At 36.4% G+C, this 288,358-nt stretch overlaps 10 protein-coding genes across 12 annotated transcripts; 4 read left to right on the top strand and 6 right to left on the bottom strand.

Moving 5' to 3' along the window:
- The first annotated feature begins 2,488 nt into the window (after positions 1-2,488).
- LOC132558809 (uncharacterized) lies at positions 2,489-41,548 on the top strand. Its single transcript, XM_060223418.1, has 16 exons — positions 2,489-2,555; positions 15,788-16,429; positions 20,957-21,238; positions 24,220-25,659; positions 32,535-32,582; positions 33,848-34,053; positions 34,283-34,423; positions 34,963-35,057; positions 37,094-37,274; positions 37,696-37,917; positions 38,168-38,207; positions 38,563-38,660; positions 39,417-39,541; positions 39,767-40,035; positions 40,348-40,420; positions 40,654-41,548. Exons 1-16 carry the CDS (start codon positions 2,489-2,491, stop codon positions 41,417-41,419), a joined length of 4,695 nt encoding a protein of 1,564 aa, XP_060079401.1. The 3' UTR covers positions 41,420-41,548.
- Positions 41,549-46,790: 5,242 nt separating this feature from the next.
- On the bottom strand, positions 46,791-62,791 carry LOC132558797 (UBX domain-containing protein 7-like). Its single transcript, XM_060223402.1, has 13 exons — positions 62,725-62,791; positions 61,457-61,640; positions 61,119-61,183; positions 59,458-59,499; positions 57,228-57,296; positions 56,764-56,879; positions 56,210-56,356; positions 55,217-55,307; positions 54,723-54,776; positions 54,391-54,467; positions 52,654-53,050; positions 50,918-50,997; positions 46,791-50,459 (listed from the first exon to the last, which is right to left on the bottom strand). The coding sequence occupies exons 1-13, from the start codon at positions 62,789-62,791 to the stop codon at positions 50,301-50,303; spliced, it is 1,548 nt and encodes a 515-aa protein (XP_060079385.1). The 3' UTR covers positions 46,791-50,300.
- A 3,984-nt stretch (positions 62,792-66,775) lies between these two features.
- LOC132558806 (uncharacterized) lies at positions 66,776-69,873 on the bottom strand. Its single transcript, XM_060223415.1, has 3 exons — positions 69,663-69,873; positions 68,520-68,699; positions 66,776-67,991 (listed from the first exon to the last, which is right to left on the bottom strand). The coding sequence occupies exons 1-3, from the start codon at positions 69,831-69,833 to the stop codon at positions 67,767-67,769; spliced, it is 576 nt and encodes a 191-aa protein (XP_060079398.1). The 5' UTR covers positions 69,834-69,873; the 3' UTR covers positions 66,776-67,766.
- Positions 69,874-76,323: 6,450 nt separating this feature from the next.
- Positions 76,324-84,906, bottom strand: LOC132558799 (uncharacterized). Its single transcript, XM_060223404.1, has 6 exons — positions 84,576-84,906; positions 80,667-80,796; positions 80,043-80,284; positions 79,673-79,817; positions 78,190-78,534; positions 76,324-77,543 (listed from the first exon to the last, which is right to left on the bottom strand). Exons 2-6 carry the CDS (start codon positions 80,758-80,760, stop codon positions 77,452-77,454), a joined length of 918 nt encoding a protein of 305 aa, XP_060079387.1. The 5' UTR covers positions 80,761-80,796; positions 84,576-84,906; the 3' UTR covers positions 76,324-77,451.
- A 24,503-nt stretch (positions 84,907-109,409) lies between these two features.
- LOC132558820 (uncharacterized) lies at positions 109,410-114,621 on the bottom strand. The gene is made up of 5 exons (XM_060223430.1): positions 114,576-114,621; positions 110,841-110,995; positions 110,373-110,544; positions 109,777-110,022; positions 109,410-109,525 (listed from the first exon to the last, which is right to left on the bottom strand). Exons 1-5 carry the CDS (start codon positions 114,619-114,621, stop codon positions 109,410-109,412), a joined length of 735 nt encoding a protein of 244 aa, XP_060079413.1.
- Positions 114,622-118,295: 3,674 nt separating this feature from the next.
- LOC132558807 (uncharacterized) lies at positions 118,296-124,749 on the bottom strand. Its single transcript, XM_060223416.1, has 4 exons — positions 124,668-124,749; positions 122,275-122,395; positions 119,707-119,864; positions 118,296-119,112 (listed from the first exon to the last, which is right to left on the bottom strand). The coding sequence occupies exons 1-4, from the start codon at positions 124,714-124,716 to the stop codon at positions 118,844-118,846; spliced, it is 597 nt and encodes a 198-aa protein (XP_060079399.1). The 5' UTR covers positions 124,717-124,749; the 3' UTR covers positions 118,296-118,843.
- A 5,874-nt stretch (positions 124,750-130,623) lies between these two features.
- On the top strand, positions 130,624-140,829 carry LOC132558802 (serine-rich adhesin for platelets-like). 3 transcript variants are annotated; one of them, XM_060223408.1, is made up of 7 exons: positions 130,624-130,778; positions 132,691-132,744; positions 133,966-134,019; positions 135,682-135,735; positions 137,506-137,772; positions 139,278-139,489; positions 139,766-140,829. In XM_060223408.1, exons 1-7 carry the CDS (start codon positions 130,751-130,753, stop codon positions 140,282-140,284), a joined length of 1,188 nt encoding a protein of 395 aa, XP_060079391.1. In that variant the 5' UTR covers positions 130,624-130,750; the 3' UTR covers positions 140,285-140,829. The 3 variants fall into 3 exon arrangements, with proteins under 3 accessions (XP_060079391.1, XP_060079392.1, XP_060079393.1); XM_060223409.1 differs by lacking the exon at positions 133,966-134,019; XM_060223410.1 differs by lacking the exon at positions 135,682-135,735.
- Positions 140,830-151,110: 10,281 nt separating this feature from the next.
- Positions 151,111-227,342, top strand: LOC132558810 (TBC1 domain family member 30-like). The gene is made up of 11 exons (XM_060223419.1): positions 151,111-151,414; positions 154,512-154,676; positions 193,925-194,052; positions 199,016-199,141; positions 209,317-209,502; positions 210,245-210,413; positions 213,217-213,388; positions 217,037-217,142; positions 220,750-220,978; positions 221,601-221,798; positions 225,799-227,342. The coding sequence occupies exons 1-11, from the start codon at positions 151,111-151,113 to the stop codon at positions 227,340-227,342; spliced, it is 3,327 nt and encodes a 1,108-aa protein (XP_060079402.1).
- Positions 227,343-244,385: 17,043 nt separating this feature from the next.
- Positions 244,386-245,846, top strand: LOC132558815 (uncharacterized). The gene has a single exon (XM_060223425.1). It carries the CDS (start codon positions 244,386-244,388, stop codon positions 245,844-245,846), a length of 1,461 nt encoding a protein of 486 aa, XP_060079408.1.
- A 1,972-nt stretch (positions 245,847-247,818) lies between these two features.
- On the bottom strand, positions 247,819-268,827 carry LOC132558804 (gelsolin-like protein 1). Its single transcript, XM_060223412.1, has 13 exons — positions 268,708-268,827; positions 266,485-266,565; positions 265,568-265,641; positions 265,310-265,384; positions 261,869-261,940; positions 259,075-259,202; positions 255,786-255,894; positions 255,189-255,299; positions 254,668-254,754; positions 253,437-253,531; positions 253,186-253,264; positions 252,861-252,956; positions 247,819-248,572 (listed from the first exon to the last, which is right to left on the bottom strand). Exons 1-13 carry the CDS (start codon positions 268,712-268,714, stop codon positions 248,477-248,479), a joined length of 1,110 nt encoding a protein of 369 aa, XP_060079395.1. The 5' UTR covers positions 268,715-268,827; the 3' UTR covers positions 247,819-248,476.
- Between the last annotated feature and the right edge of the window lie 19,531 nt (positions 268,828-288,358).

The following is a 288,358-nucleotide window of genomic DNA, read 5'->3' as shown; positions in this document are numbered from 1 at the left end:
ATGAATAAACCTTCTGTTTGACATGGGTAATTGTGTTGGGAAAGATATTTCAGTTAGGAAGAGGGATAATTAAGGTATCTTGGGGGTGTTTTGCTTTTCTGCAGTAGGAGTGCTTGAAGTACAGCCACTGTATGAAATCAATCATCACCTACAGACAGCGAATGTGACGAGTCATTTGCAGTAAATAACCAGATAAATTTCCCTCGCTGATCTTAACAGTTATGTAAAGCCCAATTTACTGCAGCAATTTAGAAATCTGTACACGAACTGTTATTTTATTTGCGTCTTCTTTTGAACTATAACAACAAACTACACACAATAGTATTATCAATAGATAAAACACTGCTAGAAAATACAAGAACGTATTTACTATACAAACATCTTACACCAAAATATTTATTCAAACACATATTCAATATACATATACAAAAATACTTATTTAAAAAAATATTTAATATACTAAAATCTTACACTAAAATACTTATTCAAAAACATATTCAACATACAAAAATTTTTATTCAAAAAAGTATTTAATATACCAAAATCTTACACCAAAATACTTATTAACAATATAATTCGGGAAGCAAACAAGTAAATTTAGCATCACGGACGTTTGGTGCAGTTTTTGGTTATACAAACATGTAACTAATTTAAAAGTATTTTGAGATGCTATTCATTTGTGTGTTATTTGTATACTATTACAAGGTGTAGGTGATGTAGACACATGTGGTTATTTTATCTTTACCAATATCCCCATTTAATCTTTCATTTACTCATGACGATATATTAATGACGACGCACCTAGATAAATCACTCGGCAGGTATTCAGTACCCTTTTGACTAATTTCCCATGTGTTCAGGTGTTCATTTATGTTAGAATATCGTTCATCGTGGTCCTGTTCGAATATAAAACTGAAATTCTGATAGCAAGTACGCATGTACTGTATACGTGATTGACATGCTGGTAACACGTGAGTTATTGTTTTTAAGCCTTTGTACACTCCCAGTCCAGCAGAAATGTTCGGGTTGTTTTGTAAGATACAACAACACTTGATATGTGTTGATATGCGCCATTAAATCAAGAAAGAAAATTCTTTTAATTTCATACAATTCAAATCTTTTCTAAGTTACCAATATGATATTGAGAAACTTTTAATTTTACATAACTTACATTTTCTTAATTTTACCATTATAATATTGAGTAATACCTGTAAGGTGTGTTATCATTTTGATTGTGACGTCACCAGACATATCTGGCAACCAATGAAAAATGACTATTTGTGACAAATATTTTACAAAGTTCAATATGTAGAATGCATAATTCCATGTTTAACTAATATAAAGCACGCACGTGGGTGGTCGTGAGACATTTCCGTTTCATACGACTATTTTCTTTGATAACTCTGTGATAAATTGTTTTCAAATAATGTCCTTCAATAGTGTTTATTACAGTACACCGTTCGTCATTTAATACTAAGACTTTCTGAACATAACTTTAATTGGGTGTTGTAAATATACTGATCTGTTGTGCGGGCGAACCCATTTTGTTATCTCTACAAAAGATATCTGCATTATGTTAACCAGCCGTGTAGACGTCCCCCAGGGGAACGTGCTGTTTACAACTTTAACAATAACTGAGCGAGTCTTTGTGAAATGTTATGTAACATCGAAATCAGAATAGTTTATCCAACAATCACTATATGCTTGCAACATACTTTCTAAATACAAAAACAGATTTCTTTGTGCAGTTTGGTACAAGACAGGACTTTATGCCAATGCACAACGTGATGAGACAATGAGGGTTTTATTCTATCACACACAGCTAAGATTATTTGCTCCTTTTTAATTGATACCTAACCTAGTCTACAATCCATTGCTATGTTGGATGGAGTTCAAGAATGTCCCGCTGATTATACTGAGGGTCGGTCGGAGTGCATCTTATGAATCTTTAAACGCACTAGTAAACAATGGCTTTTTCTTACATAATCTGAGTATATGTCACTAGAAATAATACAAAAAATATCAAAACATGATTATTGTAAAATTTTGTTTTTCAAATCTTACATCGATAAATAAATAATGTCTGGCCTTTTTGATAGAAAATGCCTGAATAAAGTACATACTTAGTATGTCTTCCGTAACAAGATTCAAGGAGGCTGACGTTCTGTTGGCCGTGATTATCGTTTCATACCAGTGAAGGGTGTGTGTGTTTCTTTTCCAATGATAATTACACACCGGCGATAGTGGAAAAGAAATATTTTGTATCTTTCGAAACATACCTGTGGTCGGGAAATATTTGTTTGTGTGTGTTTGTTTGTTTTTGTTTGTTTGTTCCGTTTTCTTTTCTTTCCGTTTCTTTTTCCCCTTTTAAATTCTTATATAACGCACTTGTGAAGTATGATTTTTTTGTATAACAGTAATATATACGTTTTGTTACTTTGTATAACATATACATACTTATGATGTTTTGTTCCATACAGGTAACGAAATGAAACGGTGGGTGTGGACAGGGACGATTTTTCTCTTCATCCTCAACACTGTATCATCACAGACAGGTAGGATATTCATGTACATTCCTTTCATATAAATCTTTAAATCACAATTTCACAAAACCTGTACGAGAATTCACGTGCTCTGTTAATTACCGAAACAGACTTATGAACAAACGAGAGTTCCTTCCCTTAGACCCGAAACTTTTTATAGTCAACGCCAAATACATGGTAAATAATGTTCCGAAGTGTCTTTATGACTTTGAAGGTAGTTATGTGATATATAACGTATATTTCTGGAGACTTTGATGATACCATGTTAAATACTAGTGACCTATCTTAACTGAAATGCGAATTCATTCCTATTTTCACTCTCAATATCTGGAAATGTGTTTGTGAACTATTTCCATTAACAAACCAGTCATGTAAACATCACACTACTGTATTTTGTGACTTATTTCAAACAAAGACAAATAATTCATTCTTTTATTAACTGAGTTAATGAAATTATATTTGTTCAGACTGTGGTAACTATGGTTCGTGTGGTTTGATATAGCACCGACTTTTATTTTCTCTCTTTGTACGACTGCTATTTATAAATGTCTATGAGAAATATAGCGCAGTGTTTGTGTCCTTACCACAGACACTATTCCTTATACTGAGTTCATTGTGTCTACGATGTCCGTCCAATCATGATTTCATATATAGCACTTGATGGTAAATTTGGCCTATGTTAGATATACGACATATGCATCTTTCTTGACGTTTCAGTCAGTTTATGATAATGCGCTTCTTATGAATTCAATCCAAACATTCGTCATTATTTAAACTATAGCCTGTAGTTAGTATGGTATGAATCATATGCGTCCGTCATTTTGTGACTTCAGACCTTATCGTTTACTGTTAATAATATATATATAATAGGTATACCTGTATCCTCACGTGATCCCCGACACTGCAGGCTAAGGGTAATTTTTTATGTACCTCACGTGACCCCGACACTGCAGGCTAAGGGTAATTTTGTATGTACCTAACGTGTCCCCGACACTGCAGGCTAAGGTTGATTCTGCATGTACCTCACGTGACCCCGACACTGCAGGCTAAGGTTGATTCTGCATGTACCTCACGTGACCCCGACACTGCAGGCTAAGGCTAAGGTTGATACTTTAACTCTGTATACCTCACGTGACAATGACACTGCAGACTAAGGTTAATTCTGTATGTACCTCATGTGACCCCGACACTGTAGGCTAAGGTTGATACTGTATGTACCTCACGTGACCCCGACACTGAAGGCTAATGTTGATACTGTATGTACCTCACGTGACCCCGACACTGAAGGCCAAGGTTAATACTGTATGTACTTCACGTGATCCCGACACTGAAGGCTAAGGTTGATACTGTATGTACTTCACGTGACCCCGACACTGTAGGCTAAGGTTGATACTGTATGTACCTCACGTGACCCCGACACTGAAGGCTAATGTTGATACTGTATGTACCTCACGTGACCCCGACACTGAAGGCCAAGGTTAATACTGTATGTACTTCACGTGATCCCGACACTGAAGGCTAAGGTTGATACTGTATGTACTTCACGTGACCCCGACACTGAAGGCTAAGGTTGATACTGTATGTACTTCACGTGACCCCGACACTGAAGGCTAATGTTGATACTGTATGTACTTCACGTGACCCCGACACTGCAGGCCAAGGTTGATACTGTATGTACTTCACGTGATCCCGACACTGAAGGCCAAGGTTGATACTATATGTACTTCACGTGACCCCGACACTGAAGGCTAAGGTTGATACGGTATGTATCTCACGTGATCCCGACACTGCAGGCCAAGGTTAATACTGTATGTACCTCACGTGATCCCGACACTGCAGGCCAAGGTTAATACTGTATGTACTTCACGTGATCCCGACACTGCAGGCCAAGGTTAATACTGTATGTACTTCACGTGATCCCGACACTGCAGGCCAAGGTTAATACTGTATGTACTTCACGTGATCCCGACACTGCAGGCCAAGGTTAATACTGTATGTACTTCACGTGATCCCGACACTGCAGGCCAAGGTTAATACTGTATGTACTTCACGTGATCCCGACACTGCAGGCCAAGGTTAATACTGTATGTACTTCACGTGATCCCGACACTGCAGGCCAAGGTTAATACTGTATGTACTTCACGTGATCCCGACACTGCAGGCTACGATTAGTATATAGTTTATGTAGTTCGCTCGTTAATTAGGCTGTAGGAGGAAAAAAACCGTGAGTAGATCTGTTTACTCTGTCATCATTCTACAATAAACACATCTACTCACAGGTTTTTTCCCCCTGCCTAATTAATGTCAGCTAAGATCAAAGTGAAGCGCCAGTCCCACAGGTGTGAATGTAGTCATAACAACAAACTGTACTAGGTGTCACATAGCACAACATGTATCACAACATGTATGTACTTTACAGGGTGACTTTGAAGCTTTTAAAATGAGATGCATAGACAGCTGCTAGTGTTTAAAATCCCAATTTACGTCAGTCTAGTCTCGCGCCTTTCCTAGAAATACTTAAACCGTTTTGTTCGAAGTCACAAGAAAAAGTCTTGCCTGAAAATTATTAGTAGACCGTTCCTTCTTGGAATATAACACCCAAACTTTTACAGGTGTGTTCATCGTTGTTCTTTATTGAGTAATTTATATTAGTCATTTTGATCGACCTTTTATTGATAGTTCAGTAACAATGCTGACCTCAGCTAATGAGGTCAATCCTAAGTGGTTTTAAGGAGATTTAAGGTACTATTTAGTTCACTCGCTGACAACATAATGAAGATTTCTTTCTTCGTTGAATGTTATACTGTATAATCATCGGGACATAAAGGCAGCGGAGAGAACATGAAACATTTACCTATCTTAAAGGCAAGTATATGTCAATAACATATACAACAGGATACATGAGTAACATTAAAAACCTTTACTGGATTCCTACCGTAAACTTGATTTAAACGTGATTGGCAGGAGTAGACCACTTTCTTGTGAACTGTAATTATTGCGTTTTTACCTATTTTGTGTTATGTACAGTTCTGATAAGAATGTATTTTTGTTATTGAAATTGTACGTATATAAAAATATGATTGAATATTTTTTTCTAAATTAGGTATGGGTGTTTTAAAGATTGACTTAACAGAAACTATCTGTATTACTTTGTAAAATTATGGTTATGAATTGATTAATTATAACACAGACAATATGCTCTGAGTATCTTCAGTTCCTTATTAGTAACCGGTAATGTACATCACAACGTTAAGCTAGATAGTATTGTCAGTATATACCATAAATCACTGAAATGTGTTTAAAACCATCATCGTAGTGATGTACCATAGTGCCGAGTTGGTAATCTCTAGATAGTAGTGTCAGTGTATATCACAAATCCGTAGTGATATGTTTAAAACCACCATCGTAGTGATGTACCATAGTGCCGAGTTGGTAATATCTAAGTTTGGTAGTACGGGTCAGTCAAACAAGTCATATAAAAACTCGTAAGAAATTGGCTAAAAAGATACGACACAAACGTGTGATCGTAGTTAAATTGCGAAGAAATCAAACAATATTTTTTTCATTATCGGCATCATTAAGCAGATAAAATTGATATCACTGTGTTAAAGTTAAATAGGATATTGTTAATACAGTTACCGTTATCTGTCAATATGGTATATACCGTATAGTTACAATAAGTCAGAAAAATCCGTCTTCTAGGTACTAACATATTGTATAGAGATCACAAATACTGAAATCTGAAAGGATATTTGGAACTTTTATCAATGTAAAACAATAGTGCATTCCAACTGCAGTCATATCAAACAATATCATCGAAAACAAGGATGGAGAAACTATTGAGAATGTTTTCTTTGCTTTGTCAGTGAGATGGAATGGAAATAATGGTGGAAACTGTCTAGGTGTCTATTCTAAACATGTAATACTGACTCTCTTAACAAACCATGCTCTTGTAAATACTCTGTTGTTCGGACGATGTTTACGTATCCTTCCGGTACTGGTCACGTGCAAATGGACATGACATCTTCGTTAGAGATCGTGGTTTATAGATAAAAGAATTAAATATCTCATGCATTTACCTATATATTTGTAAATACTGTAAAGTTGATCATTTTCGTGTGTGTTGTAATTTCGTTAAATTCTTCGTTACGCAAAATCTACAAATTAATCATCTTTTTCCACGAAATGACGAAAGATAAAAAGAAACATGAAAAACGGTACTAGTACCTTTCGTGCGTAAGATCTGTCCACGAGATAAATCGCCATCGAAAATGAATTATTTAAACCATGAAATTTTATCCCAACAAAGTATGCTTCTACAGTAAGTTATAGCCGATGCTGTAGAATAGTCTACATACAACCTTGTCCTACATCTGATGCTGTCCATTGTAGTTCCGCCATCTTGTTCCTTCTTATCACATTGAATTTGCATTACTTTTTAATGACATTACTAGGCTTGAGTCCTTCATTAACCGTGTTAAATTATCGCCGCTTATCAATAAACTACGGTCAGACTTCTGCTACTAATGAATGCATCATTTTATTAAGGGGTGTAGTGATTATTGTGATATTGTCAGATTACAAATTATTTATTTGTGCAGCTGAATGTTGTGGGCAATATACAGTGTATATCTGATATCAGGTATAAAGTTTCCCACATTTATTTATTATCATTTTCAGAACTTAAACTATTTAGCTTCATGAAAATTATGTATTGTCCTAGTAGTGGTTTTTTGATATAGTACATAAATAATGTGTGACGTTGAACTTTGTGATTTTTTTCTTTCTTTAATCCGTTATTGTTAAACTGGCCTGTACGAAAAATACGTAGATCATTTGACCATCGATATGCATGAAAATATTATTGTATTACAACTACAAATATATCGAGAAGTTTGTTAGAAACAGGAAATTTGGAAACAAATATACAACATTGTATGGCATTGGTACCATGTCGCCTTCCGGTGAGTATAAAGCATGGAGTGCAAGCTGAAAGTAGTTCAATACCTTTATACTATTTCTCACAGTCCGTACCCACAAATACATTAAGAAATACAAACATAGCGTATTAAATATGACCCATTGAGGACAGAATCTGTACCTCGAAAATAATTTTAAGGGATTAAAATTTTTCCTGGCAATGCATAAACCACGTGACATGCCTGGAAGTGTTCACACGTTCTGTGACCTGTGATGTATTTTTCGTGTTTATATCATGAAATATGATTTATTCAAACATCGTCATAAAATTAAAGATAAAAATGGTCGTTTGTCTTCTCTCTTGAAATGTCTCTCGGCAGATGCATAACGTTAAACTCCAACAAGTGTTTCAGTATGTGGGAACTTTTCATCATAACAGAAATTTCGAGACATCGATGACGCGTCATGTGGATTGTCAATCTCCTCCAAACCGCCAGGGTAAACGTCAATAAAACAGTCCTGCACATTGTAGGAATCCTTTTAAATCTTAACACGTGTAGGATTTGCTGCCTGATAGCACTTTTCATAGTAGCAAGAAGGTCACGGACACGTGGAATACTGGAAAACTTTAACTGACTTTTCGAATACGTTAGTCATGGGTTGGTGGTCGACGTCAATCTGACCATCTTTTAGTATTACGCGATCTGTATCATTTAGACGTTTGACTGATCACTAAATGCCAATCTGACGTCGTTCACATGACCCCGATACGCCAACGCAGACATCTGTAATATTATTATGATACACCAGAATAAATTGCCGCTAAAGATTATTTTATATGGAATGTGAAACCGGCGATTCACGTCATACGATTTCGCTCATAAAAATAATAATAAATCTCTGATTAAGGTTGAAACTATGCTATTGTCCAACAAGGACATTTAAGCTTGACATCTTTGCTGGAATGATTTGTTTAAGATAACAACCAGGATAAGTACATTTTTGAAATAAGTTATTCCCTTGAATAGGCAGGTGAGATATTGCCTCCATACGATTGCGGGTAAACGGAAGTCCAGTTTCATAAATTAACTTGTAGTAATATGCTATTCATTATTTTGCACCTAACTCTCCGGCTCACAGAAAGGAAAAAGAGTCGTGTGTAAATTCTATGGTGTGGTTTTCTATCACTTTTACTGTTATCTAGCTACTAAAACTCCCGTACTCGAAATAATTTAGCATAGAACCTTATATACAAAATGTAATTTATCAAGATGTGAATCGGGATATCGAATATTTGTCACATCTAATATCAGCTAACAAAAGACGCTATGATAACATAAATAGATATTTAGACAAATGAAAAATTGTTTGATAAATTACGTTGCATTGTTTATGGGAAACACGATGTTGTGCGAGGAGAGCATTGTTTAAATCTACGAGCGAGTATTCCCCGAACGCCAAGTAATCCGCTACTATCGTAACCACTACAGTGCAGTTACAGATGAGCGCTAGCAGTAGATAAAACAAATCCGTCATCGTGTTCAACATCTATCTACCTCCCGTCAGAATATTTCCAAAGACAAGTTAGCGAATAATGCCACAGTAGATACGTCTTCCTCAAACACAACTGACAGTGATAGAATTTTGTGTGTGATATTTTTTTTGCGTGCAAAAGTACAGCTAAGCGTCATAATTTAAATTAAGAGAGAAATAATGATATACGAAATATTATCGAGAGAAGGTTTTCTTACAAAAGGTATTATGTTTCTGTAGTAGTAATTACGTCAGGAAGTCGCGTCAGGTCAAAATGGTGTTTATTGTTAATGTTTTTCTGTGCTATTTGGCGGTCTGTCTATGACGCCCATGGCCTAAGATCCCCAACTTCATCCGTGAGCAATCAGTATATAGCAGGGTCGCTCCGTTCGCCGGTAATTATAACGTGCGTTACGAAGACATTGATGAAATGTTGGGGTACAAAGGTTCTGTAATCATAGAATATGTTGATGAGTATATTCTGTTACTAAGACGTTTTGATTAATAAACTCGTTCCTGTCTATCACTAGCCGTACACAGCACGCTCTCAACCAAACATTTCTCACAGGGGGGATTTCACATTGATAACAAAGCTACTCCTCCATGTCCATTCTAAGGTTCCATCACTCGCCCTTTACATTCCTCTACACGTGATGGTTTCCTTCGCATATGGTGTTTGTATATCCCCACACCAATCTACACTTATAAACTACTGTATATTGACTGAACTGTTATTGAACCCTCCTCTCTAGGCAGGTACGGGGATGGTATTGTTATAAATGGCTTGCCTTGTCTACCGCCATTCAAAGTGATTGACTATATATTGGATACATACTCTTCATCATATCTACAGCAATCCGTCGGCAGTTGCTCGGCTGTTTCTTGGGGATCAAACTTAAGTTGGCAATCTTCATCAAAGAGCTGCCGAGTATAGAATCACGTCACATGTTCCGATGTTATTACGTACAGAAGATAAATCAGATTTATTGCAATATCATAAGTTTGAAATATAGATTGAAGCGTACTGCACCGAGTCAATATCACATATTTACACACTGGAAATACTTCAGTGTTATTAACTAAATATACTCTAAAGTAAGACCTCATTGACTTGATGGCACGTAAGCTGGTGCAGGGAGGAGGATTGTTTATCTTCCTTAGTCTGTTGTAGACGTGGACGTTACTCAAAAAAGTAGCCATGAATCTTTCAAGGTAACATCACGTACATTTTATTTTCATTTGAAAGAATGTGAGCAATGCTACATATGGATCCATGTTTAGCGTTTCGGGGGTGATACCTGAGTTGGTGACCTAATAATGTCACAAATAGTTTTGGTATCTGCTCATCGGATGACCGCCATTGTACCAGACATAAGAGGGTGTGGCCATTTCACAGACACACGGACCAGTGAACAGAGACGCTAATCAGGTCCGCACGTGAACCGTGTGGTAGAGATAATTAATTGATGTAGTGTGTTATAATGGCGGGGTGACAATGAAAAAGCAGGTGCTTTCTCCTGTACTTATATTACCTCTCATTATAAATAGCATCCGGGATTGACAACAAGTGTAAGTATGTAGCAAGCGTCACGGAGTATAATTTCTCAAACCGTCTACCAGGATACTCCTCCATAAGCCTGGCTGTACTGTTTATGATAACTAAGGAAAGTTTGTTATATTATGGATACCTGTTACATTTACACAAATGGAGGTTCACCGCTCAAAACTCGTTGAAGACGTTGACTATAGAATGGGTATTCGCTACAAAGGGATTTTACGACAGTGCTTAAGGATGGTCACCGAATATGCAGATAAGAATCGGGGTTACGGAAGAAACAAAATGGAACCCATCTTACAAATACTTGGAAATAAATCAATGACGATGTGTGAAGAGATAAGTAACGATGAAAATAAGTGACAAAGACACACTATGCATGTTATATGTATTGGTGTGTTAAGCCTCACTATTTCGACATGGTTTTTGGTGAAGGTGGTTACCGGGGTAGAACCCAACAGGCGTTATAACCGGGAACGGGTACGGAGCTCCTTTCCTGACGGTACGCCATACGTCAGAAAAACCTTGTCCGTTGATTCAGAGTCCATTGTCCCTGTCTACAAAACACGGGACGTGGTCCCCAGAAATATTCCACAGTCACCGTCTAAACCTCGCCTTTTTGACATCATTGTTAAAGTATCGTTTGGTAAGTGGTTGCATGTGTCGTAATGTCAAATCATTTATGCGGTATAGTTTAAATATATATCGAGAGATAAATCCTTTTTGTGTCATAGGTTTATATAAATATGTTACAAAGAAAATTATCTTTTTTTATCTGCCGAACTTTTTCATAGTGTGAAAAGTGAACAATCTTATTTATGAGCAACTGGTTACAATACATGTGTTGTGAGAAAATATTTTATGCGACATGAACGAAATTAATGCGTCGTGAAGTGCTGTCGATGTCACTTCGTGCATTGATAGATGTGTAAATGATTTGACAGAGTTGTGTGAAGTACGGAGAGGAAAAGATGTGAATGTGTGGGAGTAAATTATATAAATCTATACGCACAAGCTGTATCGTGGACGACAATGGAGTTGTCGCCGGTTAAGTGACGTAAACGCTCCGTTTCGTTTCGTTTCATTTTTTTAACCTCTCTGATCCAGGCACTACCTATATAGCGCTCTATGCATAACGCATTAAAAAGGTACCAAATAAACACTATCAATTGACTTCTCCATTAAATCATTCTTCGGACTTTTCCAGACTTGTTCCATCATGATTCGTTTATCTAGACGGGCCTTTAATACGACTGAATGTTACTCGGACCTATAACAGGAACCCATTTACAACTGGACTTGTTTGATGTTGGGTTGTACGTTTTAATCCAGACTGCATCCCCCTGTGAATAAAACAGGAAATGTTTACATCTGATTTGTCTACTCGTCTAAATACAAAATATCTAACACAAACATAAGGTGTAGAGCTCATATTATTTATAACTACAATTACAAAAAGTTCTTGTACTGGTATCATTCGGTCCTGGTTTCATTATCTCGCCTTCAGCAGAAATCTCACAATATCACAGAATTTATATAGGAATCCAAACATATACAGCTTGTTGACAATTTACAGTCTTTAATTCTTATACAAACACTAATTTGAAAATAAGACACAATTTGTAACACATATATAAAATCTAGAAAGTCGAATCAGAAAGTCATACTAAGTCAATATTCATACTAAACCATATGGTCATCTGTGGTAGCTACGGTCAGAGGGATGAAAAGCCGTGTTTTCAATTTCCAACTTTTATAATGAAATGAAACGAATGATGGCGGCGCCTAGCTAACCTGTTTGCAGCGGGGTTTTCTCTTTTTTTGTTTTGTTTTGTAGGTTTACGATAAAAGGGGTAGTGTTAAACTACCAGTTCCTGATATATATGTACAAGGTGCAACCTCGGGCTCTGATTGTTCTTATGCTGATATAAACGCCCTTGTGACTTAAGACTTTTACTGGGGACAGGAATTGAAGACACTCCTTTTTAAAATCAGAAGTCATGTTATCAGGGAAAGGCACTTCTACAAAGGATCGGCAGAAAATCAAATGAAGTATTAATAGAAATGAGCATGAGCTCGTCCCATGTATCCTGTGGCATATTATCTCATTTTCCGTGTAACGTTCTGCATCACGCTATGCTGTAACTACACACTTAGAGCTATTTAAGCAGAGCTTCAATCCGCGGAATAATTTCATTAACTTGTTTGTTTCAAATAGCTACTGATTATTACTTCTTGTTTCTAATTATGTAATGAACTGGAATAAGTGTTTGACTTTCAGACAACAAGCACATGTTGTTCAGCAATATGTACATATCCTGTATTGCAATTGAGAAAATACTTGTAATATGTAATTAAACGGAAAGAGTTTTCTATAAATCTTTACATTGACGACGCCATGGGGCGGAAGTAAAATTAGCCAGCTACCTTACACCTACTGAGATAGTGGTGAAATGACCGTAACCTGCGCATACATAAGATAACGTGAGATCACACCAAAAACGGCCCGATACACTATACACGAATAACAACATAACTGATTAAGTACTCTCCACACAAATAGACATGATATCCTACAAACTGGGGACGGAATAAACAGGCAAAAGTGACCTGGTATCCTTTACACACTGACGACGCATTGAGACGACAGCTAAAGTGACCTGGTATCCTTTACACACTGACGACGCTGTGAGACGACAGCTAAATTGACCTGGTACACTTAACACACTGACGACGCATTGAGACGACAGCTAAAGTGACCTGGTATCCTTAACACACCGACGAAGCATTGAGACGACAGCTAAAGTGACCTGGTATCCTTTACACACTGACGACGCTGTGAGACGACAGCTTAAGTGACCTGGTACACTTCACACACTGACGACGCTGTGAGACGACAGCTCAAGTGACCTGGTACACTTCACACACTGACGACGCATTGAGACGACAGCTAAAGTGACCTGGTATCCTTTACACACTGACGACGCATTGAGACGACAGCTAAAGTGACCTGGTATCCTTTACACACTGACGACACATTGAGACGACAGCTAAAGTGACCTGGTACACATCACACACTGACGACGCTGTGAGACGACAGCTAAAGTGACCTGGTACACTTTACACACTGACGAAGCATTGAGACGACAGCTAAAGTGACCTGGTATCCTTTACACACTGACGACGCTGTGAGACGACAGCTAAAGTGACCTGGTATCCTTTACACACTGACGACGCATTGAGACGACAGCTAAAGTGACATGGTATCCTTTACACACTGACGACGCATTGAGACGACAGCTAAAGTGACCTGGTACACTTCACACACTGACGACGCATTGAGACGACAGTTAAAGTGACCTGGTACACTTAACACACTGACGGCGCTGTGAGACGACAGCTAAAGTGACCTGGTACACTTCACACACTGACGACGCATTGAGACGACAACTTAAGTGACCTGATACACTTCACACACTGACGACGTAGGGCAAAAGGCGCCTGAGTTACTGCATACTGTGATGAAACTTTGACAGTAAAATTGGTTTGATACCTCTGTGGTAATATTTACCCGTGTTTTAAGAAATACTCCTTATTATTCGGTAGAGTGTTAGATAACACACAGATTATTGTTTCATTGAAAATTGCAAAAATCAAGGAATATCGGCGAAGTAGAAGGAAAACTTGTTTCCATGAAAAAACACAAATACACATAGGGAATATTTAGCAATATTATCAGTGTCATCTGATAGAGTGAGAAAGCAGAGTTTGACACATAAAGATCTTCGGCTCTAATATACACAGTGTTTGCTTACAATAAAACAAGAGAAATGGTAAACATACCACAATCTTATTTTTGGCAATCCATCTTTATACCATTTTGAGCCAGTTAATGAGTTTGTGTTTACAAAATGTGGCAGGTGAAGAGAAATTGTATACTTGCTTGTAAAGCAGAAATTGGCGTCCTGCTGGGCAGTCGTTTCATTGAGACCTGAGAGATAACGATTATGGCGGTGTTAGCGTTAAGCTGGCATTTGTCTTCCTACAGTTAATATGAAATATACACTTCAAGTTAATGTCGGTAAAACTATTGAGTGCATAATAGATAGATCCGTCTTCGTAATTACATCGCCAAATACTTGGGAAAATAGACACAATTTATACACAACGTACTCCAGTGTACTACAGTTTTGTCTAATATGATCGTATAACATACTAATGACTTTACCGAATGCGTATAAAAAGTTCAAATAATTTGAAACTAAATGTATTCTGATGACACTGCAAACAAACGTATTTGTCGAATAGTTGTGTGTTCCGCCATCCACTCCCCCTCCTCTAAGGATGTATAAGGATACTAAATGTATTCTGATGACACTGCAGACAAACGTATTTGTCGAATAGTTGTGAGTTCCGCCATTTACTCCCCTCCTCTAAGGACACGAATGGAAACCGGTTACATAAAAAAGGTACTTGGATTATGTGTGACAGATTAAAATAATAAAATAATGATAGTTACATTTATTTAACATTTGCTGTAGTCTGTATGATTCATAACACGGGACGATCCTTAATACATATGTTATATAACACTTGAACAAGAAGTTACACAATTCCGGTATCGTGTTCAATAAGAAGGACTTTTGTTTGCTGGTTTTTTTGTTTGGTTTTTCAGAAGTGAAATACAAATACCTTTTTTCTCCGTTTTAAGAATATTTGAATGTTTGGAAAGATATTCATGCCTCTACGTTAAACCGTCAAATTAATGGTTATGTTTTTGCTGTGTATCAATGACTATTTCTGCAAAATGCATCTGTCCCTTTCAACATCTATCCTTACACTGTGTCATGTGTTATTCATTGGAATGTTGGCACGGTACAGGATATACACACTGTATTGAAAATTGTGAAAATCTATGTGAATTTGTAGGGTAATAGCACCTTGACCTATTTTAGTTTTCTTTAGTGGCCTCTAAGGTTTCAACAAGTTTGTCCTGTAGCTTCTTTGACGAGTTCTAGAAGCTTGGAAAGGTGAAGACTGACGTTCATTTCATTATTCACTTTCATTTTTCTCATTCAAATTGTGTTATAATGTGCTTGTAAACTTATAATCTTTTGTTCTTAATGAATACCGTAAACCCTAAACGTTTTCTATTTATCATCCAGAATATCAACCATTAATAAAGGACTCTCGAAGTTATTACTATGTTTCTAACTCCTTAACGTTGCTTTTGAAGGTGGCCCGACCCCCGTTCTTGTGTTAGATGTGATGCCATACCCGGCCCGGATCTATCAGAATGCGCCCCCAAACACACCGGTGCTGACAGTGACGGGCTATGACAATGGGACTGGGGGCCCCCTAGACGAGCTGAGACTAACTCAACCGGAAGAGTCGTCTTATTTCAAACTACACAGGTCGACGCATTTGAGTTGGATTTTAGTCACCCGTCATTATATAGACCAACCGTTGAACTACACATTCCATTTCCGGGTCTACGGTTCAGTCGAGGGTGTCATACGAGATAAGGACATCGTCATCGATGTCGTAGAAGAAAACTTGTTTGCGCCAACGTTCCAACATGCCCAATACGACTTCTTGGCTTACCGCAAATCGTTTGAGAAGGGGATAGAGCTCCTTGGGACAGTGCATGCTGTCGACAATGACACTCAGATCTATAATTCTTATTTCCAGTATCGTATTCTGGATAGAGATGTGCGTCCATATTTCAACATAACGCCAAACACAGGAAAAATCATGATTGTAGGATCATTTCCAGACAGCATTAGCCAATATACATTCACTGTGACGTCCATCGACTCCGGTTCGCCACAGAAGCAGAGTACGACTCGTGTTCGAGTCAACATGACCGACGTACCACGTAAGTAGTGCTCATTTACAGTTTGAAATCTTGTTATCACTCATTAGTATGAGGAAGTTTTACGATTGTTGTTGTAATCTCATAGAGACATCTGTTGATTCCGTTGCTGTATACCTTGTTCACACTGCTTACTTGGATTGACCAAGGTTTAGATCATGGGTGTCGTCGATGAAGTAGAAGTTGCTTACTCTTCCGGAACACGTGGCCTTATTAATCTTGTTCTTTTTCAGGAATTTCCGTGTAAATCTTTCTTTTGTCCATATTTTCCCTAGTGTTATTGAGTTTTAATTATAATTATGTTCACATGTTTCAAACCCATCCCAAGATAGGTTACTGAACATTTGTAAATACAATAAAAACTTAAAGAAATGAATCATCAATGTACATTATAGCTTCCAAGAAGACACATCATCTCTGGCATTCCCCTTTCAGGTTTCAAGGGTATAGTTTTTGCGATCAACAAAAACACGGAACAATGGCGCCCTTCATTGTATAAAACATGGACACTCTGCTTCACTCATGCAACTGTCATGCATGTAATACTTACAGTGTTCGAGATGTGGATTTCCAGATTTTTTAAAAACTCGATTTTGAACCAATTCACCCTACTTGCATCGTTCATTCTAGTATCACCCATGAAGGTCTTAGACTTTCCCAGACATGGATTGCTCTTTAACTGGATGGACGAACGGAGTCCGTTTCATTACTCTGATAAGCTTTATTAGGTGGGGTGTAATTAACATTTAAGAAATCGATGTTTTTGCTTTATTTAAAGAGTAAAATACGTGTGAAGTAATTTATTTCTTGTCGAATTGATTCACAGCTAGTGAAATCCAGTTACTGTGATCGAACTGATTCACAGCTAGTTAACTCCAGTTACTGTGATCGTACATGTTCACAGCTAGTTAACTCCAGTTACTGTGATCGTACTGATTTACAGCTAGTTAACTCCAGTTACTGTGATCGTACTGATTCACAGCTAGTTAACTCCAGTTACTGTGATCGTACTGATTCACAGCTAGTTAAATCCAGTTACTGTGATCGTACTGATTCACAGCTAGTTAACTCCAGTTACTGTGATCGTACTGATTCACAGCTAGTTAAATCCAGTTACTGTGATCGTACTGATTCACAGCTAGTTAACTCCAGTTACTGTGATCGTACTGGCTCACAGCTAGTTAACTCCAGTTATTGTGATCGTACTGATTCACAGCTAGTTAAATCTAGTTACTCTGATATTTAAGTTACTCTCATATTTAAGCGACAATCTTATCTGAGCGCTTTTCGCGATGAAAATATTTCGCTTTATATAAAACCTGGGTTCTCTTCCTATAGCAAATATTTGTCATTGCTGTGATTTGTCAAAAATTGATAAAAGACTTTCGGATAATTGACTTCACATGTAAGGATACGTATTTTCATATTTACTCATATATAAGCGTGAAACATGTGCTATATCAACATTAATGTAACCTTAGTTTTTTCGTTTTCTTTTGCCATGGAAATAAGCCCACATTTATCTACATTTATACGTTAATTCAAGAAATTAACCGAAAGTCTAATTCAATTTAAATGTTTTCGAATGCTTTTTCTTTGATGCTTCCAAAGATTACTTAATTTAAATCTATTGTATGTTTTCTATATGTTATTGATTATCTTGGTTTTGTACACTCATCTCTCTACACTCGAACAAGAAGTATGTCAGGTCAGTGATGTGTTAATCACCCTCGTAAGGTTCCTATGTCACTGTATCTGTTAACATGTGCTTATAGATAAGATGTGCTTAAGAAAAATAGCCCATGATTCATGTAAACTTCAGCATGTGCGTCTGAAAAATACGGACAGTAATCTAACATATCTCTCCGGGACCTTGTTGTCCGGTATACGGTTTTTAGTTACTTGTTAATCCAAAAGAAAAAAATAAGTGAAAAATTAAAAAAATAAAGAAAGAAAAGGAAAGAAAACAAAACGAAATACCACACCAAAAAAAAAAAGGGGGGGGGGTTTAAAACAGACAGCAGTCTAATTTTTCATACACTTAAGTTTAGTGTTACGTGTACATACCTACTTGAATAAGTAACTTCCTGTCATAAAGATCTGCCCCACACCTAACAATATTGATGCATTGTCGCACTTGAGTATAAAACAGTGACCACGTTCAGAGTAAATCGAAAGGACCATAAGTAGATAAGCTTCTTATAAGTTTTAAGAGTGAAGTTGTTACGTCCTACAATAAATAACTGGATTAAGGCGTCTGGGTACCTATCTTGCAAACTCCAAACACTTCTATCACACTGAAACACATGACCCAGGTGGAATTAACGAATTTGGGCATAAGACCAAAGCTGAATTATTGAGAAAAAAATCATCGTATCCAAAATTTTATTGCACATACAACACATATATTTACATATTATAAAATATATATGTGGCTAGATTCAATGGCCATTTAATCATTTTGTTTCAAATAAGTTTCCTTAAAGGTGACGTAATGTTTTGCCCAAGAATGGGAGTGTTAAGCAATTCATACATCAACAGTCTTTCACATTCCTGGTCCATAAAAATAAGCCGTTGGCCATATGATTTCAATTGATCGGCAATATCATGTCTATCACTGATTCTTGAACACCTCGTGGTGGCGATGAGTCCTGCTGTAGGTTACGACACTTGGAGACCTGTAGCGAACCTACTGACAATAAACACCTCGTGGTGGCGATGAGTCCTACTGTAGGTTACGACACTTGGAGACCTGTAGCGAGCCTACTGACAATAAACACCTCGTGGTGGCGATGAGTCCTGCTGTAGGTTACGACACTTGGAGACCTGTAGCGAGCCTACTGACAATAAACACCTCGTGGTGGCGATGAGTCCTATTGTAGGTTACGACACTTGGAGACCTGTAGCGAGCCTACTGACAATAAACACCTCGTGGTGGCGATGAGTCCTGCTGTAGGTTACGACACTTGGAGACCTGTAGCGAGCCTACTGACAATAAACACCTCGTGGTGGCGATGAGTCCTACTGTAGGTTACGACACTTGGAGACGTGTAGCGAGCCTACTGACAATAAACACCTCGTGGTGGCGATGAGTCCTACTGTAGGGTACGACACTTGGAGACCTGTAGCGAGCCTACTGACAATAAACACCTCGTGGTGGCGATGAGTCCTACTGTAGGTTACGACACTTGGAGACCTGTAGCGAGCCTACTGACAATAAACACCTCGTGGTGGCGATGAGTCCTGCTGTAGGTTACGACACTTGGAGACGTGTAGCGAGCCTACTGACAATAAACACCTCGTGGTGGCGATGAGTCCTGCTGTAGGTTACGACACTTGGAGACCTGTAGCGAGCCTACTGACAATAAACACCTCGTGGTGGCGATGAGTCCTGCTGTAGGTTACGACACTTGGAGACCTGTAGCGAGCCTACTGACAATAAACACCTCGTGGTGGCGATGAGTCCTGCTGTAGGTTACGACACTTGGAGACCTGTAGCGAGCCTACTGACAATACAGATAATCGTCTTGTCGGATTTTATGTCCCCATCTGTCGGTCTTTGTCACACGTACGAAGTGCATTGGTATACACACATTGACGACAGACTTATGACAAAACATATTTTATGGTCAAAGACTTTCAATATAATCGATGAATGTGAGAATCCCCACACCAATCAGGTCGGGCCTACCGACTTAAGTGTATTACAAATCTTGTTGACAAATCGTCTCTCGATACGAACGTTTACAGCGCATTCTAGTCCCACACTAGATAGCTGTAGCGACACAGAATGCTAGAGACCAAATGTACAGTTGACATATAAGTGTTCGGACAATGGCCGCTGGGCTTGTTACTGCTTCAGTTTGGCCAAGACAGGTCAATTCATCAGCCGAGAGGTCCAGCTTCAATCTCTGTGTGACTAACTTACCAGTGGTACAATGACGTGCTCCTCACTTTAATGTGCTGCCCCTCCGCTCAGGATACACATGTTGTGTTTTATTTGTATGACAAGCCTGTTAAACTCATTTTCGCACAAACCGACGGCACAGCGTTATTACATAAAAGATTTATGCAGTTTTCTCTTGTGCAGTGAAAAACATGTTTGGTAGTTAGGTTATTTTCTTTGTTTCGGATGATGTCATTTACAGGAAATGGAAGCGTTGGTACTTTTCTCCTCGAAACCAACATAACAGTGGCCTCTCATTTTACGCTATGCTAGTGATGGATGCGGCACTGAACAGTTTTGACATAATTCCTGGCAAAATGAAGTTACCTCGAATTACATAGCAAGTTCAAAAATTGTGTGTGCAATTATAAAATACTTGTAAATACGGCCAGAATATGAAGGACTTAGAAGTACCGGAAAATATAGCTTCAAGTTTAGTTGGTGCAATGTGATATCACTTAAGAGTATACGATGAACAACCGTTGCATAGCGTTAGCTGACAATTGATTCAGGGATATTTTGTCATTTCGACCTGTTAAAAATGGAAGTGATTTCTATAACATTAACATTTTATTTCACGATAGCCCCGGAACTGTTCTGTGTGTCTGTCGAGGGTCTACAAGCTCGGATTTGCTGGAAGGATCCAACTAATGGTGCCTATGTGGAGAGGTACCAGTTACAGATCGCCATGAACGACAAGAACGTAACAAGTCACCCAGTAGTAATACGGGGTAAGAAAAACGAGGTGTGTACTCAGGTGAGAGCTACCCGTCCTGATCGGTCGTATCGTTTCACGGTCAAGGTATATAACAACACCCACTGGAGTCCAGACAGTGTACAGAGACTTGTCAACATCACCCAGAACGGTAAGTCAGATTCATTTAATAAACTAAATTATTACGACTTTCATTTGAAACTGTCAGTGCCATTGCTAAATAGAATGCCGTATCCGTTCACTGAACAGAAACTGGCCTATATAAATGATGAACCCTTTTTTTATTTTCGAACATCGGGTTCTGACAGATCTTGCGATGAAAAACGATGAAAAACATATATGAAAATAGTTTTTTTTAGTCTGTAACTGAATCATCGAACATCGGATTTATCAATCTATCTCGGGGAGAGATGTTGGTTTTAAATGGAAAGGCAGCTTGAGCGTAAAATTGGCGTTGTGTATACAGCAATTTCCGTTGAATTTGTAAAACATGATTTTGTTAGTTTTAGAAAAAAAATAACTCTAACGACAGCCCTATCCGGACCTCAAAATCGCGATCTAAGGCACCAAATCACCTAGCCAAGAAATTCCAAGCTGCCTAAACATTACACCGCCACGTCATCCCCCAAAAAAGCATGTTTGGAAGTTGCACTTTTACTGTTTATCAATACAACTTTCAAATACTCAAAATATATCACAAAAAATATTACACCGGAATTTCTTAACTTTTATTTCCATTCAAAAATAAATAACGGTATTACGCCCTGAAATAACTAAAGAAATTATATCCCCGATGATCACCAAGCGAACTTGTCATTTTTTTTTTTTTTTTTTTTTAAAGTTAAGTGGTTTGTAAATTTTACTTAACAAAGGAAAAATATATCTCAATTTTGCATGATGACTTCTAGATACCGAATCACTATTTGGTGGCGTTGTAAAATCATAAGTGACCAATACCTAGATCACTGATACTCGTAGTAATTAAATTCTTGTATTTCACTTTCGTTTTCCGCGGCAGTCCGTATATCGCATACTCTTAGAATGGTGTATGAAAGTTAGGTAACCGTAACTAGATATATTGGCTGTTCCGTCATGTTCTAACCTAGTGATAAAACAATCGGGTATTGCAGTAGGTATGTACTTTAGTGAGACAGCACAGTGCGTCCAGACGGATGATAGATGTGTTCGTTAAGCTGATACCAATGTCAGCCATTGAACAGTACATGTTTATCACTAAGGCCACACATTCAGTACTATAACAAAGATGTAGGTCGATGTTTTATTAATGTATTTCCCTTTCCGTAGAGATAGTGTCATTTTAATCACCTGTCTTGGTGACTCACATGTCATCGTCAAGATGTCAGTTATTCTCTCAAAATCACAAACACACTTTCCTAATTACTATACCAAGTATTCGATAGAATTTGCAACAATATACAAAATTTCTTTTAAATAAGACATTCTGTCTCCTCGCTGATTAATTATTAGCTGTTTATTACCAACAAGGGAACCAATTCTATTTAGACTCTACGACACAGCGGTAATGTCGGAAACCACAAGTCGTTGGTTCGATACCCAGCGGAAGCATTGTAAGAGTAGTGATGTCTGTTGCATCACACAGAAATTAAATTTCTGAAAGTAGTTGGTCTGATAATCCCATGTATCCTGGTCTTTAGACAAGCAGTGATAATTTTACTGAGTGTAAATTGAAGTCAATGTACTTTATATATCATGTTTAGTAAAGATTTGCCGAGTATGATATGGATTAAGGCCTGATATGAGATAGTGTGCGGTCTTTTTATCTATCATGAGATAAAAGTGCAGAAAGCGAGCAATTTTGTTCGTCTAAAGGCATTTATTTGACCTGTCAGGACGTCCACGCAATATACTTATTTCAGTATTGTTGAAAAACGCTTTCCAGTATAAATTTATTTAGGTATAATATAGTCAATAAGGAATTAAATTGTATCATACAGCTGTTTCGTTCTTCTACACGTACGGCTTGCCGCTAAGGATAAAAGTTGTTGAAGCCTGAGAAGCAACTAAACAATGGGTCGGAATAAATATCAAATCTAGAACCTGTTTCCTTGGGATTCGGGTCGGAATCGATATCAAATCTAGAACCTGGTTCCTTGGGATTCGGGTCGGAATCGATATCAAACCTAGAACCTGGTTGCTCGGGATTCGGGTCGGAATAAATATTAAACCTAGAACCTGGTTCCTTGGGATTCGGGTCGGAATAAATATCAAATCTTGAACCTAGTTCTTTGGGATTCGTGTAGGAATAAATATCAAATCTAGAACCTGGTTGCTCGGGATTCGGGTCAGAATAAATACCAAACCTAGAACCTGGTTGCTCGGGATTCGGGTCGGAATCGATATCAAACTTAGAACCTGGTTGCTCGGGATTCGGGTGGGAATCGATATCAAACCTAGAACCTGGTTGCTCGGGATTCGGGTCGGAATCGATATCAAACCTAGAACCTGGTTGCTCGGGATTCGGGTCAGAATAAATACCAAACCTAGAACCTGGTTGCTCGGGATTCGGGTCGGAATCGATATCAAACTTAGAACCTGGTCGCTCGGGATTCGGGTGGGAATCGATATCAAACCTAGAACCTGGTTCCTCGGGATTCGGGTCGGAATCGATATCAAACCTAGAACCTGGTCCCTCGGGATTCGGGTCGGAATCGATATCAAACCTAGAACCTGGTCGCTCGGGATTCGGGTCGGAATCGATATCAAACCTAGAACCTGGTCCCTCGGGATTCGGGTCGGAATCGATATCAAACCTAGAACCTGGTTGCTCGGGATTCGGGTCGGAATCGATATCAAACCTAGAACCTGGTTCCTTGGGATTCGGGTCGGAATCGATATCAAACCTAGAACCTGGTCCCTCGGGATTCGGGTGGGAATCGATATCAAACCTAGAACCTGGTTGCTCGGGATTCGGGTCGGAATCGATATCAAACCTAGAACCTGGTTGCTCGGGATTCTTTGATCTGATTTCTGTATATCTGATTGTATCGTCTAAGGATTCCAAAAATAACGTAGAGTCAACCATTATGTAACTTTATGTTTCGTTTCAAAATAATGCCTATCATTCTTAAATGCACTTTGTGTGTGTTTTAGGTCTGTATGGAGATTGCCACCTCTTCAGTGACTGTAGTGTGTTACAGCCCTGCGCTAATGGGGGTACCTGTCGAACCCTCCCGGACAAGACCTACCAGTGTGACTGTAGAGACGGTTATAACGGTCGAAACTGCACCGACACGGATTTGTGTGCCCAGTCACCATGTCTGAATAACGGTTCATGCACATTTATCTCAAACGAGAGGTTTAATTGCACGTGCCAGGATCATTTTTACGGGAACACGTGTCAGTATGTTGATAAGTGCCTCTCAAATCCATGTCTCAATAGTGGAACATGTTATTCATATTCAAACGGAACATCTGAATGCGCATGCCCAAAAAGTTACTTTGGAACTCGATGTGAATATTTCAATTCTTGTCATTCTTCTCCGTGTCAAAACGGAGGTAGCTGTTCAAATTTTGCCAATGGTACACATGAATGTTCTTGTCTTGATGGTCACTACGGGTCATTGTGCGAGAAAACCAATGTCTGCATCAAAGCTAACCCATGTCAGCACGGAGGAATATGTAATTTAATGGATGACGACCAAAACTTTAATTGCACATGCGCTGGAGGGTTTATCGGCATAAAATGTGAGATTATGGACATGTGTCATAATATGCAATGTAAAAACAACGCTACCTGTCAGTCCTTCGATGGTACAGATGCGCACTGTATGTGTAACCCAGGTTATTGGGGACAGGAATGCCAGATGGTTGACGCTTGTTTTCAAGATCCCTGTCTCCACAATGGAATGTGTCACAATCAAACGGACGGTACATTTAAATGCACGTGTGTTGATGGTCATCATGGTGATCACTGTCAACGCAGTGATCCGTGCTATTCAAATCCCTGTAGCGTCGGTGGCACCTGCGCAAGCACGTCCGATACAGACTTTGTGTGCGAATGTACCCCTGAAAGGTACGGAAAAACATGTGAAAATATTGATGGGTGTAAAGCAAAATTGTGTGAACAAGATTCCATATGCGTTAATAAAAGCAGTGATGGTGAAGTTGAATGTGTATGTAATGTAGGGACGTATGGGCAGTACTGTGAGGAAGTTGATCCCTGTAGAAGCTCTCCCTGTCAACATGGAGGTCGATGTGTCAACCACACCACACAATATTATCACTGCACGTGTCCGCCAGGATGGATAGGTCAGGAATGTGAAGTAGAAGACAAATGCTCTACCCTCCACTGTCAGAACAAAGGTGTATGTCGATATAATACCAACGACGGGTCTTTTTTCTGCGACTGCGCTGAAAATTTCTCAGGCAAACTTTGTCAGAAGTACGATTTTTGCAATCCGAGTAGCAACATGTGTTTAAACAATGCTTCCTGTAAAACTGTGGATCACCAGTTACATCAAATAGTCATCAACAGAACTATCGCTAATGTCACAAACTGGTACAGCTGCTATTGTTCCAACGGTTACACAGGTAAAGTATTTAGTTCAGAGCAATTACAATTTCTTGGCCTAAATTACACAAGGACATACAAAATAATGCTCATTGTAATTTCATGAGGGATTTTGTATCCATTTAGGCAAAACATACCACGTTCTCATTCCCTGTAAATGAAACTATTATGAATTTTGAAAATAGTCGCAAAATATGATGATATTCGTGAAAACAAACGAATACTTAAAACTAGACCCTAGAATCTTTTGAGAGAACACAAACACAAGCGAACAACATATTAAAATTTTGGTTAAATTCAACCCATTTCACGTCTTCAAAGTGTGAACTGGGGAAATGACAATGAAACAGCATCGTCTACTAATGAGCAACATAGAGAAATCAGGGGTCAGATTGACACGGGAGGGAAAGGCTTCATCTTAATCTCAACCGTAAGATAATGAAAAAGTCTTCAAAAATGTCTTTAACATTAGCATTTTATGTAATTGTTCCAGTTACATTAAGTGAAATTCTATATTTTATGCGTTTTGCCTAGAAGTTTTAAACTAAATTCAGCATTATCGTTTCAATTTTCGTCGATTTTTTTAAGACAAGATTCTTTCGTGGAAGTTTTCGTGTATAAGTATTGCTCAATAAATCTACTTATTTTCTTGTACATATTTGTGAACTAAGAGTACCCACTAAATAAGTGAAAATAAATCCCTCACGAAAAGTAATGATATTACAGTATGTGTCACCAAACTTTGGAAGTGTATACATGAATAATCCTACGCAGCTGTATAAACGGGTTTTGATTGGTCTATTACCACGACAAAATTGATAAAATATCCAATATTTACCAAACGGTTACCTCTTATGCTTAAGTACCGCGTATACTTACAGCTACATGTATATAATTATGTCATTAATGATTATCAATATTAAGTCAAACAAATGTCACCGATCACACTAAACAGGATCAATCATTTGTTCGTGTGAAGAATCAGAAGTGCTTGGAACAATATTTGTTAATATCACAAAGTATGAACTCCCATACGTATTTATATCAGAGATAACAACCTCGATTAAGAACATTGTTGGTGCCAAACAGTCGCGGAATGTTTTGTTTTCCATTTTTCCCGTTAAAGAACACGTTAGAGATGTGACGCATTTAGACAAAAAAAAAACACCTCCACTCATATGTAACTTTACAAAGATTACAAAAAAATGAAAGCAACTTCTCACAAAAACGTTTTATCCGAAATTATCTATTTTTCTATTTTTTATTTTCTCTGCCGTATTTTAGCATATGACCTATGTATTACCTTACTTTGTATCACGAATCACATAACTTTATCGTAAAATATTTAACATGAAGCACATATTTCACATGCCCTATATTTCAGTGTGGTTCTACTTTTCGGTTTGGTTAAAATGTGTTACAAGATATAAATATATATCAAGATAATTAATATTTAAAAATAGTATTTTGAGAATTCATTTTTAAATTTTTTTAATAGGGAAATGTATTCAACTTCAGTTTTTTCCCTATTTGACTGAAGATATTCATTTATGTACACACATCTTACAGTGCTACTATGGTGTCAGACATATCATGATATATCTATCTTGTATATATAGCAATGGAATGTCTAAATAAGTAATTTAAGTATACTGTGATTAATCATACCTAAATAGGACTCCATAGTATATATAGTATACATGTACATATAAGTCCTCAGTCAAAAATCTGCCTTTGTTATTTACTCTAGCAAATGGTCCGGCTGCTATTTATATCAGCGTTTGTTTCGGTTTTTCCTGTGTTGAACATGGTGTTGAGGAATGTATATGACATTTGTACATGGAAACATTATAGAACATGCCAGTAAGATAGCATGTATGTCTGTGTATTGTTAACATGACACCGGACTGTACAGGATGCCTGACAGGCAGATTAGAGAATCGCGCAGTAATACACACATCAGTCGCATAACCGGAAGATCTTCCGTCACGAAAACAGAACCCCATAGGTCATGGACTGGTCAAACAGATGATTATTTCAACAGACGGACAGCCACTGCCAGTAATTCGGGTGTCAAAGATATGTCCAAATTTACCAGGATAATCATGTAATGACTTTTCTGAAATCGTAGTTAAAATTACATGTTCAAGCTAAGTTTGGAAATTTGAAGAGAGTTTCTTATCAGACATACCAACTGCGGTAGATATTTTATCAATAGGCAAAAGTTCAATCTATCAATTGAAGTGTTTTTATTTAGAAATACGTCAGAAGAATAACATCTTTATTTCGGTCAGTGTACTGGATTATCCTTTAAATAAATACAGATTGTTTTAATGAGATGGGAGAAAAGATATGTCTGTCTGGTTTAAAAGGGTTTCAGACGGACATGATTAACAATGTGAAAACCGAGACAGCAGTATAATGCATATACCGACAAAAGTTCAAGATAAGATTGATGTCGATAATGAAAAACACGCAGGGTGTAAGTCAGAGGAGAAGTAAAACGTTTCCGCGATAACAACACCCACCACATTATGGTGATACCGGAAACAGAATATGGGCAAATTATTCTTAGATAACAACTTTATTCTACGTATTGTAATGTATTACGAATGCAAAGCAGTATATCACCATAAAACACCTCGGCGATATGGTCAGAGGTTACTCGTCGCGTGAGTTATATTTAGAGGGTCGTTGGTGACTCGTCGCGTGAGTTATCAACACGGTTAGAAGACCAGTGGTGTCTTGTCACGCGAGTTATATATTGAGGTTCATTGGTGACTCGTCGCGTGACTTGTCCCTGGAATTATTTATAGAAAACATCAACACTGCTACTTTTCCCGTTGTTAGGAGGTTCAGTGGTAAAATGTGTTTTTGTCGGAGAGGTTCAGACTGATATCGGTGAAGTGGTGACTCCTCGTGTCAGATTCACAGGCAGGGATTTTAGATCATCGGAATGATTATAAAGCATGAAAACACAACATTTGAAAGAAAATACTTAAGAAATCTAAAATGTATTACATTGTTTGTCTGTAGTATATAAAGATAATGCTTGTAATTGTAAACATTATCCAGAACGCTGCTGTTAAATGCGGAGAGAGAACTAATAAATGCCACATATTTTCTGTAGGCAATAATCTCTCACCAACAGGGACAATATTTCTTAAAAGAAAAAAATCATCTTCCATTGTGTTGTGTGACGTGGTGTTAAGTATTTCTGTAAAAGCTCTAGTGTTTAATCATATATATTACACTGTAACTTTTTTTAACGGCATTATTTTTATGTATATATAAACAATGACGTCACCGTGTAACCGGAAATATAAACTCAACGTTAAGATTGAAGATGAGGCTGTTCACCCAGTTACTAATTCCAGTCGTCTCTCATTAGAAAACAAGTGACTGTACTTGATATGGGAACACGCCTTGCTATATATATAAAACCTACGCCCCCATCTCTATACGGCTGAAACGTACTCGGTGAAATATGCACTTGACGATATTTGAACATTTGCATGTATCAATGATAATCCAGCTTTCACTAACAACACAACGACTAGGAATTACGTTAATGGCATTTTAACCCCTTTAGTATAAAGACAAATATTATCATTGGGTTGATAACCATATTTGTAACTTGTAATCATAAGAATGAAATACATATAAAACAATTTTCAACAAATCCTGCACATCAAGCGCAAATTTATATATGATGGACGAAGTCTTTTATACGAACTCGTTTCATTAATTTGTCATACATACAACTCACATAGAATCATGCAATCAAGTAATGAACAAATCAACACAATACTGTAGAACCATTAATTTTCTGGGTGTACATCAGGACTGGTCACTTCAGTCTCCCCTAGAGACAGCGTATATATTAAAATCTGCAAATTCCATGAAATACCAATAAATGTCGCCTCTCACGACCACTTGGTGCGAAACAACAACCCAAAGCAACACTCTAATTTCAAAACCATGCTGTAATATTAGCTAATTAATTTTCGGAATTGTGAAAAACAAAACAAATTGCTACTCCCATTTACTGGGAGTCATTCCGTCAATCTTTCACATTTACATAATATATCGTGGTCGATTATAAAAAAAAAACCTGTTTGTCTAAATTTTATCACACGTCTAAGTGGTATTCGTATTAACAAGTTTAGAAAGCATTTCAAATTACTCAATGCTGTTAATGAATCTTTTAATAATATTTCCGTGTACATACGCTATCTAAATTGGATAAATAGATTACTTATAATGTTCTAATAACAATTTAGTTCCTGTTTATCATTATTTCCTGTAGAATAAAATACATTTCGGATAATTGACAGACGCAATATCGGCCAATGATTGATATTACCAATAAATATTCGGTCAATAACCACTTCACAGATACGGGGACATTCATGGCCATGTTATTGGTTTGGTCATGTGATTATCCACGACAATGGGACGTGACCATGGACGGCAACTAAAGGGCCCCCTACGGGGTACTACCATGCCACCCTACTCTCATTAGTTTTAGTAATACAATTTGATGGTGTCCCTATAACCCGGTGCTTTAAACAGTAAAATAACCTTTTTAGAACACGATTCTATTAGATAAACAATTTAGTCCCATGACAAATATAAAACACGGTATAACTTAGGAATTAACAGAAAGATACTTTATAGCCCAAAATAATGCACAGCATTGTAGTATTCGGAAGTTATCCATATGGGAAGCCCTCGTTAATCTTAGTGCGACGATAGGCCAGTATAGAGTTGAGTTAATCACATAGAGAGATGTCACTTGAGGACACACGAACCGACATGACACCAATATGACAGAGCATTTAATGGACGCATGTATTTCCGTATCTGCGTCTTCCCGTTTAATACGTCTTGTTTACCTGATGATCAATACAGTTGTTTGTCTGGCATGTTTATTCTCAAAGGCCGTACTTAAGTGATATGTTTACATGTGAAGTATAGTTTAAGGCTGTTCAACACTATTTGCAACAATATTTTACCTACATACACAGGGCGCGTATTTTGTGTTACTGATATGCATTGCATTTATTGACCAAAACGTGACAAGTGTCGTGGATGAAGAAGTCACACCAGTTCTACCTCGCATTTTTTAAGCATCTACATGTGATCTTCCTTTTCCCATATTTTGCTCAAGTTTTATCGAGTTTGAACTTGAATTAAGATCCTGTGGAGTATTTTCGTCACTATCTATATACATACTTAAAGAACATGGTACTACAGTGTAATATGTGATTTTTCTGAGATTTTGTTGATTGGTGTGCATGTTTAAAACGTTTTTTTTATTATTATAAAGAGTCTCTAATCAAAACCTTACATCCAGGAAACTTGTCTTCAAATATATTTAGGTTAGAGTAGTTTCCCATCTATTTTCAGGTAAAAATATATGATTTAAAGACGTATATATCCATGTGTGATAGGAAAACAATGGCAATGCCGTTCAATTAATGGTTTCCGAAAATCATTGATTAAATAATCTTGGAAATGCGATGTACCATTAGCTTTTTAAGGAAGTAAATAGTATCAAATTGTAAAGCTGGAATTTTTACAAGTTAAACAAAAATATTACAGCACGTGTTAAGGTACTTCACCCTTGGTTTTTATCATAAACAAGGAGGGTTCTGGGTTCGGTGAAGTTAAGATACTATACATACCTGACCTTTCGAGGTCTACTCCATCAGAAGATGCAGGCTGTCACATTACTTCGCCCTAAGCACAGTGGCAGCCATTTTTCTAGACATATCATTCTGTATACAGCACATTAATATATCCATTTAACTGACTGGACTGACCTCCCGTAAACCAGACAACATCTACATCTTACATACAGAGCTTTCCGGTTGTTTCAGGGATTCTACATCACGTACTTAACATGTTTGTTTCTGCAAATCTCTCACAAAACAATTCCATAGCTGTCACTTTAATTTTCTTTCGTGAAAAGTTTCACATTGTGACATTGTACATCTTTGTGTTATGTCATATTTTGTAATTGAAGTTAAAGTCAAATTGCACCTTAACTGTAGTCAATTAATAACTACTACTGATTTCTTCCTGAACGTCAAGGCAATGCCAAACCAATGAAATATCTGCCTTGTTAAAACCTTTTGAATAATCGGTCTTTTCTAAATATCAGGGTCAAGAACTGCGGTTATTTTAATATAAGCGTAATAATTTCTACAGAAACAAGATAAATTTGGGTATGATAATTGGACGCTGTGATATTGCAAGGTGGTAGACGTCAGACTATCCTTGTCTTACTCAGTTTCAGGTATTTCCGGAATGGAGTCGATATTCTATTACTTGTTTTCAACACCACACTTTCCTAATGAGTAATATTCACTGAAATACCCTAAACACAAGGTTTTCAGATACTTTTATGTCCATCAGCATAATATTGTTTGGAAAAGTTCCATTTCCGTGTCCCCTATAAGGTGCAATGTGATCAACGCTCATCAATATAGCTGGTGGTTGTAACTAGTGCAGATATCAAGGGATTATGTCATTACTTAGAGTTAGATCTACATAGCTGATTTTGTTAATGAAGTGGACTTCCCGATCCTTTCCGGATTCAATCATTTTCATTAGTAAATATTTTTTCGAAAGTCTCATTAACTCTTTATTTCTTCATTTATTATGACATTACTATATCTCGTTTCAACGAATTTCGATGTTTGTTATGAATGGAGGGTTATAAAGAACCTTTAGCGTGTAGATATCGGAGAGTTGAAAGGGAAGCTGAAAAAAACACAAAAGTACCTTCTAAATGACGCATTCGTGAATGTATGCACATTTAATATGTTTCTTTGTTAAATGTCGATTGTTAAGAGAGAGATTAGCCAAAATTTGCATATACTTTCAGGTCAAAAGTGTAACGTGGAGATCGACCCTTGCAGTTTTTCAAGATGTGGTACGTACGTGTAAATAAGATTATATACAGAAACATCACGTCCATACAGTCATACCATACATTTCAGAAACGTGAAATGGGTGCAAATAATAGTGATTTTCTTCCAACAATTTTCCCAAACCTGTATTTCTGCAGTGAATCTCTCATAATAAAATGAAATGCAGCTTAGATATACGTGATGTATCACGTGTACTGATGAGAAATTCTGTGCGATTAAATTTCATTAAAGCTCTTTAGATATTGTTTGAAATTAAGAAAGGAAGAAAAAGAAGAAAGAAAGCTACTAGCTTTTCTGTCCATTTTGACTGGTCACCGTTACACGTGATACATCATGTATATCTAAACTGCATTACGGTTGCGGTTATAAACAACATTGTTATAAATGGTCCTAAGTTATCGTCTTTCATTTTTCATTGATGTTTTGACATATAGCAAAATTATAATGCCTGTGTTAAGGAAGGATGTCTTTTGAAATATCAAATATGATATTAACATTTAAAAATTACCATATTGTTTAAAGTATACTTCATAAGAACCTATATTAATGGTTAATAACATGTGTTGGTCTACTTTAAAGAAAACAGGTATTGCAGAAGAAATTAAAAGGTGTATCATCAGAAATATTTAGATATAGTAATTAGTAGTAATTTATTTCCGAGATTATCAATGGTATAGAGATATCTCTACTGCAGAATTACGAGGTAAATTGTTTACGAGATAACTTTGATATAATAGGTGAATATGACTCAGTGGTAAAATAAAAGTAAATGTGCCGTCTACGTCCGATTGTGAACATATTTTCAGGTCAAGATAAATGATATGATATCTAATTATGTGTTGAAAAGCTTCTACACACAAATCTATATATATAGAGAGTATATTTTTCTTTGAAGGCAGCTTGCTTATACGCGGAGTTTCCCAAGGCCATGTTCCTAGTTCATACACAGTAACGCCAAAACCCGGCTGCATTGTTTTATACAAACTGATGATTTTTTCTGTCAATACATTTATATACTTCTTCTGAAACCATAACAGATATCATATTCCAGCTCATAATGTTAGAAGTTTTTCTTCTTAAAAACACAAGTAATTATTTGTGATATACTTTGTATACTACTAGAATTAATTACCATCCTGTACCTATCCTTTACTTATAAACAACGTCAGTTCTTGTCTGTTTTATTAGGCAAAATGGTATGTTAGGGCAACAGTCAAATGCCTGTTATACGGCATTTGTTCATTAAAGCTTTCATTTTTCCCTAAAGACAGTGTATGTAAGGGCAACAACATGTATCGAGACAAGACGGGACGATATATCTGGCCAGAGACTGACCATGGTCACAATGTCACCATGATGTGTCCGTACGGAGCCCATCCTCACCACGTGAAACCGGTCGCTTTCAGGTCGTGTAGAAGGGGTCCGTCTGGTCATGCGAGCTGGGGCAATCCGGATACGACAGCATGTTTGGAGGTGATATTTTCATTGCACTGAAATTGAAACAAGTGAATAATATAACATATGAACAATTTGTAATGAGTGAACTGTGTTGTAATAACACATACAATATTTGATTATATGATTATGTGATTTGGAAGGTTCTGAAACTGTTGACAAACACCATAGAAATCACATTATGATTAAATGCTTAACTAAAACCCAGGCATGACTCATCTTTAATGGTACTGTTCTCGTGTCTTAGCTAAGCCTAGACGAGGCGGAAAAGAGATTGTTGGATCTCATGGCCTTCACCCACGACCCCAGCCATCTCACCGCCGAAGTCGTAATCAACGCAACAGATATCCTTGAAAATCTGCTGGTATTCGCCTTTGATGATGACGAGGTAAGTATTTCCAGAGGATAATATGAATTCCTGAATAGAAACATCAGTACAACAGACTGATCGTATGACAACAATTAAATTGTTTCCGTCTGAGCAACATTTACATTCTTCAAACAACAAATCGCAATTGCGATTCAAAATGTTGCGTAATATAAACGCTGGTGAATTGGTTTCAATACTGAGGAGATTCTAGACTGTGTACTTACTTTCAGTGTTGTTGAGTGGTGAGAAGAATCTAGACTTTGTACTTTCAGTGTTGTTGAGTGGTGAGAAGAATCTAGACTTTGTACTTTCAGTGTTGTTGAGTGGTGAGAAGAATCTAGACTTTGTACTTTCAGTGTTGTTGAGTGATGAGTAGAATACAGACTTTGTACTTTCAGTGATTATCGAACAAAGCAAAATATTTTAAATTGTTTTATTTTTTTCAAAATTCTTACGATTATATAAAATTTAGCACTTTCTGTAACTTCTAAGAGGGTGGATTTTAGGCCATCAATACTCAATTATTCTGTTATAGAAGTATGTTTTTCTCATTTCAGATAGCAGAGGAGGTGACCAAAGTGGTCAGCAACCTTTTGACTGCCACAGAATCAGTGTTGATTGAAAGTAACCATAGAAACCATTCGAGTGAAAGGTACAGTTTAAATCTGTCACGAATCTCAATTAATAATTGTAGAAAACAACAGAGAAAGCTGCTCATTTTTGTACCAACAAACTTTTAAATCGGCTAATCAAAGACTACAATGACGAACCTTGCAAATATTGTAGTACTGTAACAAACATGCTGAAAATGTGAAAATTTGTTCAAGTATCTTTTGACTAAAAAACGCAACCAAATATCTCTTAAGTGTACCAAAAGCTCCGAAATACATCCTTTTTATATCGAATATTTACATGCAAATTATATATGGTATCTCTTTTTGGATTTTTTGTATTTTGTGTGTATACAAATAAAGAAATTGCTTTACAAATTATTCTCAGTCTCTTCGGTATAGTGTTTACGTTGTAGATATAATGCTCGTAAAAGTCAGGTATTTAACTCATTAGAAATCATAACATGCCATTATGATGAAACAGATAAACTCACCCAATATTTCAGTGTGCAAATAATATTGTTTAAGATAATCTAGTAATTATGTAATGATTAGATTTGTCAAAATTCCTATTTTTTTATGAAATTACCGACATCTCATTCATAGATAAAAACGAGCGTATGTATTTGGAGCATGTAGATATGTTAATACGTCCTAAATGTAGCTATATTCATTCTCAACGCATCTGGTTTTTAATCAAAATTGCATAGTAATGTCTTCGTTTTATTAACGAAAATAAAACATTCGTACTAACATATCAGAATGAAATATAAAAAGTAGGCATTCACAATACTTATTACACAAGCAATTTTATGGCAATGCCTAAACAAACATAATAAGAAGGGTATTAGATTTATTACTGGACGCAAGCCCAGTCTACTCAGTTCAGTCGACTGTTTTATGAATAAAACAGTTTCTTCGCTTAATCTCAGATTTATTACTTAAGAAAATGGTGATAAAATTTTTCATCTTCTGACACTTTTAGTTTCATTTTATCGAGACCCATTTCTCTAATATTATCCAATAAGGGACGTTTATGGGAAAAGTGCATTTCATGTTCAATAAAACAAGACAAAAATTCAAACTCTTAACTGTCTCGGTATGCTATTTATTCGACAACGGGCTCGTCCCAAGTCATGTGAACCGAGTCTAAAGTAATATCTATTAAGATATCAATGCAAAAACCACAAAATTAATTGATGTACAGCTAAACGCATTCTGGGTACAAGAATGTCCTTAACAGCCGCTAATTTGTAACAAACATTGATAAGAAAGCTTGTAAGCATCCAATTACCTAACCGTGTGTATAGCACATAAATGCTTATTGAATGGTGTAGCTTTCATCACAGCAGTGGTATTTCTTGTTTTGTCGGGCGTGCGTCCACGTTGTGATGCACTTCTGCACAACTTCACGTGGTATAGTTATCCAGTAACCCTGAGATATCGAGCTGTTTGGCATCTTGCATGTGTTTTACATACATCTTATCCCGTGTTTCATATCAGTCAGCATGATCTCGTACCAAGTGATTATTTTTACACTTTCAATTAAATAGGATATTAAGTTTATGAGCAGAGCATAGGAAGCTATTTCAGTGGTAATTCTAATAAAGTCGGCATACGTATGAATATAAAATGTGCCACACATTATACTGGAAATATTTTCAATACTGTAACTTTTTTTTTGTTTTAAGGAGTCTCACTATTTTAAAGGCCCAAATAATGTTCTAAACAGAAAGAAAAAAAAACTCGCGGAAATGAAGATGTAAATATGAAATCGTAGACGTTCCAAAATTTTAACAGTCTTTAAGTTGAAATGAAGGTAGCATAAGCGGGAAAATCACAATGAAAAAAGATATAGACGAATTCAGTTGTTATAAACACAATTGAAATAGAATTCAGGCAGGATGGTATGAAAGAGAAATAATTTCAAAATAACTGAATCAGTTTCGGGGGCTTTATCGTAGAATGAGTTCGTTTTCAATTAATGAATTATGTATATACATACACCAGGGAAGTGTCATCGATCATATATGTATGATAAACATTTGATTGATTTTGTATCGATTACTATTTAAAGATTGGTAAGACTTCTAGACGACTTTACAAAGGAGGTGAAGACCGAGAACAACGTATCCATAACGACCGAAAACATCAACGTCATGGTAGTGAATTTTTCCCTCCCTCACAATACTAGCAACAACACGGCAGCGTTCCAATACCAACCCGTCATGGGGAGTAGCCAGAATCAATCAGGATTGGTAAGTTAACCCACAAAGATCCAGTAAAATCCGGCAGAAAATTCCTTGCAGATATCGTTTTACATAATGCTATTTCAGACTTGTCACTAATTGTTAAAAAAAATCACATTTCGTTTCACCAATTGGTTACTTACTGTTATTAATACTGTTTGTGCCTGATTTCACGCAAAACTTTCATCCTTTTCATATACTGGGACAAAATAACGCCTACATATCTATATATTACCAAGCTTCATCCATGTTAATTAAAGATCACTTCTTTCCTATATATGTTTGTAAACAGCACTCACTTGATCTCGTCATTCACTTTAGAAGACTTCAGAAATAAGAACGTATACTATAATTTACTTTCCTGCGAATTTTCCCTGTCCTTTTTGTCTAGTTTTAAATGGCGTTAATATGTATGCTAATTACATTTCAGCACGGAGTCAAAATGGCTCTTCCGAAAGAAGTTTTTGATGTTGCTGGGAACAAAAATGTCAGGCTAGAGTTTGTATCCTACCGTACATCTGCTTTCTTCATCCCTGAAGATGCCCCGCCTGAACACATAGTTCTGAAACAAAGAGTCATATCAGCGACCGTCCATAAAACCGACATCCAAGACCTCAATATCCCCATTGAATACTCGGTTCCAAACATAGAAGTAAGACCACGATTTCGTTGAACATTTTGAAAATCTTAATATGTAATGGATTGCGTGTTTCTTTAAATTAAGATTACACTTTCTAACTTAAATTTAAGATGATCCTCTCAACAAGGCTAATCACATGCCATATGTGTGATAATGCTCTAAAGATCAGGAATTTACAGTCAGATAGCTGTTAACATTTATGAGCAATTTTCTTAAGATATCTTCTTAAAAGTAAGGCATAATTATTAACTGCTATTTTCAGATTGGAAGTAACCACACCTGTGTATACTGGAACACGGAGAGTAAGTTTCCTTTATTCATATATATTAGAACTTGAATATATATACTCAATCTGCATTCATTAACACATAAATACAAAGCAAAAAATATGGTAGAATACATATATCGTAACAATAATGTCCAAAAAGTAAAGAAGATATAATATCGGTTAAAACATGCATTATTTTCAATAAACCTACTTAAACAACTACACGATCTCATCTTGAAAATTGAAGTCATCACTTTGCTGTGAGTATATAGTATACTGTTGATGGTTTTATTGAAGTCTTGAAAATAATAGCCATTACTGTAAAATCGATCTTAAGCGGGTAATTTGAGGTTTATTGTTTCTCTTAAAATGAATCAAATGATTTTCAGATCGCACCTGGTCGATGGCCGGAATGGAGACTGTGTCGACAGGAGGTCATGTAACAGATTGTCGAGCTTACCATCTCACTAGCTTCGCTGTCTTACTAGTAAGTCGTCCGACTAAGCTTTCATTTCTATCATTTTGGCTCCTTTCTTCAATGTATGATCAACGGGGACTTGCTAAGGGGACATATGTCCTTTGTGACATTAAGGCACTCATTCATTTCTGTTATTACCCCTTCCGTTTCCATGGTATTCTCAATGGCATCTAAGGTCAGTCTTTTACCGAAATATAGTGACTGTCTGGAGCTTTGTACTTATTTCATATTGATACGCATTATGAGGTCGATTTGAAATTATATTCAAATGATTATGCATACTGTTGATGTTGACTTCATCCAACTGTAGCTACTGTGGAGCCTTTACCAAGCTTATAAATACAAATGATTATGCATTCTGTTGATGTTGACTTCATCCAACTGTAGCTACTGTGGAGCCTTTACCAAGCTTTTAAATACCAAACTTCACTGTGCACATCGATGTAGAAAGATTTATCTATAAAACAATGCAGATTCGGCAAAAAAACAACAACAACAACAACCAGACAAACATAAACCCTTTGTTATTGTAGGTGCGAAATAAAAGATGGTGTAACTCATGAACTTGGACGTCTCTATGTTTTGGAACATACGGTTAACTGCAATTGATGAGCCAACAAGTGACTTATAGAAAGATATAAATTTTATTTCTGTTTTTTATAAAGCATTTATAGATATTGTATACACATGATATACAGTTCGGTTATAATCAGGTAGAAGTGGGTGCAGTTTAGTTATAACACACATGTTTTATGTTTTATTCAGGACCCGACACCAAACATGGTTTTACCGGACGTTCATGACAAAGCTCTCACTTCTATATCCTACATTGGATGCGCGATCTCCATATTTGGTTTGACGTTTACCATCGTCACCTTCTCTATTTTCAGGTAATTAATGATGTCGTTTTTGATCTGTGTGTAATTGTTGTCATACTCAAAGATGAGGTTAGGTAGATTTCTACCGAAAATATAATTTAAAACGTGACAGAATGGCGGTTCGCCTTAAGTAATATTCATTATCTACAGGAAGACTATTCAGATATACCCTATCTTTATGTCAAAATGGAAGTTTTAAGAAGGTACAGATCTATAACCACCATGTTTATGTTTCAGATCATTGAATCGTGAGCGTTCCGGAAAGATTCTGTTGAACATGTGTGTATCCATGTTGTTGTTGAATGTGTCTTTCCTGTTGATGGCGGAGACGTCCCATTCAGACGGAGAGGGGCTTTGTATAGCCGTAGGAATCCTCCTCCATTATTTCTTGCTGACAACACTAACATGGATGTGTACAGAGGCCATCAATATGTATCAGGCACTCATCAAGGTTTTCACCAAATACTCGTCTTATTTCATCCTTAAACGCTGTATCGTGGCCTGGGGTAAGCCTGTGTTTGATGTCACCTTTCCTTTTTGATGCCTCCCCCTCACTTTCGTTTGATGTCAACATTGCTATCCGATTTGAATCTTTTCAAGCGTCGTATTGACGTTGTCATGAAATATTGTTGATCATAATCACTTTGCTGTTAGGCACACATTCAACTCCTAAACCATGACCAAATATAGATTCATGTCTTTACTTTCTTCATCAATTAGTCGCACATGTATCACAGCACAGATTGTGAGTGTATATTATGACTCTGACATGGTATGCACATATTTCTATTTATACGACGTACAACCTTCTTTTACAGGACTCCCAGCGGTAGTGGTAGCCGTCACCATGGGGGTCAACAACCTGGATAACTACAGATCAAAAGGACAATTGTAAGTCACTTTTCTGACATGGTAAACGACTGTTTTCAATTACACTTTTAATTTATTTCTAATATAGAGTAACAGCATCGAATTTATAAATGTATAAATATCGAAACCTCACGTTTATTTTTTCGACTTTATTTTAGTAATTCAGAACCAATTGACTTCCGGCTCAGTCTAAAACTAAGTTCGTATTTTATGAAATCTTTTTAAACATTATGTCATTTCTATATTTTTTCCAGTTGTTTCATATCTCAGTCCAATACATTGGCATTTTACATCGCTTTACTCGGTCCAGCCTGCTGTATTCTAGTCATCAACACCATAATATTCACGTTAGTCGCTCGTGTTATCATGAAGCCTAAATTTAAAGGCCATAGTCCTGCTGGAGAAAAGAACGAAAAGGTGACCCCAGCCCAGGTACGCGGTGCGTTCACCGTCATGGTATTACTTGGTATCACTTGGGTGTTCGGACCGGTCGCCATCAAGGAGTCCAAAATTGTGTTCTACTATCTGTTTACCATCCTCAACTCTTTGCAAGGATTCCTCATCTTTGTGTTCCGGTGTCTTTTCAACACTGAAGTAAGATCTGCTTGGGTTCTACTCATAAAAACTGGTAAATTCAAACGCAGAAGAGGTCCAATCAAGTCCATAGTCGAATCCAATACCTCGAAAGGTTACCATGACAACAGGATGAACGGAAGTTACGTGGAAAGTAACAACACAGATAAATCGAATATCACTAATAGTAATGCTATCAGCAAAAATAATTTAAAAAATGAACGATATAAAAATAACGGTAACGTTCAAAAGTACAAAAATGGAAATATGCCTAATGAAAACAGGCGACCGAGCAATGACAAAAGAGGAAGTCACGACCGTCGCCATAGTGACGAGAGACGGATCAGTAACGACCGTCGCCATAGTGACGACAGACGGATCAGTAACGACCGTCGCCATAGCGGTGACAGGAAAGCTTCGACCCCTTCAATATTTACACAATTCTAAACAAAACGTGGTCCCAAAACACCGTGGCAACTTCTCAACACACAACCAAAAATCCCTAACAGAGTGGATGGAGTGACCAGTGGTGTAAGCGGCTCGATAGGGATACGTAATGCGTTTGTTTTTTTGTTTTTTTCTGTGTTATTCAGAATTCATGTGTATAGGTTTGACATTTCCTGTTATCGAAGACTTGTTGTCGTTTTATCTTGAGGACGGGCTACATGCCCGTAAAGCGTTTTATAGATTTCCAATGGACTTTTTGTGCCAAAATGTGTTTCACCATTGTATCTAGATATTATTACCATTCGCATTTAAGTTATTTCCTGTTTCCTGCGTGTATATGATGTCGGGTTTTAGGAAGGTAAAAATTGCATTCCTTTCTAGGAAAAACAATTTCGTCTTTTTATAAATGGTAATTATTTAACTGGTCATTTTTGACAGGTTAGGCCACTCTGAAATAGCTTGGTTCATCATAATACATGCAATTATCTGTAGTAAACTCTTCCGAAAATATTTTATTGAAAACGCGAACTATAGTATTATGGTTTTAGTGTTTAACTTTTGTTTTTGGAAGGTTAACAATTGTTTCAAATCTTTACATGCTGATTAACTTAAAATCCAGATAAAAGGTGGCGTAGCTCATTGTGAACGATATCATTCTTGTTTAACTATTTACATGAATTAGGTTTCAACATATTCAGATATGCAGATATCCAAGAACAAAATGCCTCGCCCAACAATCAATCCGGTATACGGGTTTCTCATGATTCGAACGAACTTCCCCATTATTCTGTCATTATTGAGAAATAACTGCAGATTATGTTAAAACAGTGTACAACACGTCAAAACAAAATGTATAAAAAGTCCATTTCTACTCAAGTTCATTGTCTAAGTTGTCTGTAAATTGTTGAATACTTTGGAATGTGAATATCTTGTATCTTTTTATGTAAAATAAGCTTTCTCTTCTGTAAGGGCTGCTTCTCTAGGAACATATAAACCAAACATTGAATTACTTTATCTTATGACTGTTGCTTTCGAACGACCCCCAGCTTTTGCAGGAGATGGGCGTTTTTACTAAAAAGACAACTGAACGGAGGAGGACAGGCTAGTGGAAAACATGGGCTGTATATATTGACGTATGTTTGTAAAAATTGTACATGTTGGTATATGCTTTGTTTTATGAGTTTGCTATCGATCCTGTAACAATGCAAAAAAATTGATTGATTCCTTGATATAACGTGTGCTTCCTGTGACAGTAAGATATAATGCAGATATCTCCATAAGGGTATCAGTCTTACTTTACACGGTAAACTGTCTCAAAAACTCGGCTATTCTGTTTTACATCTGTGTGAACAGATATGCCTTCAGCGTTTTAATAACACCTGGTTATATCAGATATGATTCATATTTGTGTACAAACAGAATACAAATTGTTAAGGGTTGTATTTGACATAGGAAATACGTACATTAACAGTAGACAGTATGAAAGTATCTATTTACATATTTTTCAAATTAAATGAGTGCACATATTCACATCCTTAATATATCTTTTGTGGAAAAGAAGAAAAAATACATCTATCTCTAATGTATACAGTAATTCCACGTAACCGTAGTTTAAGGACGATTTCCGCCTTTATGTTAATAAGCAAAACTGCGTTAGGCAAATGAAATCCACAATTGATCGAGACCGGTGTTCACGTAGAAGGAAAAAGAAGAAAGTTTGCATTTTCTTAGTCAGAAACACATTATTCTAGTCACTTCAAATAATCGGTGGATTTTTTTTTATCGCTGTCGGATGATCTGAATGTTAATGCACAACCCGTGTCTAAAATGTTACTTTTAACAAGCAATGAGATAAATTTCAGTATTTGTTTAACATGTTTATTTCAATCAATTTCTGTTTACATTGTAAATATATATGTCTTTAACGATACAGCGACAGTTCTTGGCACGTCTGTTTAGCATACCAAGTATATTTCCTTTTTTATTCACGCGATTTATTTTGCATGCTATAATTTGCGAGTTAAAATATTTTTTACAAGAATGTATAGAGCTTCCACTGTCATGATGTAAAAATGTGTTTACATCTCTATTTGTTACGTAGCTGTATATAAGATAGAAGTCTACCTCGATGTATATAGAACCTTCGCGATGAACGGGTCACTGTTCTCAATACACAACTTCATTCTAATTAGCTTCATCGGGAAGGTATCGACCTAATTTTGATAGTGACGTTTTAAGTACAGCATTTCTTGCTATGATTTTGTCAGATCGGAGGATTGTGGGAAGGTTTCTAGCGAAATTCACACAAGATATAAGGTAGATATCAATATTGTTTTGTGCAATGTTCAAAAGCCATCAGACGATATTAGATTTCGTGTGTGCAGATAGCACACTGCTAACGACACGCAGGTAAAGACTCCTATGTTTTGTAGGAAACTATGAAGTATGCGGTTAATTGCAATAATCAATACTATTGACCCCTATGATCGTTGACTGCCTCTCAGTCCTGCATTTAGAATATTTGATGCAATTTGTGAATGTTACCATATATTGTTCATTATAACTACATCCTTTGTGTACATTGTGTATTTCACCTTGTTTGCTGTTCCGTGTCCTAAGTGATGTACGTTGTAGACGCTACCAAGCGTTGATGATACATATTAATGTTACCATATATATATGTATGTATCATGTCCTAACACTGGTGATGTTTTACTGTATATGTGAACAGTACCTTATATGGCGGTGTCTTATCAACATTTCATTTAATAAAATATTATTTGTGACTATAAGTATGTTGGTACTTGATTCTTTAATTGTCGCCGAGTTGTTCAAACTGTTATATACCCGGTTCATTAACACCACGTGTAGAACTCTATCTCTCGCTGGTTCATTAACACCACGTGTAGACCTCTATCTCTCGCTGGTTCATTAACACCACGTGTAGAACTCTATCTCTCGCTGGTTCATTAACACCACGTGTAGAACTCTATCTCTCGCTGGTTCATTAACACCACGTGTAGACCTCTACCTCTCGCTGGTTCATTAACACCACGTGTAGAACTCCATCTCTCGCTGGTTCATTAACACCACGTGTAGAACTCTATCTCTCGCTGGTTCATTAACACCACGTGTAGAACTCTATCTCTCGCTGGTTCATTAACACCACGTGTAGAACTCTGTCTCTCGCTGGTTCATTAACACCACGTGTAGAACTCTATCTCTCGCTGGTTCATTAACACCACGTGTAGACCTCTATCTCTCGCTGGTTCATTAACACCACGTGTAGACCTCTATCTCACGGTGACATATATATCAGATCTTAATTATGTTTATAAGAGATATGGGACTAGAAAAAAAATCTTTCACTCTTAAAAAAACACCTAGTATCTTAACACAACAAGTTGGTTACATATTAAATAGCCTTTCCTATAAAACCTTACACTCCTGTTGTTTTGGGTGATTGTCACCTTTCCTATAAAACTTTACATCCCTGTTGTTTTGGGTGATTGTCACCTTTCCTATAAAACTTTACATCCCTGTTGTTTTGGGTGACGTGTACCTTTCCTATAAAACACGTGTTTACATCTCACAGTGACATATATATCAGTTTAATTATGTTTTGGACATGGGACTAGAAAAAAAATCTTTCACTCTTAAAAAACACCTAGTATCTTAACAGAACAAGTTGGTTACATATTAAATAGCCTTTCCTATAAAACCTCACACTCCTGTTGTTTTGGGTGATTGTCACCTTTCCTATAAAACTTTACACCCCTGTTGTTTTGGGTGATTGTCACCTTTCCTATAAAACTTTACACCCTGTTGTTTTGGGTGATTGTCACCTTTCCTATAAAACTGTACACCCTGTTGTTTTGGGTGACTGTCACCTTTCCTATAAAACTGTACACCCTGTTGTTTTGGGTGACTGTCACCTTTCCTATAAAACTGTACACCCTGTTGTTTTGGGTGACTGTCACCTTTCCTATAAAACTGTACACCCTGTTGTTTTGGGTGACTGTCACCTTTCCTATAAAACTGTACACCCTGTTGTTTTGGGTGATTGTCACCTTTCCTATAAAACTGTACACCCTGTTGTTTTGGGTGACTGTCACCTTTCCTATAAAACTTTACACCCCTGTTGTTTTGGGTGACTGTTATGACCTTTCCTATAAAACTTTACACCCCTGTTGTTTTGGGTGATTGTCACCTTTCCTATAAAACTTATATATAAATAGTATATATTTATTTTTTCCATATTCAAGTGTGCAATCCATAATACCGAAATGGTATGACTAAAGTAGTGTACAAATACCTGACAGAAACTCTGACATCAACTGTTTATCTGTTACAGATAAAAATCAGAATATTAGAAAACGTTTGATAGCTATGAAGTGATCATTGAAATTGTTGTTTAACACAGAATTACTATTCAATGAATCTACTTTTAAGAGTTCGTGGGGTCATGAGATTATCAGACTTCAAATTAAAGCAGTAGACAGTCAATTAATTACTATGCTGTAATGCAGATGTCATCTACACGTGGTGTTAATGAACCAGCGAGAGATAGAGTTCTACACGTGGTGTTAATGAACCAGCGAGAGATAGACTTCTACACGTGGTGTTAATGAACCAGCGAGAGATAGAGTTCTACACGTGGTGTTAATGAACCAGCGAGAGATAGAGTTCTACACGTGGTGTTAATGAACCAGCGAGAGATAGAGGTCTACACGTGGTGTTAATGAACCAGCGAGAGATAGAGGTCTACACGTGGTGTTAATGAACCAGCGAGAGATAGAGTTCTACACGTGGTGTTAATGAACCAGCGAGAGATAGAGTTCTACACGTGGTGTTAATGAACCAGCGAGAGATAGAGTTCTACACGTGGTGTTAATGAACCAGCGAGAGATAGAGGTCTACACGTGGTGTTAATGAACCAGCGAGAGATAGAGGTCTACACGTGGTGTTAATGAACCAGCGAGAGATAGAGTTCTACACGTGGTGTTAATGAACCAGCGAGAGATAGAGTTCTACACGTGGTGTTAATGAACCAGCGAGAGATAGAGTTCTACACGTGGTGTTAATGAACCAGCGAGAGATAGAGTTCTACACGTGGTGTTAATGAACCAGCGAGAGATAGAGGTCTACACGTGGTGTTAATGAACCAGCGAGAGATAGAGTTCTACACGTGGTGTTAATGAACCAGCGAGAGATAGAGTTCTTCACGTGGTGTTAATGAACCAGCGAGAGATAGAGTTCTACACGTGGTGTTAATGAACCAGTATATTGAGTCTAAAAGATCAACTTTAACTGAATTGATTGGTCCTGGCTAGGACCATCAGGAAATGAAAAAACACAAGAAACACAAAAATAATAAAAATCTTGTTTGTATTCCAAAGTGGTAGCTTGTGAGCGAAAACCTGTTTTCAGAATAACAATACAAAATAAATATCCAAAGGGATATGTAGCACTTATCATTGATCATATAAACACATCTGTACATATATATATATATAGGAGCTTTGAACAGGATATTTACAAAAACCAGGAGAATGTTATGATAGCAATCCCTGTGGAAGTTAATACTGGATAAGTTTTGTCCTCCTCCAGGCAAATTGTATACATGTATAAGTCAGCAATATCTCTAGCGCCAACGACCACGAATCTTGTCTTCTGAAGCAGGAAGACCTTGTATTCTGTAGGACTTTTATCCACACAAACATTTACAAGGGGGTCTTTATTCAATTTAGCTCAATACTCCATACAACTGTGATTTTGTTGATGATATTTTAGTTCTTTTTTTTCTATTTTTTTCAGGTTTTAATTCATAACAACATATCTGTCATGTTGAATTCTGTAAATCAGCTTGTAATGTTAGGGGCCTTGTGTCCTGTCTATATACATATGCTTACATCATATTATGATAATTACAGACAGCTAATTACATAACATTAATCTGTCGTTAAAGGTGCCAGGAATACATCAAGTTAAAACCAAATGAAAGTAATGCACATTATACTCAACATATATCAAACTTATATATGTCAAAAAAATACATTTTATATCTTCACTAATGGCAGATCTGATAGCATGAAACATTTCAACACTACAAGTTCTAAACTAAAAGGCTAAAGCAATCAGAAAAACTCCAAAGGTGCCTATAGTTCTGATGTTGATATTCTTGTAAACATGGAGAACATTGATTTCTTAAATTTTGGTCTCAAAACAGCAACACAAGCATAGGCCTTATTGAAACCACCAAAACTGAGCAATATCTCATTGAATTGTACCTGGTGAAATTACCTGAAATGATCGCCTTTTGGCTCCATTCATCCATCACACATCTAAATCCTTATTGTCCCTGGTGAAATTACCTGAAATGATCGCCTTTTGGCTCCATTCATCCATCACACATCTAAATCCTTATTGTCCCTGGTGAAATTACTTGAAATGATCGCCTTTTGGCTCCATTCATCCATCACACATCCATATCCTTTCTCTCACAAATCATAAATTGGCAACCTATTTTAGATGGATTTTAGATGTTTCTTTACAAAAAACAAGATTATAATACACATGTATAGGTGTACAAAATAACATGATGCTCAAAACAGGCGGCATGGATACGATTGTCAAAAATGTTAGGAATGACAAAAGTTATGTCACTTTCAATCATATTGGCACATATAATATACAGACAGAAAACAATGGAGATTATACCACAGATTGAAGTGGTTGGAGAAAAAATGATAATTCCCTACCTTGTCAGTGTGGCACTACAATCTCAACCCTTGGGGAGAATTAGAAACAAGAGGACTCTGTGGTAGATTAGCCTTGGCTAAACAGTTTCTTAAATCCTCATTAAATTAAGTTTATTATTATCATAAATTCTTAAATGCCTATCCTTGTGCAAAACTTAATTCACAGTAACTGGAAATACCTGATTCCCGATTGCTTACACAAAGTATATTCCACGATTTCAATGATTGTTTCATAAACAAACTAGCTGTTACTAAGCAAGAGAGACAAGTACACTTGAAACCTACATAGTGATTATGTATTATTTGAAAATTAAATAGTCCAGGGAAACAAGTTTCTTCGGATTTAATATTTTAGTATTAAATATCAACAATTATCAGATTGTGATGTCATTCAAGCGAAAACTGTAAAGTAAAAAGCCATATCAAAATTTGATTTTTTTTCAAAAGACCACACTATATACCAAACCAATATCAATTTAAATGAACCATCTACCAACTCAGCAGTTTGTAAACAGAGGAACACTGACATCTCAATATCAAGAATCAGTGTGTTGTGTTTCTAAATCACTGTTTTATAAACACAACATGTTTTTGTTTGCACATTATATAACCAGTGTAGATGTTAAGGCACTGTTAAAGTTTCTGTGCTTGTCAATCTGCTTCATCCTCTATATATATATATATCTTCTACCATGTATAAATGGCAAGCTGGCCAGGTAAGGCACTTTTAGTATGAACCTGCCCGACCTTACACTAGATCTTCAATTCAGTGGTTTCAAATATATTCCCTTCACCACACTAGTCTAAATATGACTTATAAATAGAGGTATTGGTCAGTCGATGGAACGAAAACAGTTGGTTCTAACACAGGAATACACCTGAATTATTTGATCACTGTATATAAGTAACCTATTCATTACTGATGGTTTTTTTATGTGTTTATATATATATATTGTCACTGATGGTAAATATGGATAATAAAACGGTGTAACAGGCTGTAACAGGCCTACACACTATAGTGATAGTTTAGCACTTTTTTGTAATGATTAGGTAAAAACTCTATGTAATCAACCTTGTCTTAGATAACATCTGCCGAGAGTTAGTACCAGTTTACACTATACACTCTATCAATCAGAACTGATTTCATTGAGTGATGTGTTGAAAAAAGATTTTAGAAAATTTTGATAACGGGCCACAAACTATGTTGTTGAAAAAGGTGGAAAATCTACAAGGTGTATAAAACAGATGTTTTTCAAGTTTGGTGACCATTTTCCTTTTTTATTTCCCTAAAATATATTCTCTGACATCAAAACCTATGTTACAGTTTATCATGGGTCCTTTACTGAAGTGCAGTGAAGTACTTCAGTCTGCTACCGAGAATTTCTTTCTTTTAAAGTGTTGTTCCATTTCAAAGTTAACAACAGTAAACCTATACATCGTTTAATTGAATATGATGGGATGTTTCCCATTTGTCAATCATTTTTTCATATCCTACCTTCTATGTATGACATGTGTGAAACAACTGTCCACATAATTCATCATAAGCTTTGAACAAGAATGCTGTGTATAACATCTTATTTCACATATTTAGTACCGTCCAACACCATTTTCATTGTGATTCTTAAGAATTAAACTATTATGCAAACTTTACATTATGTCATTTGAAAGTCAAGAAATACCATATCTTTGTTCATGGCAAATACTTAATAGGATACCAGGTATGTGGGCTTCTCTCCAACATAATTTTGGTCCAACTATTTCCTGACATATAAGAATTCTCTCCTGCTTCTTGGTTCAGAAGTGTATTTTAATTATTCTGTCTTAGTCTGCCATACAGCATGCCACTGTCATATTTTCAGCAACAAACAAGCTGTGTATAAACGGTTATGTCAACCACATTTTCAGAAAATCGTCTGGTCTAAAATAGACCGCATGGCCTGACCTCTCACCAGTTTGTGTGAACAGATAACAGAACATTTTATCTGGCCTTGCGATCAAGTCTTGGAGAAGGCTGTACTGTAAGCCTTTGAAGAAGCTAGCCTGTATCTTTTAGCCTGTCACAAGGTTATGAAGTAGACTGTATGTTTTTGGCCTGATTACTTGAACGTCATCAAGCTCTATCATCTGGCCTGGACAAAAATTGATTCCTGAGGATGCAAACCAGCATCTTTCACTGTCATATCAAAATCCATGTAAGAGAGCTTCCTTTTAGGAAAGTTTGTAACAAGCTCAAATCGTTCATTAGGGTAACCTTGAGATCCAACATACAACACCAATGCCTGAAAAACACAACAAATACTTCAGTATACAACATTTGAAAGCATGATACACAAATTCTTATTTAAATGAAGGCTTATGGACCAAATTGTTTATTAGAATTTCCAAGAGGATTTGCCAACAGGTGCATGAGTCAGTTAATTCGGTCTAAAATTTCATTTAAAATTTATGATGCAATTTCATTTGGCAGAAATTACATACTGTGAAAATAAATATATCAACATATTAAATTCAATAACAGCTATTACATATTGGGTGTTGTTTCAAGTGCCACTGCAATATCTTTTTTCAACTTTAATTAATTGCTTACTAGATACAAAAGCCTTGCTGATGTACATGCAGCATGAGAAGAACAAAATTCACAGAGGAATACGTTTTAGCCTGAATGATGAACATTCTGCTGACAAAAAGAGGATCCTGACAAATTTTCATTTCTATCATCAGTGTCTAAGTAACATACCATCAGTTTAGAATTACAGGAAGTGAGCCATTGTTGTCGTTTTCCATCAGGATATCTGATCATCAGTGATGTCTGTGGATCTAAATAATGCAATAAAGTTGTTTTATACTTTCAAAGTCAGTTAAATATCTAATATCACATCTATACTATATACCATTTGATGTTTAATATCACATCTATACTATATACACTGTTATGTTTAATATCACATCTAAACTATATATCACGTGATGTTCAATGTAACATCTATACTATATACCTTGTGATGTTTAATATAACATCTGTACTATATACACTGTGATGTTTAATATCACATCTATACTATATATCACGTGATGTTTAATATCACATCTATACTATATACCCTGTGATGTTTAATATTACATCTAAACTATATATCACGTGATGTTTAATATTACATCTATACTATATACCCTGTGATGTTTAATATCACATCTATACTATATATCATGTGATGTTTAATATCACATCTGTACTATATACTCTGTGATGTTTAATATCACATCTTACTATATACACTGTGATGTTTTATATCACATCTATACTATATACCTTGTGATGTTTAATATCGCATCTGTACTGTATACACTGTGATGTTTAATATTACATCTGAACTATATACAATGTGATGTTTAATATCACATCTATACTATATACCCTGTGATGTTTAATATCACATCTATACTATATACCCTGTTTAATATCACATCTGTATTATATACACTGTGATGTTTAATATCACATCTATACTATATATCACATAATGTTTAATATCACATCTATACTATATATCACTGGATGTTTAATATAACATCTGTTCTATATACCCTGTGATGTTTAATATCACATCTATACTATATATCACTGGATGTTTAATATAACATCTGTTCTATATACCCTGTGATGTTTAATATCACATCTATACTATATATCACTGGATGTTTAATATAACATCTGTTCTATATACCCTGTGATGTTTAATATCACATCTATACTATATACACTGTGATGTTTAATATCACATCTATACTATATACACTGTGATGTTTAATATCACATCTATACTATATACACTGTGATGTTTAATATCACATCTATACTATATACACTGTGATGTTTAATATCACATCTGTATTATATACACTGAGATGTTTAATATCACATCTGTATTATATACACTGAGATGTTTAATATCACATCTATACTATATACCCTGTGATGAAAGGTGAAGTCAAACTTGTAGCAAATGGTGGCCCATAGATAACACACTAGGCTCTCACTTTGATGTCTGGGGTTTGATTCCCACATTTTCCCCTGTTACTCCTACTTCTTCCCACACTAAGACCTCTCACTTCTCCATTGGGCCAACAGAGGGATTGATGTAAGTAGGGATAACATGTATCAGTTGTCTTAATATTGATAAAACTTGATATCAATTTTAACCTTTAAAAGAATACCAGATAACAGAACTATGAGATTAATGGCATATTGTATGTGAGCAAGCAGAAATGATTTCTAATCCTTACTCAACATTTCTGTATCAAACAGGGAGCGTCCCTCACCTCGGAGTTGTCTCTATTATAATAATGTAATCAGTTTTGGATACCTAGGTATTAGTAGGCAATATCTCAATACTGTAATGTCATATTCAAATGTATGCATCATCAAACAGTAAAATGTACTGACTTCAGAAACCACAGAACAAGCTCTCTTACCGTCATCTTTTCCTAGGAAGGCCTTGTAACTGTCAGAGTTTATGTCTGTATCAGTACTTTGGGCTTTGTTGTTTACATTGTCACCTTCTGGAGAGACATCGTCTGACAGATCTATAGGCTGTTCCTCAGAAACATTTTTGACTTCCACGGAGGTATCCACACTGTTTGAGGAGTTGATAACATTGTCTGTTTTCTGTTTAGGTTCACATTTCATTGGCGAGTTTGTGGTTGAACTTTCCTCATCATCAGAATCTGTGAAAGTCTCGAGATCATTATCACTGTCAATGTCGGAGTCGGAGTCAATTATGACTGGGTTGGATGAGGTAGATTTGGTCAAGGATGCCTTGATAGCTGCTTGTAGTTGGGAGTCTTCACTGGCATCAACAATACTGGACACCTGTCAATCAAAGGAAATCAAAGTAAAATGTAAAGAATAATGCTGTACATAGTATTAATGAGTAACAATTCTAAATACAACAATGACTCAAACCACTGTGGGTAAGGATAGAGAGACCAGTGGATAAACACTGTGGTAAAGAATAGAGAGACCACTGGATAAACACTGGGTAAGGATAGAGAGACAACTGGATAAACACTGGGTAAGGATAGAGAGACAACTGGATAAACACTGGGTAAGGATAGAGAGACCAGTGGATAAACACTGTGGGTAAGGATAGAGAGACCACTGGATAAACACTGTGGGTAAGGATAGAGAGACCAGTGGATAAACACTGTGGGTAAGGATAGAGAGACCACTGGATAAACACTGTGGGTAAGGATAGAGAGACCACTGGATAAACACTGTGGGTAAGGATAGAGAGACCAGTGGATAAACACTGTGGGTAAGGATAGAGAGACCACTGAATAAACACTGTGGGTAAGGGTAGAGAGACCAGTGGTTAAACACTGTGGGTAAGGATAGAGAGACCACTGGATAAACACTGTGGGTAAGGATAGAGAGACCACTGGATAAACACTGTGGGTAAGGATAGAGAGACCAGTGGATAAACACTGTGGGTAAGGATAGAGAGACCACTGAATAAACACTGTGGGTAAGGATAGAGAGACCACTGGATAAACACTGTGGGTAAGGATAGAGAGACCACTGGATAAACACTGTGGGTAAGGATAGAGAGACCAGTGGATAAACACTGTGGGTAAGGATAGAGAGACCAGTGGATAAACACTGTGGGTAAGGATAGAGAGACCACTGGATAAACACTGTGGGTAAGGGTAGAGAGACTACTGGATAAACACTGTGGGTAAGGATAGAGAGACCAGTGGATAAACACTGTGGGTAAGGATAGAGAGACCAGTGGATAAACACTGTGGGTAAGGATAGAGAGACCACTGGATAAACACTGTGGGTAAGGATAGAGAGACCACTGGATAAACACTGTGGGTAAGGATAGAGAGACCACTGGATAAACACTGTGGGTAAGGATAGAGAGACCACTGGATAAACACTGTGGGTAAGGATAGAGAGACTACTAGATAAACACCGTGGGTAAGGATAGAGAGACCACTGGATAAACACTGTGGGTAAGGATAGAGAGACAAGAGGATAAACACTTGTTTTATAGCAGATGCTTGATTGTGCTATCACTTAAGAATATTTCCAATGAATTATCTTCTATGATATGAGAATCATACTTACCACAGACTATAAAACTATGATAACAGTTCTCTCTGAAAATGCTGATATATATCAATTAGCCGACCCATTTCTTTACTTACCCTGGGCCTTTTGGCAGGAGATGGGCTAGTTTCACTGTCACTACCACAGAAAGGGTTCTCTGCTAGAAATTCATTTGCTGTGAAGTGAAAATCCAGATGTTCTTTATTTTGTGAGAAATAGGCATTATGTAATAAAATTCAACAACATAACTGGTCTAACAACATTAATCTAACACTGTAAAGGACATTCATGGAATTTATCCTTGGTAATAATAATAGAATTTAACGGAGAGGGAGGTGGGGATATTGTATCAAAATGCTGCAGTACAATTATCTACAGTGTGTGCATGTCCCCAGAGAAACCATAAAAAGATCAAACTTTAAATACTTACCAAGCTCACAGAATATTATTGGGTCCAACTTATCCCAGGTAACCATATTTTCACCTTAAAAGGTAAACAATTAAATATTAAGAGGGACTCTCAAAAGCCAACAAATGACCATGTGATATACAAAAACACAGGACTTGGTACATCTCTAGAGATCTTACTGTGTAACTAGACCACAAAGTCATGGTTCTTATCAACAAAGACCTTGCTGAAATAAAATTTCTACTTAAAATATTTGCCAAACCACAACCGGTCTGGTAAGATTTACTGTTCATAAAGTTATAAGGGGTTATGGTATGTAAATTTTTTTTTAGGTTTCCCTGCCAATCCTTGTGTTCCAATCAGCGGCTACTTCCTGTCCTTAACAGTAAGATTCTACGTCAGGAGAAATGTTGTCTAATTATCTTCAAACATTTCAAGTATTCCCAATTATTAATATTATAATTATCAATTAGCAACCACTTAATTACAGGTATTTATTAAGGTGAGAACTTTACCTGTACGTGGGTCTATGATGGAGACATAGGGCCAGTTGTTCACCTTGTAGAACTGAGTATATTTACCACCTTCTTCACTGTCATGGTAGACCTGAGGGAGAAAGTACCACAGTTCTTACACAAACAGGTCTACAGTTTAATAATGTTGGTGGGAAAATCAAAAAATATATCATACTTTAGGAGGAAGATTTTATAGTATCTAATGAAAGATTTAACAAAAATGAAACACAATAAGAAATCAACTCCCACTAAATCACATATAACTAAAGTACATTGATACATAAGTAGATAAGGGGAGATGACTTTGACAAAACAAAACAAATGCAAAATTTTCATCAATTAAAATATATATATTCGTCATTTTTTTTTTTAAAATTGAAATTGAATTAACTATGCCTCTGTTCATGTCAATTAGTTGTTTTTACAATCAAACCTCATTATCTTGCACTCTGAAAGCTTGCAAACCCTGTTTAATATTGAGCTGTTTAGTCCCAGCAAAACCTATTCATTCTTTCTATGTCAATTAAGAATTTATAACTTGATAAATTGATTAACTTCAATGTTTTTCATAATGCATTGTGCCATGAGATAACAACAATTTACTTCAAACTGACAAATAGTACATGTATTGTCTACGTTTTTGTCTTCAAGAAGTCTGTTGATATTAAACACATAATTACAAAATGATGATAAATCTCTATTTTTCACACCGATATTCTTTCTAGTAAGAAAACCAGATATGATTTATCATAAATCAGTCTTCTGATACCAAGATGAAGCTGTCTAGTCCAACAATTATGTGAGTAAAAATGATAGAATAATATTGAGAGGAAGGGGCAATGTAAATCTAAAACTCTTTTAAAACAATAAATCTCAAATATTTGCAAAAGAAAAAGACTTTTCCTATTATGGTATTAGTCGTTTTATTAAGAGATCACTAGGATGACTGTGACAACCCAAGGCAACACTATTCATCAAGTAGTCTATTCTTACCTGCCAGAATATAAATTTTGATTTGATGATACTTTTCACACTGCTGTTGCTCCATACGTCACGGTTGAGAGCCTGACAGGCAAACTCCTGTACATTCTGTATGTTCACCATCAGCCATTTCTGGCAGGTCTTACCATGTTCTCGAGCCTTTAATAAACCAATATATTCTCTCAGTCAGGAAACAAATAAGGTTGTAAGATTGACACGGGATAAAACTGGATACAAGGACATATCTCCAGTAAACTGTATGTTCACTTGTCTTCACACAGTCTTAAATTATTTTTCATGTGACATGTACATATACAATTGGCCACTGACAGGTAAACACTTTTCAGGAGATTAGTAATATATTTTCCAAATGTGAGCATGAGAAATGTTTTCTTCTGTAAGTCTGTATAATCATTTAAACATATTTCAAAGATGCCCAGCTGTCCATTCTTATTTACATTCCTTGCATTTAAAATTTTTTCGACATGCTTAACATCTAACATGTAAACAGCCTAATAAAAATTTGACATCTATACTTCACAAAAATATTTCCTTTTGTGACTTACATTGGCAAAGCTGCCTTTGAACATGACATCAATAGGTGGACGAAATAAGTCCTCCAGGGTCTGTCTCTTTGAGTGGAAAGTGGATGCTCCAGCTGTCATCATTTCTTCCTGTTGTTCTGGACAAGGAAAAGAGAGTTTGTACACTAATCCAAGTAAGCTCTTATAAACAATGAAAAATTAATTAAATCAGAGAATGTATAATAATGTAAATGACCATTCCCACAGGCAGGACAGTGTTACTGTGTAACAAAGGTGAATACGACCTCAGAACACTGTAATACAAACTCTGAAAAGTTATTCATGACCTCAACAGAAGCAACATGACAAATGATATTGATTAAGAATGCATGGTGGTAAAGATCGAATGCAAAGGCACAGATATGGTAAACACACTAAATGCTGTTTATTATGTCCAGAACATACAGCTTATTAGTGATTACACTTATTCTGCTGTCATCACTTACTGGCTTCAGCTTGAAAGTCTCTAAATCCATCGAAAACAGATCGGGCTTTTCGTCTTCTTCCGTGAAATCCTAAAAATAATAGCAACGTATGTCTAATCATGTAGAACTATGTAGTTACATCAAACAACAATAAATCATAAAAATTTAGTAAAGATTTACTTTATTTGAACCACGACAACCTGATATTGTCACGCCAACCTGATATTGTCACGACAACCTGATATTGATCATATTGATTTGCTATTGATCATAATGTGACCTGCTCAAATTATTAATAAAACTAGTCACCTGATATTTTTTTTGTTTGAACAGTATTTCAAAATATCCAGATCAATTTCTGGATCTAATATAGTCTAAATCATCCTCAAACATAACCTAAAACATCATCTAAATTATTGATTACAAGGTCTTTCCTGTAGATGGCCCTTTCATGCACTCTGAGGTAATTCAGTGTTACAAGATTTTGATTTTGAATGGCTATGAACAGATACAACAAGATGACTAGAACTTGACAACAATGTCATGATACAATGAAGTATATTTTTACATTTTGCTTTTGTGATTTTGTTCTGAGAATGATTTTTAAAAAAAAAACTTCTAAAACCACACAAAATACGCCATCTAAATTACACAAAATTACACAAAGTAAGTGTTGTAATTCAGTAAATGATGAAGTATGTGACCGTGTTTCAGAACACAGCAATCTGCCGTTCAAAAAGTAAATGCACTTGCTTACAGAATTGTAGCAGTTGTCAGTAAAAAGCTACAACAGAATGACTTCTTGCTAGTAAGAAAGAACTAGGTAATTTCCCCTCAGCCTGCATCAGTGCTGGACAAATCCTGATGACTACTGTACATATCTATGGAAGGGATTGATCTACACCATACTCTGAGGTAATTCAGTGTTACAAGATCAAATAATTTATAAACTTACTTTAAAATTCATTATGTGTATATAAAATACTACTCTGTTTTTTACTTCTGAAATATTGATTGCTTGTAAGGATCTTTAGATCTATCAGCCCTGTGTGACATTGTTCATATCATTATTGAAAAGTTCATCACATGACAGGAAACAGCAATAACAAAGACTGCATGCAAGTAGTGAAACAGTGACTTAAAGGTGATACAGATGAATGGGTAGTCAGCTCATGCCACTGTAAACAAACAGATGGTAAGGTTCTGTATACAGTAAGCATACAAAGCTCCAAACTACAAAGATACCAGCTTTTCTAGAGCAGTGAAAGCATGTTTCCTACTGCTAAACTAGACAACGCGTGTGCAGAGAGATCTAACTCGTAGCCAAGAGCAACACTTTATATTTGTAAGACAGTCTATTTTCTATTGAATACAACAGAAACAACAATTCGAGAAATCAAAAAGTGTAATTCAGGATGGTTATAAAAAAAGTCAGTTTGTTACTTGCATCTATCAGTAATATCAAAACAAGGCAGGATATTGTTAGCTATCCACAGTTCCTATTTCTGACCACACAAATAAAGTCAGCAATGGGATAGTATTGTGTACACCACGGGACACAAGATATTTCAGTATGCGACACTGTCGTAGTAAAAAGTACATGATAATGTAAAAAAGTACCAATATGGAAAATGACCCTGACAAAGTAGCTTACATTAAAAAAAGGAAATAACTCTGATTTTTTTTCCTTTTTTTTTTAATTTTAAAAATCTGATGAGGCAATAAAAAGAAAATTAACTTGAGGCAAATCTTGGACCATCAAAAAGGTAAGTCCCACAGCATATCCAAATTCCACTTTTTGATAAAATACTTCCTAATTTCCCTGGGAAATGAATCACACATCCCAAATCTACCCTCAGACCAATTATCAATAACCTAGTACACATATTTCATTAATATACGAGAGCACTTCCTAACTTGCTGCAAAAGCTTAACCTATCGGGCAATGCCATCACTACATTGATGCCAGATTAATTCTATATGCCCCCTTTCCTTCGAACAGACATGTTAATAAGGTCCTTACATGCAAAATCTGTCATTGATGAAACATGATGAGAATTCACCTGAATATATTTATGCACAATTTTATGAGTACAATGTAACTGATGGCGCACACTGAAGCTGTGATGGTATATAAGGCAGTGTCTAAACGGAACATTTCGATATGGCATAGTCAGCTAAAGATAAATATAAATAAAAAACATATAAGGCCTAGCAGCACATAGAAGCAAACGATGAGGGACCAACCAACCTAGGTCATCATCCGACATCTGGCCACTGTAGTGAGCCAGTCCTGTAATGTAATATATATACATACACAAGTATACTGACAGTGATAGAAGAACACAGATATATCAGGATAGCAATACCACTGCACTGGTTCACATAATGAACATGTGTCTGAATTTAAACACTTTAATTCTTTCAACCATTAAGTTCAACATAAGTTTAAACATTCTGCATGTTCATAACTGTGATCTTCCAAGAATAACTAGAGAGATTTTTTATTGTTACAATTACAATGTCATATTATTGATTCAAGTTTTCAGTATAAAATTCAACACATAAAAACTCTACAATTATATATATTTTCATATATCATGTTCACATCAGATTACTATTCTATCATACCCGCCATTTGATGAAACAACTTCATTCGGATTATGTTTCTGTACATTATCAATAGTTATTGTCACTCAGAACCAGGAAGTGTTGGACACAGTGAAAATTAGGAGAACTCATTTAATGGTTTGTTTGTTGGGTGCATCACCCGTGAACAGCCAGGGTCATGAGACAGTGTATCCTTGTAGTAGCTGGTAGCTACCTCAATGACCAGTATACAAGAGGCCTGCCACAGCAATTAAAGTGTCTGGACCAAGGACACAACCACATCAGCAGAAACTGGTCCATTTCTCAGCCTCCTGAGAAACACAAATGGCCAAGAGTAGTGGAGCATTGAATTACTTAGCACCTCAGATCTCCAACCAAGTTACGTAGGCCAACGCTCTCACCAACTAACCTATCACAGCCTGACGGAGAACTCAATTTACCTGAGATACAGAGTTAAGTCTTTTATCTGCAGTATTAACAGCAAACAGAAGTTCTGTTGTTGCTGGTTTTAATTTACAAGTGTGCTACTCTGACTACAATACAATTAATCTATTATGTAAACTAGTGAAGCTTAAACACTGTGATGCAACTAAATGCTAATACTACCTAATGGTAATGTAGCATCAATAGGTATATGTAAATAACATGGCAAGCAAAAAACTTATCATGGTTTACGTTTTGAGTGCACATGTACCGATTGTATGGAAAGGGTGATAGATGTTACATCTTGGAAATGAAAACATTTTCATGATTATTTTTGTTTTAAATGTTATTCCTGTCACTGATCCTGGAGCAGCAAAATCAGTCTTTTTCCACAGATGATCTGATTCATATGGGTTTTTTTTAAATGACACCTTGATAACAAACTAAGTGGCACATTTTTACCTGGATCTACTATTTCATAAATCTCTCCTATTTCTGCCACATAAACATATGACACTACATAAATCTTGATGATATAACAGTGGAATGTTTTATCAACAGCCTCATGATCTGTACACAGCATCTTTTCTTAAAATATCTATGAACAGAACAAAGGAATGTTGTTCTGCTTCATGGATGTGTGTGACTTGGAAATCAGATGAGCATATCATAACAAGACATTATAGATTGTATGTAATTTTCTGCTTTCAATGAAATGTATGCAATTAATTTTTGGCTACATACTGGAGCATCGCCATCCTTCTGACTGGTGTTAGACTAACTATAAATAACAAGTAATTGTATGGTTCAACAGATCTTCTCAATTCCAGTAGCACTGTAACATGTAATCAATTATATGGATAAAAGTATAGAAGTTACCAAATCCAGCTGGTGTTTCCTCCACTAGTGTTTCATTCCTCTGTGGAATTGGAGCTCTCACATCTCTATTAATGAAAGAAACCATACAATAGAAAGATGTCATGAATTTAAATAAATGAAACATTTTATTTCATATATTGCACAGGATTTCAGTTCTCTTATATGAAGACGTTTTATACATTCTATGGCATTTTTAAGAGGTTTAAAGACAAAAGAATGCATTTCAAAGTGATACAATTATTAGAAAAATAACTGCTCAAAACATGAGATGACTTTGTAGTGTTATCAATGCTGACAAGATTCCTGCTGAACAGATGGTTCTTTTTAATGTAACTTACTCCTCCTCCTCGACCACCTGTTCTGTAGCTGCCTGTGATGAAGAACCTCTTGCTCCTGAAGAGGATGCAGATGGCTGTGGTCCACTGTGACACATCTCTCCACCATCCATGTGCATCTCAATGGCCAGCTGAATGTTTCCATTGCAGGCTTCCAACATTCGCTCTGCCACATTTTCTTCAGCACCTTCAACATAAAAGTAACAAATATTATGAAATAAGATTCAACTCATTTTCACCTGATGTGATCATTTTTGTCAAGTAATGATTAAAATACTGTTGCAAAATTTGTCTTGGTAATATCATACATAAAAATTTAAATTACCCTTTTACAAACAGGAAACGCTATCTGAACAAAATGAAGACTTCTGTTTTATTTCCCTAAAGTGATCATGAGTTGCAATAATAGAATGAATTATTTTAGCCTTTATTACATACACTTGTGAAACTGATTATGCATTATCAACTGTTAATAGTACACACATCACTTGTGTATATATAATGAATCATAATGGCTAACACTAAATCCCGTGTTACTATATTAAGAGAACTTTCATAGTGATATACTTTACTAAAACTGCTGATGTACATGAACTGGGGTTGGAGCTGAATACCAATTTTTTGGCAAAAGTCAGTCAAAAGAGTGTTTTATTCAGTACTGTAAAATCAACATTTAATTTAATGGTGTAACCAATTCTATTTTCTTTTAACAGACACATCATTTTGGTTGTGTAGATAGCATTTTTTTGTTTTTAACATTTAACCTTTTCAAATAAAAAACTGGAGTTCATGTTAACAGTTATGTCTATATTTCTTATAAAGTATGGTGAAGATATCTAAATACACATAATTGTATTTTTACCTACATTCTACAGCTCAATACCTAACACGACATGCCAATGTATACGTGAAAGATCCTGAAAAGTACTCAATTCTGCTTGAAAGGGGAAATATTTCTACTATTGCTGGTCCAAATCGATAATCAATCATACAGTACTAGTGTGGAATATGATGACTTGATAGATAGATCTAAATCAAATCATAATATTGAGTTGGTCATAAAGCAAAATGCACCAACGTCATGATTATTTCTGCATCCACATTTAGGTCAGATTTTGAAGATGCCATCACTTGGCCTAGTCTACTTTGAGCTTCCGTCATTTATTTTTGTTAATCTAAAGAGGAGGGTAAAAAGTGAACAATGCATGATTTTATATTCGTCGGGATTGAATAAGAGACATGTGATCGCATCTTTTGGTTTGATTAAAGACCTGTGATTGAGCAAAACTGCTCAACTTCTGCCGCTGTCCACTTCGACGCGGCTTTCTTGGAAGCCATTCTTCCTTCGCGCTGAATCCAAGTTTCTTACCTCCAATAACAAAGAGCTAAGATAACATAACATAGAAGATATACGATGCCAGGTACCATAACCGCAATGGACTTACGCCTCTTGATGTGCCAATAGTTTTACAGTATTTTGATAGGGTTCGACGCCCAGCTGGGACACTTCTCTTAAAACTTAAAATTTAGGCTTTTTTAATAATAGTATTAATATTAAACAGACAATGCCTGAACTGAACAGCAGTATTTGTATAGATCCTCGTCATTTATTGTCATCCACGTATACCTGTTATGTTATATTTCTGTTTTCCCATTGTACCCTTTTTTCAATACGTATATTAAATCGTCCTCTTAACTCATACTTTTTAAGGATACTTTCATTCCGATATTTTAGATAATAGATACTTGCTAACATAATGAAGTATATCAGCGTTTCCTGTCTGAAGAAAATAAGCTCGATAGGAAGTGATTTATTATGTTTATTTTTAATACATTATGTTTGCTTACATTTGAAAAAGATTTCTGCATCGCATGTCGATTAGGAAATGGTTTATACCCATCTATCAGGTATATGATGTTTCAGAATATATATGCTGTTAGATTTTTGGAAATGATAGTCTTTCCTGTTCTCTGTACGATCAAGTACCGAATTTCAAATACCATCAATCTGTGTATGAAGAAGAGTCGCATGTAACAAAGGTCCGGACAGATGAACAGACAGACACAGTGATTCCTACATGTTCATTACCCAACTCCGCGCACTTATTTGTTTTTTTTTTTTTTTTTTTGTAATAGAACACAAATAAAAGTTTGGTAATTTTCTGCCAAAGCAACGCAGAGTTATAACATTGGAAGAATCTTTGTCATGGCAGTATTTTCTATGACATGTGAACTAAGTTAATAAATTTCATCGCACCTGCCATCTTCCCAGGAGGCATCACAGGAAGTTATATATTGTCACGTGTCTTAGGCGAGGTAGCCTCAGTGCAGTAGTAGTGTTACGTTGGGGATCGCCAGCAACAAAACTTCTATTATTCGAGTTTGTTTACCCAAAATGTTAAAAGAAAGGACCGTGGTAATAAACAGGGACGGTCGGGAAACAAATGCATTGTCTTCCTTATGAGATTTTACGGTCGTCATAAATGCAAAGATCTCATCGAGAAATATTATATTTCTTTAAATGATATGATGTTTGACATGTTTGATAGCCGTTAGTGTGCCTAGTGGTTCCGTTGTTGTTCACCATGTTCTCGTTTTCGTTTGGATCGTGACATTTCTCACTTTGATTGACCAAGGTTTAAACGGCAGATGTCGAAGACGCTTACCATTCTGGACCACCTTGTCTTATTCTTGTATTCATTTTCGTATTTTTCATTCATTTTATCAAATTTGAGTTCTAAGATTCTGTTGACATGTCAGTATTTTTTTAATTATATGAACTATTGCTCTGCGTTCCATTATTATTATTTTTTCCGTAGGTTACATGTAATTTGGATTCGTATCATGAGAGAAAAAGCGCTGCTTTTGTGATGTACGTTTTCTTAAACGAATATTAAAACTAGGTCCTATTTGGATATAACAAGAAAATGATTACGAAATTTAGGTTTATTTTCTTTAATAGGAAGTTTAATACATACTCTTTTAGGTATACCAAGCAGGTTTGAACGTAGATATTAGTAAAGCCGCGATTTTAAATTAGACTGTCCACACGGAAACACCAACTTAAAGATTCTAACAGAAAATTATATATACACAACAAATACTGTCATTGGATTAATGAATACACGTATCTTTACAAAAAAAAATGAAAATTTACAGGTCGGTGAAATGGTCATATTCGGATGACGTTTTCCCGTTCCAAATATTGACCTACCGATTAATAATCGTTCCCTATAGTTTACACTTAATTTAGATGTAAACTTTATGTATGTTAAGTGACACAAATTTAACATTCCTTTAAATATATACTATTGAATAACTTAGGTATAATTCCAATCTGAAGTATCACAAGTTATGTCCCTATTTCATCATATATTTGTCTTGTTACTGTTACAATTTTTGTTCACGTGAGATAGAACTTTTTTTTGTATTACATATCTGTGATGTAACGTATTGGAACGTCAGGGTTAGACAATAAAATGAGGTCACATCCACATTGTAATGTGATGCAACAAGAAGCCAGATACATTTTTTACCATATTTACCTGAATTATCGATTGTCTGATAAAACTGATGATCTTAAACTCGTTTAAATTTGATAAGCATTCCCATTTCCGGTGTAGACAGTGTATTTGGAACCATGCCAGATATTTTTTGGCCTTGAGATAACGGATTAACAACAGAGATCATTATATGTTTATTATAGAACATGGAACAGTTGTTTAAGTTGTAAATAACACGACAGAAAACATTGATTTTTTAATTATCATTCAACAAGTCATAAAATATTGTTTTGTGATCAAAATATACAAAGGCAACAATGTACAATAAACCATATAGGTGTCACAAGGACAGATAAAAATATACAGAAAATTATCAAACATAGGAACATCGAGATTATCAAATAACCAGATATAATATGGTCAAGTTGATAGTACTGTCTGTAAAACATCATCACCATGACAGACATGTTGTACTGTCTGTAAAACATCATCACCATGACAGACATGTTGTACTGTCTGTAAAACATCATCACCATGACAGACATGTTGTACTGTCTGTAAAACATCATCACCATGACCGACATGTTGTACTGTCTGTAAAACATCATCACCATGAAAGACATGTTGTACTGCCTTGTAAAACATCATCACCATGACAGACATGTTGTACTGTCTGTAAAACATCATCACCATGACAGACATGTTGTACTGTCTGTAAAACATCATCACCATGACCGACATGTTGTACTGTCTGTAAAACATCATCACCATGAAAGACATGTTGTACTGTCTGTAAAACATCATCACCATGACTGACAGGTTGTACTGTCTGTAAAACATCATCACCATGACAGACATGTTGTACTGTCTGTAAAACATCATCACCATGACCGACATGTTGTACTGTCTGTAAAACATCATCACCATGACAGACATGTTGTACTGTCTGTAAAACATCATCACCATGACCGACATGTTGTACTGTCTGTAAAACATCATCACCATGAAAGACATGTTGTACTGTCTGTAAAACATCATCACCATGACAGACATGTTGTTCTGTCTGTAAAACATCATCACCATGACAGACATGTTGTACTGTCTGTAAAACATCATCACCATGACTGACATGTTGTACTGTCTGTAAAATATCATCACCATGACCGACATGTTGTACTCCACATGTTGTACTGTCTGTAAAATATCATCATGTTGTACTGTCTGTAAAATATCATCACCACGAAAGACATGTTGTACTGTCTGTAAAACATCATCACCATGACAGACATGTTGTACTGTCTGTAAAACATCATCACCATGACTGACATGTTGTACTGTCTGTAAAACATCATCACCATGAAAGACATGTTGTACTGTCTGTAAAACATCATCACCATGAAAGACATGTTGTACTGTCTGTAAAACATCATCACCATGACAGACATGTTGTACTGTCTGTAAAACATCATCACCATGACAGACATGTTGTACTGTCTGTAAAACATCATCACCATGAAAGACATGTTGTACTGTCTGTAAAACATCATCACCATGACAGACATGTTGTACTGTCTGTAAAACATCATCACCATGACAGACATGTTGTACTGTCTGTAAAACATCATCACCATGACTGACATGTTGTACTGTCTGTAAAACATCATCACCATGAAAGACATGTTGTACATCACACCATGTTGTACTGTCTGTAAAACATCATCACCATGACCATGTTGTATGTCTGTACATCATCACCATGACCACATGTTGTACTGTCTGTAAAACATCATCACCATGACAGACATGTTGTACTGACATGTTGTACTGTCTGTAAAACATCATCACCATGACCGACATGTTGTACTGTCTGTAAAACATCATCACCATGACCGACATGTTGTACTGTCTGTAAAACATCATCACCATGACCGACATGTTGTACTGTCTGTAAAACATCATCACCATGACAGACATGTTGTACTGTCTGTAAAACATCATCACCATGAAAGACATGTTGTACTGTCTGTAAAACATCATCACCATGACAGACATGTTGTACTGTCTGTAAAACATCATCACCATGACTGACATGTTGTACTGTCTGTAAAACATCATCACCATGACTGACATGTTGTACTGTCTGTAAAACATCATCACCATGAAAGACATGTTGTACTGTCTGTAAAACATCATCACCATGACTGACAGGTTGTACTGTCTGTAAAACATCATCACCATGAAAGACATGTAGAGTAGTTTCAATATCTAAAGATGAAATAAAATAAATATAAACTAGATGAAATAACTATAGGTCACTAATGTTGTTGGCCCTGAAACTGAAATTACAGCATTGATATTTTGGCAAGGTTAGAATCACTCAAATACTGGTCTGGTTAGGTTAAATAGTTATTGTAAAATAAAAAACAACAGCTTTGGGATGAACATTTCTTATATACGAATGGATAGATTCGGGTTGCAACTTATTTCAATTTTCAGATCCCACTAAACTATAATTTTTATACTGTGTGATTATGGTGTTAACTGTATCACAATGTCACATCTCAGGTACTGTGGCATATTACAACACAATGTCATACTGAAAGGAAACCTGTCTCTATAGCTCGCTATAGACCTAATAGTGTATAGGATGGACTTGGTTGTTTACCGGAAACTGTTTGAAATAATTTTTTTGATAATGTGTTGTTTTAATGAGGGAGTCACACGTAGTTGTTCTCGGATGAGATGAGTAAATCAACCAACGAAATTCAACCAAACATTTCAAAGTTAAAATAATATCCTGGTCCATGTCTTCATCGCTTTTGTTGGCTATCTTTGGTGATCTTACACCTGCCAGAATCACAGTCATCATCTTTGTTTTCCCCAAGTCTTCCAGTCAACCAAAACCTATTGAGAGCGAACCAACGGTATGCAGAGTCTGCAACCCACTTTATTCCTGGTAGCTCCGTCCAAGCTACCACCCAGCCAAAGCCCACAGCACGGTAAAGTTCACGAGTTCCATCCATCCCCACGTACAACTGCAAACAAAATATACACAAATGTTACTTTCTACCTCTTGTAACAGAAAGACAGGTTATGAAGCAATTTGTGACTTGGGTCTCTGTTTCACAAACATTCCTTGAGGACATCCCAAAATTTTGTTATTCACCCCTAAAACATTATTGAAAAATTTTACATTTCCATAACTCAGTCAAAACTTAATTATAAAGCTAAGAACAATAGTAATCTTATAAAGCATCATTACCTTTATACTAAATGTACCTGTTAATGTTTGAATTTCAGTAGATCCCAGTTTTATCAAACCCAGATCTCTCATTTCCCTTTGTACTACAGAGTACCTTGATACAAGAGGATCAGATGGTAAATCCTACTGTTCGTATGACCTAGGATTAATTAAACTTCAAGCAGTCAATCAAAAAACATGCTGCCTTGTAAAAGGAAGTAAGAGAAGAGAGAAATCTTACTTTAATTAGAGTACACCCAAAATATGTATCTTTTTAAAATTTTATGTGTAGAACGTGCAATGCTAGATGATATATTGATACCTTTTTGTCTGGTGATATGACGTGTAATGCTCCCATAGCATCCTCATATTGTATGCCCTGGTGGTCTGCTGGATTGTAATTTCCTTTCGTAATATCAAAAAAGTTCACGGAGCCACGATTAAACTTCCGTAAAAGGTCAACCTCTTTTACACAAAGTGGACACTTTCCATCATACAATACCTACAGGAATACAAGAAATCAAAAGTTAATATGAAAAAAAGACAATAACATATGTGTAACTGATGACCAGAATTCACAGTCACTTCTATCTGTTTATAATACCCGTACATTGCACATATCTTCTTTCCATTCTCTAAAGTGAAATATATAAAGGCCTATGTAGCATTAATAAAAGTTTTTTTTATTCTTATACAGACTAGGTAAAATGAAAAGTTCATAAGGTTCATTAATAAATCTCACGTGAAGTGATATATAGATATATTTATATCGTATTATTTGATTACTCACCCAACAGAAAAATGTTTGCAAACATTTATGAAAATAAATAAACTAAGCTTCATATATTTGGTGACATCGTAAGGAAAGTGATGTCATGAAGTTATGAATGTCACGGATGTGACACGTGTTACTTTGATAAGAGAGCAGTAATGTGCAAAACTGAGGGACTTACATGATCGATTCCATACATGGTTAATGGAAAAAGTCTGATTTTTGTGACGACTTTCATCAATCTCGTATGAAAAGATGAAATGTCAGATTCTTTACTACTCAGCATTTTACTCATGGGTTACGAAGACTAGTATTCATTTTACCAGATTTAAGTCATTAGATATTGCGTATATAAATCAAATCAGTGATATCAATATTCAAATTCACACATTCATTATTTGGTATAATCGACGATACGAATGAAAAAAACTTCGTTCTTGGTGAGCATTACCACATGTACTTATGGAGTCAATTTCAGCAGCACTTAAAAATAAATAACAAACCACACAATAACCTTAGTAGTTTCTATATATATAAGTGCTATTGAAATCGAGTCCACAAGTACTTGTGATTACTACTACACCAGGGGATCACAAGCCTCACAGAAGTCTGCTTTCATTTCCCCACACACCATACGGTTATACAATGACTCTGCAACCGCATACTGAACAGCTAAATGCCGTAGACCAATACCTTGTGAATGGGTTCAGCAGAATTTGATGACCGATGTCGTTGTTGTTTGTCATGCAGGCCTAACGACGTCAACGCCGGTAAACTTCGTGCCCTGAACAAACGTCCAGATGATGTAACCAATTTACTAAGTGAAGAATATCTAAACATACTTGGGAGGGTAACTGAGCCCATGTTCAATACTCGGCACAGCTTAAAAACGTTGTTAACTCGTTGCTTATGAAACAATATATATTTTCACGAAACATTTATGTTGGAAATGCCCGAGGAGTTCCGAATATAAAAATAGCCTGGTGAATAGGGACGTGTAATCAGTACTTAACCCAAAGAATGCAGCGTTATAATTACTCCGAATTACGACAACTCCAAAACGTATACTAGTTATATTAGTCTATGTTATTATTACTAGAATAATCTGACTTCATCGCTCGTCTTTGTTAGCAGCATCAGATTTCTTTACGTATTTGATCATCACATAACGACATACCACTAAACATTTCCGCATGCGCACTGCATGATCACATTTAGTAGCTTTCCTCACACGTGTGTAGCTGCAGTTTCCGCTGTAGAGGGGTTCAATCTTTTGGCATTTCAATGGGTCTAATTCAAAATTCAACACGTGTGTATTTCGATAAAACTCTGTTCTCGTAGTGAATCATCAAAATGACCTCCTCAGTTGAAGCTGTAATGAGGAAAAAACGGCGCGATTGAGTCTTGCTGTTTTGGTTCAAGTCTTGGAAACGTCCGAGATAAAACAGTAATCTTTGATGACATATAGTTTTCAATCCGAACGGTTTGGGGAGGTCATGGTGTGGCAACTGCGATGATGGGAGGGGGTGGGGACCACCTATGATGAGTTTAAGGCGAATGCGAAGGTTGGTGCTCGGATAGTCTTCTTTGACGGTCCTTGTAGCCCACCTAGGGAGCTGTATTTCTGTCTGAGGTGGTACCACAAGCTAGTGGGTTAGGAATTCGTTTATCTGCTGGAAGTATTCCTAAACGAGCCATTCAGGATAGCCTCTGCATACATATTATGAGTATATTAAAGGACAGACCAGTTTTCGTTTTCAGATTTGAACGAAATCGAGTCATTTCGGTAACCTGTCGTTTTGTCCCTGAACAGTTGAACACTGGTTCTAGCCCAGCCTCGTCTGTACCTCTGGTACACAAACTTGTTTTGTTGTACTATTAAATATGTAATGGGAAGGAGTAATGAATAGCACCCTGTCACCGCTGGGGTTCGAACTAGTGACCCTTCAGTCTCGAGCAGGACAATCTCCTGCTCGACTGCAAAGGTGACCTATACTCTCAACTTCAACAAATCGGAAGCATGGATGGTACCGACATTTTGATTTCTGTCTAGTTTAAACTAAGCCTGTGGAGACTTTTATTATTACTAGCAGCACACCTATAGTGTTACATTTTATAAAGTTAAAACTTCCTGCATTTGCCAAGGCCTCAAATTGATGTTTAGTCCAGAGGACTGGACACTTAAATGAAAATATATATGATGTGGCACCATCCATCAATACTATCCTAGTCTGGCTGAGGGATCGTCACATTAATGAAACCAGACAATAGCTTCATATTTTAGTCCCAGATGATTGAAAATTTCATTTACTGACCTGTATGATTGGAGGTCAATACTTACAAATAATGCTGGATTGTTGAAGATCTTCACAATTACAAAAAAACAGTTACAGATATGTTCATGTGTATGCAAACCATAATGGTGTGATGTTTGAAACTTTTCTATTTGAATGCAAGCAAGCGCTGAAATAAGTCCCTAGGGATAGTGACCTATACCCATACATTTACCTTGGGAATTGGAGAGCTGATCTTCTACATGGCCAATAGGAAATTGAGACCCGTTTCCATACATAGCCCAGAGGGATGGCAACTTTTCATACATGTTCCCCGAGGGGATGGAAGCCTGTTCTCGTACATTGGTCCCTGGAGATAGAGGTCTGCTCTAACACATCGCCACTGGGGGATGAAGGCCTGTGCTAACACATTGCCCCAAGGGGATAGAGGCCTGTTCTAACATTACCTGAGGGGGATGGAGGCCTGTTATTACACATCACCCCTGAGAGGTGGAGGTCTGTTCTCATACATGGCCCCTGAGAGGAGGAGACTGGTAATCTTGTACGAACCTTGGAGAGATTTAGACCTGTCCTTTTACATGGCCCCTGGGGATGGTGGCCTGAACCCTCACAAGGACCATTGGGATGGAGACCAGTACCTATACTATACTCCTGAAAATGGAGACTTGATTCCATACATGGAATCTGAGGATGAAGATCTGTCCTCATATATAGACCCTGGGGGATGGAAATGTGCCTGTACTGGGTCCTGGATAATGCAGCCCTGAACCCATAATTGGACCCTTGGGGATAGTGACCTGTCCTTATACATGACCCATGGGGATGGTGGCCTGAACCCATATATGGAACTTGGGGATGCAGACTTGTACCCAAAAATGGACCCTGGGGCTTTGAAACCTGTTCTCATACATGGAACCTGGGGGACAGAGTTCCTTATCCATACATAGATCCTAGGGATGGAGAATTTAATCTGTATTTGGTCCCTGGGGAGGGTGACTTCACTCCTACAAACATAGACCTTGGAGATGGAGATCTGTGTAATGTCACATTTCATTGATATTTTAAGTCTTCCTGCAACATACAGTTGGAGCACTAGTATTATGAAAACTCCTATTTTGTTTCAAGTAAATCAACATCCAGATGCATATTCAGTCATTTATTTCTCCTTCAACAATAGTCTACCTGTGGATTTATATTTGTATATTTCAACAATTAGATTGCATATCAATAAATTATTGTACAATAAAATTCGGTCACAGAAAGTTCACAAAGTATAGGCTATTTTCATTGATACATCTAGTTATTGTATGAAAGTGATTTTATCAACCTGAGACAAAAATATCAACCAAGTTAAAGTCCGAGGTCAATATTATTCCATGGTAGATAAAACCATTATTGAAATGAAAAGGTTATATTAATTTTTGCAACATAATTTAAGAAGAGGCATGTAGCCAACTCTGGTCCATCTTGAAAGGTGGATACAGATACTAGCTTCCTTGGATAACTATAGTGATCAATCACAACAGGCACAGAGGTTAGGATTCGTGGGAAAACTTGGATGTTTTGAAAAGGCCAAAGCAGGGCAAATCCTATTGACAAATCAATGAACCTAACCTCCCTGCTTGTGATTGTTCTTGACTTGCCAAACTGTAATACTGTAATAGATTGTGCCATAACGGTAGACATCTCTGAAATCAGTAATATTTCTTAATAATCCATTTGGAATAAAACACCAAAACCTTGCAAACTAATTTTGTAGTGAAATACATACAATTCATTGTAAAAGGTATCGTATTGCATGCAAAAAATTGTATAATGGCATAAATCAAAACAATATGGAAAAGGAAACATCAAAATTTCATTGAATTAAAACATGTATTTTATAGATTGGTATTTAGTAGCATAGGAAGACAATTAAATACTTCTTGTAAAATGAATAAAACTTCTTAAAAAAGGGGCAATAAGGTTTATATATCATCAGGGCAGCAGTCTTTACTGAAAGATTGTGTGCTGAAAAAAGTACCGCCTATGAATAAACCTGTATTACGCCCACAAGGGTAATATCTAAAGAGCCAAAAAAAAAATGAAAGTTTTAGGAGACATACAGGCTTTTGTTGAATTAAACACACCCCCCCCCCCCCCCCCCCCCCCTCTCTCTCCTTCCTGTAAGTGTAACATCTATCCATTTGCCATTATCAAGTATAATGGTTTTTCACCTTCAATATACATGGTAACTACCCTATATCTTCCCTCCTATTGACCAAACTATACACAAAGTGGGTGTAAATCATTTTTCATGGCATTCACACATATCACTAGATCTATTGCTTCCGTATGGAAAGGGACATAACCCCTAAATTCCCCAACTATTCGCAGATGTTGAAATCCTTTCAGATTGATACATTATGCACTGAAGGGGCATTTTCTGTATGAATCATTGCTTTGTTTTTATATTTGCCCACATTTCCACAAGTACCCCATCACTTTATCCTCAAAAGAAAATTTCAGCAGATGGTGTATGTATGTCTGCTTTATATGGCAGACTGTATGGCTTTCCAACAGACAAAATTTTAAAATTATTCAAACATGCTCATATTTCTACTTCATTCTACTGTACACTTGTATCACTCTTGAGGTCCTGGTCCTACCCTTTGATCTGCACCCTCAACCACTCAATCACTAAGTTCAAAAAGGCACAATACTTGGTTTTCAGTACATAAAATTGTACCAAGATTTCATCAAAAAAAGATAATTTCAGAATATTATCAAATTATGAAAGCACCCGTCCATAACCTGCACTATATATACATTGTTGATAAAATTTCACAACTTCCTATGTATGATTGTCCTTAATATGTCCCAATATTTAAACCAAAATCAACATGGAATTCCAGTACTGTAATATAAAAAACAAAAAAAAAAAAGCCACACAAAAGACTTTTTACAGCACAATATAAAGGCCACCAGTAAATGATTTAAATTATTATTATAATATCCATTCTTATTTTGAATAGACACATTTTCATGCTGGTATCAGGCTGATATGCAAAAATAAGTACAACACTCAAAAATTTAACTTGGGACTTTCTAATCATTTAAGTACATATGATATAACAGATCACATTCAAATACATGTACTGACTTTTGTTGAGAACTTAAAAAGGATGTCACAACCAGTGATCCAAAATCAACCATAAATATACAATAAGATTTTAAAATAAAGCAATATTTCAGAGAAGAATCAAGAATCAAGTTAGTAAAATGTATAAAATATTCAGCAAGGATTATCATTATGTTTGCTTTTTACATTGTAGTACATCACTGTAACTGGGATTTTTTTGAGACAATGAAATTTAAGCACATTTTTAAAAAGTGTGACAATGAATTTGTGCAGAAATTCACCATAATTCCATTCTTAACCACAAAAATAGACTGCAATCACCAAAATCATGTTTCGGTGCAATATCTTAAATTGATTGTGAAAATTGCTTAAATATTTATATTTGCAGTATAATTAACACAAACATTTGATTGATAAGGAAAAAAAGTTATAATTTAAAACTAGTTTTTCGAGAGATTTTATACAAGACAACAATAACATGCGGACAGATAAATATGCAATATATATTTAAACATAAACTTGTAAACATAAAATCTGTAATGTAAAACAAAATATTTCAATGATTTAACTTAATACTCCAAAAAACAAGGACTTGTCATAGAAAATCTAGTCTCTACTGTTAAAATCACAACATTGAATTAAAACCACAAAGTAGTGAAAAAATCATTTAAGTTCACAAACATATTAAAGCAAATCTTCATGACCTGCTTTACATATGAACTGGAGTTCAGAAAAAATAAAAAGTATGGGGATACACTGGTGAAAAATGACGAGACATTATTATATAGAGAGGATGAAGCTAACACATAAAAATCATTTATATACTAATCATTATTACCAACAAAACACATCAAATTTTCCTTATTTCAGTAGAAGTACTGGGAACATAATCAGGTTTTAGAAAAACTTTTGACACAAATTCAAAATCAGATGAAAGACTAAAACATACTTGACCTAAAAACAGCCACAGATTCTATGATAATGATTGATATGTAACAGACATTGAGGAATCGGGTCCAATATTGTAACCTTGACTTTTGACATCTGGCATTTGGAAGCCATATCTGTATTATTATCGACAATACCTTTCAAATGAAAACTTACATTCATAGATCTGTAAAGTTTAAAGTTCATCAGATTATAGAGATGACACTTAAGACAAAAATTTACAACAGCCAAAGGAGACCTTGATCTAAAAAAATCCCAGAAAAAGAAACATTGCTAATACAGAGTCTGAAGTAGATGGTATACAATTGTGAAATATTACATAAGGAAATAATTCCAAGGTGTTTTTTCCTTTAACCTCTCATTTTAAACATCACAAGGTCATCGATCACCTTTACTTAATTCCTGCGGCCAAAATGAATACATTTGTGAAGTTACAAGATGATGTTGTCTGAAGTAGTAATGTCACTTGTACTACTGTATTGTATATAGAAGTACAGAAGTAGTAATGTCACTTGTCCTACTGTATTGTATATAGAAGTACAGAAGTAGTAATGTCACTTGTCCTACTGTATTGTATATAGAAGTACAGAAGTAGTAATGTCACTTGTACTACTGTATTGTATATAGAAGTACAGAAGTAGTAATGTCACTTGTCCTACTGTATTGTATATAGAAGTACAGAAGTAGTAATGTCACTTGTCCTACTGTATTGTATATACATTGTATATAGAAGTACAGAAGTAGTAATGTCACTTGTCCTACTGTATTGTATATACATTGTATATAGAAGTACAGAAGTAGTAATGTCACTTGTCCTACTGTATTGTATATACATTGTATATAGAAGTACAGAAGTAGTAATGTCACTTGTACTACTGTATTGTATATAGAAGTACAGAAGTAGTAATGTCACTTGTCCTACTGTATTGTATATAGAAGTACAGAAGTAGTAATGTCACTTGTCCTACTGTATTGTATATTCATTGTATATAGAAGTACAGAAGTAGTAATGTCACTTGTCCTACTGTATTGTATATACATTGTATATAGAAGTACAGAAGTAGTAATGTCACTTGTCCTACTGTATTGTATATACATTGTATATAGAAGTACAGAAGTAGTAATGTCACTTGTACTACTGTATTGTATATAGAAGTACAGAAGTAGTAATGTCACTTGTCCTACTGTATTGTATATACATTGTATATAGAAGTACAGAAGTAGTAATGTCACTTGTCCTACTGTATTGTATATACATTGTATATAGAAGTACAGAAGTAGTAATGTCACTTGACCTACTGTATTGTATATAGAAGTACAGAAGTAGTATTGTCACTTGACCTACTGTATTGTATATACATTGTATATAGAAGTACAGAAGTAGTAATGTCACTTGTACTACTGTATTGTATATAGAAGTACAGAAGTAGTAATGTCACTTGACCTACTGTATTGTATATAGAAGTACAGAAGTAGTATTGTCACTTGTACTACTGTATTGTATATACATTGTTTATTGAAATACTTATATTGCAAACAATAATGTAATGCTTCGAAAAAGAAAAACATTGCTATAAACTTCAATATTTACAATTATTTCGTTAATTATTTTTTGTCGTCTTTTTAGAAATCTTGTACTACATCAATATTTTTTATGTAAATATATATCAGTTTAAACTGAAAATATCTTTTTAATCATCCATTTCTATTTCATCAAAATAAATCTACACTAAAGAAATTCATCACAACATCAACATGCTCCAAAAACACTACATATTTGATATTATAATTATCACAGTATGATCATATTGACAGCAGTTTGCATGTAAGACATTATGTTTCAAGCATAATTCATGAAGAATTTTTAAAGTTTTTACAATGAAAATATAGGTACAAATGTATATAAATTTTATTTTTCTATATACATTAACTGAGCATAAAGGCTATAGGGGAAGTTTTAATTCACAACATCATGATGCAAGGCAAGAGCTGATCTCGATATATTCTGTACATTATAAGGCAAGAAAAAAAAATTCAATATGTAATTCAATTTCCAGAACTGTAAAGTTGCATGCCCCAAACATACATCTGAAAATCTACAGCAGGATTTGAAGGCTTATTATACTTTGTTGCTTTCTGATCTTTCCTCTGCAACATCCTCGTATCTTGGTGGAGCTGAATCAGGGTATTGTGCAAAGCTATGTTGATTGTCTGTAAAATATAACAGTAATGATGATATACTTTTGTATGTGCAAAGTTTCAGAAATCAATAGGGAAAAGTAAGAAATAATCTCCACCTTCAGTCAAAATTTGGAATCAAAACACAAAGATCCATAATTCAGAACGTAGTGGGATACAAGACCTGAATGTATGTGATATTTTGCTGTGTCGATAGGTTCTCAAATGAGAACTCAGAGGCAAATTATAGAACACAAATGTTCAAAAGCAATAATATCTTAATTTCTCACAAAACTGTACATCAATATCTAACCTGGTTTTAATTGTGAGTATATTAGTTACATTGTTTTCACTAACGTTTGCAATATTGCTTACCAAGTATTTAGTATCAGGTATTCTAAACATTTTGAAATGTGCATTACATTGCAATTTACACATGTTGGGTCTTTGGTTAGGAAGAAAAAACTCACATGTGGGCTGTCTGCAAATTAACAGAAAATTCTGTGGGAGTAGTCATTTAAAGGAACTTCAGTTCTAGATATCAAAAACAAGAAACAAGTAACTTCGTCGACTTGACTCTGCCTAAAAATTCTTTGAGTTTCTGTTATCGTTCAGTTCTTCATCATCATTTAATTACAGTATAGGAGGTTCACATCCAAACCCAAATCCTATCACCTACCTGGATTTTCTGAATACTCTGGGGGCTTCATTGGTTGTGGGGATGTATACTCAGGGATGAACGGGCGGGAAGCTGGTCCACAGTATCCATTTGTGTTAGTGTTGTAACTACTTGTTGGCGTGACTGTACACGAATCATTCTGTGATGGTTGGTAAAGAGCCACCATAGTCTCATCACTGTGGTGTGGTTGACTGATGACTAAACCACCTCTGCTGAAGTGGCCTTGCCTGGCTCTACGTCTTCGTTTAAGTATCAATGAGGCTAGCAGTACGACCATGATGATCGCACCGATCCCTCCCAGAAGTCTATACACGGCTGTTGGTAGTGGTTCTCCTTGGCCGTCATCTAATTCAAACAAATAACACAAGATGTACATTAGTGTACACTAGTCCTAGTAATTAAGAGTAATTGTAAAAAAGGTAAGCAGCAGGAAATAAAATACTAATTGATAAAATCACTATGATGGCTACACTTCCCCATATTTATATTATTCCAGAAAGGCTTGTCGTGGGGGGAGTGTAAAACAGGCCTGACAGCAGTTGGGTGCTAGAAAGGAACAAGGGAACACAATCTACAGTAACAATACATGTACCTTATACAAATACTACCATATGTCATTGTTTTTTCCAACCTCGATATATAATATTCATTTCAGCAGCGATAGACATGCATTAATATCACTGTGCCATCCAACCATCCAATACATATGGTGTTCTTACCTGACACATCATTAAAGCTAAGATCCAGAGAAAAATATCTTTTCAGAAATCACATAATGTCAGAATTAAAGATGATTTTTTTTCCAGAGATAGATTATTGATGACTTTGAGTTTAGCAACGTGTAAAATAAACAAACTCAGGGTGTAGTCCTATATACAAATATCATAAGAATTTCACCGAATTTATTATGAAATAAAGTTTTATAAGAGTTCTGTAGACAAAATAAAAAAAAAAAAAGAAAAAAAATCTTATAACTTCTTTTAGGTATACTCATATTGTATATACTGTGATGTACAACATTTCTGTCTTTGTGAGAGGAAAATACCACAGCAAACCTTATATGGAACATTTTTTTCATTCTATAATAAACTTTTTAAAAAAAATCTCTAGTAAAAAATAGTATTAAGTTCATAGCTTAAATGCAGATTTTTATTTACATGTATAATAAACAGTTTGGTAAAAAAAAAAGAAAAAAGAAAAAAAAGAAAAAATAACAGTTTGGTGTTTATCACCAACACAGTTGTAAAGAATGGACATTTGGGCCATGTCCCTCCTGTATCACTTACTTATCACTAACAGTTCTATGGAAGACTATATGTAAAAATGACAAGTTTTCATCCTATAAGAATGTTTAACAAAATATTCCAAGAAACAAGTGCTGGATATACGTAAATAAATGTTTCTGAAAATATGGGAGTGTGATAGCATGCTTGGTTTGAGGTCACTTTTGCTATATATTCTGGATGGAACTGTGTATACTTACAGTTTCTTGTTGAGAAGGATGTCTGTGATATCTTTAGATACACATGTGATTTTGACTTTGTATATGTGAAAAACCGCAAGTTCAGAATGCCATGTTCATTAGCACAGTACGAGACATTTTCCTTTATTTCATTGGCTCTGAAGAGCTGCAATGAGAAAATATAGGAAGTCAGACATATAAAAATAGGAGATACTACAGAGGTATTATTGATATAAGCAATAAGTTAAAATATCTTCATGTTTTGAGACAGATGTTTGCACGGGGATCAAGAATTCACCCCCCCCCCCACCCCCCCAATGCCTTCTGTTTTTTAAACACACTGAAAATGTATATGATATAAACATAATGAATTAACAAGTCTTTCACATACCTTTCTATTGCTGTGGCCTACTCCGGATTCAATGGTGAGGATGAAGTGTTTGTCTGTTATGTCCCACACTTCTGCCCTGACACACAGACTGTTGTTATTGACGTTGCTGGAAGTGTCCGAGTATATAGCAACGTAGATGGTACAATCGTCTTCCAGAGCAGCTCCTCTCCAATGGATGTTCATAGTTCTAGTGTCAAGACTCAAGAAGGTGCCGCAGTTATCGCCAGTTATTGTGAAGGAATCTTTATTTCAAAGAAAAATATAATTACTTTATATTAAGGTGATGTTATTTGTAAACCTATGTAATATAATATCACTAGAAGTGATTTACTTACTTATTTATTTTTCATCCACAATTGTTAATTCCAAATTATAAAGTAGGAGATGCAATAAGACTTAAAGTTAAATAAAAGCCATAATATATATAACTAGTTTTCATTTCTTACATTCATCATAAAACGTTTGGGATAATAAATTTAATTACTTTTACTTTTAAAGGGCAACTGATTGGTCATAAAATCAACACAAGTGATAGCGGTGTATAAAATCAATCGACTTTTCTTTTTCCAATTCAAGTTTTTAATTCATCATGACCAGACTCAAAGGCATGTATCATACATGTACCATCACTTGTCCAGGCCAGAGGAATAAGAACCATAGAAACGATGGCCCAAAGGTTTCGTCCAATGGAAATCCAGTGTGTATAGTAGGTCTTCATGTTGATTGGTTAACTTATGTCTGGTACTGACTTCCTCTGAAAATTTATCAAAGCTTTCTGTAAACAAGATACAACAGTATTACAAAATACAAATGTGTTATTGTAAACATCCCCAATACCTGTATGTAGGACTGATTGTGACACTACTCAAACTAGACCTACCGGTATTCACTATAGGTAAGAGCCATAGACATCTATATCATTGTAAACATCCCCAATACCTGTGTTTAGGACTGATAGTGAAAATACTCAAACGAGACCTATTCACTATAGGTACAAGCCATAGACATCTATATCATTGTAAACATTCCCAAAACCTGTGTTTAGGACTGATTGTGTAACTACTCAAACGAGACCTATTCACTATTGGTATGAGTCATAGACATCTATATCATTGTAAACATCCCCAATACCTGTGTGTAGGACTGATTGTGAAACTACTCAAACGAGACCTATTCACTATAGGTATGAGTCATAGACATCTATATCATTGTAAACATCCCCAATACCTGTGTGTAGGACTGATTGTGTAACTACTCAAACGAGACCTATTCACTATAGGTACAAGCCATAGACATCTATATCATTGTAAACATTTTCAAAACCTGTGTGTAGGACTGATTGTGTAACTACTCAAACGAGACCTATTCACTATAGGTACAAGCCATAGACATCTATATCATTGTAAACATTTTCAAAACCTGTGTGTAGGACTGATTGTGTAACTACTCAAATGAGACCTATTCACTATAGGTACAAGCCATAGACATCTATATCATTGTAAACATTTTCAAAACCTGTGTGTAGGACTGATTGTGTAACTACTCAAACGAGACCTATTCACTATAGGTACAAGCCATAGACATCTATATCATTGTAAACATTCCCAAAACCTGTGTGTAGGACTGATTGTGTAACTACTCAAACGAGACCTATTCACTATAGGTTTGAGTCATAGACATCTATATCACTGTAAACATCCCCAAAACCTGTGTGTAGGACTGATTGTGTAACTACTCAAACGAGACCTATTCACTATAGGTACAAGCCATAGACATCTATATCATTGTAAACATTTTCAAAACCTGTGTGTAGGACTGATTGTGTAACTACTCAAACGAGACCTATTCACTATAGGTACAAGCCATAGACATCTATATCATTTAAACATTCCCAAAACCTGTGTGTAGGACTGATTGTGTAACTACTCAAACGAGACCTATTCACTATAGGTACGAGTCATAGACATCTATAATGATATTTCATAATGGACTGGATTTTTGCTTGAGTTGTTGTTTACATTCCAAATACAGGTGTCTGAGTATGACTTCACTAAGTCCTCATATATAAACAATTATTATCTGATCACCCCAGAAACGGAAAAGGTAGATGAGAGAATAACAATTACTGAAGCTCATTTTCCATTTCAATATTCTCTGGTAAATATATATGTTTCATAATGATCTCACTAAATGTAGGTTTTCATTAATCCGATAACATGACAAGTACGTCACATCAGACAAGAAAACCTTGAGTCCTCAAATTAATCTTAAGTTGAGGTAATGAATTCATAGTAATCCTGACCTCTCACCATTATCCCGGTAAAGCTACATGAATGATGCAGCAACAGCAATGTTAATAGCCCCAAAGACAGGTCATTGTTAGGTGCTATCTTCAGATATTTGCTTTCTGAACAATCTATAGTGTAATTATGAAAGGAATGCAATGCTTTCTTGTCAGACTGTGAATCGTAAAGCATTTATCTGCATTAAGCTTCCTAATCTCTTGTAACATGTTCAGGTCTTGCTCTAGTGCTAGACTCTCATCAATCAACTTACTTACACAGTAGCAAAAGTAAAGACTCAGTGAGATTGTTAGAATAACAGGCCGAGCATTGTGCCCGCATGAGAAACTCTGGAATTAGCTGATGAGGTTTTGATTTGCTTCCAAATTTTACTGGGGAAACTCATTCTAATGTGTTGCCTACCAGGTATTAGTATCATCCATGAAATACACATATCTCATGGTGCATTGTAAAAGAATAATAGTACATGTGGTTTCAAAGTTTTATAATAATATACTGAAAAAGGAATAATCAGCATGTCATGTGCAGATGTGGCACAAGAAAAGAAGAAAGGGCCAAAGTTGAGGTAATCATGTTTAATAAGCCTGTGATGTCTGAGTGGGGCTCATTAGGAATGGAGACATGCATAAAAGTGGAAAAAGAGTTGCCTTCCTTTCCGTTTTTATGTTTCCCAAGATAATTATGGACCTTAATCCCAAAACAGTAATTCTATGAAATTCTAAAATAAACCTTTAACCAGAAACAGAATTTCTATAGTCATTGATAGTATAAACCTGAACCATCCTTATTCAAGACACAGTATTAATATGAAACATTGTAAACCATTGAACCAATGTACTGAATGTCTAGAATATTCTAGTCTACACTAATTTTAAATTTATCTAATTGTAAATGGAGTTTTCATGCTGTTTTATTGAATAGATTTACTTAATCAACTTCATAACTTGATAACAACATACAACCAACATTAGAAATGTTTTGAATAAAAAAGATAAATTCACAAGCATATGAATGTTGAAACCACAAAAGAATATGATCATGCACTCACAGGAGAGCATGACTTGGTGTAATCTTTGCATCTTATATATAGTATACGAAAAGCTGACAATATGGAAAATAAAATGCAACATGACCGGTACTTGAGGGCAAGTCATACAAGAAGCACATAGGGCCAGTTTTATTTACCTGGCTTTAGCTGAAATTGCTTAATTCAAACTAAAGGAAACAGAATTCTTATGGTTTATTTTCCCACTTGTCCTAACCCCTCTGCCCCATGAGGGTCAGAATAACCCTTCATGCTCATGTCTCCTTTACCCATAAAACTTCAGGCCTAACTGGGTCTGACAGAACACAGGCATGTAAAAGAAGGATTTTAAAGAATTTGCTCTATTTCCCTTTTGGTCCCCACCAGTGATTTCACCTATTCCATGGACAAAGACAAACTGCTGCATCCTCTTCATCCAAGGGTGCTTCAAACCAAATGAGGACAGAATCCCCACATTCAAACAGAAAAGAAGTTGGATATTAAAGAATGAGCTCTATTTCCTTTCTCCATATCCCAGCAGACTGCAACTCACTGTATACTTGGTATACAAAATTGATTCCCTTCCACTCAGAGTAAACCAGGACAGAATCCAGGCATTCCTTCTGAAGAAGAAAGATTTTGCATGCCATTTCCCCTATTGGACCCCATCCCCTCTCGCCCATGTGAACTGAGGACCAACCATTTATACTAAATTCAATCCCCTTCACCGAAAGATGTTCCGGACCAAATTTGGACAAAATATATTATATCTTACAGAGGAAATGGATTTCAAAAATTGCACAGTTGGGCTTGAACCCTTTTGGCCCACAGGGGCCAAGACCCATCATTTATACAAAATTTGCTCCCCTTCTCCCCATTGTGAATTGTCGCAGTAGGAACATAAGCATCAGTTCATAAATTGGTCCGACCATGGCCATCGATCTTTATCGAACACGGTTCTTAAATAGGAACTAAAAAGTTAGTTGACTTCTGAAATATGCGCGCGCGCGCGCGCGCGCGCGCGCGCGCGCGCGCGCGCGCGCGCGCGCGCGCGCGCGCGCGCGCGCGCGCGCGCGCGCGCGCGCGCGCGCGCGCGCGCGCGCGCGCGCGCGCGCGCGCGCGCGCGCGCGCGCGCGCGCGCGCGCATTTCAATGTAAAGGATCAAGAGGACATGGAATCATTGACAAAATTGTTCAAAATACTTACACAATACATTCCGGTTGATTAGAAACTTGCCGACATGCACGAGGGCGTTTGCCCTTTATCTGATGATAATATGGTCACCGAGTTGGTAGTGAACAGCTTTAGGCTTCTTGATCTGTCAATGATAATAACTGGATGTTTTTAAACTATACTGTGTCGACTATATCAACTGGATTAAAGTAGCACAGTGCAATATTTCACCTCTAGCTGACTTTTAAGTATACTGCGTCGACAATATCAACCGGACTGGTGTAGTACAGTGCAATATTTCAAGTGAAATAATGGTCAACGTTTTCAATTTCTAATAATACAGTTTCCTTCCATAGTAACTTTGCTCCGTTTAAAATGTTACAAGTTTCAACCGGAAATGACATCATGCTAGTAATACCCGGTGTGGATTGAAGGGACTTCCAATATTCCGGAAATTAGTGTTTTGTTATAAGAAAAGGAAACTTTATTGGCAAATCGGACCGAAATGGATATAAATAATGCTAACAAATAACTTTTTTATCAAACCTGACAACAAAAGAAATACGTGCACCTAGTTCCCCAATATTTAGTTCCCGCTACTGTAAAGTGCGTCTTAATGTCAATATTCACATTTATTACGCTGTTATTGATATTTAAATTTTCATATGCATAATCAGTAAAGATGTAAACAACAATAACAGAATAATGAATATGAATAATATTTATGTTGTGATCTGTTTCCAAGGTTTAAAGTGCCATATTGTGCTGGAATCACGAGATAAAAATCTCATTTGTTTTGATCCAGCAGTTTCCTCATCATTTTTTCATTAGTGTATATAAATATCAACAAATCAATGCATGTAATTCCCCAGATGTATGGGTTTAACTCATATTAATAGATAATACACTTGTGCTATGTTAAGTCTTAACACACACATGACCCCTAGATAGGGTTTAATTGATTTGGTATAATCTACACACACAGCCGGGATATTTAGTTATTTTATACACTAGAACACACATGTACTACTCAAGTGTATAGCAAATGACAAGTAAGACTATGTTGTAATAGGGTTTAGTACAGGATCTCGTCAAGTATGGGTAGTTTAGAATTAAACGTTTCATACTCATACATGTATAACAATAACCTTTTGTGATATTGTTGAATACTGAAACCTCCTGCAATGGACCCGACCAAAGATCTAGACGGAAGTGTGGGACATTGTGTCGTTTAGTATCGAATAGTGGCGAGATCGAAGTGTGGGACATTGTGTCGTTTAGTATCGAATAGTGGCGAGATCGAAGTGCGGGACATTGTGTCGTTTAGTATCGAATAGTGACGAGGTCGAAGTGCGGGACATTGTGTCGTTTAGTATCGAATAGTGACGAGATTGTGTCGTTTAGTGTCGAATAGTGACGAGGTCGAAGTGCGGGACATTGTGTCGTTTAGTATCGAATAGTGGCGAGATCGAAGTGCGGGACATTGTGTCGTTTAGTGTCGAATAGTGGCGAGATCGAAGTGCGGGACATTGTGTCGTTTAGTATCGAATAGTGACGAGGTCGAAGTGCGGGACATTGTGTCGTTTAGTGTCGAATAGTGGCATGATAAACAACAAACACAAAATAAAGTTAGCATTTTTATTTTGAGTAGAGCATATACATGTGCTCCGTCACCAGACACAGTACTAGTTTGTTTGTTTAAAGGAGAAAAAGATTAGTTATTGTATTTGTATGAACTTATAGCAGGTTTAAAAGAGAAGAGCGTATTCATTCATTTATCTATATATCTATTTATTTAACAGGGTCACGTCTACTATCACGGCCTTTCAGCGAACGCGAAAATATAGGAAAATAAGCAGAGAGGAAAATGTATGAGATGAGGATGAGGTAGAGAAGGGCCGTCTATGCTACGAAATCTGTTTTTTTATTATAAGTTTGAAGACGACCTCCTTTGCCTGATCAGAGATGTATGTAACACAATTCTAACCTTACTCTAACTAAGCACGTCGAAGTGTCATGAGGGTCTGACATTCCCTCTTAGACTTGATGAAAGTGTCATTAGGGTCTGAAATTCCCGGTTAGACTTGATAAAAGTGTCATGAGGGTCTGACAGCCGGGATAAGACTTGATGAAAGTGTCGTGAGGGTCTGACATTCCCGGTTAGACTTGATGAAAGTGTCGTGAGGGTCTGACATTCCCGGTTAGACTTGATGAAAGTGTCGTGAGGGTCTGACATTCCCGGTTAGACTTGATGAAAGTGTCGCGAGGGTCTGACATTCCCGGTTAGACTTGATGACAGTGTCGTGAGGGTCTGACAGGCGGGATAAGACTTGATGACAGTGTGGTGAGGGTCTGACAGTCAGGGAAAAACTTGATGACAATGTCGTGAGGGTCTGACAGCCATGGAAAGACTTGATGACAGTGTGGTGAGGGTCTGACAGCCATGGAAAGACTTGATGACAGTATCATGAGGGTCTGACAGTCAGGGAAAGAATTGATGACAGTGTCGTGAGGGGCTGACAGCCGGGGAAAGACTTGATGACAATGTCGTGATGGACTGACAGCCAGGGAAAGACTTGATGAAGGTGTCGTGAGGGTCTGACAGCCAGGGAAAGACTTAATGAAGGTGTCGTGAGGGTCTGACAGTCAGGGAAAGACTTGATGAAGGTGTCGTGAGGGTCTGACATCCAAGGAAAGACTTGATGACAGTGTCGTGAGGGTCTGACAACCAGGGAAAGATTTGATGACAGTGTCGTGAGGGTCTGACAGCCAAGGAAAGACTTGATGACAGTGTCGTGAGGGTCTGACAGCCGGGAAAAGATTTGATGACGGTGTCGTTAAGGTCTGACAGTCAGGGAAAGACTTGATGACAGTGTCGTGGGGGTCTGACAGTCAGGGAAAGACTTGATGACAGTGTCGTGATGGTCTGACAGTCAGGGTAAGACTTCATGAAGATGTCGTGAGGGTTTGACAGCCAAGGAAAGACTTGATGACAGTGTCGTGAGGGTCTGACAGCCGGAGTAATACTTGATGACAGTGTCGTTAGGTTCTGATATTCAGGGAAATACTTAATGATAGTGTCATGAGGGTCTGACAGCCGGGAAAAGACTTGATGACGGTGTCGTGAATGTCTGACAGTCAGGGAAAGACTTGATGACAGTGTCGTGGGAGTCTGACAGTCAGGGAAAGACTTGATGACAGTGTCGTGATGGTCTTACAGTCAGGGTTAAGTTTGATGACAGTGTCGTGATGGTCTGACAGTCAGGGTTAGACTTGATGACAGTGTCGTGATGGTCTGACAGTCAGGGTTAGATTTGATGACAGTGTCGTGATGGTCTGACAGTCAGGGTTAGACTTGATGACAGTGTCGTGAGGGTCTGACAGCCTGGATAAGACTAGATGACAGTGTCGTGAGGGTCTGACAGCCGGGATAATACATGATGACAGTGACATGAGGGTCTGACAGCCGGGATAATACATGATGACAGTGTCATGAGGGTCTGACAGCCGGGATAATATTTGATGACAGTGTCGTAAGGATCTGACAGCCGGGATAAGACTTGATGACAGTGACATGGGGGTCTAACAATAAATTCCCGTTACATCATGGCAACACATACAAATAGTCGCCAGGTAATATACAGAAATTCAGATGAAACAATGCAACGATGGTTTAATTTATTTTATTTTTGTTTTACGTCTGATCAACAACCAGAGTGATTAAAGGACAGTCAAGGTTTGGATGGCGGAAGAAAGCCGAACTTCCCATAAAACACCCACCGGTCTGCGCCAGTGCCTGGCGACTACTCGACGTGAGCCTTGTTGATCAGTACAGGACACTTCTAGGACGAAATAGTTGTTTGTCATTGGGATCCATGGTGCAAATACTCATCGGGTTTGATTCCCCTAGCAGACGTGAAAATGTGTATGTGGTTACCAGCCCGACCCTGAGTACTCCCATTTCTATAAGCAGACCCTTTACGTGCCGACAATGGTGATTCATACAATTTGAAATATATATTTTCATAATTGTATAAAAATAGTTTAGTTCCCGCATGGTATGGTAGTTATGCTGAATCGTGTCAAACAACCAAGTATGTTCAACGGATACTCGGTTATCATTTAGCTTTAAAAATATTCCATAAAACAGCGCTTGCAATGTACTTTCACGAAAATCCTCAATGTTAGACTGACTACAAGACCTCAATGGACTCATTTGACAGGAAATACTAGACAAAGGATAAATATTGATTAAAAAGTTACCACGGTACCTATTGGGAATTTCAAACCTCTTGGTACTTGGTTCAATCCAGGTTCGGTATCAATATTAAAATTTCAAGACTTTGAACAAAACACGAGCGGAAGCCAGTTCTCTAGCTTCAGCAACTTCGACGATGATCGAACAAAAACAGAGCCCTGTATATACACAGGTATACAGGTTACAACAACGATACTATCGATCATAAACACATCGACGGTAACAGACTGTTCCCAAAGATCCTGTTGAAAATCAAAGACAAAATCTTAGATTTAAGAAATTGTACTTACATGAAAGATTGAAAGAGACAGGATATGCTAGTATTAGAATTATATACAAATATACGAAACTGTGGAAATAGAAAGTGAAAGTAGGAGAAACTGTTTCGGATTAATGTTATTCTTACCACTTGAAAATATCGACAAACTTGTGGTTTGTATGGAATGTTATCATTTTTTACTCTAAATAGTTACATATTTAGATTTTAGATACTTAAACAAAATACCAAACAAAATGAATCAATCATATACATGTAGAGTATATATAGCGACACTCGTATTTTTCCTTTTGAATATGTAACGTAGGAAATGTAGTCTACAGACCGGATAAAACATTGATGGGAAATGAGATCAATCAATCCATAATTTAGAAAGAACTTTTTTCGAGGATTTCAGATCAGAGACTAATGTAAATGTGGTTACAATGTACTCGCATGACCTTTTCAGGCCCTTAGCATCCCTGGCGAGTCATAGAAGGACGAAACAGCTGTATGATGTACCATCCCTGACGAGTCATAGAAGGACGAAACAACTGTATGATGTTTTTTAATTGGTTTTTAACTCTATTGTATCCCGTTATAGATTTGTTCAAACCTTTGTCAAAAAGACTATCACCCAATTTAAATTTCAAACAATTTTATTGAAATATAGATACAGATATGGCAAAGACAAGACAAGACAGAATGCATTACCGTACAACATAGTCTTAAGAGGATGATAATAATGATGCAATATAATACAAGGGAAGTAACTCCTATCTACCTGAATTTTTTTATTTTGTTTATTTGATAACATTTAGAAACAGAAAGTTATTGGGTTAAAATTTTGATTTCCACTCAAATACATGAAAAATTACATACATGTCTATTAGTAATCACCGGGCTATGTATTATTAATACTATAACTGTATTATTTGTTGAAATCAATTTTTTCACCTCATCAGATCCAAAGTCCATCCATTTTAGTATCGATAAGGCCATCAACTAATGAGGCTCAGAAATGTAATTTTAACAAAGAATTTACATTACAATTAATTTACAATTTATATATAAATTCATGTAAACACTTGTTTATAGTTCACACTAAATGAAGGTGTGGCTTCCATCCAAAATTTAATATTGAAACAAACAACTAATTTGATATTTTATCCTTATTCTCAAGTGAGAGTATTCGTGATAAATATCATCTAGTAAAACTTAATAAAATCGGTAAAATTGATTAAATTGACATGATTTATAATACAGCTTTAAACTTCATGTTGCACAAAATTTACACTTAATATTTTAAGATATTTACAATTTGAAAATCTGATTAAGTCCTAAATAGTGTACAGAAGCATATTATATATTTACATTTAATAATTTCTATACTGCCCGTAGAATATTCGAAACCTCTATTGACCACCATTCTTAGCACTATCAGTTACAGTCTTAACGTGACACTATTTACACAAGAAGTGGAATTGACAGCATGAGGATTTTTGAAGAACTCCAGAAAGCTTTTGATACAGCTTCAACACCATCTTTTACAAGTATTTCTCTATCAGAAATTTTGATTTTCCATGCTATACACCGCCATGTTCGCTTCTAAACTTTAAACTCTTGTTATGAGAGCTTTCTTTTCCCAAAAAGGTGAACGGCGGTACAAATATGTGTCCAAACCAAACGGAGGACGAAATCATAAATATGATCAAATTTCTGCTTGACAACATCTTCGTCGAGTTTGGTGGTAAGATCGTCCACCAGACTATTGACATACCTATGGGAACTAACTGCGTCCCTCTGTTGGCTGATTTTGTTTTCATACGAGGCTGATTTTACCTTGTAAAGTCGTTTAATTTCCCTTTTAGACATATCGATGACGTCTAATCTTTAAATGACAAGAAATTTACGTCCATCGTATATATCTACTAGAACTGGAGATCGAAGACAATACTAAATCAGACGTAACCTATCAGTCACATTTTAATTCATTTGAGCGGTATCACGGTCCAGAGCCTAAACATATCAACGTATACTTAACCAGTCCGATTTAAGTCAGAACTTCATTCACTACGACAATCTCCTTATTGGTCTGATCGGTACTTGACATCCAATAATCAGATTTATGAAAACGATGAAATGTGTTGTATAGGCTAGTGCCCCTCCACATCTATAATTTAACAATTCTTTCTATCCATCTTGATTTTCCTCAATCACCTCCTAGGTTTATAAAATTAAGTCTCTGAACATCATTGACGAGTCCAAGAAGTAGACTCATGAGAGAAAGGATAAGACCAACTGTTCCTGGAGCTTTTCCTACTTCATCATCTTACCTCACTGTATGCGGAAATCTACCGATGCATTCGCGTGTAAACTCGTGTAGGATATAAATCGCTACCTTATTTACCGTACAAGCTGAACCAATTACTTTAACATGCATCACCTTCTATATATTTGTCGTCTCCTTAATGCACAATGTGTTTTTTTTTATCGCTTTGTTTATTTGAACTTGGTGGGCTAAATTGTGTTGTAATTTTTCAACATTTTTTATTTATAAAAGCCTTTCAATTTTGTTCATAACATAAAAATATTTTAAATTAAAAACAAAAAATGTTGAATGATAATTTATATACTGTACCCTGTTAATGATATCACGTCCGAATCAATACTGTAGGTCTGCATCATTACAACCAGGAAAACACACGTTGTAAACGGGGAATCTCTCATGCGGTGTTCCATATTCTATATGATCGCATGCGCAGACTGGTTTGTTTTGAGTGGCAGACTGACCATTGAAGACACGGTTTGCGAAAACCGAAGTCAGACATGCGTTTCATAAAGTTGTGAACGGGTGCATAGTTTCATTAAAGCTAAGTGTTTAATACTTTGGAAAAACCTTTTTGCAACGTGCTTAAAACACTGTAAAATAACTAATTACTCACTGTTTTCCTATCTATCATCTGGAGATGCATTTTGAATAAATAAATTTAATCTCTATATGGGATGATGACATTAAATTTGGTGAAATTTTGTTGTATAAACAAAATTATAGAGATGGTTAAAGTCTACTTTGATAAATTCATTTTGAATACAAAAGGTTGATACAAATTATGGTAATTAAAACAACGTACATAAACCGTATTTATAAGAATACAATCTTATTATACTGTAAGACGTCTGTGGTATTCGACACTACAACTAAAATGTACAATTAATAAACAAATGAAATATAAACACTTAATCAATTATTATAACATTTATACGCTGCCATTAAAATTTAAATCAAAAGAGCTGCAATTTTGTTGAGAGCACAATAAAACAGGAACCCTATATGCGGAAAGCATTGATATACAAATTATAAATTCAGCCCATTATATGCAGCATTCGTCGTTTGATTGTTTAAAAAAATATGGGTAGTTTAAGACATTAAAACTGGACGACATATTGAGATATGTATAATTAATGAAACGCGAAATTTGTATAGTTTATTTACCTTGTGCCTCACAGCTTATTAGTATAACAGTTAAATAGAGGTTCTACAACGAGTGGCAGTTAATTATCATCGTTATCAAACTCTCGTTAGTTAATTTTCAAATTTAGAAAAGACAAGCGTCTTTGCCGAGTGTCTTTTCTAAATTTGAAAATTAACTAACGAGAGTTAGAAAACGATGATAATCGTGACAGATCATTGTTGGGTCAAATGTCAATGCCTTGTCCAATAGATTTGGCTGTCACCAATAATACACGTGTGTATTATGCGTATGAATATAGTCTGGGCGTGAGATAACAAACGCAGGTTATGGTAGAAATACCTATGAATACAATGCATATGTACAACATAAGGCTATCATAACACATACTAAATATTCACATATTATATGAAAGTATTATATAAGTTACATTGTACATGACGAGAAGAAAAACACGGACTAGCGGACAGTTGAGCACACAAAAGTATAGTAGATGGACAATTATCATTTGAATAAAGCCAGACAATATAATTTTACAAGAGGTAATGGCATAAGATGCGTAATTAAACAACACACATTACGCTTGAAATGTTGACTGTAATAATAAACCTGACTGTATATATTTGCCTAGAAAACTGAGTTCTTTTCTATTACGTGCTGTTAGTAATTGTACGAGTTTGTAACACAACGGACGGTTCCAATAATGCCTTTTAAGAATTTTTTTATGTAAATTTATATACAGGAGGTCAATTCAAATTAAAATGGAACTCGTCTTCTACTAAATTCTGAATATGATGAATGCAAACCCTACGTTCCCATGGAATATTTTGATATCTATCTTCTTCTACACGCAGCTGATGAGAAGATGATCGAGATTTAGATATAAGTCGAAGATAATTATCTGGAATAGATTTTGATAAATAGTGCTCTAAAGTACACGAGTCTAACACGAATTTACAACATACACATTCCGTAATTGAAACGCAGTTTGAAAAAAATGTAAAAATGCCTTTTCATTATCAGCTCAATGATTTAACGAAACGTAACGAAAACCAGTTGATAGCAATAAGTTTTTAACCTGGCACCGCCAGTTACAGTTTCTGTGATTACATTTAATAATATTATCATAAACTGACTTCAATATACATTTATTGTTTTTAATTATTTTCAACTAGTAATTAATTATCCGGCATTTCCGGGTAATATACAGAGGCATACGAGCTGGTTCCCAATATAACATAAAATAAGGTGTACTTTTTTAACATTCAAGACTTTTTTCAAGAAATCGGTTTTACTTTTTCTAATCAGCCAGGATAAAATTCCAGACTTCACAGCTAGAACAGATAAAACATAAACATCAAAAACATTCAACTTAGATTCAACATTCAAAGGAAGATTATTACAAATTTTCAGAATATTAAACAAACATTTACGTTCGTGGTCAGCAACAGTCAACTGAGTTTTAGTAAATCTACCGTTAAAGTTCAATGTAACACCTAGGTAATTAAAGTTATAAACAAGTTCTATTTCTATTTAAGCATGTCATATTAGGCTTTTTTTCTGAAATGACATCATCTAACAAAATCGTCCTGATCATGACGTCATACGTCGATTATTTCATAATCCCAAAGTCACATGTCTACTATTTCCTGGTAACGAAATCACGTGTCCAGTTTTTCGTGATTCCCAAAGTCACATGTCTACTATTTCCTGGTAACGAAATCACGTGTCCAGTTTTTCGTGATTCCCAAAGTCACATGTCTACTATTTCCTGGTAACGAAATCACGTGTCCAGTTTTTCGTGATTCCCAAAGTCATATGTCTACTATTTCCTGGTAACGAAATCACGTGTCCAGTTTTTCGTGATTCCCAAAGTCACATGTCTACTATTACCTGGTAACGAAATCACGTGTCCAGTTTTTCGTGATTGACAAAGTCACATGTCTACTATTTCCTGGTCACGAAGTCACATGGTTACTATTCCTGATCACTAAGTTACACGGCTAATTCATTCTGATCACATATTGTAATGGCTACAATTTCTCTGATCTCGAAATCACTAGAATAACATTGCGTATATATTAGGTCCCGAAATCACCTGGTGTCCCAGGAATGTTAACAAATGAATAATTTCAATACAAATAAGATGAAACTACGACACAATCTTTACAGAGACTCATGTACTGGGATAATAAGACAAGGTGTTGAAAGAGGAAGAGAGTCTTCCTCTTAATCGACCATATCTTTCATGTAGATCTTGGTCAATCCAAGTAAGTAAAGTCACGTTCTCAAATGAGAACAAAAACTAACCCATCGGACATACTAACGATTATCAAACACGTTCAGAATCAGATCATTCAAAGGAATAGATTGTTTCTTAATGATATCAGAATGGTGACCTTAAAACATCCCCACGTTCTTCATCATACCGCACGTCTTGAAACCCTGTGTTGTGAGTTCATCCGACAGTTGCCGCCATCTTGCTTGGAAATTGTGATATTGGGAATAAGCCCTTGTATATCAGAACAACGTGACATGAAAGCACTATAGGTTGGGGGTGCAGAGCTGTAGTTTCCAGAACGGGAAAATTTTACAACACGAAAATTGAAATAATCACGACTATCACAAATGATGTTAAAAAGCTGACCATATTGATTATGTATCATTTCCCAAATCATATCAGCATTTGTGCACAGTCCCGAAGTCACCCGATTACCAGTCCTGGAATAACATAAACACTATTTCCCGGTTCAGAGGTCACACTCGTGAACACTACATCCATATCCACTGGTCACACGAATACTATTTTCCAAGAATTCTGTCGGTCATACGGCGAGCACTCCCTTGGTATTAAAATAGAATCCTCTGACATGCTTACACATTTAGAAAATTTAGAGTTCTTGAGGGTTAAGGTTGCATCTAGATTCTCTGTTATCCGCCATTTCTGATCTGAATACAACGTAATTCCTCCATAGCACCCAAAATTATATTCACTGAAATGAGGCAATACCACATACAGTATAGTTAAAATATGACTAGAAGTGAACGGTTAAATGTAAATATTTTACCTGGCACATCTAAAAATGTTATTGAAGAATATTCATGTAATTTTATTCATACTTCCTAACTGTGGACAATGCTTGAACCATTCTAGTGTGAGATATATAGCAACATGAAAAGAACGATTATCGGTAGCCTGATATTTATCATTTCAATAAAAGGAAGTTAATATTTTTTTCTATTCATTTCAACGTCAGTATATTTGATTTGTAGTAACATTTAGATGGCAGAAGAGACATAAAATCGCGGGATCTAGATTATGAGGAATCGGTTCTGTTTCCACAATTGTAGAATCTACCATGAAAATCAAATTGTTTATTTGAAAAAAAGCAAGTGTTTGTAACAGTTTGGGTGGTTGGGTGGCTGAGTGGTAACGCACTCGCCTGTCACCTAGCCGTCTGGTGTTCGATCCCCGGAACGGACCAGAAAAGGTATGGGGTCACCTGTCCGACCACGTGGGTTTTCCCCGGGTACTCCGGTTTCCTCCCACAATCAGAGCCTTCGCGCGCTTACATCCAGGCCAGCAAGAGTGATTAGTATAAGTTGAAATAGCTCGTTTCGCAATTGTCGTAAATATTTCTTTTTATTTTGTTAACAGTTAGGCAATATTATAAAAAATATCGTTAGATTAAGATTAATTTGCTTCTTTTAGAATACTAATAGATCATGAAGAAAACATTAAAATAAGATATTCAATTGAAGAACGCAATATATTTCTATTCAGTATTTATCAAAAATGAATGAATGAATGAATGAATGAATGAATGATGACGACGACGACGACGACGACGACGACGACGACGATGATGATGATATATTAACATGAAAAAACAAAATGAAAAAACAACCTTAAAGCAGTATTTATAATCTACCTCGTAGACAGTCAAATATCCCTCGAAATATATGAAATTATTCCGAAGACCTTTAGACCAAAGCTAGATATTTAATTCATTCTTACAGTGCATCGGTGTGATCATTATATACAAAGTATATATATATATATTTTCATAAAAAATGAAACCTTTATATCATCGACGCTTCGGCCTGAATGAGTTTAAGAGAAGCCCAAAGATACGAGGAAAGATTTAATACTTCTTAATTAAAGCACATACTCGTAGAAGGCGTTGCCTACAGTAGAAGTTCCATCACATCTTATCACGAAAGTGTCTGGCTCGTCCAGTTTTAAAATGGTGAACCTTCTCACACCTCCAATGATTAAATTAGTCCTTGTAGCAAGGTTATGTAGTTCAATTTCTTTCTCAATGTAATCTGAAATTTAATAAAACATCTTATAACATATAGACATAACTGATATAATTGCACACGTTCGTACGCCACTCTTAAAGCATGTTTCAAATATTTATAATAGAAATCATAACTCATGGTTATATATATACATAAGTGAATTAACCATACCAACAGCAACAGTGATATAAAAGTTGTACAGAAGACATGTCCTTATTACCTACCAACCCAAACTAAATTTTTAAAAAAAGGAGAGGTGAATAATCAAAATAATCAAACTGGCGCCATGTGTTTTACAACAACTTGGTTACATAATCCAGTTGTTTTAAAACACATATGTTTAGAGTCATATCACATTCCCCCTCGTAACAACAATTTAGATTCTTATCGCATTCCCCATCATGACAACAATTTGATGCCATAACGCATTCCCCATCATGGCAACAATTTGGAAATAACTTTGTCAGCAAAATGACGTAAACGATAAGATGAATAAGAGAAAATTCAGAACACATCATTTTTAATCGAAGTTTCGTTTATGTTCAAAATCATCATTCTAGCATAGAAAATGGTTTGTTTCGTTTTTATCGTGGACAATACTGATGTTTTGCGACATAAGCCATCCTTTGACCCGCAATCAGCTGGTACATGTAATGCCTCCTCCCTTCAGTTTTGGATTCCCCCTAAGAATCCCCATTTTTATGCGTGTCCTCATTGACTTGTAGTTAAAATAATAAATGTACAAAAAAGTCGTTACGTTGTAAAAATAAAACTGGACCTGCCTTACAATGTTCACATGTGTCATTCTCGGTAAACACTGAAATATCCTTATTATTAGGTATAGTATAAAGACAAAGGATTCTTAAAAACAAATCCTTAAACACATATCATAAAGAACCATATACCTTTGTAGGAAGGGCATAATGTCTTTCCATTTGTTTGGCAGTTGTGTCATATGGTGTCATTGTGGGGAAAGAGGTTAAAGTATCCCATGGGCAAGATGCTAATATGAATGAATATACAAATGTATTATTAAATTTATCAAAGATTCATTCCATATGCCATATATATATTTAAAATTAATTGATTCAATCATGCAAAATGCTTTTGATCTGTTTGTAAAATGTTTCTATGTTTCCAGTACAGGAAAGGTGACTCAAGAATTGATTTGAGTTTTTACATGTATATTATATTACAAGCAGTATTTGTGGCAGTATTTTTTATTATTTCAAATGTTTCAGTTCTATAAAATATTTCAATGATTTAATTTATTGTCTAATTGAAGTGTATGATAATCTGTAAAAGAAACGATTTTATTAGGCCTTCTTGTGTGTAAGATCTTTTCGATAAAATAGTCTGAAATGATATGGATTGGGGAAACAGTATAACGGAACATTCAATAGAGAGACTGTACAAAAACCATACAACAAAATATCACGTATTAACACAAGAATGATTTAAAGTAGAGCTAAATGATGAATTCAACTACACCATACAGCTGTATCAAAACATGTGAATCTGTAGATGAGAAGGTGTACTAGCTTCCTACCTTGATAAATTAAGTAATTTTCATATCTGATAATGCATGTGTATATTCTGAACCGTGCCACTTAGAAAATCAAACGTGTCATATATTTTACTGCATATCTCAAAATTATCAAGTTTCAAATCTGGTCGATATATACTATGGACATGGTAGAAAATGATCATGTTATTTACGGACAAATGTCGATATACAGTCAAAAACGTGAAGTCGAAGGTTTTGGCGAGGTATTTGCGCCCAGTGTTGATGCTCTTCTATACATGCATCCTCATATGAAATGATAAGGAAGTCAGTTAGAATGAAAAGCATAATTTGATCCCATAGTTATACAAATTGTCTGTTCGAAGATTTTACCGCCAAACTCAAAAATGAAATATATATATTATTGAATAGAAATTCAAGTACGGCCCAAACAAAACGTTGTACACTTAGTTTTCTGTTATTAAATCATATGTCAATATTCCGTTTTCTGAGTGATTTTGGCGAAGACTTGTTATTCTACGAAAATGCTCCAGAGTTACATCGTTAAAATCGCCTAATTGTCCTTTGTCTGGTGTATTTTAGCTGCATAGATGGACGTATTAATCATTTGAAAGCCAAATTAAAAGGGTTGGTTAGAAAAGTGTCAGATCACGGACTCCATCCTCAAGATGCACCAGACTGAAATTGCACTATTGAAAGTTAATATGTAAGATTAAATTATTCAAAATTGCGCTAGACATAAGTCAGATGTTTCATCATAATGTATCTGCCTTTGTTAATTTATTACTGACATCTACTGTGAACAATAATGTATTTGACCAGTGGCCAGAGGTATTCTGTCGTTACTGATCTACTACACATATCCATGTATTATTTCGTTCCCTGGTTATATAAGTCATTACCTGAAGCCTATCTGAGCAGTTTGTATGATGGTCAGTGTAACCTTATTTTGTTGTAAACAGCCGAATCTATCGCCATTTATGTGTGCAAGACCACGTTAATAATTCGTGTATTATTCAATCCTTGTTTACCTGTTAGCTAATGTGTAATATCACTTTATCAGTTAATTAACATGGCTAGTATAAATACGACCACATTGCTAGCAGTATGTATCGGTTCCTGAAGGGAAGAGCGGAGGCCAAACAGGAGAGAGGCTAGTCTCCATTGGCAAGAACATCTCAGCTTCTGAAAGTTTCATTTTCAAATACATAATACATACCTCTTGTGAAGAAAATGATTTCACGTGAACTGCCCTCCAATGCCGATAGCTTAAGTAACCGTCCAGAGTATATCTGACATAACTTTTGTATCCGGTGGTATCCAAATGAGAAACATCGGTGACTCTTACACAGTTTTGCACAATACGGTAAGACTTCAGCATCACTGTCAGCCATTATCAGTGTTGATTCATTAGCTTTGGCATGGAGTTTAACATAGTAAGTTTGCTTTTGTTCACAGGTAATCGATGCTTGTATTGTATTACACAAGATTACAAAGTAAACATTTCCAAACCAAGTCGACACCATGTCTCTCAACATTCCAATATTACTGTTCAGACAGATTTCAATTTTCCAAAATAAAGTTATTTCTGCAAAGCAGGTCTCCTGTCTTCCTGAAATGCCAACGTGTCAGGTTTTTAAAAGCGTCACAAGACATTACAATTGGTCGAGCTATTTTTCTAGAATACACTAATAACGTTCGATTAGGCACGCTGCTAAACTGGGTCGATCATTAGCAATTTCAGTTAAAATGAATATTCAATATGTCTTGGGTTTAGAATGGATTACTATATACTGTATATTTATTTTTGGATGGTTTGGATTTCCAAGGGTTGACTAAAAGTGTGGAGTAAATTTGTAATTTTTCAAGGAAGCACTTCATTTCTTGAAAATCACCTTTACATTAATCGATAAGGAATTTATCTATTAGAGAACGAAGTAACAAGATACATGTAGATCTTTTAATCTAAAATTTCAATGTCATATGATATTATCCTCTAAGAATCTATGCATGGATCATCTTTCCCCTCTAAACTCAAAGCACTCGAATCTTCTAGAATAGTTCCACTATCAATTACTGAATTCTGGCGTAACAATCTAGGTGGTAATGTCACGTGCTGACTAGGAAAAAACATAAGACACATGGTTTCGAGATACGTTGGTTCTTGTAGAGTGTGATTAAGTTTGTCGATCGTTACAATGATTCAATACACCGATACCCGTAAGTATGTCCTAGGCTTTCGTCGTTATTTTGTTTTGAGAGCTTTACTTAAACCAAGGTTAACACGACTAATTCTGTACATAATGCTGACCCTACTCAGTTCCAGATCGTATTGTATTCTTAGGTCAGTTGACTGGGAGGGTCGAGGTGGCCTATAGCCATCTTGCTTCGTCCGTCGTCGTGGGTAAACGTTTTCTTTAAAACCCTAGTCCTCCTTCAGGGACCCGGCCCCATAGAGGGAGGTGCTGAAATTAGATTTAAAACGCTAATCCTTCTTCCTGCCTGGGTGAATTTCAACAAACTTTGGTCAGATTCATCAGTTAGGGTTGGTAATTATTTCAGAAATTCTATTTAACCCCTTGGGACTTGGGGCGGTACCCCAAAAGGGGAAGTTAGACAAGATTTTGCATCAGAATGCTACTTTTTCTTAACGCTCAAATGGATTTCATCCAAATTTAATCCTAAACATCATGGAGAGTGGGAAATCATTTCTTAAATTCAGTAAGGTGATTCGACCCCTAGTTAATAGGAATGACCTTGACCCGCTTGAAAGGTCATAGAGATCAATTATGTTTAAATCTTTAGAAGATTTCTCAATAACCAAAAAGCCAAGGATAATGATATTAGGCCTGTAGCATGATAGGATGTAGAGGATTGACCCTCTTTCAAGGTCATAGGTATCAATTGTGTTAAAATGTTTCAATAACCAAAAGGTCCAAGTTGCTGATATTGAACCAACTTTCAAGGTCACGTAGTCAAATGTGTTGAAATGCTTAAGCAACATCTTCTCAATAACCAAAGGTCCATGGTTCTTGATAATGTGCCTGTAGCTTGCTTTTTCAACAAAGTGATACGTCCGGAGTAATGACAGTTATGTAGTGCAGGTATAAAAAGAAATATGATTTCAGGTTTGGAGAAAATATCTTGATGAACCAACAATGTCTTCTATGTAAGCTGTAGAGTCGTTAAGCATTTTATTTTAGGCCTATTTTGTCTTTTTCATATGTAGGTATTTATAGTCAGATGACTGTTAAGGCCCATTGGTCTCTTGATTCATGGTCTATTTATTAATTTGATAAAGAGTATGATCCCAGTAACTTATAAATGTTTTACAACACCCCTTTCGGAAATTAAGTCTAGCGTATAATCGAAAGCCAGAAAAAACAATAAAAGGGGAAAATTGTTTTATTATTCATAAAAACAACCGAGTTTGTAACAAAACGTTGCATGGTGAATGGCGCCAGCTACCTATACCTGACCTCCCTTAGGTACGAGCGGATAAACCTGGGAGGCCGAGGTTAACTCGACATGCCAAGTAGAAGTAATAAGATATATGATTGGCTGTGTAGTCGATGAGCATGGTTACTTTGTATCCCGACGCACAGCAACCGAATGACGAATGAAATGGCTTCATTCTGTCTTGCATCCTTCTAAGTATCTTCATTGCTGTCGGCGACCATTCGTTTTGAAATCCAAGATGGCATTTGAGAAAAGATAACTATTTTACACAAGTATGAAACGTTCGTGTGGAGTTGCACTAAATCATACTTTATATCAAAAATGACAATTTTTAAAATATTTTATATTGTATTGGAAAGTCATTAGATCAAAGTAAAGTCAGACAAAAACAAGTCTAAAGACAATCCAATCTAAAGTAATACAGTTATATCTGTGAAATCATATATACCTATATGTATATATGTACGAAAGGTCACGTAGGTGAACTGCAGCATTCTTTCCTTTGGATATACAGGAAATGCCTATCATAATATTAAAATAATGAAAGTACACCTTCCAATTAAAATACGTGAAAAAAATGTAAACGAAATTAGTAAACTTTATATAAATATTTTACACATCCCTTAAAAGTACAACAAATTTGTTTCATAGGTCACGAAAGGCACTACTAATCCAAATAAACCAGGGATCTACTTGTAGAAGACGTTGTTGAGTATTGATATTACTGCAAGAATTTGGTCTTCAGCTGTCATTATTGTCACCAGAATAATATCATTATTTCATGTTCTCTGTACAATATAAAAGGAAAAACCTCTGAATCAGCTCCTGAAATAGGATTAGTTTAATTATTTCTGATAAGTTCTTGTTATATTCATAAATTCATTAAACTATACTGGACACGTAAATGGATTATAAATATATGTGATAGTTTCTATCATTAGATTAAATGAAGCTTGACACTCCTTGATCACTTGTTTTATCACATGTATATGTACAATAAATTACCGGTTATGGTTGCTCCTTCAACCTACAGTAAGCGTGCAGCACGACATCGTGTAACACCAGGTTAAAATCAAACTGTTAATAGTGGTTTTATTGAAAATCTGTGTGGACTTTACAAAACTTAAACACAACGACTTACTACACTTCCAAGCTGTACAGATACTGTCAAAATACAGTGATATTAACTAAGTGTCAAATAAGATACATTTCTACATCTACTCAAACACAACGACTAACTACACTTCCAAGATGTACAGATACTGTCAAAATACAGTGATATTAACTAAGTGTCAAATAAGATACATTTCTACATCTACTCAAACACTATGACTGACTGCATTTGAAGGCTGTACAGATACTGTCAAAATACAGTGATATTAACTAAGTATCAAATAAGATACATTTCTACATCTACTCAAACACTATGACTGACTACATTTGAAGGCTGTACAGATACTGTCAAAATACTACATATATACAAAATATTAACTAAGTGTCAAATAAGATACATTTCTACATCTACTCAAACACTATGATTGACTACATTTGAAGGCTGTACAGATACTGTCAAAATACAGTGATATTAACTAAGTGTCAAATAAGATACATTTCTACATCTACTCAAACACTATGACTGACTACATTTGAAGGCTGTACAGATACTGTCAAAATACAGTGATATTAACTAAATGTCAAATAAGATACATTTCTACATCTACTCAAACACTATGACTGACTGCATTTGAAGGCTGTACAGATACTGTCAAAATACAGTGATATTAACTAAGTGTCAAATAAGATACATTTCTACATCTACTCAAACACTATGACTGACTACATTTGAAGGCTGTACAGATACTGTCAAAATACTACATATATACAAAATATTAACTAAGTGTCAAATAAGATACATTTCTACATCTACTCAAACACTATGACTGACTGCATTTGAAGGCTGTACAGATACTGTCAAAATACAGTGATATTAAACAAGTGTCAAATAAGATACATTTCTACATCTACTCAAACACAACGACTAACTACACTTCCAAGCTGTACAGATACTGTCAAAATACAGTGATATTAAACAAGTGTCAAATAAGATACATTTCTACATCTACCCAAACACTATGACTGACTACACTATACAGAGGTCTTACACAAGTGTCACGTAAAATACGTTTCTACATCAATAATCTGTTTACAATTGAGATGACGGAGAGCAAGCTTTAGATTGTTTACGCCGTTAAATAATGACAATTCTCAAAGAAATGTTTGCAAAATTGACATATATTTCAACGAAAACAACAATACGACTTCAAACTGGACCCTCCAGTGTAAAACAAATCAACAGCCTGTTTGTATATACACGTGTTCCTTCTCCCTCAGTATTTTACGACATAGATAACAAAAGTATCATTTTTAGGCTATACATGACTCTGTTTTACACTTTCTCTAAAACAGCCATTACAATGCCTTCCAAATAAAGACTCGTACCGCTTCCCCTAAGCTATATAGCTTCTGACACTGTCACAGGAATTTTCAGACAAACATGTCTCTGAGCTATTATAGCTGTGATATGTAGAATGACATTCACACCCCTGACTCTCTTCACACACTTTGGAAATGTCTTTCTATAACCTGTAAATTTTCTCCAGTGTACAGTTAAAATCCTAGAATTGTTCTGAAAATTATATGACCACCGAGACCTTAACGGCGACTTCAGCATCATGCAACTGATAGTACCTAAACTTCCTTCCCAAGTGACATTGTCAAATACAAATCTACAAAACAACCATTCAAAGCACTGAGTTTACTAAAATATAAACAAATTATTAACATTCATCGAAATATATCATCAAATGACATTTAAGAGAGAAAAAAAACTGAAAAAAAAATTTTAGTTTGATACTTATTGTAATAATTATTAATTTGATCCCCCACTCGTCCCCCTATAACAACTAAACAGCCTTGAGCTGACCTTAGATTAATGTCATGTCATTACCGCCTGACCTCAAGTTTTTAATAGACAAAAAACAAAAAGTATTCGTCATGGCCACCAGAAAGCCCAAACTGGCACTCCTCCTTTGAAATCGTTTCGTGGTTCAATCCAGGTTCGGTAGGGTTTTTAAGCTTTCAAGACAAAATATGAAAGGACGCCATTTTTCTTTCTCTAACAACTTTGACAATTATCTTTGACATCCCAACAAAAATAGAACTCTGACGCAAGCTATACATACAACCATATAAGTACCAACAGCGATATAATTATATACACCGGTGCTATGAGGATAGTCTCTGGTTAAGGTGTTGCTGGAAATCTTAAGCAGGGTATCATGGAAAAAACGCGAAATGTTAAATCCATGAGGTAACTACTTTTTAACCAATACATGAACTGATATAGAGACGGTTACGAAAACTAAATTGAAGTTCGAATCTTCAATTTGAGAAATTGCATGTCTAAAACCGAAAGAATACCCTATTCTTAGATTTATCTACAAATATGCGTAAATGAGAAAAATAGAAAGTACGAGAAGCACTATTTGTTTCTGATTTGTTATTCTTACCACTTAAAAATATATAAACAAACTTATGTTTTGTATAAAAAACTATTGTTTTTAATCGAAAAAGTCACATGTATGATTTCAGACAAATTATCAAACAAAATAAATTAAAAAATACATGTACAGTATAAATAGCGACAATTGATGAATCAGTGAAATAAACATTTTAGGATTCAGGTATCAACTTCGTTATTTCTTCAAAAGTCTGGCATTATAATAAATCGCTGGCAAAATAGAACACCATAACCTACATGTTATATATTATACCATTTGAATAGCGGCATCATTCAGAATGTACACTTTATGTACTTAGCACTCTTCTAAATAATTAGATTTATAAAACTGATTACAAGGTTTTATGGAATCATAGGACTTGTACATCTCCTCATTTCAATTTTGACATTTCGTTCGATTTTTTTTTTTTTTTTTTTTGTTTTCTGTCGCCTCCAAAGTTTCAAAATTTCGGTCCAAAATACCACTGACTAGATTGGATGCATGGCGAAAATTGGATTCTTATTCAATTTTAAAGGTGTATGAAAACATGCTACAAATAATATCTAACAAAATATAAAAAAAAAGTTTTGCAATTTACAAATAAATCAACCATGCGAAGTTGGATTCAGAAATGAACATAGTCATGACATTAAAAGCGAAGATTCTGCTTTTTCAAAAACATTTTTTTTTATGAAAACGGTCTGGTTTTATGTAACACCAGACATTCATAGTTTTCGTTTTGAGTATATGACATACAGAAATGTACTGAACGGACCGAATCAAACATATCACGTGTGGGAAAGTAAATTAAACCAATCTATAATTAGAAAGAACTTTCCGAGGATTTCGAATCAGAAACTACTATAAACTGTAACTCTCGGGATAAGCTGTGATATTTGTCCATGTGGCAAGGTTACACAGGTCAATTTCCTTCTCAAAGTAATCTGAAATTTAATACAACATATTTAGAGATACTTAATATAATTGGACACATCTGCACGTAACTGTGTAATCTTGTTCAATAAATATGTAGTCTTCTAACACCTTGTCTTAATTTGTGGAAATACTATCATAACTGAATTAAACGCAGCCTGCAGATTTCTGCAAACCTCAAAATCAAGTTTCCTTTTATAAATCTGGTGGATGTATACTGAGGTCAAAAATGATCCTGTTATATAGGACAAGTTATCATCGATGTAGAACGAAATCAAACGACACGGCGAAGTATTTGCAGCCCGTGTTGATGCGCTCATATGAACAGAAAAGCAAGTCAGTTAAAAAGAGACGCATTTTCCGAAACAAAAGTTATTGCTGCAAAGCCGGTATTCTATCCTAACGAAATATGGATTCTAAAAGCGTCACAAGACATTAAAATTACAACGATATGCTAATTACGTTCGATTCTGCACTCCACTATTAATAACCTGGGTCGATCATTAGCATTTTTATTACATTTGAGTATTCAATAACTCTTGCGTTTAGAATGGATTGCTGTTTAATATATATTTCCAGTTTCCGACGGTTCAAATGTTCAAGTGTTTACTGAAGTGTGGAGTAAATTTGTATATTTTTCAAGGAAGTTGTGAAAGGCGTAATACTTTTCTTGAAAATCACATTTACATTAACCGATACTGAATTTATCTATTAGAGAACCAAGTAACAAGATACATGCAGATCTTTTATTCTTAAATTTCAGTGTCATATAATATTATCTTCTAGGACTAAATCCATGGAACATATTTTTACTCAAAGCTAAAAAAATTAGGTTTTTCTTAAATTTTGCAGTGTAACAAGCTTTGTGATAATGTCGCGTGCATACTCGGAAAAAAACCACATGGTTTCGAGATACATCAGTTCTTGATGACTGATAAAGTTTTTAAGTCATCACAATCTTATGAGATGGAAAAAGTCCTTTCTGGGCAGAATATGTCGTAGGATTTCGTCGATATTGTGGTTCGTATATTAGAGCTTTGTTTGACTGAGACCAAGGTTAGTACTTAATACTTAGTATTTGAGAACGTGACATTACTTACTAGGTCAGGTTTACATGGCGGTGTTTTCGATGAAGTAGAAGATGCTTACTCTTCTGAAACATCTGGTCTTATTCTCCTTGTCCTTTTTTTAAGGAGTCTCCATGTAAACCTTTCGTTTGTTCACATTTTGCCCCTGTTGTATGGAATTTTTGATTGAATCATGATATTGTTGCCATGTTGGTATTTTCTTGGTGTTCTGTTTAGTTTGCCTGTGTGCTTTACTGCTTCTTAGTGTGTATGGTGATTTCGCGACTATTGGTTGTTTTTTTGCCTTTTTTGTTTGAGTGCTTTTGGTATTCTGGGGGTGCCAGGTTTTGATACGCTATCTTGATTGTATCAAGGGTTGTCTCCCTTCTGTTGTGTGTCTGATATGATGTAGGTGTCTTCTGTGTTGTACAGGGAGCGGATGCTACCAGTTGGTATATAATGTTGGAGATGGTGGTATGCGGTAAGGTTCTGGAAAAAGTTGTTGTGTTTGTTTGGGTGGTCTCTATTTGTAAATCTTTGGCGTCTGATTCATGTGTTGTATTTTCTACCTCGATGTCTATCTAACCCTAAACGTAATTCTTGTTTTCGTGTTTATGAACGTTTCAAGTGATTGTACAGGATTTTCTTGTTAAATAGTGAGCCTAGTGTAATAATGTAGTGTTGTTTTGTCGATGAATACACGATAATTTCTCAGTATCACCTAACACCTGTTACATCCAATATATTACAAACTGTGTAAAAAGCTTATCTGAGCAGTTATTAAGGTCCGATAGCTGGTCTTCCTGGCGCCACTTTTATTTCCATTTTTTCAAAATATCAGAGAAATGGCAACGAAAAAACTATCTCCATTTAAGGTCATATTGGTCTGTTTAAATGATTTTACGAATGTTGACAATATTATTTAGGTGGATAAACAAAATAATAAATTCGTTTTTATTTCACAAACACAACGACTCGTAATGACATATAACAAATGAACTCTAACTGGCACTTGTCATAAACTGAAACACATGTAACATACCTTGTTATTGACGTGCATTTAAAACTCGAAGACTCGTAATGACACATGAAACATATAGTATTTCACACACTCAAGACTCGCAATGACACATATAACACATATAACCTTACTGGCACTTGTCATAAACTCAGACACATATAACACATATCACCTTACTGGCACTTGTCATAAACTCAGACACATGTAACACATATCACCTTACTGGCACTTGTCATAAACTCAGACACATGTAACACATATCACCTTACTGGCATTTGTCATAAACTCAGACACATGTAACACATATCACCTTACTGGCACTTGTCATAAACTCAGACACATGTAACACATATCACCTTACTGACATGCATTAAAAACTCAGACTCATGAAACACATATGCTCTTACACAAACTCAAAGGGTTGACATATACATGTAACACATATGATCACGCTGACACTGTCTCACACTGAAGACTTACAGTGACACATAAAATGCATTAATTGTACACTTACTGACACGTGTCGCAAACTCAAAGAATCGTCATGACAAATTTCAGATTCGTAATTGAAGACAATACAGCACCCTTGTTACGAACATTATTACAATGACTCGTTTTAGAAACATACTGACTCTCTATGACACAGTGACTAGTAATGACACCTGTGATAAGTATATGGATTCGTTGACAAGTGTTTTACAGATATGGTAATGCCATATATAACACGATGATGATCTTAATAAAAAATCACCAAAACACTTAGAAGCCCTAACTTTTACAACCTTGCCGATGCCCCCGAACCCCCAACCTCCCCTACCGCACCCCCACCTCTCTCTCCCCCACTCTCTCCCCCTTCTCCCTCCCTCTCCCCCTCCCGCACCCACACCCCCTCTCTCTCCCTCTCACTCTCCCGCTTTCTCCCTCCTCTCTCTCCCCCCTCTCTGTCCTCGCTGCGACCTTGTTCCTCCCACCTCCGTTGTCGTTCGCGTCTTCTTCTTTCTCTCCCATATTTAACTCGCTTGATCTCGTGACCGCTCTGTGTCCTCTTCCTGGTGCATATCTATAGACACGTGGTCCGAACACGTGGATGTACGTTCGTCTGTATATGCTGGTGGAGGATCAGTTTCTGAAATAATTTGTTAAGAAGGAAACAACAGTTCGCCATACCGTAAAGGTAAAATACAACACATTTCTTACCGTTACACAATAAACCTTTATAATACAATACTGGATAGTGATTTGGTCGTGTTTTGTCGGTAGGATGATTTCTCCATGCTGTCTTCATATCCTATAATCATACACATCAGGTATTTCCTACAAGTTGATTTAAAATGTGTTTAAATATTTCATAACAGAACGTAAGAACGTAATCTCTACCTCTAACAGCAACAGTGTCCTCGTATGACGGTGGGGCTAGGTACTTGAGCTCGGGGAACTTCTTTGTATATGCCGGTGGATGCGGACCAGCGAAGTGTTCATCTAGAAGAACCACTGGGGACGAGTAATGTGGACTTGGAAGAGCAACATGTACGCGATGATGGTGACCGTGTCCATGCATGCCATGGTGATGACCAAGACGAGTCACGTGGCGTCTGTCCTGACGAGAATTGGCCTCATTTCTATCTGTATTTAAGTAAACAAAATTAAATGAGACATTAGAAGGGTATCTTTCTAGGACCTGCCATCCAGAGTATCTGCGGTAAAGCGGCTTGCCCAAAGACACAGTATCGACAAGACAGAGCGTTAGTGATCTTAGCTTCTTACTAAACACAGACTGTCCCGAATAAAATTTATACGCCTTGGATCTTCACTTAAACTGGAATATTAAAGTGCCACCAACACAAAGTTTGTTTCAATTAATGACTTATTAAAAACTCCAGGACCACAGGCGTGAGGAATACGATGTCGGACGAAACGAAGAGATGCAACAAATATCGTGATTGCGAAGAAGCGATATATTTACGTTAACATACCTTGTGTTCCAGCAGGTTGTGACCGAACAGACAGACGAGATTCCTTATAGGCGGATAAACAGACCAGGCGCCAACAGAAGATGGCAATCACCCCAATAATCACCAGGGCTGACGTTATACCAATAAGTAACAGGGCAGGTGCGTGCTGGTTACTTTTGCCGTAAGACGACGTCTTCGTTCTGGAACAAATGTCGGATACGATATTAATGGACTTTTCCATCTCAACTGATGTTAAATGTTGATCAAACTATGGCATAACACCCTTCTGTATCATGAAGGGAATTGGTCCATTCGATACAAGGTCTCGCTATTTACGAGATCTTAAGAACACGTATGGCGACAACAGATTTCTAGGACCATTTTGATTCTCACGCTTGCTATTGACTTGAAGTTTTGTAATTTCTAAATAAGTTGACACACTGCCAAGTATCTTTGATGTATTTAGCCCCTTCACCACACACGGTTTACTTGCCGAGATGACAGGGGACAGCATCGCCTGTCTGTGTAGTTACCACAGCACTCCTGTGTGCGGCTACAGGTTTTTAGGCGAATGACTTCTCTGTAGGTATCCGTCTCATTAACGTAGTGTTTGTAGAGATAGGAACAGTCGGCAGCCATAGTTCCTGTGTTTGTAGAAATCAATGAAAAATTGATGATTGATATGTAATGGTATAGAGGTGAGTCGAATCAATGGTACTATGATGAGTCAAAAAACAATACAGTTATACGAGTAACTGTGAAGAGGCGAGTTACAGAAACGATACACTGATGAGTCAACATTTACTGCGACAAAGAGGTGAGTCAATGTTTGTAATATCAAAAATATTGTAATATTGTAATATAATACGATTTATACTTCTGTTGATACAGGTAAGGAAGCAGTAGCGAGTTAACGTAACGGTACGAGTGTTGGATCCAGGATTTGAAAAGGTGGATGGTAGCGGTATGATGGAGCACTGTCAATTTGATATTAAATCACAGAGATAATGTCAGCTTACAGATATGGAGCCGGGACAATATTTATAGGGGTCACATATCATCCCGTGAATTCTCCAATATGATATTTTTACATACATTTTGTATGTCGCCTGTATCTATAATCTGGAGTATTTTTCACTGACTGTGACACTCAAAACTTTATTGTTATGTTATACTACAGACAATAATGTTTCCTCATCAATTGAAAATGACACAACAAAATAGCTGAGTTTGATTTTGTCCCCCAGATCTTGACTTGCATACCGGTCAAAATAGAACTTTTCTAGAATCTTTTTAACTTCATATACAATTTTATTAAACATGTTTTTTTCATCAAATCATTTGAAATGAAAACTCCTTTATGAACCTTTGAATGGAAGTCTCATTATTAACGATCATGTATACAGTTGTGATTCAATACATGTAACGGTATAGAGAGGAGTCAATTAATATAACAGTGCGGTGGTGAGTCAATGATTTTAACTGTATAGAGAGGAGTCAATTATTATAGCAGTGCAGTGGTGAGTCAATGATTTTAACAGTAAAGAGGTGCGTCAATATTTGTGACGGTACAGTGGTGAGTCAATGATTTTAACTGTATAGGGGTGAGTCAATTATGATGGCAGTGCAGTGATGAGTCAATGATTTTAACTGTAAAGAGGTGAATAAATATTTGTGACGGTACAGAGGTGAGTCAATGATTTTAACTGTATAGGGATGAGTCAATATTTGTGACGGTACAGTGGTGAGTCAATGATTTTAACTGTATAGGGGTGAGTCAATATTTATGACGGTACAGTGGTGAGACGATTCAAACTGCTTCTAACTTTTTCAAGGGAGTCGGACAAGTGTTCTGATACAAATTAAGTATTGAGAGTAGACTTATGTACGTTATACTAAGTTTAGTCAGAGCATAGATTTGATCAAACTTGATTATATGGGCTCTCCATTTGCAATTACTACTAAGAGTTATTCCTAAATAACGATGTGAGTCGTTGAACTCAATCGGCTCACCGTGAACCTAAATAATTCTTACGTTCTACTGTTGGTCTGATAATTATTACAATAGTGGTAGCAACAACCCTCTAAGTCTGTGTGTGTGTCTGATGGGGGGTGTGTTATTTTAATGTCTCAATAGAAAGCAAGACTAGTGTTTTTGGATTGTTTTATCTACTGAGCGCAGCCCTATACCGGTAACATGGACGGAAGGAACTGTATTATATCATTGTTTATTGTGTTCCTGCTGATGGCGGAAGGACATATTGCATGCTTCAGTAATTCATTTAAAACAGTAAACATGCTGCTCTCGATAGAAACTGCAAGAGACATTCTTCTGAAAATATATAGCTGGAAAAGACCGGTTTTTGATCAAATAAAACATGTATAGGAAAGCTTGCGTCTATCCTTATTGTTTTCCATCCAAAATATGTATCATAAAGCGCAGTACCTAAATACAATGAACACAACGCTGAATTTGGAAAATTAATGTTTTAAGAACATAGTTCGGAAATTATAAAATATCCTAATGTACATGTGTGTATCACTGTGTCGCACGTAACACTATCATCCATAAGCTATACGCTTAAGTTATATCATTTGTACAGATGTAATGTTGCATTATTATATATTGTACGCTGGGCTATTTGAAGACATTTTTGATACTGAGACTTGTCCCTGAATTTGACCTGCTTCGTTTCATGTTTTAAAATTCAAACATCGTCGTCATGTACGATCATCTCTTAAATCGCAGTTCGTATACAAAACGTGGTTTTATTGCATTGGAAATATCGCTTTATTGCATTGTCGCAACAACCAGACAAGGCGATAGCACGACACTTTAAACTGCGAATTTGCGTGTACAGAAGGTGTTGTCGCGGTCTTGTTTTTTATTTGTCTTATCGCTTTGTTCTCACATGAACGTGTTGTTTTCGTATCTTGACGAGAACTTCAGTTATCGCCGTATAGTATTGTCATATTGACTGATAATCGTCACAATTTTATTTCTGTAGCAGTATAAAGAATTGTTACATTAACGGCAATATAAACACAACCACAACGCTTATTGTAATATTAATTATCATTATTACACTAAGTGTAAAACCTAAAACATTTTGATGTTGAGCCAATGTTTACAATAGTACATTGCCGAGTCAATATCATAATGATTCAGAGAGGAATCGATGATTAAAATGGCGTAAAAGTGAGTTAATGTCTCTGTCACACAGATTACTTTCATATTGACATTAGATATAATCCGACAATTCAATTGATATGTTTCATTTTCAGATATTATTTAAAAAGGATATTGTGTCCAATCAATCAAGTTATATGTTGTTGTTTGTTGTTGGTTTTTTTATTGTTTTAAAATTCTTCTTCTTTTTTTTTATTTTTTAGGGTGTGTTAATTTTAATCCTAATTATTATATTCTGTACCTGCGTCGAAGTGTATTTACTTTTCAGCAGCTAAAAATCGCTTGGCTACAAAGAGCAAATGATTAAAAAGAACAAAAGGTTTACATTTTACGAATACAAACACAACGTATCAAACATTACATCTAGATGTTATAAAGGTCTCTTCACATTTGAACCATATCTAAATAACATTTACGGATGTAGCCAACCACCGCACATCTACATAATTATATAGTTTATGTAATGACTTACAAAACGATAAACTCACGCATGCCTAATTATTATTCGTCTTTATCGAAAATACACACATTGTGCTGTTAAGTTTTATCTAGAGACTATACAACGCAAGTCTTACTATTATGACATCATTTTATAGCACTATTAGGACCTATCTTACGTCATTTCCTAACACGTCGCCTAAGATAGCCTTTGTGTGATGCAGAAAAAGGACCACAAGTCAGACTCCTTGACCGTCAAACTCTATCGCTGTGTGGGGCGCCTGAACTCTCCCTATGTATGGGCCGGTTGACTGACCTGAAGTCCTTAAGTAGATGTAAACATAGGTCGGCATCTTTGGTTTCGATAAGTCTGCCAATATGTAGGGCGGTAAACGGGACGATAGATGGGCCCCTACGGTAGACGCACACACGTCGGCCTCTTTAGTTCCACTATTGGAACAAAATAACTCCGTTAATGTCTGTTTAAATGGCCTGTTTGTGTCTAAGCCAGTGTGAATCGTTTGATATAGTGATTACACGAATACAAACACCTTAATACAAGTGTAAACTGTGTACAGAAAAGTCTTCGTACTTACCAATGCAGAATGACAGGAAAACGAATACTGCACCGCCGGGCGCCATGTTGAATATATGTTTATAATTATAATACTCCTCTCTTGAATAGTTGTACTTAAATAAAAGGAGTAACAGACAGGTTAATTAGTGGGACTTCATTGAGATAGTCAGCCGTGCGTACAATCCTCCACAATGATAGGACTCCACAGGATTGTATTGTCTTCGCGATGTAGGTACCCATTACCATACAATACACAAAACAATTGATTTTATTTAAGTGTCGCATATCGATGTTACAAGAAGTAAGAAAAATTATATGTAAAACGTCAGGTACAAAATCCTGCCAAACGTCAGGTACACAACACGGGGTACCGGAGGGGACAGTGTCGGTAACAAGTACATATATACATAACCTGTCAAACGTCAAATACAAACACGGGGTACCGGAGGGGACAGTGTCGGTACCAAGTACATATATACATAACCTGTCAAACGTCAAATACAAACACGGGGTACCGGAGGGGACAGTGTCGGTACCAAGTACATATATACATAACCTGTCAAACGTCAAATACCAACACGGGGTACCGGAGGGGACAGTGTCGGTACCAAGTACATATATACATAACCTGTCAAACGTCAAATACCAACACGGGGTACCGGAGGGGACAGTGTCGGTACCAAGTACATATATACATAACCTGTCAAACGTCAAATACCAACACGGGGTACCGGAGGGGACAGTGTCGGTACCAAGTACATATATACATAACCTGTCAAACGTCAAATACCAACACGGGGTACCGGAGGGGACAGTGTCGGTACCAAGTACATATATACATAACCTGTAAAACGTCAGGTACATAACACGGGATACCGGAGGGGACAGTGTCGGTACCAAGTAAATATATATACATAACCTGTCAAACGTCAGGTACACATCACGAGGTACCGGAGGGGACAGTGTCGGTACCAAGTACATATATACATAACCTGTCAAACGTCAAATACCAACACGGGGTACCGGAGGGGACAGTGTCGGTACCAAGTACATATATACATAACCTGTCAAACGTCAGGTACACAACACGGGGTACCGGAGGGGACAGTGTCGGTACCAAGGATATATATACATAACCTGTCAAACGTCAAATACCAACACGGGATACCGTAGGGGACAGTGTCGGTACCAAGTACATATATACATAACCTGTCAAACGTCAAATACCAACACGGGACAGTGTCGGTACCAAGTACATATATACATAACCTGTCAAACGTCAGGTACACAACACGGGGTACCGGAGGGGACAGTGTCGGTACCAAGTATATATATACATAACCTGTCAAACGTCAGGTACATAACACGGGGTACCGGAGGGGACAGTGTCGGTACCAAGTATATATATACATAACCTGTCAAACGTCAAATACCAACACGGGGTACCGGAGGGGACAGTGTCGGTACCAAGTACATATATACATAACCTGTCAAACGTCAAATACCAACACGGGGTACCGGAGGGGACAGTGTCGGTACCAAGTACATATATACATAACCTGTCAAACGTCAAATACCAACACGGGGTACCGGAGGGGACAGTGTCGGTACCAAGTACATATATACATAACCTGTCAAACGTCAGGTACATAACACGGGGTACCGGAGGGGACAGTGTCGGTACCAAGTAAATATATATACATAACCTGTCAAACGTCAGGTACACATCACGAGGTACCGGAGGGGACAGTGTCGGTACCAAGTACATATATACATAACCTGTCAAACGTCAAATACCAACACGGGGTACCGGAGGGGACAGTGTCGGTACCAAGTATATATATATACATAACCTGTCAAACGTCAGGTACACATCACGGGGTACCGGAGGGGACAGTGTCGGTACCAAGTACATATATACATAACCTGTCAAACGTCAAGTACACAACACGGGGTACCGGAGGGGACAGTGTCGGTACCAAGTTAAAGAGTATGCATGTACACAACATGTTAGTTACGATAACACCTGTCGACTTACAAAGCACTGTAAGTAAATGAACATTCATTATAAGCACTAGTCTTCGAATTTAAGGCCATAATTAAAACACCATTGTCATACATTATTTGCGAAAGCACACCAAGTTCCAGTTCGTAAAGTCTTAACACTATCGATCACTATCAATGTTCACTGTTTCGTTGACACGGAAATTACGCAATGTGAGTAGAACTTCACTTTTTATCGCCGATATCTATCAATTATAAGATCTAACGGTTACCTTTTATCATTCAATTAAATAACAATAAACACTTTTCTAAAACATGAATATTGTTAATTACAGTAGTACATATATACATAACCTGTCAAACGTCAAGTACACAACACGGGGTTGTTTGAATCGATCTTCGATGATTCGATATTCTCGCTGTGTCGATATATACATATATATTTCTACTTTCACTACTCATGAACATTAATATTCACTTGTAAAGCCTATTGTCGGTAAAATTGCAAAACGGCGTAGCGCATCAGCAATGTAATTGATCGGCACAAAATTTATACTTCGAGTTTTCCGATCATATTCAGTATATGTTTTGTTGTTGGGACCAAATTTTTACTTCGAATTAACAGAGTTTTTCGAGTTTTCCGAATTCGAGTTTTCCGAGTTTTGATTACTATGGGATTAAAGAGAAGATTTTGCCAACAAGGACCGACAAAACACACTTCGAGTTAAACGGGGTTCTTCCGATATCGGGTCATCTAGAAAAAGAGATATTTTGTCTAAAACATAATGAAAAAAACTTTTCCGAGTTTTGACTGAACTATTTTTGTATCGACCCGATGTATCGATATTTTTATGACGGTGTATATATATATACATAACCTGTCAATTGTCAGGTACATAACACGGGGTACCGGAGGGGGACAATGACAGGGAGTTATAGAGCGAACGATAGTACAGTAGAAATAGTTTTCTGGAAAATGATGATAGACTTGCCGGTTATATTTTTATTATATTAAGTTTGTACAGTGTATCTACTTGGATATTTTATTTCGATACTGAAAGTCACAAAAATGTAGCACAATGGTTCGAGACTAAAATTCAAATGAAAGTTCAGGGCTTTGTCGTGATATCGGGTACATTATGGAATGTTCTGTGTATTTATTATTGTAATGCGATATTTTCCTACGTTTTAGGCGATCAGTATTTTTTTGTTTTCTTGGAAGTTATTAATCAGATGGTGTTTTGGTTATTTTTTTTGTTCTGCGATTTCCGAAGACCCAGCCCGAATGCTTTTCTGAATAATCCACGATGTCATTTTTGTCTGTGTCGTATTCGGTATTAACACAAACAAGAATAAGATAGATTGTCAGAATCCTTGGAAATACACTAGAACACACATAGTAATGATAGTTGATTTGTACCAGACAAGAAAACCATAGCAATGATAGGCTGCTGTGAATCATTTGTCTCGACATTCATAAAAATGAAATCATTTCTGTATCTGTTTTAATGAGGATATTTAAACAAAATTAGATGACGGGCACACTAAAATATTCCACATAATGACAAAGCGACGTGCAGTGCCATAGACGATGCGCATCTTCTGTTTGATTGTGCATATCACTTGTTTGTATTTACTTTCTTACCTTTGTGTACCGACATATGGACAAAACGTGAAAAATAACTTACATCGACAATAATGTAATGTACAGTAAAAAAACGAAGGAAAGATGGCATTATTTACAGAAATAACTGTTACATGATTAGTAACAATTTTATTTACATGAGCTGGCGGGAAGTTAAATATCGAGAGGTTACCAGTTCGAGAGTCATACCCTCTTCCATTATAGATTCCGAGCCGTATAATACTCAACGTGTATTAGTATAGAAGAATGAGGTGCTTCCTTGGAGACAAAAAAACTTGGTCGTGGTCATTTTCGAGGACGAGAGTACTGGACTGCAAGTTCTCGACTCGTGAAACTTTCCATGTAGAAAAATGGCGGAGCAATCGTCACTAGGAGCTAAAAGCTGAGTCAACCCATTTGTCATTGTCCTTACTACTACAAGTGTGATGATAAAACGATTATACCCGGAAGAAATATTATGTTAGTCTATAACTGTATGATGGAAATTTATAGAGTGACGATATGAAATGTTATAAATAACAGTATTTCAAGGGTATTCGCGAAAATCATACTAAAATCAGGAAATATGGTGAAAATACAGTTATCCTTATAAATTTCAATAGAATAGAAACAAATGTGATCGCTGTGACTACATCCTGTTACAATCTGTCAGCGCTTGCAACATCCGTTTGGGAGGAGACGTATCCAGGAGGACCGGAATTGGGAGGTATGGTAGCAATGGGTGCCCCAACGACCGTGTCGTAAGATGGTGGTAACTGTCCACTCTTCTCTCCACTGTTTTCTGTTGAGGCGGTCACAGTGCCTTGTGAATTTGGAATTATGTCTGCCAGATTATTTGTGTAGGTAGTGAGAGGAGGTCCTGCCCCTAATGTGGACGCGTTGCCCTGTGGAATGGCTGTCATCGTCACTGAAAAAAATAAACGCGTCACATTTAAAATGCACGTCACAATACAGTGCAACAGGCGTCACAAAGGTCACACAATGATACCAAAAATGTGTCACATATACATATGTACGTCAAAATGCAAGAAAAAAAGGGCGTCATACACACGCCAAAAAGCAGTGAAACAGGAGTCACATTTGAATGTAGTAAAGGATGAATGAAACACCGTTGTATAAACGTCAATAAACACCCAATAATGTAGTTGTTACATACGTAATTACAAACTATGATTTTATGGGGTTTAACGAACTCGCCAACGAGTGGAAAATAAAACACGGGAACAGAGAGCGGACAGGGGTCAGAGAAAATAGGAGATATCTAGATCCTAAGTGTTGCAATGAGGACAGCAGATCTGTTTTAGTTTCTTCACCAATATTCCTTTAGTTGATGTCATGGATGAAATTCCCCGATCTACAGGGAGCCTAATTTTAGTCGCCTTTTACGAACAGGTGGTGAAATATGCTAAGAATCTATTCTTTGGCTCTATAATTGCCCTTGATGGATGGTATCGGACAGAATCCGACCCCGGTCCAGATACAGCGGGTAGCCATGTAATACCGGAAGTAGTATTTGGAGAGAAGACGGCCGGAGTGATGAGTCTGCCTCTTGTCCTTCTCCTCCTACACAACACACACGCAGTGACGATAACGGCGATGATAATGCCGGTGAAGATCAGACAACCGATGACAATTCCCGCAATTCTTCCTCCATATGTTCTACCAACACAGAATAATCACAACTATAGCTAAGTATATAAAAAATCTCTCAATTCATTACACTGCTTTCACTCTAATTTTTTTTTTTAAAAAGTTATAGAATTTGGTTGAACGAGAATAGATAACCATAGATCTTTTTCCGGTTTGATTATTTCGTTCAATCTGACTCTTGCTCTCTGCAAATGCTACGCCAACAGAGAGTCTATTCAAAGCCCGAATTGGTTTTGTGAAGTCGAAATAAGACATACCAGGAATGTGGTAAACAATTTTATTGGTCAGTATTATGATCAAGATGATTGCACCCTGTTATTACCACTTCTACGAAATCATATTATCTTTTCATTTCCCATTTCACGTGAAATTACTTAATATCATACTTCCCTAGCTGCTTTTAGTATCTAATATCGCTGCTTTCAAGCTTTTGAATAAAAACACACTCAAGTATTGTTTTTATGTTGCTGACTTAGTGACTGAAAACTGAAGATAAAATCTAAGCACCCTTGAAATATCACATTTAAAAAATATAATGCTGCGTTTGATCACATTGTGTGATCAAGCGACTAATCATGAATGAACGAGAGCACCGAATGGGTGAACCACAAGATTTTCAAAGGTTACATGTATAGAAAGGGAGGCATCTCTTTTGATATGTCCTTTCTCAGCTTTTAAAGTTATAAGTGTACGCGCCTAAAAACTGCTCTCCTAATAGTAACTATATCCACTGAAGTAAAACTCTGTAGTTTTAGCGGTATGGACTGAAATATCAGTACTTACGTCCCCGTGTAGTAGTAGCTATATCCGCTGTAGTACCAGTACTTACGTCCCCCTGTAGTAGTAGCTGTAGTATCAGTACTTACGTCCCCGTGTAGTATTCTCTATATCCGCTGTAGTACCAGTACTTACGTCCCCCTGTAGTAGTAGCTATATCCGCTGTAGTACCAGTACTTACGTCCCCCTGTAGTAGTAGCTATATCCGCTGTAGTATCAGCACTTACGTCCCCCCAGTAGTAGTAGCTGTAGTATCAGTACTTACGTCCCCCTGTAATAGTAGCTATATCCGCTGTAGTATCAGTACTTACGTCCCCCTGTAGTAGTAGCTGTAGTATCAGCACTTACGTCCCCCTGTAATAGTAGCTATATCCGCTGTAGTACCAGTACTTACGTCCCCCTGTAGTAGTAGCTATATCCGCTGTAGTATCAGTACTTACGTCCCCCTGTAGTAGTAGCTATATCCGCTGTAGTACCAGTACTTACGTCCCCCTGTAGTAGTAGCTATATCCGCTGTAGTATCAGTACTTACGTCCCCCTGTAGTAGTAGCTGTAGTATCAGCACTTACGTCCCCCTGTAGTAGTAGCTATATCCGCTGTAGTATCAGTACTTACGTCCCCCTGTAATAGTAGCTATATCCGCTGTAGTATCAGTACTTACGTCCCCCTGTAGTAGTAGCTGTAGTATCAGCACTTACGTCCCCCTGTAATAGTAGCTATATCCGCTGTAGTACCAGTACTTACGTCCCCCTGTAGTAGTAGCTATATCCGCTGTAGTATCAGTACTTACGTCCCCCTGTAGTAGTAGCTATATCCGCTGTAGTATCAGTACTTACGTCCCCCTGTAGTAGTAGCTATATCCGCTGTAGTATAAGTACTTACGTCCCCCTGTAATAGTAGCTATATCCGCTGTAGTATCAGTAATTACGTCCCCCTGTAGTAGTAGCTATATCCGCTGTAGTATAAGTACTTACGTCCCCCTGTAATAGTAGCTATATCCGCTGTAGTATAAGTACTTACGTCCCCCTGTAATAGTAGCTATATCCGCTGTAGTATCAGTACTTACGTCCCCCTGTAGTAGTAGCTATATCCGCTGTAGTATCAGTACTTACGTCCCCCTGTAATAGTAGCTATATCCGCTGTAGTATAAGTACTTACGTCCCCCTGTAATAGTAGCTATATCCGCTGTAGTATCAGTAATTACGTCCCCCTGTAGTAGTAGCTATATCCGCTGTAGTATAAGTACGTCCCCCTGTAATAGTAGCTATATCCGCTGTAGTATAAGTACTTACGTCCCCCAGTAGTAGTAGCTGTAGTATCAGTACTTACGTCCCCCTGTGGTAGTAGCTATATCCGCTGTAGTATCAGTAATTACGTCCCCCTGTAGTAGTAGCTATATCCGCTGTAGTATCAGTACTTACGTCCCCCTGTAATAGTAGCTATATCCGCTGTAGTATCAGTAATTACGTCCCCCTGTAATAATAGCTACATCCGCTATAGTATTAGTACTTACGACCCACTGTAATTGTCAATATATCCGCTGTAGTATCAGTACTTACGACCCCCTGTAATAGTAGCTGTAGTATCAGTACTTACGTCCCCCTGTAGTAGTAGCTATATCCGCTGTAGTATCAGTACTTACGACCCACTGTAGTAATATCTGTAGCCACTGTAATAATATCTGTAGCCACCATAGTAATATCGGGTACTGTAGTAGGAATATCGGTAACCGGTGTATCTGAACCGCACGGCAGAGATTTCACCTGAACTCAAAACATCAAGAATATGTGAATAGCGAGCATGTTATACATTTATTTGTATACTAATTGCTCAAAGCTTAGTTAGAGTTAACCAGAGGTTTGTGAAAAATTAAAATTGGTGCCACTGAACAAACAAGAAAGTTACCAGAGGTTTGTGAAAAATTACAATTGGTGCCACTGAACAAACAAGAAAGTTACCAGAGGTTTGTGAAAAATTACAATTGGTGCCACTGAACAAACAAGAAAGTTACCAGAGGTTTGTGAAAAATTAAAATTGGTGCCACTGAACAAACAAGAAAGTTACCAGAGGTTTGTGAAAAATTACAATTGGTGCCACTGAACAAACAAGAAAGTTACCAGAGGTTTGTGAAAAATTACAATTGGTGCCACTGAACAAACAAGAAAGTTACCAGAGGTTCATGAAAAATTACAATTGGTGCCACTGAACAAACAAGAAAGTTACCAGAGGTTCGTGAAAAATTACAATTGGTGCCACTGAACAAACAAGAAAGTTACCAGAGGTTCGTGAAAAATTACAATTGGTGCCACTGAACAAACAAGAAAGTTACCAGAGGTTCGTGAAAAATTACAATTGGTGCCACTGAACAAACAAGAAAGTTACCAGAGGTTTGTGAAAAATTAAAATTGGTGCCACTGAACAAACAAGAAAGTTACCAGAGGTTCGTGAAAAATTACAATTGGTGCCACTGAACAAACAAGAAAGTTACCAGAGGTTTGTGAAAAATTAAAATGGGTGCCACTGAACAAACAAGAAAGTTACCAGAGGTTCGTGAAAAATTACAATTGCTGCCACTGAACAAACAAGAAAGTTACCAGAGGTTCGTGAAAAATTACAATTGGTGCCACTGAACAAACAAGAAAGTTACCAGAGGTTCGTGAAAAATTACAATTGGTGCCACTGAACAAACAAGAAAGTTACCAGAGGTTCGTGAAAAATTACAATTGGTGCCACTGAACAAACAAGAAAGTTACCAGAGGTTTGTGAAAAATTACAATTGGTGCCACTGAACAAACAAGAAAGTTACCAGAGGTTTGTGAAAAATTAAAATGGGTGCCACTGAACAAACAAGAAAGTTACCAGAGGTTCGTGAAAAATTACAATTGGTGCCACTGAACAAACAAGAAAGTTACCAGAGGTTTGTGAAAAATTACAATTGGTGCCACTGAACAAACAAGAAAGTTACCAGAGGTTTGTGAAAAATTACAATTGGTGCCACTGAACAAACAAGAAAGTTACCAGAGGTTTGTGAAAAATTACAATTGGTGCCACTGAACAAACAAGAAAGTTACCAGAGGTTTGTGAAAAATTACAATTGGTGCCACTGAACAAACAAGAAAATTAAAGGCAAAATCAACACTCAAAATAAACCAGTCCGACATGTTTCATCAAACTATAACTGGTCAATGATACAGAATTTTCTCAATTTTGTTTAATTCATTGTTGAAAATTTTCACTTACCAATGGTTATCTCTAACCAGCCTTTGAACAACAGCGTCATAAAAAGCGGTAAAACCCAAGATCCTATGCTCAATGCTTTATGGTACAATAAACCAGCCTGATTTTACCTCCATGGAAGTAAAGAGGACGCCGTCTTCTCAAAGTTTTATATTTTTTTCGTGTTGAATAAACTATCAGCAAAATTTGATTCTTCACATCGGTATTTGACAAACTAAAGCATTGTTAACAACCCCCAATATTCTCAATCAATATTTGCATCATGTTGTGTTAGTGACATTGAACACACATAAGCTGCTGAATCTCTCAGCCAACTGTCAACTTTGTCGCAAATGACAACGAGGATAATTGAAGAAGGTGAGACTCCACTCTCGTTAAGGTTAATTTACAAATGATGGAGAAATCTTCTCACAAATAAATAATCAAAAGCCCCAAATCAAACTGATCACTGAAGATCTCGGTAACTCGTTCATTTTTCTACCGATCAGCTGGCGATAGACTTAACTCTAACCCCGTTAACAGATGTAACAAGTGCAGTGTATTAACTATATCTAGTGTAAGTCTTCTGTATTGTATGACTAAGACTTACAGTGTAATATATACATTGCCAAGTACAGAGTATTACATAATTTGTAAAATATAGGAAATTAATTCTGTAGAAAATATACATTGTACAATGTATATATTAATCTCTTATCGACAATTATAAGCCCACAGACAATGTAACATGTATATAGTAGCAATCCACCAAACAAAATAGTTTATCTCAGACGTAATAAAGAACGGTATATAACTTACCTAGTATAAGTGTAACCAGAAAGACAATGTAACACACAACAGAGGCCATGATGATTTTACATATACCCCACACTCAATTTTACGTGATAGGGTCATATTAGGATGACGTTCAGTATTACCGGTACAACTTCCGGTCAGGATGAGCGAGATAAGCCCAACCTGTGACAATATACCATCCCCACTAACAAATTTAACAGAAATCGCACATTATATATATATATTGTTAACAGAATGGGGTTTAGGATCAAACAAAACACAAATACAAGCTTGAGCTACATACAAAAATTTGGAATAAAATACAACACCCGGTCATATCAACTATGATATTTGTCCGACAATGATTACTGAATAAAAATATTTCTTATCAAATCTGCGGTATTTCTGTCTTTTGTGATTCATGATTTTTGTGAATTATGTCTTTAAACAGAAATCTGAAACAATCAGTCGTTTCGGTAGCTGTCAAACACACCTACCGGCCTGATGACATAGATATAACTACTTATTCGACAATGTAGGGCCTACCTGTTACAATCTAACACTCAGTAATATCATGTCAACCATTTCTCCTTGTTGACTTTTGAAATTTAAGCTTGAAAACCACAACTTCTTTATGTGTATTCCGATGACAACCAACCCACTGAACATGATTACAATACATTCAATATTAGAAATTTCAGTACGTTAAACGAAAAATTATTAAAACTCAACGAAATCGTAGTTTGACTCATGCATGAACGTTTCATATCAACATCATATGAGTTATCGAGAAGCGACATATATTTTAGCTTAGATATTCAATACATCAAAAGATTTAAACACAATTATCATAATCATCAATCAAGCAGTTCTTATGTTCCTCATAAGTGAGATTACAAAATGAAGAAATGTACATTATGTACAGAAGTGAGGTAATTTTGCAAGTTACGGATATATTACAGTATAACTGTGACGTTGTAGACTGTCTATCGCGGGGCTATTGTAGCATTTTTTTTCACTCTCTATAATACCAGGTAAAATGTCTTAAAAAAGGTATTTTTCGTCTGATTCAAAGAGAGCTTTCAACAGCAGAGAGTTAATTCCAAATAATGTTCTTAGGAAATGTTCGTGAGAGTCTTTATTGATGTTAGAGTACACCTCTGATCCATATCACATTATAACTTGTTCCATGGATTTATTTCTGACCCCTCTGATGACATCACAATTAGCTACAAATTGCATAATAGGGTAAATATATAGTTCTTTACATTTCTCGCAAACAGTTTCTCTTCATATTAACGCAGGTTCAGAAATGTTGATGTCACTCCTCCTTGCCTAATTCCGGATTGGACCGGAAACCACCGAGAGCGGATTTCGTGGGTCATGAAGGCACTTGATATATCGGTATACCAGTTAATTTCTAACGTGTGTCCTCTTCTGCCAAAGTCATATATTTTTCGAAGGAGTCCCGTATGGCAAACTATGTCGAACGCTTTGTGAGTATCAAAGACATTATCATGTTTTTCGATATTGGAATATATACATTCGCTGAGGTTAGATGCAACGGTTTCACACCTGAGGTTCTTTTGAAATCCTTGTTGTTGAATAGAAAGCTTGTTTTCTGAAAGTTTTAGCCAATCCCTGGGGAGATTGTGTGATCGGTCGAATGTAAACTTGACTTGAGACGGCGTTAGAAGCTGGGTTTGCTAAACCTCAGGCGACATTATCTTAGGGCACTTTCACTAACTTGGGATATTTGTGTCACCTGCATTGTTTTTATGTAAATAGGTGGTCCTAGAACGATTCCTTGTGGGACACCACTTGTTACAGAAGGTTGTGCCAACAATGTATGACCCTTGTTTGACCCTATGTTCTTTACCAGTTAGTCTTCCTTTGATTCCGTGGTGTTTAGTTTTTGTAGCAGAAGTCTGTTACTAACTTTTTCAAAGTCTTTAAATTTAGTCTCTGATTATTCATTGTAACATCTTGTTTGGTAGCGACATTAATTAAATCGGCCAATAGTTTCTCGGATCTTTCCTTGAGCAATCTTTAAAAATAGAGAAACGTCTTGCAATATCCCAAGAGTTAGGTAGTCTCCCTTCCTAACAAAGACATTAACAACATAGTCATTTACAGTGTTAGCTATATCCTCAGGTGTTGGTGCTAAATTATCAGAAGGGTTTTCTAATTGTGTTGATTGTCGATACTGTTTTAGATCGGATATATTTCCAGAAGTTTGGGTTTAATCTTGTTAGCAAAGTCCTTTTCCTTGTTTGAGTGTGTAATGTTACGAGTAGTCTAAATTCTGAAAATCTTGTATGTACATTTAACTCGTCGTAGTGGAGAATTAAATAGATAAAAACAACATTTTTGTTTTTTTTTTTTTTTTTGTTTTTTTTTGGGGGGAGTGGGGGGTGAGGGGAATTTTTCAAAGATTTTTCATTTGATATATACATGTACAAGACAGAAAGCAAAGCACTCCTAATCATCATCATCATCATCATCATCTTACATTAACCAAACAGAGAACAGAAGAAGATATTTTGTCCACATTTGTCTCATGCACCTTGCCTTCGACGTCCTGTTGATGCATAGTTTAAGGTAGTTTTCATGGCGGTTCCTGAAAGGCAGCATTAATTTCCTTGCATACGAGTTAATGGAGAACTTCCCCTGCTTCCAAGAAATTCCGAGAAATTGGATTTTTCAGTTTCCTCCGGGTCGTTTTTTTTACCAAGTCATTACAGATAGTTGTTCTATACATATATAATTGGGCATGGACACTTTTTCATTCCTTGAATAAGTTCTGTTTAAGCGATGGAATCAAATTACAAAGTCACCTAGACGCTAAGGCCTAAACCATTTCAAGATGGCAATAATTCCTTCTTCGTTTGTAACTATGAGGTCACGTATGTAACTTTGTTGTCGCCCTTCCCTGTCACGGGTTGGTTCAAGGACATGTTGAAAATAGTAACAGTCTCTGATCTTCGCCAAGAAATCTGGGTGATTATTCCTGACAAAAAATTACTTGTTCGCATGTTGAGTTGTTTGCAGTTCAAGTCCCAAAATATTAGGATATAAGTAGATTTGGTATGGTAAATCTCACGCTTTTTACCAGCGTGAGGTTTCCTTGTCTCATCCTAGGATTTAGACGGGGGATTCCCCTCTGTCAGGACAATGATATGACGTCACAATAAACAAATCACTGACTTTACGTCACAATTAAATCACATTAACGATTCGAAGCATTGGGACAACAAAAACATCTACGAATACATTATAAAGCCAACAGTATTAGAGATAAATAATCATTCAAACCTTGTTTTTGTGAGGTGATCTCAACCCTCGGTAAGCCTCGTGTTTGCTAACTTTATCATCTTTCCCTATGTGTTGTGATCCACCTATCTCACATCCAAGGCAGTTATTCTATCGATTCAGTATCTATAATATTCTTTTGTTATCTTGTTATGTGTTATCAGGACTCCTGTAGATATTAGGCTGCAAGAGTTGGTCACTATGTCTCAGGTTTAAAGGTCATCTAGTTCAAAGCAGTCCAAATTGATACCGTATTGATATTAGTATAATCATGGTTACTGTATGACTTGTGTAGTCATGGTGACTGTATGACTTGTGTAGTCATGGTTACTGTATGACTTGTATAGTCATGGATACTGTATGACTTGTGTAGTCATGGTTACTGTATGACTTGTGTAGTCATGGTTACTGTATGACTTGTGTAGTCATGGTTACTGTATGACTTGTGTAGTCATGGTGACTGTATGACTTGTGTAGTCATGGTTATTGTATGACTTGTGTAGTCATGGTGACTGTATGACTTGTGTAGTCATGGTGACTGTATGACTTGTGTAGTCAAGATTACTGTATGTATAATCATGGTTACTGTGTGACTTGTATAGTCATAGTTGCTGTATGACTTGTATAGTCATAGTTGCTGTATGACTTGTGTAGTCATGGTTACTGTATGACTTGTATAGTCATGGTTACGGTATGATATCTGTAGTCATTATTACTGTATTTATGTAGCCATTGTCGATGTATGATTTTTGTACTCGCGTGTTACTGTATCCAGCTTGTAGTCATATATCGGCTAATGTGTGTAGACTCTTAAAACTTGAGATCGGTAGATGTTTCATGCCTTATCGGAAATGGCTTTCCGGGTTTTACGAAATGACTCATCATAGCTGAAGGACTGAACGAGAGACGTACATGTCATAGAATATACATTACCATACATTTGTTGAAAAAAAATATACAATTGTTTTTTTCTTCTTACTCAGCATAACGTTTTCTATCGTTACATACGGCTCAATTACAGGTATTTATGTACAGGTTCCGACGATATTCGCTGCCACGCATCCGTTACATAATTACATTTCTTCGCGTGCGTTCAACAATGTGAGAAGGGCGTCCATTGTTAGTATGTATTGGTAATCTATTGTGTTGCTTATGAATATTATAACTAATTATTGACAGCTAATTATGGACAGGTGGTAGTTATAGACAGGAGGTAGATATAAACAGGTGATAGATATAGACAGGTGGTAGTTAAAGACAGGTGGTAGGTATAGACAGGTGGTAGTTATAAACAGATGGTAGTTATAGACAGGTGTGAGATATAGACAGGTTGTAGGTATAGAAAAGTGATAGATATAGACAGGTTGCAGTTATAGACAGATGGTAGTTTTAGACAAGTGTAGTTAAAGACAGGTGGAAGTTATAGACAGCTGGTAGTTATAGACAGGTTGTAGATATAGACAGGTGGTAGTTATAGACAGCTGGTAGTTATAGACAGGTGGTAGATATAGACAGGTGGTAGTTATAGACAGGTGGTAGTTATAGAGGGTGACAGTTATAGACAGGTAGTAGACATAGATAAGGCGGTATTTATAGATAGATGGTAGTTATAGACAGGTGGTTATTATAGACAGGTTGTAGTTATAGATAGAATTTAGGTACAGACAGGTAGTAGTTGGAGACAGGTGACAGTTATATACAGAAAGCAGATACATACAAGTGGTAGGCAGAGACAGGAAGCAGATACATACAAGTGGTAGGTAGAGACAGGTAGTAGATACATACAAGTAGTAGGCAGAGACAGGTAACATATACATACAAGTGGTAGGCATAGACAGGAAGCAGATACGTACAAGTGGTAGGCAGAGACAGGAAGCAAACACACACAAGTGGTAGGCAGAGACAGGAAGCAGACACACACAAGTGGTAGGCAGAGACATGTAACAGATACATACAAGTGGTAGGCAGAGACAGGAAGCAGACACACACAAGTGGTAGGCAGAGACATGTAACAGATACATACAAGTGGTAGGCAGAGACAGGAAGCAGACACACACAAGTGGTAGGCAGAGACATGTAACAGATACATACAAGTGGTAGGCATAGACAGAAAGTAGATACATACAAGTGGTAGGCATAGACAGAAAGTAGATACATACAAGTGGTAGGCATAGACAGAAAGTAGATACATACAAGTGGTAGGCAGAGACAGGAAGCAGACACATACAAGTGGTAGGCAGAGACAGGAAGCATATACACACAAGTGGTAGGCAGAGAAAGTTGGTAGAAATAGATCGATGATAGATATTGACAGGTTGAAGTAATAGTACGCTATAGTTGTAGAAAGGTATAAGTGTTATATAAGTGCATGGTGGGATGTTAGTTATAGACTACTGAAAGTTAAAAACGCTTTAAAAGCAACTTATTAATTTCTTTACCGAACTATATTGATTTTACAAGTCTTGACCAGTACTCGTTGCCAACAGTCTGTCGTGATTTTTATACACAATAGTGCGAGTGTATGGAGAGTTCTCCATACATACGAAATGACAATTTTCACTTTGATTATATATTCGACACAAATAAGCTGTATCTCTTGTCCTGTTCCTGTTGGTAGACACCTCTGTATCCCTTCCACTACACACGTATATATCAGCTAAGGAAGTAATAACACCCTGACGCGTCATTACATGGTCAAATGAATCACCGACTCACCACCACATGCGTCCGCGTTCAAGGGACAAATAATATCTACACTGGTCCAGATAGCGATGTAACGTGGTCAGCAGTCAGTGATGGAGATGAGAGGTTCCCAGGGCCAAGGTAGGTCTGAAATGGGAGGGATGGCAATGACAATATCAAACTGGCATTACAACCAACTTACTAAACTGTATCATTTGTTTCATGCTCTAATTCCACTCGAAAACCAAGACACTGACCATACATAACTTGATACTGACCACATATAACTTGATACTGACCATACATAACTTGATACTGACCATACATAACTTGATACTGACCACATATAACTTGATACTGACCATACATAACTTGATATTGACCATATATAACTTGATACTGACCATAAATAACTTGATACTGACCATACATAACTTGATATTGACCATACATAACCTGATACTGACCATTCATAACTTGATACTGACCATACATAACTTGATACTGACCACATATAACTTGATACTGACCATACATAACTTGATACTGACCATACATAACTTGATACTGACCACATATAACTTGATGCTGACCATACATAACTTGATACTGACCATAAATAACTTGATACTGACCATACATAACTTGATATTGACCATACATAACCTGATACTGACCATACATAACTTGATACTGACCATACATAACTTGATACTGACCATACATAACTTGATATTGACCATACATAACCTGATACTGACCATTCATAACTTGATACTGACCACATATAACTTGATGCTGACCATAAATAACTTGATACTGACCACATATAACTTGATACTGACCATACATAACATGATACTGACCATACATAACATGATACTGACCATACATAACTTGATACTGACCATACATAACTTGATACTGACCACATATAACTTGATGCTGACCATATATAACTTGATACTGACCATAAATAACTTGATACTGACCATACATAACTTGATATTGACCATACATAACCTGATACTGACCATACATAACTTGATACTGACCATACATAACTTGATACTGACCATACATAACTTGATATTGACCATACATAACCTGATACTGACCATTCATAACTTGATACTGACCACATATAACTTGATGCTGACCATAAATAACTTGATACTGACCACATATAACTTGATACTGACCATACATAACATGATACTGACCATACATAACATGATACTGACCATACATAACTTGATACTGACCATACATAACTTGATACTGACCATTCATAACTTGATACTGACCACATATAACTTGATACTGACCACATATAACTTGATGCTGACCATAAATAACTTGATGCTGACCATACATTACTTGATAATGACCATAAATAACTTGATACTGACCATACATAACTTGATATTGACCATACATAACCTGATACTGACCATTCATAACTTGAAACTGACCACATATAACTTGATGCTGACCATACATAACTTGATACTGACCATAAATAACTTGATACTGACCATACATAACATGATACTGACCATTCATAACTTGATACTGACCACATATAACTTGATGCTGACCATACATAACTTGATATTGACCACATATAACTTGATGCTGACCATACATTACTTGATACTGACCATACATAACGTGATACTGACCATACATATCATGATACTGATCATTCATAACTTGATACTGACCACATATAACTTGATGCTGACCATACATAACTTGATACTGACCATAAATGACTTGATGCTGACCATATATAACTTGATACTGACCATACACAACATGATACTGACCATACATAACTTGATACTGACCATACATAACATGATACTGACCATACATAATTGATACTGACCATACATAGCTTGATGCTGACCATACATAAATTGATACTGACAATACATAACATGATACTGACCATACATAAATTGATACTGACCATACATAACTTGACACTGATTACACACATTCCTCATTGTTTTACGATCAAATTACAAAATTGATTTCTTTTCAGGAACCGGTTCCACTAGCAAATCAAGAAGTCGAAATCGAAAAAGTTCAAACGAAGGTAAGTTAAATTCTCCATTAACTTGATACTGAGCATACATAACATGATACTGACCATACATAACTTGATACTGACCATCCATAACTTGATACTGACCATACATACCTTGATACTGACCATACATAACTTGATACTGACCATATATAACTTGATATTGACCATATAAAACTTGATACTGACCATACATAACTTGATACTGACCATACATAGCTTGATACTGACCATATATAACTTGATACTGACCATACATAACACGATACTGACCATACATAACGTGGTACTGACCATACATAACTTGATACTGACCATACATAACTTGATACTGATCATACATAACTTGATACTGACCATACATAACTTGATACTGACCATACATAAATTGAAACTGATCATACATAACTTGATACTGACCATAAATGACTTGATGCTGACCATATATAACTTGATACTGACCATACACAACATGATACTGACCATACATAACTTGATACTGACCATACATAACTTGATACTGACCATATATAACTTGATACTGACCATACATAACTTGATATTGACCATACATAACATAATACTGACCATACATAACTTGATACTGACCATACATAACATGATACTGACCATACATAACATGATACTGACCATACATAACTTGATATTGACCATACATAACTTGATACTGACCATATATAACTTGATACTGACCATACATAACTTGATATTGACCATACATAACATGATACTGACCATACATAACTTGATACTGACCATACATAACATGATACTGACCATACATAACTTGATACTGACCATACATAACTTGATACTGACCATACATAACGTGCTACTCACCATACATAACATGATACTAACCATACATAACTTGATACTGACCATACATAACTTGATAATGATCATACATAACATGATACTGACCATATATAATTTGATGCTGACCATACATAACTTGATGCTGACCATACGTAACATGGTACTGACCATACATAACTTGATACTGACCATACATAACTTGATACTGACCATACATAACATGATACTGACCATACATAGCTTGATGCTGACCATACATGAATTGATACTGACAATACATAACATGATACTGACCATACATAAATTGATACTGACCATACATAACTTGACACTGATTACACACATTCCTCATTGTTTTACGATCAAATTACAAAATTGATTTCTTTTCAGGAACCAGTTCCACTAGCATATCAAGAAGTCGAAATCGAAAAAGTTCAAACGAAGGTAAGTTAAATTCTGCATTAACTTGATACTGACCATACATAACTTGATACTGACCATACATAACTTGATACTGACCATAAATAACTTGATACTGACCATACATAACACGATACTGACCATACATAACGTGGTACTGACCATACATAACTTGATACTGACCATACATAACTTGATACTGACCATACATAACACGATACTGACCATACATAACACGATACTGACCATATATAACGTGGTACTGACCATACATAACTTGATACTGATCATACATAACTTGATACTGACCATACATAACTTGATACTGACCATACATAACTTGATACTGACCATACATAATTTGATAATGACCATACATAACTTGATACTGACCATACATAACTTGATACTGACCATACATAAATTGATAATGATCATACATAACATGATACTGACTAAACACAACATGATACTGACCATACATAACTTGATACTGACCATACATAACTTGATACTGACCATACATAACTTGATACTGACCATACATAAATTGATAATGATCATACATAACATGATACTGACTAAACACAACATGATACTGACCATACATAACTTGATACTGACTAAACATAACATGATGCTGACCATACATAAATTGATACTGACAATACATAACATGATACTGACCATACATAAATTGATACTGATCATACATAAATTGATACTGACCATACATAGCTTGATACTGATCATACATAACGTGCTACTGACCATACATAACTTGATACTGACCATACATAACGTGCTAATGACCATACATAACATGATACTGACCATACATAATTTGATGCTGACCATACATAACTTGATACTCACCATACATAACATGATACTAACCATATATAACTTGATACTGACCATATATAACTTGATATTGACCATACATAACTTGATACTGACCATACATAACTTGATACTGACCATACATAACTTGATACTGACCATACATAGCTTGATACTGATCATACATAATTTGATACTGACCATACATAACTTGATACTGACCATACATAGCTTGATACTGACCATACATAGCTTGATACTGATCATACATAACTTGATACTGACCATACATAGCTTGATACTGACCATACATAACGTGATACTGACCATACATAACTTGATACTGACCATACATAACTTGATACTGACCATATATAACTTGATATTGACCATACATAACTTGATACTGACCATACATAACTTGATACTGACCATACATAGCTTGATACTGACCATACATAGCTTGATACTGACCATACATAGCTTGATACTGATCATACATAGCTTGATACTGACCATACATAACGTGATACTGACCATACATAACGTGGTACTGACCATACATATCATGATACTGATCATTCATAACTTGATACTGACCACATATAACTTGATGCTGACCATACATAACTTGATACTGACCATACATAACTTGATACTGACCATACATAGCTTGATACTGACCATACATAACGTGATACTGATCATACATAACTTGATACTGACCATACATAACATGATACTGACCATACATAAATTGATACTGACCATACATAACTTGACACTGATTACACACATTCCTCATTGTTTTACGATCAAATTACAAAATTGATTTCTTTTCAGGAACCGGTTCCACTAGCAAATCAAGAAGTCGAAATCGAAAAAGTTCAAACGAAGGTAAGTTAAATTCTGCATTAACTTGATACTGACCATACATAACATGATACTGACCATACATAACTTGATACTGACCATACATAACTTGATATTGACCATACATAACATGATACTGACCATACATAACTTGATACTGACCATACATAACATGATACTGACCATACATAACACGATACTGACCATACATAACGTGGTACTGACCATACATAACTTGATACTGACCATACATAACTTGATACTGACCATACATAACACGATACTGACCATACATAACACGATACTGACCATACATAACGTGGTACTGTCCATACATAACTTGATACTGACCATACATAACTTGATACTGATCATACATAACTTGATACTGACCATACATAAATTGATACTGACCATACATAACTTGATACTGACCATATATAACTTGATACTGACCATACATAACTTGATATTGACCATACATAACTTGATACTGACCATACATAACTTGATACTGATCATACATAAATTGATACTGACCATACATAAATTGATACTGACCATACATAGCTTGATACTGACCATACATAACTTGATACTGATCATACATAAATTGATACTGACCATACATAAATTGATACTGACCATACATAGCTTGATACTGATCATACATAAATTGATACTGACCATACATAACTTGATATTGACCATACATAACTTGATACTGACCATACATAGCTTGATACTGACCATACATATCTTGATACTGACCATACATAACTTGATACTGACCATACATAGCTTGATACTGACCATACATAACTTGATACTGACCATATATAACTTGATATTGACCATACATAACTTGATACTGACCATACATAACTTGATACTGACCATACATAACTTGATACTGACCATACATAGCTTGATACTGATCATACATAACTTGATACTGACCATACATAACTTGATACTGACCATACATAGCTTGATACTGACCATACATAGCTTGATACTGATCATACATAACTTGATACTGACCATACATAGCTTGATACTGACCATACATAACGTGATACTGACCATACATAACTTGATACTGAAGGACTTGATACTGACCATATATAACTTGATATTGACCATACATAACTTGATACTGACCATACATAACTTGATACTGACCATACATAGCTTGATACTGACCATACATAGCTTGATACTGACCATACATAGCTTGATACTGATCATACATAGCTTGATACTGACCATACATAACGTGATACTGACCATACATAACGTGGTACTGACCATACATATCATGATACTGATCATTCATAACTTGATACTGACCACATATAACTTGATGCTGACCATACATAACTTGATACTGACCATACATAACTTGATACTGACCATACATAGCTTGATACTGACCATACATAACGTGATACTGACCATACATAACGTGATACTGACCATACATAACGTGATACTGACCATACATAACACGATACTGATCATACATAGCTTGATACTGACCATACATAACGTGATACACACTATAAAGAACTAAATACTGATTATATATAGCTTACACTAACGACACATTACGTGAAACCGACCGAACGTGGACGGAAATGGATCCGGATTACAAAATGGAAAATGAACCACTAAAAATAAATCCTTTTTATATTTGTGATATTTTTTGTTTACATTTCCTATTTACGAGTCCTTGCCAGTAAGTATGTTAGTCAGAGTCAGATGTCTGTCAATAACTCAATTGTTCTTCAGAATTTTCGGAAGGTTATGGAACCGGAGATGAAGAAAGCACAGAGATACCAACTACCTTGCCGTCATCCAGAACAACTTCTGTTGGCAAGTCCTCCACCACGCCTTCCTCTACCATTACCACCGTCAATCCCGCCACCTCCCCAACCACCATCACCACCAATACCGCCAGAAAACGGACAAACAATAGCAGATCTGGTAGAACTACTACACAAATGACCACAAGTGTAGCATTAACAAGTTCACCCATACAGCCAGTAGAGACATCAGGTAAGTCACCTGGTTAACGTTGTACAGACGTGAGATAAATCACGTAGTATACAGAGTGCCGATGTCAGGTAAGTCACGTGATATACAGAGTGCAGATGTCAGGTAATTCACGTGGTATACAGAGTGCAGATGTCAGGTAAGTCACGTGGTATACAGAGTGCAGATGTCAGGTAATTCACGCGGTATACAGAGTGCAGATGTCAGGTAAGTCACGCGGTATACAGAGTGCAGATGTCAGGTAATTCACGTGGTATACAGAGTGCAGATGTCAGGTAAGCCACGTGGTATACAGAGTGCAGATGTCAGGTAAGTCACGTGGTATACAGAGTGCAGATGTCAGGTAAGCCACGTGGTATACAGAGTGCAGATGTCAGGTAAGTCACGTGGTATACAGAGTGCAGATGTCAGGTAAATCACGTGGTATACAGAGTGCAGATGTCAGGTCATTCACGTGGTATACAGAGTGCAGATGTCAGGTAATTCACGTGGTATGTAGTGTACAGATGTCAGGTAAGTCACGTGGTATGTAGTGTACAGACGTCAGGTAATTCACGTGGTATATAATGTACAACTGTTAAGCTCCTGTGGTTGGTCACTAACCATCACTAACTTCGACGCTAGCCTTACAGCTCCCCGACAGACTGCTGATGGAAGGTGTTGTGCTGTCAATGTTCTCTTGTCCAGTGTCTATACTTAAAGCACAAATGATTGCCGATCGATTTTTGTAGGGAGACCTAAATCAGAAATTAACTGTATTGTACAGTCGAGATGACACTTTGGTAGGGATACAGATGCTGCAACCAGCATACCATTCATTAGCTGTCTTTGAATATATCACGTGACCATTATGGCGACATCGCAGTCTGCAGATAATGCAGGTAAGTCTAAAGTCGCCATTCTCAAGGAAAGAGTTACCATAGAGTTGAAGAATTATATAGCCAGTAGTAAAAGGATAAAACCCCAAGGTAAGTCTTATGATCACACATACCTTAGACTGACGATCACACACCTTCGGAAGTCCTTTTGCATTACAGTATCCACGTAAAAAGATTTATTTTGATACCTTTTTTTAACTATTCCTATCATTTGACGTGACCATTCCTTCTGTCTTAAGATCTGATAACAGTGTAAACGTGGACAGTTACCCCACTATCACATTGAGTCCTACACTTACATATCTCAGCCTCGGAAAATCATGCGCACTCAATACATATACTCACCTTGCATACACCGTGAAGTCATAGTTGTGTTAGTTAATAGGATATTTAAACCGTCCCAACGACAGTGTAACCGAAACAAATCTCATCATACCAGTACTTTTGACGTGGGTCTAATTACCGACAGATTTCAGTATTTCTAAAATTAATTCAAAACAAAAGGCTGCCAATATATTGGCAGTTTAAGGTATTCTGAGGTAAGGCTGCCAATATATTGGCAGTTAGGGTATTCTGAGGTAACTTTAAATCTGTTTTGTTTTTCCTGAATAAAGCTTCCTTATGTTACAGCACCGACGTTTGCACCAACCCCGGCTAATTCCGTCTCCAACAAAGTTACGATCACTGTCCTCGCAGCCGTGACGGGCATCGTGTTTCTCATTGTGATCATTTTAGCTCTTTGCCTGGCATGGCGCAAGTGGTGTCAAACCCGACCCGCCACTGATGTGACTAAACGGGATAAGTCGACCTACCATATGTACTCTGAGATAGACCACACCACGGTAATATCATAGCTAATTCTACGCATATAACGTCATCATTTTCTGTGTACTTTATAGGCTAATTATTTGTTTTATTTCGAATGATTGATTACATATGTACTAATTAGTGAAAATTGTTGGTAAATTTGTACTGAATTAGCAGTCGATTGGGTGTCTCAGATAAAAGACTAAATAATATGATAATTTTAAAAATGCATTTAACAGATTTTTCCACAACCAACATCATTTTTGCTTAAGAATGGTGTTTTCTTAATTAGTACGTCTTAACATTTCTAGATGATTTTGGATGAAGAACCCAGAGGTCCCTCCAATCAACGAGGTACAGGTGGTAACGGCAGAGCTCTCCCGAGCGCACCTGCTTATGACGATGTACCCGACACTCTAGTCAATGAAAATGCCTACAACATGCTTCACCAAAAAGAGTTTGTGGAATCCAAAAACACCTATTCTGTTTTAGATCGAAGATTTGTCGACCTGAACGATCCACAGTTAAATACATATGACGTAATGTCCAACATCAAAGAGAAGGCTGTTAATGTGGAAAACACTTCCGGGTCATTAGAACCAGGTCAGAAACAATCTACAGCAACACCTGGGAGTATTTTGGATAACGTTAATTGTAATCCGAACAGTTCTGTTCCCTCTGGAACACCTCATGATGGTCAATACTTTGTGCTGGAGAAACTTTCCAATCGTTCCGAGTCCGTCAATGATAAAGAAGACGAAATCGATCATACTGACGCCTCTGGGTCAGATAACTACTTCAAACTGGAACCCCATGGCATGACGTCATAAGTTACGGTCTGAGTCGAAAAATGGCGCTGTTTAAACGACAAATTCGATCCAAACTAAAAGAAAGAATATTCGTCACTTCGTTGGTATAATTAACATTTTGTTAACGAGGGAAAGATCGGCTTAATCCACGTTTATAAAATGTTTCCTGCTTAAATCGAGCACGTGTTAACAGTGTTGATATCGTTGAATAGCGCATCCATTTGTTGTCATGTCTGCTTGTTGACAAAGTTGACATGACTAAAATCACCTTCATTTGAAGAGTTTCAAATTGGAACAACTACTAACTGACTTTAATGTATATATATATATATATATTGATTTTATTTCATAGTTTGGCTTAAATTTCGTCATTTTCATCAAAGTTTTCCTGATTTGAATGATAGTAATCATCCGCTGCGTGTATTAGTTTGTAGATGTTGATATATATTGACTGTACGAGTTCGTCCCTATCATGATGAAAAACGATATAAGTTGAAGAATAAAGGATTAGGGTTCGATTTGATCTGTCATGATAAAGTACAGAGTTACTAAGTGGATATCCCCTGGTACCGTTATTGGGGGGGGGGGGGGGGGGGTTCGATTTAACTGTCATGATAAAGTACAGAGTTACTAAGTGGATATCCCCTGGTACCGTTATTGGTCGGGGGGTTCGATTTGATCTGGCATGATAAAGTACAGAGTTACTAAGTGGATATCCCCTGGTAATGTTAGTGGTCGGGGGGTTCGATTTGATCTGTCATGATAAAGTATAGGGTTACTAAGTGGATATCCCCGGTACCATTAGTGCCGTCTATAGCCTACTGTCCTGTTTCACATTGTTGTAAATATCACTAAGTTTATAGTTTAAAGTACTTTGAATTGATGTGTAAATATGCATCGTAGTTTCGCGTTTTTATTATTTTTTTTAATTTTCCATTGCAAGGTCTGATACTATCGACTAAGAATACACACATGTACTCCTGCTTTCATTTTATTTCAAGGCTAACGTTTGTGTAAACATAGATGTATATTGGTGTTTGTTTATAAATAAAACAAATTAATAAATACGAAGTTTTCTTATTTAATTAGCTGATCACTATTTCATTTCGATATGATGAAACCATATCTCGGTACAACAAGACCCAAGACGTGAAATTAAACCTGAATGAAAACTCAATCATAACATAAATTGGATAACCATTATGAAAAAGTCATGCCGTCTTGATTTTCTTGCTAATTCTCATAAGCTGGACTCGGTAGGGTAATCCCCGAGCAAGTTAAGAAACCGCGGTAAAATATTGTTTTGTTTTTATTTTTAGCAGAACGGGTAGGTTTTCTAATTTGTCAAAAGCAGATACAGATGCATCTGATCACACAAATTTCGCTTTAACAATTCTATCTACAAGTATCAAAAAACTCAACCAACAGAGCTCACTCTGTTAGAGGAAGGAGAAAAGGTAATTTATTTTTTCACCTTTGTTAACGATTTTGGTAAGTTTATTTTTTTAAATGTATGCTGATGATTTAGTAATGTTGTCCGAAGTTATTGAAGGTTTGCAGAACCTTGTAGATAGCCTTCATAATTAATCTAGAGCATGGAAAATGACAGATAATACAGAGAATACAAAAACTGTTTAGAAATGGAGGTCGTATACATGATAGAGAAACATGGACTGAAACTGGGAGTGAAACTTAAATACAATAATAAATTCCATCAGATACAAAAACAGTTATTTATCTTACTTTATGAAATTTATTTGATACATATGTGTGCAGTATGTTGCATTATACGAAGGGAGCTTGGCGTTCTTTAAAGGGTATTGATATACTGAAAAGGTTAGTTTATTGTTTTGTTAAAGTAAAGAGGTCGACCTGTAATGGTCAATTTTGAATTCGGTCGATACCCATTAGAATGCATGAGGAAGTATAGAATAATAAAATACTGGTTAAAACTAATGTATTCGAATAACTGTATTTTAAACACTGGGTTTTCCTTTTTAAGTAGTAGTAATAAAGGTAATTGTTTTAACTGGAAAAATCATGTTAAATATTATCTTTTTTCTCTCGGCTTCGGAGATCTATAGGCAAATCACTATGTTTATAATTATAAAATAATTATGTTAACATGAGGATGAGGGGTGGGGATGCTAAGGATTCCGCCATCTTTGAGTTCCTTAGCAACGGAAATCTAAGTTGGTGCGCTTAGTAACCCCATAAATTTACAGCATCTCATCCTCATGTAACCATCATGGCGGAGTGTTTGACGTCTTCACTTACGAGTTATCGCCCCTGTCACTTATTGTCGTCCATGCTCTGCTTGCACTGTTGCAGTTGTGTCCTATATAATTCAGTTTGGTTTTGACGACGTCATTGATGTTTTTAGCTATAGTTAAGTACGTAATTCGACTGTCGGGTTGGTTTTGACGACGTCATTGATGTTTTTAGCTATAGTTAAGTACGTAATTCGACTGACGGATTGGTTTTGACGATGTCATTGATGTTTTTTAGCTATAGTTAAGTACGTAATTCGACTGACGGATTGGTTTTGACGACGTCATTGATGTTTTTAGCTATAGTAAAGTACGTAATTCGACTGACGGATTGGTTTTGACGACGTCAGTGATGTTTTTAGCTATAGTAAAGTACGTAATTCGACTGTCGGGTTGGTTTTCACGACGTCATTAAGTTTTCGACTTACCGTAATGTGTATACATCCCTTTTTTACAAGGGAATATGACTTTAATGGCGTGTATTATTGGTATATTGCGTGCAAGAACTTAATTCTAACATGTTTTTTTCCATTTTGCAAAATCTATATTTTTCACATACATCTTTACATTTTTATTTATTAAAAAAAAAATGTAATGATAACAAAAAAAACTTTTGCTGTTGTTTTACTGTTGTTTACCTCTGTTTTGATGCTGTTTGCTGCTGTTTTGCTGCTGTTTGCTATTGTTTCCTGTTGTTTACTGCTGTTATTTGCATGAAAAACTGAATTTTTGCTGTTTTTATTGACAAAATCTTACCATTTGACAATCTCTACTTAGAAACATTACTGTTTTACACTTTACACTGCAAAAAACACTATTTTAAAAAATATGATTTGATATACAAAGATATTTTCATCTTACATTCTTTTTTACGCAAAGCTTTACTTTTGAATAAAACATTTTTGGCCTCAAAATGTGTACTTTGAACTTTTCCAGTATTCGGCGATATTCTACTGATGGCTACGGGTTCACAATTGTCGGGAAAATTAAGGCTTGATGCGAAGGAAAAAAAATTAATTTGACCCATTTAGAGGAAACGTGCGTCATTTCTACCATGCTGTGTAATTCTGTATCTACGATGCCTGCCGCCGTGCGTTCTCTTTACAAATTTTACTTAAGGTGGAAACTGAGAAAAAGAAAGGACTGGATATCTGCGATAATGAGTATTCAGACGAAAAATGATTATTGCAATGTGTTAACGATAGTGGATTATTGATTTTGGAAATATTTACCAAAGACCTTTGTGAAGTGAAAAAGGACAGATTCGTTTCTAAAACAATTCAAAATGTTAGCAGCACGGAAAAGTGCATAAAGAGAAGGTATTTGTCAGTCGTAAGGAAAAATGTCATCAAGAAAACGAAAAGATTATGTGAGGAAGATATGGCAAGATCCCAAGCATGTTTTAGGTTTTACAGGTCCCTCTAGGTTGTATGACGGCATAAAAAAAATTAAGGTAAATATAAGATTTTCCATCACAGATCGCCGATTGGCTACAAAACCAAGATCACTACGGCGTTCGAAGACAAGTTGGATGCAAATGGCCGTCGTGTCTACCATCAAGGAGGATAACGACGGTGTGTGCTTTTTACTCGTCGTCATCGATCATTATCCCAGAATGATTGGGTAAAGCCTCTGAAAGAGAAGAAAGACAACACCTTTTTGGAAACTATCAAAGAAATATTGCCGACTGAAAACAAGAACTAGTCAGATCGGAAGGGAATTTCGGAACGACTCTTAAACGCTACTGTAAATTCATAGGCGTCACACGCGTAGCGAGTCATAGTGTCTCATAGCTGCTTTTGCCGAATCATTCATAGGTAAATTGAAAAATATCATATATAGGTACTTCCTCTCGAATCAGACATACAGGTTCAGCGATGTGTTACCGAATCTCGAAGCTACAACAGTAGAAAACATTCGAGGCTGCACGGTTTCGCCCCCAAGGACGTAAACGAAGACACCCAACGCCTCATTTCTATCTGAAGAAAGGACTAGAAGCCTTTGAAGAGAAGTCCGTACAAATTTAAGAAATGAGATCAGGTGAGATTGAGTTATAAGAAATGTCAGTTTCGTCGCGGATGGCAACAGAAGTGGACCGAAGAAATATTCGTAGTTTCTCACCGAGGAAATATCCACGCGTGTAAAGTCAAAGGCTTCGACAACAAGCAAATACAGGGTTCTTTCTGCGGTCGAGAATTGCAGAGAGTAAACAATGATAAAGACACGGTCTGAAAGATAGAATAAGTTTTAAAAACGAAAAAAGTCAAAGGAAAGAAATTAGTTCGGTGGTTAGGCTGGCCAGAGAAATCCGATTCCTGGATCGACGCCGACGACGTATCCCCGAAAAAAGTATTAGTAAGGGCAATCGAAAATAAATTACACCGTATTTACATTATGCCTCACGATCATTTCTGTCCGATTTGTTTTCAATCTTTCACGAGGAAATATTCTGAGACGGTACATGCGAAAAGAAAGCATGCGTCGCGCGAAATGCTTCAAAGAAAACATCCGAACGACGATACGCACCTTCACAGTTCACTGCATAGTACTGTACCGATCGAAGAAAAACATTATCCTTTCAAAATCAACGACGTACCCGAACACATGTTGCCCGTCGGTCATTTCTTACCTTGGATACGTCCTTTTACGTGCCTGGTTACGGGTCCTACGGGAAGCGAAAAGACTATGATCGTAAATAAGTCCTAGAATATGTCGGTAAATGATGACTCCCGTATCGTGTGGTGTTACGGAGAATATCAGACTTTCTACGCGTCCTTCCACGAAGGTTTACCCAATCTAGATCGTTTGGACGCTTCACTCAAGCATTTGATTGTCATAGAAGAGCTGATGACGGAAGTGGGTGCAAGCATGACGTCGTTGTTTACGAAGAAGAGTCATCACGGAAACATCAGCGTGATATACATCCTATAAAATTTATTTTTCCAAAACAAAGAACACAGAAACATCAGTATTAATGCCCATTACATCGTGTTGATGAAAAATCCTAGAGACGCATAACAAATCAGACGTCTGTCTCAACAGAAGTTTCCGGGAGGAAGCGTTCTTCTGCGGGAAGCTTACGAACGACGACGCAATGTCTAAATCCTACGGCTATTTGCTGATACAGCTGAAACAAGACACACACCCCGACCACAGATTGTGTACCGATATATTCCCCGGACAATATCAATAGATTTACCTTCCTTAAAAAGTCTATATAAGGTAGGCGCCTATCGGAACAATTTAAAATAAGTTCGAAACATGACGTCGTTTCTCGAAAGCGGTCCTCGAAAAGGCTGATGAAGGTATTATTAAATTCATCTGTGAAAGCATTCAAAACGTATTACAAGGTCGCGTGCAGTTGGCAGAAGAAACGTGTGTCACTTCATAAGTCGGTCTTCGTAAATTAGTCAGGAGAATACAGGTAAAACAAAAGAAACGCATCGTCCAAAAGGAGGGTTTCATTCAGGCACTAGTACTCATAGTGTTACCGTTAGTGACCAAACACTTTGGCGGACTGTTCCAGGGAATATGAGAAAAAAAGCTTTGGTAATGCAGGGATACAGTGTACGAATGAGACCTAAACCCCCGGTGAACTCGATCGTGAAATCCATGCACGAAATAGACGGTTAATGTCCAACATCTTAAATCGAGACGAACTTCCGTTAGACGATAAAATGACGTTATACAATGAGACTTTACAGAAGTACAAGTCCAGATACCGGCAAAACAGACACGACAGTGATAAACCCATGGATGCCGTCCACTCGATGGGTGTATCAAAAGACAACCCGGAAATGACGGGAAAAACCAAAGGATTCCATTGGAGACATCATCTTACAGAGTGTACCGAAAACTTCGCTTGGAATTTTTTTTTGAGCTTCGGTTCAGTGGCCAAAGAATTTCAGTTGACGGGAAGTATGTGGTATTCAGACACGAATACGAAAATGGACACGACCGGAACCGAAAATCGTCAAAAGGAAATTACTGACAGCGACGAGTCAAACAGTCAAACTGATGTGCAGACTGCATTCGGATTTGTTCGATCAAGAGAGATACTTGATCACCAACGTAGACGTGAGAATAACGTTAACCAGAAGTGAGGATTCGTTTTTGTCTGATGGGGGAAAACGACGTGAAAAGTGAAAACGAGTTCGTCGATTAGATTGACACATACTTAAGCATTAGAATTGACACCCGTCAAACACCTCATAAGCAGAATCGAGATAAAAGCTACTTCCGTTCCAAGGAGGAACCTAGACTCCGTAAAAGACAACCTGTTCATAAAACAAATGCCTAAGAGATTTGTCGTGGGCTTCGAAGACAGCAATGCCGATAGCGACGTCGTTACCAAAAATCCATTCAGTTTCAAGCATTACAGAATCGATTACGTCGTCTTGAACGTGGATGGAAAGCAGATTCCTGCAAAACATTACAACCAAATTTTACTGCGAAAATTACATACGGAGCTACATGGGTTTATCCAATAGTATCGGCACAATTTGCCACGACGAGGGTAATAACATCTCGAGGGAAGAAAACGACAACTACTACACTTTGTTGGGATTCGACCTGACGCCCGATCTTTCCGAATGAGTCGCAATTCACCTCACAAATAGAGGAAATCTGTCTCTGGAAATTCATTTCGGTGAAGTCTTGACCCAAACCATTAACGTCATCGTGTATGTCGAATTCTACATTATCGTAGAAATCGACAGGAATTGACAGGTCTTATTTGATTTTTAATGCCTAAAATATTTGAATACTTTTGAGGAAGAAATCGTCTTAAAAAATTCACCTATTTTTAAAGGTGTGTATGCCAGGAACAGATTGTCTCGTGCATTAACGTCGCCATGTACGTTTGTCTGCAATACCGATCCGAATACGAAACAAGATCAACACTGAATTGCCGTATACACCGAAGAAAGAGGTGGAGAGTATTACGATTCGTTGGGATTACCTCCCTTACAAGATGGTTTCGTTCACTATTTAAAAAGACAGTGTATAGCGTGGACATATAACCCTACAGCAACTGAACAATCAGAAGCGTGTGGTCAGCACTGTAAATTTTATTTGGTACACAGAGAAAGAGGGATGTCGATGTCTGACTTAACGAATGATTTTGATGCTAACATTTGTCTTGTAGATAGTTTCCTTCAACATCTGATAAGTGGTAAACAAGTCAAAGGGGAATTCCTATGTAAAAACAACAACAACAAATAAATGAAAGTGTTCAATTAGACATAAAAAATGCAGACAAAAAAAAAGAATTTTTTTAAGGTAAACCTTTAAAAAAAATAACACCAAAATTGTAAATTGTAAATATTTTTATACGTCGTTTTTTTTTTTAAATAATATTTTTGGCAGTGTAAAAATGTCAATATTTTGTTAGTAAAAATTGTAAAATTTTGTGAATGAAAACAGCAAATACTCAGTTTTTGAATGCAAATAACAGCAAAACAGACGCCAACAGCAATAAACAATAGAAAACAACAGAAAACAGCAGCAAAAACAGCAACAAACAGCAGAAAAGAGCATTTTTTTTTACATCGTTAAGTATTTTGAAAACGAAATAAATAAAAGTGTTATTGTGTAAGTGAAGATATAAATTTTTCAAATAGAAAATATGGTAATTTAAAGAAATGTGATAATTCTAAGTTTTTTGTCAGTAAAATAGTAATATTTCGTAATAAAGAAAAACAGTTAAAATTATGTTCTTGCATGCAAAATACCAACAACACACGTCATACAAGTCATATTCCGTTGTAGCAAAAAGGATGTATACACTCTACGGTACAGTCGAAAGCATCAATGATATCATCATAACCAACCCGACAGTCGAATTACGTACTATCCTATAGCCAAATACATTAATGACGTCGTCAAAACCAACCCGTCAGTCGAATTATATAGGAGGACACACCTGAAACACTGCAAGCAGAACAAGGGAGCCAGTTAGTGACTGGGGCGATAACTCGGTGATTGATGACGTCACACACTCCATCATGATGATTACATGAGGATGAGGGGTCGTAGGTTTATGGGGTTGCTAAGCGCACCAACTTGGATTTCCGTTGCTACAGAAATCCATGATGGCGAACTCCTTAGCAACCTCATCCCTCATCTTCATATTATCACCAAAAGTATCTTGTATTTAATAAAGCGGGTTACGTAAACACCCGGAATGTATGTTATAATATATGTTATTTGTAAAAAAAATTATGTATCCAATAAGTTGTAAAAACTTCCGGAATAAAAAAAATGAATTGAATTGATATCTAAGAAAATGAGACATACCGTGATTCACACTTAGAAACAATGTAAGTGCGGAGTATACAGGTACGTTAGCTGTCCTGTGGTTCTAGACAAAAGACCTTTCATTACTGCTGCCACCTGGACCCGGGGGAACCTCCCCGGAGATGTCACCTCACCTTTACCAATAGATTTCAGATGTCTCTCAACATCTGGTCAGCTTCCCTCCTTCATTATGAGATTGTTTGCTAGTAACCACCTGTAGTAGTTTGTAGTTTTCCTGAACAGTACACCTTCTTTTATGCCACATTCTGAACTGGGTCCTTTGCCTCGTCATATCACCCGGAAGTGCCGAATAATCAAATACTGATTGAAATTAATTACATCTAATAATTGTATATTGAAGTCAGTTTATGAAGATATGATTGAATGTAATCACCGAAACTGTAACTGGCGGTGCCATATCAAAAGCTTATTAGTATCAACTGGTTTTGGGCACGTTTAGTTAAATCTTTAAAACTTTTTTTTTCAAACAGCGTCTAATTAGCAAATCTGCTATTTTTCTCAAGATAGTTTATGTGTGCAATAATTATCAGAATTTTTCATGGTCAACATTTATTTGTGTGTTAATATTTGCGTTTGTTAATTAAAAAAAATTGTTTACAATAAATAAAACAAATGTTAGTGATATAAGATACAGTGTAGCGACAGATACGTGTATTAGTGAACAGGTCTATTACAGAATTTGATTAATGATATGTTAGATTCATGGATTAGTTAAATGGAATATTTGTACAATGTTCAGTTCAATGTACAACATATCTGAGAAAAGATTTCGTCATATATACTTGTTTTATTACCAGTAGATATTTCGTTCAATCAATTTATTTCCTTAACAATATGAAAACGGTTAAAATTCCTTCCTAAAACAAGATGTCTCCCATCACATATCTCTTGTTCTTTTTTCCAAATATCAGGAAATAACTGCAAGTTTGAAGCTATTAATGTGATTTACAGAAAAATAAGAACGTCACTGATACAGATGTCTGATACTTATGGTTGGTTGTCGGGGCTGTCATTTATTTTATTTAACGGTTTTAACATCAACTATTACGGGTTTCAGCGGACGAGAAAAGATGGGAAGATGAGTAGGAGAGAAAAATAGGAAGCGATGGGAGGGAGTGGGATACAGAGATGAAGTAAAAAGGGACCGCTACTTTACGTCGGGGCTTTAACGATACCTCCGTCTTTTACGTCTCAGGTATACATCGTGTCGCACAAATATGACATCTATTTAACTAGTCTGACACAAAAAAGTCTCTGCGCAAGTACTTTTCTGTAAGATAATGCGCATAAATCGTTATTTCCTTGGCACCACGGATTGAAATGTAGACTATCCATATACATACAATAGTAAGTCAGTGCTGGCATAAGTCAATAAAAAAAACGCTTTAATAAAATTTACTTTTTATTTTAATACGTTTTCTGAAAGAGAATGTTTTATATTTCATTCTCTCTATATCATGAAACATATTCCCTGGTAAAACTAGATGCGAATTAACTTCCATGTTAATGTTCGCTTTTACATATCGACTGTCGTGTATCGCACATTTACTAGCCAAAGCGAAAGTTGGATTGCGTAATGACATGAGAACTCTTTAGTGTTGAAGGTACAAACTTCAATTCTGTTTTTATTGATATGCTTGGCCTGCACTTGTGATAGGAGAGGAATGACGAGTCGACAGAGCGAGCAACAGATGTTTTCATCCCACCATGATACGAAGACACGTCGACATATGAAGGGATTGTGATATCTAACCTACACTTTATTCTGACGTCTTATCGTATGGAATTTTACCGTTAAACTCAGGATACCTTTGCTAACTAACAGAAAAACGCACAGCTACTGAAACGGGTGACAGATTGATAACATCTTAATCGTACCATTTTAGTAATGGATGGATAGGCATGTTGTGCACAAGTCCTATACATTTAGCATATCTACTGCTAGGAATCGTTTTTAATTTTTGTATGTAGCTGTTTAAAATAATATATAGGCATGTGCTTTGAAAGATACACGGGATATAATTGAAACGCATGCCGATTTTTTACGTTGAGTAAAGAGGAGCGAGCAAATTTTGCAGAATGCATATAAATAGTATCTCTGAATCTTTAGTATGACCATTTGTGTCTGTCCAAGTTGTGTGTTTGTGTTGTTGTAACAAGTTGAATATCCGAATTACAGATGTGATTCAATATATACTGTGCACTACTGAGAGATGTCACCCCACTTAAGAGCTATCAATTTCTGCTGATGCAGTCACAATGGCAACACATTCTTCTGTGTTATCCCTCCCCTCCCCAGGTCCAAGGGGAGACCACTCAGGAGGGAAAGGAATTCTTAAATTCCAACACAGCACTTGGCGTCTGGAACATCAATCATCATTGGTTGATGATCTGCTTTTTGAGATTTATGACCGCTGGCACGATGGCAGACATGACAGCTTTGAGAGCGACACATTCACAGAATGCTCTAGTGCTTCAGATGTATTTCATTGGCGTCGTTCATCAATCCAGCTGGAAACTACGAATTCTGGACGAATTCATCAGGCGACCCTGGAAGCACAGAGTAGGCATCATTAGTTACTATGAACATTTAATTTAAATTTTTAAAGGGACTAAATGGTTAAGTTTTCTTATTTTTTCTCATGTGCTTGATTTCAGACAAGCATCAAAATACTTAAGATTAGACTCTTCACAAAATCATAACACTCTCTGAAAGCAATTGATAAAGATTATCAGCTTCAAACTAACGCTAGTCAACACTCACTATTGTGTCGACCACCCATCGCTGCTTTGATCATAGACAGCCAAGTTCATCACGTGACCTTTCAAAGCTTTGTTTTAACCAGCCATTTTGTTATGATTTTTTGCTATGTATAATTATGTAACTAGCTAAAACTTGCTTTGCCAGCAATGTTTCAATTTTGACTTCGTAAAGTGACCTTCTTTTTCATGCTATATGCATGCCAGAGCAAAATAAATGAATTTGAATTTATGTGAAATCTAAAACTGCATGTGCAAAGACATTATTTACACTCTCCAAACAACAATGATATGAATTAGTGTTGGGTCACTCCAATTTAATTTTTTAATTTTTTGATGTTGTTGATATAATGGTTATTCAAATTTTAAAATATCATAATTGCTGAAAGTACTTTTAACATATATTTTAATAATATAATGCTTTTCATCAGTTATGAAATGAATATTTAACCATTTATTACCTTAAATGAAGAAATAGATTCCTATAATTTTACTTTTTTGAAAATAAGACTGTATTTGTAAATAAGCACTTGCAAAACATGGTCTTATATCAAAGTTTTCATTTATATATCTTGAGAATGGTTACAAAAGGTTCATTGAAATATGCATGTAATTAATGTCAGACACTGTCAATGAAATCTAAATATACATGTATGTACAGTTTATACGATATGAACCTGGATAAATTTTGAGGTAAAAGAATCTTAATTTCATGATCATATTTGCCTACTTTGGAATGAGATTCCCACTTTTTACTCTTATGTTATCCTTTATTTATAATATTGAACAGCTTTAAACATGTTTTATGAAAGGAGGAACCAGTTATATAAATAGACTTTACAGCAGCAAGAAATTTTGAACACATTCAGTCTTCCCCAGGGAAATTTCAAAGGATAATTCAATAGACACACAATCAAGTAGCATAATGGTCATCCTTTTACAGGTGAATACATATATAACTATATGTAATTGCTACACAAAGTACCCACAAATGTTACAATAGATAATATATATACAATGTGGATATATCCTCATTTATCTACCAATGCCAAACTTTGATTGATAGACCTTATGAACAGTAGAATCATGTGGTAAGGTTAACCTTTTACAGAGTTGTAGCCCTTTGTTGACAATACATGATTTTTTTTTAAAAAGATATCTAAGTAGTATTTGATCACTAAGTATTTTATTGGCTATAGCTGAGGAGTTTCAAATTGCTTGTTGTTGACAGCTTAATAAATTGATACACTGTCTTACATTACATACAAAACAATATGCAGTGCAAGGATCTGATGACTTCTTAAGTTACTGGTTATGTTTTTCTTTCATGACAAATATTGAAGGGTTGAGGGGAAGCTGGAAAACAATTCCTCTGTGATAATATCTCAGTACACCATTAATGTAGGTATATTTACAGTGGTCTAGTGATTAAGGCTTCAGAAAATACACCAATTTCAAACTTATAGTAAGGAAAATGTATATTCAAATTTTGTCGTTTATGTTAAAAAGAAATTTGTGTATCATTTCAGCTGAGTTATAATACAGAAGGGTGGAGTGTAATAGGTAATTGTAAAGTATATGTAGATTTTAAAGTAATGAAACAAGTAGCAGGTGTCAGTAAAATTCACCATGTGTATATAGTGTTTAATGGCATATCCATAGAAAACCTTTCAAGTCATAGTGTGGCCTGCATCAACTCAAAGATCTACGATAACGGAACATGTCTACAATTTACAATTACTTTCTCATAGGGTTACTGTTCACTCTTCCTTAATGTACAAAACGTGATGAAGGAAATTTATTTTTATGGTGTGAATTTGAAGATTTAATATCTTCTACAAATGAACAATACTTAGGATGGATTATTTCAGATTTCTACTTTCTTTATGATCTTTTAATGTCTCAAGTAAATTAAGATGATTCAAGCACTTCACCTAATCCAAAGATTTGACACAGTAAAACTTTAATCTTCGTTATCAACAAAAATAAGGGGTCTGGAGTACTAGCAGAAAGTGATCAGACTGGTGATCCCATATCAATCCCTGAATTGAACAGTATATCTGGCCATCAGGTTCTCTAGAATCCTTATTCAGTTGAAGATCCCACCAACAGGACTGATTATTATAAATACATAACAATTTGATTTAACTTATTTCATATTTCTTGTTAAAATGAATAGTGTTAAGAATCCTGGAGTTCAGTCTTTATTTAATATAGAAGTAAATGGGTAATTGTGGAAGATTCCACATTAACAGCATGCCTTAACTAATTTCTTTTGCTAGAAGCTTATTATGTATATGCACATGCAATTTTATCATCCAAACATTTTGATTAACAGGTGAATACAATGATTGTAAAGCTTCAGTCAGTCTAGACCTATGTATACTTTCTCTAGAAGATTGTTACTTAAACCGGTTCCTGTATTTGTATGTAGTGGACCTGGGCTGGGTCAGTTGTCTGCCACCACTAGCTCTATTAGTGGTGTGTCACTCTAGTGTTCAGAGGGTCCCGCTTTTGAACCCCAGTCTAGCATTTTTTATACGCCGCTGGAGGCAGTCATTTATTGGCGTCATCTTCTCCGTCCGTCCTTCTGTACGTACATTTCTTGTGAACGCAACTCCTCCTAAACTAATCATCAGATTTTCATGAAACTTGATCAATGTCACTAATACAATGGTTCGATGTGCATGAAGGGGCAATTTTACGGTTCATTGAATTTTGTAAGCTTTATATATTTTGTGGCAGCATATGTTGTGTCCACGGCACTCTTGTTCACTCCATCAGAAGTTTTGGTTACTTAGGATCTCATTCCTCCTCACATTTTTTGAGCGTTTTAAGTAATTTCTAAATCTACAACAATTAAAAATTCAATGTACTTATATATATATATATAATTTCAGGTGTGCCACAACTTCGACAATTAGTACAGGAATTGCAGCACCGTGTCAGTGTAATTAATTCACAACTTGTTCGTCAGCTTAAACGCCGGGAAAGAAGACAAGCCAAAGTGCAACATAATGCAGATATTGTCACAGCTATTCTGCAGGCAGCTTCTCAAAAGAGACGTATGTATATCTGTATTGGTTATGGAATTGAGATAGGGATCAATTGCAAGGAGTCTTTGTGATGCTTATGTGTGAGAAAAGGAGGTTAGGGAAGGAGCAGAGGGCATGCAGTTAATTGGGAAGATGCATGGAATAAGTAATGTAGACAAGGAGGGCATGCAGTTTATGGGGAAGATGCATGGAATAAGTAATGTAGACAAGGAGGGCATGCAGTTTATGGGGAAGATGCATGGAATAAGTAATGTACGGAAAAGGCAATAAGGGTTTGAAGTCTCTACTAGGGTAGGGGGCATAAGGTTGAGATTGAAAGCAATGTTATGGAAAATTTTTAAACAGTGTTCCTGGAGATTTGTGTTACTGCATCATGTTTAACTGATAACACTAATGTTTATTTTAAATACTTACCCTTTTCTGAGTAGAACCCAGGTGATGATAAGATTCAAACATTGATAGAAGATCAGAGAATCGAACATTTGAATTAAATATTATCATTTAAAATAGGGGAACCGCAGCCCTGGGTCAAATATGAATGTTGTATAAATATAGAGAAACCAAACATCTGGGTCAAATGTTATATAAAGTGAGGAACCAGACAACTGGGTCAAATAATATATGATATAGGGAATCAGATGTCTTGGTCAAATGTTACATAAGATAAAGGTACCAGACATTTGGGTCAAACATTATATAAGATTGGGGAACCAGACTTCTGGGTCAAATATTAATGTTTTATTAGAAAATAGAGGAACCACAGGTCTGGGTCATATGTTATATAAGACAGGGGAACCAGTGGTCTGGGTCAAATGTTTTATAAGATATGAGACCTAGACATCTGGGTCAAATGTTATATAAGATATGAGATCTAGACATCTTGGTCAAATGTTATATAAGATGTGAGACCTAGACATCTGGGTCAAATGTTATCTAAGATATGAGATCTTGACATCTGGGTCAAATGTTATCTAAGATGTGAGACCTAGACATCTGGGTCAAATGTTATATAAGATATGAGATCTAGACATCTGGGTCAAATGTTATATAAGATATGTGATCTAGACATCTGGGTCAAATGCTATATAAGGTATGAGATCTAGACATGTGGGTCAAATGTTTTATAAGAGGGAAACCGGATCTCTGGGTCAAATGTTATATATAAGATATGAGATCTAGACATCTGGGTCAAATGTTATATAAGATATGTAATCTAGATATCTGGGTCAAATGCTATATAAGGTATGAGATCTAGACATCTGGGTCAAATGTTTTATAAGAGGGAAACCAGATCTCTGGGTCAAATGCTATATAAGATATGATATCTAGACATCTGGGTCAAATGTTATCTAAGATATGAGACATAGATATCTGGGTCAAATGTTATCTAAGATATGAGATCTAGACATCTGGGTCAAATGTTATATAAGATATGAGATCTAGATATCTGGGTCAGATTTTATATAAGATATGAGATCTAGACATCTGGGTCAGATGTTATATAAGATATGAGATCTAGACATCTGGGTCAGATGTTATATAAGATATGAGATCTTGACATCTGGGTCAAATGTTTTATAAGAGGGAAACCAGATCTCTGGGTCAAATGTTATATAAGATATGAGATCTAGACATGTGGGTCAAATGTTTTATAAGAGGGAAACCAGATCTCTGGGTCAAATGCTATATAAGATATGATATCTAGACATCTGGGTCAAATGTTATCTAAGATATGAGACATAGATATTTGGGTCAAATGTTATCTAAGATTTGAGATCTAGACATCTGGGTCAAATGTTATATAAGGTATGTGATCTAGACATCTGGGTCAAATGTTTTATAAGATATGAGACCTAGACATTTGGGTCAAATGTTATATAAGATATGAGATCTTGACATCTGGGTCAAATGTTATATAAGACAGGGGAACCAGACTGGGTAAAAGTCTTTAATTGTGTAAGGTGTACGAACCAGATGTCAAGGTTAAACATGAAATAAGATGGGGATCCAGGTATCTGGGTCAAATGCAATATAAGATGAGGAAACCAGATGATCAGATCTAAAGGTATGTAAGATAAAGGACTAGATGTCTTGATCAAATGCTAGAGAAGATAGGGGAACCAGACATCTGGGACAAATATTTGAGATTGAGAACTGCATGTCTTGGTCAAATGATACACAAAATAAGGGACCGGACACCTGGGTCAAATGTGATATATGGTGAGGGAACCAGAGGGCAAGGGCAAATATTGAATATGATGAAACCAGATGTCTGGGTAAATTATTGAAGATTAGGGAACCAGCCATCTGGTTGAAATATTACATAAGAAAAGGGAGTTAGATATCTGGGTCAAATTCACGTGTCCTATATATGTAATCGTAATCTAGGTGGACCAGACGTTGGGATCATGATATGCTCTATAAGGTTTTGAATCAAACATCCAGGTCATAGACAAGACAAGCTACCACCTGATGTCGAGGTGAAATGAATGATTTATGAAATAGGGGGACTACATGTCTGGAATTAATACTATATAGATAAAAGGACTTTTAGGACAGGTATATAATCAATCAAGTATTTAATATTTGAGATTTGGAAGATTACACGGATGGTAGAAAAAAGATCAACAGCAATATACATGTTTACTGCTGTGTAGAGGAAGACCTGTACTGGTTGATTGATTTATGATATTATTGAAATGATATAATGTATAAACATTTGTATCCTTTCATTGACCAAGTTAGAAATCAAAGTCAGTCGTGCTCTGGGCTGTTTCATTTATGTAGATACATATCTCGTTAAATAGAAGGTAAACATCCCTGGGATTTACCAGGTTTTACTAATATCAGATTCTGCCTTTGGCTGCCTGTCAATCTATTGTAACAGCTGTTTACATGGATAAAGTTAATCACCACAGAGAACTTTATATCAGTTAAACCAGACACTCAGAAATCTTCATCATATTCCACATAGGGTAACTAATATACAGTTATAATCTAGTTGTAATTCAATAAAGATACAAGTTCAGTTTAGGTTTCCTTTGAGATTTTAATTTTGAAACCTGATTTCTGTTTTGATTGCTTCTAGATTGATATTAAGTTTTAACAGATGTATGATTTAGACAGTATTATATGAAAAGTAAAGATTAGCAAGGCAGAAATTTACATTAACAAAGTAAAGAAAACAAAGGAAATATTGAAATTTAGAGTACGGTGTTTACTTGACAGATAAAACATTAAAAATGACATCATACACAATGTTAATGTAAGTCTGCTTGTGTCCAATTCATAAATCTTTATTCAGATATTAAAAGATCTGGATTAGATATGTCTGATTTTTATATAGCAGTTTATCAACTCCAAGTCATTAGTACTCCAGAATCAATTTTGGACCATAATACAGTGTGAAAGATATCTTAATGATGGGATGATAATCAAGATAAAAAAGGAAACAATAGAAGAAATTACACCAATTAAAAGATGATGGATTGGTAGGGCTCCGGAATGACTCAGAATCTAAGAATTAGTGAGATCAAGTGTAGCTCCTGTCATAATTTTGTAAGCTTAGAGGTACGTTATAACTAGCAGACTTCAAAGTATTTAAACTGAAGAAAATACCAAGACAGTATGATTCAAAATTTCTTAAAAACGATCCTTAAAATCTTACAGTATTTTCATTGCAATTTAAACTGTTTTGCAGTTAATTAGTGCATGAAACTAACTATCATCAATAACAGATCTATAATGTGTTTTAAATTGATAGTTATAAAAATGAAACCGTTTCCCATCACTTATACATATAAGTTTTTTTTTACCAAATTGAATTTTGTGTTCTATTTTAACACCGATAGCTTTGGGTAAAGTGTGTATATTTTAGTTCAGAGTGTATGTACATATTTACATATGACTTTATTAGATCACCATGTACATATCCTTCCTAAAAGGTTTTAATTCTTTCACACATTTACATTAATGCATGATAAATAACTTTTTTTTATTTAAATAAACCACTAATGAATTGGATCTTATTTCTTAGAGGAGAAATCTTCCGGAAAGGAGATACAAATTTACCTTTAAGGGAAGTAAGATATAAGATGTAAGAACATAGCCAAACGATTATCTGCTATTTAAGGTGTATTGATTCTTGTTAATGAATCATTGCAGTCTATTGGTTCTCTAACAGCTTCACGACCAACTGTTGCCGTAAATGGTGTCCTTCTGCACCGTATTGATGACTGATGTTAATTGAAGTGCCTTATGTGCTATAAATTTACATCATAGTTAACTGCCTCAAGATGTTTAGAAGCACAATGTATCATGTTCATTATTGTCTTTTTTATCTATTTTATCACGAAAAAAATATACAATTTGTATTGGAAGAAATGTATGGTTCTGTTTGTTGCTAGCAGAAAACAACAGAAAAGTCTCCGTGTTATCCAGTGTCTACAAAAGTTTTGATTGAATTTTTCTAGAGTGAAGATTATGCAACAACATACAGAAGGTAGACTGTTCTACAGTGTAGATAATGTAACAACAAACATATGTAGACTGTTCTACAGTGTAGATAATGTAACAACATACAGATGGTAGACTGTTCTACAGTGTAGATAATGTAACAACATACATATGTAGACTGTTCTACAGTGTAGATAATGTAACAACATACCATACTGATGGTAGACTGTTTTACAATGTAGATAATGTAACAACATACAGAAGGTAGACTGTTCTACAGTGTAGATAATGTAACAACATACCATACTGATGGTAGACTGTTCTACAGTGTAGATAATGTAACAACATACAGATGGTAGACTGTTCTACAGTGTAGATAATGTAACAACATACAGATGGTAGACTGTTCTACAGTGTAGATAATGTAACAACATACAGATGGTAGACTGTTCTACAGTGTAGATAATGTAACAACATACAGATGGTAGACTGTTCTACAGTGTAGATAATGTAACAACATACATATGTAGACTGTTCTACAGTGTAGATAATGTAACAACATACAGAAGGTAGACTGTTCTACAGTGTAGATAATGTAACAACATACAGAAGGTAGACTGTTCTACAGTGTAGATAATGTAACAACATACCATACTGATGGTAGACTGTTCTACAGTGTAGATAATGTAACAACATACAATACAGATGGTAGTCTGTTCTACAGTGTAGATAATGTAACAACATACAGATGGTAGACTGTTCCACAGTGTAGATAATGTAACAAAATACCATACTGATGTTAGACTGTTCTACAGTGTAGATAATGTAACAACATACAGATGGTAGACTGTTCTACAGTGTAGATAATGTAACAACATACATATGTAGACTGTTCTACAGTGTAGATAATGTAACAACATACAGATGGTAGTCTGTTCTACAGTGTAGATAATGTAACAACATACCATACTGATGGTAGACTGTTCTACAGTGTAGATAATGTAACAACATACAATACAGATGGTAGTCTGTTCTACAGTGTAGATAATGTAACAACATACAGATGGTAGACTGTTCTACAGTGTAGATAATGTAACAACATACAGATGGTAGACTGTTCCACAGTGTAGATAATGTAACAACATACCATACTGATGTTAGACTGTTCTACAGTGTAGATAATATAACAACATACAGATTGTAGACTGTTCTACAGTGTAGATAATGTAAAAACATATAGATGGTAGACTGTTCTACAGTGTAGATAATGTAACAACATACAGATGGTAGACTGTTCTACAGTGTAGATAATATAACAACATACATATGTAGACTGTTCTACAGTGTAGATAATGTAACAACATACAGATGGTAGACTGTTCTACAGTGTAGATAATGTAACAACATACATATGTAGACTGTTCTACAGTGTAGATAATGTAACAACATACAGGTGGTAGACTGTTCTACAGTGTAGATAATGTAACAACATACAATACAGATGGTAGTCTGTTCTACAGTGTAGATAATGTAACAACATACAGATGGTAGACTGTTCTACAGTGTAGATAATGTAACAATATACAATACAGATGGTAGTCTGTTCTACAGTGTAGATAATGTAACAACATACAGATGGTAGACTGTTCCACAGTGTAGATAATGTAACAACATACCATACTGATGTTAGACTGTTCTACAGTGTAGATAATGTAACAACATACAGATGGTAGACTGTTCTACAGTGTAGATAATGTAACAACATACATATGTAGACTGTTCTACAGTGTAGATAATGTAACAACATACAGATGGTAGTCTGTTCTACAGTGTAGATAATGTAACAACATACCATACTGATGGTAGACTGTTCTACAGTGTAGATAATGTAACAACATACAATACAGATGGTAGTCTGTTCTACAGTGTAGATAATGTAACAACATACAGATGGTAGACTGTTCTACAGTGTAGATAATGTAACAACATACAGATGGTAGACTGTTCCACAGTGTAGATAATGTAACAACATACCATACTGATGTTAGACTGTTCTACAGTGTAGATAATGTAACAACATACAGATTGTAGACTGTTCTACAGTGTAGATAATGTAAAAACATACATATGTAGACTGTTCTACAGTGTAGATAATGTAACAACATATAGATGGTAGACTGTTCTACAGTGTAGATAATATAACAACATACATATGTAGACTGTTCTACAGTGTAGATAATGTAACAACATATAGATGGTAGACTGTTCTACAGTGTAGATAATATAACAACATACATATGTAGACTGTTCTACAGTGTAGATAATGTAACAACATACAGATGGTAGACTGTTCTACAGTGTAGATAATGTAACAACATACATATGTAGACTGTTCTACAGTGTAGATAATGTAACAACATACAGGTGGTAGACTGTTCTACAGTGTAGATAATGTAACAACATACAATACTGATGGTAGACTGTTCTACAGTGTAGATAATGTAACAACATACCATACTGATGGTAGACTGTTCTACAGTGTAGATAATGTAACAACATACAATACAGATGGTAGTCTGTTCTACAGTGTAGATAATGTAACAACATACAGATGGTAGACTGTTCTACAGTGTAGATAATGTAACAACATACAGATGGTAGACTGTTCCACAGTGTAGATAATGTAACAACATACCATACTGATGTTAGACTGTTCTACAGTGTAGATAATGTAACAACATACAGATTGTAGACTGTTCTACAGTGTAGATAATGTAAAAACATACATATGTAGACTGTTCTACAGTGTAGATAATGTAACAACATACAGATGGTAGACTGTTCTACAGTGTAGATAATATAACAACATACATATGTAGACTGTTCTACAGTGTAGATAATGTAACAACATATAGATGGTAGACTGTTCTACAGTGTAGATAATATAACAACATACATATGTAGACTGTTCTACAGTGTAGATAATGTAACAACATACAGATGGTAGACTGTTCTACAGTGTAGATAATGTAACAACATACATATGTAGACTGTTCTACAGTGTAGATAATGTAACAACATACAGGTGGTAGACTGTTCTACAGTGTAGATAATGTAACAACATACAATACTGATGGTAGACTGTTCTACAGTGTAGATAATGTAACAACATACCATACTGATGGTAGACTGTTCTACAGTGTAGATAATGTAACAACATACAATACAGATGGTAGTCTGTTCTACAGTGTAGATAATGTAACAACATACAGATGGTAGACTGTTCTACAGTGTAGATAATGTAACAATATACAATACAGATGGTAGTCTGTTCTACAGTGTAGATAATGTAACAACATACCATACTGATGGTAGACTGTTCTACAGTGTAGATAATGTAACAACATACAGATGGTAGACTGTTCTACAGTGTAGATAATGTAACAACATACCATACTGATGGTAGACTGTTCTACAGTGTAGATAATGTAACAACATACAGATGGTAGTCTGTTCTACAGTGTAGATAATGTAACAACATACAGGTGGCAGACTGTTCTACAGTGTAGATAATGAAACAACATACAGATGGTAGACTGTTCTACAGTGTAGATAATGTAACAACATACAGGTGGTGGACTGTTCTACAGTGTAGATAATGTAACAACATACAGATGGTAGACTGTTCTACAGTGTAGATAATGTAACAACATACAGGTGGTAGACTGTTTTACAATGTAGATAATGTACAAATGTACCGTACAAAATACCACCAGAACCATTACTTGCGTTCGGAAGTGCCTTTTGATATTTGTTATATAGTTATTTTGACATAAAAAGGTAAAGATATATATTTCCGACCGTCTGCACATTTACATAATGGTCCGAGAGTGGAACAACTTGGCATATTGTGGTAGAAATATAATACAAACCACCACAATATGGATAGAAGGACTTTTCCACACCGTTATGGTGATATTACAATGTATAGACAGCTGTTTTAACCTTCAGTGCTATTGATAAGGACACCTGTTACTATCACGCATTAGCATATGTCTCTGTTGCTAGGATGAAATGTGTGCAAAACTTCAAGTTTGATATGATGTATTTTGCAAAAGAAAATTTAATATTAAAAATATGTTCTTTTTGTGATTGCATGCTCTAGACAAAAGTATGGTAGATGTTTAAGATATCAGTTACACATATATACAAAAAGACATTATTGAATGCTAGTGTTCATTGTGTCAATTGTTCAAAGTTTATTCAGTCGAATTACCAACTGTACGATTTATGACGTTATTTAATAGTCTCATCTGCATGATATGTGATGCTGATTTTAGAAGAGTATCGCGTGACAATGTTTATAATGGTCCTCAGTACGGTATATGGCGATGTTTGATAATAAACGTACATGTTGTTCGTCATGCGATGTTAGTTAATAGTCAGTGTCAGCTGTAAGTTGTTTGCTTTGTGAAAATAATAGGTTATTTCACGATGTTTAACAAACTGTCATATGTACGCTATTAGAGACAACGCTGAATTTTCATAGTATGGGCTGAACGCTAATAGTGTCTCTAGCTAGGTGACGGTGTTCAATTGTCAAAGTGTCGGCTGTACATAGATGGGGTCAGGTATTCTCTTAGTGAAGAAGTTTGTGATCATGTCGGCTGTACATAGATGGGGTCAGGTATTCTCTTAGTGAAGAAGTTTGTGATCATGTCGGCTGTACATAGATGGGGTCAGGTATTCTCCAGGTGAAGAAGTTTGTGATCATGTCGGCTGTACATAGATGGGGTCAGGTATTCTCTTAGTGAAGAAGTTTGTGATCATGTCGGCTGTACATAGATGGGGTCAGGTATTCTCTTAGTGAAGAAGTTTGTGATCATGTCGGCTGTACATAGATGGGGTCAGGTATTCTCTTAGTGAAGAAGTTTGTGATCATGTCGGCTGTACATAGATGGGGTCAGGTATTCTCTTAGTGAAGAAGTTTGTGATCATGTCGGCTGTACATAGATGGGGTCAGGTATTCTCAAGGTGAAGAAGTTTGTGATCATGTCGGCTGTACATAGATGGGGTCAGGTATTCTCTTAGTGAAGAAGTTTGTGATCATGTCGGCTGTACATAGATGGGGTCAGGTATTCTCTTAGTGAAGAAGTTTGTGATCATGTCGGCTGTATATAGATGGGGTCAGGTATTCTCTTAGTGAAGAAGTTTGTGATCATGTCGGCTGTACATAGATGGGGTCAGGTATTCTCTTAGTGAAGAAGTTTGTGATCATGTCGGCTGTACATAGATGGGGTCAGGTATTCTCTTAGTGAAGAAGTTTGTGATCATGTCGGCTGTATATAGATGGGGTCAGGTATTCTCTTAGTGAAGAAGTTTGTGATCATGTCGGCTGTACATAGATGGTGTCAGGTATTCTCTTAGTGAAGAAGTTTGTGATCATGTCGGCTGTATATAGATGGTGTCAGGTATTCTCTTAGTGAAGAAGTTTGTGATCATGTCGGCTGTATATAGATGGGGTCAGGTATTCTCTTAGTGAAGAAGTTTGTGATCATGTCGGCTGTATATAGATGGGGTCATGTATTCTCTTAGTGAAGAAGTTTGTGATCATGTCGGCTGTATAAAGATGGGGTCAGGTATTCTCTTAGTGAAGAAGTTTGTGATCGTGTCGGCTGTACATAGATGGGGTCAGGTATTCTCTTAGTGAAGAAGTTTGTGATCGTGTCGGCTGTATATAGATGGGGTCAGGTATTCTCTTAGTGAAGAAGTTTGTGATCATGTCGGCTGTACATAGATGGGGTCAGGTATTCTCTTAGTGAAGAAGTTTGTGATCATGTCGGCTGTATATAGATGGGGTCATGTATTCTCTTAGTGAAGAAGTTTGTGATCATGTCGGCTGTATAAAGATGGGGTCAGGTATTCTCTTAGTGAAGAAGTTTGTGATCATGTCGGCTGTATATAGATGGGGTCAGGTATTCTCTTAGTGAAGAAGTTTGTGATCATGTCGGCTGTACATAGATGGGGTCAGGTATTCTCTTAGTGAAGAAGTTTGTGATCATGTCGGCTGTATATAGATGGGGTCAGGTATTCTCTTAGTGAAGAAGTTTGTGATCATGTCGGCTGTACATAGATGGGGTCAGGTATTCTCTTAGTGAAGAAGTTTGTGATCATGTCGGCTGTATATAGATGGGGTCAGGTATTCTCTTAGTGAAGAAGTTTGTGATCATGTCGGCTGTATATAGATGGGGTCAGGTATTCTCTTAGGTGAAGAAGTTTGTGATCATGTCGGCTGTATATAGATGGGGTCAGGTATTCTCTTAGGTGAAGAAGTTTGTGATCATGTCGGCTGTATATAGATGGGGTCAGGTATTCTCTTAGTGAAGAAGTTTGTGATCATGTCGGCTGTATATAGATGGGGTCAGGTATTCTCTTAGTGAAGAAGTTTGTGATCATGTCGGCTGTACATAGATGGTGTCAGGTATTCTCTTAGTGAAGAAGTTTGTGATCATGTCGGCTGTATATAGATGGGGTCAGGTATTCTCTTAGTGAAGAAGTTTGTGATCATGTCGGCTGTACATAGATGGTGTCAGGTATTCTCTTAGTGAAGAAGTTTGTGATCATGTCGGCTGTATATAGATGGTGTCAGGTATTCTCTTAGTGAAGAAGTTTGTGATCATGTCGGCTGTATATAGATGGGGTCAGGTATTCTCTTAGTGAAGAAGTTTGTGATCATGTCGGCTGTATATAGATGGGGTCAGGTATTCTCCAGGTGAAGAAGTTTGTGATCATGTCGGCTGTATATAGATGGGGTCAGGTATTCTCTTAGTGAAGAAGTTTGTGATCATGTCGGCTGTATATAGATGGGGTCAGGTATTCTCTTAGTGAAGAAGTTTGTGATCATGTCGGCTGTACATAGATGGTGTCAGGTATTCTCTTAGTGAAGAAGTTTGTGATCATGTCGGCTGTACATAGATGGTGTCAGGTATTCTCTTAGTGAAGAAGTTTGTGATCATGTCGGCTGTACATAGATGGTGTCAGGTATTCTCTTAGTGAAGAAGTTTGTGATCATGTCGGCTGTATATAGATGGGGTCAGGTATTCTCTAGGTGAAGAAGTTTGTGATCATGTCGGCTGTACATAGATGGGGTCAGGTATTCTCTAGGTGAAGAAGTTTGTGATCATGTCGGCTGTATATAGATGGGGTCAGGTATTCTCTTAGTGAAGAAGTTTGTGATCATGTCGGCTGTACATAGATGGTGTCAGGTATTCTCTTAGTGAAGAAGTTTGTGATCATGTCGGCTGTACATAGATGGTGCCAGGTTTTCTCTTAGAGAAGCGGTTTGTCATCGTGTCAGCTGTACGTAGAGGGTGCCAGGTATTCTCTAGATGAAGAAGTCTGTCATCGTTTCGGCTCTACATAGACGGTGTCATGTATTATCCAGGTGAAGAGGTTTGTCATCGTGTTGGTTGTACATAGATGGTGCCAGGTATTCTCTAGATGAAGAAGTCTGTCATCGTTTCGGCTCTACATAGACGGTGTCATGTATTATCCAGGTGAAGAGGTTTGTCATCGTGTTGGTTGTACATAGATGGTGCCAGGTATTCTCTAGATGAAGAAGTCTGTCATCGTGTCGGCTGTACATAGACGGCGTCAGGTATAGACTAGCTATCGACGTGTAATGGTCAAACTATCAGCTGTACGCTGCTTATAAATAGGACACCTGTTACTACTAACCTTTAACATGTGGTGTCTCTGTTGAACTTAGTATAGCAACATCCTTACACCCTGCATCACCAAGGTTCAATATCCAAAGACCTGTTCCCATCATCACTGTTTTCGTGCAAGATGTAAAAGTGACTAACAAACAAATGTAGTTTCAAACGATGCAGGTTGAAGTAGATGAGGTGTCGGATTTACGGTCGTCATAGTGATCTCATTGAGAAATATTTGTTCCGTTGTGTGATATGAAGCTGGACGTGTTTGAAGCTCGTTAGTATACCTGGTGGTTCCGTTGTGTGATATGAAGCTGGACGTGTTTGAAACTCGTTGGTGTGTCTGGTAGTTCCGTTGTGTGATATGAAGCTGGACGTGTTCGAAGCTCGTAAGTGTGCTTGGTGGTTCCGTTGTTTGATATGAAGCTGGACGTGTTTGAAGCTCGTTAGTGTACCTGGTGGTTCCGTTGTGTGATATGAAGCTGGACGTGTTTGAAGCTCGTTAGTGTGCCTGGTGGTTCCGTTGTGTGATATGAAGCTGGAAGAGTTTGAAGCTCGTTAGTGTACCTGGTGGTTCCGTTGTGTGATATGAAGCTGGAAGAGTTTGAAGCTCGTTAGTGTACCTGGTGGTTCCGTTGTGTGATATGAAGCTGGACGAGTTTGAAGCTCGTTAGTGTACCTGGTGGTTCCGTTGTGTGATATGAAGCTGGGCGTGTTCGAAGCTCGTTAGTGTGCCTGGTGGTTCCGTTGTGTGATATGAAGCAGGTCGTGTTTGATGCTCGTTAGTTTGTATGTTGGTTCCGTTGTGTGATATGAAGCTGGACGTGTTTGAAGCTCGTTAGTGTACCTGGTGGTTCCGTTGTGTGATATGAAGCTGGACGAGTTTGAAGCTCGTTAGTGTACCTGGTGGTTCCGTTGTGTGATATGAAGCTGGACGTGTTTAATGCTCGTTAGTTTGCCTGTTGGTTCCGTTGTATGATATGAAGCTGGACGTGTTTGAAGCTCGTTAATTTGTCTTCTGGTACCGTTGTGTGACATGAAGCTGGTTGTGTACGATGCTCGTTAGTTTACCTGTTGGTTCTGTTGTGTGATATGAAGCTGGACGTGTTTGATGCTCGTTAGTTTGTCTGTTGGTTCCGTTGTGTGATATGAAGCTGGACGAGTTTGAAGCTCGTTAGTGTACCTGGTGGTTCCGTTGTGTGATATGAAGCTGGACGAGTTTGAAGCTCGTTAGTGTACCTGGTGGTTCCGTTGCGTGATATGAAGCTGGACGTGTTCGAAGCTCGTTAGTGTACCTGGTGGTTCCGTTGTGTGATATGAAGGTGGACGTGTTCGAAGCTCGTTAGTGTACCTGGTGGTTCCGTTGTGTGATATGAAGCTGGACGTGGACGTGTTCGAAGCTCGTTAGTGTACCTGGTGGTTCCGTTGTGTGATATGAAGCTGGGCGTGTTCGAAGCTCGTTAGTGTGCCTGGTGGTTCCGTTGTGTGATATGCTTGACGTGTTTGAAGCTCGTTAGTGTACCTGGTGGTTCCGTTGTGTGATATGAAGCTGGACGAGTTTGAAGCTCGTTAGTGTACCTGGTGGTTCCGTTGTGTGATATGAAGCTGGACGAGTTTGAAGCTCGTTAGTGTACCTGGTGGTTCCGTTGCGTGATATGAAAGTGGACGTGTTTGAAGCTCGTTAGTGTGTCTGGTGGTTCCGTTGTGTGATATGAAGGTGGACGTGTTTGAAGCTCGTTAGTGTACCTGGCGGTTCCGTTGTGTGATATGAAGCTGGACGTGTTTGAAGCTCGTTAGTGTACCTGGTGGTTCCGTTGTGTGATATGAAGCTGGACGTGTTTGAAGCTCGTTAGTGACCCTATTGTGCTCACATGTTGGTATATTCTTCAAATATAGTAGATGTATTTTGATTTTTTTTTCGTGTACTCATTGTTTTTGTAAATATTTCAAAGAGACGTTCATGTGTTGTATATTTTATATATAATTCAAAGCTACATTGTACTATGTTTTAATTCCATCAAAGTATGTTGAAGACGGTTAAGTATCAGTTGCACATATACACGATGTGACGTTATTTAATCATAGAAGTCCTCTGCGGTATGTGAGGTTATATAATGATTGAAGTGTCTGTTGCTTGTCATATTACGTTGTTAGGTTGTCAAATATCAACTGTGAGATGTTAACTTTGAAAAAATGATACGTTATATAATAGTATCTGCGAGACACGTGTATTAATTAGAATTGTCGACTGTACGCTTTGTGTCAATGTGCAATGGCTAAAGCGTCGACTGGTCTCTGAGGGCGTCATATATATATATGTATATTAACTAGTTAACTATATATTGTTGGAATCAAACATTTTAAATAATATGCACAATTATTGCCTATTGTGAGAAAATTACTATGCAGGTAACAGCTATGTGTAGCTGTTTATACGTTGAAAGAAAGAGAATACATATATTGTGTCCTGGCAGTGAAAGGGGAATAACTCCATCAGCTTTATCTCATATACAAAATTGTACAGTATGTGCTCATGAAGATAGCGTGCTTACGTTTCTCAGCGTCGCTAGGGCAACAGCATGCTTTATTCTTTCGGTGGACACTGCGTCTAACGACTCTATACTACCAACATGGCCAGCCAGGTTTTGACGTCTCCATGATTCTGAAGATATAAAAAAGTATCTCGCCGATTTGATTTCTGAATAGTATGTCAAAGTTTTCTCCTTTGGATTAGTAAAACTACAAACTATAAAATACAAAGAATGATATTTCATTATTTGATTTATGAAAAAAAGTATTTGCTTTTGTAGGTCTTATGACTTCTATACCTATTAGGTATTTTCCCACAACTGTTGTAATATTGCTGGATGTATGTTGTCGTGCCCTTTTTATTATTAAACTGGCCTAGTGGATGAAGTATCCTTACGTTAATATTCTACAAAGGATTAAGCTTAGATATCAACTTTAACATAAATTTTAAAGAAAAGAATATTACGATGATATGCTTGGATCCATTTTGACATAAATGCTAACTTTTTAAAAGTCTAGCTTGAGTGATACGAAATAACAGTTTATAAAATGAAACAACAAACTGCTGATTTATCTAAGAATTGGAAGAACCAACCTCTCAGCGTAGGGTGTTAATGCTGTACGTGCACAGTGGCATTTCTTCTCCGATGTCTTCCAGTACTTATGTGGTCTGGCATCCGTCTAAGTAATGTGCGAAGAGCCTTCGTCGACTTGCTGTAAAATGCATGTCTTCTGCAAGCGGTATCCATTCATTCTGAAGCAATGAAGTTACGTATTACCTTAGATATGTCAACATGTCTCCGCTGATAAAACCGTGATGTATTCCAACGGTGATGTCAATAAGAATGGAGCAAAATATTGAAGACAACAAACATTCATGGAAACTATTAAAATTACAATGAGAATCAGATACATGTATAAGATCCAGTGTCCCGGAAAGATAAGCGCCTTCTGCTTCATCGAAGTTATCCATCGTGTAAGACAAGTCATTCCATAAGTGAAATCCTTGGAAGTAAGACCACATTAAACACTTGTCAGCAAAACCGAATACCTCGCTCTACGATACATAGTTTTTCTTATATGATCATAAAAAATATGTCCTAGTCGTTATTGACCTTGAACCCTAAAAAAAACCCGCGTGTGTCAAGAAATCATATTTAAGTTGGATAAAAATAATAGAATAATAACAGAAGGTAATTAACATACAAATGGAGAAACATTTCACAAGAAAATTGACTCCAACACTAATAAAACTCTGCTACACTGCTAATTGATTGGGAGAGTTTGTTCGGTGTCCTTTGCATCAGGCTGTAGAATACGAAAACTGATTAATGGTCAGTCATAAAGACAATATATCACTACTATAAGGACTGTTTCCTGAGATAAATATTATGACTGGATCGGTGTTGCCTCTCCTCATATTGGAAACCATCCGGTTATTTTTAGCTTGTCATGAAAACTGAAATAATCTGCAAAGAGCGAGATAAAGAGTGATTCGATCTCTAAGTGGTCACTTCTCTAAGTGGTGTATTGGGTACCGCAGTGTACCCTGGGTAAGGTTCCTAATATGTGTACGCTATTCAGGCTTTTCATTGCCTTTTATCAGCACAGAAGGAAAATTACATTTCTTCAAAATATACTGTGTATTAAGAATAGTTTAACATGGTTTTCGGTTCTAGAACTAATACTTGTGACAGCCTGATGTTGTTTTCTACTTAATATTTGTATTAAGCATGGTTATTTGTCTTCTTGTTGAATTAGATAGTAATGTAAACACGAATGATATGTCTGGTCTTGTAAAGGCCGTTTTATGTTGGTTAGCTTATTGATCATAACACCTACATGCACTTGGAAACTGGCACGATCCGCAAAATATATCTTTTCTATGCCCCCTGCCATATTCATGAAGCTTTGAGTAGATTTAGCTGGCCTTTCCCGCTGTTTGCCCTGAAAGCCTCTCCTGACAACCTTCTAATGCCGTCATCATGTACATCGATATATTCTTTCACGGTAGGTACAATTAAGCATGCTAATGGATTCTGCTGTAATGTAGGGTCGTTCTGGGCGTATATGGACAGGACTTTCAAAAATAAAGTGGCTGTTTACATGATTCCGATAGTGTGTCGATATTTGTACTGTGTATATGTATAAAGGTACATGTATGTTTTACTGAAGGAGAATGGCGTAGGGCAACTTCAAATTCTGAAAATATTGTTCTAGACGAAGAATGTCAAAATATTTCATGAGAACTAAAGAAATCCGCTCTGATGGTTCATAAACCTTACCTACTTCATTGTCGTGGGATATCTTTTTCAAGTTTTAAGAAACCAAAACACGCTGGTCCAGCTGCTGTTGGATATCAATTCGTTTGTGTTGTTTGTATATGCTTAATTGCTTAACTAAAATAGTAGAACCTAACAAGGGAAGTCATGATTTACAGATTAGCACAGTATCGAAGTCGTGAGTTATAGACAGTGAAACAACAATTGGGTTTCATTTTCAGTTTTAAGTACAGATATTTTCAATGATATACTGGTGTCTTGTAAAGGATGTTTCTCTGCTTCCTCAACTGTAGTTAATACCTATCTTGTTTACAATTATTTATGTTGACATCACGTGATATGATGTTAAACTCTCAAAGAAGATAATGATCGTCTGCATACGTGACAATTACTATTAGCTATTTGAGATCAAAACGTGCTCGGAAAAATCAATTCTGTGTTCAAAGCTTATTTGACAATTTGGTGGGACACTTGAGAAATCCATAGGACATCCCACTTAGTGCTGTTTTTAATGGCTAGGTTTTCTTTACGATATACTATTATGTGTTGTGTTTGGAAGCATTCTCATGGTTTCAAAGTTTCGTTATGATGTTGGGTATGTATTCAGTCTTACATACAAATAATATGTACCATGTTTTATCAATATCGATGAGTTACTAACTGAACACACTAATATCATATTCCATGGTGCACGTACAGTAGTGATCTGCTATAACTTGATGGAAAGATGATAAAAAAAGGAATTTATCACATCGTAAGGAAAACGCAAAGGAATGAAATATGATCCCCTATGTAATATTTCAAAGCAATCTGAGTTCGTTTTCATTTCATACAAATGCTTGGAAAGTCGTTTTGTTATTTTTTACTGGAAATGTAAAATTGGAACCTGAGCACGCAGTAAAGATTGCAGGCGCCGTCAAGTATGAAAAGAAATATTTTACATTAGCTAATCTTCATGTGGTTCTCTGTAGGAGACTGTTAATAAAGCTTCTTGTATCTTGTAAGATACTAGGTGCTATTCAATGAACAGGATCTGATATATCTGTACATTATTGGTTATTTTGGGTAAGTCCCAGTTGCTAAGAGCTTGGTTTGTGTTTACCAATGGTTATTTAAATTTTCTTAAATGACTTAAACAAAATTGAGAACATTCTTTTAGGAAAATTACAGCTGTAGATTTGATGTGACATGTCAGAAGAATATCTTTTTATTGTCAAATTTGTTTTCAAACTTTTTTTTTCAATTTCAATTCCGCACTAACCTCTGGCTAACTCTAACCTGTCTTTGAGTCGCTGGTCATATGCCCCAAAGTCGACTTTATAACACAAACAGGTTTAGTTATGCTGACCGCTTTCGGTAAGACTAAAAAAACATACAAGTAATTTATACAAAAACATATGTCACGGCTAAATAAAAAGATATTTCGTTTTCAGGACTCTACGATGCCGGCACTCTAACAAGGACTTGTCATTTTACATATATTAGCAGACATATAGATGAATATTAAACGTTTATCCTATTTACCCTTCTGAATCGACGTTTTATATGCATACGTGTCTCAATATCCAATTCATTCGTCATCTAATGTCTTGTTCCCGATTTATTAAAAACCATTTAACATTGTTTTCAAATTTTAGATGTTGACTTAGTTTTTGTGGCGGGTTTATAGTGACATATAGCAGATGAGATCGTGGTTTAAGGTCGTGGTACTGGTGGATGATGTGCCACATAAACACATTGCGTGTTATATAGTTAGACGAGTTACGTGATTGATCCTGCATGGCTGACAGCTTCGTCGCCATTATCACAGTCTCATTTTCCTGGTTCTCTTTTTGAAATCCTGCCATCACTGGGATTGACAATGATTAACATAACGCGTGTCGACGATGAAGAAGACGATTCTTTTCTAACCGGAACGTCTCTCAAGACTGTATCAATCTTGATTTTATTTATATCTTGCTCTCGGTCTAGCCTTGGATACACACAAATCTTTAGATCACAGGGACTCGCATACGTTCTCGTTGTCGTTTAAACAAAGGTCAAGAAGTATGAAGATCGATTGACAAAGTGTTTGCAATAGTTCTAAGGTCAAAGACACAATTACTATTAAGTGTACTTTGTCTAACGGCGATACTAAATTATATTGATGTGAAGACATTTCTGTACTGTGACATTTTCTAAGTATAGGTACATCTAATTCTTATTTTCGATCTAAACCAGTTGCTAGCGCTTGGATTATTGTAGTAATATAATAAGCATTGCTTTCTGAATGTTGGCCAACATAACGATAGATTGAAGGAGTACATTGAAATATTTCATTGTCATCATATATCTTGGTACATAACAACTGCCCTCTTACCTTTTCAAAGGTTCCCAAACTCCTCCTTTATCTGTCAGGACATACATGATCTGCTTACGATCTCACTTACGTCAAATCAGTGTCCTGGCAACGCTTTAACGATAGGCGCAGCAACATGACGGAGACCCATCTAATTGGTGTCGCAAGTTTCCATGGGAACTTTAGCACCTTCTATGGCGTATTCTGTTTTTGTACATACCATAACTTATCGATCTAAGTTTATCGATGTCGCGTAGTCCAAACGGAATCAATACATTCGGAATTAACAGTCTGTCCAACACACGGTCTAAGTCAGGGTTTGATGTCCAACAACGCCTACTCATGGCTTCTGTCAACAACATAGTCCGAGACACACTTTTCGTGAAAATGAACCACCGTTACGAGATACGCTTATATATCATAGACACGATAGATCAGAAACTAAGATTTACTACCGCCCGAGTCATTCGGGATCTCGTTTGTTTGAAGAAGGATCTGTCGGAAATCGATCAGTTCCTTAAATGTTTTGAATTAGACTTGATGGTGCCGAGAATGATTTAAAGACTGTTGCACGAGTCCCGTGAGTTGTAGGAAATCGATGGACATTCATTCACTAGTCTCCTAGAGGTTTTATTGCATTTTTTATGCTAACATGATTCGTTCTTGAAGTTCTTCTGACTCGTATAAAAGCTATTGTTTGTCTTAATGGGTACATGTTGAGAGTCCCATATCAATTCAATTTCTGTTGAATATCGGTATGATAAGGATGACTTTGTGGGGATTCTAGTCATTATTGAACCGTTTCACACAAGTTGCATACCCTGCCGTTTTATTGGGCGCTCCATTCTAATTAAGAACTGGTGAACCCAGGGACCTATAATGAACCCTATTCCTGTATTGTTTGCTCTCGTCCTTATTTATTATACGCTGACTTCGTAGACAAGGTTTAGGCGGGTTGTCAAATCCATTAGGAATTGCGTCGTGAATTACCAGCGGAGCGTGGGTGTGTCACACAAGTTCTGAATGACGTGTGTTGGTCCTTGTTAATAGGCAATGATAGAGTGGAACCATCTCCATCGCTTTACCACTTCACCAAATATCACCAAGCTTTAACCCAATAAGGCAGACTTGTATGGAAACAAACCAATTTTGTGGTACCTACAATGGGGAGATCGCTATCTCGTCGCTGTATGAAAGTAGTGATTTGATTATTTTGTCGTTGTCGTTTACATATACTTCATAATTAACGTTGTGCATGAAACAGTGATACGCAGATTTGATTTTCCTAACTGTCGTTGTCGCTTATTTGATATAATACACTTCGTTTGTTCCTGAATTGCAAATTGCACTGTACACAATATATAATGTCTGGTTTATTCCTGTTACACATACACGGATTGACTTGTTCGTCCCACGCTTTAAGCTGACAATGCTTTATAAGTTATCCGATCCCTCTTCATTGGATTTGTCGAAAGTAGCATAAATTATGCATCTCAGGGAAAGTTAGTTTGACGCAATTCCACTCAAACGGAAGATATGATAAAGTTTAAATATAGAGAGAAGGGATTTTCACTAATATGTCCTTTATCTGTCATGGATTAGATTTGTTTGTGTGGTGTAGTTGTGAGAACGGAGGTTCCGCGGTATCTAGGAGTGGGATAGGAATGTGGCATCACTATCGATCTCTACTGACCGGAATTCTGTTGACCAGTATGGGGGTTATTAAAATAGATTGACAGCGTTCCATCATTGACGTAGGTACCCACAGGTTGATGACGTGTGAGAACCCTACACAGGGTGAAGGGATGTTTGTCACGAAAGAGGGTAGGTATCGGGTAGTGTATTAGTAAATATTTATGTCAGATGTACGGTTGTCAGCATCTTCGTTGTCTATATGCTAAATATCTGGTTGTCAGCATTTTCGTTGTCTATATGCTAAATATCTCTGATGTATGGTATGACTTGTTTTAAATTTGCTCGTAAAATAATGACACATATGTAAGGCCAATGACGAGTCATTTTAATGCATAATATATATATATATATATTAAGAATCGAGTACTGACATTTTGACCACGCGATCATTAAACCTACTGAGATATAGAGTTGCTTATTAGGGCCATGTACTGGTCGAGTCTCCAATGGAAAATTGTTTGTATGGATTTTTGTATATGGTGTCGTAGGTTCGTCATTGATGTTGCTGATTCCAGCTGTTTGCGTGTGTAATTAAGCTTTGGTGCGAGTCGTAGTCAGCTGATACTGCCCGTTATCAGTAAGGCATTGATACATCGACATCTATCCTCTGACACGTTTATATCCGAAACCCATTACGGGTGGAATTCCGTTATCATCAATTATGGACGGGCCGTGTTATACAGGTTCGTAGGTTAAAACTCTTTAACGTTACCTGGAAGTTTGTAATTACTGGTAAGGGGGCCAAATATTGACTTAGTATTATCTGCCTGTAAAACGAATACGTTATAGGTAAACGGTGGATTTTATTGTGATGAATTATGTGACACACCCGTATACAGCCATGTAAAAGGTCGTCTCGGCAGATAATAGACCAATTTGCTTCTACATTTCCTTGTAAGTGACGTGATTATAGAAGAAATATTCCTTTTAGGAAATGTTGTCTTGTTTGAATTCATGAAACTGATTTTTGGGTGCGGGTTTTGAGTTTATAAAAGATTTCTGGTGGAAGAACAAAGGAATATGAGAGTTACAGTTGGACAAGAACGTTGCATTTGCTGGAGGGAAGCATTCTCTACAAGATATCATTGATTTCCGACTGAGAAGTGTTTAAGAAGGTTTTTAAAGACTGGTATTTCATCCAAAGGGGAAATTACTTCGACTGTAATCTTGTTCTATTCATCTCGCTAAAATCACTTAGCTTGGGGCTGTTTATCGGAGACAAGCGTACCAGTGATATCGATGGAGCACGTGCTCCCGGGAACAGGCTTGTTGTCTAATTTAATGGACCTACTTCAATCTCTCTCACCTTATTTGTCGAGGTCGTCAAGATATTGATTTTGAAACATCAATTTCGTGTCCAATGTGTTCGGTACAACGCACCATTGATGAAACTTCGGTAGAAATAAACAACGAAAACTTTGGTAGGGATAAACAACGGCAGGACAAATTGGAGCATAGATAAACTAGGAAAAACAACGGCAGGGATACATGTAAACAAGACAAACTGATGCAGGGATAAACAATGGCAGGGATACATGTAAACAGGACAAACTGAAGCAGGGATAAACAACGGCAGGGATACATGTAAACAGGACAAACTGAAGCAGGGATAAAAAAACGGCAGGGATACATGTAAACAGGACGAACTGAAGCAGGGATAAACAACGGGTCATGTCTAATGCTGAATCATGAAATATCTTCAAGAAAAATGTCATGTGCTAGAATCTAAATAGAAAAACATTTGAAGAAATAAATATCGGATTTCTATAAAAGATTAATAAGAAATTAAAGAAAATACACAAGAAGGAAAATCAACAGGAATAATTTCATTTCATCAGGAATGCACGTGGGATCGAGGAATCAATTAAATAAGTAGGGATTTTGCTATACATAGGTTTCGAACCGTTGTAACACACGTTTATCTGACTTCATTTGTTGAAGGATAGTCTTTTAAAGTGGACATGGAATTCGAATATTAATAGTGTTGTTTTAGGAGTATTGAAGCTACGACGTCGCCGTAAGTGTTACAGTGGTTTCACGTGCTGGACGTATGTTTGGGAAATATTGATTCTTCCAAAGTGAATACAATTATAATCGATCTACTGGTGGCAAAGTAAGATATTTGTACCAGGCCCGGGTTTTAACAGAGCTTCATACGAAACAACGAATACACCAGCGTCTATATATAAGATATAAAAGATTGAGCTTCGTTATTCTCAAATGCCTGGCTCATCCAAGTAGTAGTGAAAATTAGCCGAAGTTCCATATGTAGCTTCAATAGACTGGACATCAATAGACCCGATGGGCATACCCCATGACGTAACGTCTTTGTTTTGGAAAGGACTTCACATTAGAAAACAAGCTCAGGAAATCAATTTCAATTATCGTTCCGAGGATTTGATATTGATTTGGCGTATTTGTGCTTGCGAGGAATACTCGGAAACTATCCAAAAGTCACTGTCGGTGCGAGGCTAAAGTGCTGTAGTCAAAAAAACTTTTAATGTACATGGTATTGATCTGTATGAGAGTGTACGGTTGATTTTGGTCTTTATTTTACACCCAAATTCACACTAGTGGTATCTCTAGTCGTCAGGAGCTTTACTTCGGAGGAAAAACACAAATCGATTTTGGTCTATACATTATGTAGTTCTTGGTATTAACTGTCACCCTGGCTACCTACCTACATGTTTAGTAGATATATCAGAAGTGTAACAAACCATGGTGATTGGAGGTGTGTACATAGAACAAACATCTGCTACAGTCGTAACGGAGGCTCTTTGAGAAAGCAAGTCGTTGAACAATCTGTACCAAAAATGCAATCCCTTGTACATACAACGGTGGTACTGTCTGACTTGGGAATGGTAAAGGCGGAATCTTTGTGAACACGTGTCTAGTGGGAATGTAGGAATATGTACTGCAGTGTCGTCTATCTGTCGAAGGTGTGTTATTCGATATTGGAAATTAGTTTACTGGAACTATGACGTACTGCCGGTTCGGACTTCATTTAATTCTGTGTTGATGTTACCGGATCGAGTAAAAAGATTGACCGGGTATCGATGTAACGCGTGGAGCTTTGTAATAAATACGGCCACTCCTTCATATGGATGATGTTGATATCGTCTGGAATACGGTACCTAGTATACAGAGAATAGTATAACAATTTCACGTTCTGCTCAAAGCCGGCTATGACGTGTATATCGTAGGAAAATAGTAGTGGGATGTTCCTATGGGGATTGATTTTATATTCCTTCTTATCAATGTGTACATCCCACGACATGGTGAGGGTAGCGTGGCTTACACCATCGATGGTACCGAGTTCGTGGTATACAGCTGATAGACTAACCATGTAACTTTCTACTACAGAAATATTGGACTTCTGTCAATTATGTTTGGATTTCTCAACAATGTCAGCATGGGTCGACCATTCCCAACAGAACGATCGATGAATGGGTTCAAAAGAAAGACAGGTAACACAGTGTGTTTAAGTTTGAGAGAATTGTCATTTGGTCGGGCTATAAAAGATAATACTTGGGTCAGAGGTCAAGGAGCCTCGAGGTTATTCCGTTTTAGTTAAAGAGATACTTGTTCTGATGTTTACAGGTCACGGGCCTAGGCCTTTGTAACTTATGTCTCTTGGTTGGGGTCAAAGGGTAAATGAAAACTTATTCTGTTTCCTGGTTGGGTCAAAAGGATTATTTCCTTTGAGACTGAAAGTTTAACTAGAGTTGCTTGGATTGAACTTGAGATTCTTGGTTGACAAAAGGTTAAACATCTTTTAGCTTTCAATGTGAGACTTTGCTTAACTACTTGAAAGGAGTAACTTTGAGGATTAATCTGACTAGTATTTTAGTGATGAATACAAGTGAACAATTTCTCTTGTCTCTGGTATTTGAGGGAATGTATAAAAGAGAATAATTTCTCTTGTCTCTGGTATTTGAGGGGATGTATAAAGAGAACAAGTTTTCTTTTGTCTCTGGTATTTGAGGGGATGTATAAAAGAGAACAATTTCTTTTGTCTCTGGTATTTGAGGGGATGTATAAAAAGAATAATTTCTCTTGTCTCTGGTATTTTAGGGGATGTATAAAAGAGAACAATTTCTTTTATTTCTGGTATTTGAGGGGATGTATAAAAGAGAGTAGGTTTCTTTTGTCTCTGGTATTTGAGGGGATGTATAAAAGAGAACAATTTCTCTTGTCTCTGGTATTTGAGGGGATGTATAAAGAGAACAAGTTTTCTTTTGTCTCTGGTATTTGAGGGGATGTATAAAAGAGAACAATTTCTCTTGTCTCTGGTATTTGAGGGGATGTATAAAAGAGAACAATTTCTCTTGTCTCTGGTATTTGAGGGGATGTATAAAAAGAATAATTTCTCTTGTCTCTGGTATTTGAGGGGATGTATAAAAAAGAACAATTTCTCTTGTCTCTGGTATTTGAGGGGATGTATAAAAGAGAACAATTTCTCTTGTCTCTGGTATTTGAGGGGATGTATAAAAGAGAACAATTTCTCTTGTCGCTGGTATTTGAGGGGATGTATAAAAGAGAATAATTTCTCTTGTCTCTGGTATTTTAGGGGATGTATAAAAGAGAGCAGGTTTCTTTTGTCTCTGGTATTTGAGGGGATGTATAAAAGAGAAGAAGTTTCTTTTGTCGCTGGTATTTGAGGGACTGTAAAGAGAACAATTTCTCTTGTCGCTGGTATTTGAGGGGATGTATAAACAATTTCTCTTGTCTCTGGTATTTGAGGGGATGTATAAAAAGAACAATTTCTCTTGTCTCTGGTATTTGAGGGGATGTATAAAAAGAACAATTTCTCTTGTCGGTGGTATTTGAGGGGATGTATAAACAATTTCTCTTGTCTCTGGTATTTGAGGGGATGTATAAACAGTTTCTCTTGTCGCTGGTATTTGAGGGATTGTAAAGAGAACAATTTCTCTTGTCTCTGATATTTCAGGGGATGTATAAAAGAGAACAATTTCTTTTGTCTCTGGTATTTGAGGGATTGTAAAGAGAACAATTTCTCTTGTCGCTGGTATTTGAGGGATTGTAAAGAGAACAATTTCTCTTGTCTCTGGTATTTGAGGGGATGTATAAACAATTTCTCTTGTCGCTGGTATTTGAGGGGATGTATAAACAATTTCTCTTGTCTCTGGTATTTGAGGGGATGTATAAACAGTTTCTCTTGTCGCTGGTATTTGAGGGATTGTAAAGAGAACAATTTCTCTTGTCGCTGGTATTTGAGGGATTGTAAAGAGAACAATTTCTCTTGTCGCTGGTATTTGTCGCTGGTATTTGAGGGGATGTACAAAAGAGAGCAAGTTTCTTTTGTCTCTGGTATTTGAGGGGATGTATAAAGAGAACAATTTCTCTTGTCTCTGGTATTTGAGGGGATGTATAAAAAATTTCTCTTGTCGCTGGTATTTGAGGGACTGTAAAGAGAACAATTTCTCTTGTCGCTGGTATTTGAGGGGATGTATAAACAATTTCTCTTGTCGCTGGTATTTGAGGGGATGTATAAACAATTTCTCTTGTCGCTGGTATTTGAGGGGATGTATAAACAATTTCTCTTGTCGCTGGTATTTGAGGGGATGTATAAAAAGAACAATTTCTCTTGTCTCTGGTATTTGAGGGGATGTATAAAAAGAACAATTTCTCTTGTATAAAAAGTTTCTTTTGTCTCTGGTATTTGAGGGGATGTATAAAGAGAACAATTTCTCTTGTCTCTGGTATTTGAGGGGATGTATAAAAGAGAGCAAGTTTCTTTTGTCGCTGGTATTTGAGGGACTGTAAAGAGAACAATTTCTCTTGTCTCTGGTATTTGAGGGGATGTATAAACAATTTCTCTTGTCTCTGGTATTTGAGGGGATGTATAAACAATTTCTCTTGATTTGAGGGGATGTATAAACAATTTCTCTTGTCGCTGGTATTTGAGGGGATGTATAAACAATTTCTCTTGTCGCTGGTATTTGAGGGGATGTATAAACAATTTCTCTTGTCGCTGGTATTTGAGGGGATGTATAAAAGAGAACAATTTCTCTTGTCGCTGGTATTTGAGGGGATGTATAAAGAGAACAATTTCTCTTGTCGCTGGTATTTGAGGGGAGAGAACAATTTCTCTTGTCGCTGGTATTTGAGGGGATGTATAAACAATTTCTCTTGTCGCTGGTATTTGAGGGGATGTATAAACAATTTCTCTTGTCTCTGGTATTTGAGGGATTGTAAAGAGAACAATTTCTCTTGTCGCTGGTATTTGAGGGATTGTAAAGAGAACAATTTCTCTTGTCTCTGGTATTTGAGGGGATGTATAAACAATTTCTCTTGTCTCTGGTATTTGAGGGGATGTACAAACAATTTCTCTTGTCGCTGGTATTTGAGGGGATGTATAAACAATTTCTCTTGTCGCTGGTATTTGAGGGGATGTATAAACAATTTCTCTTGTCGCTGGTATTTGAGGGGATGTATAAACAATTTCTCTTGTCGCTGGTATTTGAGGGGATGTATAAACAATTTCTCTTGTCGCTGGTATTTGAGGGGATGTATAAACAATTTCTCTTGTCGCTGGTATTTGAGGGGATGTATAAACAATTTCTCTTGTCGCTGGTATTTGAGGGGATGTATAAACAATTTCTCTTGTCGCTGGTATTTGAGGGGATGTATAAACAATTTCTCTTGTCGCTGGTATTTGAGGGGATGTATAAACAATTTCTCTTGTCGCTGGTATTTGAGGGGATGTATAAACAATTTCTCTTGTCTCTGGTATTTGAGGGGATGTATAAACAATTTCTCTTGTCTCTGGTATTTGAGGGGATGTATAAACAATTTCTCTTGTCTCTGGTATTTGAGGGGATGTATAAACAATTTCTCTTGTCTCTGGTATTTGAGGGGATGTATAAACAATTTCTCTTGTCTCTGGTATTTGAGGGGATGTATAAACAATTTCTCTTGTCGCTGGTATTTGAGGGGATGTATAAACAATTTCTCTTGTCGCTGGTATTTGAGGGGATGTATAAACAATTTCTCTTGTCGCTGGTATTTGAGGGGATGTATAAACAATTTCTCTTGTCGCTGGTATTTGAGTCGGGATGTATGTAAACAATTTCTCTTGTCTCTGGTATTTGAGGGGTAAAGATGTATAAACAATTTCTCTTGTCTCTGGTATTTGAGGGGATGTATAAACAATTTCTCTTGTCGCTGGTATTTGAGGGGATGTATAAACAATTTCTCTTGTCTCTGGTTTGTCAAGAAGTGAATAAAGGAGAATCTTTATTTCAGTTTCTTGTGTTTCTGACTTTAATTCTACAATGATACCTGTGTGTGATTTTCTAAGATCAAGGTCGTTCAAGTAGAAATTGCCTTACTTGCTTAAACTTTGAAATAATTTATTGCAGTGTGTAGAGTCTAAAGAGTTTGCTTGTTTTTACAACTTTTTTCAGATGAAGGATGAGAATTTCTTGGTACTAGTGTTTGTTAATTGCCTTACAGGGTCGTGTTAAGCAGATGATAAGTGGTGTGCCATGTTAACTCTGTTTTCATTTCTATCTTGGAGTGTTTCAAATGTTTAGACTGAAAATAAATTTGTTGTGGAGTAGATGTATATATTCCTCGTTCACGTACTGGAATTTTAATTGATGATTAACAGGCTGGGAGACAGACTGATTATGATGAACAGGATGAGAGACAGACTGGTTATGATGAACAGGATGAGAGACAGACTGATTATGATGAACAGGATGAGAGACAGACTGATTATGATGAACAGGATGAGAGACAGACTGATTATGATGAACAGGATGAGAGACAGACTGATTATGATGAACAGGATGAGAGACAGACTGATTATGATGAACAGGATGAGAGACAGACTGATTATGATGAACAGGATGAGAGACAGACTGATTATGATGAACAGGATGAGAGACAGACTGATTATGATGAACAGGATGAGAGACAGACTGATTATGATGAACAGGATGAGAGACAGACTGATTATGATGAACAGGATGAGAGACAGACTGATTATGATGAACAGGATGAGAGACAGACTGGTTATGATGAACAGGATGAGAGACAGACTGATTATGATGAACAGGATGAGAGACAGACTGATTATGATGAACAGGATGAGAGACAGACTGATTATGATGAACAGGATGAGAGACAGACTGATTATGATGAACAGGATGAGAGACAGACTGATTATGATGAACAGGATGAGAGACAGACTGATTATGATGAACAGGATGAGAGACAGACTGATTATGATGAACAGGATGAGAGACAGACTGATTATGATGAACAAGATGAGAGACAGACTGATTATGATGAACAGGATGAGAGACAGACTGATTATGATGAACAGGATGAGAGACAGACTGATTATGATGAACAGGATGAGAGACAGACTGATTATGATGAACAGGATGAGAGACAGACTGATTATGATGAACAGATGAGAGACAGACTGATTATAATGAACAGATGAGAGACAGACTCTGATTATGATGAACAGGATGAGAGACAGACTGATTATGATGAACAGGATGAGAGACAGACTGATTATGATGAACAGATGAGAGACAGACTCTGATTATGATGAACAGGATGATAGACAGACTGATTATGATGAACAGGATGAGAGACAGACTGATTATGATGAACAGGATGAGAGACAGACTCTGATTATGATGAACAGGATGAGAGACAGACTGGTTATGATGAACAGGATGAGAGACAGACTGATTATGATGAACAGGATGAGAGACAGACTGATTATGATGAACAGGATGAGAGACAGACTGGTTATGATGAACAGGATGAGAGACAGACTGATTATGATGAACAGGATGAGAGACAGACTCTGATTATGATGAACAGGATGAGAGACAGACTGATTATGATGAACAGGATGAGAGACAGACTGATTATGATGAACAGGATGAGAGACAGACTGGTTATGATGAACAGGATGAGAGACAGACTCTGATTATGATGAACAGATGAGAGACAGACTGATTATGATGAACAGGATGAGAGACAGACTGATTATGATGAACAGATGAGAGACAGACTGATTATAATGAACAGATGAGAGACAGACTGATTATGATGAACAGGATGAGAGACAGACTGATTATGATGAACAGGATGAGAGACAGACTGATTATGATGAACAAGATGAGAGACAGACTGATTATGATGAACAAGATGAGAGACAGACTGATTATGATGAACAGATGAGAGACAGACTGATTATGATGAACAGGATGAGAGACAGACTGATTATGATGAACAGATGAGAGACAGACTGATTATAATGAACAGATGAGAGACAGACTGATTATGATGAACAGGATGAGAGACAGACTGATTATGATGAACAGGATGAGAGACAGACTGATTATGATGAACAGGATGAGAGACAGACTGGTTATGATGAACAGGATGAGAGACAGACTGGTTATGATGAACAGGATGAGAGACAGACTGGTTATGATGAACAGGATGAGAGACCGACTGGTTATGATGAACAGGATGAGAGACAGACTGATTATGATGAACAGGATGAGAGACAGACTCTGATTATGATGAACAGGATGAGAGACAGACTCTGATTATGATGAACAGGATGAGAGACAGACTGATTATGATGAACAGGATGAGAGACAGACTGATTATGATGAACAGGATGAGAGACAGACTCTGATTATGATGAACAGGATGAGAGACAGACTGATTATGATGAACAGGATGAGAGACAGACTGATTATGATGAACAAGATGAGAGACAGACTGATTATGATAAAGAAGATGAGAGACAGACTCTGATTATGATGAACAGGCACACCTTCCTAGTGTTAATTACATTTAAGCTTGTCTGTGGTATTGGCACTTTTATGATCTTTGTACTTTCTGAGATTGGCATTCTGCGGTAATTTGTCAACAGATTTGTTTGACCATTAATCCTCCTGTCTATATCAGCTAGTAAAGTTGTATGTTCTACAGGAGATGGTGTGAATATTTGTAATTTACAACTTTTAGACAATTGACAAAAAATACTAACTCTATGACATAATGGGAAATACTGACATACAGATAAATCCTTTATCTTCTGGATTGTAGGCATACAGATAAATCCTTTATCTTCTAAACTGTTGACAAAGAGATAAATCCTTTATCTTCTAAACCTAGACAAGCAGATAAATCCTTTATCTTCTAAACCTAGACAAGCAGATAAATCCTTTATCTTCTAAACTTAGACAAGCAGATAAATCATTTATCTTCGAAACTGTTGACATGCAGATAAGTAATACATCTTTTAAACTGTTGACATGCAGATAAGTAATACATCTTTTAAACTGTTGACATGCAGATAAATCTTTTACGTCCTAAACTGTTGACATGCAGATAAGTAATATATCTTTTAAACTGTTGACATGCAGATAAATCATTTATCTTCTAAACTGTTGACATGCAGATAAATCATTTATCTTCTAAACTGTTGACATGAAGATAAATCATTTACATTCTAAATTGTCACCATGAAAATAAATTCTTAATCTTCTAAGAAGATCAATAATTAAACTCATAAATTGTGACATGTTGAGAGTAATTTTACTTTAAGTTGATGACTTGGACATCAATCAGGATATCTAAATTACATCCTGTAATTTATTGTTCTTTTACCTGTTGGCATGACAACTTAAGTACTTACTGACATCACAGAGGTATAATCTATTGTTAATCAAAAACCCCATAGTATATGTTTGTAAGTAGTTGTGTGAATAGTGATGATAGTAAAATCTCACCATCCAGCACTGCTTTAATTATAATAAAGTTGATTCTACTTTCCAGCAAATCCATTGAACTATTTGGTATTTATTAGAAACTGATCAAAATATCAAATATTTTAACTGAAACTAGATTGAAATGAAACTGAATTAATATATTTTTGTTTGTTTCATTCCAATATTTCAATGATAGGCTTTTCTTCTCTTTTTTTGTTTCTATTCCAAATTTGGCAGTAAAGGTAGGTACTTTTAATAGGATGGATCCGGGGAAGGAACAGGACATGGAAAATAAATCTCATTTTGAAGAAAGATTGAAAACAGTAACTTGTCTGTCTTTAAAACTGGACAGAAATGCATTCATAGAATGCTAATATTGATCGTAATGTTACCGATAATCAGTCCTAAATGTCAAGATGTTTATTTTCTTCAGAATAGCATTTCTGGCTTTGTGTGTCTGTACACGTTGTCTGTTCCACTTCAGACAAACTTTGATACATTTACTGTGTAGAGTTTCCTTGAGAACAGAAACTCGGTAAGGCATCTATAAGCTAATTAGATGATGGCTTTCATGTGGTAGATCTTATGTACAGTTATCTAATTAGTAATACAAACAGGTATTTCCAAAGCATTGCAGTGTACACACAGGAATACTGATTACTCAAAATGACCTAGAGTACATCAATATCAAACACTCAAAAGACCTAGTCAGAATAGAGTAATAACAAACATTCTTCAAGTGAGCGTGTCAAAGTACAGCAATGAACCAAACATACAAGTGACATTGTCAAAGTACAACAATGTACCAAACATACAAGTGACCTTGTCAATATACAGCAATGTACCAAACATACAAGTGACCTTGTCAAAGTACAACAATGTACCAAACATACAAGTGACCTTGTCAAAGTACAACAATGTACCAAACATACAAGTGACCTTGTCAATATACAGCAATGTACCAAACATACAAGTGACCTTGTCAAAGTACAACAATGTACCAAACATACAAGTGACCTTGTCAATATACAGCAATGTACCAAACATACAAGTGACCTTGTCAAAGTACAACAATGTACCAAACATACAAGTGACCTTGTCAATATACAGCAGTGTACCAAACATACAAGTGACCTTGTCAAAGTACAGCAATGTACCAAACATACAAGTGACCTTGTCAATATACAGCAATGTACCAAACATATAAGTGACCTTGTCAAAGTACAGCAATGTACCAAACATACAAGTGACCTTGTCAATATACAGCAATGTACCAAACATACAAGTGACATTGTCAAAGTACAACAATGTACCAAACATACAAGTGACCTTGTCAATATACAGCAATGTACCAAACATACAAGTGACCTTGTCAAAGTACAGCAATGTACCAAACATACAAGTGACCTTGTCAATATACAGCAATGTACCAAACTTACAGGTGACAATCAGAAAAACATACCCTGAAGACAAGAAAGTTATACAGTACATCTGTAATCAGAAAAAACATACACTGAAGACAAAGTTATACAGTACATCTGTAATCAGAAAAACATACACTGAAGACAAGAACAGTACATGTAATCAGAAAAACATACACTGAAGACAGTTATACAGTACATCTGTAATCAGAAAAAACATACACTGAAGACAAAGTTATACAGTACATCTGTAATCAGAAAAACATACACTGAAGACAAAGTTATACAGTACATCTGTAATCAGAAAAACATACACTGAAGACAAGACACTGAAGACAAGAAAGTTATACAGTACATCTGTAATCAGAAAAACATACACTGAAGACAAAGTTATACAGTACATCTGTAATCAGAAAAACATACACTGAAGACAAAGTTATACAGTACATCTGTAATCAGAAAAACATACACTGAAGACAGTTATACAGTACATCTGTAATCACAGAAAAAACATAAAAGGAAGACAAATATATACAGTACATCTGTAATCAGAAAAACATACACTGAAGACAAAGTTATACAGTACATCTGTAATCAGAAAAACATACACTGAAGACAAAGTTATACAGTACATCTGTAATCAGAAAAACATACACTGAAGACAAAGTTATACAGTACATCTGTAATCAGAAAAACATACACTGAAGACAAAGTTATACAGTACATCTGTAATCAGAAAAACATACACTGAAGACAAAGTTATACAGTACATCTGTAATCAGAAAAACATACACTGAAGACAAGAAAGTTATACAGTACATCTGTAATCAGAAAAACATACACTGAAGACAAAGTTATACAGTACATCTGTAATCAGAAAAACATACACTGAAGACAAAGTTATACAGTACATCTGTAATCAGAAAAACATACACTGAAGACAAAGTTATACAGTACATCTGTAATCAGAAAAACATACACTGAAGACAAAGTTATACAGTACATCTGTAATCAGAAAAACATACACTGAAGACAAAGTTATACAGTACATCTGTAATCAGAAAAACATACACTGAAGACAAAGTTATACAGTACATCTGTAATCAGAAAAACATACACTGAAGACAAAGTTATACAGTACATCTGTAATCAGAAAAACATACACTGAAGACAAAGTTATACAGTACATCTGTAATCAGAAAAACATACACTGAAGACACAGTTATACAGTACATCTGTAATCAGAAAAACATACACTGAAGACAAAGTTATACAGTACATCTGTAATCAGAAAAAACATACACTGAAGACAAAGTTATACAGTACATCTGTAATCAGAAAAACATACACTGAAGACAAAGTTATACAGTACATCTGTAATCAGAAAAACATACACTGAAGACAAAGTTATACAGTACATCTGTAATCAGAAAAACATACACTGAAGACAAAGTTATACAGTACATCTGTAATCAGAAAAACATACACTGAAGACAAAGTTATACAGTACATCTGTACATCTGAAATTATACAGAAAAAAAACATACACTGAATACAAAGTTATACAGTACATCTGTAATCAGAAAAACATACACTGAAGACAAAGTTATACAGTACATCTGTAATCAGAAAAACATACACTGAAGACAAAGTTATACAGTACATCTGTAATCAGAAAAACATACACTGAAGACAAAGTTATACAGTACATCTGTAATCAGAAAAACATACACTGAAGACAAAGTTATACAGTACATCTGTAATCAGAAAAACATACACTGAAGACAAAGTTATACAGTACATCTGTAATCAGAAAAACATACACTGAAGACAAAGTTATACAGTACATCTGTAATCAGAAAAACATACACTGAAGACAAAGTTATACAGTACATCTGTAATCAGAAAAACATACACTGAAGACAAAGTAATACAGTACATCTGTAATCAGAAAAACATACACTGAAGACAAAGTTATACAGTACATCTGTAATCAGAAAAACATACACTGAAGACAAAGTTATACAGTACATCTGTAATCAGAAAAACATACACTGAAGACAAAGTTATACAGTACATCTGTAATCAGAAAAACATACACTGAAGACAAAGTTATACAGTACATCTGTAATCAGAAAAACATACACTGAAGACAAAGTTATACAGTACATCTGTAATCAGAAAAACATACACTGAAGACAAAGTTATACAGTACATCTGTAATCAGAAAAACATACACTGAAGACAAGAAAGTTATACAGTACATCTGTAATCAGAAAAACATACACTGAAGACAAAGTTATACAGTACATCTGTAATCAGAAAAACATACACTGAAGACAAGAAAGTTATACAGTACATCTGTAATCAGAAAAACATACACTGAAGACAAAGTTATACAGTACATCTGTAATCAGAAAAAACATACACTGAAGACAAAGTTATACAGTACATCTGTAATCAGAAAAACATACACTGAAGACAAAGTTATACAGTACATCTGTAATCAGAAAAACATACACTGAAGACAAAGTTATACAGTACATCTGTAATCAGAAAAACATACACTGAAGACAAAGTTATACAGTACATCTGTAATCAGAAAAACATACACTGAAGACAAAGTTATACAGTACATCTGTAATCAGAAAAACATACACTGAAGACAAAGTTATACAGTACATCTGTAATCAGAAAAACATACACTGAAGACAAAGTTATACAGTACATCTGTAATCAGAAAAACATACACTGAAGACAAAGTTATACAGTACATCTGAATCAGAAAAACATACACTGAGAAATACAGTACATCTGTAATCAGAAAAACATTGACTGAAGACAAGAAAGTTATACAGTACATCTGTAATCAGAAAAACATACACTGAAGACAAAGTTATACAGTACATCTGTAATCAGAAAAACATACACTGAAGACAAAGTTATACAGTACATCTGTAATCAGAAAAACATACACTGAAGACAAAGTTATACAGTACATCTGTAATCAGAAAAACATACACATACACTGAAGACAAGAGTTATACAGTACATCTGTAATCAGAAAAACATACACTGAAGACAAAGTTATACAGTACATCTGTAATCAGAAAAACATACACTGAAGACAAAGTTATACAGTACATCTGTAATCAGAAAAACATACACTGAAGACAAAGTTATACAGTACATCTGTAATCAGAAAAACATACACTGAAGACAAAGTTATACAGTACATCTGTAATCAGAAAAACATACACTGAAGACAAAGTTATACAGTACATCTGTAATCAGAAAAAACATACACTGAAGACAAAGTTATACAGTACATCTGTAATCAGAAAAACATACACTGAAGACAAAGTTATACAGTACATCTGTAATCAGAAAAACATACACTGAAAACAAAGTTATACAGTACATCTGTAATCAGAAAAACATACACTGAAGACAAAGTTATACAGTACATCTGTAATCAGAAAAACATACACTGAAGACAAAGTTATACAGTACATCTGTAATCAGAAAAACATACACTGAAGACAAAGTTATACAGTACATCTGTAATCAGAAAAACATACACTGAAGACAAAGTTATACAGTACATCTGTAATCAGAAAAACATACACTGAAGACAAAGTTATACAGTACATCTGTAATCAGAAAAACATACACTGTAAGACAAAGTTAAGACATAAGTTATACAGTACATCTGTAATCAGAAAAACATACACTGAAGACAAAGTTATACAGTACATCTGTAATCAGAAAAACATACACTGAAGACAAAGTTATACAGTACATCTGTAATCAGAAAAACATACACTGAAGACAAAGTTATACAGTACATCTGTAATCAGAAAAACATACACTGAAGACAAAGTTATACAGTACATCTGTAGTCAGAAAAACATACACTGAAGACAAAGTTATACGGTACATCTGTAATCAGAAAAACATACACTGAAGACAAAGTTATACAGTACATCTGTAATCAGAAAAACATACACTGAAGACAAAGTTATACAGTACATCTGTAATCAGAAAAACATACACTGAAGACAAAGTTATACAGTACATCTGTAATCAGAAAAACATACACTGAAGACAAAGTTATACAGTACATCTGTAATCAGAAAAACATACACTGAAGACAAAGTTATACAGTACATCTGTAATCAGAAAAACATACACTGAAGACAAGAAAGTTATACAGTACATCTGTAATCAGAAAAAACATACACTGAAGACAAAGTTATACAGTACATCTGTAATCAGAAAAACATACACTGAAGACAAAGTTATACAGTACATCTGTAATCAGAAAAACATACACTGAAGACAAAGTTATACAGTACATCTGTAATCAGAAAAACATACACTGAAGACAAAGTTATACAAAGTTATACAGTACATCTGTAATCAGAAAAACATACACTGAAGACAAAGTTATACAGTACATCTGTAATCAGAAAAACATACACTGAAGACAAAGTTATACAGTACATCTGTAATCAGAAAAACATACACTGAAGACAAAGTTATACAGTACATCTGTAATCAGAAAAACATACACTGAAGACAAAGTTATACAGTACATCTGTAATCAGAAAAACATACACTGAAGACAGTTATACAGTACATCTGTAATCAGAAAAACATACACTGAAGACAAAGTTATACAGTACATCTGTAATCAGAAAAACATACACTGAAGACAAAGTTATACAGTACATCTGTAATCAGAAAAACATACACTGAAGACAAAGTTATACAGTACATCTGTAATCAGAAAAACATACACTGAAGACAAAGTTATACAGTACATCTGTAATCAGAAAAACATACACTGAAGACAAAGTTATACAGTACATCTGTAATCAGAAAAACATACACTGAAGACAAAGTTATACAGTACATCTGTAATCAGAAAAACATACACTGAAGACAAAGTTATACAGTACATCTGTAATCAGAAAAACATACACTGAAGACAAAGTTATACAGTACATCTGTAATCAGAAAAACATACACTGAAGACAAAGTTATACAGTACATCTGTAATCAGAAAAACATACACTGAAGACAAAGTTATACAGTACATCTGTAATCAGAAAAACATACACTGAAGACAAAGTTATACAGTACATCTGTAATCAGAAAAACATACACTGAAGACAAAGTTATACAGTACATCTGTAATCAGAAAAAACATACACTGAAGACAAAGTTATACAGTACATCTGTAATCAGAAAAAACATACACTGAAGACAATATGTTAGTTGATGCTTAGACATTTATCCTGTTACGTGTCTGTTATTAATGACATATTTAGAACAAGCCAGGATACATCTTGACAGTCTTTACAATTATGAATTTGGAAAGTTTGTGTGATTTCGGCAGTGCTCTTGTCTTCAGGCACTGTGATATTTTCACTAGCTGTATGAAATAAACTAAGCTACCATTAATACAGAGGGTATGAGTCAGATTTTGTTACTATGCAACATTTTATGAAGTAAAATAATTGGAACATCTTCTATTTCATATTTTTTAGTTTGCCTTTTCTGAGATCCATGTATTTAATGAGATATATTTGCATATTGCGGGGAGTTAATGATCCCTTGTCTGTCTGCGAGGCATGTGAATTTCCGATTCCACAGAACACAGATTTAACATCTGATGGAAAAGTGCCAAACTAGGTCTTTCATATAAAATAAGATTGTCAGGTTTTCAAACCAGAAATTCTAGGACTAATTGACAAATTTCTAGTAGAGTTACATCATTTCCATGTTGACTAAGCCATTTATTACTAACAGAGCTATCTGTGGTCTTTTTTTATTCTGAGACACATTTATTGTACATAGTGTAAAAAAACAAACACATGGGTACAGTGGGTACTGGTTTTTATGTAAAATCAATGAAAAAAGACTCTTTATTCTTCTGTGCAAACCATCCTAATTTTTTGCTGCATTAAGAATGATTTGAAAAAAAACCATTATTTCTCTAAATCCTGAAAGATAGTGATTTTGTTACTTTTCAGGAATTGATACGAGGCTGCGGTTCAGTCTGGAGCCTCCTCTTGGTGACAGTGCCTTCGACCAATGGAAAGATGCTATGCAAGCCGTTTCTAGGTTACCACTTGGCATACCGGATGGATTCCGTAGAAAGGTAATTAACAATAATCTGTTTACCTGTACTTTTGTATAATTTCAAGTCTTCATTATAGAGTATGGTTGTCAGGGTCATGGAACAGAACTAACCTTGACATGAATGGTATGAAATCACCCTTTGTTTGTACGGAGAAAGCTTTTTTGTATAAAGTCAAAATATGTGGGTGTAGTTTTTCTTTTAGCCACCATCATCAGATGCTAGGGTGTTAAATTGCCTTGTGGTCCATTACCCATTGTTGTTCATAATATATCTTGGGAAATAGAGGATGGGCATCTCAATTACTTTGTGATGGTCTTCCTGCATGGTGTTCAGTGAGTTACCAACCAGCTGATGCAAGAATGCAGTGCCTTGAATAACCCTGGCTTTTCATTGGATGATTAATCCAACAAACAAGTAATATATGATTAATTTGATATATCATTTCCTCAGTAAACAGGTACGGAAGAATGTTTCAGAATATTCAGGTAAAGTTTTGAGAGATTGTGCTCACGACTCAGAAATTGAAGAATGTATTACTGAAGTTATTACATGCTTTCCCGGATACAACTTATGTATAACTGTTTCCTTGAATGAAAGTCAGATTATTACAGTACTATATGAATGCAGTGAATGAGATACAGAATATTGGATTGGGATATCTCTGTGTTAATAACACAGCAATGTTGATCTGGGATCTGACTAAGTGTTGTAGATTTAATAAAACAGATAATCTTTTCCACCAAAACACCTCTTTAGATGGTTTCTTTCTCTTTAAGTTTTAGTATACAATATCCACGTCTTCAGAAAAAATAATCAGGTTCCCTTGGTCCCGGAGGAGGTCGGTAACATTTAAACCCAACAGCGATCTGTCTTAGGCTTGTATTATATTGCCACTGAATAAAGAATGTTGTCAACAAAGTCGCATAGAGATGGCAAACTGATGTCACCAACACTGACACTGTACCAATCGTGATTAAAATCTTAATATCGAAAGGTCTCCAGCACTGTTACCATATAGTAACTCAGTTTATCATTTAAGTCATTGATGATTTACATAGATTGATGGATAGATAAAAAATAATCAGTACAAGGAAGGAATGTATGACAAACCATCCAACATCAGGACACATGTTTCTGTAGAATATTACATGTTTGAGGCTGTACATTGTGTTTACAACCAATAATACTGACACACAAACCTGCTATAAATTATATAGTCACACAAACCTGATATAAATTATATAGTCACACAAACTTGCTATAAATTATATAGTCACACAAACCTGATATAAATTATATAGTCACACAAACCTGATATAAATTATATAGTCACACAAACTTGCTATAAATTATATAGTCACACAAACTTGCTATAAATTATATAGTCACACAAACCTGATATAAATTATATAGTCACACAAACCTGATATAAATTATATAGTCTCACAAACCTGATATAAATTACATTGTCACACAAACCTGATATAAATTATATAGTCACACAAACCTGATATAAATTATATAGTCACACAAACCTGATATAAATTATATAGACACACAAACCTGCTATAAATTATATAGACACACAAACCTGCTATAAATTATATAGTCACACAAACCTGATATAAATTATATAGTCACACAAACCTGCTATAAATCATATAGTCACACAAACCTGATATAAATTATATAGTCACACAAACCTGATATAAATTATATAGTCACACAAACCTGATATAAATTAAATAGACACACAAACCTGATATAAATTATATAGTCACACAAACCTGATATAAATTATATAGACACACAAACCTGCTATAAATTATATAGTCACACAAACCTGATATAAATTATATAGTCACACAAACCTGATATAAATTACATAGTCACACAAACCTGATATAAATTATATAGTCACACAAACCTGATATAAATTATATAGACACACAAACTTGCTATAAATTATGTAGTCACACAAACCTGATATAAATTATATAGTCACACAAACCTGATATAAATTATATAGTCACACAAACCTGCTATAAATTATATAGTCACACAAACCTGATATAAATTATATAGTCACACAAACCTGATATAAATTATATAGTCACACAAACCTGATATAAATTATATAGTCACACAAACCTGATATAAATTATATAGTCACACAAACTTGCTATAAATTATATAGTCACACAAACTTGCTATAAATTATATAGTCACACAAACCTGATATAAATTATATAGTCACACAAACCTGATATAAATTATATAGTCACACAAACTTGCTATAAATTATGTAGTCACACAAACCTGATATAAATTATATAGTCACACAAACCTGCTATAAATTATATAGTCACACAAACTTGCTATAAATTATGTAGTCACACAAACCTGATATAAATTATATAGTCACACAAACTTGCTATAAATTATGTAGTCACACAAACCTGATATAAATTATATAGACACACAAACCTGCTATAAATTATATAGACACACAAACCTGATATAAATTATATAGTCACACAAACCTGATATAAATTATATAGTCACACAAACCTGATATAAATTATATAGTCACACAAACCTGCTATAAATTATAGAGTCACACAAACATGTGATATAGGCCTCCAGGGAAGCCCAACCTTTATTTGTGAAGATACTTTGCAATGGGCCTCCAGAATGAGGTTCAGTGAGTTAGTCACCAGCTACAACAAGGAAACCCTCATATTGACTCAAGCTATTCATGAGAAGATTGTAATAGATAAAGAAAAATCCATCATTCATACCAATGAACAGTACAAAGCTGCGGAAATTCTGAAATTTGCTGAAAGTGTTTCAGATAAAAAGGTCCAAGCTTTAACGTAGTTGATACTGGCATTGAATATGTTTACAGAGATCAGAATATTAGATAAATTCATACATTATTTCAGTTAACACATTATACAATAAGTTAAATTTTCATTTCACAATGCTCTCTCTTGTCTCCTAGATGGGACATTATAAAGGTGTTACCTACAAATGTCACGTTTAGCTTCTCTGTAAGAAAATCTTGTATTAGACAGAAACACTCAACACTTTTTCAAACAAAGGAGATTTTTAACAAGTTTCATAATCCTACAGCCAGTGATACGGTTGTTTCACTGAAGAAAAAATACCCAATATTTCAAAAAAGATAGCATTTCTAGGTATTATCTTTAGCAACAATTTCTATTTCCTATTTGGTTGATATATATTCCTGGAAGAGAGAAAGTCTACAAAACTAAACAAAGCACAAAAAAATCAATGGTTGCTTCAGAGTGGCTTTCATTAGCATATAAAACCATGTACAGGTTCCCGAAACAGAAAATCATTGGAATCATGTATAAAGAAATCCTGAACACCCACGCTGATATTTTGTGATTAGGATCTCTGTGGAGAAGCCGGAAGCTTTATGTCACAGGAGATTCTACCTGGAGAGACATACTCCTCCAGCAGTCATTTACACCCACTTGTTGCTTATAGTGTTCTAATTACGGCTGAATCGCGAACAAGCCAAGACCAGATAGATGTAACAACACTTCAACCAGGCACACAACCATAGAAACAGAGATTTTTCTGTAAATTTTCCAAACCAATTTTTGATGTAAGATATTTTAATCTTCAAGTTTCAGGCTTTCACGTCTATCTGCCGTATAGGTATACTTAATGTCATTTTATCTTTAAGGACAATGCCAATTATCTTCTACCCTTTTTACAAATGACATAGGAGATGGGAGCATCAGGATTCCAAGATACCTTAGATGTTGATGTTCCATCTTCTGTGTAATTTGTGTTGACAATCCTTGATAGGCTTTATTGAATACTGTTGGGCGTCCATCTTTGTTTTCTGTGATCTAATTAATGGCTGAAGATTACCTGGTTATCTCCCTGTACGAGTTTTTTTATTTTCTACTGTTTTTGTTTCGTTAAGGTTATAGATTTGTTGTGCTGGTAAATATCTTTCAGATACAAACCAAGTGCTAGTGAAATGCACCATCAAGGTACTTCAGGTATTACACTATTTCACCAATTGTTGTAAATCCTAGGATGACTAGAAAGTCATACACAAAATATAGGTGACTGTCACCAGTGATCATGTGACAAGTAGTTATCTGTTGCCTAAAATTTATTGTCACAAATGTGACCCAAAACATTTAAAGTATTATGCATTATTTTAAATCTAGATATTGGTAATTGTCAGTATTTAAAACTGGATTTTATCGTACTTGTATGATATGGGACTGAGAAATGATAACACTGTTCCTATGACTTAGATCTGAAACATGTCAACAACGTGATGCACGAATAAATCATGAATTAGGAAGGGGCTGTTTGTGTTGTCTTCACTCTCGGCTTGCATTATACACTATTCCTATAGTGTAATTTTATCTTTTCACTTTCAGGTTTGGATCAGTTTAGCAGAAAATCATATAAAAGAACTAAGAATTGACTGGGAGAAAACGGTGCGATTTGTTTTCAATGAAAGAAGTAATTTTATCTTTTCACTTTCAGGTTTGGATCAGTTTAGCAGAAAATCATATAAAAGAACTAAGAATAGACTGGGAGAAAACGGTGCGATTTGTTTTCAATGAAAGAAGTAATTTTATCTTTTCACTTTCAGGTTTGGATCAGTTTAGCAGAAAATCATATAAAAGAACTAAGAATAGACTGGGAGAAAACGGTGCGATTTGTTTTCAATGAAAGAAGTAATTTTATCTTTTCACTTTCAGGTTTGGATCAGTTTAGCAGAAAATCATATAAAAGAACTAAGAATAGACTGGGAGAAAACGGTGCGATTTGTTTTCAATGAAAGAAGTAATTTTATCTTTTCACTTTCAGGTTTGGATCAGTTTAGCAGAAAATCATATAAAAGAACTAAGAATTGACTGGGAGAAAACGGTGCGATTTGTTTTCAATGAAAGAAGTAATTTTATCTTTTCACTTTCAGGTTTGGATCAGTTTAGCAGAAAATCATATAAAAGAACTAAGAATAGACTGGGAGAAAACAGTGCGATTTGTTTTCAATGAAAGAAGTAATCCTGATGACAATACATTAGGCCTACAGATAGTTAAGGTAAGTCGTTCAATAAACGTACAACAGTGGTAACTTATGATGGGATACATATCCTAAAGGTAACCATTCACTATGTTAATATTGGTCTAACACTTTTAGATAAGGTGATACTTGCCCTCAAATCTGTGACCAGGGAGGAGATCAGTAGATTATATTAATGTTGGACCTACAGATTACTGAAGTATAATTCTGTGTTTTGTAAATATAATACAGCGTTGGTTGGTCTGTTACATGTTTTTCATCTTCTATAATTACATAATTGGTATTTTTACACATCACCTGGTTAACTTTGATTTGCAGTATCATCAAGTGAACAGATCTTTTGATGTCAAATGTAAATCATTAACAATAATTAAGGTTCAGTTTCTAGTTTGATAGTTTAGTAAAGCATACCGACTGTTTTTGCGTGTAAATATGATATGGGTCGAGTAATAAAGGCACATTATGGTCTGCCTGACTCGTTGGTTGGTTAACCTTCAAGTTTAGCTCTGTGATGTTGTATGTCTGTACTTTAGTCAAGTAAAGGTGATATTACTGTTAGGTGTACAACACTGCAGTGTGATTGGCTATGATCGAGAGTTAATTTCATACCTTGACCTACATTGCCTGTTTAATCTATTAGACAAAATGTGATGTGTAGAATTGTGATTGACATAAGAGTGGAGTACATATATAGTATATAACATATAATACATTATATTACATTTACCTTTTTTCTTTATTCCTTTTTTGTCATCGATTGCAATTTGAAAAATTCCCATTATAAAAATCAGCCCTGCAGTTCAAACACTCAAACATCCTGTATACAGGTGACACTCAAACATCCTGTATACAGGTGACACTAAAACATCCTGTATACAGGTGACACTCAAACATCCTGTATACAGGTGACACTCAAACATCCTGTATACAGGTGACACTCAAACATCCTGCATACAGGTGACACTCAAACATCCTGCATACAGGTGACACTAAAACATCCTGTATACATGTGACACTAAAACATCCTGTATACAGGTGACACTCAAACATCTTGTATACAGGTGACACTCAAACATCCTATATACATGTGACACTAAAACATCCTGTATACAGGTGACACTCAAACATCCTGTATACAGGCGACACTAAAACATCCTGTATACAGGTGACACTCAAACATCCTGTATACAGGCGACACTAAAACATCCTGTATACAGGTGACACTCAAACATCTTGTATATAGGTGACACTAAAACATCCTGTATACAGGTGACACTCAAACATCTTGTATATAGGTGACACTAAAACATCTTGTATACAGGTGACACACAAACATCCTGTATACAGGTGACACTCAAACATCCTGTATACAAGTGACACTAAAACACCTTGTATACAGGTGACACTCAAACATCCTGTATACAGGTGACACTCAACATCCTGTATACAGGTGACACTCAAACATCCTGTATACAGGTGACACTAAAACATCCTGTATACAGGTGACACTAAAACATCTTGTATACAGGTGACACACAAACATCCTGTATACAGGTGACACTCAAACATCCTGTATACAAGTGACACTAAAACACCTTGTATACAGGTGACACTCAAACATCCTGTATACAGGTGACACTCAACATCCTGTATACAGGTGACACTCAAACATCCTGTATACAGGTGACACTCAAACATCATGTATACAGGTGACACTAAAACATCCTGTATACAGGTGACACTCAAACATCTTGTATACAGGTGATACTAAAACATCTTGTATACAGGTGACACTCAACATCCTGTATACAGGTGACACTAAAACATCTTGCATACAGATGACACTCAAACATCATGTATACAGGTGACACTCAAACATCCTGCATACAGGTGACACTCAAACATCCTGTATACAGGTGACACTCAAACATCCTGCATACAGGTGACACTCAAACATCCTGTATACAGGTGACACTCAAACATCCTAAATACAGGTGACACTCAAACATCCTGTATATAGGTGACACTCAAACATCCTTTATACATGTGACACTAAAACATCCTGTATATAGGTGACACTCAAACATCCTGTACACAGATGGCTCTCAAAAATCATGTATACAGATGGTCTGAAATATCCTAGAAACAATTTCATTTAGATCAGCATTTAAATATGGATCATTAAAAATTTCAGAACGAAGTAAAAAATAGATCTGATTATGGCCCATTGTAACATACTGTAGTGAGTTATTTGATGTATAGTCTGTAAAAGCTGTAGATGCTAAGTCATGGGAACACTAAAACCAATGGATATATATTTAGTTTATACTGAAATGATGTAATTTTGATATACAGTGATCAAATAAATAATTAAAGTTAACATCTGATATCCTGTATAGAAAAAAGAATGACTTAAGCAGTCTCGTGTGATGAAATTTGCATCGAGTGGTTGAGTTGGATTGCATATTGTTCAAGTGGATGCTATTACAGGAATACCATCATGGCATATTCCTTACTTTGATTAACGGCTAATACTGTGATCGATGACCAATCCACAGCTACCTGATGTGTGGGCAAATAGTGTGGAAATCTTGGGTGGCAGATCAATAGCAGCAGTGAGGTCAATGTTCTCTGGATCAAGATCAAATTTTGGTTAGATCAGAAAGAAAGAAGGAAATTAAAATATGAAGTCTATATAATGTCAGGACAAAATCAGTGATGATTCATCAGTCACCCAAGAAACCTGATCTGATGTTTAGGCTCTCTCCATTTGAATTATAATTCAGTGTTTGGCTCTACTGTGTTTGATTCTGGATTTGTGCTAAAAGATGCTATTCATTTGTGTGTCTTTTGTAAAATCTTCTATATAATGTTTAAAAAGAGGTCTCATCCTGACCCCAGATGGAAGGTGTGAGTTTCCAGACAATGTCTATAGAAGGACCAGCACCACACTGAGTTCAGTAGTACTGGATGATTTAAGTGTCAATGATATCATTGTTCAAATTCATAATTACTGAAAAAGAATGAAATGTTGACAAATTGACATTGAGTTGGGTTGTTCATAAAGATAAATGTTTTCTGCCCTTACAACACACACTATGTAAACCAGTCTAAATGATGTGAAATCCTGAAAGTGAAAATTCAGTAATTTCCAATTAAATAACAAGTATTTCATACCGACATCAAGCACATCTAAGTTCATATTGCACAAGACTGGTTTCCAGTTAGATCCAGTGATAAACTCTCCACAAGATCCAGGCACAAATGATACATAATTGAAATCTACATTGTCCCATTTAAAGTGGGAAATCTAAATGTTCTATATAAGAAAAACCTGTTAACTTCTTATTTTTTGATGGAAAATGTTCTGATGTTCTTAAATGCAGATAATTCACTGGAGATCATGTTTTCCAAAGAAACCAACCATAGTTTTCACCAACTTAATCTCTTGAAAACCATTTGTAAATCATATGTCCACTTCTTTCAAAGAAATTGTAATTTGGAAAAAGTCTTTTAATATTTATTCAACTGTGAACACCATATGATTGGAGAACAGACAGGTTACTCTTTATAAATGGAATCTTTGCCATAGGGAATATGAAGTCAGCATACTTATCATATACAGGTAAGTGCAGAGCTGTTACTGTTTGGGTTACTGATGGACAAAGTCAGAAAAGCTCTTCTAAAAATATTAAAACAAGTTAGCCAGTAATGGGGCACAGTAAGTTCTCATGGGTTCGTCACTGGGGAACCAGAAGTGGGGCACAGTAAGTTCTGATGGGTTCGTCACTGGGGAACCAGAAGTGGGGCACAGTAAGTTCTCATGGGTTTGTCACTGGGGAACCAGAAGTGGGGCACAGTAAGTTCTCATGGGTTTGTCACTGGGGAACCAGAAGTGGGGCACATTAAGTTCTCATGGGTTTGTCATTCAGGAACCAGAATTGCAGCACAGTAAGTTCTCATGGGTTTGTCATTCAGGACCCAGAATTGCAGCACAGTAAGTTCTCATAGGTTCGTCACTGGGAAACCAGAAGTAGGGCACAGTAAGTTCTCATGGGTTCGTCACTGGGGAACCAGAATTGGAGCACAGTAAGTTCTCATGGGTTCGTCACTGGGGAACCAGAAGTGGGGCACAGTAAGTTCTCATGGGTTTGTCATTCAGGACCCAGAATTGCAGCACAGTAAGTTCTCATAGGTTCGTCACTGGGAAACCAGAAGTGGGGCACAGTAAGTTCTCATGGATTTGTCATTCAGAAAGCAGCATTGCAGCACAGTTAAATTCTGATGGGTTCGTCACTGGGGAACCAGAAGTAGGGCACAGTAAGTTCTCATGGGTTCGTCACTGGGGAACCAGAATTGGAGCACAGTAAGTTCTCATGGGTTCGTCACTGGGGAACCAGAAGTGGGGCACAGTAAGTTCTCATGAGTTTGTCATTCAGGACCCAGAATTGCAGCACAGTAAGTTCTCATAGGTTCGTCACTGGGAAACCAGAAGTGGGGCACAGTAAGTTCTCATGGATTTGTCATTCAGAAAGCAGCATTGCAGCACAGTTAAGTTCTGATGGGTTCGTCACTGGGGAACCAGAAGTAGGGCACAGTAAGTTCTCATGGGTTCGTCACTAGGGAACCAGAATTGGAGCACAGTAAGTTCTTATGGGTTCGTCACTGGGGAACCAGAAGTGGAGCACATTAAGTTCTCATAGGTTCGTCACTGGGAAACCAGAAGTGGGGCACAGTAAGTTCTCATGGATTTGTCATTCAGAAAGCAGAATTGCAGCACAGTTAAGTTCTGATGGGTTTGTCACTGGGGAACCAGAATTGGAGCACAGTAAGTTCTCATGGGTTCGTCACTGGGGAACCAGAAGTAGGGCACAGTAAGTTCTCATGGGTTCGTCACTGGGGAACCAGAATTGGAGCACAGTAAGTTCTCATGTGTTTGTTAGTGAGGAGCCAAAAGTGGGGGATAGTTAGTTCTCATATGTCTCTAAGAAAACAGATCATTTCACCAAGCTTAATGACAACATTATCAACCAGAAATTCATTTCATCTAAACTCTAGACATATCTTTCATGAAATGTACTCCTGTGTAGTTCACAATTCTAGAATGGATTTTGTTGTTGTCAACTCTGATATAGTTCAAGTTCGTTGTCTTTCCAAAAATAGAAAAAGATAAAAATATTGCATCACAGAGTAATCATCATTTTCAGTTATTAGACGTAAATAAATCAAAGGGTTTTTAGCCAAGTCATTATACCAAAATAAAAAAGCTTGTTCGTCAATTGATAATTTTGTCAGGCTTTCAGTCATTATAAGCTCATTGCTACACCATTAAATGTGTCTGTTGGTTCCTAATGGAGTTTTCAATGAATAGCCATCATAAATCTATACATAGACTGTACAACCTCTTAGGCAGTCTTCCTGCCCATTATTTTAAAATTCCTTTGATGCAAAGTCACAGCCATGTTTTTCTAAAGCTTATCTGCATTAAATGTCTCTAGAAGTTTGGTATCACAGCTTCTAAATATCAATAATAATCTAACAGCATAAAAAAGGGGAATATTTATATGGATTTCTTCTGTGAAAGAAACTATTTTTGAAACACTCTCCAATCACTTTTGTATTTCTGGCAGTATTGGGAATACGAACATTTTAGCCAGACATTTGACAGTGGTAGTTTACCTTTCATCAGAATAGAGACTTTCGTGGCATAACAGTTGTTTTGAGGATTGTAACAGGAACCATTTTTTATCAAGAGCACATGAATTAAGTGTGGAAGTGATAGTGGTAGCCTTGTACCTTTATCAATGTGTTAGGCAATCTGTCTTTGAAATACAATTGTACATGTTGATTTTCATTTCCAAAAATGTTATTGGAAAAACTTCAGTGGATATTGGACAACATGTTAACTTCTAAAGTCAAATTTCCTGTCACCCATTAAAGAGCAATTACCATTTTGATTTTTGATGATTTTGATGAAGTTTGGCCCTTCTGATAGCCTGCTGCTTTCACATATAGCTGTCAATATATATATATTAACATAATTTCTAACAACACGTCAGATTTGGCATTAGTGCTTCTGAATCTTTTATATATATATTTATATAGTATTGTATCTAATTCAATTGTTTTCTTTCCACATAAGATTCTTGAACAATGAAAATTTGAATACGTAGATAGGATGACTTATAGCCATTATGTTTCATTTTTGTCATGTTTCATCCACCTCGTTGGAAATGTTCAGGAACAGAAGCCAACAAATTGTTGTTACATTGTGACCTTGTCAAAAGTTCAATGTGGCAGCCATGACAGCAATTATGTAACATGTTGCGCAATCATGATTTCCCTGAACAGCAACTAATTCAAACTCCTTCTCAAGACCCATCAGTGGGTGTCAGCTGTAACTTGCTTGAAATGATCCTGTATTGGTCCTGACTAATTGGTGTTATTTTTCTGGTCAGTCCATAATTCAAAATAGCCACCATGACTTCAATCCTGATAAACCTATTTGAAAACTTCATGATCGTACTGGTGCCATTGAGCTGAAATGTTGTGGGAATTGTTATGAAACTTTAATGAAATATTCCTATCGGTTTTTATCATTTGATAGCTGATCCTACTATTACTACTACTGTTATTATATCATCTACAAGTTTCTATAGTCAGATGATGGTTAAGGCCAATGGGCCTCTTGTTACTGTTCTAAGCATGTGATTGAAATATATATATTATGATGAAACTATTGAAAAAACTACAGTAAGATCTTCTTTATACACAATGCCTTCATTTAAGAGATAGTGTTATATTACTGCATGCTGCTTTCATAGTAGAGATTTCATGTCCTAGGGTAATTTGAATCTGGTAATTTACCTGTAATTTACCTGTAATTTACCTGTCTGTATTGTTAGAATTTGTTTGATTACTGTAATGTGGAAATGCTACTGCTGGAGGATAAGTCAGCATCCTATCATTAGGAGGGCTAAACAACTTTGTTTTTGTCTCCATAATCTATGATCATTGATTGATTATGAGGTTCAGTTATCCAGACAAATGGCTGCTGTTCAATAATGCAAACAGTGCAGGTCAGCAGGTACTCCAACTGTAAGACCTCAACTGTAGAACCTCGTATTCTGAACCATGGATCTAGTACAGAATGTACAGTGTAGGCCAGCAGGTACTCCAACTGTAGGTCCTGGTACTCCAACTGTAATACAGCAGGTACTCCAACTGTAGGTCCTGGTACTCCAACTGTAATACAGCAGGTACTCCAACTGTAGGTCCTGGTACTCCAACTGTAATACAGCAGGTACTCCAACTGTGGGTCCTGGTACTCCAACTGTAATACAGCAGGTACTCCAACTGTGGGACCTGGTACTCCAACTGTAGGACAGCAGGTACTCCAACTGTAGGTCCTCAACTGTAGTACCTGGTATTCTAAACCATGGAACTAGCACAGTCAGTACAGTGTAGGTCATACAGTAGGACCTGATACTCCTGAATACCATGAAACTAATATAGTCTTTACAGTTTAGGACAACAGACAATATGACCTTGTACTCCAAGAGCATGGAACAAAAGTACAGTCTAGTAAAAACCTGGATCTTAATTCTAGAAATCTGACTCAATTCAGTGTAAATGTATGTATGCTGTGTTTTAAAAGCAAGCTCAGCTATTTTACATGAATGGGTGTGAGGCTATGTGGAATTGTACTGTATAGATGCCCCGTTAAAGGCATCTGTACAGATCAAAATACCAGTCTACATATTACTTGAAGTGTGTTATCTTTCTTTTAGTCTGCAGACAGACCACATCAACGAAATACATAATTGATCAGGTTTTCTGTCTCACTTCTATATTGATTTCGAAGAAAACTCATAAGAGGATTGTGTTATTTAAGTTGATGGAATCTGATCTGACTGACACATTGTACTGTCATCATGTGTGAAAGAGGTTTGCTAGATGTGTGAGTAAGTCTTTATAGATATATGGGTAATGTAATACTAGAGTTACAGGAAATGTAACACCAGTTATGGGAAATGTAACACCATTAACACTAGAGTTGTTGGTAATGTAACACTAGAGTTGTTGGTAATGTAACACTGGAGTTGTGGGTAATACAACACTAAAGTTGTTGGTAATGTAAAACTAAAGTTGTGGGTAATGTAACACTAGAGTTGTGGGTAATGTAACACTAGAGTTGTGGGTAATACAACACTAGAGTTGTTGGTAATGTAACACTAAAGTTGTGGGTAGTTGTGGGTAATGTAACACTAGAGTTGTTGGTAAAATAACACTAGAGTTGTTGGTAATGTAACTCTAGAGTTGTGGGTAATGTAACACTAGAGTTGTGGGTAATGTAACACTAGAGTTGTTGGTAATGTAACACTAGAGTTGTGGGTAATGTAACACTAGAGTTGTGGGTAATACAACACTAGAGTTGTTGGTAATGTAACACTAAAGTTTTGGGTAATGTAATACTAGAGTTGTTGGTAAAATAACACTAGAATTGTTGGTAATGTAACTCTGGAGTTGATGATATTGTAACACTAGAGTTGTGGGTAATGTAACACTAGAGGTGTGGGTAATGTAACACTAGAGTTGTTGGTAATGTAACACTAGAGTTGTTGGTAATGTAACACTGGAGTTGTTGGTAATGTAACACTAGAGTTGTGGGTAATACAACACTAGAGTTGTGGGTAATGTAACACTAGAGTTGTTGGTAATGTAACACTAGAGTTGTGGGTAATGCAACACTATAGTTGTGGGTAATGTAACACTAGAGTCTTGGGTAATGTAACACTAGAGTTGTTGGTAATGTAACACTAGAGTTGTGGGTAATGCAACACTTTAGTTGTGGGTAATGCAACACTATAGTTGTGGGTAATGTAATGCTAGAGTTGTGAGTAATGTAACACTAGAGTTGTTGGTAATGTAACACTTGAGTTGTTGGTAATGTAACACTAGAGTTGTGGGTAATACAACACTAGAGTTGTGGGTAATGTAACACTAGAGTTGTTGGTAATGTAACACTGGAGTTGTTGGTAATGTAACACTAGAGTTGTTGGTAATGTAACACTAGAGTTGTGGGTAATGCAACACTATAGTTGTGGGTAATGTAACACTAGAGTCTTGGGTAATGTAACACTAGAGTTGTTGGTAATGTAACACTAGAGTTGTGGGTAATGCAACACTTTAGTTGTGGGTAATGCAACACTATAGTTGTGGGTAATGTAACACTTGAGTTGTTGGTAATGTAACACTAGAGTTGTGGGTAATACAACACTAGAGTTGTGGGTAATGTAACACTAGAGTTGTTGGTAATGTAACACTAGAGTTGTTGGTAATGTAACACTAGAGTTGTTGGTAATGTAACTCTAGAGTTGTTGGTAATGTAACACTAGAGTTGTGGGTAATGTAACACTAGAGTTGTGGGTAATGTAACACTAGAGTTGTTGGTAATGCAACACTTTAGTTGTGGGTAATGCAACACTATAGTTGTGGGTAATGTAATGCTAGAGTTGTGAGTAATGTAACACTAGAGTTGTGGGTAATGTAACACTAGAGGTGTGGGTAATGTAACACTAGAGTTGTTGGTAATGTAACACTGGAGTTGTTGGTAATGTAACACTAGAGTTGTGGGTAATACAACACTAGAGTTGTGGGTAATGTAACACTTGAGTTGTTGGTAATGTAACACTAGAGTTGTGGGTAATACAACACTAGAGATGTTGGTAATGTAACACTAGAGTTGTTGGTAATGTAACACTAGAGTTGTTGGTAATGTAACACTAGAGTTGTTGGTAATGTAACTCTAGAGTTGTTGGCAATGTAACACTAGAGTTGTGGGTGATGTAACACTAAAGTTGTGGGTAATGTAACACTAGAGTTGTTGGTAATGTAACACTAGAGTTGTTGGTAATGTAACACTAGAGTTTTGGGTAATGTAACACTAGAGTTTTGGGCTAATGCAACACTAGAGTGTTTTATGAAGTTGCCAGCCTTTGTTTATGTAATATACTGGTTGCTGTTTTACAAACTTTTCATGCCCTCCTTTACTTATTATGCTGTAAGCTGTTTTACTAAGTTACCTGCCCTTGTTTACAAAGCATGCTGTGTAATGTTTTACATAGTTGTCTGCCCTTGTTTACAAAGCATGCTGTGTAATGTTTTACATAGTTGTCTGCCCTTGTTTACAGGATCTCCATCGTACAGGCTGTAGTGGATTCAGTGGTCAGGATAATGATGAGGATCGTGCTGTATTGAAGCGTGTACTGCTGGCCTATGCGAGATGGAACAAGTCTGTTGGCTACTGTCAAGGCTTCAATGTCATCGCTGCTCTTTTACTGGAAGTCATGGAGAGGAAGGAAGATGATGCCCTCATGGTAACCTTGACCTTTGACTGATTTCACACAAGGCTTGTAGAAAATCTATAGTTGTGTCAGTTCCATTCTGTTATTGATATCTGGAGGATGCTTGTTTTAGTGAACACAGTAATGGGTTGACAAGATTGCATGAAGTGTTCATTCATTATTGTCTAAAGGTGTATTTGTTTAGAAGTGATTGTACCAAATTATGTATCATCACATTTTCGATCAATTCTTCTTCGCTCTGAAAAATAGGTTTTAATGGTTTTTTCTCAGTAGGAAAATGATTTTTTTAAAATTGTAAACAGCAACGAAAAAAAGGCTGTTTGAGTTGTGTACCTGTAATACCTGTACCTGTGTACCTGTAATACCTGTACCTGTGTACCTGTAATACCTGTACCTGTGTACCTGTAATACCTGTACCTGTGTACCTGTAATACCTGTACCTGTGTACCTGTAATACCTGTACCTGTAATACAGTTACAGTTTTTGGCTTCATTACATGAATGAGTTATAAGTGTACTTTATACCTGTGAAACTACCTTATGTAATTACCATCCTTATTTGTAAATAATTTATGTTTGTAAATCTCTCAGGTCTGGTAAATGAAAACTTTCCTCATTATCCACCTCTTATTCATCCAGGTATGTTGTTGTTCCTGTTGTCTAATTAAATATACAGTAAACAAAAAGGGGGTATTTCTGTCTTTTTCCTTCCCAGTTGACATTCACTTTTCTAAATAGAAATTACCGTTTGTTAGGTGATGATCTACTTGATCGACCATGTGTTACCAGACAGTTACTTTGCTAACAACCTGCGTGCCCTGTCTGTAGACATGGCAGTGTTTAGGGATTTACTCGGACTGATGTTTCCCAAGCTTTCCAAACACCTAGATTATCTACAGTATGCAGCCCAGGACAAAACCACCGGTAAGTCGGTTACAAAACCATCATGTCAGTTTTACTGTGTAAAAATAAGGAAAAAAATCATCTTTATTTCTCCAAAGATAGAACTGACATCCATTAAAAGTAATTGCAATAAGTTGCTAATAATTATCCCCAGTGAAACATGTTTACAATGAATGTTAAATTAGGCTCTTCATATCAGCTCGTAGATGGTTTGATGATTAGAAAACATTATTACATAACAACACGTTTCTGGACAAGTGACTTTCTCTTCTGTCAGCATCCGATTTTTCACCTTCTCTGGCTGTAGTTACATCGGGTTGCCTGTATCTGATCCTTTGTTCCTGAGATACAAAGCATTGCTGACACATATTGATCTGACTTGTGTGGGTGTGGTGTTAGAAATGGCCATATGATCTGCTGCATTTTTATGTGACTATAAAATGTGTAAAAGCAGTCAATTTGAATTCTGAGATTGCCTGAATTCATCGATGGTGAAAATAGCAAATAGAAATGAATTGAAAAAGGATCTGAAATTTTATACACGAAGACATCCAATTTTCTCGCCATAGAAAACTGGAAACTTCACATGTCTTCCAGGAAGCAAAACAAAATTGGGAACAAATAAAAAAGGATACATCTTTATTAAGAGAAATGATTGTAGTCTGACAGTGTTAATGTTGGATAATGTAGAAGGATGGATAGTTCCATAACATTGGCCCATTGTATTATTTGATTGTGAAGATTAATATCTTACAAAAACAAATACATTTGTTATGGAAGCAGTGCTCTGCTTGTCTGTCTGTCCATAGAAACATTATGTTGGTCATAGATGTGCATACAGGGTTTTTCAGCAGAAATTCAGGTGGCATGATAATTAGGTCACTATACACAGGTTTTCAGGAAAAAAAATTGTCTGGACAAATTCCCCTAAACCTGTGAACAGATTTTGATGAAACTTCACAGGAATGGTTAGAACCATGTGTAGATATGCATGTAGGATTATTTAGCAGAAATTTAGGTCACCATGGTAACCAGCTCACTATACATAGGTTTTTTATATAATGGCCGTAACATTTTAATACTTCGCTCAATTTTATTGAAACTTGGTCAAGTGTTGTGATTTATCAATGGCTGTAAGTTGACACATCAGGTGTTTCTAGAACTGTAATTACTGAAACATGATAGAGGAATCTGATTGGTCAAAATTGAGAGGATTTTGCTGCAAATTGATATACAAAGGTTTTGAGGGAAGGCAATTACTGCGGTACCATTTTGAAAAAACATCTGATGCCATTTAGTTACTATGGTAACCACATAAGATCCAATTGCTCCTGATGTCGTGGACTGATTTCAGTGAAACTGCACAAGGATATAAGGGACTATGTGCAGATGTGCAAGTGTACATGCAGTCTTTTTTTTCACAGAAATTTGGGTTGCCATGGTAACCAGGTCACTATGTACAGGTTTTAATAAAAAGTGCCATAACTCTTAGAACTTTCATTGATTTTAATTAAACTTTATCACATGATGTAGCTAATTATAGCCTATAATTTAACATATAATGTGTTCCAAAGCTATAACCATGGGAACACATTAGAACTTCTGATTGGTCAAAATGAAGATTTAGTTTGATTAAGCTGAAAGTTGGTATCAAAAGGTTTAGGAGAAAGACAAATACACTGGTACCATTTTTGTATTCACCATGTAGTATTCCTGATTGACTTGATACAGAAGCTAATTACAAGCCTGGTAACTGGTGCTAACAAAGAGCCTCCCCTAACTTGTTGTGCTCTCTGAATGACTTGTAACTGGTGCTAACAAAGAGCTTCCCCTAACTTGTTGTGCTTCCTGATTGACTGGTAACTGGTGCTAACAAAGAGCTTCCCCTAACTAGTGCTCCCTGATTGACTTGTAACTGGTGCTAACAAAGAGCTTCCCCTAACTTGTTGTGCTCCCTGATTGACTTGTAACTGGTGCTAACAAAGAGCTTCCCCTAACTTGTTGTGCTCCCTGATTGACTTGTAACTGGAGCTAACAAAGAGCTTCCCCTAACTTGTTGTGCTTCCTAATTGACTTGTAACTGGTGCTAACAAAGAGCTTCCCCTAACTTGTTGTGCTCCCTGATTGACTTGTAACTGGTGCTAACAAAGAGCTTCCCCTAACTTGTTGTGCTTCCTGATTGACTTGTAACTGGTGCTAACAAAGAGCTTCCCCTAACTTGTTGTGCTTCCTGATTGACTTGTAACTGGTGCTAACAAAGAGCTTCCCCTAACTTGTTGTGCTTCCTGATTGACTTGTAACTGGTGCTAACAAAGAGCTTCCCCTAACTTGTTGTGCTTCCTAATTGACTTGTAACTGGTGCTAACAAAGAGCTTCCCCTAACTTGTTGTGCTTCCTGATTGACTTGTAATCGGTGCTAACAAAGAGCTTCCCCTAACTTGTTGTGCTTCCTGATTGACTTGTAACTGGTGCTAACAAAGAGCCTCCCCTAACTTGTTGTGCTTTCTGATTGACTTGTAACTGGTGCTAACAAAGAGCTTCCCCTAACTTGTTGTGCTTCCTAATTGACTTGTAACTGGTGCTAACAAAGAGCTTCCCCTAACTTGTTGTGCTTCCTGATTGACTTGTAACTGGTGCTAACAAAGAGCTTCCCCTAACTTGTTGTGCTTCCTAATTGACTTGTAACTGGTGCTAACAAAGAGCTTCCCCTAACTAGTGCTCTCTGATTGACTTGTAACTGGTGCTAAGAAAGAGCCGCCCTTAACTTATGTTTTCTGGTTGATTTGCTGCCCTTAACTTGTATTTTCTGGTTGACTTGTTACAGGTGCTAACTATGAGCCTCCCCTAACCAATGTATTCACCATGCAGTGGTTTCTCACCATGTTTGCCACGTGTCTTCCAAAGGCCGTTGTTCTGCGGGTTTGGGATTCCATCCTGCTAGAGGGATCTGAAATCCTGCTCCGCACTGCTCTTGCTATTTGGGGCAAACTTTCAAGGTCAGTATTAAGATAAAGCACTATGTGAGTCAAACTTATCGTTTAACCACATGGTTAGTTTAAGGACCAAGAATTCATACATTTATACTCTGGGGGACATAACTTTACCTTAAATTCCCAGTAAATGTTGATGTAAATGGATATCACCTTAACTTAAATTCCCTGAAAATGCTGGTGTAAGGGGACATAACTTTACCTTAAATTGCGTGAAAAGTTGGTGTAAGGGGACATAACTTTACCTTAAATTCCTTGAAAATGTTGGTGTAAAGGGACATAACTTTACTTTAAATTCTCTGAAAATGCTGGTGTAAGGGGACATAACTTTACCTTAAATTCCCTGTAGTTGTAGTTACAATGTCATGCCTGTAAATATTATAGGTCTGTGTAGTTACAATGTCAGGTAAATAACATGTACCAGACAAGGTATGTGTAGTTACAATGTCAGGCCTGTAAATAACATAGGTATGTGTAGTTACAATGTCAGGCCTGTAAATAACATGTACCAGACAAGGAATGTGTAGTTACAATGTCAGGCCTGTAAATAACATAGGTATGTGTAGTTACAATGTCAGGCCTGTAAATAACATGTACCAGACAAGGTATGTGTAGTTACAATGTCAGGCCTGTAAATAACATAGGTATGTGTAGTTACAATGTCAGGCCTGTAAATAACAGGTATGTGTAGTTACAATATGTGTAGTTACAATGTCAGGCCTGTAAATAACATAGGTATGTGTAGTTACAATGTCAGGCCTGTAAATAACATAGGTATGTGTAGTTACAATGTCAGGCCTGTAAATAACATGTACCAGACAAGGTATGTGTAGTTACAATGTCAGGCCTGTAAATAACATGTACCAGACAAGGTCTGTGTGGTTACAATGTCAGGCCTGTAAATAACATGTACCAGACAAGGTATGTGTAGTTACAATGTCAGGCCTGTAAATAACATAGGTATGTGTAGTTACAATGTCAGGCCTGTAAATAACATAGGTATGTGTAGTTACAATGTCAGGCCTGTAAATAACATAGGTATGTGTAGTTACAATGTCAGGCCTGTAATTAACATAGGTATGTGTAGTTACAATGTCAAGCCTGTAAATAACATAGGTCTGTGTAGTTACAATGTCAGGCCTGTAAATAACATGTACCAGACAAGATATGTATGGTTACCCTGTCTTCTTCTAGGTATCGCATAATTCTGGGAACCCTTGGGATTTTTTGTTTTTGTGTCTCTGACTTGTTCCAGAACTAAGAGACAGAAGTGTATCATCATGTGTTGATTTTCTCATTATCATGTTATTTAGATATACTAAAAAATGGCTGAATTATCCAGAAATGTATTTTGTTATAAATCTATGCATGTCACATGTTTTCCATTGGGATGAAATCTGTCTGTGTTTTACCAGACTTTATATGGCAGACTCCAGGGACACTGACAAGCATTGTTTCTATTACAGATAGAACTGTGTGACACTCATCACTACATTACACAAATCATTGTTGTCTGGCATGGGGACCCACAACTTTTCCCTACTTAATTTGATGGAAAAACCTTTCTTATTTTCACTGAATTATCCTTTGATACTACAGAATAGTGTTTCAATTAGACATTATTGTGACTTCTCATGTAATGTTCCAGAATTCTCTAATGGCATTAAGTATAGTGTATTTTTCATTGTTGATAGTCAACAGTATTACATCAATATTTCCATTTGTACAAAGATAACACCATCAATCCTCCAACAGTTCTGTATCTTCAACAAAATGTAAAAAATTAAAGTACAGTTGAATGTAAATGTGTAAAGGGAATCTCAATCCAGATTTGCTAAGAGAAATTTTTGTGATAAATAACCACATGACAGTCTTGTGATAGTTAACCATACAACAATCATCAATCTTGTTAATGTGCCAGGTATAATATCCATTGATTATGTTTTACAAAAAACACCGCAATTTTATTTTCTGGGAAGAAGGTTTTGGAAACAAATTTATGGGATGATTTCTTTTTTTCCAAATTTTTGTTTGAACATTTGATAAATTTATAAATTTCATGAATGACCTTTAATTTCCTTGAGAACTTACAAAAAATAGCAATAATGGTTGTATTAGAAAGAATATTGTTTTTTTATATATAAAGTAGCCAGAACATTGGATGTGTGTTGATGTTGATCTGTGTTAATGGAAAGATAAAACCAGAGACAGAACTGAATTAGAGAGAAGGTGATAAAACCAAAGGACTAATGGAATTTTTATGGAAATACCTCATTGAACAACAGTGAAAAGATTTGCCTTGTGTTGTCAGAAAATAACATTCACTGATGTTGGCATTATCTATAATTGTGTGTCTTTTTTCAGGCGTATTCTGTCTGTGGGAAGTGCAGATGAGTTCTATTCACAGATGTTGACTGTATCTATAATTGTGTGTCTTTTTTCAGGCGTGTTCTGTCTGTGGGAAGTGCAGATGAGTTCTATTCACAGATGTTGGCCGTATCTATAATTGTGTGTCTTTTTTCAGGCGTGTTCTGTCTGTGGGATTCACAGATGTTGGCCGTATCTATAATTGTGTGTCTTTTTTCAGGCGTATTCTGTAGGAAGTGCAGATGAGTTCGTAGGAAGTGTGTCAGATGCAGATGAGTTCTATTCACAGATGTTGGCCATATCTATAATTGTGTGTCTTTTTTCAGGCGTATTCTGTCCGTAGGAAGTGCAGATGAGTTCTATTCACAGATGTTGGCCATATCCATAATTGTGTGTCTTCTTTCAGGCGTATTCTGTCCGTAGGAAGTGCAGATGAGTTCTATTCACAGATGTTGGCCGTATCTATAATTGTGTGTCTTTTTTCAGGCGTATTCTGTCCGTAGGAAGTGCAGATGAGTTCTATTCACAGATGTTGGCCGTATCTATAATTGTGTGTCTTTTTTCAGGCGTATTCTGTCCGTTGGAAGTGCAGATGAGTTCTATTCACAGATGTTGGCCATATCTACAATTGTGTGTCTTTTTTTCAGGTGTATTCTGTCCGTGGGAAGTGCAGATGAGTTCTATTCACTGATGTTGGCCGTATCTATAATTGTGTGTCTTTTTTCAGGTGTATTCTGTCTGTGGGAAGTGCAGATGAGTTCTATTCACTGATGTTGGCTGTATCTATAATTGTGTGTCTTTTTTCAGGCGTATTCTGTCCGTGGGAAGTGCAGATGATTTCTATTCACAGATGTTGGCCGTATCTATAATTGTGTGTCTTTTTTCAGGCGTATTCTGTCCGTAGGAAGTGCAGATGAGTTCTATTCACAGATGTTGGCCATATCTATAATTGTGTGTCTTTTTTCAGGCGTATTCTGTCCGTTGGAAGTGCAGATGAGTTCTATTCACAGATGTTGGCCGTATCTACAATTGTGTGTCTTTTTTCAGGTGTATTCTGTCCGTGGGAAGTGCAGATTAGTTCTATTCACTGATGTTGGCCGTATCTATAATTGTGTGTCTTTTTTCAGATGTATTCTGTCTGTGGGAAGTGCAGATGAGTTCTATTCACTGATGTTGGCCGTATCTATAATTGTGTGTCTTTTTTCAGGCGTATTCTGTCTGTGGGAAGTGCAGATGAGTTCTATTCACTGATGTTGGCTGTATCTATAATTGTGTGTCTTTTTTCAGGCGTATTCTGTCCGTGGGAAGTGCAGATGAGTTCTATTCACTGATGGGACTACTTACTCAGGACATGATGGACGGCAAGATCTTTGATGCAGATGCCCTTATCAAGGTCAGCTTGGTGATCCACTGTTGTTCTTAAGACATTTTATATGTATCAAGAAAAGTCTTTCATGCATTTTATTCAGAGTGTTAAATATCACCAATATCACCATAATTATACAGCTGTAAATCTTAATAAGAATTTAAGGATTTAAACAAAGTTTTTTTTTGTCCCGTAATAAGCCCACCACCTGACTGAGTAAAACATTGTTTGACATCACAAGCTATTGCATGATGTAACTTATATGGCAACATATTGATTACATCAGACCTTACATTAAAACTAATGTATACACCCTGAAGTCATCTCACCAAGCTTTATGACAGAGATACTGCTGTACAGTTCTCACAAGCTATTAGGGATATAACATGTACTTTTCAAAAATGAGGGGCAATCTATGTTTAATGAAGACAATCCATGTTATTATCCAATGATAATGAAAATCTATGCTTTTGTCCTTTGATAATGAAAATCTATGCTTTTGTCCTTTGATAATGAAAATCTATACTTTTGTCCAATGATAATGAAAATCTATGCTTTTGTCCTTTGATAATGAAAATCTATGCTTTTGTCCTTTGATAATGAAAATCTATGCTTTTGTCCTTTGATAATGAAAATCTATGCTTTTGTCCTTTGATAATGAAAATCTATGCTTTTGTCCTTTGATAATGAAAATCTATGCTTTTGTCCTATGATAATGAACTGACTAGAGAAACAAAATGACTTTGTAATCATCGAAGATGAAGGATAAAGTTAAATGTTTTTTATTTCTTTTAAATCAGTGTCTTATAATTCAGAATGGAGATAAATGTTCTCTATCTTTAAATAGAAATATGAAATCTTGATCTACTGAATTGTTAAGCTGTTTAATGAGTTTTATAGATTTAATGGTCTTTTTGGAACTTCATACTTATATTTGATAGTTGATATAACAGTATAGAAATTTAAACTGTATGATGACATTTGATTACAGCTTGAGGTGTGTTGTTGGTATCGTGTCATTATATAACAGTTATTATATGCTACTCCACATGGGAAACATTACCTGAATCTGAAATTGATAGATTTTATACGTCAAGTTTCATCTTCTCAAACAAATCTTCAATTTCCAAATTCTCGAAGGATCTGACAGTAATTATTGATCAAGGCAGACATTTCAAAGAGCAAAAACTTCGAAACTGACATCAAGCTGTTATAAATTAAAATGATTGTTTGGCCTGAGGGAATGATGTTCCAGTTAATGATATTGATCTTTAAACAGCCCGTACTACTACTATAGTCTATCCAAGCAGATCTATAGAACTAGACACATTTAATGAGGAGTTGACTGCATTAATTTTTAATCCCACCATCATAAGATAGTTGGCTATTCTCAAATTTCATATGAAGGTTCCTCATGTTCCCTAGTTGTGCCCATTTGATTTTGGGACTGACCAGAACAACAAAATGGCTGACAGGTGGCAATCTTCGATTTTTTCAATAAAGTTTCCTATCGCTACTTCTTGAAAAGTACTTTATGGATATCATTCAGATCTCATATGTTGGTTCCACTTGGTCTCTTGTTGTGCCCATCTAATTTTGGACTGATCAGAAAAAAAATGAAAGTTGGCTATCTTGGACAATAATCAACATACCTTTTCTTAGAATACATCCATCAACATTGTGTTCCTTGTAACCAATCAGTAGTCTATTTCTCTCAATTATCAATATTCTATTACCCATCATCCATCTATATTCCACTCTCAGAATCCTTCAATATTCTCTTCCTCACAATCCATCACTGTGATTATTCACTTTTCACCATCCATCAATATTCCATTTTTTAAAATCCATAAACATTGCATTCTTCACAATCAGTTGGCATTCTATTCATGAAAATCAGTCATTATCAACTTATGCCCATCCATCAACATTAGATGCCTCATAATCCCTCAATGTTTTGTTCCTCACAATTCATCAACATTGGGTCACTCACAATTCATCAACATTGGGTCACTCACAATTCATCAACATTGGGTCACTCACAATTCATCAACATTGGGTCACTCACAATTCATCAACATTGGGTCACTCACAATTCATCAAAACTGGGTCACTCACAATCCATCAACATTGGGTCACTCACATTGGATCACTCACAATCCATCAACATTGGGTCACTCACAATCCATCAACATTGGGTCACTCACAATCCATCAACATTGGGTCACTCACAATCCATCAACATTGGGTCACTCACAATTCATCAAAACTGGGTCACTCACATTGGGTCACTCACAATCCATCAACATTGGGTCACTCACATTGGATCACTCACAATCCATCAACATTGGGTCACTCACAATTCATCAAAACTGGGTCACTCACATTGGATCACTCACAATCCATCAACATTGGGTCACTCACAATCCATCAACATTGGATCACTCACAATCCATCAACATTGGGTCACTCACAATTCATCAAAACTGGGTCACTCACATTGGGTCACTCACAATCCATCAACATTGGGTCACTCACATTGGATCACTCACAATCCATCAACATTGGGTCACTCACAATTCATCAAAACTGGGTCACTCACATTGGATCACTCACAATCCATCAACATTGGGTCACTCACAATCCATCAACATTGGATCACTCACAATCCATCAACATTGGGTCACTCACAATTCATCAAAACTGGGTCACTCACATTGGGTCGCTCACAATCCATCAATATCTCATCCCTCACAATTCATTAACATTCCATCCCTCACAATTCATCAACATTCCATCCCTCACAATTCATCTACATTCTATTCCTCACAATTCATCAACATTCCATCCCTCACAATTCATCAACTCCCTCAAAATTCATCTACATTCTATTCCTCACAATTCATCAACATTCCATCCCTCACAATTCATCAACATTCCATTCCTCACAATTCATCTATATTCCATCCCTCACAATTCATCTACATTGTGTCCCTCACAATTCATCTATATTCCATCCCTCACAATTCATCTACGTTGTGTCTCTCACAATTCATCTATATTCCATCCCTCACAATTCATCTACATTGTGTCCCTCACAATTCATCTACATTCCATCCCTCACAATTCATCTACATTCTATTCCTCACAATTCATCAACATTCCATCCCTCACAATTCATCTATATTCCATCCCTCACAATTCATCAACATTGTGTCCCTCACAATTCATCTATATTCCATCCCTCACAATTCATCAACATTCCATCCCTCACAATTCATCTACATTGTGTCCTCACAATTCATCTATATTCCATCCCTCACAATTCATCTACATTGTGTCCCTCACAATTCATCTATATTCCATCCCTCACAATTCATCTACATTGTGTCCCTCACAATTCATCTATATTCCATCCCTCACAATTCATCTACATTGTGTCCCTCACAATTCATCTACATTGTGTCCCTCACAATTCATCAACATTCCATTCCTCACAATTCATCAACATTCCATTCCCCACCATCCATCATCACTGCATTTCTTCTAAACCACTTATACTTTATCCTTTCTCACAATTTGTAATCCTCCCTTTCTATATTTGATGTAGTAAAATTTTCTTTTCTTTTTACAGTTCATCTACTCTTGTGCTCCTTTCCCGATGCAGCAGTTGCCGGAACTACGAGAGAAATACACATACAACATACGTCCTTTTAGCAGTACAGGAGGTGCAAAGAAGGGTAACGTTGTTGGAGGAATGGTGTTACCTAGTGATGAAGATGACCTTGATGAAGATGACCTTGAAGCTATTACATGTTTCACTGGAATACTGCCAGGTCAAATTGGACAGGGAAAATCAAAAGGTACTTTAAGCATGGAATTTCTTAATTCTGGAAAATAGTACATTGTTTATGTTACTTGAATGAGTTACAATCAAATATCAGGTACACAGAAAAGGTTTCTCATTCATTATCAGTGCTTGGATCTTATGATCATAATGTACTGGATTTTCCATGTGGAATGTTATAACACAGAGTGATAACTCAGTCAGTTGAGAATAAGACTTTGCAATCTTAGGTGAAAATCTGAGATTTGTGGTTCAATGATTCCTACTTTGGTAACTTGTGTACATGAAGAAGTGGGAATCTTTCTCCATTTGTTTTGTACAGCATGCAGCAAGCTTCACATGTGTTCTATACAGTAGCAACCAACTTTAAATTGTTTGGGCCCAAACGAAAGTGCTGGTGCCCCATTGTAATCGCACTGTCCATTAAGCAGTATCTGTCCATCAGGACTTTCTTTTTCCAGAATCCAGAGGTCCACATATTCTGAAATTTCATATGATAATACACTTATGTATATTAAGGTTTCAAAAAGCCCCAAGAAAATCAAGCTGGCTGTTTTTTGAAAGATAGAACTGAGACTATATTATCAAAAATCCATCATATAAGGTCCTTACATGTATGTACTTATATTTGTTATCAGGGTTAGAGGGAGACATGTCCGGGTCAAGTGCAGATATTTCATCAGTAGGGCCTGGAGCATATGGAGCCGGGCTCGACTCAAGTGCTCTGAGTAACAGTAACCTGTATTTGGAACGCATGTCCACCGACATCAGCTCACTCAAAAAACAGTACCAACGACTGAGACAGAGGCAGACACAGGCTCACATCATACTTGCAGGTGAGGCAGGGAAGATTCCCTCACTGGAGAGAAAGGAATGAAGGGAGAAGTTACAACCAAGGGAGGGAAAGTAGGGGAAACCACAAGCAAGGGAGGGGAAAGAGCTAGGGATGAGATGGAGTCACAAGGAAGTGGAAGGAGTGTCGGGGAGAAGTCACACCAAGGGTGAAGATAGGGGGAGGGAAGGGGAGGAGACAAATGGGAGACGGTGGAATGAGGGAGAAATCACAATTAGTGGAAGGGAAAGAATAAAGAAAGCGTCACAGTTATTGGAGAGGGTGGAGAGGGAGGGGAAGAGTCACACCTATAGGAAGGGGTGGAGAGGGAGGGGAAGAGTCACACCTATAAGAAGGAGTGGAGTAAGGGAGGGGAAGAGTCACACCTATAGGAAGGGATGGAGAGGGAGGGGAAGAGTCACACCTATAGGAAGGGATGGAGAGGGAGGGGAAGAGTCACACCTATAGGAAGGGGTGGAGAGGGAGGGGAAGAGTCACACCTATAGGAAGGGGAAGAGTCACACCTATAAGAAGGGGTGGAGTAAGGGAGGGGAAGAGTCACACCTATAGGAAGGGGTGGAGAGGGAGGGGAAGAGTCACACCTATAGGAAGGGGTGGAGAGGGAGGGGAAGAGTCACACCTATAGGAAGGGATGGAGAGGGAGGGGAAGAGTCACACCTATAAGAAGGGGTGGAGTAAGGGAGGGGAAGAGTCACACCTATAGGAAGGGGTGGAGAGGGAGGGGAAGAGTCACACCTATAAGAAGGGGTGGAGAGGGAGGGGAAGAGTCACACCTATAAGAAGGGGTGGAGAGGGAGGGGAAGAGTCACACCTATAGGAAGGGGTGGAGAGGGAGGGGAAGAGTCACACCTATAAGAAGGGGTGGAGTAAGGGAGGGGAAGAGTCACACCTATAAGAAGGGGTGGAGTAAGGGAGGGGAAGAGTCACACCTATAAGAAGGGGTGGAGTAAGGGAGGGGAAGAGTCACACCTATAAGAAGGGGTGGAGAGGGAGGGGAAGAGTCACACCTATAAGAAGGGGTGGAGTAAGGGAGGGGAAGAGTCACACCTATAAGAAGGGGTGGAGAGGGAGGGGAAGAGTCACACCTATAAGAAGGGGTGGAGTAAGGGAGGGGAAGAGTCACACCTATAAGAAGGGGTGGAGTAAGGGAGGGGAAGAGTCACACCTATAAGAAGGGGTGGAGTAAGGGAGGGGAAGAGTCACACCTATAAGAAGGGGTGGAGAGGGAGGGGAAAGAGTCACACCTATAAGAAGGGGTGGAGTAAGGGAGGGGAAGAGTCACACCTATAAGAAGGGGTGGAGAGGGAGGGGAAGAGTCACACCTATAAGAAGGGGTGGAGTAAGGGAGTGGAAGAGTCACACGTATAAGAAGGGGTGGAGTAAGGGAGGGGAAGAGTCACACCTATAAGAAGGGGTGGAGAGGGAGGGGAAGAGTCACACGTATAAGAAGGGGTGGAGTAAGGGAGGGGAAGAGTCACACCTATAAGAAGGGGTGGAGTAAGGGAGGGGAAGAGTCACACGTATAAGAAGGGGTGGAGTAAGGGAGGGGAAGAGTCACACCTATAAGAAGGGGTGGAGTAAGGGAGGGGAAGAGTCACACCTATAAGAAGGGGTGGAGTAAGGGAGGGGAAGAGTCACACCTATAAGAAGGGGTGGAGTAAGGGAGGGGAAGAGTCACACCTATAAGAAGGGGTGGAGTAAGGGAGGGGAAGAGTCACACCTATAAGAAGGGGTGGAGTAAGGGAGGGGAAGAGTCACACCTATAGGAAGGGGTGGAGAGGGAGGGGAAGAGTCACACCTATAAGAAGGGGTGGAGAGGGAGGGGAAGAGTCACACGTATAAGAAGGGGTGGAGTAAGGGAGGGGAAGAGTCACACCTATAAGAAGGGGTGGAGTAAGGGTGGGGAAGAGTCACACGTATAAGAAGGGGTGGAGTAAGGGAGGGGAAGAGTCACACCTATAAGAAGGGGTGGAGTGGGAGGGGAAGAGTCACACCTATAAGAAGGGGTGGAGTAAGGGAGGGGAAGAGTCACACCTATAAGAAGGGGTGGAGTAAGGGAGGGGAAGAGTCACACCTATAGGAAGGGGTGGAGAGGGAGGGGAAGAGTCACACCTATAGGAAGGGATGGAGTAAGGGAGGGGAAGAGTCACACCTATAAGAAGGGGTGGAGAGGGAGGGGAAGAGTCACACCTATAAGAAGGGGTGGAGTAAGGGAGGGGAAGAGTCACGCCTATAAGAAGGGGTGGAGTAAGGGAGGGGAGAAGTATTTGACCTAATTACCTGATAGAAGGAGAAAACATCAAGTAACAGAAAGATGAAAACCTTTATTGGAGGTCTATTTCTAGGTCATCTGACCCTCAGGGTGAGGGCGACTTATAGCCATTGTGTTTCATCTGTCATTGTCAGCCATCTGCCGTGCCTTAACATTCCATTCAAATGAATTATTCTCAGTAACCAAAAGGCCCAGAATGCTGATATTGGCCTGTATCATGCTGGGATGAATGGCTGCCAAGTTTGTTAACATTATTGACCTTGACTATTTTTCAAGATCACAGGTGTCAAATAAATTGAAATCTTGACGCAACTTCAAAATAACGAAAAGGTCCCAGGGTGCTGATATTGGGTCTGAAGCATTAATGGATGAAGGATTACTGTATCTGTTATTGTTAATTACCTTGACCAACTTTCAAGGTTACAGGGGTCAAATGAGTGGAAACAATTAAGCAACTAATTGTTGATAACCAAAAGGCCAAGGGTCTTGATATTCAATCTGTAGCATGCTTTTTCAACAAACAGTATGTGAGTAATGGCATTTGTGTAGTGCATGTATAAAGAATATGCTTTCAAGTTTGCAGAAAATGTTATGAACCAACTATGTCTTCTATGTAAGTTGTAGAGGTGTGGATCAGTTTATTTAAAGCATATTTGACTACTTTCATATACAGATCTTTATAGTCAGATAACCATTAAGCAATGCCTGTGAGCTTCTTGTTAGTATTAACACCTTTAGGATGGTCCCTCAAGGAAGGGGAGGTGACTTCTGATAGATACCTGGTAAGTGTCACTTTGGTGGGTAAGTGAGTGGGTATAGTGGTAAGGCATTAAGGAGGTTAATTAGTTCTGATTGATGGAAAGTGCCTGTGTGTAAAGGAGGTAGGAAGAGACACTTGAAGAGGCAGATTTAGTCTTATCAGCTGGTGAGTTAAACATCCAAGAATTTCCGTGGGAGTTTAGATGTTTAGTATGTCATTTGTTAACTAATTAATTTCATTTTTATTATCTTGGCATTCAAATGAATAACAAGAAATTAAATGAAGTTTTCATTATGATAGTAAATTCTACCAACTGAAAATAGGTAGGAGTTAATTCTGATAAATATGTGACAAAACCCTTCAAATTTATCTCACATAACAGTACATGTATAACAATAATTCCCACATAAAGTTTGTACTTTGTACGAGCTGTACAACTGGGCTGACACAGAGCCAGCATAATGGTACACTTAATACAAACACTATCTGTATGAGTCATAGCAGATTCTATGTAGGCTGTATCAAAGCCACTTTTTGTTATCTAGCGTACCAGCAAGCTGCTAACTTTTACTACTAATTAGGAGTTATTGTTTGTAAAGCTATTATGAAGCCAGTAGGTATTTTACACTGAATGGTGACACCACAGTCCTCTACAGTGTGATAGGATGGATTATTCCACCAACCTACGCAGGCTGATGAGATATTTCATACATATTCTTCTTATTATTGTATGTATGTGTAAATCCATCTTTGATGCACCAGGTATGTTTTTATATAAGAAATTATTGGCCTAGAATCATTTCTGAAACTTACCCTTTGTCTAATGATCTTGATCTGTTGTTTGAAGGACATTGTACTTATTAATCAGTTGTTTTCATTGAGAATGTCTTTCTAGAAACATACATATTTGTAAACAGTTTGTGATTTTAGGATTTTTATTTCTATTTGCAGCTGCTTCTGCCAAACAACAAGCAAAAACCAAATTCATCACCCCGAAAATAGAATCCCCAAAAGCCATTAACCATTTATTTGTGGGAAAAGGAAAAGGTGTTGTCGGAGGTAAAAACAAAATGGTCGCAGAAAGTCCAAGGATAGCCAATGCATATCCCAAAGCAACTATAGTGCATCATTTTCTACAGGAAGTTAAAAAACAAAAGTCACCCAGTAGAAGGTCAAGTCGGCCATCTGAAAAATCAAAAGAGAGGGAGAGGACAGAAATAGAGAAAGCTTCCTGTGTTCAACAAACAGATTCCAACAGCAGCAATGTGTTGTTAGCACCATCAGGGAGACTTACGGACAAGTCAGGCTCAGAGGGAGATATCACAAGAATAAAAGAGTTCAAAAGGTATGAAAGCAAACACTTATCAGACCAAGAATTGAGTAGGAAGATGAGTCTTAATAGTGATAGTAAGCTTTCAACACAAGATGATTCACAATTGGATGTCTGTATTTCACCTGAAGAAAGTGAAGAAGTTTTTGGTGAGACAACATCACACAGCAATGAAAATGAATGGTCTGAAAAGCAAGAATATTATCAAGGCAATATGTCTCCACATTCCTGTATTTCTGTCTCCACAATGTCGAATATCTCGGACATTTCTAGTATATCTAGTCCTGAGGAAGGAAGCCCAAAAATGTTCCCTCTGATATGGAAAAATGTTGAGAGCTTAAGCTTGGAACATCTCAAACAAGAAGATCTATTCTTTGAGAAGGAAGATCATGAAGATGTTGTTGACAAAAAAATGGTTGACAAGGCTGATATGGAGGAACATAAAACAGTTCAGGATAAGACAAGTAATATGTCTGCTACTGCTGCTGACAATCCTTCAGTTGGAGATGAGAATGTGAATGAGTTAAGCTCCCATGGTGGCCAAATAGAGAGTGTGAAATATGGCAATCAGGAAACACCTCCAACAGACCCAACTTTAGCTTCCAACTGTGATATTCCTGTGAGTTCAGAGCAAGTTAACCATGAAAAAGATGTTGTAAAAGACTTAACAGAAAAATGGTTCACATCAGATAAATATGCAAGTCAAAATGGTGGAACAAGACTGTCAAAATTAGATATTGAAAGAGCAAATTCATCTAGTTATGATAGCAACTCATCTTCTGTGATCATTTCACGAGATCGGGAGTCCAGAAGACAAACTTCAGACTCCGACTCTAGCTCCTTGTTTAGTCCAACAGATTCTGCTTCAGATAGGTGCTTTAGTTACAGTTACAGTGAAAAGTCTGGATCAGAAAGAAGCTTGTCTCAGAGTTCACAGGAGTCTGTTCTGTCAACTCAGGTGATTTCAGAACATTTGGGAAATTATTCCAAGAGCAAGTCAGCAATGATGTCTAAATCCACAAAACAGCAGCCTTTTAGTCCCTTCCCTGTCAAACATTTTAATGAAAACAGAGCAAAAACTGGCATAAAGCTTGGCATGTATAAAGCTGGCACAATCCAACAACTCGGGAAACAGTCCAAACAGAGAGCTCTCTGGACCAAATGATACATGGACTTTCAGAGAACTACCAGAAATTGTTTTCAGGACATAAATAAGAAAATTTATTTACCTGATTATTCCTATTTTTTCGTCTGAAATTGTCAAGTTTTCATGGCATAATGTTCTATTTACTAAGATTAACACTGAAAATTTCTGATTGATTCTGGTTTTACTTCTGTAAAATGTCTATTTTAGACAGGTTTCATAACTATACCTTGTCTGTTATAGACAGGTTATAGTGCTACACAGGGGTTGTTTCAGACAAGTTGCAGTACTACAAAGGGTCTGGATTAGGGAGGTTTCATAACTATACCTTGTCTGTTATAGACAGGTTATAGTGCTACACAGGGGTTGTTTTAGACAGGTTGCAGTACTACGAAGGGTCTGGATTAAGGAGGTTTCATAACTATACCTTGTCTGTTATAGACAGGTTATAGTGCTACACAGGGGTTGTTTCAGACAGGTTGCAGTACTACAAAGGGTCTGGATTAGGGAGGTTTCATAACTATACCTTGTCTGTTATAGACAGGTTATAGTGCTACACAGGGGTTGTTTCAGACAAGTTGCAGTACTACAAAGGGTCTGGATTAGGGAGGTTTCATAACTATACCTTGTCTGTTATAGACAGGTTATAGTGCTACACAGGGGTTGTTTTAGACAGGTTGCAGTACTCTGGATTAAGGAGGTTTCAAAGGGTCTGTTATAGATTATAGTGCTACACAGGGGTTGTTTCAGGTTGCAGTATTAGGGAGGTTTCTATATACCTTGTCTGTTATAGACAGGTTATAGTGCTACACAGGGGTTGTTTCAGACAAGTTGCAGTACTACAAAGTCTGTGCTACACAGGGGTTGTTTCAGGGAGGTTTTATTTCACTATACCTTGTCTGTTATAGACAGGTTATAGTGCTACACAGTGCAAAGGGTTCAAAGATTATAACTATACCTTGTCTGTTATAGACAGGTTAGAGTGCAAAGGGTTCAGATTAGACAGGGTTCTGTTGAAACATTCTAAATACATTGAAAGTTGCATGTATGAGCAATGCATATGTATGTATACAAACACTACAAGGTAATAGCATTTCTTGTTTAAAATGACAGGAGCTTTTGTTTGAATCAAAGCACTTACCATGGATGTCACTATATTATGTGGCACCAACAGTATCACCAACCTCCACTCAAATAAGATCTTTTATCAACTCGTTTGTATAGGTATCATTTGTCTTTTGATGAGATTCCAGGTTAGGTTTGAACATTATTTTGACCAGATTACATTTGATAACTGATTTTGAATTTTTTCAAATACTACATAAAAATCTGGAATCCTAAGATGATTTTAGTATTTTTCACAATTAGAGCAGGTCTACACTATTGCCAGTTTGATGTGGACCTGACAAAATCAGGTGAGTTGAAGATACTGTCGTATCTGTTCAGGTGATTAGAGTAATGTGGACCTGACAAAATCAGGTGAGTTGAAGATACTGTCGTATCTGTTCAGGTGATTAGAGTAATGTGGACCTGACAAAATCAGGTGAGTTGAAGATACTGTCGTATCTGTTCAGGTGATTAGAGTATTACCTGTTGTTCTAATAGCCGACACCAGGATTAGCATTTAAGCTACAGTTGTGATGTCTCATGCTAAACCATTTCCACGATATACTAATTGAATCTTCTATTATTTATTTATCAGTACATATTCTTTTATTGTAATATTAAGTGATTCTCATTTACTTTTTGTTTCAGTTGCAATGTTTTTGTGCAATATTTGTTTTGAGATCAGATATCACTCAGGACACCTTTAATTCATTGCCTTCAAAATAACAGCACATTATCAGTGTGTATAAGAGGACAAGCAGGAGGTGTTGCATATTATGTAATAGTGATATCAGAGTTGTATTATCAAATAGATACATCCGTGATTTAATGATAGGGTTTGATGTAAAGCATGGATTGACGATGGCTGTTTCTGTTATTTTTTTCTCCCAAATGATGACATCTGTCTATGGCTGAAACACATGCGCATCTAGCTCTAGAACAAAGTAGAATATACTGCTTTGAAACCTGGATTCAGGAGTTGCTCCCCCTTCTTTTTATATGCCCGTCCTATGACAGGACGTATTATGGTATGGCGTTGTCGGTCCGTCTGTCGTAAACTTTCCTTGTCTGGGCCATAACTTTGTGAGTCCTTGGTCTATTGTCACCATACTTTGTACACATATAGATCTAAAGGTGACTAAGTATCGCCTATGAAAATTGCCAATCTCGCATGGACAGTTTCTGAGTTATTCCCCCTTAGTTGATTTTTCGTAAATTTTCCTTGTCCGGGTCTTAACTTCATGACTTCTTGCTCTCTGGTCACCATAATTGGTACACATGTATGTCTAGAGATGCTGGAGTGTTGCATATAAAAATTGCCTGCCTCCTATGCTTAGTTTCTGAGTTATCCCCCCTTAGTTGATTTTTCGTTAACTTCCTTTGTTTGTATATAGTGTATGTAAATCATAAGTTCACATACTATATTAGCAAATGGTGGTATGACATGACTAAAACTTCCCAAAATGATATTCAGATTATTCCAAGACAACTTAGATATTCAGTCAAATACTGCTTCTCCATCGAAGACTGGCGACGGGTGTATATTGTGCCTCAGTTAGGCCCTTGCTTTTCTTGTTTTTGTCTCCTTTCAAGGTATGGCTGTAAGATTTAATGGGGGAGAAGGCGCAAACACGTCAGCAATAGCTCTAGAACAAAGTAGAAAATACTACTTTGTAACCTGGATTTAGGAGTTTCTCCTCTTCCTTTTTATTTCTATCTCCCCAAGGAATGTCTGTAACATTTAATGGGGAATGGGCCAATTTGATGCTGGTCTTTAAGATTCAGTCTAAAGGTTTTAAGGATCAATACAATTCTGGTGATGTTTTATGTTCAGAAAATTTCCTAAAAATCTAAAACATGAAAAAAATAGTGTTTTTGATTGAAAGTGTTTGTGAGAAAAAAAGACACAAAAATATCACATTTTTCTTTTTAGATATTTTTTAAATAGATCTTAAAGTAAATGAAGTTTTATGGTGTCAAGTTAACAATCCTTAATACAGTTTGGCATTGACCTGTAAGAAGTCCTGATTTGTCTGCAACTACCTATAAAGTAGGGATAGGTCACATGTAATCCGCTTTTGGTTGATGATGGAGAAATCAATAATGGGGATGCTTATTGGCTATTTCAATTACCAAGGATCACGATAGCTCTCCATCAGGGTTTTAATTACTAACAAAACCATACATTTTTGTCAGACTGACTGACATCTGCGAGGATTTGTCTAGAGGCAAATCCAGACAGGAAGTGAATACATTGATGTGTTCTGTAGGGTTTAGTTAGTTTGATTAAAGTATATCTAATCTAAAATATTGTGGTCGTTTGTACAACAAGTACATTACTAACATTCTTTTTGATTCACCATCAGTAAAACATGACATATAAACATGATAATTCCTAACTATATTTTAAGAAATTTTCTAGTTGATTCTGAACAGAAACTCTGAGTTTAGTAAAATCTAGTTTGTTGATAAAGGCTGTCAACCCATTTTGGTTCTCTCACCTCAACGCTCTGTATACAGTTTTGTGATGTTGGCAGCAAAAAATATTGATGTGCCACATTCAGCAATGGTTGCATAAGAGTTTTACAGAAATGTTTAAGAGTCATCCAAGTGCCATTGGCCTATACCAAATAAGACTGTATATTATATGTGGGTGGAAAGTCAAAGTATTTCTGATGTCACAGAATGAATCTGTCTACTCTCCATATATCTTTATATATCATATAACAAGGTTGTGTGTTTTATCTATTGATGAGATATTTGACATTGAATCTCACTTATTTAACATGATATGTAAGACATTTGTTGTTACTGGTATTTATAGTTGTGGCAGTCCCCAAATTTTCATTTTGGTTTTAAGTACATCTTTTGTGTTCAAAATGCTCTTGAATTTTCCATAGATCTTCATATCACTTTACATAACTTGGTTCTGATATTGCTACTTTGGTGCGGAGCATATAGAGATCGTATTAAAAAAATTCTCTAGAATTCTTCTGTTGTCCTTTATAAATATGTTATTGTTTTTCTTTTGTACATGAATTTATATTTGATCTTTCAAAGCAAAGTCCTGAATGTTATAAAAACTTTTCCTCTCACAAAAGCGGGTGTTTTTTTTTCGAAGAAAAAAACATATAACCAGGTTACTGTGACATCAGTATTACCAGGTTACTATGACAACAGTATTACCAGGTTACTATGACATCAGTATTACCAGGTTACTATGACATCATCAATACTGGATGACTATGACATCAGTATTACCAGGTTACTATGACATCATCATTACTGGATTACTATGACATCAGTATTACCAGGTAACTATGACATCAGTATTACCAGGTAACTATGACATCAGTATTACCAGGTAACTATGACATCAGTATTACCAGGTTACTATGACATCAGTATACTATATTAACCCCCATTCTTTAATTCACTATAGGCTACACATTTCTTTGTAACCCAGAGATTAAGTGTCTGTAGAACCATTGATCGGACACTTACACTCTATAAACACTGATGTAAAGTTATATATTTATACCATCTATAATATTTTCCATTAGTTTTTGTGTTTTTGAGTGTTTTGCTTTGTATTTTAAAGTATTTCCAATCACATATAAATGCACATACTTTTGTATGACATGATTAAAATTTCCCAGGTTATCTTCCCTGGTGCAAATAAAAGGATGTTGTGATATATTACTGTAGGTTCACTGCCTCATTGCCAGTAACAATACTGTTGATTACATGATGTTGACTGTATAACATTCCGCTGTGTGTTGTGATTATTTAACTCTATGTAATAAATTTTTTCTTGAGTTTTATTTCTATGAAACATTTTTCTGTTAAATGAAGAAGTACAGATTTTTGTTTGTTATTTGTTTCTACCATCTTTTTTCTTGTTAAATGAATTTTGATATTTTATGTTCATATACAGATATTAATCATTAATTTCATTTGTTTGTTTGATTTTTTTTTCATGCATAATGATGATGCATAATTGGGCTTGTATATGTTGAAATACTAGATATATATTTTATATAAAGAAAACAGCTTTAAACTTGGCCCATTCCATGACAGCATACATGTAGAATACTGAAAGTTGGTGATGGGTTTTTCTCAGATTTCATTATAATCACATTTTTCATATGAATGTATTAATTCCCAATGTAGATCTTGTAGATGTAGAAATCATATTGACTACAGGGGTCAATCTGTATACCACACTTTATGGTAATACTGCTGTGCATATTTTAGAAAGTACACTGGCAAAAAAAGGTGTCCAGTTTTACCGTACCGATGGCATTAGTATGTGACTTACCTCCCTTGAAGTCATCATGGTGAAGTCATCCATACAACCAGCACGTGGGCAGTAGTAAGGTAGCACCATATTTCTTAACTATGTACAAGTCTGACTTTCATGTATAGACTGAGATTAAGTGACTAGAGTGGGTATAATATGTGTTTGTTGACTTGAAGTCACATATCTTATACAAATGTACCAATCTTTATCCAATACATGAAGGTGGTGGTATACACAATGTTATAAAATCTAAAAAAAAATCATTATACATTGCTTATATTAATATTTATATCTACAGAGAAAATTTTACTGGTTCACAATATTTTAAGAGGAAATCCAAATGATATGGCTTCTAATAATAGAAATCCAGCCAGTATTTATATGGCTACAAACTGTTACCTGAATAAAAATGTATTTATGTTATATTTTTTCTTTTGCTTGTTTGTGTAAAGGGAATCTCTGTTGTAGTTTATGTCTTGGAAGAAGTGCATGGTTAGGAAAGAAATGTCCTTAAACTTTGCTCTCAAATATATAAGAATCTTGACATGAATGACCTTGAAAGTGTAGGAGTACAATTTAGAATCTACTATGCTGGACGGGTCAGGTAGATTGTCTGTCATCAACTATCTCTTCAAAACACTATTTTTCAAGAATGTTGTGTAGGTTTTGACTTCAGTTGGATGAAGGACAGGGTCAGATGGAAGGAATGATATTAAAAATCTCACACCTTGAGCATAGCTGTATCAATGATGTGAGGTTAGTATTTTCTGCGGAAGAAGAACCTTGGCATTGTTCAATGAACACCACTTAATATAATGTCCCACATGTCAGAAGTACTTGGTTTCCCCTCGGCCCCAAGGGATGGAACATTGGGTCCCCTCGGCCCCAAGGGATGGAACATTGGGTCCCCTCGGCCCCAAGGGATGGAACATTTATTTATCAGTTTCTGATTCTTAATTATTATCAGAGACCTGTGTTATATACTTCTCTAGTATATCTGATTATAATCACATCATGGAATCAAAATCCAGATCCTACAGCCATATATATACCTTTGTAACATACAAACGTGATAGTACTAAAGTTTGAATCAAGACATATACATCAAACATCTGTATATTGAACGAGGACATGATTACTGTGCTGTTTTTTCAACTCAGCACTTGTATTATAGAGAAGTAACATGGGAGACAAGATTTTGAGTGTAGATTGTTTCAGTATGGATACTGGAGTAGTAAACACAGGTCAGGTACAAGTTAGCTCCAAAATTACACCTCAATGATGTAAAGTTGATAATACAAATTAATTAGAGTCACTAGGGATTCAATCGCACAAGATGATATTCCAAGATTAAGATGACCAACTTTACTTGCTTTCAATCATATTCGTGTTTTTTTTAAACAATGTCATCAGATGTTGTATTAAGAAGGCTGGAATCCCCCCAGAGGATCTAAGAACAGTGTAAAAAGTGATATGTTTGGTGTTTTAACATACTCCTTTGCCAGGTTGATTATATTTGATAAAAATTATCACAAAATTGCTTTGGGAATAGATTATCCTAATGAAATAGGTGATATAAAAAGAGTATTATCAACCCCCTTACTGCATCAGAGACAAATATCAAAATGGGAACTATTTGTAGCATTAGAAGTGAGCAAAATGTTTGGTCGTGATTGTTAAAATTCCATCTTTTCATAATGCAGAGTTATCTGCTCTTGTTAGAAGTATTAGTTATTACGCCTTATTTGTTTGTGAGAGTAATGACAAGAGAAAACGGAAGAGGAATAGGGATATGTGAAAACTTATATGGAGACTAATGTGTGAAATAGGACTGTGAGGATTTTCACCTTACTTCCTGTAAAACTTTTTGTACAGTTTTAGGCTTATCTTTATTTTAAAATACGAATCCCTTTAGCTTTGTATAGACCACCTTCTTTTTTAATGGACACCAGTTTCATAAACTTTGCCAGAGACACCAAGTTCATGTGACATCTAATTTATTGGTACTTTTTCTCGTGTCTACACTGTTTCTCGCTGTTTACGGATCCCAGATTAAATGTTTGTATCCGAATCCAATTATTTCTTTGATCACTTTTTATTCACGACACAATGGAATACTTGTAGCCGTTATTTTATTTTACTGACGCTTTCCATCATGGCCGTTTGGCAGGATAGTTTCGCAGTGAGAAAGATGGCGTCATGATATGAAGAATACCATCATGAGTAGTTAAGTAATTTAACTGTAGATTGAGTTAATTCGATGTTTAACTAGATGACTTTAATGGGGGAGGGGATTTTCAAAAACAATAGTGTTCTATTTCCCTTGTCGGGCCCTGTCCCTCCTGCTCCAACAGACTGAAATCCACAGTTAATACTAAATGCATTTCCCATCACTAATTTGGGCAAAATCTAATCATTCTTAGAATTTTACTATAAATCTCTAATTGGGCCCCAATCCTCCCGCCCCAGGGGTCAATACCCACCATTTATTCAAATGTATTCCACTTTCCCAAATGATGTTTCTAAGCAAATATGGTCACAATCCGATCAGTCGTTCCTGTGTCTTTGAAACTACACAAAGGAATTTTTCAAAAATGTTTATAATATATAAAATACATAGGAAAGTTGAAAGTGGATGTTCATGTTACTGTAAGGCAGGAATTAACTCCATTTAAAATAAGATGTATAACTTCCTTGTTTCAATATATCTGACACTATATGACGGTTAAAATGCAGAACTTTAAAAATAACCTTGATTGATCAACTGTACAATCTACATACCTTATCGTCAGTGTTAGCAGGGACGTCCCTGCTGTTAGCATTATTACACAACAAGGAGGCATCATTGCCTGTTTATTAGTCCCTTCATGTAGATCAGCAATATTCAGGGAGCTGGGGAAGAGCTATAATAGAAGAAGGAGAGGAACAATAACTTGGTCGACAGTGATAATATATTTATATGTGTATTTCTTTTGACAATCAGAAGTGTGAAGATACAGAGTTGGCTTCCTGAAAACTCACCCCAGTATACATTCAGGTAAGATATAATGTAAGGTAGGGTGGCGTGGTGAGAGTAAGATGTGTATGGTACAAGAGACGGTCAAGAGAGATTGTGGAGTTAAGTGGGTTGAGTGGTGATTGTGGGAAAGGTTTCAATATATTTTTGCAACAGGCAGTCCACAACTGTAGTTGAGTGAGATAGGGTTGGATGGAATTCAGGTAGGTCTGTTTACCCTGTGCATAGTTATATCTAATTCAAAAAAAAGGTATGTCTTATTACCAAATACACATATATATATACCTACAGTAAAGGTGTGTTTCATCACTCAATATACAAATTTATCTACCTACAATACAGGTGTCTTGTTACTTACAACACATATATGTCTACCTGCAGAACAGGTATATCTTATTACCTAAAACACATGTATATCAACCTGCAATACAGGTATGTCTTATTACCTAAAACACATGTATATCTACCTGCAATACAGGTATGTCTCATTACCTAAAACACAGGTATATCAACCTGCAATACAGGTATGTCTCGTTACCTAAAACACATGTATATCTACCTGCAATACAGGTATGTCTTGTTACCTAAAACATGTATATCTACCTGCAATACAGGTATGTCTTGTTACCTAAAACACATGAATATCTACCTGCAATACAGGTATGTCTTGTTACCTAAAACACATGTATATCTACCTGCAATACAGGTATGTCTTGTTACCTAAAACACACGAATATCTACCTGCAATACAGGTATGTCTTGTTACCTAAAACACATGTATATCTACCTGCAGAACAGGTATGTATTATTACCTAAAACACATGTATATCTACCTGCAATACAGGTATGTCTCATTACCTAAAACACATGTATATCTACCTGCAATACAGGTATGTCTTGTTACCTAAAACACATGTATATCTACCTGCAATACAGGTATGTCTTGTTACCTAAAACACATGTATATCTACCTGCAATACAGGTATGTCTTGTTACCTAAAACACATGTATATCTACCTGCAATACAGGTATGTCTTATTACCTAAAACACATGTATATCTACCTGCAATACAGGTATGTCTCGTTACCTAAAACACATGTATATCTACCTGCAATACAGGTATGTCTTGTTACCTAAAACACATGTATATCTAACTGCAATACAGGTATGTCTTATTACCTAAAACACATGTATATCTACCTGCAATACAGGTATGTATTATTACCTTACACACATGAATATCTACCTGCAATACAGGTATGTCTTGTTACCTAAAACACATGTATATCTACCTGCAATACAGGTATGTCTTGTTACCTAAAACACATGTATATCTACCTGTATATCTACCTGCAATACAGGTATGTCTTGTTACCTAAAACACATGAATATCTACCTGCAATACAGGTATGTCTTGTTACCTAAAACACATGAATATCTACCTGCAATACAGGTATGTCAGGTTGTCTTACCTAAAACATATGTATATCTACCTGCAATACAGGTATGTATTGTTACCTAAAACACATGTATATCAACCTGCAATACAGGTATGTCTTCTTACCTAAAACACATGTATATCTACCTGCAATACAGGTATGTCTTGTTACAGGTATGTCTTGTTACCTAAAACACATGAATATCTACCTGCAATACAGGTATGTCTTGTTACCTAAAACACATGAATATCTACCTGCAATACAGGTATGTCTTGTTACCTAAAACACATGTATATCTACCTGCAATACAGGTATGTCTTATTACCTAAAACACATATATATCTACCTGCAGTACCGGTATATCTATCTGCAGCAGAAGTATGTCTTGTTACCTAAAACACATGTATATCTACCTGCAATACAGGTATGTCTTGTTAACTAAAACACATGTATATCTACCTGTAATACAGGTATGTCTTGTTACCTAAAACACATGTATATCTACCTGCAATACAGGTATGTCTTGTTACCTAAAACACACGAATATCTACCTGCAATACAGGTATGTCTCATTACCTAAAACACATGTACATGTATATCTACCTGCAGTACAGGTATGTCTTGTTACCTAAAACATATGTATATCTACCTGCAATACAGGTATGTCTTATTACCTAAAACACATGTATATCTACCTGCAATACAGGTATGTCTTGTTACCTAAAACACATGTATATCTACCTGCAATACAGGTATGTATAATTACCTAAAACACTTGTATAATTACCTAAAACACATGTATATCTACCTGCAGTACAGGTATGTATAATTACCTAAAACACTTGTATAATTACCTAAAACACATGTATATCTACCTGCAGTACAGGTATGTATAATTACCTAAAACACTTGTATAATTACCTAAAACACTTGTATAATTACCTAAAACACATGTATATCTACCTGCAGTACAGGTATGTAGTATTACCTAAAACACATGTATATCTACCTGCAGTACAAGTAAGTATTATTACCTAAAACACATGTATATCTAACTGCAATACAGGTATGTATTATTACCTAAAACACATGTATATCTACCTGCAATACAGGTATGTACCCTAAAACACACATGTATATCTACCTGCAATACAGGTATGTCTCATTACCTAAAACACATGTACATGTATATCTACCTGCAGTGCAGGTATGTATTATTACCTTACACACATGAATATCTACCTGCAATACAGGTATGTCTCATTACCTAAAACACATGTACATGTATATCTACCTGCAGTACAGGTATGTATTATTACCTAAAACACATGTATATCTACCTTCAGTACAGGTATGTAGTATTACCTAAAACACATGTATATCTACCTGCAGTACAGGTATGTAGTATTACCTAAAACACATGTATATCTACCTGCAGTACAGGTATGTACCTAAAACACATGTATATCTACCTGCAATACAGGTATGTCTTGTTACCTAAAACACAACACATGTATATCTACTTGCAATACAGGTATGTCTCATTACCTAAAACACATGTACATGTATATCTACCTGCAGTACAGGTATGTATAATTACCTAAAACACTTGTATAATTACCTAAAACACATGTATATCTACCTGCAGTACAGGTATGTAGTATTACCTAAAACACATGTATATCTACCTGCAGTACAGGTATGTAGTATTACCTAAAACACATGTATATCTACCTGCAATACAGGTATGTCTTATTACCTAAAACACATATATATCTACCTGCAGTACCGGTATATCTATCTGCAGCAGAAGTATGTCTTGTTACCTAAAACACATGTATATCAACCTGCAATACAGGTATGTCTTATTACCTAAAACACATGTATATCTACCTGCAATACAGGTATGTCTCATTACCTAAAACACATGTATATCTACCTGCAATACAGGTATGTCTCATTACCTAAAACACAGGTATATCAACCTGCAATACAGGTATGTCTTATTACCTAAAACACATGTATATCTACCTGCAATACAGGTATGTCTTGTTACCTAAAACACATGTATATCTACCTGCAATACAGGTATGTCTTGTTACCTAAAACACATGTATATCAACCTGCAATACAGGTATGTCTTATTACCTAAAACACATGTATATCTACCTGCAATACAGGTATGTCTTGTTAACTAAAACACATGTATATCTACCTGTAATACAGGTATGTATTATTACCTAAAACACATGTATATCTACCTGCAATACAGGTATGTCTTGTTACCTAAAACACATGAATATCTACCTGCAATACAGGTATGTCTTATTACCTAAAACACATGTTTATCTACCTGCAGTACAGGTATGTATTATTACTTAAAACACATGTATATCTACCTGCAGTACAGGTATGTATTATTACCTAAAACACATGTATATCTACCTGCAATACAGGTATGTCTTGTTAACTAAAACACATGTATATCTACCTGTAATACAGGTATGTATTATTACCTAAAACACATGTATATCTACCTGCAATACAGGTATGTCTTATTACCTAAAACACATGTATATCTACCTGCAATACAGGTATGTCTTATTACCTAAAACACATGTATATCTACCTGCAATACAGGTATGTCTTATTACCTAAAACACATGTATATCTACCTGCAATACAGGTATGTCTTGTTAACTAAAACACATGTATATCTACCTGTAATACAGGTATGTATTATTACCTAAAACACATGTATATCTACCTGCAATACAGGTATGTATTATTACCTTACACACATGTTATCCCTGCAATACAGGTATGTCTTGTTACCTAAAACACATGTATATCTACCTGCAATACAGGTATGTCTTGTTAACTAAAACACATGTATATCTACCTGTAATACAGGTATGTATTATTACCTAAAACACATGTATATCTACCTGCAATACAGGTATGTATGTATATCTACCTGCAATACAGGTATGTCTTATTACCTAAAACACATGTATATCTACCTGCAGTACAAGTATGTATTATTACCTAAAACACATGTATATCAACCTGCAATACAGGTATGTCTTGTTACCTAAAACACATGTATATCTACCTGCAGTACAGGTATGTAATATTACCTACCTAAAACATGTGTATATCTATCTGCAATGCAGGTATATCTTAATTACCTAAAACACATGTATATCTACCTGCAATACAGGTATGTATAATTACCTAAAACACTTGTATATCTAACTGCAGTACAGGTATGTCTTATTACCTAAAACACATGTATATCATGCAATACAGATGTGCTTCAGTTTATACCTTCTCTAGATGCACGATCTGCGTAGATTAAGGGGTAATTTAAAAGCAATTTAGAACGTGTTATCTGTTAATTTTATTGTTTATTTTTTTTTCTCAGCCTGTATTGATTTGTCAGAGAGCTAGAGTACTCATTCGACTGGCTGGAGGATCGCAGTAGTCAATGTTATGTTATGAACATATTCTCTAAAATGATGTAGATACTCCGGCCATATAATAAAATCACTGCCATCAGATTCATGCACCGTCCTGGGTAATTCAGGATCGATCGTCTAATCTAGGCTTTCACACCCCGGTGTATACACATGTCGACAGTATTTATTTCATTGTATGGGATGATAGGGCTTGAGCAGATACATGTTTTAACTCTCTATCGATAGAACAGTAATATCTTTAAGAAACCTTTGAAATGTAGATATACGGTGTACCGTAGCCACGCTGACATGCGCGGGGGTTAGAAAGGGACTCGTGCAGGGATCGAGGCACACATTAACCTGTTAAAATCTGTCGTTTTTTACGTCAGTATTTTCATGTGTAAACATTTCACACAACATTTATATGCGTCCCTGTTACAAGTTTGCCTTGCAAACACAAAACTAAGGCAATAGCCGATTGGAAATAAATCTGAATACTAGCTAAATAAGAGCGAAAACACACATTTTTCCATTTGTGTTTGCTTTTCTTTTTAACCAAAATATACTGTAAGAATTTTGCGAAGTTGGTATTCAATATTGGAATGTTATCAGAGTAAATACCCCTACATTATGCTACACTCTTTCAAGCGTTTCAACGACAGCGACGGAACCGTCTTTGCAGACGACAGAGGAATGGAAGAGGATAAAGATTTTGGTGCTAAATGGTCCGATAGATGTATTTAAGATGCTAATTGACGTAAATTCTGTTTAACGTTTACAAATGATGACATTGAAAGAAAAAAATAGGCTAAATCATGGACTTTTATATCTGCAGTCCGTGTTTAAACAGTTTGGTCAGAGCACCAGTCTCGCCTGTACGTGGTCGGAGTTCCCTATCACTGATCAGGTGGTCTTATTTATTTAACGGTTTAAAGTCGACTATTACGGTCTTTTCTCCTTTTTTCCACAAGTATGATGTTCCGTCAATAAGGTTATTTCTTAATATGAAAAATGAAATAGATTAAATGAAAATATAATTTGATATCGAGCAAACTTGGGATACAGTTGCGTGATAATATAAGGGAGGTAACTCTAACAGAAAATGACTTTTCTCACTCATGCATCTAGATTTGTTAGCTATTACAACATTAAACACTAATATGCTTCATTTCGAATAATTAAGTTGTATGATATATTTACCCAAACTATATTTAGTATACTATAATAAAAACACCAGGCATAAAATGTATTACTAAAAAAACTCTACCTGTGAAAAAAGTAAATATCGGGGCCAGGTGTTTGCTAAATTAAAAAAAAAAGATTCATTATACTATATCAGCTCACCCTTATCAGATAATTGGCTATTCAAAAGCCCTATGTTCATGGTCTTTTGTTGTCTGTCCGTCCATAACTAATGTTTTTAAGGCTTTTTCTTGAGAAGTACTGGATGGATCTTGTTCAAATTTCATTTGTAGGTTCCCCATAATCCCTAGTTGTGCCCATTTGATTTTGGGTCTGATAAGAAAAAATAAATGGCTGACAGGTGGTCATCTAGTATTTTGACTTTGAAAATTTGTTGTCGCTATTTCTTGAGAAATACTACATAGAACTTTCTCAACTTTCATGTGTAGGATCCTCTCGTTCCCTAGTTGTGTCCATTGGTAAGTCACGGTTGCTGATGAAACAGAAAGCACTTGTCCAGTAGAAAATTTTGTAAAACACTGGATAAGTGGCTGTGGAAAATTGATTGATAAATCAATGATTTGTGATATACCAGGTACGTCTATCTTCATGTGAAAATCAAATCAAGGGAAGCAACTCTTATAGAACATATATAGAAAAAAAACACAATGCATGAATAATTGTGTAACATTTATTATCAGCAAATAGGTTTTAGTGTGGCTAATTTAATGCAATTGTTCTGGTGAATCGAAAAAAATGACCTATTCTGAGGACTAGAACTTCTACAAACAGGCATGGCTTGCTCTGAGGACTAGATCTATTACAAGCACACAAGTCCTCGGAGAGTATGATCTTGTATCTGGTTGATAAATCTAGATATTGACCTCTGCAGCCAAAGGTAAAAATTGCTTGGTAGGCCATTGTGTTTTATCCATTGTCCTGTGCTGTCCGCTGTGCACCATGCATAAACTTTCCATTCAAATGATTCCTTCTCAATAGGCAAAAGGCTGAGGGTTTTTATATTTGGCCTGTAGCATGTTAGGATAAAGGGCTACTAAGTTTGTTAAAATGAATGACTTCAACCTACTTTAAAGGTCACATGAGTCAAATGTGTTGAAATCTTTAAACAACTTTTACAGTTACCAAAAGACTCAAGGTGTTGATATCGGGTCTTTTGTATACTGGACTGTAGGGTTACCAATTGTGTTCATGTTATTGACCTTGTCCCCTTTTAAAGGTCACAGGGGTCAAATATGTTACAGTCATTAAACAACTTTTTTTCAATAACCAAAAGGTCCTGGCTCTTTATCATAACTGGATGATGAACCACCAGATTTATTCAAATGATTGACTATGATCTACTTTCAAGGTCTCTGGGGTCAAATGAGTCGAAATCTTTATAATTTCTTCTTTAACAAGCAATAGGTCCAGGGTCATGGTATCTATGATGTAGCATGTATATGGAATTGGATTTCAAGTTTGCAGAAAATGTTTTTATGAACCTACAATGTCCTCTTTTTAAGCTTTAGAGTAGTTTGGCAATTCAGGCCTAGTTGGCCTCTTTTATATAGGTCTTTATACTCAGATGACTATTGAGGTCCATGGGCCTCTTGTTATGTAGACAATCTTCATATTAAAAAATCTTTGTATGTTCAAGGATGGTTACAGATATTGTATTTGCTATTTTCAGAAATTTTTGTGACCTAAATTTGAAAAAGCCAAATTCCACATGTGCGTTGTGGGAGACTATAATTGTCCAAATTATCTTGTTATGACTGCTGTACATATGAGTTGATCACAATGCCATTGGGGATAAATTCTGGAATGTACCAGAATGTACATATATAAATATAGTTGTGCCACCCAGTCTTACATTGTTTGTGTACCTTTCATTAGCTCACCATCTGATGATGGTGGGTTATTTAAAATGCCCTACATCTGTGATCTGTCGTCTATCTAACATCTGTCAATTGCCATTGAACAGCTCTTTCCATCACTATTTCTTGATCTTTCTCAAAATCATATGTAGGTTTTCCTTAGTCACTTGTTGTGCCCTTGTGTTTTTTTCTTTTGGGATTTATCTAAAAAAACAAAATGGCTGTTAACAGCTGGTGGCCATCTTGGATTGTGACAATGAAAGTTCAAAGAAAACAAAGTGGGTGATAAGTAGCCATCTTGGATTTTTGCTAAGGAAAGTTGTTTCTCTTTCTTGAGAATTACTGGATAAATCTTTCTCAAATTCCATAGTAGGTTTCCTTTTGGCTCCTAGTTTTGCCATTTTATTTTGGTACTGGTCAGAGAAACAACATGGCTGACAGTCATCTTGGATTTCCCAATAAAAAAATTATTATTACTATTTCTGAAAAGGATTATTCAGATTTCATATAAGAGCAAAAATAGAGGAAACGAGAACTGAAGGGAAACAGTGGTAAGCACCAATATACCTGTAGGGTCTTTCATTATTTTATGAGAGTGTAATTTTTTGTTACTTCAACATCTACAAATATATGGAACAAATCTTTTTTTTGTCTTTTCAGATTCCTCTGATCTTCACTATGGCAACACCCATTGGTCAATCTGCTTTCCGTCCTAAAGGTCAGAAAACATGTATTCAACATAAAGAGAAACAGCTTGATCTTTACTGTGAGAAATGTGATCAACTTATTTGCCTTACATGTTTACTATCAACTCACAAAGGTCATGATGTTTGTGAACTCAGTGCAATTACTCCTCAAAAGAAACAACATATTAAAAGTTTTATCGACAAAACAGAACAAAATGACCTGAAACAAGTCGGGGAATATATATCTTCTGTGGATACACTCCTTAAAGACAACACCAGCAATTTTGAGGAACTTTCACTCAAACTAAAATCTCAAACAGATAAAATAAAACAAGACCTTGATCTGCTTACAACACAGACACTCTCTGTTTATAAAAAGATGGAAGAGGGCAATGCCAGGCTGATTCTAAAATACAAAAAGGACCTGGAGACATACAACAAACAACTAAAACAACAACTACAGGAATGTAAGGTGACCCTCCAGCATGGCTCTCATCTGGAAATCTACGACACAGAGTATGAAATACATACCTCGTTACATCTCCCCGTGAAACCTGTCCTGGGTACGGCCAGCTTCACACCTACCACAAATACTCACCATCATCTACAACTGGCCTTAGGGACAGTTACCACCTCAGGACTGTCAGAGACCAAAGTGGTGAAGGAGTGGAAATCTCCATGTTACATTGGGTCTTTATGTCCCACTACTGATGGTCAGGTGTGGACCAGTGATTACAGTGGTACATTAACTCTCCTTAACAGGGAAGGTGAAGTAGTACAGAAGGTCAAACACACGACTGTCATCAAGGACATCAGTCTATCACCCACAACACACACACTGTGGGTCTGTGACGAGGAAAACAACATCATGGAGCTGGTATCAGGACAACTTACAAACAAATTCAGAACCAAGGAGTTCCCCCAGTGTATATGTGTTACAGCTAGTAACCATATCATTTTGGGGATGAAGAAACACATCTGTAAATTTACTACACAAGGTCAAATGGCTGTAGAGACTGGGAAACCGTTAGTGTATACACCAGTCAGGATGTCAGAGTGTCCAGTAACTCACAATGTCACAGTGATTGATATCAACAGTAAAACTGAAGGTGGTGATGGAAACCAATGTGTTGTTGTCATAGATACTGACTTCCAGGAAGTGTTTGTATATAGAGGTGACATCCCCAGTACATATAAACAAACACCACAAACAGGAGGTGTAACATTTTACCCCAGGGATGTGGTGTATGACAGTGTGGGGAACCTTATCATAGGGGACTATAACAACTATAGGGTCCTTCTCCTCAGTGGAGGTGGCGAGTTCCTCAGGATCATATACACAGACAGACGGGCGACATGGGCTGTAGGTATAGACAGGGAGGATGTTCTGTGGGTAGGGTTTAAGTATCTGGTATGGTATAATGTAAAACTACTACAGTACAGCAGTGTGTAACAGTACTACTACAGTACCGTGTGTAACAGTACTACTACAGTACAGCAGTGTGTAACAGTACTAGTAAGTACAGCAGTATGTTACAGTACTACTACAGTACAGCAGTGTGTAACATTACTACTACAGTACACAGCCTATTGCTACGGCCTTTCAGACAAAATTTACCGATCCTGGCCTTCTCATTGTCTGAAATATCGAAAAGAGTTAGAGCCCTCTAGCTGCAATTTTCTGCGTAAATAATGCCGCGATCTTTCAAATCGCTATTTTAAAAGCATCCAGAATTAGTTTAATTTTTTTAAATAACAATACGATTACTATATATTTCAAAAAAGAAGCACAGTGTGGTTGAACTATTGATAAATTTTGAACAATATATTTTACGGAATTCTCGACATGACGTAAGCGTACAGAACACTGTACGTGCGAGTTGATAAGAAGCTTGTCTGGGGCTTGGTTTGAATTATCAACTAACAGCACTTATAAACAAACAAAACTTACAAACAGAACATCAGTTTTGTTTTAATCCTTGTCGTTGTGGCAAGATCGTCTTAAAATATAACATAACTTTACCTCGGTAGACGTCACCGAATTGGACTGTTCGTCCCACGCGCACACCTGCCGATATGACACTTTTTCAGGTTTTTCACACCCACCGCCATGACACTTTTTCAAGTTTTTGAAGATAAAAAGTTTGCGCTTCGTAGGCAAGGTACATTTGGTGCTCATGATTTATGAATAATATTTTTAATACTGTACCGATCATGATGTTGACTCTGTCATAACTTATATTTTTTGTCTTTTAGTTTTATTTGATGAAGGTTGATTGTGCTGATTTCTCAAGGTTTGTTAATGTGTATCAAAGTTCCTTGAATTGAAAATATTTCTTTAAACAAAGCGCGTATGAAAAAAAAACCAAAATATTAATGTTTATAATTATCAATTAACTAGAACGAAATATTTCCATATCATATTTATTCATTTAGCGTGTCGTGGTGACATTATCTAATGCATTGGAGATCAGAAATAGTAGTAGCTGTAGTGAAAATATTGTAAATTTTGTATATATATGGAAGTCTGGTTTAATCTCAAAGAACTATGTCTTTATAGACATAATTACTGCAAGAAAAGTCTAACCATGATACTTCTAGGAAGATAGGCATGTAAATACATTTAATGTAATTACTTACACTTTAATCTATCTGAAATGATGTGTACACCTTATCTACTTTCCTCAACTACAAATATAATTACAATAAGTAAGGACTATTACTTTGCAATATATTTAAAATAAAGAAGTAGGTATAAAGTCCTTTCGATTTGTCTAAATTCTCATATTGATAGGATAGGAATTGCAACATCTTGGGTATTTCAAAGGTTTTATTTAGTCAACTTCATCATAGAGCTATTAATCATTTGGCTCGTTGGCGATAAGTATATGGCTGTGTGTATTTTGTTATTTTTTGTACCTATTTTGATTTTACTTTCAGTACTTTGATTAAGACTGAATCTGTTAACAGGGTATAAAGGTAGATAACCCATGCTGACAAACTGATGTAAGATGAGGGATAAGGCGGTGTTGTAGTCGATTACTGTAGTGTAATTTTGCTAGGCAACCACCTTGTAGCCATCTATGATGGTAAAGTAGTAAAGATCAGTGACAATGGATTGAAATTAACATTGACAGACTGAGATTTGTTGCGAAAAATTGAGACAAACATCGACATAGTACGTTCGTGGCCAAAATTTGATAATGGACACCAATATAGTTAGGTTCAAGGAGAAAATTTACATTGACATTGTAAGTTTAATAGTGAAAGATTGATATCAACATCTTCACAGTGAGGTTAATAGATAAATATTATTATCAACATCGACACAGTGAGGTTAATAGATAAATATTATTATCAACATCGACACAGTGAGGGTAATAGATAAATATTATTATCAACATCTTCACAGTGAAGTTAGCGGCTAAAGATTTAATCAACATCGAAATAATGAGGTTAGTGACTATAGACTGAGGTCAACATCGACATAGTGAGGTTAGTGGATTTAGACATCGGGATGAATTATAGTTCATGTACTATCATTTCATATACAATATTTAAAAAAAACGATAGTGAGTAGCATTGAAACCCAAACTTAAGTTTATTTCTTTGTTTCTTCTTCTGTTCTCTTGACTACAATAGACGTAACTTACAGATACAAAACCAATTTATTAAAAAATAATGACGATAATAATTGTTCAATGGCAGTGAGATGTGGCACAAGTTCTGGACTGCAAATTTATGAAGACTTTTTGTTACTATATATACAATGTAGTAGCACTTTTTTATATGGTCTATGAATTATCCTGAAGTCCATATAGTTCCTTTAAGTTGGGTGTGTTTTTTATTGTTCACATTTGTAAGTAAATAACATTATCAAAACTACTTTAAAGATATGGAATAGGAGATTTCTGGGCAAGTGCCTTTTGTTGAGTGTTATTCTAGCCATTTGACACAGATTTCTGAACAGAAAAAGTTCCATTTACAAAGGCTGAGAAACCATGAAGAGCCCGAACCCTACTCGGTATCTGCTTGAAGGGTTTGGTAATTATGGTCAGCGCTTGATTACAGTTACGTTGAGACTTATGCGGCCAGGGCAGTGTCGAACGCGTACTGTTTCGTACCCTCCTTCAGACAGGTGATAGGGATGAAAGGATGGCAACTCTTCATCAGGTAGTTCTGTATCAAAAATTATATATATTCTTCTTAAAATAACATTAACACCTTGATATATATTTTCATGGGATAGTTTACTTTCACTTATATAAATAATTTTTATGTTAATTAACGATTTTATCAATTAATTCTGTTGAATTTCTTATATAGTATATGTATAGTGTCAGAAAAAAACTACACTTCATCAGTTAATTCTGCATTTGAAATAATCATCCATATATCAACATTTACGTACAGTAAGTGTCGGCAATTAGAGGTTTATATATTTAGCATTACAACTGACATTAGAATCGACCTCAAGACACACAGGGGATATTTTCTTGTGAACGTATTAATGATACGATAGATAGTGAATTAGATTGCATAATGCAGTTCCTTTTTACTTCTGTGACTTGTCAGTGTTGCGATAGTCAAAAGTGTGGAAATCCAAAAGAGAAACTTGAACATATGAAAATGGACTTCAAGGAAAAACCATAGAAGGGGATGTGTATTAATCCTGTAAACCATATGTGTATATTCTTGGTGCGAGGAAGTAACACATATATAGACTACAAGCGAACCCCAGACTACAGGCAAATCTCAGGCAACCCTCAGACAACAGACAAGCCTCAGACTACAGACAAACCTCAGACTACAGGCAAATCTCAGGCAACCCTAAGACAACAGACAAACCTCAGACTACAGGCAAATCTCAGGCAACCCTCAGACAACAGACAAACCTCAGACTACAGACAACATCAGACTACAAGCTAACCCCAGACTACAGAAAAACCTCAGACTAGAGACAAACGTCAGCCTACAGGCAAATCTCAGGCATCTCTCAGACTACAGGCAAATCTCAGACCAACCTCAGACAACAGACAAACCTCAGACTACAGACAACCTCAGACTATAAGCGAACCCCAGACTACAGGCAAATCCCAGGCAAACCTCAGATAACAGACAAAACTCAGACAACAGACAACCTCAGACTACAGACAAACCTCAGACTACAGACAAACCTCAGACAAACCTCAGACTACAGACAAACCTCAGACTACAGACAAACCTCAGACAAACCACAGACTACAGACAAACCTCAGACTACAGACAACCTCAGCCAAACCTCTGACAACAGGCAAACCTCAGCCAAACCTCATACTACAGGCAAATCTCAGGCAAACCTCAGACAACAGGCAAACCTCAGGCAAACCTCAGACAACAGGCAAACTTCAGGCAAACCTCAGACTACAGGCAAACCTCAGGCAAACCTCAGACTACATGCAAACCTCAGGCAAACTTCAGGCTACAGACTACCTCAGACTACAGCAAACCTCAGACTACAGCAAACCTCAGACTACAGGCAAACCTCAGGCTACAGACTACCTAAGACTACAGCAAACCTCAGACTACAGACAACCTCAGACTAAACACAACCTCAGACAAACCTCAGACTACAGACAACCTCAGCCAATCCTCAGACTACAAACAAACCTTATACTACAGGAAAACCTCAGACTACAGACAACCTCAGACTAACCTAAGACTACAGACAACCTCAGACTATAGACAAACCTAAGACTACAGACAACCTCAGACAAACCTAAGACTACAGACAAACCTCAGACTACAGGCAAACCTCAGACTACATGCAAACCTCAGACTACAGACAAACCTCAGACTACAGACAAACCTAAGACTACAGACAACCTCAGACTACAGACAAACCTAAGACTACAGACAACCTCAGACAAACCTAAGACTACAGACAAACCTCAGACTACAGGCAAACCTCAGACTACATGCAAACCTCAGACTACAGACAACCTCAGACTACAGGCAAACCTCATACTACAGACAAACCTAAGACTACAGACAAACCTCAGACTACAGGTAACCTCAGACTACATGCAAACCACAGACTACAGGCAAACCTCAGACTACAGGCAAATCTCAGACAAACCTAAGACTACAGACAACCTCAGACTACAGACAAACCTAAGACTACAGACAACCTCAGACAAACCTAAGACTACAGACAAACCTCAGACTACAGGCAAACCTCAGACTACAGACAAACCTCAGACTACAGGCAAATCTCAGACTACAGACACACCTCAGACTACAGACAAAGCTCAGACTACAGACAAACCTCAGACTACAGGCAACCTCAGACTACAGACAACTTCAGACTACAGACAAACCTCAGACTACAGGCAACCTCAGTCTACAGGCAGACTACAGACAACCTCAGACTACAGACAAACCTCAGACTACAGGCAACCTCAGACTACAGACAAACCTCAGACTACAGACAAACCTCAGACTACAGGCACACCTTAGACTACAGGCACACCTCAGACTAAAGACAAGCTCAGACTACAGACAACCTCAGACTACAGGCAAACCTCGGGCAAACCTCAGACTACAGACAACCTCAGACTACAGGCAAACCTCAGACTACAGACAACCATAGACTAAACACAACCTCAGACTACAGACAACCTCAGGCAAACCTCAGACTACAAACAAACCTCATACTACAGGCAAACCTCAGAGTACAGACAAACCTAAGACTACAGACAACCTCAGACTACAGGTAACCTCAGACTACAGGTAACCTCAGACTACATGCAAACCACAGACTACAGGCAAACCTCAGACTACAGGCAAACCTCAGACTACATGCAAACCACAGACTACAGGCAAACCTCAGACTACAGGCAAATCTCAGACTACAGGCAAACTTCATACTACAGACAAACCTAAGACTACAGACAACCTCAGACAAACCTAAGACTACAGACAAACCTCAGACTACAGGCAAACCTCAAACTACATGCAAACCACAGACTACAGGCAAACCTCAGACTACAGACAAAGCTCAGACTACAGACAAACCTTAGACTATAGACAAAGCTCAGACTACAGACAAACCAAAGACTACAGACAACCTCAGACTAACCTAAGACTACAGACAAACCTCAGACTACAGGCAAACCTCAGACTACAGACAAACCTCAGACTACAGGCAAACCTCAGACTAAACCTCAGACTACAGGTAACCTCAGACTACAGACAAAGCTCAGACTACATGCAAACCTCAGACTACATGCAAACCTCAGACTACAGACAAAGCTCAGACTACAGACAAACCTCAGACTACAGACAAAGCTCAGACTACAGACAAACCTCAGACTACAGGCAAATCTCAGACTACAGACACACCTCAGACTACAGACAAACCTCAGACTAAACCTCAGACTACAGGCAAACCTCAGACTACAGACAAAGCTCAGACTACAGACAAACCTCAGACTACAGACAAAGCTCAGACTACAGACAAACCTCAGACTACAGACAAAGCTCAGACTACAGGCAAACCTCAGACTACAGACAAAGCTCAGACTACAGACAAACCTCAGACTACAGGCAAATCTCAGACTACAGACAAACCTCAGACTACAGACAAACCTCAGACTACAGGCAAATCTCAGACTACAGACAAACCTCAGACTACAGGCAAATCTCAGACTACAGAACTACAGACAAAGCTCAGACTACAGGCAAACCTCAGACTACAGACAACCTCAGACTACAGGCAAACCTCAGGCAAACCTCAGACTACAGACAACCTCAGACTACAGACAAACCTCAGACTACAGGCAACCTCAGACTACAGACAAACCTCAGACTACAGACAAACCTCAGACTACAGGCACACCTCAGACTACAGGCACACCTCAGACTACAGAGACAAACCTCAGACTACAGGCACACCTCAGACTACAGACAAACCTCAGACTACAGACACACCTCAGACTACAGGCACACCTCAGACTACAGGCACACCTCAGACTACAGACAAACCTCAGACTACAGGCACACCTCAGACTACAGACAACCTCAGACTAAAGACAAGCTCAGACTACAGACAAACCTCAGACTACAGGCAAACCTCAGACTACAGACAAACCTCAGACTAAAGACAAACCTCATACTACAGGCAAACCTCAACAACTAAGTTCACTAGCACCTTTTATCTCAAAGTAGTTTATGAATAACACACACGTGAATTACACTTAATAAAAGGTTCGTGAGATACGCTGAAAATAGCACCAAACAGCCGTTTCGTCCTTTGTTCAAATTTAGTATAAGCTAGTAATTTAGTTTGACTTAAACACACACGACTTACAAGCATCAAGTATTTCAACTAGTTTTGACAAAGTTTTCTATACTCTATAATCATCTTTCATATGTTTGAAATTCCACAAAAATGCTCCACGAAACAAACATCTATACATATACTTACGTGTGCGTATGTCATGGCATTCTTCTTTTCGGAGGAAGTACTTTGCTTGCCGATCCACACAAAAAGGCTCTCTGAGGTATCGTATATAAATACATCCTGTAATGATGGTTTATAGAAGTTTACCGACCGACTTTTACAGCAATACTATAATGTGACACTATAGAGATGTGATATAGTAAACGTCCATTAATACCAAATCGATCTACATCATTGTTGTTATCACTAGAAAGGATTACAAACCTAGCTATTGGTGAGGTCATTATCTTCTTTTTAATATTCTTTGATAATATTGCTAACACATGGAACTTCTGGAAACAAAACTTACATTGGTATCAAAATCGCCTCTGCTGATACTGCCAGATTTTTCCAGCTTCATGGACATTCTCCCGGAAGCGTCCGACACTCTGGAATAGGATAATATCACAACATGATGAACCTAATTCTGAGTTTGTTGATCAGATATATAAGGCACCAAAACTAAATCAGAGATAAACACTCGGGTAAAGTTGTTAAAATATATGAAAAAAATACGGAAATAGAAAAGGATGTACATGTTTATTTAATTCCAATTACTACCTGAATAATTTTGTTTCTTCCTTCATGGCTTCTTCAATGGATGATTGAGAAAAGTCATCTTCTTCGCCGCCATCTAAGCTGCGTAAAAACTCATGCTGAAAAGATACATAGCCATCCAATAACACGGACAACACAGTGACTAACAGTCAGACTTTTGGTCTGTGTACAAGTCCGAGATCTCTCTCAACATCACCCTCAATCTATTCCTGTCAGACTATCGACTGTTGGTCTGTGTACACGTCTGAGATCTCTCTCAACATCACCCTCAATCTATTCCTGTCAGGCTATCGACTGTTGGTCTGTGTACACGTCTGAGATCTCTCTCAACATCACCCTCAATCTATTCCTGTCAGACTATCGACTGTTGGTCTGTGTACACGTCTGAGATCTCTCTCAACATCACCCTCAATCTATTCCTGTCAGACTATCGACTGTTGGTCTGTGTACACGTCTGAGATCTCTCTCAACATCACCGTCAATCTATTCCTGTCAGACTATCGACTGTTGGTCTGTGTACACGTCTGAGATCTCTCTCAACATCATCCTCAATCTATTCCTGTCAGACTATCGACTGTTGGTCTGTGTACACGTCTGAGATCTCTCTCAACATCACCCTCAATCTATTCCTGTCAGACTATCGACTGTTGGTCTGTGTACACGTCTGAGATCTCTCTCAACATCACCGTCAATCTATTCCTGTCAGACTATCGACTGTTGGTCTGTGTACACGTCCGAGATCTCTCTCAACATCACCGTCAATCTATTCCTGTCAGACTATCGACTGTTGGTCTGTGTACACGTCTGAGATCTCTCTCAACATCACCCTCAATCTATTCCTGTCAGACTATCGACTGTTGGTCTGTGTACACGTCTGAGATCTCTCTCAACATCACCCTCAATCTATTCCTGTCAGACTATCGACTGTTGGTCTGTGTACACGTCTGAGATCTCTCTCAACATCACCCTCAATCTATTCCTGTCAGACTATCGACTGTTGGTCTGTGTACACGTCTGAGATCTCTCTCAACATCACCCTCAATCTATTCCTGTCAGACTATCGACTGTTGGTCTGTGTACACGTCTGAGATCTCTCTCAACATCACCCTCAATCTATTCCTGTCAGTCCATCGATTAAAATGATACGTATGATGTTTTAAAACTATTTGCATTTGATCAGAGTTTCTGGGTCCCGATCTATCTATAGAGTCACGCTACTATACTGAACACTTACATCCTCCTCTAAATCCCTCTCCTCTAGAACTTCCGACTTAGCCTTTCCTGAACGTTCTGATTTCAGTTCTGCCAGGTATTGGAGAGCCTAAACACAAACAAACAAACAGATAAACAACTAAAACACATTAATTTCAAGTAAACTCAACCTCTTCAAAGGAATCAGTATTAAGTGTCTTGTTGGGTTATAAAAATCCTGGTTTGAAGTGACATTGAAACCTAAAGTGATCGTGATCCTCCGATAACAATAGATCAATGACGTCATTTCTCCTGAGTATTTCAGTCACGACTTTGATAGAGACATTACTTCAGACGATTTTTACCAAAATCAAGATAATATCATATACAATAAAAATGGATTTCCATTTATCATCCATTAAAAATTGGTTTCGTTGCTGGAAGAGAACTCTCACGACTGCCTCTAACATTTTCTATGTCTTATTGGAGGAGATACTCTAAAGATGACATCGTTAAATACATTGATCAGTTACAGAGTTCAATATTTTTAATCAGTGAATGAACCTTCATTTTCTCGTCTTTGTTGCTCCCACTGCCGTTCCACTGGTAAATAGTCAAACCAAGGTCAAGGATGAAGACATCACCGGAATCTAGACGGCACTTCTGTCGGGGGATCTGTGGAGGGTATACATACAGATTAAATAGGACATTATAGATCTGTCAGGGATCTGTGGAGGGTATACATACAGATTAAATAGGACATTTTAGATCTGTCGGACATTTGCGTAGGGTATAGTTCCGTTGGGAATATAAAAAGCAATTTGAAATGGGGAAGAAAATCCAATGAATGATCAATTTTCAAGTGTTTTTACAGGGAGTCAACCAAATATTGCTTCTTACGACCAAGAAAATAACTGCAATATAAGATTAAACCATATACAATAACAAAAATTGTTAAACTGATTTAATTTTAGGTGCTTAAGACATTGGAATATTGTCAAACAAAAATCCAATACCGGTGTATGTATCAATACTCAATTATTAATCTTATACATCAGTATCCTGTTCAGTGTGTGAATTGTTTTGAAATATAGTATAAGCACCAAGTATTCTGACCACTGTTATCAACACACAACAACACCATATTGATAGTTCACTGACCTCCTTGACAACGACTTTATGTCTGTCCCCACAGAGGTGGAACAGTTTTGGTGTGTACGCTGTCGGTTTAACATGACGGAATCCGGTGTCTGCTCCCCCGTGAATATATCTAAATACAATACACATCTCATAAATATTACAGTTGGTAAATAAAACAATATTGTTTAAAGAGATGTGCCAAGCTTGGTTGATAATAAATTGGTATAGAGTTAGTTTTATAGTTGTACAGTGAGTGTAGTTCAGAAATGTGAAAATGTCAGACGTTGTTGTACTAACTTGCCAATCTTGTATGAGAGAGATATGTGGTTGGTAGAATGAATTGTAACACCAGGGTACATAGACTTGACTGTCAGAATGGATGGCATTATATTAAAGACGGTCCACAATAGTGAACAGATTTATATGAGAACTAGAAATTGTTGCTAACAATTTTGCGGCTTTTCACTTCTTTGGAGACAATCTTGGATATCGGACAGACTCCCCGAAAAACAGCACTAGTTTAAGTTAATCTCAGCTTCATTTACGGCAAACCTAAACAGAATTCCACAAGCTGACCTGCGCATTTCAAAAACATCCATTTTCAAAATGGCGGTCATGGCAGCCATCTTGGATTTCGTACCAACTTAGAAAATAACAAATCTTAGTCAGGACAAAAATGGTAGTCCTTCATCCCAGCATGCTGCAAGCCTAATATCAGTTCCCCCTTGCTTTTTGTTTGATCAAAGATGTTTGAAGATTTCATATACATTTGACACCTGTGACCTTGAATGTTAGTCAAGGTTATTCATAATTGCAAGCCTTATAAAACAACACCTGTAGATCAGTATATACTAAATACTAGTGCTCTACACCTTGTGGAAACTGAGAAGATTGTTTAACACTGGTACCCTATATTGTACATTTCAACAATGATTTCAAATTTGACCCCTTTCAGATATTGGAAGTTGACATTTTTCCTGATAACAATATATCAGAAAGTTTCATTGTTTGTTAATCTCTACAACATATCCAAACATGAAGTTTGTATCTTGAAACGTTAAGGAGATATAACTACATAATAACGAAGAAATACACTTTTTAATGGTTCAAACATATTTGACCCCTGTGACCTTGAATGTCGATCAAGGTCATTTATATTATCAAACTTTGTTGCCAGTTACATATGCTTCTTATCTGTGAAATATAGAACCTTTCAGAACTTGAGAAGAAGTTTGTCAAAATTTGGTGCTCTAAATAGCACTTTTCAACTTTGTTACCTACCGAAAACCGGAAGTTGAATTTTGATGGAAATTTTTCTTGTATCAATCGATAGAGAATATCCACAGAATATTTATGTCCAAAATTGAAGACTTTGCGCAGCTTAACAATTGAGATATTACCATTTAACGATATTTACATAATTGACCCCTGTGACCTTGAAAGTATATCAAGGTCATTTATATTATCAAACTTTGTTACCAGTTACATATCCTTCTTGTATATGAAATATCTAGTCTCTACGCCTTCCAGAACTTGAGACGAAGTTTTTCAAAGATTGGTACCCTAAATAGCTCTTTCCAAATTTGTGCCCTACCGAAAACCGGAAGTTGAACTTTTAGGAATGTTTTTCTTATGACAATCAATAGGAAGTGTCCACAGAAGGTTTATAATCAATTTTCATCATTGTGTGCCTTCTAGAAAGTGAGAAACTGTCATTTAACGATTCTTAGTTAATAGACCTATGTGACCTTGAAAGTGGGTCAAGATCATTTATATTACTAAACATTGTTGCCAGTTACATATGCTTCATATCTGTGAAATATAGAGCATCTAGGCCTTTCAGAACTTGAGAAGAAGTTTTTCAAAAATTGGTACCCTAAATAGCACTTTTCAACTTTGACCCCCAACCTCAAACCGGAAGTTGAATTTTGATGGAAGTTTCTCTTATATCAATCGACAGGAAATGTCCACAGAATATTGATGTCCAAACTTGAAGACTTTGGGCAGCTTAACAATGGAGAAATTACCATTTAACGATATTTACACAATTGACCCCTGTGACCTTGAAAGTAGGTCAAGGTCATTTATATTAACAAACTTGATAGATAATTAAACAGACATATTACACATGAAATATCATAATATGATTAAAACTGAGGTCAAGGCTTTGCATTTTAGAACTTGGCGGCCATTTTGTAATTCCGAAGTTAAACGTTTCAGAAGATAAAAAATATCTGAAAACACTAAATTTATCGGAAGGGTAAACGTTTCATAAGAACTGAAAACACTAAATTCATCGAAAGGACGTTCTGCATCGATCTGAAGGAGAAAATTTCAGGAAAATTCAAATTGAAAAAAAAAAAAAGAAATTTTTTTTTTAATTTTGAAAACTTTACCCCACAGCGAGCTTTTTTATTCGACATATTTTCTGATAACATGTCATGACAAAAATTTAGATAAGGAAATTCTCTACAAATAATATAATTGCACAAACTCTCCACAATGAATGGTTTTTAAGTTACAGCAGTTTTAATGTTTTTAGTTTATGACGTCATGGCGGCCATATTGGATATTTGACCTATTTGAAAATGTTCCTGTAACACCTTCAGACCTTATTTATAAACATACTAACAAAACCATCAACCTTTCTTTCACTCATCTAAAGACAGAGACTCCACAAAATACGGAAGAATAAAAGAAGAATAAGAAACATAACAAAACCAATAGGTCTTTTCACCTTTGGGTGAAAAACCTTTATTAGCTGGTTTGTAAAACTGAGGATCTATAATAGTGAACGGATTTGTCAGAGATTTAACTAGTTGGTAAAATTGAGGGTTGACAATAGTGAACAGATTTGTCAGAGATTTAGCTGGTTGGTAGAATAGAGGGTTGACAACAGTGAACAGATTTGTCAGAGATTTAGCTGGTTGGTAGAATAGAGGGTTGACAACAGTGAACAGATTTGTCAGAGATTTAGCTGGTTGGTAAAATTGAGGGTCGACAAATTAATCAATTACTAAAGATGAGAATGTCTGCAACGGTACTAAAAAAGGAACATATCTGCTAGAATTTCATAAAAAAATATGCAGTCTTGTTCTAAAATTTCTTATCCTAATTATAGGGTCGAGAGGTAGAAATTTTTAAAAATGCGACTTCAAGCAAACAATAACCACACAAGAAATGGCACAAAAAGTACTAATGTCTTATGCTTAATAGAACTACCTGACATGTTTAAGGACCTGGAATACGATTTATACATTCTAGATTATGCCTTTTAACCACTGATCTGCACTTATTATTAGATACGTACGTTAAGGTTTTGAAATAGGATTTGAACATGTCCGACTCGTGTTCCTGAACTTCTCTGTGCTGGATAGGTTTGTCGTCCAGAAATGTGTCCAGTTCTACAGTCTTGTAAGCCGCCGTCCCGTACTCGTCCTGTAATACAAATTCAATAATACATAAAGTATAATAACAAAACTTAAAGAACAAAACTATGCCTTATCAGGAGAGAAAAGAGTCTTCAACAAGGGTATATTACGATAGAAAAATCAAAATCATTTAATTAAATGTTTATGTATGTAAATTGTAAAAGTAGCAATTCATCTCGGGTGGCGCCTGGCCTCCTAAGCCAGTATGGCGTAGTTTCGCTCACCTTTGCTCCAAATATGTTATTATGAATTTTTTTTATATTTACATGTTAATTAAACCAGGTAAAAAATAAACGGCTTCCCCATTCTGAAAAAGGTATGCCAAGATTTTACAGCCAATTTGATTGTTCGGTATTCTTTCCTTGACATTTAGAGCAAACAGGGCTCGAGTTATGGATCATTTCTTTTATACTTTAGCAGTACAAAAAATACATTTTTGACTGCTTGTAGATAATTTTTTGTAAAAATTCAGCAGCTTTACAGTGTTCTCGGTAATTCGGCTGTAATGAAAAACAGTATATTCTAGGCAACTAGACACACACTTGAAAGAATCTTTGTAAATGACTTGGTCGAGAAACTTGCAGAAAAAGTGATAAACACTCTTAAATTGAACGTAGAGCAGAGCATGACTAGTGCAAGTAAAGGGGAGTTAGGGCAAAAACCAATGATAAGTAAACGGACAATAAAGCAAGGAATCCTGGGTAAGTACACAGCCGAAAAAGCAAGGAATCCTGGGTAAGTAAACGGACAATAAAGCAAGGAATCCTGGGTAAGTAAACGTACAATATAGCAAGGAATCCTGGGTTAATAAACGGACAATAAAGTTAGGAATCCTGGGTAAATAAATGGACAATAAAGCAAGGAATCCTGGGTAAGTAAACGGACAATAAAGTTAGGAATCCTGGGTAAATAAACGGACAATAAAGTTAGGAATCCCGGGTAAATAAACGGACAATAAAGCAAAAAATCCTGGGTAAGTAAACGGACAATAAAGCAAAGAATCCTGGGTAAGTAAACGGACAATAAAGCAAGGATCCTGGGTAAGTAAACGGACAATAAAGCAAAGAATCCTGGGTAAATAAACGGACAATATAGCAAGGAATTCTGGGTAAGTAAACGGACAATAAAGTTAGGAATCCTGGGTAAATAAACGTACAATAAAGCAAAGAATCCTGGGTAAGTAAACGGACAATGTCGCGAGGTACCTTGTGAAAGTAAACAGACAATGTCGCGAGGTACCTTGTGAAAGTAAACAGACAATGTTACGAGGTACCATGGGTAAGTAAACAGAGAATGTTACGAGGTACCATGGGTAAGTAAACAGAGAATGTTACGAGGTACCATGGGTCAGTAAACAGACAATATTGCGAGGTACCTTGGGTTAGTAAACAGACAATATCGCGAGGAACCCTGGGTAAGTAAACAAACAATGTCGCGAGATACCCTGGGTAAGTAAACAGAGAATGTTACGAGGTACCATGGGTAAATAAACAGAGAATGTTACGAGGTACCATGGGTAAGTAAACAGAGAATGTTACGAGGTACCATGGGTAAGTAAACAGACAATATTGCGAGGTACCCTGGGTAAGTGAATTGACATGTCGCGAGGTACCCTGGGTAAGTGAATTGACATGTCGCGAGGTACCCTGGGTAAGTAAACAGACAATGTCGCGAGGTACCCTGGGTAAGTAAACAGACAATGTTTTGAGGTACCCTGGGTAAGTAAACAGACAATGTCGCGAGGTACCCTGGGTAAGTAAACAGACAATGTTACGAGGTACCCTGGGTAAGTAAACAGACAATGTTTTGAGGTACCCTGGGTAAGTGAATTGACATGTCGCGAGGTACCCTGGGTAAGTAAACAGACAATGTTTTGAGGTACCCTGGGTAAGTGAATTGACAAGTCGCGAGGTACCCTGGGTAAGTAAACAGACATGTTGCGAGGTGCCCGGGGTAAGTAAACAGACATATTGCCGAAATTGACATGTGTTATCTGTGTGTTGTACTTGCCTATGTTAACATGTGTTACCTGTGTGATGTACTTGCCTATATTGACATGTGTTACCTGTGTGTTGTACTTGCCTATATTGACATGTGTTACCTGTGTATTTTACTTGCGTATATTGACATGTGTTACCTGTGTAATGTTCTTGCCTATATTGACATGTGTTACCTGTGTGTTGTACTTGCCTATATTGACATGTGTTACCTGTGTGTTGTACTTGCCTATATTGACATGTGTTACCTGTGTGTTGTACTTGCCTATATTGACATGTGTTGCCTGTGTATTTTACTTGCGTATATTGACATGTGTTACCTGTGTAATGTTCTTGCCTATATTGACATGTGTTATCTGTGTGATGTACTTGTCTATATTGACATGTGTTACCTGTGTAATGTTCTTGCCTATATTGACATGTGTTATCTGTGTGATGTACTTGTCTATATTGACATGTGTTACCTGTGTATTTTACTTGCCTATATTGACATGTGTTACCTGTGTGATGTACTTGCTTATATTGACATGTTACCTGTGTATTTTACTTGCCTATATTGACATGTGTTACCTGTATGTTGTACTTGTCTATATTGACATGTTACCTGTGTGTTTTACTTGTCTATATTGACATGTGTTATCTGTGTTTTTTACTTGCCTATTTTTACATTACTTACCTGTGTGCTGTATTTGCCAATCCAGAAATGAACATCATAGAGAAGTTCTTCTCCGAATTCGTTTTTATAAGTCTGAAAAATATTAAAGGAAAATTGATATCCTGTGCTCTGATCACATATACCATCTCCCACACTGTTGCTGTGACTGTACACCCCTGTGTGACAATTCCGACTAATAGTCCCTGTCTCTCACATATACCATCTCCCACACTGTTGCTGTGACTGTACACCCCTGTGTGACAATTCCGACTAATATTCCCTGTCTCTCACATATACCATCTCCCACACTGTTGCTGTGACTGTACACCCCAGTGTGACAATTCCGACTAATATTCCCTCACATATACCATCTTCCACACTGTTGCTGTGACTGTACACACCAGTGTGATAATACCGACTAATATTCCCTGTCTCTCACATATACCATCTCCCACACTGTTGCTGTGACTGTACACACCGTGTACCATTGACACATGTGTTACACTGTGTGTGACTGTACACACCAGTGTATATTACCATCTCCCACACTGACTGTACACACCAGTGTCTATCACATATACCATCTGTGTGCTGTGACTGTACACACCAGTGTGACAATTCCGACTAATATTCCCTGTCTATACCATCTACTCCTGTGTACATATACCATCTCCCACACTGTTGCTGTGACTGTACACACCAGTGTGACAATTCCTGTGTAATGTTCTTAACTGTGTATTCCCTGTCTGTTGCTACTCACACCAGTGTGATACCACATCTCTCCACACTGTTGCTGTGACTGTACACACCAGTGTGACAATTCCGTTATTCCCTCACATATACCATCTCCCACACTGGTGACTGTACACACCAGTGTGACAATTCCGACTTATATTCACTCACATATACCATCTCCCACACTGTTGCTGTGACTGTACACACCAGTGTGACAATTCCGACTTATATTCCCTCACATATACCATCTCCCACACTGTTACTGTGACTGTACACACCAGTGTGACAATTCCGACTACTAATATTCCCTCACATATACCATATACCATCTCCCACACTGTTGCTGTGACTGTACACACCAGTGTGACAATTCCGACTTATATTCCCTCACATATACCATCTCCCACACTGTTGCTGTGACTGTACACACCAGTGTGAAATTCCCTGTCTCTCACATATACCATCTCCCACACTGTTGCTGTGACTGTACACACCAGTGTACACCACCAGTGTGACAATTCCGACTAATATTCCCTGTCTCTCACATATACCATCTCCCACACTGTTGCTGTGACTGTACACACCAGTGTGACAATTCCGACTAATATTCCCTGTCTCTCACATATACCATCTCCCACACTGTTGCTGTGACTGTACACACCAGTGTGACAATTCCGACTAATATTCCCTGTCTCTCACATATACCATCTCCCACACTGTTGCTGTGACTGTACACACCAGTGTGACAATTCCGACTAATATTCCTCTGTCTGTGACTGTACACACCAGTATACCATCTCCCACCACTGTTGCTGTGACTGTACACACCAGTGTGACAATTCCGACTAATATTCCCTGTCTCTCACATATACCATCTCCCACACTGTTGCTGTGACTGTACACACCAGTGTGACAATTCCGACTAATATTCCCTCACATATACCATCTCCCACACTGTTGCTGTGACTGTACACACCAGTGTGACAATTCCGACTAATATTCCCTCACATATACCATCTCCCACACTGTTGCTGTGACTGTACACACCAGTGTGACAATTCCATATACCATCTCCCACACTGTTGCTGTGACTACATATTCCCTCACATATACCATCTCCCACACTGTTGCTGTGACTGTACACACCAGTGTGATAATTCCGACTAATATTCCCTCACATATACCATCTCCCACACTGTTGCTGTGACTGTACACACCAGTGTGACAACATATACCATCTCCCACACTGTTGCTGTGACTGTACACACCAGTGTGATAATTCCGACATACCATCTCCCACACTGTTGCTGTGACTGTACACACCAGTGTGACAATTCATATACCATCTCCCACACTGTTGCTGTGACTGTACACACCAGTGTGACAATTCCGACTAATATTCCCTCACATATACCATCTCCCACACTGTTGCTGTGACTGTACACACCAGTGTGACAATTCCGACTAATATTCCCTCACATATACCATCTCCCACACTGTTGCTGTGACTGTACACACCAGTGTGACAATTCCGACTAATATTCCCACACCAGTCACATATACCATCTCCCACACTGTTGCTGTGACTGTACACACCAGTGTGACAATTCCGACTAATATTCCCTCTCTCACATATACCATCTCCCACACTGTTGCTGTGACTGTACACCCCAGTGTGACAATTCCGACTAATATTACCATCTCCCACACTGTCTGTGACTCACATGTGATACCATCTCCTCACACTGTTGCTGTGACTGTACACACCAGTGTGACAATTCCGACTAATATTCCCTCTCTCACATATACCATCTCCCACACTGTTGCTGTGACTGTACACACCAGTGTGACAATTCCGACTAATATTCCCTGTCTCTCACATATACCATCTCCCACACTGTTGCTGTGACTGTACACACCAGTGTGACAATTCCGACTAATATTCCCTGTCTCTCACATATACCATCTCCAACACTGTTGCTGTGACTGTACACACCAGTGTGATAATTCCGACTAATATTCCCTCACATATACCATCTCCAACACTGTTGCTGTGACTGTACACACCAGTGTGACAATTCCGACTTATATTCCCTCACATATACCATCTCCCACACTGTTACTGTGACTGTACACACCAGTGTGACAATTCCGACTAATATTCCCTCACATATACCATCTCCCACACTGTTGCTGTGACTGTACACACCAGTGTGACAATTCCGACTAATATTCCCTGTCTCTCACATATACCATCTCCCACACTGTTGCTGTGACTGTACACACCAGTGTGACAATTCCGACTAATATTCCCTGTCTCTCACATATACCATCTCCCACACTGTTGCTGTGACTGTACACACCAGTGTGACAATTCCGACTAATATTCAGTTTGTTCTGTCAGACTTTTTATTAATTGTCTTATAAAGTTTAAGTTACAATTGTGTCCCGTGTGTTGTATTGTTATCTATATAACTGGGAACCAAGTCGTATTTTAGACTTCAACATTAAGGTTTTCAGCATCACTGAAGAATCCAGAAGTATGAAATAACAGTTAAATTCATTGTTTGGTTCTACTGTATCTAACCCTTAATTATCAAAGGGTGTTATTAAATTGTGTTACTTTGATACAATCTACCTGATCTACAATTGCCTTGTAAATTGGGACCAAACTAAGGATCTGGTTTACATAGGTATTATGGTAAGTACTATTTTATCAATACTTACGTTGAGTATAATGTATGAATCACCGTCGTAGAATTTTCCATAATCCTCTTTTGGCCAGTGAGTTACTTTGAATTTCTGTAAACAGAACATTTAAATTTAACATCTTGTTTATCCTGAACAAAAGAATTATATATTTACACAAGATTAGCCTATTCTATACTTGCTATTGTGAGAGAACGATCGATAAGATTTTGGAATTGTCAATTGTCTTTATTTAAGCTATAAATTTAACTGTAGTATCACACTACCCCCACCTACCACGATCCTCCAGATTTGCAGGCCTACTTTCTCTCCAGCCTTCCTCCATGCTGGCTCACTTTCAGCGGATTCCTCTGTAAGTATATTTATAACCTAATCAAGCAGATATTGATCCCTCTGATCAAAGAAATCAATAATATGATAAAAAAAAAACTAAGAAAGAGGGGAAATAAAATTTTGATTTGTGTTTAGAAAGACGTGCTTGACTGCGTGTTGCGAGTCAGTAACCCAATGGCTCGAATAGAACTCTTCCTCCCGGAAGTTACATAATGTAGCTTCCTCCCTGTCTGTACCATCATGGAGTCATTCATGAAAACATAAACCAAACAGGCAAACATTATACGGAAGAATTGTTTCGTCCTTGACCTGGAAAGTATTTTCTGTCGTATACATCTTCCCGTTCACATACATAGTACTTTGTGACGATTGCAGACTAAATAGTACAAGGATTTTTTTTAGATAGTTACTATGGTTAATGAGGCTTAAATCATTAATAATTTCCCACCGTAATTCCTGACAAGTTGTATCGACAACGTCACTTTACAGGAATGACAACAAAAGCCCGTTCTCAAGCTTCCAAATCTATTAAGCCCCATGGCGTTACATTCTTCCTTATTGAAGATATGATCCCATTGTGGATGTCCGCCAACACTATCAACACAGGATCATCCTTTTAAAACCTATAGTTTTAAGTTTAACAAATAAAATGTGTCAAAGAACGGATAATCATCCTAATTTTAAATGTCTAAATAACAAAAATATCCCCAACAGAAGAACAGAAAATAGCTTGAATCAAAATAGCCATACAGTGCATAAGCGTAGAAATAAGAAATTATTTTTGAAATATCGTGTAGAAATCGGAAATCAAAAAATGAAAAAAGGAGTCCAAATGGTGTTTAGGACATACAAATACCTACTTTTAACCTGTCTCTCTGTGTCCGAGCCAAACAGGGCGAGGTTTGAGTCTTTCCAGTCATACTGCTTCTGTTTTATCAACCCTGGAATAAAAAACACGCGTTACTTACCATTCACTTATCAAAGACTATTTAAAGTCCGCAACCACTCAATGGCTATTAAGGAACCATATTTACAGGATCATTGCGAAATGGCAATGGAATGAGGTGGGTGGGAGGGGAGATAACGCTGCATATCATTAAAACGTTATTAGTCTTGTAGATCTATGCGAGTAACCACTAATAGTTATATATTTTATGCAGCAATATTGTATATACCGTATCATATATATGCAGTGGTACAGTATCATATATATGTAGCGGTACAGTATCATATATATGTAGCGGTACAGTATCATATATATGTAGCGGGTATCATATATGTTTAGCGGTACAGTATCATATATATGTAGCGGTACAGTATCATATATATGTAGCGGGTATCATATATATTTAGCGGTACAGTATCATATATATGTAGCGGTACAGTATCATATATATGTAGCGGGTATCATATATATGTAGCGGTACAATATCATATATATGTAGCGGGTATCATATATATGTAGCGGTACAGTATCATATATATGTAGCGGGTATCATATATATGTAGCGGTACAGTATCATATATATGTAGCGGTACAATATCATATATATGTAGCGGGTATCATATATATGTAGCGGTAAAGTATCATATATATGTAGCGGGTATCATATATATGTAGCGGTACAGTATAGCGCTACGATACATTTGTAGTACTGTTTACTTGACAAGAATAAACTTTCTAGGTAAAAGATTTCCCCGTACATCCATCACGACTTACCACCATTTGTTATCAGGTAATATATACTGTATATGATTTACAAAACCTTTTTGCTACAAAAGATGCGAAGACATTTCCCCAATACTTTTTTTGAATTCTTTTTTGATATCATTATTTTCTAATGCAAAGTTACCTAACACTATTTCCCTTACAAGTGTATATTTTATCATTATTTCCTGTTATATCATACGCACGATCAAACGTTTGACATTAAATTTGACAACTTTGGTTACGTTACTATCAGGACCTTAGATGTTTTAACCCAGTATACAGGACATAGATATAAACAGGACAATTTTTGTGACTTGCTAGTGTCAATATAGTGTACATTATGTATTGTAGATTTAAACCTGCAGAGCGGAAACAGATTTAACTCTTGTTAAAATGAAAAGTATGTTAAATACGTAATCTATGGAGTGTGAAGAGACGGTATACATGATTTCTATATCAGAGACACAGCTATGACTTTTTTGTCTTGTTTCACAAAAAGATCAGCCTAGGACTACATAGACATGTAGCAACAAGGACCCGCATTCTCTGAAATAGCAGTGTACTTATAAGTAAATATTACATACTGAAAAAGACGTCCATGTGCTTTAACACGTATTTTCCTATAGTGGTAGGCACTTAATTGAAATCTGTGACCACGGCATACGTCAGTATCGAACACTGTACAGTAGTATTAGTACAAACCATAGCATTTCGTTTGTCAATTACCAATGATTTATAGAGATGGCAGACATCAGTATCGAACACTGTACAGTAGTATTAGTACAAACCATAGCATTTTGTTCGTCAATTACCAATGATTTATAGAGATGGCAGACATCAGTATCGAACACTGTACAGTAGTATTAGTACAAACCATAGCATTTTGTTCGTCAATTACCAATGATTAAAAGAGATGGCAGACGTTAGTGATTTATCAATCACTGTACAGTAGTATGAGTACAAACCATAGCATTTCGTTTGTCAATTATCAATAATTTATAGAGATGGCAGACATCAGTATCGAACACTGTACAGTAGTATGAGTACAAACCATAGCATTTCGTTTGTCAATTATCAATAATTTATAGAGATGGCAGACGTCAGTATCGAACACTGTACAGTAGTATTAGTACAAACCATAGAATTTTGTTCGTCAATTATCAATGATTTATAGAGATTGTTGATTATTAGGACAAATTTGGTAGTCTATAAATTGTTTACACATGAAGGTTTTTTTATATTGTTTTCATTAAGCTTTACCTCCATAGTAGTCCCTCTTCTTACACCAGGTGTATCACAATACCTTATATATATATACACTTGTTTACTTTTATACTAGCTTACGTTACAAACAATCAATTTGTGAAATTACCTGACATTGTGATGAGAGTACTTGTAGTCTTCAGAAAAACGGAAACTCTGAAAATAAATAAAGTGAAGTAAATTCACAGTAAGGAAGTTCCTGAGGGAAATATTTGTCCTCTGCTGGTCCGATCGTTCTCCGCTTTGCTGAACCGCTGACTGGTATACCACGTTCTACTATCCCTCGGCTTACTGATGACTAGGACCCGGACTGCAGTATGCTTGACAGAACTTCCGTACGTAAGTGTGTGTAAACTGTGAGATCATTTGTCCCGCATTTATTTGTGTAGTTTTAGCGAGATGATATATCATGCCTATTTCATCCGTGGCTCGGGTAACCGTGCCGTCCAATAGGCAACGAAGGAATTATTTTACAATACCCAGTAACGATTTCCAATACTTGATGTAGTTGGGATGCAATTTCACCTGGTATATATCATTTTGCACACTTACATTCGTGTTCATTGTCACGTTCATCACAAACAACGGGGACAGAGAAATAAAATACGATTTGTGCAATATCAAACTACTAAGCAAAAAGTCCCAATAGCCTTCTGATGTTGTATACTGTAGACATACGACGCAAAATAAGACCATTAACGGTGCTCAGAATAACGAGACGTACATGATATAGAACGATGTATGGACAGATGTCAGAGATTCGTCATGATATAAAGACACGTCTATCCGTGACTAAAAATTTGATTGGCATCAGGAAGTGAATCGTCGTGGTAAAAAACGTTCCTGACTAGTAAAGCTTTAACCTTAGTCATTAAGGATATCAATAACCACCAGTAACTAAACATATGACAAGGTCCGGGCGTGCGTCACCGTGATACAGCGCTGTGGACATGTACTGTACAAGTAAAACTAATGTTAAACTGTTGGCAACATGGCTAACTAAGACAGAAGGACACACCAAAGAAACGGTCAAAATAGAGACCAACTGACATATGGTAAGATATAAAAGCAAAAAAGTAAATAAAATAAAAAATGGAAGATAGAACTTCAGTCATATACTTATTTCTTGAAGGTAGATATAAAGTTCTATAATTTTGACGATACGTACTTTCAACAAAAGTAGAATTAGTAGTTCTATATTGTATTGTTAGGTATAATATATGATTTTTTTTATTTTAGAAGAAAAGTTTACAGCGAATTCAAAATAATAGCTATCCCTGTTCTCTAATGATTATATGTAATGAGCGTTTGATTCTTAGATGAAACATTTCTAATATCTACCCTCTACACAGTATCATAGAGGGGACGATTCGCCCAGAAGATCGTTTTACCATGCAGACGGATTTTGTTGTACGACAGATACAGGAGACGTAGACAGCTTTACAATCTATTGCATAAACGATTTCCATCGTATTGATTATCGAAAAGGAAGCTGCGACGATGTAGGTACAAGATGCCAGGTGACTCCAGACATGTACCTTCCTGTGTTATTGGCCATGTACAGAGCATCAACACTAACGTAGGATAAACATCGAACCCAAATAAAGAAGATCACAAACAACTCAAACATCGTTCCGACGTCATTGAATGTCGTGACACTGCAATGTCACAAGGTCGCGAAAGGTCGTGACACTGCAATGTAACAAGGTCACGAAAGGTCGTGACACTGCAATGTTACAAGGTCATGAAAGGTCGTGACACTGCAATGTTACAAGGTCACGAAAGGTCGTGACACTGCAATGTCACAAGGTCACGAATAGTCTTGACACTGCCATGTTACAAGGTCACGAAAGGTCGTGACACTGCAATGTTACAAGGTCATGAAAGGTCGTGACGTTACAAGGTCATGAAAGGTTGTGACATTACAATGTTACAAGGTCATGAAAGGTCGTGACATTACAATGTTACAAGGTCATGAAAGGTTGTGACATTACAATGTTGCAAGGTCGTGAACGGTCGTGTCATTACAATGTTACAAGGTCATGGAAGGTCGTGACATTACAATGTTACGAGGTCATGAAAAGTGACATTACAATGTGACAACGTCATGAAAGGTCGTGACATTACAATGTTACAAGGTCATGAAAGGTCGTGACATTACGATGTAACTATGTCTTTAAAGATCGTGTCATAACAGTGTTACAAGGCCATACAAAGTCTTGAAAGATTTTAAATATTTCAAAAGTATTTGTTTTCATGCTATGAAAGAAATTAACAAATTAAAACTGATTGGTCAAATTGGTCTAAACGGGACCTGACGACACCGCATCAGTGAGTCTGCCCACACCTGATAAGAGAGACTTGATAGGAACTGACCACACCCGGAAAGTGAGACTTGCTAGGAACTGACCACACTGTAAACGTTATTAGTGATGTTTGCTAGGAATCTACAAGTCCATATCAGTAAGTGTAGAAACAGGGTTAGGGTTAGAATCAGATCTAAAGGCATAAATATCTAAAAATATTCTAGCTAAGATATTCTAATACTGTTTCTAGTACACGTGCCAGGTGACAGTCGTGGTTTTACTCTACAGTGGTGATCAGGAGTATATACAATATAGATAAAGATGTAAGATATTCTAATACTGTTTCTAGTACACTTGCCAGGTGACAGTCGTGTTTTTACTCTACAGGGGTGATCAGGAGTATATACAATATAGGTAAAGATGTAAGAGATTCTAATACTGTTTCTAGTACACGTGCCAGGTGACAGTCGTGTTTTTACTCTACACGGGTGATCAGGAGTATATACAATATAGGTAAAGATGTAAGATATTCTAATACTGTTTCTAGTACACGTGCCAGGTGACAGTGGTGTTTTTACTCTACAGGGGTGATCAGGAGTATATACAATATAGGTAAAGATGTAAGAGATTCTAATACTGTTTCTAGTACACGTGCCAGGTGACAGTCGTGTTTTTACTCTACAGGGGTGATCAGGAGTAGATTCTAATACTGTTTCTAGTACACGTGCCAGGTGACAGTCGTGTGTTTACTCTACACGGGTGATCAGGAGTATATACAATATAGGTAAAGATGTAAGAGATTCTAATACTGTTTCTAGTACACGTGCCAGGTGACAGTCGTGTTTTTACTCTACAGGGGTGATCAGGAGTAGATTCTAATACTGTTTCTAGTACACATGCCAGGTGACAGTCGTGTTTTTACTCTACAGTGGTGATCAGGAGTATATACAATATAGGTAAAGATGTAAGAGATTCTAATACTGTTTCTAGTACATGTGCCAGGTGACAGTGGTGTTTTTACTCTACAGGGGTGATCAGGAGTATATACAATATAGGTAAAGAGGTAAGAGATTCTAATACTGTTTCTAGTACACGTGCCAGGTGACAGTCGTGTTTTTACTCTACAGGGGTGATCAGGAGTATATACAATATAGGTAAAGGTAATTAAAGATAACTAACTGAAATCAACCGCCACAACATTGCTTTCTTTGTGAGTCACTATGCACGATAAAACTTAAACTAAAATAGTAATTTTTCGAAATGCCGGGCGCATTAAAGATGATGAAAAATTGTATTACAACGATGTTGAAATTGAAGTTGTGAACAAATTTAATTATCTGGGTATGCTTTTCAATTTAAATGGTAAATTTAACAATACGCAGCAACATGCCGCAGAAAAGGGGAGAAAATCGTATATTAGACTGATAAACAAAATGAAAAATCATAACTTTAATGTTGAAACGTTATGCTCAATTTTTGATACTTATGTTAGTAGTGTATTAACATATGCAAGTGAAGTGTGGGGATTCCATAAAACTACTGACGTTGAAAAAGTACATTCACATTTTTGTAAAAAGATCATAGGTATTGCGAAAAGCACATATCATGCTTTAGTTTATTTTGAATTTTGAATTTTGAAAATTGAAAATAATGAAATACTGGACTAAAATCAAAGATACGGATAATTGTGTGTTGAAAGCATGCTATGAACAAAGATTATTAGATAATAATGAGTGGATTGTAAATATTAAGTTAGAACTAGATAAATTAGGAATAGGGTACTTATGGAACAGCAGTCTTGACAGAAAACTAGTATACAAGTGAATTGAGTGTGAGTTTCAAGAAATTCATATTCAAGGATTGTTGAGCAATATTCGAAATTCTCCAAAAGAATATTTATATCAGCATTTGATAGACAATTTTGGGCTACAGTTTCATTTAAGGAAACCTATCGACCATCGATTCAAGAAATGTATATCAAAAATAAGATTATCATCACATCAGCTCAATATTGAAAGTTGTAAATATAGGAACGTAGCCAGATAAAATAGGATATGTACACTATGTAATAATAGAGATATTGAAGACGAATTCCATTTTATTTTGAAATGTCCCTTTTATGTAGATCTCCGATCTAAATATTTGAAATCATATTATTTTCGCGAACCTAGTGTGTTCAAATTGATTAAGCTTTTAAGTATAAACAATGTAAAGGAATTAAATAACCTCGGAAAATTTATCTTGTGATAATGTAACAGACTAATTCCTCTCTTGTCGGTTTGGCCTCCCTGGATGTCAATAATAAACAAATTCAGGAGCTGATAGACATCCACGGAACTGTCATAATGACAGCCAGTTCTTCATCGTGTATCTGAGTGTCTTAAAAAATCAACTTATCGATTTCAGTTGAGAGCATTTTCCTGTCATGAACGATTTTAGCTCAACATTTCAGCCCAAAACTAGTTCAAAAACCTACAATGAAGAATGAAATCGGGTCCAATCCTATATAAAAAGTTGTGAAAGATTAGCTGGGAAAAAATGAATATTTTTTCCATTTTTTTTTTTTAATTAAAGTTTTTGGAAAACTGTCTTTGACAAGTTTACAGTTGCTGTTTGTAATATTAACCTTTATATTTGAATTCAAAACATGCAGCAGACTTTAATTAAGAGGATTTGACCCAATTTGGTGATTTATTATAGGTTTTTGAAGAAGTTTTGGGGTAAGATGTGTACCCTGGCTCACACCCATGACAAGATCATAAAATAGGTCGTAGTACAGACCAAAAGTGACATTTGGATCTTTTAAACATACATTCTTAGGAGTTTACTGGTGTATTTAAAATAACACACAATAAAGATTAAATTGGGAAGTGGAAAAAACTACATGTACCGTGAAACAGGTTCTTTGTTGAGACGCTTAAACAATTTCTTGTGGTTAAGCTTTATGTCTCGAATCGTTGGTTCGTTTTTGTTAAGTTTGTGAAAGTAAATGCACCTTGCAGTGTAAGCATATTAATTCATTTTTTTGTATAAATTTTATATTGACTTATGTTTTAATGTCTATGACGTTTATTTGTAAGAAACATTGAATACCAGCTTCAAGGGAACGATACAGGCCAACTGGGCTTCTTATTCATAGCTGTTGACATTTCATGGTCTCCTAACAAAGCTACTGGACCCACATTGACCTCGGTATATCGTGCTGTGTTACTCGACTATAACGAGAGCTACAAAAGGCTTGGTTTTGTGGAATTCGGATATGTAAATATAAAGAGATTTTTGTTGTGAAGTATAAATAGTTTTGATCGAGCAAGAACGAATGTTAACGTGTTTGATTGAGAGGAATTGATTACGATATTGATAACACACTTCTACCTGTATTGTTTATCAGTTCAACAGCCAGTACAGCATATATATCTATCGACGTATGGACCTAGTCCAACTACATATTGTATAACAAAAGACACCTGTTTTTACACTCAGGAAATTAACACGCCAACATATAATTTCGAAATCAATTTGTCGATTTATTTCGAAATCCAAATTATTTCAATGAAAATAATGTGTACATTTAATCAACCAACACATGTTATTTCTTAACAGTACACATGCAGTGACTTGTGCACGGTTCAATTGGAGTTTTTTTCACCGTACAAATAGACTAGTACAGAAAACGTGAAGGTCTGGACAGAGATGTGGAGTGTGTTTGACGGTCAGCTGAATATATATCTAGCTTCTGCTAGGATTACTTGTTATTGTTCTGGCTCGGATGTTAACACAAGTAGTTTTGAAAAACTGTAGTTGTTTACTGGCACATATCCCACAGATCAGAAGAGAGTCATGATTGGTGCGATGCCTATTATTAAAGGATTCGATTTGAGCTACAATAGATTCGTTAAGCATGTCCCTCCTTATATCATAGTAAACAATATAATGATGTCACAAATTGTCCTTTAGACTATTCAGTTGTAGTAGATACATATCAAATGTATTTCATTAACTGCTGAAAATACATTTGTACATCATGCAATGTTATTAGGAAGTAGAACAAACTTTATAAATGTAAAAGGAAGTGAACTTACCTTCCGCGTGATTTCCCTGGTCCACAATGAGAGGTAGTCGTATGTTTGGGATTTAAATATAAACAGGTTGGGAAATGAGGTCACGAGGCAAAGGTATTTCTTAATACGCCGATAATCGGATGTGTGTCAGCCACACACACACACCATTTCGTAACACTACCACGCAATCAATATACTTGTACTGGCCGGGACAGCAGTACAACATTCAGCATCTATTTAATTAACATATGAATAGACATGTAACTTAAGTATTAAAATCTGCATATATGTATGTAAATTTTATCCCAACATCATTACTTACTACATATCCAACATGTTTACCGGAAAGACCTGTTGAGCTTTAATTTTTATTTTATTTTTTAACAAATCATTGCCAACTAGCAAGATATATAAATTTAAAGGTGAGATCAACATTTGGCCACCACATAAATTTCTATTATTTTTTCGCCATATGTAGATACATGAAAATAACCTACAACCGCATAAATGATTAGTCATTATAACTACTTATAGTCATACTGGACCTCCTTGTATAACACCAGGTGGATTCATTATAACTACTTATAGTCATACTGGACCTCCTTGTATAACACCAGGTGGAGTCATTATAACTACTTATAGTCATACTGGACCTCCTTGTATAACACCAGGTGGATTCATTATAACTACTTATAGCCATACTGGACCTTCTTGTATAACACCAGGTGGATTCATTATAACTACTTATAGTCATACTGGACCTCCTTGTATAACACCAGGTGGAGTCATTATAACTACTTATAGTCATACTGGACCTCCTTGTATAACACCAGGTGGAGTCATTATAGCTACTTAAAGTCATACTGGACCTCCCTGTATAACACCAGGTGGAGTCATTATAACTACTTATAGTCATACTGGACCTCCTTGTATAACACCAGGTGGAGTCATTATAACTACTTATAGTCATACTGGACCTCCTTGTATAACACCAGGTGGAGTCATTATAGCTACTTAAAGTCATACTGGACCTCCCTGTATAACACCAGGTGGAGTCATTATAACTACTTATAGTCATACTGGACCTCCTTGTATAACACCAGGTGGAGTCATTATAGCTACTTATAGTCATACTGGACCTCCTTGTTTAACACCAGGTGGAGTCATTATAACTACTTAAAGTCATACTGGACCTCCTTGTATAACACCAGTTGCAGTCATTATAACTACTTATAGTCATACTGGACCTTCTTGTATAACACCATGATTGGTCATTATAACTACTTATAGTCATACCGGACCTCCTTGTATAACACCAGGTGGAATCATTAAAGCTACTTATAGTCATACTGGACCTCCTTGTATAACACCAGTTGGAGTCATTATAACTACTTATAGTCATACTGGACCTCCTTGTATAACACCAGGTGGAGTCATTATAACTACTTATAGTCATACTGGACCTCCTTGTATAACACCAGGTGGAGTCATTATAACTACTTATAGTCATACTGGACCTCCTTGTATAACACCAGGTGGAGTCATTATAGCTACTTAAAGTCATACTGGACCTCCCTGTATAACACCAGGTGGAGTCATTATAACTACTTATAGTCATACTGGACCTCCTTGTATAACACCAGGTGGAGTCATTATAACTACTTATAGTCATACTGGACCTCCTTGTATAACACCAGGTGGAGTCATTATAACTACTTATAGTCATACTGGACCTCCTTGTATAACACCACGTTGAGTGACAAAGGTACCCTAACATAATGACAACTACTTGCTACATGAGAATTTTTAATGAAAATATTTATATACCAGCCTAAAGAACATAAAATGTCCGTTATTTTGGTACCACATATGTTATATTGGCAAAAAAATGTAAGCATATAGATAACTTTGCTTTTTAAAAAATGCAATATTTTCACAAAATAAAGAATATGTCAAAGATTGTCAAGTTCATTTTGTATAGTTGCAATCTCATTCTATATTTCATACTTCTTTAAAACCTTTCTGCGTATATATCCTGTCTATTGAATAAATTTTAAGTGATTTCAAAACTGGTAAAATATATTTTTAGCTATTTAAACATGCTTATTGCATAATTTGCCATAATGAAGAAGATTCAATTTTCGTTGTTTTTTGTGCCAAATACTGCTATATTTTCCAGTTTTGTGTAGTACCAAAGCACATTACGTATTTTGTATTTGTTTTAAAAATTCAGTAGGTATAACTTAACATGGTGTTTTCTGCACTAGAAATATATCCTCTAAAAACAACAGACAGTTTACTTTGTATTATAAAAACTTAACAATGATGAAATAAACAGTATTACTGATAACATGTTATCGTCATTCCACTTTTCTTCGTTTATCATTAAACAAATCAATAATTGGTATAAATTAGTTAGATATTCTAATTAATGATTAACAAATGAGGCCATAAGTTATAACTTTGTCTGACACCTGAATGTGCAAGTATGTTTATTTCCTGAAACATATAAAGGCAATAAAGTATTCAAACCATTTTTGCCAAGTATCTATAGACAATTACATAGACAAAGTTACACTTATGTCAGACGTTCTGTATTAAATTCAAATTACTGCAAATCTCCCTTCAAATTTACTAATAATCATGTCAGACATGTGCATAGGTCGTGGCTGCAAAACCAGGTTGAAAGATTTATCTCAAGGAGAACGAGCTTAAGTAAGATATGTATGTTTACCCCAGTATAACTGGCTGCACCAGTTGCTGACTGCTGATATCATTAGCATAACAGAAGAAAGCATATTATGTGGTAAGTGCTACAAGCGGTACCTCAAACAAAGGTCATTGCAGTCTGAATTGTATGAACCTTCTGGTATGAGCACTCCAGATGACCTGGCGAATCGTGCAGATGATGCTTACACCGATTTCATGTCGTCCAACCAACTACCACAAATCTCTGTTGAGATGCCTTTCTATCTTCTGTCAGGTCCGACACAGCATGGTACTCTACTAAGGGTTGTGGAGAGCTACCATGGTCGACTGAAACAGTGGAAACTGTTCAGAGAACAACTCAGCTCAAACTACTTACTTAGTGTCATAGAGGAACTGGTTAAAGTAGCTACTGATTCCTTGAATGCTGTACGTGGACCAATTTATGTGTCCACACCAGAGAGGGACTTGATGTACCGTCGCCTTGCTGAGCGAGTGCAATCCCGTTTGGCCCTGCCCAACACCTTGGCATCAAGGGTTGCAGATGAACCTGACCTTTCTAGGCGCAACAATTCCAACTGGGTGAAACTTGATGCCTGTTCAATAGAGTTTCCAGTACTGGATATGGGATATTTAGAAAAAGTAACCTGCGGATCATACCAGTTGAAAGTAGCACCCAGATATATTGTTGAGCATCTGACTCCTGCTGGAGACTTTGAAGTTTGGGTCTATCAGCAGGATGGAAATTTTCCCCGAGGCCAAATCAATTCAAGGCACAAATCACAGTCAAAATACAATGTTTGGATTGCGTTTGACAGAAATGATCAAGATGACCCTGTCAAACATTACTACTGTGTCTGTCCAGTGGGCAAGCAAACCGTTGGAATGTGAGCACATGTTGCATGCATTTTGTATTTCTTGGGCCATGTTCAGCATCAAGATCAAACTAACCTAGTCCATGCAACATTCAACTTCAAACAAGCAATCACTTGAGCAGTTCTGCTATACTAAAACGCCACAAATTATGGATCGGAACTGAAAAAGGCCAAACCCGTCACTATTACTATACATAATATATCTAATAAGGTCACTTTATTGAGCTTCATCAAAAGATTTGTATAAAGCTGCTAACTAAATCTTCAAATTGTGAAACTTGCACAAAAATGTCTTTATTTTAACAAATTTCATTTGTGTGACTTTGAACACAGGTTGATATGAACAACCACCTTGTCAAATAGCAAGACCTGAAAATGACAAATTTACTGATTTCCATTTTTTCCAAGAATCCTCCTTTTGAAAGATATCATCTGTGGCCAACTTTTAAGCAAGTATGAAAAATAGACTGGTTTCGGAAGTATGAAAATTGAAGTGTCCAAAACAGTACTTTTCTCAAAAGTAATGGCTTTTTATATGAGTTTTGGCTGCATTTTTCAACATAAAAGAGAAACGTTTCTCCTGAAATAGTGTGATATATGGTATCACAATGTTGGTTGGTACAACGTGCACACATTAATGACATAATTTTATTGGAATTGCCTCATAATAATGCACTAGAAGGAATTACATAATAACTACTTTAACACCCACCAAGGTGTTAGTCAAGGAGCTCCCATTTTATAAGAAATCAATTCCGACACTAACTTTTCCGTATTTAAGCTTCTGATACCCATATCTGTTTATGGTTATGGTATTTTGAAATTTCAAGTGGGGGCCGATGCTATTGTTAAATTCTCATATATGTTGACCCCACCATTACATTGATTTGAATTCACCATAACTTAAAAATGCAGTATATCATTCCCTGCCGTAACCATTGTATGATGGCGAATCGTTCAGTATAATGGCGAATTGTTCAGTATGATAGCTAATTGTTCAGTATGATGGCTAATTGTTCAGTATGATGGTGAATTGTTCAGTATGATGGCTAATTGTTCAGTATGATGGTGAATTGTTCAGTATGATGGTGAATTGTTCAGTATGATGGTGAATAATGATTGTTGTTCATGATGATGGTGAATTGTTCAGTATGATGGTGAATTGTTCAGTATGATGGTGAATTGTTCAGTATGAGTATGATGGTGAATTGTTCAGTATGATGGTGAATTGTTCAGTATGATGGATAATTGTTCAGTATGATGGTGAATTGTTCAGTATGATGGTGAATTGTTCAGTATGATGGTGAATTGTTCAGTATGATGCGCATCGTGATGGTGATGACGAATTGTTCAGTATGATGGTGAATTGTTCAGTATGATGGTGAATTGTTCAGTATGATGGCGAATTGTTCAGTATGATGGTGAATTGTTCAGTATGATGGTGAATTGTTCAGTATGATGGCTAATTGTTCAGTATGATGGTGAATTGTTCAGTATGATGGCGAATTGTTCAGTATGATGGCGAATTGTTCAGTATGATGGTGAATTGTTCAGTATGATAGTGAATTGTTCAGTATGATGGCGAATTGCTCAGTATGATGGCGAATTGTTCAGTATGATGGTGAATTGTTCAGTATGATAGTGAATTGTTCAGTATGATGGCGAATTGTTCAGTATGATGGTGAATTGTTCAGTATGATGGTGAATTGTTCAGTATGATGGTGAATTGTTCAGTATGATGGTGAATTGTTCAGTATGATGGCGAATAGTTCAGTATGATGGTGAATTGTTCAGTATGATGGCGAATTGTTCAGTATGATGGTGAATTGTTCAGTATGATGGTGAATTGTTCAGTATGATGGCTAATTGTTCAGTATGATGGTGAATTGTTCAGTATGATGGTGAATTGTTCAGTATGATGGTGAATTGTTTGGCTATTGTTCAGTATGATGGTGAATTGTTCAGTATGATGGTGAATTGTTCAGTATGATGGTGTTCAGTATGATGGTGAATTGTTCAGTATGATGGTTGTTCAGTGTGATGACGAATTGTTCAGTATGATAGTGAATTGTTCAGTATGATGGTGAATTGTTCAGTATGATGGCTAATTGTTCAGTATGATGGTGAATTGTTCAGTATGATGGTGATGACGAATTGTTCAGTATGATGGTGAATTGTTCAGTATCATGGCTAATTGTTCAGTATGATGGCGAATTGTTCAGTATGATGGCGAATTGTTCAGTATGATGGTGAATTGTTCAGTATGATGGCTAATTGTTCAGTATGATGGCTAATTGTTCAGTATGATGGTGAATTGTTCAGTATGATGGCTAATTGTTCAGTATGATGACGAATTGTTCAGTATGATGACGAATTGTTCAGTATGATGGTGAATTGTTCAGTATGATGGTGAATTGTTCAGTATGATGGTGAATTGTTCAGTATGATGTTCAGTATGATGGCTAATTGTTCAGTATGATGGTGAATTGTTCAGTATGATGGTGAATTGTTCAGTATAATGGTGAATTGTTCAGTATGATGGCTAATTGTTCAGTATGATGGTGAATTGTTCAGTATGATGGTGATGACGAATTGTTCAGTATGATGGTGATGGTGAATTGTTCAGTATGATGGTGAATTGTTCAGTATGATGGTGAATTGTTCAGTATGATGGTGAATTGTTCAGTATGATGGCTAATTGTTCAGTATGATGGTGAATTGTTCAGTATGATGGTGAATTGTTCAGTATGATGGCGAATCGTTCAGTATGATGACGAATTGTTCAGTATGATGGCGAATCGTTCAGTATGATGGTGAATTGTTCAGTATGATGGCGAATTGTTCAGTATGATGGTGAATTGTTCAGTATGATGGTGAATTGTTCAGTATGATGGTGAATTGTTCAGTATGATGGTGAATTGTTCAGTATGATGGCTAATTGTTCAGTATGATGGCTAATTGTTCAGTATGATGGTGAATTGTTCAGTATAATGGTGAATTGTTCAGTATGATGGCTAATCGTTCAGTATGATGGTGAATTGTTCAGTATGATGGTGAATTGTTCAGTATGATGGTGAATTGTTCAGTATGATGGTGAATTGTTCAGTATGATGGTGAATTGTTCAGTATGATGGTGAATTGTTCAGTATGATGGCTAATTGTTCAGTATGATGGTGAATTGTTCAGTATGATGGTGAATTGTTCAGTATGATGGTGAATTGTTCAGTATGATGACGAATTGTTCAGTATGATGGTGAATTGTTCAGTATGATGGCTAATTGTTCAGTATGATGGTGAATTGTTCAGTATGATGGCTAATTGTTCAGTATGATGGCGAATCGTTCAGTATGATGGTGAATTGCTCAGTATGATGGTGAATTGTTCAGTATGATAGTGAATTGTTCAGTATGATGGCGAATTGTTCAGTATGATGGTGAATTGTTCAGTATGATGGTGAATTGTTCAGTATGATAGTGAATTGTTCAGTATGATGGCGAATTGTTCAGTATGATGGTGAATTGTTCAGTATGATGGTGAATTGTTCAGTATGATGGCTAATTGTTCAGTATGATGGTGAATTGTTCAGTATGATGGATAATTGAATTGTTCAGTATGATGGTGAAGTGTTCAGTATGATGGTGATGGTGAATTGTTCAGTATGATGGTGAATTGTTCAGTATGATGGCGAATTGTTCAGTATGATAGCTAATTGTTCAGTATGATGGCTAATTGTTCAGTATGATGGTGAATTGTTCAGTATGATGGCTAATTGTTCAGTATGATGGTGAATTGTTCAGTATGATGGTGAATTGTTCAGTAAGATGGTGAATTGTTCAGTAATTGTTCAGTGTGATGGTGAATTGTTCAGTATGATGGTGAATTGTTCAGTATGATGGTGAATTGTTCAGTATGATGGTGAATTGTTCAGTATGATGGTGATGGTGAATTGTTCAGTATGATGGTGAATTGCTCAGTATGATGGCGAATTGTTCAGTATGATGGTGAATTGTTCAGTATGATGGCGAATTGTTCAGTATGATGGTGAATTGTTCAGTATGATGGTGAATTGTTCAGTATGATGGCGAATTGTTCAGTATGATGGTGTTCAGTATGATGGTGAATTGTTCAGTATGATGGTGAATTGTTCAGTATGATTGTTCAGTATGATGGTGAATTGTTCATATGATGATGGCTGAATTGTTCAGTATGATGGTGAATTGTTCAGTATGATGGTGAATTGTTCATGATGGTGATTGTTCAGTATGATGGTGAATTGTTCAGTATGATGGTGAATTGTTCAGTATGATGGCTAATTGTTCAGTATGATTGAATTGTTCAGTATGATGGTGAATTGTTCAGTATGATGGTGAATTGTTCAGTATAATGGTGAATTGTTCAGTATGATGGCTAATTGTTCAGTATGATGGTGTTCAGTATGATGGTGAATTGTTCAGTATGATGGCTAATTGTTCAGTATGATGGTGAATTGTTCAGTATAATGGTGAATTGTTCAGTATGATGGCTAATTGTTCAGTATGATGGTGATGACGAATTGTTCAGTATGATAGTGAATTGTTCAGTATGATGGTGAATTGTTCAGTATGATGGCTAATTGTTCAGTATGATGGTGAATTGTTCAGTATGATGGTGAATTGTTCAGTATGATGGTGATGGTGAATTGTTCAGTAGGATGGTGATGGTGAATTGTTCAGTATGATGGCTAATTGTTCAGTATGATGGTGAATTGTTCAGTATGATGGTGAATTGTTCAGTATGATGGTGAATTGTTCAGTATGATGGTGAATTGTTCAGTATGATGGCGAATTGTTCAGTATGATGGTGAATTGTTCAGTATGATGGAGAATTGTTCAGTATGATGGTGAATTGTTCAGTATGATGGTGAATTGTTCAGTATGATGGCTAATTGTTTGTTCAGTATGATGGTGAATTGTTCAGTATGATGGTGAATTGTTCAGTATGATGGTGAATTGTTCAGTATAATGGTGAATTGTTCAGTATGATGGCTAATCGTTCAGTATGATGGTGAATTGTTCAGTATGATGGTGAATTGTTCAGTATGATGGTGAATTGTTCAGTATGATGGCTAATTGTTCAGTTGTTCAGTATGATGGTGAATTGTTCAGTATGATGGTGAATTGTTCAGTATGATGGTGAATTGTTCAGTATGATGGTGAATTGTTCAGTATGATAGTGAATTGTTCAGTATGATGGCTGTTCAGTATGATGTGAATTGTTCAGTATGATGGCTGAATTGTTCAGTATGATGGTGTTGTTCAGTATGATGGTGTTCAATGGTGAATTGTTCAGTATGATGGTGAATTGTTCAGTATGATGGTGAATTGTTCAGTATGATGGGGATGACGAATTGATCAGTATGAAGGTGAATTGTTCAGTATGATGGTGAATTGTTCAGTATGATTCAGTATGATGGTGAATTGTTCAGTATGATGGCTGAATGAATTGTTCAGTATGATGGCGAATGATTGTTCAGTATGAGTATGATTGAATTGTTCAGTATGATGGTGAATTGTTCAGTATGATGGTGAATTGTTCAGTATGATGGTGATGACGAATTGTTCAGTATGATGGTGAATTGTTCAGTATGATGGTGAATTGTTCAGTATGATGGTGAATTGTTCAGTATGATGGCGAATTGTTCAGTATGATGGCGAATTGTTCAGTATGATGGTGAATTGTTCAGTATGATAGTGAATTGTTCAGTATGATGGCGAATTGTTCAGTATGATGGTGAATTGTTCAGTATGATGGTGAATTGTTCAGTATGATGGCTAATTGTTCAGTATGATGGTGAATTGTTCAGTATGATAGTGAATTGTTCAGTATGATGGCGAATTGTTCAGTATGATGGTGAATTGTTCAGTATGATGGCGAATTGTTCAGTATGATGGTGAATTGTTCAGTATGATGGTGAATTGTTCAGTATGATGGTGAATTGTTCAGTATGATGGCTAATTGTTCAGTATGATGGTGAATTGTTCAGTATGATGGCTAATTGTTCAGTATGATGGCGAATTGTTCAGTATGATGGTGAATTGCTCAGTATGATGGTGATGACGAATTGTTCAGTATGATGGTGATGGTGAATTGTTCAGTATGATGGTGAATTGTTCAGTATGATGGTGAATTGTTCAGTATGATGGCTAATTGTTCAGTATGATGGTGATGACGAATTGTTCAGTATGATGGTGAATTGTTCAGTATGATGGCTAATTGTTCAGTATGATGGTGAATTGTTCAGTATGATGGTGAATTGTTCAGTATGATGGTGAATTGTTCAGTATGATGGCTAATTGTTCAGTATGATGGTGAATTGTTCAGTATGATGGTGAATTGTTCAGTATGATGGCTAATTGTTCAGTATGATGGTGAATTGTTCAGTATGATGGTGAATTGTTCAGTATGATGGTGAATTGTTCAGTATGATGGCTAATTGTTCAGTATGATGGTGAATTGTTCAGTATGATGGTGAATTGTTCAGTATGATGGTGAATTGTTCAGTATGATGGTTCTGAATTGTTCAGTATGATGGTGATGATTGTTCAGTATGATGATTCAGTATGATGGTGAATTGTTCAGTATGATGGCTAATTGTTCAGTATGATGGTGAATTGTTCAGTATGATGGCTAATTGTTCAGTATGATGGTGATGACGAATTGTTCAGTATGATGACGAATTGTTCAGTATGATGGTGAATTGTTCAGTATGATGGCTAATTGTTCAGTATGATGGTGAATTGTTCAGTATGATGGTGAATTGTTCAGTATGATGGTGATGGTGAATTGTTCAGTAGGATGGTGATGGTGAATTGTTCAGTATGATGGCTAATTGTTCAGTATGATGGCGAATCGTTCAGTATGATGGTGATGACGAATTGTTCAGTATGATGGTGATGGTGAATTGTTCAGTATGATAGCTAATTGTTCAGTATGATGACGAATCGTTCAGTATGATGGCTAATTGTTCAGTATGATGGTGAATTGTTCAGTATAATGGTGAATTGTTCAGTATGATGGCTAATTGTTCAGTATGATGGTGATGACGAATTGTTCAGTATGATGACGAATTGTTCAGTATGATGGTGAATTGTTCAGTATGATGGTGAATTGTTCAGTATGATGGTGAATTGTTCAGTATGATGGTGAATTGTTCAGTATGATGGCTAATTGTTCAGTATGATGTTCAGTATGATGGTGAATTGTTCAGTATGATGTGAATTGTTCAGTATGATGGTGAATTGTTCAGTATGATGGTGAATTGTTCATGTATGATATGATGGTGAATTGTTCAGTATGATGGTGAATTGTTCAGTATTGTTCAGTATGATGGTGAATTGTTCAGTATGATGGTGAATTGTTCAGTATGATGGTGAATTGTTCAGTATGATGGTGAATTGTTCAGTATGATGGTGAATTGTTCAGTATGATGGCGAATTGTTCAGTATGATGGTGAATTGTTCAGTATGATGGCGAATTGTTCAGTATGATGGTGAATTGTTCAGTATGATGGCGAATTGTTCAGTATGATGGTGAATTGTTCAGTATGATGGCTAATTGTTCAGTATGATGGCTAATTGTTCAGTATGATGACGAATTGTTCAGTATGATGGCGAATCGTTCAGTATGATGGTGAATTGCTCAGTATGATGGTGATGACGAATTGTTCAGTATGATGGTGATGGTGAATTGTTCAGTATGATGGCGAATTGTTCAGTATGATGGCTAATTGTTCAGTATGATGGTGAATTGTTCAGTATGATGGCGAATTGTTCAGTATGATGGTGAATTGTTCAGTATGATGGCGAATTGTTCAGTATGATGGCGAATTGTTCAGTATGATGGCGAATTGTTCAGTATGATGGTGAATTGTTCAGTATGATGGCGAATTGTTCAGTATGATGGTGAATTGTTCAGTATGATGGTGAATTGTTCAGTATGATGGTGAATTGTTCAGTATGATGGTGAATTGTTCAGTATGATAGTGAATTGTTCAGTATGATGGCGAATTGTTCAGTATGATGGTGAATTGTTCAGTATGATGGCGAATTGTTCAGTATGATGGTGAATTGTTCAGTATGATGGTGAATTGTTCAGTATGATGGCTAATTGTTCAGTATGATGGTGAATTGTTCAGTATGATGGCTAATTGTTCACTATGATGGCGAATTGTTCAGTATAATGGTTTGTTCAGTATGATGGCTAATCGTTCAGTATGATGGTGAATTGTTCAGTATGATGGTGAATTGTTCAGTATGATGGTGAATTGTTCAGTATGATAGTGAATTGTTCAGTATGATGGCGAATTGTTCAGTATGATGGTGAATTGTTCAGTATGATGGTGAATTGTTCAGTATGATGGTGAATTGTTCAAATTGTTCAGTATGATGGTGAATTGTTCAGTATGATGGTGAATTGTTCAGATGGCGAATTGTTCAGTATGATGGTGAATTGTTCAGTATGATGGCTAATTGTTCAGTATGATGGCGAATTGTTCAGTATGATGGTGAATTGTTCAGTATGATGGTGAATTGTTCAGTATGATGGTGAATTGTTCAGTATGATGGCTAATTGTTCAGTATGATGGTGAATTGTTCAGTATGATGGTGAATTGTTCAGTATGATGGTGAATTGTTCAGTATGATGGTGATGACGAATTGTTCAGTATGATGGTGAATTGTTCAGTATGATGGTGAATTGTTCAGTATGATGGTGAATTGTTCAGTATGATGGTGAATTGTTCAGTATGATGGTGAATTGTTCAGTATGATAGCTAATTGTTCAGTATGATGACGAATCGTTCAGTATGATGGCTAATTGTTCAGTATGATGGTGAATTGTTCAGTATAATGGTGAATTGTTCAGTATGATGGCTAATTGTTCAGTATGATGGTGATGGCTCAGTATGATGACGAATTGTTCAGTATGATGGTGATGGTGAATTGTTCAGTATGATGGTGAATTGTTCAGTATGATGGCGAATTGTTCAGTATGATGGCTAATTGTTCAGTATGATGGTGAATTGCTCAGTATGATGGCGAATTGTTCAGTATGATGGTGAATTGTTCAGTATGATAGTGAATTGTTCAGTATGATGGCGAATTGCTCAGTATGATGGCGAATTGTTCAGTATGATGGTGAATTGTTCAGTATGATGGTGAATTGTTCTGTATGATGGTGAATTGTTCAGTATGATGGTGAATTGTTCAGTATGATGGTGATGCCGAATTGTTCAGTATGATGGTGAATTGTTCAGTATGATGGCTAATTGTTCAGTATGATGGTGAATTGTTCAGTATGATGGCTAATTGTTCAGTATGATGGTGAATTGTTCAGTATGATGGTGAATTGTTCAGTATGATGGTGAATTGTTCAGTATGATGGTGAATTGTTCAGTATGATGGTGAATTGTTCAGTATGATGGTGAATTGTTCAGTATGATGGCTAATTGTTCAGTATGATGGTGAATTGTTCAGTATGATGGTGAATTGTTCAGTATGATGGTGAATTGTTCAGTATGATGGCTAATTGTTCAGTATGATGGTGAATTGTTCAGTATGATGGTGAATTGTTCAGTATGATGGCTAATTGTTCAGTATGATGGTGAATTGTTCAGTATGATGGCTAATTGTTCAGTATGATGGCTAATTGTTCAGTATGATGGTGAATTGTTCAGTATGATGGTGAATTGTTCAGTATGATAGCTAATTGTTCAGTATGATGGCTAATTGTTCAGTATGATGGTGAATTGCTCAGTATGATGGCGAATTGTTCAG

Source organism: Ylistrum balloti, unplaced genomic scaffold (assembly GCF_031769215.1).
Source record: "Ylistrum balloti isolate Yb309-2 unplaced genomic scaffold, AGI_CSIRO_Ybal_v1 Utg370828, whole genome shotgun sequence".
Classification (NCBI taxonomy): domain Eukaryota; kingdom Metazoa; phylum Mollusca; class Bivalvia; order Pectinida; family Pectinidae; genus Ylistrum; species Ylistrum balloti.
This window is presented reverse-complemented; position numbering and strand designations above follow the sequence as displayed.

Coding starts and splice junctions, on each gene's coding strand:
- LOC132558806 (XM_060223415.1), bottom strand. CDS start 69,833: ATGGGCTCAGTTACCCTCCCAAGTATGTTTAGATATTCTTCACTTAGT. Junction 68,700..69,662: donor CTGCTGAACCCATTCACAAG/GTATTGGTCTAC, acceptor GTATTCCTGTAG/GTATTGTATGATGGAAAGTG. Junction 67,992..68,519: donor TCATATCACCAGACAAAAAG/GTATCAATATAT, acceptor TTTTGTTTGCAG/TTGTACGTGGGGATGGATGG.
- LOC132558820 (XM_060223430.1), bottom strand. CDS start 114,621: ATGGCGCCCGGCGGTGCAGTATTCGTTTTCCTGTCATTCTGCATTG. Junction 110,996..114,575: donor TTTCCTGTCATTCTGCATTG/GTAAGTACGAAG, acceptor CTACAAACACAG/GAACTATGGCTGCCGACTGT. Junction 109,526..109,776: donor GGACACTGTTGCTGTTAGAG/GTAGAGATTACG, acceptor AAATTATTTCAG/AAACTGATCCTCCACCAGCA.
- LOC132558815 (XM_060223425.1), top strand. CDS start 244,386: ATGGCAACACCCATTGGTCAATCTGCTTTCCGTCCTAAAGGTCAGAAA.
- LOC132558799 (XM_060223404.1), bottom strand. CDS start 80,760: ATGAAGACCTACTATACACACTGGATTTCCATTGGACGAAACCTTTGG. Junction 79,818..80,042: donor TAGGCCACAGCAATAGAAAG/GTATGTGAAAGA, acceptor TTCTCATTGCAG/CTCTTCAGAGCCAATGAAAT. Junction 77,544..78,189: donor AGAGTATTCAGAAAATCCAG/GTAGGTGATAGG, acceptor TATATTTTACAG/ACAATCAACATAGCTTTGCA.
- LOC132558797 (XM_060223402.1), bottom strand. CDS start 62,791: ATGGCTTCCAAGAAAGCCGCGTCGAAGTGGACAGCGGCAGAAGTTGAG. Junction 59,500..61,118: donor GGAAACACCAGCTGGATTTG/GTAACTTCTATA, acceptor ATTACATTACAG/GACTGGCTCACTACAGTGGC. Junction 50,460..50,917: donor CCTGTAATTCTAAACTGATG/GTATGTTACTTA, acceptor TGTGTTTTTCAG/GCATTGGTGTTGTATGTTGG.
- LOC132558807 (XM_060223416.1), bottom strand. CDS start 124,716: ATGGCCTCTGTTGTGTGTTACATTGTCTTTCTGGTTACACTTATACTA. Junction 122,396..124,667: donor TCTGGTTACACTTATACTAG/GTAAGTTATATA, acceptor TTTTGAGTTCAG/GTGAAATCTCTGCCGTGCGG. Junction 119,865..122,274: donor AGATATTACTACAGTGGGTC/GTAAGTACTGAT, acceptor CTGTGTTGGTAG/AACATATGGAGGAAGAATTG.
- LOC132558802 (XM_060223408.1), top strand. CDS start 130,751: ATGGAGATGAGAGGTTCCCAGGGCCAAG. Junction 132,745..133,965: donor TCGAAAAAGTTCAAACGAAG/GTAAGTTAAATT, acceptor ATTTCTTTTCAG/GAACCAGTTCCACTAGCATA. Junction 139,490..139,765: donor CTGAGATAGACCACACCACG/GTAATATCATAG, acceptor TAACATTTCTAG/ATGATTTTGGATGAAGAACC.
- LOC132558804 (XM_060223412.1), bottom strand. Junction 261,941..265,309: donor ATTCATACATTATACTCAAC/GTAAGTATTGAT, acceptor AATATTTTTCAG/ACTTATAAAAACGAATTCGG. Junction 254,755..255,188: donor ACAAAGACGAGAAAATGAAG/GTTCATTCACTG, acceptor GTTTGTGTTTAG/GCTCTCCAATACCTGGCAGA.
- LOC132558809 (XM_060223418.1), top strand. CDS start 2,489: ATGAAACGGTGGGTGTGGACAGGGACGATTTTTCTCTTCATCCTCAAC. Junction 34,054..34,282: donor ATACGACAGCATGTTTGGAG/GTGATATTTTCA, acceptor CTCGTGTCTTAG/CTAAGCCTAGACGAGGCGGA. Junction 37,918..38,167: donor ACTCGGTTCCAAACATAGAA/GTAAGACCACGA, acceptor TGCTATTTTCAG/ATTGGAAGTAACCACACCTG.
- LOC132558810 (XM_060223419.1), top strand. CDS start 151,111: ATGGCAACACATTCTTCTGTGTTATCCCTCCCCTCCCCAGGTCCAAGG. Junction 194,053..199,015: donor CGGATGGATTCCGTAGAAAG/GTAATTAACAAT, acceptor TTTCACTTTCAG/GTTTGGATCAGTTTAGCAGA. Junction 209,503..210,244: donor AGGAAGATGATGCCCTCATG/GTAACCTTGACC, acceptor ACCGTTTGTTAG/GTGATGATCTACTTGATCGA.